General features: G+C 43.2%; 2 protein-coding genes, 1 non-coding gene and 1 pseudogene across 5 annotated transcripts; 3 read left to right on the top strand and 1 right to left on the bottom strand.

The window, feature by feature from the left end:
* Positions 1 to 65,284: 65,284 nt before the first annotated feature.
* On the top strand, positions 65,285 to 65,410 carry LOC143941782 (U2 spliceosomal RNA; annotated as a pseudogene).
* A 45,726-nt stretch (positions 65,411 to 111,136) lies between these two features.
* Positions 111,137 to 231,367, top strand: SETD1B (SET domain containing 1B, histone lysine methyltransferase). 3 transcript variants are annotated; one of them, XM_077461968.1, is made up of 18 exons: positions 111,137 to 111,467; positions 111,622 to 111,779; positions 112,585 to 112,683; positions 113,014 to 113,284; positions 147,620 to 147,732; positions 149,098 to 150,237; positions 174,209 to 174,985; positions 176,728 to 176,901; positions 179,978 to 180,065; positions 187,914 to 188,125; positions 200,009 to 200,114; positions 203,316 to 203,780; positions 205,863 to 207,392; positions 211,878 to 212,044; positions 212,432 to 212,563; positions 214,172 to 214,291; positions 214,385 to 214,522; positions 223,616 to 231,367. In XM_077461968.1, the coding sequence occupies exons 1-18, from the start codon at positions 111,395 to 111,397 to the stop codon at positions 223,787 to 223,789; spliced, it is 5,937 nt and encodes a 1,978-aa protein (XP_077318094.1). In that variant the 5' UTR covers positions 111,137 to 111,394; the 3' UTR covers positions 223,790 to 231,367. The 3 variants fall into 3 exon arrangements, with proteins under 3 accessions (XP_077318094.1, XP_077318093.1, XP_077318091.1); XM_077461967.1 differs by having other exon boundaries at positions 111,138 to 111,467; positions 176,725 to 176,901; positions 203,319 to 203,780; XM_077461965.1 differs by having other exon boundaries at positions 111,139 to 111,467; positions 176,725 to 176,901.
* A 4,581-nt stretch (positions 231,368 to 235,948) lies between these two features.
* HPD (4-hydroxyphenylpyruvate dioxygenase) lies at positions 235,949 to 275,932 on the bottom strand. The gene is made up of 14 exons (XM_077461964.1): positions 275,807 to 275,932; positions 275,663 to 275,689; positions 274,688 to 274,750; positions 270,809 to 270,913; positions 270,671 to 270,713; positions 268,126 to 268,208; positions 266,800 to 266,889; positions 259,305 to 259,408; positions 258,210 to 258,287; positions 256,046 to 256,208; positions 248,990 to 249,061; positions 248,776 to 248,898; positions 244,989 to 245,105; positions 235,949 to 238,068 (listed from the first exon to the last, which is right to left on the bottom strand). The coding sequence occupies exons 1-14, from the start codon at positions 275,807 to 275,809 to the stop codon at positions 237,958 to 237,960; spliced, it is 1,182 nt and encodes a 393-aa protein (XP_077318090.1). The 5' UTR covers positions 275,810 to 275,932; the 3' UTR covers positions 235,949 to 237,957.
* Positions 249,120 to 249,226, top strand: LOC143941497 (U6 spliceosomal RNA). The gene has a single exon (XR_013264188.1). It is a non-coding gene; the product is annotated as a U6 spliceosomal RNA (small nuclear RNA).
* Positions 275,933 to 288,358: the final 12,426 nt, after the last annotated feature.

Below are 288,358 nucleotides of genomic sequence, written 5' to 3'. Positions count from 1 at the left end.
AGCTCTATCCTGAGGCGCTCAGCGTTCCAACCATGCTATGACCTCCCTGGGTTGTTCAAAGAAGAGTGCCCGGTCCCCTGCCTCCACCCTGAGGCGCGCTGGGAATAGCATAGAGTATTTCACTTGTTGTGCACGTAGCAATCTTTTGGCCTCCAGGAAACTCTGTTGGCGTTTCTGGACGTCCGCAGAAAAATCAGGAAAGATTGCAACTTTAGTATTGCCTACAGGGATGTTACCCTTTTCCCGAGCCATGCGCAGGGCAGCATCTCTATCCTTATAGTTCAGGAGCTTTGCAATGAAGGTGCGCGGAGGTGCACCTTGAGGTGGAGGCCTGGCAGGCATACGATGCGCGCGTTCAACCGCCAGCATGGGGGAAAAAGACTCTCGGCCATAGGTAGTTATCAGCAAGTGTTCCAGAAAAGTTGTGGGGTCTTTACCTTCAGCCCCTTCCGGAAGACCAATCAATCGGATGTTGCATCTGCGTATGCGATTTTCCATTTCGTCCTGCTTAGCAAGCAGGAGGTCTATTTGTTTCTGCATGTGGTCAGTATCATTTTGCAGTGGCGGGAGAGCGTCCTCCACACTGCTAATACGGGTCTCAGTTTCCCTCACCCGGTCACGCAGCTTCTGAAAATCCTGCCTTATTAAAGAGATGTCCATTTGCACTTCTTCAATTTGGGATGTAAGGGACGTGCGGCACAATGTAATGGCTTCAAGAAGCCTGTCCGTGTCTCCCGCTGCACGCGGCCCTCCCGTCTCCTCTGCGCCGCCATTTTCCTCTCCCTCCTCACTCACATATCGGCGGTATTGAGACAGCCGCGCTGCCGCCGATCGCTGGGATTTCGAGGGAGACATGTCCACCGGGATGAAGGGAAGCCTTCCAGACGTGTTCAGGTAAGTATTTGTGCTGTGGTGTCACAGGATCAGCGTGGGAGACAGGATTACTCGGCGGAGCTCTGGAGACACACGTCCTACTCCATGCAAGGTCAGGCCACGCCCCCCCAGGATGGCTACCTTTAATAGCCATTCAAACCCCTTTGTGTGTACTTGTGTGCATGTTATCAGGCCAAAATCACCAGGCTTTTTCGACTTTTTTTACTTTTTCTATCAGAATTTCCGACACACAAAATTTGAGATCTGGATCTGGATCTCACATTTTCCGACAACAAAATCTGTTTGAGTAAATTCTGATAGTGTGTACAAAATTCTGACGCACAAAGTGCCATGCATGCTCAGAATAAATTATGAGATGGAAGAGCTCGTTCTGGTAAAACTAGCGTTTCTAATAGAGTTAGCACATTCGTTACGGGGCAAATTTTTTAATCTTTTAATGTAGCGCATTCTCTTCTTTATAATGCTTGAAGAATGAAGTTGTTTTGCTGCTAATGTTCACACAGAGTTCTGACAAACTGATTTCTTTATTATTTCTTGTGATCTCCTGAATTATTATTTTTTCTCATCAGTTCTCCAGAATATTTTTTTGTTTTAGTTTTTATAGTGATATTTTTTATTGTGTTTTTTTTTTAATCAAGATATCCTGTTTTTTTTGTGATGTTACTAATCTTTTTTTGCTTTTTTGTATCAAGTTACCACAACACCATTATGATCTTGTATTTTTTAACCTCAAGGAGGTTGGTTGGTGTTGTTGTCCCTTTTTAATTTGACGTTGTGTTTTGGAAATGTACCTGCCTAGTCACAAACAAACTGTCCTTTTTTAAGTAAAACACATAGCCATTTCTGAAAATCAAATAGCCATTTATTCGGGGTCATAACAAAATAAAGAGGAAGGCAACTGCTGAAATTGGCGAAGCCTTTGTACCCCAGGACACACATCAACTATTTGCCAGCCAAAATTGGTGGCCTGAAGAGTCCACATAATAGTGAGCACAATCCAGCCCAGGACTCCAAGAGATCAGGAACAGCAGCAGATGACATCTATGTCCCCAGGCTGTGGTCATATAACAGCCTGCATCTTTTGCCAGACCAGACTGAACCCAGGCCATCACACTCTTGTCTTCCTTCCATGCTTCCTTCCAGGCTGTGACTGTGGTGTTGGAGGTGGCGGAGGAGGAGGAGGATGGTCGAACTCACACAGGTGGGTTTTGTTTGTGAATTGTCCCCTCAACCCCTTATTTAATGTGAGATAAATTATTTCCTCACACAAGAGGCATTGGCCCTCCTCCATGTCCTGCATTTTGAAGGCTGCCATGGAGGCAAAGGCCTCTTGAGGATTGAGGGAGGTTCTGAGGGCAGCATTAGCCTAATCAGCCTGAGCACTGCCTCCTCCACATTACTCCCCTTCCTGTCCATTTTTTGTGGAAGGAGGAGGGGAGGGACTTGAGATTGTGTCAGGCTACTGGGCCTCACTTCCTGGCTGACACTTACCCCCGCCTCCTCTTGGCTGCCACATTCCACAGCCTCCTCCTGGCTGAGGCTTTCCTGTGTATGAAAAAGGACATAGTTTTAGTTTTTTGGTCATCAATCACACACAGTTTTCAGCTCATGACTGTTGCAAATTGAATGTTAACAAATAGAAAAGACTATCATTCTGCCCCCCAGCATTTTTCATCCTTGTCCCAAACCTTTTTGGCCACTACTGTCTATTGATATATAAAACACTTTATTAAATCAGAAATTAGTGATCAATAACATCTATTTTACATAATTTAATTTATGACAAGAAATATGTTGAACAATGCTATACCTGACTCAAGTTGGGCTCCTCCATTTCTTCCTGGCTGGAAGGCCCAGGGTGGGTGTCAGAAGCCTCAGCTTGGATGGAAGGAAGTGTGGAAGGAAGAGTTGAGAGGGATTCCCTGACTTCAGTCTGGTCTGCCGCAAAATGAAGTATCTCATAGTACCACAGCCTGGGTACATAAATGTCATCTGCTGCTGCTCCTAATCTCATGGATTTCTGGACCTTAGTATGCACACAATTATATGTGCTCCTCAGGCCACCAATTTTTTCTTTTAAATGGGGGATGTCTGCTGTGGGGACCTGCGGCTTCACCAACAGTTTCTCCATCACTGCCTGTCTCTTTATTTTGTTATTAAATTGGGGGTGTTTGACCTGCCACAGACAGGGCAGCTCCCTGTACTTGAAGATTGTACTATGAAGATTGGGAGAAAGCTGTGGACTTTGAACCCATCCATTTTCTCTGCAAGACACAAGTCAAGACAAACCCTAATGTCAGGTGAAACTCTCCTAATCCTGACCCAATATAGGCCTCAATCTAGACGCAGTATAGGCCACTGATGCGGCAAGTTTAAATTGTACCTTCGTTATAAGGATCATCGCTTCCGATACTCCGTCCTCCGCTCTCAGATCATACGTATGACACACGCGTGTTAGACTTTATATACACTGCGCATGCGTGAAACTCTGCCCGCCCCTGACGTTCATTCTAGTGTATTCCCCGCCCCTTCTCTTTCGGCGCATTGGGAGAGCACATGGCAGAGACACAGCAGGTGCATGCAGAGAAGAGCAGCAATGAGGAAAGCCTGGAGCCACGAATGTCCCGATCCTGGGGGAGATTTAAGGCCTCAAATATGTCCTTTGTAGAGATGGTGGAGATGGTGGACATCTTGAAGAGGGCCTACTATGATGGGAAGTATGGACCGTTCCCAAACCCAAATGTGAGAAAGGCCAAGATCATGACTAAAGTTGTGAAGAGTCGGGGCGGAGCTAGCGGCGGACATGTGAGCAGCGCTTTACAGGAGCTCCGGCCAGGACATTACATCCTGTAATTATCCTGAGTGTGTTAGAGGATCAACAGACTTCAACGTCGGTGCTTCCCTGTGCGCCTGCGGGGTAGACCAGCACAGAGGCACACACGGGTGTGTGATACGGCGGGTTTGCACATCACCTGATCACTCTGGCAGACCTATAAAAGGCAACCATTTGCTCTGTGTCTATGCTGGTTTGTCTCCTCAGCTCACCTGTGTTCCTCTGTTTCCTGTTCCTGTTTACCACTTCCTGTTGTGACCCGGATTGCCTGAAGACTACACTGATTCTCTGCTGACCTGACCCCTGGCTTGTTTAACGGACTTCCTGCTCTTAGCCTTGCCGGCTCCCGAACTGATACCTGTGTTTGACCCTCGGCCTGCCTCTGGAATATCCTCTGTCTTCTGCACTTAGCCTTGCTGGCTCCCGGACTGATACCTGTGTTTGACCCTCAGCCTGCCTCTGGATTATTCTCTGCACTCAGCCTTGCTGGCTCCTGGACTTATTACCTGTGTTTGACCCTAGGCCTGTTTCTGCACTTTTCTTACCTGTTTTACAGACTGGCTTGCTACTTACCTTCTGATCCATCCTGCACGAGCCCTCTTCCAGACCTACACACAATTTAGGTGTTAGAACCCCTGCCGGGCGTTCTCTTCAAGTATATCCCAAGGCCATCTGCACGGGCATCTTTTCCTTCAGAAGACTTCCTGCATACCAGTCACCTGCTGGCAACCCGTGCCCCTTCGTTCCCTGTACCCGCTGTTCCACACTCAGGGGTACTGTGCACCCAATTGCAAGGGAAGCCGCTCTCAGCACTTCGGCCCCTGGAGAGTACCTGACAGAGTGTCAGAAACACAAATCCTCCACAATACCGGCACCCCCTTACCCCCTGGATCCTGCTGAACAACCAGGGATGGTTAAATATGGACCAGCGCCTATGGAACCGGCCGTGGAACGATTATCCCGCTATGCATGGGGATTCCAAGATGCACAAGGCAGCAGACCAGGGCCCCAGCAGTAAACAGTGGAGCAGAGCCGATAGATAGCCCACACATTCTGGGAAGGTAAGCCCGCTACCCTGCATATCCCCTGGCAGACGAAGAAGGCCTGTCCCTAGATAGACTTTCTAATACAGATACAAGGGGCACAGAGCTAGCAGATACAGAGGAGGAACCATCACTAAAACAAATCATGGAGGCTATTTACACCTGCCAAACTACTCTCACTGAGCACATATATGGAATGAGGACAGAAATTTCTTTTTTGAAGCAGGATGTACAAAACATCAGGAAGAGACCCTCAGAAGCAGAGCAAAGAATTTGTGACATGGAGGATGTGTTGCGTCCCATGGAGGCTAAAGTTCTAAATTTGCACAGAGAAGTAAGTGTTCACACAGATAAGCTGGGAGACATGGAGGACAGACAGAGGAGAAACAATATCCGCTTTGTCGGTTTTTCTGAAAAAGCTGAAGGGAAACAACCTGAAGATTTTTTGGAACTCTGGCTTAAAGATAATATGGCTGACACTACTTTCTTACGCTTATTCGCCATAGAAAGGGCTCACAGGATCCCATCTAAGCCTCCCCCTCCTGGAGCACATCCGCGCACTATGATTGCCCGCATTCTGCACTGCAGGGATTGTGAAAATATACTCAGGGCAGCCCGCACTGCAGGAGAACTGCAGTACAATGGAAACCACATCTCCATATATCCAGACTTGCGCCCACGCAAAAACAAACAGCCAGCTTCATACATGTGAAGAAACGACTTAGGGATTTGCAACTTCCCTATAGCATGCTATACCCTGCAAAATTGAGAGTGGTAGATGGAGGGAAAGTATCATTCTTTAACACCCCCACGGAGGCCTCAAGATGGTTGGACATTAGGGGGCACCGCAGCCCAGATGAACATCGATAATGGATAACAGGACAAGCAAGGTACAAACGTGGAACTAAAGGATACAAATTCCTACTCCATAACACCAAACTTGCCATATTGTCACACTACAATAATTTGATGAACTGTCCCGCACGGACCTAGCTACGGTTCAGAACACTATCTACCCGAACTGTTTTAGGTATTAAGAAGCGAGAAGAAGCCAAGGACTATTGAATTTTTGTCTGGCTACTACCAGCTTTGATTTTTTTTGTTCCTGGTCAGGTATTCCTGGACAATTTCCTTTTTTTTCTCTCCCTTTTTCTCCCCTGCTCCCCCCCTCCCTGCCTTTCCTCTCCATGTTACAAATTTCCCCTCTCCTGAAGTTAGAGCTTAACTGGATTGCCTAAAGGACCCTAATGGTAGATAAGCTATATTGGTATGCCAAATGTACAATGTATCTTTAACGTTTGTATGTGTATATGTTCCGCCCCCTTTCTCCTTCCCAATACTAGAAAATATTCTCAAAGAAGCTGTATTGATTTCACAGGGACCTATACTACTCCTAGGAGACTTTAATGCAGTGTCATATGGGACCCTTGCCATAATTTATCTTCCTGGCTGGAGAGCTATGCTCTCACAGATGTATGGAGAGAAAAAAATCCTGGAATCAGAGAATATACATGTCACTCTGAGACCTGTAGGACACTTTCTAGAATAGATTTAGTACTATTGTCATTAGACGGACTTCCATATATAGCTGATGTCAGACATCTCTCTAGAGCTATATCAGAGTACTCCCCCTTGGAGGTTACACTGGATCTGAGTGCTTCACGGGGAAGGAGACAGCGGTGGATGAATACAAACTGGCTCCAAGAGGAATACATCACTATTAAATGCAAAAGGAGCATTGAACAATATTGGAATGAGAATGGGATGGAAACACCAATGGCCAATCAATGGGATGCCGTTAAGGCGACCATGAGGGGAGTTTTTACTCCTGAGACTAGAAATTTCTCTAAGGCGCTTAACTCTGATATTAGAGATGCAGAGCTGCAAGGCCACTGACGCTGAAAGGGAATATGTACAAGACTCGACACCTACTAATTACACATCGTGGCAGGCCCAAACGCGACAGTACAGCTTACTCCTGACCAAACGCACGGCCAAAAAGCAACTACACAAGCATATGTCCTTCTTTGAATTTGAAGATATGAGTGGTCACCTTCTCTCCTTAGCGAAACCACTTAATACCCCGATCTCGGTAATGAAACTAAAAAACAAACAAATGGAGAGGTGGTAGGGGAATCTCAGAAGATTCTAAACACATTTCTGAGTTTCTATGAAACCCTGTACCAGACTCAGACTCAAAATACAGAACAGGAACTAGCACTCTATATGCAGGACTTAACCCTCTCTTCCCTTGCTCAGGAAGATAGGAAATTTTGGAACTACCAATATGTCAGGAAGATCCTCCTCACGGACGTCCGAGCGGCGAAAGTCGCAGAAGATCTTTTGTCCAGTTTCAGCAGCGTTACCGCGATCAGCGGTGCGCGCGTGCGCGTGCACGTACGCGTGCGCGCGGGTGCGTGCGCGGCCGTTTGACGCAAATTGGCGCCAATAGCGCTATTTAAACTGGAGCCATGCTTCAGTGCTTTGCTGCCTGATCAACAGCGTTCCTGTGCTTCCTGGTGATCCGTATCTGAACCTGAACCTGTACCTGTACCTGTATCCTGATCCGTATCGAACCCGGCTTGTTCCCGACTCTGCTGTTTGCTGCCTGCCCCCCCGACTTTGGCTTGTACCCGACTACTCTTCTGGATTCCGTTTCTGTACCTGATCTGTCCGCCTGTGCCTGACCTGGACTGTTACACCATCCGTCAACTGTAAGTTGCTTGCTGTTGTACTACAGGACACCTCCCAGTCCTCCGCAATATTTGGCTGTACTCCTTCTGCGTTTGTAGCCTTCTACCTCTGGCCGCAGACTACTGGACTCTTCCACTTCCGCTTATCCATTGCACCTGCATCCGTTGTTGGACTACAATACCCCTCCGTTGTTTGTCACTTCCTGCAATCACTTGTATGCCGTTGCTGGACTACAGGAACCCTTCTGCTGTCTGCTGGACCTTATCTCACCTTTGCCTGCATTCTGACACCAGACTACAATACACCTCCTCCTTCAACGGTCTTCTGCCTCTACCACCTGCTATCCAGTCAGGCACTTGTGCCCCTCTGTGCTCCTGAGCCCCTGTCACCACTACCAGGGTCTCTCGATTCAGAGGTCTACGAGAGGCCACTCCCTGCACTCCGGGCTCTGCTTAAAGGTACGTGACAGTATCAGGCAGCCATGTCTGAGCCCACGCAGGGAGATTCGGCCATGGATGATTTATGCCGTCATCTTGCTGGACTTACCCAGGCTGTTAAATCTCTACAAGAAGGCTATTCTCAGTTGGAAGAGCGTGTCCAGGTCTTATCTACCACAGGCCCTACCGTGTCGGGAACTTCTTCTGCGCCATCAGTGGTTATGTTGCCCCCTGAACCCAAGGTCCCAACCCCGGAGAGGTTTTCGGGAAATCGCAGCAAGTATAGAGCTTTTCGCAATGCCTGTGAACTGTTTTTTGCACTCCAACCCAGAACTTTCTCTCTAGAATCCACTAAGGTGGGTTTTGTTATCTCCCTCCTACTGGGTGAGCCCCAGGCTTGGGCCCACCGCCTTTTGGAGCAAAAGGAAGTCTGCCTTAATAACCTGAATACCTTTTTTCAAGCCATGGGTTTGCTCTATGAGGATCCTCAACAGGCGGCCACAGCGGAAGCAGCTTTATATTCTCTTCAGCAAGGCCGCAGAGCGGCAGAGGACTATGCGTCTGAATTTCGGCGCTGGAGTTCCGATACTACCTGGAACGATGCTGCTCTGCGATACCAGTTTCGCATGGGACTCTCTGAACCTCTAAAGGATGAATTGGCCCGGGTGGGTGTTCCAGCAACTCTTGAAGCCCTTATCAACCTCTCCATCCAGATAGACAGACGCTTGAGAGAACGGAGAACAGAACGCACTGCAGGGCCGTCCCGACCAGTCTGGATGTTACCCCGTATACCTAATCCCCCTGCACATCCTGCTGCTGACACGCCTGAACCCATGCAACTGGGATTACTTAGACCAACGCTCACCACCGAGGAACGACAACGCCGGCAGCTCAACAATCTGTGTCTTTACTGTGGGGAACCCGGACATTACGTGAGATCCTGTCCTGCCAAATTCCGTAAGCATTCTTCTGTAGTTTCTCCTGTTTTACCTGCTGTGCCTAGTAATGCTACTCACCTGGCTGTTCCCGTCTCTCTTCAGCTACCCGGAGGGAACATTCAAGTCCCCGCAATAGTTGATTCTGGAGCGTGCAGTGGATTTATGGACTTATCGTTTGCCCAAAAGTTCCAAGTGCCCTTACGGCCCAGGGTGAAGGGGTTGTCTGTACACCTTGCCGATGGGTCAGCTATCAAATCAGGACCGGTGATACAGGAGACATGTCCTTTGACTGCTACTATTTCCAGTAACCATCAGGAACAACTATGCCTGGACATTATTGAATCTCCCCTTTTCCCTATCATACTGGGTATGCCCTGGCTCCGGGCACACAACCCGCAAATAGACTGGTCCACCGGAAACATTTACTTTTTCTCTCCCTACTGTCGTCAACACTGCTTCCAAGAATCAATTAAGGTCTCACCCCATTTAATGTGTATGGAGACCGACGTTGAGACGCGCCAGCACGTTCCCGAGGCCTACCATGACTTCTTGGACGTGTTCAGCAAGAAGGGGGCAGAAACACTTCCCCCTCATAGACCCTACGATTGCCCAATTGAGATCCTTCCCGGAGCCGAAATCCCTTTCGGGAGAATATTTCCCCTAACAGAAGTGGAATTGGAGACTCTCAGGACTTACATTGATGACAATTTGAAAAAGGGGTTTATACGTCCTTCTACGTCCCCAGCTGGGGCAGGAATCTTTTTTGTAGAAAAGAAGGACCATTCTCTCCGCCCTTGTGTTGACTACCGGGACTTAAATAAAGTTACAGTCAAGAACCGGTACCCATTGCCTTTGGTACCCGAATTATTCCAGCGCCTTGGATCAGCTAGTATCTTCACAAAACTGGATCTGCGCGGAGCCTATAATTTGGTCCGTATCCGAAGTGGGGACGAATGGAAGACTGCCTTCCGCACCCGCTTCGGACATTTTGAATATCTCGTAATGCCCTTTGGGCTGTGCAACGCTCCTGCGACTTTCCAGCATTTTGTGAATGATATCTTTAGAGATTTTCTCGACCTGTTTGTTATAGTATACCTGGACGACATATTAATTTTCTCCCCCTCTCTGCCAGCTCACAGGGAACACGTTAAGAAGGTTCTCACTCGGCTTCACCAACACGGCTTGTATGCAAAACCTGAGAAGTGCGAGTTTGAACGTCGCAGCATTCAGTTTTTGGGGCTGATTATTTCGGTGGATGGAATCAAGATGGATCCGCAAAAAGTTTCGGCCATCCTGGACTGGCCAGCCCCTACTGATAAGAGAGGAATTCAACGCTTTGTGGGGTTTGCGAATTTTTATCGAAAATTCATCAAGGGATTTTCTACAATCATCGCTCCAATCACCAGATTAACGAGACAAGGTATCAAGTTCCAGTGGACTCCGGAGGCACAAGCCGCATTTTCTTCCCTTAAAGAACAATTTGTGTCAGCATCTGTCCTGAAGCATCCTAATTCTGCGCTACCCTACATCCTTGAGGTGGATGCATCCGAAGTTGCAGTGGGAGCAGTCCTTTCTCAGAGACAGGGCCCCAAGGCTTTATTGCATCCGGTGGCGTTCTTCTCACGTAAGTTGTCTGAAGCGGAAAGGAATTATGATGTCGGGGACAGGGAGCTACTTGCTATCAAAGCTGCACTTGAGGAATGGTGCTATCTCCTGGAGGGAGCAGCTCATCCCATTCTGGTATACACTGATCACAAGAACTTAGAGTATTTAAAGACTGCTAAGAGGCTGAAGCCGCGTCAGGCCAGATGGGCACTTTTCTTTACAAGATTTTCCTTCCACATTACCTATAGGCCCGGATCGAAAAACACCAAACCCGACGCGCTATCCCGGATGTTCAGCGAACCCGAAGTTCTTCAACCCACAGACACCATCCTTGCGCCCGGAAATTTCCTTATGCTCCAGGAAGATCTTCTATCCCAACTTAAGCAGGCTTCATCTTCAGCTTCACATCCCTCAAACACCACCTTACTCTCTAGCAATGACCTGTTATGGCATGAAAATAAGATCTACGTGCCCCAACAACTACGGGTTGCTGTTCTTAAGTCTTGCCACGACCACAAGCTGGCCGGTCATTTTGGGGTACACAAGACCGCCGAACTTCTCCAACGCACCTTCTGGTGGCCTCAGCTGCTAAGAGACTGTAAACTTTATGTAGAATCTTGCATTACCTGTACCCAGAACAAGAGTAGCAAGGCCAAAGCCTTGCTGAAACCACTCCCCATCCCGGAAAGACCTTGGAAAATGATTTCCATAGACTTTATTGTAGAACTACCACCGTCAGAAGGCTTTACCACTATCCTTGTGGTGGTCGACAGATTGTCCAAGATGGCTCACTTTCTGCCCATGAAGGGTACACCTTCTGCCCCTGAGACCGCAAGGATCTTCATTAAGGAGATTGTAAGACTCCACGGTATACCTGCGAACATTGTTTCCGATCGTGGAGTACAATTTACATCAAAATTTTGGAGAGCTTTATGTAAATCCTTGAAAATTGATCTCTCGTTTTCTTCTGCCTATCATCCCCAGACCAACGGCCAGACCGAACGAACAAACCAGACCCTTGAGCAATATTTGCGTTGTTATTCTTCTTTTTCGCAAGATGATTGGGTATCCCTTTTACCACTTGCCGAGTTTGCCTACAATAACTCTGTTCATTCTGCAACTAATCAATCTCCCTTCTTTGCGAACTATGGTTTTCACCCTCAGTTCTTATCAGCCAATATCCCAGAATGCACGGTTCCAGCAGCTCAAGAAACTTTGAACTTTTTCTGCACCAATAACAAGTTGCTTCAAGAAACGATGGCAAGAACCCAAGAGCGCAACAAAGCAGTTTTTGACAGAAAGAGGAGAGGGGAGCTCGATCTAAAACCTGGAGATTTGGTTTGGTTATCTACTCTGAATCTAAAATTAACATGCCCATCTAGAAAACTGGGCCCAAAATTTGTGGGTCCTTTCCCAATCACCAGGAAAATTAATAATGTGGCTTATGAACTGAAATTACCAGAATCGCTGCGTATTCACCCGGTGTTTCATGTGTCCCTCTTAAGACCTTCAATCCAGGATCCCTTCACTGATCGGAACGTGGGTCCTCCTGAACCTGTGCTTATTAATGGTGAAGAAGAGTTTGAAGTAGAAGCAATTTTGGATTGCAGAAAGAGACGCAACCAGGTCCAGTATCTGGTAAAGTGGAAGGGGTATGGTCCTGAAGAGAACTCCTGGGAACCGGAGACTGGCATCCACGCCAAGAGGTTGGTTCTGGCATCTAAAAGATCTCACCCAGGTAGGATGTCCCAGTTGGGCATCCGGAGGCTGCCCATTGGGGGGGGGCAATGTCAGGAAGATCCTCCTCACGGACGTCCGAGCGGCGAAAGTCGCAGAAGATCTTTTGTCCAGTTTCAGCAGCGTTACCGCGATCAGCGGTGCGCGCGTGCACGTACGCGTGCGCGCGGGGCCGTTTGACGCAAATTGGCGCCAATAGCGCTATTTAAACTGGAGCCATGCTTCAGTGCTTTGCTGCCTGATCAACAGCGTTCCTGTGCTTCCTGGTGATCCGTATCTGAACCTGAACCTGTACCTGTACCTGTACCTGTATCCTGATCCGTATCGAACCCGGCTTGTTCCCGACTCTGCTGTTTGCTGCCTGCCCCCCCGACTTTGGCTTGTACCCGACTACTCTTCTGGATTCCGTTTCTGTACCTGATCTGCCCGCCTGTGCCTGACCTGGACTGTTACACCATCCGTCAACTGTAAGTTGCTTGCTGTTGTACTACAGGACACCTCCCAGTCCTCCGCAATATTTGGCTGTACTCCTTCTGCGTTTGTAGCCTTCTACCTCTGGCCGCAGACTACTGGACTCTTCCACTTCCGCTTATCCATTGCACCTGCATCCATTGTTGGACTACAATACCCCTCCGTTGTTTGTCACTTCCTGCAATCACTTGTATGCCGTTGCTGGACTACAGGAACCCTTCTGCTGTCTGCTGGACCTTATCTCACCTTTGCCTGCATTCTGACACCAGACTACAATACACCTCCTCCTTCAACGGTCTTCTGCCTCTACCACCTGCTATCCAGTCAGGCACTTGTGCCCCTCTGTGCTCCTGAGCCCCTGTCACCACTACCAGGGTCTCTCGAGTCAGAGGTCTACGAGAGGCCACTCCCTGCACTCCGGGCTCTGCTTAAAGGTACGTGACACAATATCAGCGCAATCTCCTTCTTCAAACCTGGTAAATCATCTGGCCTAGATGGACTCCCAGGGGAGTGGTACCAACTACATAAAGAGAAATTAGCCCCAACTCTCCAAAAAGTTTTTATAGCAGCAGGGAAAGAGGGCATATTACCAGACTCTATGAGGGAGGCCTTAATTGTAATCCCCAAACCTGGGAAGGATCCTCAGGAATGTGAGTCATATAGACCGATCTCTCTAATTAACTCGGACGTCAAAATACTGGCCAAAATCTTGGCCGGTAGGTTGAAGTCGGTGATCCTTAAATTAATTAATTCAGATCAGACAGGATTCATACCAGTAGATCTACCCATATGAATTTACGCAGGCTATATGTCAACCTGCAGATTCCACATTTGAAAAAGGGCAAATGAGTAATTGCATCTTTGGACACCAAAAAGGCGCTCAATTCTGTGGAATGGAATTATCTATTTGCTCTCTTAAGCAAAATGGGTTTTGGGCCAAAATTTACCTCCTGGGTCAAGCTACTATATAAAGACCCCCGAGCAAGCATTAGAGTGAATGGACTTATTTCTGACTCCTTTCGGATTCATAGGGGAATGAGACAGGGGTGCCCCGTCTCCTCTCCTATTTGCTCTGGCCATTGAGCCACTGGCAGCTAAGCTCAGAATTAATGACATTCTACAGGGATTTCTGGTTGGGGACCTGGAGGAACGTGTATCGTTACATGCGGACGACATGCTCCTATACTTACAAGAATCTGATGTGTCCTTAAGAAAAGAAAGTCACCAAAACACAATCTGAGGTTGAGGAGGGAGACGTGTATGAAGTGGGTGAAATAGTGACCACAACAGGTGAGTGTCTGAGACCACAGCTTCGGGTAATAGATCTATGCCTGCATATTTATAACACATGGTGTGTTTTTTTTATATTTAGGTGATGTGGATGTTGTGGAAGAAGAATCTCATTTCACAAGTGAAAGTGCCTGGATCCTCATTGGGGAGATAATGGGATGCAATCGTGATTTTGAAAATATAAAGGAAAACATCAATGATGTTCAACAAAAGAACATCATTGATGTTTTAGGGAGAATCTAAAATACACAAAAATTTTAAATTTTTATTGTGTATTTTTGCTTTTAAAGAAAAGTTTTAAAGTTTTGTAAAAGCCAAATTTTGAAGATGCCCACGGTGTGTCAATATGCTATCTGCCATCATGTGATATCAATGTACGTGTTTTGGGGTGCAATCCCAACTGAAGTAGCTGAGTGGAAGGGGTTGCACCCCCCGAAACATGTCCATTGATCCCCCATGATGCGAGCTAGCACATGTTGACATTAGGCATGGGATCAGGAGGGAAATCCACATTTTGAATCCCAATTTGTGAGCATCTTCTAAATGTGGCTTTTACAGAGGTGAGATCACCCCATCTGATGAAGGCAAGATCAACACAGTTTGGACATACTAATGTCTGATATTGCCTTCAATTTCTTAAAGTTGAACTTTGTAAGTTCCTGAGTTGTGTATGTTATGTTTTGAAATATGCCTGTTTAACCATAAAAAGGCTATTTCTAATGTGACAAAAAAAATTTTATACACCAAAGATGTTGGTTTGTTCAAAAACCCTTTTATAACGCACATGTGAATGTGCACAGAGTAAAATGCGTGGCTTCTTCTTTCAATGCTCAATAGCAGTTTTTGTAGTAAGTTGGGGTTTACAGTGACAATGGCGGTTATTTACTAAAGGCAAATGCACTTTGCACTACAAGTGAACTTTCAATGCAGTTTCAAGTGCACTTGTAATGCAAAGTGGATTTTCCTTTAGTAAATAACACCCACAGTGCTTTATAATTTGCAACAATCACACCATTTTCGTGACTCCAAAAAATGACGTCATGGTGCTTACAATTATGAACATTTTTATCATTAATGCATTACATACATTAACAACAAAAACAAGGTGTGTGGATAGCAGACCCACAACATAATAGTTAGCTGAAGAAGAGATTGTCACCTCATGTATCAAAGAAATTACATTTGCACTATTGAAGAAAATGGCCAAAAAGTAAAGCCCATTGGAGAACCTAGGAGACAGCTAAAATAAACAAGCAGTAAATCAAATTAAATATTAGTTTAGATTCTAAAAAATATTTATTTAAAAAATGTCTCAGACATTTGCTGGCATATTGTCAGAAACCATGAATCAAACTGAGAGAGAAGTACAATTAAATCACACTTGTTTATTAATAAAAATAAAAAGGTAAATAGAAAAAGCGTGGTCAAGCATAGCCAGAGTCCAGTAACCAGATCGGTTAGTCAGCCAGGCCAGAAGTCAGGGATCTAAGTAGAGCAACAGCAAGCAGGATAAGGAGCCAGAAGGGATGTCAGCAAGCCAGTCTTTAAACACACCACAGGAGATGGTTTCTAGTGATTTGACCAAGGAGAAGGCAGAGGTGAAGTGAGCTGGAAGGCTTTAAGTAGGCAGGTCAGACGAGCATCATCAGGAACAGCTGGTAACTGCGGAGAGAGAAGAGATCTGGCAATAGCCGACAGCTGAGCGGCCAGCCCAGCGAAGGAAGGGCTAAGCCAGCCCTGACAGTACCCCCTCCTCAATGACCCCTCTCCCTCGGAGGGCCACCGGGCTTGAAGGGAAACTGTCTATGGAACTCGCGGAGGAGGACAGGGGCATGTACATCAGAGGATGAAACCCAGGAGCGTTCCTCCGGAGGGAACCCCTTCCAATGCACCAGGTACTGGATGCGCCCACGGAACCTATGGGAGTCAACAATGGATTGTACCTCATACTCCTCATGGTTCTCAACCTGAATAGGGTGAGGACATGGCACCGAGGTGGTAAATCGGTTACAGACCAACAGTTTCAATAAGGAGACATGAAACACATTTGAGATGCGCATACTAGGAGGAAGGTCCAACGCAGAAGCCACTGGGTTAATCCTACGAAGGATACGGAAAGGCCCAATAAACCGAGGTGCAAACTTCAGTGAGGGAACATGAAGCCAGAGGTTGTGAGATGACAGCCAGACCCTGTCCCCAACCTGATAAGAAGGCGCAGGCAGGCGTCTGCGGTCAGCATGGAGTCTGTACCTATCATTAGCATGACGCAAAGCCTCCTGGACTTGTACCCAAGTGGAACAAAGACCACGGAGATGTTCCTCTAACTCAGGAATACTCTGCGGAACAAATGAGTCAGGCAACATGGAAGGTTGGAAACCATAATTCGCCATAAATGGAGACAATCGGGAGGCAGAATTCAAGGCAGTGTTGTGAGCAAAATCTGCCCAAGGTAATAGGTCAGACCAGCTGTTAGATGGTCCGAAATATAGTAAGGTAGGAATTGCTCCAAGGACTGATTGGCTCGTTCTGCGGCCCCATTAGACTGCGGATGATACGCAGAAGAGAACGCAAGCTGGATTCCCAACTGTGCACAAAAGGCTTGCCAGAACCGGGAGATAAACTGACTGCCCCTGTCCCGAGACAATCACCTTGGGTAGCCCATGTAAGCAAAAGATCTCCCGAGCAAAAATGGAAGACAGTTCCTTAGAGGTGGGCAACTTCTTAAGTGGAATACTATGACACATCTTTGAGAATCGGTTAACCACCATAAGGATAACAGTGTTGCCTTGGGAGTTGGGCAACTCCACAATGAAATCCATAGACAGGTGAGTCCAGGGCCTCTCTCCATTGGGTATGGGATGTAGGAGGCCCACTGGAAGGTGTCGTGGAGTCTTACTCTGAGCGCACACGGGACAGGCAGCTATGAAGGCAGTAACATCAGCCCGTAGACTAGGCCACAAGAATTGTTGGGAAATGGCCCAAATGAGTTGATTCTTCCCAGGATGGCCAGCTGCCTTGGGAGAATGGTAAGTCTGGAGCACAGCAGTACGAAAACTCTCTGGGACAAAGCAGTGGTCACAAGGTTTATCAGGAGGAGCATGGACCTGAGCAGCAAGAATTTTGTCACCCAAAGGAGAAGTATGACTGGTGCGAACAGTAGCCAAGATTCGATCAGGAGGAATCATAGGAACCGGAACCGACTCCGACTTGGAAGTGGAGCAAAATTGTCGTGACAAGGCATCAGCCCTTACATTCTTAGTACCAGGTAAGAATGAAACAATGTATTTAAAGCTCGACAAGAAAAGAGCCCATCGCGCCCTTCTGGGAAAGAGTCGCTTAGCCTCAGACAAGAATGTAAGATTCTTATGATCAGTAAGAATAAGAACGGGCACAGTGGTACCTTCAAGGAGATGTCTCCATTCTTTCAGGGCTAAAATGATCGCAAACAGCTCTCTGTCACCAATCTCATAATTGCACTCAGCACGTGACAATTTCTTGGAAAGTAGCCGCACGGATGAATAGCGCTCTCAGAGTTAGGATGTTGAGACAGAAGGGCGTCAAATCCAGTCTCAGAAGCATCAACTTCTAGGATAAAAGGCAACGTAGGATCAGGATGTGCCAACACAGGAGCAGAAACAAAGGCAGCCTTGAGAGTCTCAAAGGCCTTAATGGACTCCGGAGACCAACTCTGTGGGTTATCATCCTTTCTGGTCATATCAGTCAGGGGCTTGACCAGAGATGAGAAGTTACGAATAAACTTCCGATAGTAGTTTGCAAAGCCCAGCAAACGCTGCAGAGGACGTAAACCCACGGGTCGAGGCCACTGTAGGACTGCCAAAAGTTTCTCTGGGTCCATCGTAAAACCAGCAGTGGAAATGACATGTAAACTGTTCACAATGGAACTCGCACTTCTCCAGTTTACAATAGAGATTGTTCTCTCTTAGTTTCTGAAGCACGCGACAGATATCTGTGTGGTGACTCTCCAGGGATTGGAAAATATGAGGATATCATTGAGATACACCACCACACACAACTGCAACAAATCTCAGAGGACATTGTTAATAAATTCCTGGAAAACTGCCGGGGTGTTACAAAGGCCAAAAGGCATTACCAAGTATTCATAATGGCCTGTTCTGGTATTAAATGCAGTTTTCCACTCGTTGCCCTCCTTAATGCGCACGAGATCATTGCTCTCTTGAAGCATTCAAATAACTCTGTAATCAATGGAATTGGGTAGGCATTCTTAATCGTGACACGATTGAGACCCCTATAATCTATACAAGGTCTCAGTTCACCGCTCTTCTTTTTCACAAAGAAGAAACCAGCACCAGCAGGAGACGAGGATTTGTGGATGAAACCTCGAGAAAGTGCGCCAGCAACATACTCCTCCATGGCCTTATCCTCCAATACCGACAAAGGGTAAACCCGGCCATGAGGGGGTATGGCACCAGTTTGAAGGTCAATTGCGCAATCATCAAGACCGGTGTGGAGGCAAACTACCGGCTTGACCTTTATCAAAGACATCGCTAATATCACGGTACTCCACCGGCAGGGAGGGGAGTGAAGAGATGCACAGGACCTTGGATACCTTCAGGAAGCATGTCTCACTGCATTGTGGTGACCAGGAGAGAACCTCAGCACAGAGCCAATCAAAAGAGGGGTTGTGCCTCTGTAACCAAGGATAACCAATAACCAGCGGAAACCTGGGTGAGGAAATAACTTGGAATTGGATTATCTCATGGCGAAGAGCACCTACAGCCATGGACAATGGAACCGTCTCATGAGTCACATGGGCAGGCTGTAAAGGTCTCCCGTCAAGAGCCTCAATGGCAAGTAGAGTGTCACGCTGCTGCAGCGGAATCGAGTGCTGCAAAACAAATGCAGCATCAATGAACAGGCCTGCAGCCCCAGAGTCGATTAGAGCCTGTATCTCGATGGAAGACTCAGCCCAAGAAAGGGTGACCAAAACCAAGGGCTTATCTTTCTGGATAACTGGGGACGAAACAACTCCACCTAAGGTCTGTCCATGACAGGACCTCAAGGTTCGGGCGTTCCCTGGACGGGTAGGATAAGACTTCAAAAGTGACCTGCCTGGCCACAATAAAGGCACAATCTCTCCCTCCTCCTAAAGGCTCTCTCATCCGCAGAGAGACGCATGAAGCCCAGGTGCATCGGTTCATCTTCACTGACCAACTCGGTACCAGGAGGCATGGGAGGTGAGGGAGGCATGGGTGGGACTACAAAGCTCGGAGGCAAATGTACAGGAGGCTTCCGCAAGCGCTCCTTAAGAGAAAGTCTTGGAGTCAATGAGGATGGCAAACGAGATCAAGCTCTCCAGCTCAGTGGGTATATCTCGGGCTGCTATCTCATCCTTGATGGAATCCGAGAGACCATGAGAAAAAGCAGCCACGAGGGCCTCATTGTTCCAATTCATGGCCTTCGCCTACTGCCAGAAACCATGAATCAGACTGAGACAAAAGTACAATTAAATCACACTTGTTTATTAATAAAAATAAAAAGGTAAATAGAAAAAGCGTAGTCAAGCATAGCCAGAGTCCAGTAACCAGATCGGGTAGTCAGCCAGGCCAGAAGTCAGGGATCCAAGTAGAGCAACAGCAAGCAGGATAAGGAGCCAGAAGGGATGTCAGCAAGCCAGTCTTTAAACAAACTGCAGGAGATGGTTTCTAGTGATGTGACCAAGGCGAAGGCAGAGGTAAAGTGAGCTGGAAGGCTTTAAGTAGGCAGGTCAGACAAGCATCATCAGGAACAGCTGGTAATTGTGGACAGAGAAGAGAGCTGCCAATAGCTGACAGCTGAGTGGCCAGCCCAGAGAAGGAAGGGCTAAGCCAGCCCTGACACATATCAATGGCCCCACTACCCGCAAAGTATTCCAATCATTTTTGACGAACTTCGTGGGTGCTTTGAGGGGGGGCAAGCCAGGATGGCCAGCTTTAAGAGCTGTCAGTTTGTTTGGATCTGGTAATAAGCCAGCCTCAGTCCCAACTGAGGCCACATAGTTGTATTCTTTCTTAAAAAGTTATGCAATATGCAGCATGCAAGAATGATGTGATTGAGTTTATATTCTGCCATGTTTATTGCAGTGAGGAATAGGCGGAACCGGCTGGCCATTATTCCGAAAGCATTCTTCACCACTCTTCTGGCTCTGGAAGTTAAAAACCCTCTAGTCCGGGGTGAGGGTCGTCACGGGGAATGTCCGCATTAGGTGATCACCCAGCTCAAAATCTTCATCAGCAACAAAGACAAATGGGAGTCCTTCCACGTTCTCTTCCGGAGGTGGCAATCCCAAGCCGCCACTCTGGAGATGCCTGTAGAACTCTGTGTGGGCAATGACTTTACCATCCAGCATCCGGCCATTCTTCCCCACATCCACATAGAGGAACTTATATGTCACCAACACCCCCATAAACATCACAATACTAATAAACCCCTTATAGTTCTAATAGTATGACCCCGAGTTTGGGGGTGGGACTATGTGGACATGTTCCCCATCAATTGCACCTCCACAGTTGGGAAAGTCCCAATGATCGGCAAAGTGGGATGCCACAGTCTGTCATTCCTGTGGCATTGAAGGAAACTGTGGAGTTAAACAAGAAAAAGCAAATTAGTAATTTTGCACATAACATTGCAAGCAGAATAGACACAAACATTCTTGACCAACATCAGTATAACATTTATTTTAAGGAGTATTTAAAGACAAAAGTATAAGGTCCACTTATCAGACCCATTGTGGCCCATTGTAAAAATTTTAGGGGGAGGGAGTGGGTAGATGTTTTGGCCCCTCTCAACTTCATTGAGAGCTGAATGCATACATATCGTGTGGTACTTTGGCCAACCCCTCATTACTTACACTTTTGGCAGCCCACTGGACAGGTAAGACGTGTCAAAATACAAAAATATGAATACACACTGTCCAAATTGAAGCACATTTTTACATTCTGCAATTAGCTATCAAGATAATAGGAGAACAAAACTTTAAACAGTACCATTTGAAAATATTCAGGCAGGCCCCTTCACTACATGCTTTGGTGAATTCATTTAGAAATCTGACCACAAAAGAGGTAGGTATAGTGTGCATGGGTTTGGCAAAGTCAGCAGATAGAGGATTGGTATCAGTTGACTTAGCGGTTGGGGGGAGGGAGGGTTCCAAATGATTTTGGGACTCCAAAAAAAAGCCTATGGCACTCTGCCTGAATTTAAGAACACAATATTTAAACACATTATAGAGGGTGTTTAGGGTAAAGCACTATTATGGAGCTGACAAAATACATTGTTAAGTGACTAGGCTAGATGTGTATGTGCCCAGGGTAGCATGCTGGGGAGGTTAAAAAAGGTAACTTAAAAAAATTCCAGCATGCATGAGGATAAAGGGGACATTCGCAGCATATTACAATCATGGTAATTAGGGAATGATGAAATAAATACAATACATTAGCAAACATTAAATACATAGAATGTCATGTTAAAGGAGAAAACTTACCTTAATATAGTCCTTCTGCAGGACCTGAATGATGGCAGAACAGGTCTCTGGAATAATGATCCCCAGAGATTGGTGGGACATGCCTGTTGAGAACTTGATGTCCTGCAGACTTCTCCCAGTCTCCAAGTACCGCAACGTGGCGGGAGTGATGGCTTGCCGCATGCAGGTGTCCTGCCTGCTAATATAAGGGAACAGCAAAGCCAACAAAACAGGGTCCGTCATCCGGAGATAATTCCTGAAATCATCAGGGTTATTCTCACGGACAGAGAATTGGTCACGCTGGAGCAACCAATTCTTGGTCAATGAAATCCTCCCCGCCTAGTTCATAGACTGGGCTTAGGTCAAAGTAAAAACCCCAACACCAAGCCCCTGCAAAGCACGAACTCTATGATGAGTACGTAACCACAACATGGCTTCAAAATGGTCGGCTGGTCAGAACGAACTAACAGAAAGCACTGAAAAACAGAAAGAGAAGAGAGAGGACAAGAACGCACTGAAAATCAAATATATACTTTAATAATAATACACACTGACAAACAAATGCGAAACTGACTACACGCACTGAAGAAGAGATACGAACCAACAAGCACAAACCAAAGAGCAGTAACGATCAGAAAAGCACGAGTCTGAAAAGCGTGAATCATCTCTCACCAAACCTCTACTAACACGAGATAAACACGAGATTAGCAGAAGGAGCCCAAAGGGTGGCACACTGGCTATTGAACTTCCTCTTTATAGTCCCGTTGTACATGTTGTACGTCACCGCATTCTTGACGTTCGGAATTTCCGACCAACTTTGTGTTACTGTGTGTATGTAAGACAAGTTTGAGCCAACATCTGTTGGAAAAAAAACATGGATTTTGTTGTCGGAATGTTCGATTGTGTGGTGAGGGATAATCACTCACCAGATGATACTGAACACTTATCTCCAAGCTGGCCAAAACTTGTGTTTTAGCTCTCTCTTTACTCCTCTCTCCTCCTCCAATGTGCAGGCTCTCTTTTCAGTAGCAACTCAGCAAAAATAAGAGAGAGGAGTTCTGCAAAGCATAAAACCTTTAAAATCTTTATTAACCACCTGACATCCGCGCTATGGCCGAATCACGTTCACAGCAGGGATGTGAATTCCCGGGAGGCCGTCATAGGATGGCCTCCCCTGTGCACACTCCCTGCGCGTGCCCTACAGGGCGCGTGCGGTGCGCGCTGTGATCACCGAGTCACTGAGACTCGGGTGATCACCGATCCGAGTAAGGGGCCAGTCTCTGCCCCTTACCATGTGATCAGCTGTCAGCCAATGACAGCTGATCACATGATGTAAACAAAAGCTCGGTGATCGTTTTTTTTCCTCCTCACTCTGACAGCGGAGGAGAAAAAAAAGTCGATCACCTGCTTATCTTAAAGGGACATGGGTCCCGAAAAGGAAGAGGCCGTTATGCCTCATTTATAGAGTATCAATGCCCACAAGGGCCACCTATCAATGCCCACCAGTGCTACTTATCAGTGCCCACTAGTGGTGTCAATCAGTGCCACCTAGAAGTGCTGCCTATTAGTGTGACCGATCAGTGCCCATCACTGCCACCTATCGGTGCCCATCAGTGCCGCCTTATCAGCATACATCAATGACGTACAAAAATGACCCGTTATTTAAATTAATTTAAAACAAAAAAAATTATTTTGTAGAAAAAATAAAAATCGTACAGGTGATCAAATACCACATTCATTTGGGTACAGTGTTGTATGACCACGCAATTGTCATTCAAAGAGTGACATTGCTAAAATCTGAAAATTGGTCTGGATAGGAGGAGGTTCAAGTGCCCAGTAAGCAAGTGGTTAAAAAACAATATAAAAATAACTCACATTCCCTTGTGCTTGCTATACAGTCAAGTTTAACAAGCACTTCTTTGGAAACCGCCACCTCGGGGAATCAGGAGCAGGTTTACCCATATTTCCAGTTGGATGTGAGGACATCACAGGCTACTCCCAAGCAATGTTTTCTCAAAAAACAAGTTTCTCTCCACAGGAGGTGTGTCTGTGCTGTCATGATGACCTTATATAAAAAAAGCTTCTGTTTTCCTTTCACAATCAACTCGTCAATCTCCCAAGATAATTAGATACCTTCAGTTGGAAAAAAAACTTGCAGTCATTTGAAATGTATCTTATTTTTAATATTGCACTTTCTATTATATTTTGGAACATACATTTTCACCCTACTTTATGTAAACACTAGTGAAAGAATTACTAAACACTTAATTATAATTTTAAAAAAAACATCAATTGCAGCCTCACTATGCCATCAAACGCAGCCACTGTGCCAATCAATTGCCACCACTGTGCCATTAAACGCCGTCACTGTGCCAATCAATTGCCACCACTGTGCCATCCAACGTAGCCACTGTGCCATCAAACACAGCCACTATGCCCATCAATTGCTGCCACTGTTCCAAACGCAGCCACTGTGCCCATCAATTGCCACAACTGTGCCCATAAATCCCTGCTACTGTGCCATCAAACGCAGCCGCTGTGCCCATCAATTGCTGCCACTGTGCCATCAAACGCAGCCACTGTGCCCATCAATTGCCGCCACTGTGCCATCAAACGCAGCCATTGTGCCCATCAAACACAGCCACTGTGCCCATCAAACACCACCACTATGCCCATCAATTGCCCCACTGTGCTCATCAAACACAGCCACTGTGTCATATCAAATGCTCCCACTGTACTCCATCAAATGCTCCCCCTGTGCCCATCAAATTCTCCCAATGTGCCATCAAATGCTGCCACTGAGCCATTTCAAATGCTCCCACTGTGCCCATCAAATGCTGCCCATGTGCCCCCCCCCCCCCCGTCTGCCAGCACTTACCCTGTCTCAGTAGGGCAGCAGATGACAGCGGTGAGCGGTGTCCTCCATGCTCCTTGATGTCTTCTCCCGTCCTATCTTCCCATCATCTGCTATGATTGGACGCTTAATAGGCGTCCAATCACAGCGCCTGTTGTTTCAGCCAATCAGGTGATGGGTAACAGACCCGAGCACCTGATTGGCGGAGAGGCGGTTCAATGTTAGGAAAGCAAATATTCATTCACCTTCCTAACACAGCTGAGTGAACTGCGAATGCCAAGCACGGCGCTCGCTGTTTAACTTTTTTGACGCATATTAGAGCCTATGGCTCTATCAGATGCTTCAAAAACAATACCCCGCCGCTGTAATTCAGGTGCCCAGCACCCGAAAAGATGCTTTGGCATCTCATTGGCCTTCATCAGGAGATGGCCTTCTACTGATGAAGGCCAATGAGATGCCGACACGCGTTTAGAGGGGAGAAGCCGAATCTGTGAAGCATCATGAGTGTAGATTTGCGGTGAATAAAGTGATGATTTGAGACATGCTGTTTAAGGCCTCTTTCACACTGATGTCCCGTTCAGGCCCGCCTGTCAGTTTTTCAGGCGGACCTGAACGGGTGCTCCATAGAGGTCTATGGAGCGTCGGATGTCAGCGGTGACATGTCCGCTGACATCCGACCCGCTCCGATCCGAAAAAGTGTAACGGAGGAAAAAGCTATTTTTCCATCCGTCTGCGGATCGGATCGGGTGACGACGGGCACTGCGGTCCGTCGTCATCCGATCTCCCATAGGGGAGAGCGGCGCTGTGACAGGTCCGTCCCTGCGCAGTGTGCAGAGACGGAGCTGTCATCTCCCTGCTCAGCGGGGATCGGCGGAGTGATCCCCGCTGAGCAAGCGGATATCCACGGGGCGGATCAGAACTGATCCGCCCCGTGTGAAAGGACCCTTAAAGTTTTTATTTTGTAACTTTATTGGGGGGCTTTTCATGAATATGCAAAGAGAGTACACTATGGCACGTGTGTTTGTTGTTTCATGTCTATAACCTACAGAAGTAATAGCGTGATTGAGCACTTATGAATTTTTTTTTGACATTTACATTTTTTGATTTAAAATATTTTTTTGATCATGAAATGTTTAATATAAATTTTGTATGCACATTATTTAATGAGACACAGCGCTGCACTATTTAGAAAACAATATTGAATTTGGTGTGGTGTATCACTGTAAGTGTTCAGCAGCTGTGCAGTCACATATATTGGTGATTTTACACATTTACCCTGTTATAGGAGGAAGTAATTTATTTTGGCACTGATTGTTTTTTTCACAAGGAGCATTAACTTGCATCACTAGTTTGCAGTGACTGGCAGATTTTTTTGGTGGGAGCGACGTCTTTGGGAAGGTTTACTAGTGTTTAAATATGTGGTAGCATGTTAATGTGCCTTTCATTAAGGGACACAGGATTACGTATTCAGATACATTGGGTTATGCTGTGGTCTTTAGACAAAGCTGTAAGGATTACCTTTTCTAGTGTCCTAGGAGAATGAACATCTAATGCTATGGTCCTGCCCCAATTTGCAATCTTTCTGGGGTACAGTTATTCAGTTCATACCTTATCTAACAAATATCACAATCCTCCAAACAGTCTCGGTCTGTTTACTGGGCTTGGTGGTTCCCTTGGCACATTGCAGGTCAACCAGAACCCTACTAGGGTTATTATTGTTCTATGCTCAAAAAGCAATTATTTTAGAATGTGGACCCTCCTTACATTTTTCCTTAATTCTTAAGCCGCGTACACACGGGCGGACGGTCTGGCCAACTAAGTCCGTCAGACAATCCGACGGACAGTCCGTCCTACTTTTGAATGAACGGACTTGACCACACACGATGAACAGACAGTCCGTTGAAAGCTTGCGCGATGACGTGTACAGCACGTACGACGGGACTAGAAATACGACGTCCAATACACTGCAATGCAACCTTCGGCCGTGTAAATCCTTTCTGAGCATGCGCCATACTTAGTCCGTCCAACTTGCCTACTCACGAGCGGACTGTCCGCTGAAACCAAAGTTGGACGGACAATATTACGGAAATTCCGAAAGACTTAGTCCGCCAGACTGTCCGCTGAAAAAGTCCGCTGAAGCCCACACACGAGCGGACTGTCCGCTGAAATGGGTTTCAGCGGACTAAGTTGGACAGACAGTCCGCCCGTGTGTACGCGGCTTTATATTTTAAGACCTTAGTTAATGCAGCTGTACCTCTATACAAAGCAACTTACCTTTCTCATGGATGCCTGAGTAGATTTGACAAAATTTGGGACATATGGCTAGAATCTCCAACCACAAATGCTGAACAATGATGCATGGTTGGGTGGGAGGTGACTTACATACCTCTATAAGTCAGACATTTAGATAATTCTCTTTTATTAAAGTTCTGCTAGCCTAAGCCCTTGTACACACGGTCAGACATTCCGACAACAAAATCCGTCAGATTTTGTCCGACGGATTTTGTCCGAAACTGATGTTGCATACACACGGTCGGACAAAGTTGTCGGAAAATCCAATCATTCGTAACGTGATGACGTTATTTCGTTTCGACGGGACTACGTTCAGGCTAGTAGCCAATAGCTTTGGTCTAGGAATTTGACCTGAGTATGCGTGGCACTTTGTCCGATCGGAATTCTCTACAAATGATCGGACAAAGTCCGATCGGATCATGTTGTCAGAATTTTTTTATAGCCCAGCTCTAACATTTTTTCGGTCGGGTATTCCGACAGAAACAGTCCGATGTAGCCCACACATGGTCAGATTATCCGACAACAAGGTCCAATCGGACATTTTCCGTCAGAATGTCCGACCGTGTGTACAAGGGCTTAGACTTTATGCACATATTTCGAGTACACCTAGTACACCTTGTCCTTGTTATGGAAAAGGTTAATTGCATTGCTATAACACAATATTTGTAAGAGCCGTTACAACTGGATGAACTCTTTGTTACGCAGGTTTCAACCTGCAAGGTTTATTGTAGTAGTTGTGTTTTGCTCTTTTACTTTTTGATTGTTTTGTGCTGTTTGAGCCAGGAATGCCCAAAGGCTCTGCATTGTACAACTTTTTCAGAAAACCAATAAAAAAAAAAAAAAAAAGGGAATGGACATCTCTACTCTGAGGGAATCAAAAACTTTTTTTTGTTTTTTCTTTATCCAGATCTTTTTTATCCAGTAAGTTTATTTACTTGCTGTAGGGCCAGAAGGGGCTAATTTTGTAGCTTTACAAATTACAGTGCCTTGCGAAAGTATTCGGCCCCCTTGAACTTTTCAACCTTTTGCCACATTTCAGGCTTCAAACATAAAGATATAAAATTTTTATTTTTTGTGAAGAATCACCAACAAGTGGGACACAATTGTGAAGTGGAACGAAATCTATTGGATTTTTGAAACTTTTTTAACTAATAAAAAAAATGAAAAGTGGGGCGTGCAAAATTATTCGGCCCCCTTGCGTTAATACATTGTAGAGCCACCTTTTGCTGCGATTACAGCTGCAAGTCGCTTGGGGTATGTCTCTATCAGTTTTGCACATCGAGAGACTGAAATTCTTGCCCATTCTTCCTTGCAAAACAGCTCGAGCTCAGTGAGGTTGGATGGAGAGCGTTTGTGAACAGCAGTTTTCAGCTCTTTCCACAGATTCTCGATTGGATTCAGGTCTGGACTTTGACTTGGCCATTCTAACACCTGGATACGTTTATTTGTGAACCATTCCTTTGTAGATTTTGCTGTATGTTTGGGATCATTGTCTTGTTGGACGATAAATCTCCGTCCCAGTTTCAGGTCTTTTGCAGACTCCAACAGGTTTTCATCCAGAATGGTCCTGTATTTGGCTGCATCAATCTTCCCCTCAATTTTAACCATCTTCCCTGTCCCTGCTGAAGAAAAGCAGGCCCAAACCATGATGCTGCCACCACCATGTTTGACAGTGGGGATGGTGTGTTGAGGTTGATGAGCTGTGTTGCTTTTACGCCAAACATATCGTTTTGCATTGTGGGCAAAAAGTTCGATTTTGGTTTCATCTGACCAGAGCACCTTCTTCCACATGTTTGGTGTGTCTCCCAGGTGGCTTGTGGCAAACTTTAGACAAGACTTTTTATGGATATCTTTGAGAAATGGCTTTCTTCTTGCCACTCTTCCATAAAGGCCAGATTTGTGCAGTGTATGACTGATTGTTGTCCTATGGACAGACTCTCCCACCTCAGCTGTAGTTCTCTGCAGTTCATCCAGAGTGATCGTGGGCCTCTTGGCTGCATCTCTGATCAGTCTTCTCCTTGTCTGAGCTGAAAGTTTAGAGGAGACGGCCAGGTATTGGTAGATTTGCAGTGGTCTGATACTCCTTCCATTTCAAAATGATCGCTTGCACAGTGCTCCTTGGGATGTTTAAAGCTTGGGAAATCTTTTTGTATCCAAATCCGGCTTTAAACTTCTCCACAACAGTATTACGGACCTGCCTGGTGTGTTCCTTGGTCGTCATGATGCTCTCTGCGCTTTCAACAGAACCCTGAGACTATCACAGAGCAGGTGCATTTATATAGAGACTTGATTACACACAGGTGGATTCTATTTATCACCATCAGTCATTTAGGACAACATTGGATCATTCAGAGATCCTCGCTGAACTTCTGGAGTGAGTTTGCTGCACTGAAAGTAAAGGGGCCGAATAATTTTGCACGCACCACTTTTCAGTTTTTTATTTGCTAAAAAAGTTTAAATTATCCAATAGATTTTGTTCCACTTCACAATTGTGTCCCACTTGTTGGTGATTCTTCACAAAAAAAATTAAAATTTTATATCTTTATGTTTGAAGCCTGAAATGTGGCAAAAGGTTGAAAAGTTCAAGGGGACAGAATACTTTTGCAAGGCACTGTAGATGATCCTTGGTTGTGGCGGAAAAACATACATATTTCTTAATCTTACAGTGTAGAAATCTTAGACCCTGGGTCATATGCCAGTAATCAGACACTGGCATAAAAACAAAAGCTGCAGAGATAGCCTCCATATTATCCATCCCTTTTGCCAGCAAGCCTCTGTTTCATGTCAGTTGTCTTTAGATGATGGACACGTTTCCTCTTTCTCTGAGATACACTTTCCTCTTTCCATTATGTACTCTTTTTTGACAGGTTTCCTTGCTTCTGCCACTTCATAGCCACTGTGATTTCTTGTTTACCACTTTCCAAATGGTTTGAATGTAAATGGATCCAACCTGGAAGAAGAAGTGAGTTGGCCTATAATGTTCCTCCAGGTATGGGATCCTGTGAGAGGCACTCACACTGGCACATGGTGCATCGTGTTGAGTTAGCTTCAAGGTGTTATACAGGTCCAGATCCATGGTACTGCCGACTGGAATATCTCTGCCCCTGAAGACCCCTCCTCCACAAGAGGGTATGCCGGTCATGATTAATGCAACTAGGGTAGGGGATCGTCTCCTGTACCCTGCTCTGTGAGTTAAGCAGGCTGGCTTGGTAATTTGGGGGTTTAGTAACCCTTCTGCATTCTTCCGTAATGCCAAGTGTGCTACTCAAAGTCGCCTAAGATGGGTTAGATGGTGCAGCCATGTAGAGGTGGGATTGCAAAATTATTAAAACATTCACACCATTTTTTGGGACAGGAATGCAGAGCATGGTTTGTTAGTTCTCCTTGGGCTGTCCTTAAGGCAGGTGGGTTCCAAAATGTACTGTGTATGCATCAACTCATCCAGGTCATTTGGAATGACTTCCGTTACCAGCTGCAGGCTCTGCAGCACCGCCCTAGATCCTGTTTGGCTGCTGCAACAGACAGCACAGTAAAAGGCACACAGGAGGTTCAGCATTGTACTGCTACACCCTAGGCACTAGGGATGGGTGAACGGTTCGGGCCGAGTATAAGTTCGGGCCGAACTTTGGTTGTTTGGACGCTGGGCAAAAAACGAACATTATGCGGTGTTCGTGGCAAATTCGAAAGCGGCGGAACCCCGTTAAAGTCTATGGGACATTAACATAAAAAATTGCTCATTTTAAAGGCTTATATGCAAGTTATTGTCATAAAAAATGTTTGGGGATCTGGGTCCTGACACAGGGGACATGTATCAATGCAAAAAAAAGTTGTAAAAAGGGACATTTTTTCAGGAGCAGTGATTTTAATAATGCTTAAAGTGAAACAATAAAAATGAAATATTCCTTTTAATTAGCATGCCGGGGGGGGGGGGGGGGGTGTCTATAGTATGCCTATAAAGTGGCGCAGTTTTCCCATGTTTAGAACAGGAGCACAGAAGTATTACATTTCTAAAGGAAAAAAAGTAATTTAAAACATATTGCAGCTGTAATGAATTGTCGGATCCCGGTAATATAGAGAAAACTCATTGAAAAAAACGCCATGCCCCCCCCCCCCCCCCCCCCCCAGTCCATTACCGGACCCTGTGTTCTGCACTGTACAATAAGGAAAATAAGATTTTTAACTTACTGAAAAATACTTTTCTTGGATTACAGTACATGACCCAGGCCCTTCTTTACTTTTCCTGCTACAAAACCGAGGCTTGCTGGGAAAGGGAGGGGGCTGTCTCCGCAGCTTTTTTTATCTTCTTGTTTTTGCATGTTTCCAATTCTATGGAGGTAGCATTTACTCCAGGGTCTAAGATTTAATAAGCTTGTAACCTGCACTGTACTCCAAGAAAAGGATTTTACAAGTAAGCCAAAATCCTATTTTTGTCAATGTGCATTCAGGATGCAATAAGCAACCATTCAAACCAAACCCTATTAGAAAATGATTTATTTATAGAAAATCTCTCTACGGTATGACTAAGAGGACTGGAATTGTAATTTACTTTTTAACCAGTGCAATTGATAAGAGAACTAAGATCAGGTACTTTTTTGTTTTAAATATTGTACAGGTTGTTATAGTCAATCTTCAACTTTCAAGCCCAGAAAAAAGTATAGTTTCTTCCAAATTACAAATGACTTAAGTTATCTTGGACTTGCAGCATTTAATTTCCATGATTCCTATGATGCTATGTGTTAATTAAGAACTGTACATTAGCTTCTTCTTCCACAGGCTCTTCTGTGTAGAGATCATCCATGAAAGCAAACATTTAAAAAAATAATGCAACAAATAAATATACCCTTGGGACACCACTGTAAACCCATATATCACAACACTTATATACAGTGAGGCACTGCCTGGCAAGATTGTGGATGGTATATATGTGTCACCTAGGTTTCTTACCTACATATTGCAAAGAGGGCTGGTGTGGAAAAAGCAAACTTTTTGTTTTCTCAGAATAATAATCAATCCTGTTCTGTATCCTGGAACCCTGAGGTTTTGTAGAGCTTTGGATGGGGCTACGCCTCAATTCCTGGGTTTATGTTTTGGTAGCCAGATATGTCGTTACTCGTCTCAGCTGTGTATGGGTGGGTGCAGTGTGGTGCGGCGGCAATAACATACACTTAATCTGGATGCAATTGAAAGAACTTGTATTGAAGTCAAAGTACAACAGTTCACAACAAACCTGGTGGAAGGAAGCCAAACTGGGAACACTCACGAATGAAAGAAGTGTGTTTCAGTTGAGCTGAGCGTCTGTCTTAAAGGGGGGGAGTGTGGCCTAGCCAGTCCAAGCCCAAGTGGGGAGGTTTCCAAGAAGTGTGGCAGATCCCTACACTTTCCCTACTCATCTGCAACCTTTCTCTACTGCTAATACTGTCTATGACAGATGCGTGACCTATCCCTGCACTATCCCCGCTAAATGCATGCCAAACCCAGGAGCCTGGGTTTTAGGTAGACTCTGCCTGACCAAAAATGGCCACCAGAGTCACATGTGCTGTCAGGATCCAACATGATCGCTGTCCCAGTGACACAAGAAACCATAGAGGAACCATGTTCCTCTTGAATTCTCTCCCTCTGCACTTCCACTGCTTTTGAGCGCCACCTGCAGTGGAGAAAATAGACTACACCTGCCTACATATGCAAAAGTCTATACAGTGTTTAACTGATGCTCAGAAGCACTCTCTCTTTGTTGTGAAAGCCTACTGCTTTGAGAATAGGTTGACTGCTGACAGAATATTAAAAACATACAAGAGATGCCTGTTTATTTTGGAGAATCTGGTAGTGGGATAAGCTGGCTCAATGAACTCTGGCTACAAGGCTATACCAAGAGGATATAACAAGAACTGAGGCCTGTGCTTTCTTGTTCAGGTTTAAAGGGCAGTGCATTACACATTTAGGTCCCATAAACCGAGGCAGAAGGGTTCTGTGTGTGTTCTTAATGGAATTATAATCATTAACAAAAGTGAATTGGTAGTCTGGTTAGACTGTATTTTTTTAGCAGGCACATGTTTGGAGCTAGTCAAAATATGACTTTTCTGTTTTGGGATACAAATGGCAGGGATATATTCACTTTATATATTAGATGACTGTGCTGCTGTACTGTTTAATAAGTTAGCATTTTCTTCCCCAAACAATGTGAATATTTTTAAGGTGAGAAGGAGCCTGGCAATGTGTAGCAGTATATGGGTCAGCTTAGTTGATTAAACCTACCATTGCTGAACACTAGATGGCAGCATAATACCACTGTAACACTTTATGGGATAGTCATCACAGCAATAAAAAAATAAATAAAGACTATTAATAGAGGGCAGCACATAGTTGACAATGTTTTTGTTTTTTGATGAGCATAAACATAAGTTTGAATGTGTTGTCCATTAGATACAGGCACACAAAATCCATGCTTACATTTTCCACACTGTAGACTTGGCTGTAAAACTGACAGTTATGTCTGAGCCAGGTATTTCCAGTGAGTAAACAGTTTCTTAGTGCTGAATCTATTTACTTTATTCTATTTTATTCTGTTTGCCTGTTAAATACCAATAAAATAATGTATCGGTTCAGTCTGGATTCAGAGATACATGCAGTTTTATAACAGAATTCCTCCTATTTGTCATACACACTGTTATAACTGAAAGTGAAAGAAAATATGAATGCTCTGAGTCACCCTTCAGGGAGATATTTAGGGGCTGGATCCCCTCTACTTATTTTTTCTTTTTTTGTGCTGTGGTTTCTGCATCCTATTCTTGTCTACCCCATCCTCCCTTCCACCCTTCCCTTTATTCCCCTTCCCTTCTTCCCCTTCCCCTATCCCAATCTCCCATCCAAGCACATACACCCCCCCCCCCCCTTTCTCCTTCCCTTTCCCTTATTCTTTAACCCTTGTGGTTGGGAGGTCATCATCCATAACTCAGCAGTGGTGTGTTTTCTGAGCAGGAAAGTCTTATGTGCGGGAAGGATGCTGGGGATGTCCACTGAAGAATAAGCTTCCACCTCCCGTTTGATGTATGGATACTTATGGTGGTTACAATTGATGATTTGATGGTTTGATGTCGTTTTGAGGACGAGATATAGGACCTGTTATCTCCATTGGGTTGTCCATAACCAACAAGCTTTCTTGACTTGGGTGGCGTAAGCCTCACTAGGTCAATGCTATCTGGTAAGCCTCCTCCCTTATCATGGTGGTGATGTCATCTTCCTAGTCCCTAAAGGGTCACACCAGTGGTTGGATTTTCACAATCTGTTTATCAGATCACCAGCTTCACTTTGGACTCTGTTTCTATTGTGCACTTGGGAGAGTGTTTTGCATAATCACCGGAGAAGCAATAATAGACTTTTGTTCATCTTTTCTATTTTCGTTCACTTTTAATATTGTGGCTTTTTTTTTCACTTAATATTTATATTTATGATACATGTAATTATGTTTACACGTGTTTATATTTATTATTTAACTTAAGTGCCACACTTTTTCTTATATCTACTTTGTTGCTGTTCGTCTATAGCAGTGTTGGCAAATACATTTTCCACAGCGCAGTATTTATATTTCTTTATCTGGTTGGGAGGTCAGAATGAGAAAATGCTGCATAGCATCTCTGAAATGTAGATTTTTGCTGAGATGTGTTATCTGGATTCTCTGGTTTCTCTGGATTATCTGTACTTGACTATGTACCTTATGTCACTTTTGTTGTTTATATTTTCTGGCTTGTCTATGGTTGGAGCTCGTGAACTTTTTTTGTATTGGAACTGTGATTCACATGTACATTGCGATAATAATTTAATAAACATTCCTTCTAATCAAAAGAAAGTGAAAGAAAATCCCAAAGTTATCCCCAGAACTGTAATAGAGGAAAACATCTTTCAATAGGAACATTCGTTTTGGTGACCCTGGAGGGATTTCTTCTCACTTCACTTACATGGGCAAAAAACTACATAAAGAGACATTAAGTTGCATGCTATAGGAACATGTTTGAGGAACAATAACATATACCACTTATAATAATTCCACGTGACAAGTTCAGAGCTGTGTTAAAAGAACAATACTTTAATATCAGAAACAAGCCAAATTACAATAAGAATGCCATTTTAAAATCCAACTCTGCATAATTTTTTTTTTCTTTTAAAATTAAAGTCCCAAGGATGTAATAAAATAAAAAAATGCAGCTTCTGCAGCAATGCAAAGTTACCCCCTACAGTACTTTTTTCAGCCACAAGATGTCCTGAATCTTTGGTGTTGAATGACGCCTGAAAGACTAAACATACTTTCTTGATCATACATCACTGGACACAGGAGCTTCATTACATAGTGGGTTATATAGGCACCTCTGGTGATTGGACACTGGTTAACCCCCAATTAAGGAGAATTCCTCCCCTATATAACCCCTCCCATATGAGAGGCACCTCAGTTTTTTCGCCAGTGTCTAAGGTGGTTGGTCACGTAAAACATGTGCTATGAAGAAAGCTCTGTGCAGGTCCCTGCGGGGGCCTAAGGGCTTTGATAACCAGATCCATATCTCGGGCCGATATTTGACTCCCAAGATGATATGGTACCCGGGCCTCGTCATCTGAAGAAACAAGGTTTTGCCTGTAAGTCCTCTCCTGTTGGAAGACTGGGCTCTGGGAAAACCAGACTTGGTGTACTATTTACATAGTGGCATGAAAGTTTCTGGCAGAGTCTTTTACAAGGTCCAGGTAAGAGGTTCCTCTAAGAAGGAACCCAAAAAATCCTGAAGGTTGGCACAACTCTGCCCGCCATGATGGGTGAAGGCTGGAATCTGTCTGTTTTCAGCAATTCCTGCGGCAGGGGCAGGTAAGAGAAGTTAATCCTATATAAATCATATATTATGGATTTCTTCGTGTGAGTAGTTGTATGTCTTACCTGGTTTCCACCACTAGAGGGAGTAAGAGCAGCCTGATGCATACTTACATGCCTTTCAGATACACATGCTCAGTGAAGCCTGTTTTTTTTCAGATGGCTCACGTCTTCCGCTGCAGACTCTGCCACAACAGAGGTAAGAGAGGGGTCCCACGTAGTCTAGGGGTCCCGTGCGGCTCCCCCCTTGGACGACCGGCAGTCTTCGTGCACATGCGTGCACGCGCGCTGAGCATGCTCCCATACTAATGGAAGGAGGGGGTGTGGTTGCGGGCCGTGCACCCCAGCGTGCACGGCGCTTTACTGTGCAGGCGCCAAAGCGGCAATTTTAAAAAGCCCAGAACGTCAAGGGGCTGTAAGTGGAAGACACAGGAGCTGTGGGCAGTAAGCATTGGGATTGGATCCAGGCAAACCTAAGACACCTACTCAGCATCAGGTTGTGCAGTTTAAGCATATATATTTATTGTGAGACTTGGAGCCCAACAGTGATTGCACTTTTGTACTAGTACCTCTGCTTTGTAGCTTAGGACTATGTCTCCTCGTAAGAGGGTGTCAGGGGGAGGTAACAAGGGCACTGGTAAATCACCGCCTAGGTCTAGGGGTCCGAAAAATGGCTGTAGATTACCATCCCCCCCATGCAAGACTGTAGCCAGCCTCACAGGATGAGTCAGTGCCCTGTCAGATTTTGCAGCCTCTCCTAATGTTTCAGCCCCAGTGTATGTCACTGAAGACTCCCTTAAGGCTACATTGGAGGGTTTTGAAGGGAGAATCGTGAATTTTATTTCAGCTTCCCTAAAAGATAGCAGAAAAAGGGGTAGATCCCCTCCCTCTGCTGAGATTCCTCTTTCAGATGACACCTCTGACAATGAGGAGAGATCCCTATCATGGGATAGGGATCAAGAGCAGTCGGATGAGTCAGAGGAAGAGGCACTCAGAAAACAGGTTCAATATTATACTGAGTTGGTGCTACATCCTCTGTTTCTTCCCTGGGGGTCAGGAGAATCCCACAGTCTGCCTTTTCCTTTCCAATTCATCCCTTAATGGGTAAATTGTTGTATGAGGATTGGGGACATCCCGATAAACTGTTTGCTCCTCCTAAAAGGTTTTCTATGCTTTATCCTCAGGAGGAAAGTTTCACCAAGAAATGGGGTGTCCCATCTGTCGATGCGGCTGTTTCTTGTGTGAATAGAAACCTGACCTGTCCTTTGGATAATGCTCAGGTATTTAAGGATCCAACTGATAAGAAGCTGGAAACGTTATTGGAAGCCTCCTTTTCCATGGCTGGCGCCGTAGTGCAGCCTACAGTCGCAACTGTGGGGTTGTGTCAGTTCCTCAAGGAACAGGTTACGCAGATGTTTGGCCTTCTTCTCAGTGAGGAAGTGGAGAGTTATGCAGAAATTCCTCAAATTCTGTGTTTTATGATTGATGCGATTTTGGATTCGGTCCAACAAGCATCTCGTTTGTCTCTCCTGTTGGTATACATGCGAAGGGCCCTGTGGCTAAAAAATTGGGCAGCTGAGCTATCATGTAAGAAGTATTTGACTGGGTTTCCGTTTAAGGGGGAACGCTTATTTGGGGAGGAATTAGATAAATTCGTCCAAAAGATTACAGGGGGTAAATCTACTCTCCTTCCAATCAAAAAGAGCAAACGTCCATCATTTAGGCATTCTCTTTCTCCCGGAGCATCAAGCTCTAAGCAGTGGCGATGGCCTTCCCAACCTCCCTCTACAGGAAAGGCCCAAGGTCACGCCCAGGGGCAGAAAAAGACTTGGGGGCGAAAGCCTGCCAAGCAGAGCCCAAAAACTTCCTTGTGAAGGGGCTCCCCCACTCGGCCGAGTGGGGGGAAGACTCCTGCAGTTTGCAGAAGCCTGGCGGGAAGAGATTCGGGACAAGTGGGTAACCTCCTCGATATCTCTGGGCTACAAGCTAGAGTTTCACGAGATTCCACCTTCTTGCTTCCTAAGGTCAAGGATCCCCGAGGATCCAGTAAAGCAAAAACCACTACTTCTGGCCTTAGATCACTTACTATCCCAGGGAGTGATAGTGGAAGTGGACCCAAAAGAACAGGGTTCAGGCTTTTACTCAAATCTCTTCACCGTTCCAAAGCCAAATGGAGGTGTCAGACCTATCCTATTCTGAAAGATCTGAACCAGTTTTTGCGCATCCGGTCTTTCCGAATGCAGTCAATACGTTCTGTGGTCTCCTCCCTGCAAGGGGGAGAGTTTATGGCATCGATAGATATCAAGGATGCATATCTTCATGTGCCAATTTTTTCCGCACACCAAAAGTATCTAAGGTTTGCGGTAAATCAGCGCCATTTTCAATTTGTGGCCTTGCCATTCGGTCTCGCTACCGCTCCTCGAGTCTTCACAAAGATTCTACACCCTCTCTTGGCAAACCTAAGAGCTCAGGGTATAACCGTGATGGCTTATCTAGACGATTTACTTCTCATAAAGAAAACAGTAGCGCTCTTGAACCACAGTGTTACCAGAACGTTAGAACACCTGGAACGCCTAGGTTGGATTATAAACCTAGAAAAGTCGTTCCTACAGCCTGCTACCAGGTTGGAGTATCTGGGCATGGTCATCGACACCGCTCAGGGCGGGGTGTTTCTACCAAGGCCAAAGGCCATGGCTATAGGGGATCTGGTGCGCCTAATTCTGGGCAGAAGATCTTCCCCCATTCGGTTGTGTATGAGACTGTTAGGAAAAATGGTCGCCTCCTTTGAGGCCGTTCCATTCGCCCAGTTTTACTCAAGGCCTTTGCAAAGATGCATCCTTGCGGCTTGGAACAGGAAGGCCCAGGCCTTGGACCTTCCTATGTGTCTATCCCGCACACAAGAGTCTCGTTTGGTGGTTACAGACCAATAATCTGCTGAAAGGCAAAACTTTTCTTCCTCTTCCATAGAAGATTATAACTACAGATGCCAGCCTGACAGGCTGGGGAGCAGTGTGGGAGGAGATGTGCTTGCAGGGGAAATGGTCTGCGACCGAGAAGCTATTGCACATAAATGTTTTGGAAATCCGGGCAGTTTATATGGCTCTCATAAACTGGTTTTACAGACTACGTGGTCTCCCTATTCGAGTCCAGTCTGACAATGCCACAGCTGTGGCCTATATCAATCACCAGGGTGGCACCAGGAGTCTGGTTGCACAAAGAGAGGTGAATCGCATACTTGCTTGCGCAGAAAGACATGTTCCATGCCTTTTTGCAGTCTTCATTCCAGGAGTGGAAAATTGGCAAGCGGACTTTCTAAGCCGCCAACAGTTATGCCCAGGAGAATGGGCTCTCCCCCCCCGACATATTTCGGAACATATGTCACAAGTGGGGCACTCCGGACGTAGATCTGTTTGCGTCCAGATTCAACAGGAAACTGGACAAATTTGTGTCAAGGACAAGAGATATACTTGCTCAGGGGTCAGATGCTCTGACAGTTCCCTGGGATCAGTACAATCTAATTTATGCCTTCCCACCATTCTCGCTTCTGTCACGGTTCTTGGGAAGAGTCAAGAGGGAAACAAAGTCGGTTCTTTTGGTGGCCCAGGCGACCTTGGTATGCAGAGATCTTGAAGTTGGCAGTAGGCAGGCCGTGGATCCTCCCTTTCTGGCCAGATCTACTCTTGCAGGGTCCAATTTACCATCCTGCTTTACACAGTCTGAGTTTAACGGTTTGGCTGCTGAGACCCACATTCTGAGAGATCGTGGACTGTCGGAGCCAGTCCTTTCTACTCTGGTCAATGACAGAAAGCCGGCCTCCAGACTTATTTACTACAAGATCTGGAAGGCATATGTTTCCTGGTGTGAACCCGGGGGATGGCATCCTAGAAAGTATGTCATTAGCAGGATCTTGGCTTTCCTCCAGTCAGGCCTAGAAATGAATTTGGCCGTAAGCACTATCAAGGTGCAGATTTCGGCCTTGTCAGTGTTTTTTCAGAAGCCACTTGCATCACATTCCCTTGTGCAGGCTTTTATCCAGGGGGCTATGCGGTTAAGGCCGCCAGTCAAACCTCCGGTATGCCCATGGGATCTGAATTTGGTTCTCTCTGCATTGCAGGGGCAACCATTTGAACCTTTGCATCTGGCTTCATTAGTTCTTTTGACAAAAAAATTGGTTTTCTTGATAGCCATATCCTCGGCTAGAAGAGTGTCAGAACTAGCATTTCTCTCCAGCAAGGAACCTTATCTAATTATTCATAAGGACCGGGTAGTAATGCGTCCTAATAGGTCCTTTCTGCCTAAGGTGGTTTCAGGATTCCATTTGAATCAAGATGTAATCCTACCATCCTTTTTTGCGGATCCACAGTCCACAGAAGAAGAATCTTTGCACACTTTAGATGTGGTTAGGGCAATCAGTATCTATCTTCAGGCAACTGCTCAGATAAGAAAAACCGATTGCTTATTTATTTTGCCGGAAGGCCCTAGGAAGGGCCAGGCGGCATCAAAATCCACTCTCTCAATGTGGATTAGACAGGTTATTTTTCAGGCCTATAGTGTAAAGGGGAAAAGTCCTCCTTTTCAAGTGAAAGCGCACTCAATGAGGGCTGTAAGTGCTTCTTGGGCAGTGCATCACCAGGCCTCCCTGGCTCAGATCTGTAAGGCTGCAACTTGGTCATCAGTCCACACATTCACCAGATTTTATCAGGTGGATGTCAGAGGGCAAGAGGATATTGCCTTTGGGCACAGTGTACTGCAGGCTGGTCCATGGCGGTCTATGATTCTGATCTGTGTCTCCCTCCCCTCAAACTGAGCATTGCTATGGGACATCCCACTATGTAATGAAGCTCCTGTGTCCCGTGATGTATGATCAAGAAAATAGGATTTTTATATACAGCTTACCTGTAAAATCTTTTTCTTGAGAGTACATCACGAGACACAGGGCTCCCGCCCTTCTTGGGTTTCTTATTGCTTTGCTACAAAACTGAGGTGCCTCCCATATGGGAGGGGTTATATAGGGGAGGAATTCTCCTTAATTGGGGGTTAACCAGTGTCCAATCACCAGAGGTGCCTATATAACCCACTATGTAATGAAGCTCCTGTGTCCCGTGATGTACTCTCAAGAAAAGGGTTTTACAGGTAAGCTGTATATAAAAATCATATTTTTCATGCCAGGTGTCATGAACTTGCACCCTGAGGGGTTGTCACCACAGCACCCTGCACTTGCAGTATAATGGTGCAGAGAGTGGTGCTGATTTCATCAAGTCAGAACTACTCTCTGCATAAATAAGAGTTGCCCATCACCAGGAGAATATCTGATAAGAAGTAGGTGCATTATATAACTGGCCTGAAAACATCTGTTGAGGTGGCGGTGCCAAGAGTTAGGTTTTAAATCAATAGAACTAATTTAATTTTGCCATCTATGGCTCATGTCAATTATGAATGGTTCCTGGGATACCTTCCTTTTCCCATGAGAGCTGTGTGGCCATACATTTTGCTGCTTTTTCCAGGGTGAATTAAAGAAACCTGTTATAACCATAGACAGTATCATTGTTAAGCTTTAAACATGCTAGTTGCCTGGCTATTGTTCTGATCCTCTTGTTCTGATACCTTAAATCACTGACTAAGAACAAGCATGCAGATAAAGACATCTGACATTTCTTTGACTTTCGAGTTTGAAATCTTAAAAGGTATTGTAGGTGTGCGCAGCCTATTGCATTAGGGTGTGCACCCCAAAGCTCAACCATGCATGCCTTTCTCTGCAGCCTCAGCTGCACAGGACAGTTAATGATTGGGAAGTGCTTTGTGCTGAGCGGCTTCCTGTTCATTTACAAACTGAAGAATAGTAAACACTGCAGGGGGAATAGAGGAGGGAAGCCAGGAGCACTGCGGGGGGTGCAACACGGGGGAAGCCCAGAGAATGAGGGGAATCAGCACCTCACACACGCCTGTGGAAGGCACAACTCCAGCAATAATACTTTATTTTGGTGTGGTTAGAAGTTTTATTGTTTTTTGTATCTTTATTTGGGGATACCCCTCACTTTTTATCAGGATGGGAAATGGCAGGAAATATCTCCAATGGGAACACAGACAACAAAAACACAATATTCCTGACATCTCCATAGCATCACGCATCAGAATGACAAATTACTCTGCCCCATGGATGATGTCATGAAGATAGGTTAGTAAAGGAAAATTATGGTAAGTATTGGTAATAAATTGTACCTACCATGAAACGGCTAGTTGGCTGTATGTGTCCCCCAAGCTTCTAGGGTGGTCAATCAGAAGCAAAAGGCATGTACCACAGCCTTAAAGGGGAGAAAACCCGATTGGATTGTTTCTGCTGTAAAAATACAATGGTCTCTGTGTCTTCGAATTTCTGTTGTCTTTTGGGTGCATAAATAAACAATTTGCAAAAAAAAATAAAAAATACAATGGTAATACTAATATTTTTTAAACAGCTCTGTGACTAATGGGCAAAAACAGAAAATTGTACCATACTTACCGTAATTTTCTTTTCCTGGTGCCTATCCATGGCAGCATACCTGTGACAAGCTCCGCCTTGGCTCCTCCCTCAGGACTAGTGAATATTATAAAAGAAAAGGTTAGTACAGCCCCCGCATTCTCCGTAATATAGAATACCGAGGGTGGGATTGTATGCTGCCATGGATAGGCACCAGGAAAAGAAAATTACGGTAAGTATGGTACAATTTTCTGTTTTCCTGGTGCCTCCATGGCAGCATACCTGTGACAAATAACTAGCTGAGATGGGTGGGATGCTTAGAAGTCTATTTTAAAGAAATTATTATTTAGAAGAAGCGAGGGCTGATGTGACTGCCTGTCTGCCAAACTCCACCGATGCAAGAGCTCCTGGGTCCACCCTGCAATGTTTCAGAAACGTATGTCGGGACGACCAAGTCGCTGCCCCACAAATAGTTTCAATTAACACATTCGCTCTTGCCGCCCAAAAGGCAGAAACTGCTCTGGTGGAGTGCGCCCTGACCGCCAAAGGGGGTTCCAGCCCCTTTGTCCTGTACACCTTGTGAATGAGTCTAACGATCCATGAGGCAATCGTTCTTGCTGACGCCTCCTTGCCTTGGTGTTTGCCCCAGGGAATTATAAACAGCCTGATGGAATCCCTGAATGATGCTGTGGCCTGCAGATAGCATTTCAAAGTGGAGGCAATGTCTAGCTCATGAAGAGAACCAGAGTCCTGTTCTGAAAATGTTGGGAGTGCCCAAGGTTCTGACATGTTTAAGGATGATGCGACTTTGGGAATAAATCCTCGCACTGTTCTGGGTTCTACTCTGTCCGGATAGAATATGATATGATTATGATCTGCTCCTAAAGCTTGGAGCTCTGAAATCCGTCTGCCAGAGGTTATAGCTATCAGGAAGGCTAGCTTCTAGGCTAGATTCCAAAGCGATGCTGACTCCGAAGGGGCAAAAAGGTGGACTGGCTAAGGACTCTAGGATAATAGCAAGGTCCCAAGTGGGAAAAGATTGTTTAGTTGGCGGTCGGATCTTTTTGACAGCTTTGAAGAATTGTATTATTAATGAGTCCTCGGCCCATCTTCTACTGGTTTGCCAATGAAAATGCTGATACCTGTACTTTTAGTGTACCTAGTGCAAGACCTAGGTCTAGGCCTGCCTGCAAAAACTCAAGAATTTGAGAGGATGATGGGGAATCTAGATCACAGCTTCTGCCAATCATGAAGGCCCTGAACTTTTGTTTGTGGATGGTTTTCTTGCCTTGAGCGGGGTTGCGATCACTTTGTTGGAACACCCTAGAGATTGGAACCTTTCCCTTTCAGCTGTCAGATGTGAAGATCCAGCCTGCGGGGATCTGGAAGGGTGTGACATCCTTGCGAGAGGCGAAGAGGTATTATTGGAACCTTGACTGGAAGTCGGGTACTTAGATACATTGCTGTGGGGAACCAAGGGCGTGTTGGCCAGTACAGTAGGACCGTTATCACTGTCAAGGTTTCATAATCATAAGCCTTGACAGGAATCTTGGAATGAAAGGCCGTGGAGGGAAGGCATAGGCCCGATTGCATGCCCAGGGGGCTGAGAGGGCATCTAATACCTCCGCTTGGGGTTGAGGAAGCCTTGAGATGCACCTTGGAAGCTTGGTATTGAGTGCTGTTGCAAATAGGTCTATCTCGAGGGGACCCCACTGGTTCACTATCCAGTCGAAAATCTCCGGGTGTAGAGACCATTCGTTGGCATCCGCAAACTTGCGGGAAAGGCGGTCGGCCCTCAAGTTGAGATGGCCGGGCAGATAAACTGCCCTCAGGTCCTTTAGATTCCTTTCTGCCCAGAGTATTATGGGTTCCACCTCCTTCAGGAGGGACCTGCTGCGTGTCCCCCCTTGCCGGTGTACATAGGATACCGCAGCCCTGTTGTCCATTCGGAGGAGAACAGGTTTCCCTGTAATCTCGAACCTTAGGGCTAGTAACGCAAGGTAGGCCGCTCTGACCTGCAGGACATTCGACACCAGGCCTGTTGTATGGAAGGACCATCTACGCTGCACTGAGATCCGGTTGCAGTGTGCTCCCCAACCTGCTGCACTGGCATTGGTATTAACTGTGATCCAGTCGACATGCCCTAACGGCGTGATTTCAGAAGTGTCTGTTTCTTCATCTACCAATGCAGACTCCTGAGCATCAAGGTCGTCAAGTGTATGGGTTGGGATAGATACCACCTGTTCCACAGTCTTTTGCCAGCAGTAGAAGGTCGTCCAAGTAGTGGCATACCCGAAGCCCCAATTCTCTCAGAGGGGCTATGATGGCAATTGGGGTCTTTGTGAAGACTCTTGGCGATGCGCAGAGGCCCAATGGAAGACTCTGGAATTAGAGATGTACCTGCCCCACCGCCAATCTCAGATACTTCTGGAAAGGAGGGAGTTTGGGTATATGCAGGTAAGCGTCCTGCAAGTCTATTGACAACATCCAGCCCCCTGATTGGTCTACACAAATAATCGTTCGTAGTGACTCCATTTTGAATCTTACTAGGAAGAAATAACGATTTAGACTTTTTAGGTCTATCACGGGTCTCCACCCTCCATTTCTCTTGGGGACTGGAAACAGGGTTGAGTAAAAACCCGAAAATCTCTCTGATGGAGGCACTGGAACTACCGCTTGCTGTTACTGCAAGGAGAGAAGAGATTGCTGTAGCACTTCCGTTTTTTAGGGGGGAACCTTGACACCCTTGTCAGGGAGAAGAGGACCTTGGGAGGTTTGTCTAGGAACGGCCCAAAATGGCCATATTTGACTGTGGAGACTACCCAAGAATCCCTGCACTTTTGCTCCCAGATCTTTGAGAAGTGTTTTAGCTTGGCCCACACAGGAATCGCTTGGGCTGGCCAGGCGTCGAAAGGATATAGTAGAATCCTGTGGGTTAGGCATTGGTCTCTGTCTTCGGGTTTTGAGGAACGTGGACTGTGTGCTTTCCCAATTATGCCTGAAGCCTTTTCCCTGCCTGGACTATCGGTAATCCTTATTCTTGGAGTATTGGAATATAGGTGCGATTGTCCTGGAGCACCTAGATCACCTGTCTTGGGGTAGCAGGCCTGATTTTCCACCAGTGACTCGAGAGATGTCCTTGTCCAGTTTTTTTCCCCCAAACAAGGCTTCACCATCAAATGGTATCTTGCACCAGTTCTGTTTGGAGGCGATATCTGCTGCCCACGGTTTCAGCCACAAAGCCCATTTGGCCATAACTGTGTGGAGCATTGCCCTTGCGGAGCAACGAATTGAATCGATGACGGCTTCACCAATAAAGTCTGCTGAGAACTTCAGCTCATCCAAGGCCTTGATTATATCCTCCTCTGGGATGTCCTGTTGGACTGCTGACTCTATATTATCTGTCCAGACGCGTAGCGCATTGGACACTGATGTCAGGGCTATGACAGGTTTACAGGCGTTGTCTGCCATCTGGAGTCTTAAAAGAAGTTGAGTCTTCCGGGGGCAATGTGACATTCTTTGCCAACCTTACCACTGCTGCATCGACCACTGGAGAACCCTCCAGCATTGCGGAATCAGGCTATGAGAGAGGGAATAACTTTCCCAACCGATTAATAGAGAACATTTTCTCTGTCTTTTCCCACTCTTCCTCAATCACATCCCTGATCTCGTCCATGAGAGGAAAAAACGGAGATCTGACGTTTGAGAAAGGGGAAGTACGATTTAGACTTCTTAAACCTTTGTGTTGGTCTCTCCCAGCCGATCGCTTGTTTAGCTGCCTGTACATAAGGCTGGACCATAGCGAAAGCAAAGCCAGAGGCATCTAGGTCATCAGATGATTCCTCTGAGATGGCATTCTCTTCCTGATGTTTAGAGGAGGATGCCGGCGACAGACGAAAAATTCCACTTGTGGACATCCCCGGGATGGAAGCCTCAGCCTCAGCCGTTTGCTCCTGAGGAGGAGACGCTGGTTGTTGCGTCATCATTGTGGCTACCAATTCCGCAAGGGAGTCCTTTACTGCTTTCTTAAGTAGGTCCGCCATTTGCAGACCTTCAGCTGCATCGTCCCTGAGGCAATCTCAAACAGATCAGTTTGTCTGAAAGTGGGGCAGCTCCACATGCCTGACATCTTGGAGATCTAGGTCTCGGGGAGCATGAGTGATGGCGCCTTTTTGGCCGATGCTTTCTGCCACTTCTATAATCCCCATGCCAGGACGACCTGTCTCTGCTGTGACTAGAGTCATCATCGCCTTCATGTCGCCTTGAGGTCCTCTTAGACATCTTCTGGCGTACAGGACTGAAATACATAAAGTACCAGCCTGAGTGCACTCTTTTTTTTTTTTTTTTTTAAAGTGTATCAACTTACCTGGACGTAGGTCCTTACCTCAGGTGTAGAGTAGGATCTTGTGCGGGTGGCGAATGGCTCATACTAGACGGATTAGCAGAAGCAGCAGCTAAGAAAAGAGTTTTAGAGGAGAAAAATCAACCAACCGTGTCCTTGACTGGAAAAAAGGGACTTTAATAAATACATCTAAAATACGTCTAAATCTACATTTTGTCCTCCTGTCCTTTTTTTTTTTTTTTTTTTGGGGGGGGGGGGGATTTAAATTATATATATATTTAAAATTTTTTATTTATTTATTTATTTATTTTTGTAAATAAAATAACTTATTTAATTATTATTATTATTATTTTTTTTGTAAATAAAATAATTTATTTAATTATTTTTTATTAATTTTATTTAATAATTTAATGTTTATTTAATTTTATACTATTTAATTAATTAATCCATCTTCTCTTTTTTTTTTTTTTTTTAAACTCAGAGTTGCAGTTCTCCCTGCAGCCACAGGCGTTCCACTGAGGCCATCAGGGAGATAAACAGTAGAACAGGAGAGGCAGGGCACGCCTCTATCCTGTCTTTGAGATTTTGAGGGCACAGACGTCACTGTGCCCTTATCAAAGATGGCCGCCGCGGCCTCCGAATCCACTGCGCATGCGCCGATCGGCGGACCAGTAAGCTAGAAGCCTCACGCCGCCGGCGCATGCGCAGAGCACGGCGGGGAACGCCGAAAGTTAAATAAAACGCCGGCGCTGAGCGCGCGCGGCTCCTATGGAGCCGGGAATGGCGACAGGGGCTAAGAGGGAGATTGTCTGAGAGAAACCAACAAATGGGAGGTCAAAAGAAAAGAAACAAAGAAAGAAATGGAAGGTTGGGGAGGGGAAGAGAGCAAAAGAGAGAGGGAAGAGAAAAGGGAAAAGATAAAGATATAAAACCTAAAAAAAGGGAAAGGAAAGGAAGGAAGAAAAGAGAGAAGGGGAAAAAACAAAGAAATGTAGAAATAGCTGCTGCCTCCGTTACCATGAATGAGCTGGTGCCTGATCAATTTGCAGATAAAGCTCTTACTTAAGAGACAAACTGCTTGTCCCAAAAGATCCTACAGAAGGGACTTCCAACCTTATAAGCGCATTTAGCTGCCCAAGAGAAGGAACTGCGTCCGGGAGAGGCTTGAACCCGGACGGACGCTGCCGAATGCAGAAGGTAAGGACGCCGACCAGGATTCACTGCCATGAGGTATGAGGAAAAAAAGGAGAATGCGGGGGCTGTACTAACCTTTTCTTTTATAATATTCACTAGTCCTGAGGGAGGAGCCAAGGCGGAGCTTGTCACAGGTATGCTGCCATGGAGGCACCAGGAAAAGCTCATTGCTTAGAGGTTGCCATCGTTTTGTACATAGGGATTAGGCAGCAAAAATCGAAAAATACCAAAATTAAACTGTAGCTTTTGGGTTCATAATAAAGAAATGGTACCTGAGCTTTGAGGTTCGGGAGGGGAAAGCTTTTGATTTTTGGTTGCTTCTATATATATATAGTCTAGATTTTTCTTTTTGCTTTAAGATAGCAGAAGGATTTTGGTTACTTTCAGTGGGACATCTTTGCATACCTTTACTTATTTTTTCAAAATTTGATTAAAAAGAATATGGCAAAGTAAATATCTCAAACATCCACATACTAGTAGGTGATTTAAAGCGGAGGTCCACCCTAAAATGGACCTCCGCTCATCGGAATCCCCCCCCCCTCCGGCGCCACAATCGGCACCTTTCAGGGGGGAGGGGGGTGCAGTTACCTGGATAATCCAGGTAACTGCACCCACTTCCGGGCTAGCTCTCTGTGGAACGGGCGTATACGCCCCCGTTCCGCAAGCGCCCGCCCCCTTCAGCAAGTGCCCCGCTGCCTGCTGGGAAACACACAGCTCCCAGAGGCAGCGGGGACCGTCCGGATTGCGCCGCGCGGCTCGCGCATGCGCAGTAGGGAACCGGGAAATGAAGCCGAAAGGCTCCATTTCCTGATTCCCATACCCAAGATGGCGGCGGGACCCGGCAGCCGAGCGAGCGATCGGCTTCGGGTGCCGACATCGCGGGCGCGCTGGCCAGGTAAGTGTCACTATTTAAAAGTCAGCAGCTGCAGTATTTGTAGCTGCTGGCTTTTAAAAAAAAAAAAAAAAACGCGGAGTCCCGGTGGACTCCCGCTTTAAGATTTAAAGTGAAATTGGGGCTTTTTGCAACTTTTTCCAACTTTTACAAGTGCAAGAACAACAAATAGGCCCAGAAATACAGACATGTATTATCATAGTGGTCTATTTATAAATGTTTTCAATATTCTTACAGCTTTTCCCAGAATTCACACATTTTCCTAAGCTAACCAAATTAGAAAATGTGTGAATCTTGGGTAAGGCAAGGTTCACAGTATGCATACCTCCCAACTTTTTGAGATTGGAATGAGGGACACCTACAAGCAAAAGTATGTAGACATAGGACACACCCACTGCCACACCCCATTGAAGGAGAATCATACAAAAAAAAAAAAAAAGATTAGTTAAACCCACAAGCACTTTTTTTTACCACTACTATTCCTTTAAACTAGCTTTTGAAATGTATAAATTCAGTAATTTAGAAATTAGCCTAAAGTTTTAGCACTGGGAAAAAATTTTATACAATTATATGGATCAGACCAAAATGAGGGACAAATGTCAAATGATGAGGAAATAGGGACAGAGGGACTTTGTTCCAAATCAGGGACAGTTGGGAGCTATGCACAATGTGCAGCGCAGGGCACAGCAGGGGGTCCCCGTTCACCGTTTCCAGTCTAAATTTTTGCCTGAATTCGGACCTGAGACTGAGCCAAAGACCCTTCTGCTGTGCACTCTGCGGCCACCCCAGAGACGTGTGAACTGGCTCCATTGAGAGTTGGGCACGTTCTCTTGTCATGCGAATTGGAATGCGGAGAAATCTGCATCCAATTCGCATAAGTGTGAACCCAGCCTTAACCGCTTCCCGACCGCCTCACACAGATATACTGTGGCAGAAGGGCGCGTACAGGCAGATTAATGTACCTGTACGTTGCCCTTTGAGAGGCAGGTCATGGGCATGCGCGTGCCCGCGGGGAGCTCCGTGACAACGGGTCCCATGGACCAGATGTCCGCGGGTATACCCGCGATCGTCTCATGGTGAGGAAGAAGGGGGAGATGCTAATGTAAGCAAGCATCTCCCAGTTCTGCCTAGTGACACTGTCACTGATCAGCTCTCCCTGTAATCGGGAGTGCTGATCAGCGACATGTCACACACAGCCCCTCCCCCTAGTTAGAATCACTCCCTAGGACACACTTAACCCCTACAGCGCCACCTAGTGGTTAAACCCTTCACTGCCAGTGACATTTTTTACATTAATCAATGCAATTTTTAGCATTGATCACTGTATTAATGCCAATGGTCCCAAAAATGTGTCAAAATTGTCCGATGTGTCCGCCATAATGTCACAGTCATGATAAAAATCGCTGATCACCGCCATTACTAGTAAAAAAAAAAAATTATCAATAAAAATGCCATAAACTATTCCCTATTTTGTAGACCAATCAATAAACCCTTATTGCGATTTTTTTTACCAAAAATATGCAGAAGAATATGTATCGGCCTAAACTGAGGGAAAAAAAATATTTAAATATATTTTGTGGATATTTATTATAGCAAAAAGTAAAAAATAATGCGTTTCTTTCAAAATTGTCGCTATTTATTTGTTTATAGCCCAAAAAATAAAAACCACAGAGGTGATCAAATACCACCAAAAGAAAGCTCTATTTGTGGGGAAAAAAGGACGTCAATTTTGTTTGGGAGCCATGTCGTACGACTGCGCAATTGTCAGTTAAAGTGACGCAGTGCCGAATCACAAAAAGGGCTCTGGTCAGGAAGGGGCTAAATTCTTCCGGGGCTGAAGTGGTTAAAGTTGTGTGGATCTTAGGGCAGGGCCACCACAGGTGAAAAAAAAATAAACCCTCCAAAAATTTTGGAAGGCTATCACACTGTTGATGCAAGAAAACATCCTCAAACCTATTCAGTACACCCCCTTCATTGCCTATTCCATAAAAACTCCTTCTCTTAAGTCTTACAAAAATAATGTAGTATATTTATTGATGGTTAAAATCAAGTATAAAAGGTTGCGCTCACCTGTAATAGTGCCTCGGTCCCGGCACTAGGTGTATACTTACAGCATGTGCAGATAGAGCTTGTTACTCGTTAGCGTGAGGGTTCATTACTCGCTCTCAGTGGCATGCCAGATGGGTAGTCACACGGGACCCGGAAGTGGGTCCCACGTAACTGGGGTGTAGCCTGGACACGACACGTACCGATACTGCATGCAAGGACGGCAGCCATCTTGATGATTGGAAACCTATCATTCTCCTATATTGAGATGCTCCATTTTATCGCTATTGTGCGAGTATTTTGGAGTATTTATAATAAATTTCAAGTGTTACTTACCTACTACACCATGAGGAGGCTTCTGTTCTCATTTTTGGTATATCTTACCTGGTGAAAGAGGCTCCCAGAGGGGACATCAGGACTTTAGCTTGGTGAAATATTTGATGAACAGGAGTGAGCCTGAGGATTGTTACATGAGAGGAGCCAGACCACCTATAATCGAGTGGTCCACGCATGAGAGTAAGAGGCCTGATGTGCTGTGTTGTCAGTGGATGAACCTTACAGTATCTCACCAACATTTGTATATCTGTCCACACACTTTGGGTGCCCTATGAAATTGATGGACTTTTTTAGAATGGTCTTTTAGCGCTGAATTTTACTTTGGATATTTTGTTAATTGTTACCTGCAATTTATGCTAGCTGCAGTCTGTAACATAAGCGCAGTGAGATTCTTTTGTATTTTACACTCTATTTACTGTGTATACTGGAGTGAGGACCTCTGTTATCCTGTAACACCTTTTATGCCGTGTACACACGACCGGACTTTCCGGCAGACTAGGTCAGACGGGATCAGTCTGTCAGACAATCCGATCGTGTGTGGGCCAATCTGATCGTTTAAAAAAAAAAAATCAGACGGACCTAGAAATAGATCATTCAAATCGTTTCAAATCTATCCGACTGATTAAATTCTGATGGACTAAAAATCGGGAAAACCGTTCATCTGTGTGCTATTGGCTACTGGCTATTGAACTTCCTTGTTTAGTCCTGTTTACGTCATCACATTCAAAACGAACGTCCGTCAGAACTCTGCCGAAAGTCCATCTTGAAGACCGTCGGACCTAGTCTGCCAGAAAGTCGTGTGTACGCAGCATTACACTCCTTGTATTTCCTCCAGTGTTCATGTCATTGACATGTCTTATGTCTAATTATTCTTTATTTGGAAATGATTGACACAATTTCTTTGTTGTAAAAGTTTTATTACTTTTCTTGTATATATCTCAATAAAACATTGTGTGGATCTTATGTGGAAAAAATATATACATAGACACCTATGGGGAAATTGATAAAAATGTCTGAGACAAGTTCCATCCCAACTGGTGGCATTGCCCATAGCAACCAATCAGCTGCTGTCTTTCATTATTTCCACACAGCTTTGAAAATTAAAATGTAAAAGCTGACTGACTGCACTCCAGTTTAGACTAAATTTGTCTCAGACACTTTATAGTAACCCCCCTCCTCAGCGTCTACCAGAATTCTAGAAGATCTTGTTGGTTTCTAGGTTTTACATTATTGTCCTAAGCTTTGGCTGACATTAACATATGTATATATATATATATATATATATATATGTATTATGTATACAGTATGTATTTACAGTGATATAACAAGCAGAAAAAATTTATTGAAAGTGGAGCTATACTAATGTCCAGCAATGCAATGTCCACAAGCACCCTTGCCAGCTGTTGACATCTTCAACCAGTCTCCCTTTAAAATTTCTGATTCTTGGCCATTTGGATTGGTCGGGCCAAGAGATGCAGAAGTTCATTCATCTTGGTAGATGGCAATATTGTACATTGAGCTGTACATGCACAGCTCAACATACATTGCGAACAATCAGGTACCACACCCCAGATGATGTCAATTATGACAAAACGCATTGGGTGTAGCTTGCGTCCATGATGTCATTGCATGTAGTGGTCCATGATGTCATTGCATGTAGTGGTGAGGAGTATCTAATGGTTTTACACTATGTGTGGATGCTTGGTAATCCTTTACATATGTCCATGAGATGGGAGGCTGACCTGTGAATGCTGTGATTGCCCACACGGGTTCCATTTTGAAATGTTTGGAGTTCACCATGCAGGATATATGGATGGATCGTGTCTTCTTATGATTATCACAACAGGCTGTTTGACTCAATACCTACAGCATATGGGTCCATTTACTCTAGTAAGCGTGTTTGCTACACTGATGGTGGTGGATCACTGAGTGATTTAGGAGCCATAGATGCACCTTCTATTAGTGCTCGAATTTCACCTGTCAACCCTTTTTGGATTCATTGTTCCTTGGATAGTGTGTCTTGTCGATGTACATGACCCTTTTGCTTGTTTTTTATACACATTGGATTGTTCTTTATTTTTACATATATTTGGAAGTGTTGACTCACTTTGACACACTTTAATTAATGTTTCTTATTGCTTTTTCACTCAATATTCATTATTGTATTCTCACTGGATTTGACCAATATTATGTGTACTGCATATACTTATACATTTTTGCTTGTCAGCGCGGCAGTAGGTTTTATGTAGGCAGGTACCTGTGCCAAATTCAGGCAGGCATTTTCACCAATTTCAGAAATATTATCAACTTGCGTGACAAAGTAAGGGAGTTCTAACACTGTACTTTAAGAACCTGGCGTTGTACTGTACACGTGATGAGAATATTGGACAAACGATCACCTATTTTTTTTTTATTGCAAGCTAGTCTCATATTGAAAATGAAGAGGTTACCTAACTTATGAAAATTCTTGTACGACAGAATACAACTTCAGAAGTGATGTAATGTGTTGTATTGTATTGTATTCTTTCATTTGCGAGCATGCGTAGTCTTGCTCTTCCAATTTTTTGGAGAACACTGTACTGATTAAATGAAAATCATATGATTTGAGATAGTACAAAATAAAATTAATGTTTGTCCCTTTGGATTGTTTCGGCTCTCGAAAAGCTGTGTACTAACGATAAGATTATTGTATTATCGCTTCAAATGCGGGATTTTTCGGCCGAATTTCTGATCGTGTGTACGAGGAATTAGGTTGAAAAAGGACACTAGTGCAATCAATTAAAAAAAACTGTTGATAATTAAGTTCACCCTTGAGCTGGCGTAAAGGAAATATGCCAGTAATCAGAGTGGGCTGTGCCTCTGCTGGGAAGCTGTCATGGGAGAACTTCCCACACAGAGCTAGAGCTGTACCTAGATAGCAAGGATTACTTGCCAGATTTGTGGCAGTGTTAAATTGTATGTCTTGTTAACCTGCTGCACATTTTTCACTGGCAAGTTGTACACTTGGAGAGCACTTGCAGCACAAGTTCTAGTTGACACTTTTCCAATTTGTAGCAAATTTGCATGCCTCTAGCAAGAGCAAAGTTGCAGTGGTGAGTCTACAGCATGAAAATTCAGCCACAGTGCCCCTGTGGTGGGGTGACTATTGCACAACATAACTGAACCAGAACTTGAGGCAGATTGGCAGAATGTTTGCAAAGAAAGTTGATCTGGAGTCATGCAATGAGGACTTGCGCAATTGTGCAACAAACTTGTGAAGCCCGGCAAGTCTAGCAAGAGCTTAGCAAGTCATTTTCAATCTTGCAGCAAAATTGATTGCTACACGGGTACCCTCTGCCCATTTATCTGTCAGCTGGGAAACTCCCCAGCTCAATGCAAGATGTAAACAGGGATACAGCTGGTGTCATTACCCAAATATGGCAATGCCCATATTTAAGAAATTACTCGTTACTGAAAGGGCTTGATAGGGAACTGAGAAACTAGACCTCCATCAGGTCCGTTTTTCTTTTTATTGACAGCACAAGGCAGTGGGCGGATTCAAAAGCCTTTATTGTACTGAACTGCAATTATGGATCCTCTGCCATACACTGTCAATCAAAAGCAAAGCAGACCCGATGGTAAACTAGCCTCTCAGGTCCCCCTTAGGCTCCACCCACCGCAGTGTAAAATCCCTTGACCATGTACTTGTCAGCGTGATAGTCAGTGACCAGGAGGGAGGAGTGAATGGAGAAGGGAGTGTCCAGTGTGTCCTTAATCAGTGCAGACACACAGATTCATGTGCCTCCCTATGATAGAAACATAAATCAGGATCAAGCACGAACACGTTCAGTGCTGTGCCCCAATGAAATTCTTAAGGGTGACTACGGCACCCTTTACTAATTCCCTGAGTATTTCTGTTTTTGCGTTATAATTCCTGCCTGTTTCCACTTTAATTTGTGTTTTGTTTTCACTCCTACCCTGTGTTGTAGCTAAGCAACAGTGTTTTCCATCTAACCAAGCCTCAAGGTCGAATAACATGTGTGTGGGCTAACAAAATACTTTATAAAATGATCATTCAGCATAATGAGGGTCTCCAGCCAAAGGTTCATTCTTTGGCATAATCAAGACTCAGGCCATTGGCTTCCATTGCCATTTTCCTTCTACCTGTGTCTTGCATTCACAGCATTTTGTTTGTGGTGTAGAATTACTCTGTAGATCTGCAGTACAACGTTACCAATTTGAGGGAACATTATGGTGACTTCTATTTACCCACACTGATGTTTCTGTGTTAGATTAACTTAACTCAGCCTGACCATATGTGAAAATGCCCAGACGAGCTGTGGGCTGATCTTTTCATGTGGTATTCATCGGAGCTGTATGTAGTAAAGCTGTTGTGGCTGTGTGCATATAGCAAACTGTGAATTTAACACCAGTAGGAAAGATCAAGCTACATCTGATGCAAGACAGGAAGCAGTGAGTTTCCTTCTCTGGCTTACAACCAGAATGCTCAGCAACTTTCCAGAAACAAGTGAGAGTTAGAGAAACCAGAGAGAGACTTTCAACCAGCTGGTTTACATATACTGTTCCTCCGTTCCAGCCCAAACCTTTATATCGAACAAAAAAGCGTGTAAAGGCAACTGTATTTAAAGCAAACAAAACAAAAGGAATACCTGTTTCAGATATCAGAAATAACTAACTTTAACTACCTTTGGGGAAACTAAAGATAAAAGTTTCACTCTAATTTGTTAAACACTCCTGATAATGTTAAAGTTCATGTCTTTGCAAATCTTGTTTTCCCTAATCCCTTCCACCTACCACCCACCACCCACTCCCACCCATTCACAACCTTAAAAAAAAAAAACTGTACAAAAAAAAAAATCTGATTCTTTATTCAATACTGGACCTTCAAAAATACAGTGAATTTAACTTATACCAAATCTTTGTATTTTCCAAATGACTTGTGATTCCAATACTTTATATTTGCTGAATATGTATTTTACCCACACGTTTCTAATTTATTTTTTTCCTTCTAAAGGAAATTTACATGATTTTTTTTTTATCCAAAAGCATCTCCTCAAAATTTCTCTTCTGCTATTCTTGGACTTTTCAACAAAGAAATCTGACTCATAATAGTAAGACAGAACTCTTCTCCTTTCTACCTATCTTGTTGGATTATCTCCATATTGGATATAGTTCTTCTTAATCTGGTCATACATGGATCAAAATGTATCTGAAACTTGCTGAATTTCAATCTATCTATAGCCATTCCTGTTCATGAAAAGTTGATCTATTGATTCATTTCTCATGAATGGCCCTGCTGGAAAAATTTTATTTGATCAGTGCTTGCAGCCAATCAACTGCAGTGCTGATCAGTGTATTCTGACAGTAGGGGAGTACAACTGTCAAAATACAATGACACAGCAGGGAGGATTTCTACTTCCACATTGAAAGCTTGAATGGGGGAATTAGTTCAGTTTTTTTATTCAGCCTAGTGGGCGAACAAAAATTTTTTTAACCTTGTATGGCCAGCTTTATACACAGTCGACCCCTCCTCCTTCTGTTTGTTAACACTACCTCAATGGTTGTCAATTATTCCTTACCACTTCACTAATGGTAATAGGTGTGATATTTGTATTTAAAACATATTTAATGTAGACATTTTAAATATATAAAATATATTTATAATATATTATTATACATTTATAATTTATATTTGAGCCCTAAATATTTGCACTATATTCAATCAATGCGACACAGCTGGACCCACCCATTCTCTGCCACTATTTATATCAGTCATATAATATACATTATCTCACAAAAGTGAATACACGTCTCACATTTTTGTAATTATTTTATGTGACAACACTAAAGAAATGACACTTTTCTACAATGTAAAGTAGCGAGTGTACAGCTTGTAGAACAGTGTAAATTTGCTGCCCCCTCAAAATAACAACACACAGTCGTTAATATCCAAACCTCGGGCAACAAAAGTGAGTATACCCCTAAGTGAAAATGTCCAAATTGGGCTCAACTAGCCATTTTCCCTCCTTGGTGTCATGCGACTCGTTACAAGGTTTCAGGTGTGAATGGGGAGCAGGTGTGTTGAATTTGGTGTTATTGCTCTCACTCTCTCATACTGGTCACTGAAAGGTCAACATGGCACCTCATGGCAAAGAACTCTCTGAAGATCAGAAAAAAAAATGTTGCTCTAAATAAAAATGGCATAGGCTATAAGAAGATTGCCAAGACCCGGAAACTGAGCTGCAGCACGGTGGCCAAGACCATACATCGGTTTAACAGGACAGGTTCCACTCAGAACAGGCCTCGCTGTGGTCATCCAAAGAAGTTGAGTGCACATGCTCAGCGTCATATCCAGAGGTTGTCTTTGGGAAATAGATGTATGAGTGCTGCCAGCATTGCTGCAGAGCTGGAAGGAGTGTGGGGGGGGGGGGGGATCAGCCTGTAAGTGCACAGACCCTGCGCCGCACACTGCATTAAATTGGTCTGTCCTCCCAGAAGGAAGCCTCTTCTAAAGATGATGCAAAGAAAAGAAAGCCTGCAAACAGTTTGCTGAAGACAAACAGACTAAGGACATGGATTAATGGAACCATGTCCTGTGGTCTGATGAGACCAAGATAAACTTATTTGGTTCAGATAGTGTCAAGCGTGTGTGGCAGCAACCAGGTGAACAAAGGATTACAAAGTCAAGGATGTCTTGCCTACAGTCAAGCATGGTGGTGGGATTGTCATGATCTGGGGATGCGTGAGTGCTGCTGGCACTGGGGAGCTACAGTTCATTGAGGGAACCATGAATGCCAACATGTATCATGACACACTGAAGCAGAGGATAAATCCCTCCCTTCAGAGACTGGGCCGCTGGGCAGTATTCCAACATAACGACCCCAAACACACATCCAAGACGACCACGGCCTTGCTAAAGAAGCTGAGGGTAAAGGTGATTGACTGGCCAAGCATGTCTCCGGACCTAAACTCTATTGAGCATCTATGGGGTAACAGAAAGTGGAGGAGCGCAAGGTCTTTAACATCCACCAGCTCTGTGATGTCATCATGGAGGAGTGGCAACTTGTGAAGCTCTGGTGAACTCCTTGCCCAAGAGGGTTAAGGCAGTGCTGGGAAATAATGGTGGCCACACAAAATATTGACACTTTGGGCCCAATTTGGACATTTTCACTTAGGGGTGTACTCACTTTTGTTGCCAGTGGTTTAGACATTAATGGCTGGTTGTTAAGTTATTTTGACTGGACAGTAAATTTACACTGTTATACAAGCTGTACACTCACTACTTTACATTGTAGCAAAGTGGCATTTCTTCAGAGTTGTCACGTGAAAAGATAGAATAAAATATTTACAAAAATGTGAGGGGTGTACTCACTTTTGTGAGATACTGTATAAATATATGGATATACAGTACTACCTATACACCATTGAGATTATTACTTCAAAAGCATTAGAAATCGGAATACTATTTATCCAACATAAAATGTAGCTTTCACAAACCTGAGATGTACTTGTTCTCATTTCTGTTCAATCAAATGCAGCATGCATTTATCCCTTGACCTACAAAAAGCATTTGAATATATTTTATAGGACTACCTTTCCTTGACTTTAGAAAAAATTGGATTTGGTCCCATATTTATTACGACTTTAAAATAATCCCTCAGTTATTTTATCCATTAAAGGCTACAACTTCCAAATGATTTCTATCCATTGATGTGCTCGTTTAGATTTATATAGTGACAACAGTTTGCTTTACAACATTCGGGCAGACAGTACAGTTACAATACAATTCATAACAGGAGGAATCAGAGGGCCCTGCTTGTTAAAGCTTACAATCTAGAGGGGAGGGCCAAGTGAAACAAAAAGTAATAACTGTGGGGGGTGAGCTGATGGAGAAAATGAAAATACAGTTGTTAGGTGTGGGTATGATAGCCTTCTCTGAAGACGAGGGTTTTCAGGGATCGTCTAAAAGCTAATAGAGTAAGACATAATCAGACAGATTGGGGTAAGGAGTTCCATAGGATTGCAGAGGCTCTGGTCCTGGAGGCAAGCATGCCTTGAGAGGAACAAAGAGAATGATTAGGTTGTTGTTGTGGATGGGTTTGTAAGTTAGTATTTTGAATTTAATTAGTGGGGTAAGTGGAAGCAAGCGGAGGGATTGGCAGAGAGGAGTAGCAGACACAGAGCGATTGGAAAGGTGGATGAGTCTGGCAGCAGCATTCATGATGGATTGAAGTGGGGATAGACTATGTAGAGGTAAGCCAATGAGAAGTGAGCTGTATTAGTCGAGGCGAGAGATGACCAGGGAGTGAATTAAGAGCTTTGCTGTGTCATTGGTTAGAAAGGGGCGTATTTTGGAGATGTTGTGGAGGTTGAGGCGGCAAGATTTGGTCAGTGATTGGACGTGGGGCTTAAAGGAGAGTTCAGAGTCCAGGACTACACCTAGGACCTTGGCATGCGGGGATGGGCCGATAGTTGTGCCATTGATTTTGACAGAGAGCTCAGGGGAACGTGGGGGGAGGAAAAATTATAAGTTCAGTTTTGGATAAATTGAGTTTGAGGGAGTGGTATGACATCCACTGCTATATTGGTTAGTAAATTAGTGATACGTGAGGAGATAGAGAGAATGTGAACTGAGGGGTAGAGAAATAATTTGGGTGTCGTCAGCATAGAAATAATATTGGAAGCCATGGGAGGCTAACAGCTGACCCAGGGAGGAGGTGTAGATTGAAAATAGGAGAGGTCCAATAACAGAACCTTGGGGGGGGGGGGACCCAAACAGAGAAAGGAAGAGGAGAAGAGAAAGTAGAATTTTAGGTAATGCTAAAGGTGCGGTTGGATAAGTAGGAGAGCAATTTCTTTGGAGTGTTTAGGACGAAATACAGACTGAAGGGGCTCAAGAAGGTTATTCTCAGAAAGGCGATCTATCAGTCGGTTGTAGGTCAGACTTTCAAAGAGTTTGGATAAAAGGGGGAGCAAGGAGATGGGGCAATGATTGTTAAGATTGGTTGGGTCCAGTGAGGGCTTTTTAAATATGGGGCTGATTAGTGCATGTTTTAGAGAATTGGGGGGTAAGATGCCAGAAGAGAGGGAGAGATTGAAGATGTGGGTTAGAGAGTGTAGAATAGAGCCAGAGGGTGAATGTAGCATTTGTGAGGGAACAGGATCCAGAGGGCAGGTGGTTAGCTGGACATTATTAGCAAGTAGTTTAGCAACCTTGTCTATAGTGGTGGAGTTGAATGAGGGAAGTAATAATTGTACCTGTGGGCATGAAGTGTAAAGCAAGGAGGGTATCTGAACATCAGAAATCTCCTCACACATTATATCAATCTTCTGTTTGAAGTGATTGGTGGTCTTCTGGGCAGTGAGTTAGTTAGTAGGTGGAGGATGAAGTAGAGAAGGTAGAAAAGAGTTGACGGGATTATAAGTTGCTAGAGTGAAAGGTCTCCTTGGCAGTGAGGAGGCTGTAACTTTATTTTTGGAGGGCAGATTTATATTGGTTGAAATTTTTCTGAGACTAAAGCCTTGTACACACTATAGGATTTTCGGCAGGGAATTGTGTGATGACAGACTGCCTAAAATCCGACTGTTAGTACACTCCAGACAATTGTTGTCAAACTTTCGGACAATAAATGTTGGTTGACAGGCTAGTAAATTTTCGGCGAACAACGGTCTGTTGTCAGATTTTCATATAGTGTGTGCACAGGTCCGTTACATAAAAATGTCCAAAGTACAAACACGCATGTTAGGAATCAATGCTCACCAAACACGACATTTGCCCAAAGGGTGGCTCTCAAGAGCTGAAATTACACGTAGTACGTCACTATGTTCGCATTTGATGGGCGACAACTGTGTGCCGTTTGTATGCAAAACAAGTTCCCGGCGCACAACCTTTGGACAAAGGTCTGACGCTCTGTTGGCCAAAAATCTGATAGTGTGTACAAGGCTTAAGTCTTACGCCACAGGCGCTCAAGAGCAAGGCTATGTTTTTTCAGACTTCTAGTGTCATCTGTTTTCCAAGGTTGAAGGGGTCGGGCCTGATTCTGTGTGTAGTGAGGGGAGCCAGTGTGTCCAAGGAGGCTAAAAATCAAGCATTGTAGACAGAAGTGGCTAGGTCGGTGCAGGACAGGTGTAAGATTTTGTCATAGAGGTGGTCGGTAGCAGATAAGAGAATGGTTGAGATGGCATAGGTTTCTGCGGGTAACTGTTAGGCGGTTGGAGGGAGAGAAGATGGAAGAAATGGAATGAGTGAAACTAATAAGGTAGTGATCAGAGAGGGAGAGGGAAAGAATAGTTGAAGAGGTTGCACAGAGTGCATAGGTGAGAGAAAACAAGGTCAAGGGTATTGCCTTCAGAGTGAGGAGAAAGATGTATCCATTGCTTCAAGTCATAGGAGGAGGCTAGACTCAGAAGTTTGGAAGTGGCAGGAGTGATTGTTAGTGTTAGTATTAATAGGGATGTTGAAGTCACCGAATGATTTTGGGGATTTCATAAGACAGAAAGTAGGGCAGCCAGGCAGAGAAGTCATCAAGAAAGGTTCAGGGGGCCGTTAGATCACAGCTATCCTTAGAGAAACTGAAGAGAAAAGATGAATGCAGTGTGCCTCAAATTAGGAGAGTGATAGAGAGGTGGGTGAAGTACCTGAAAGGTGCTATGTGGGGTTAGAAGGATTCCGAAATCCCCACCCTTGCATCCACTGGGTCTGGGGGAGTGTGTTCAGAGAAGACCACCATGGGATAGGGCAGCAGAAGACGCAGTGTCAGATTTATGAAGCCAGGTTTCAATAATGGCGAGCAGATTAAATTAGTTAACGATAGGAAGGTCATGGAAAGAGGTGCGTTTGTTATAGACAGAGCAGGCATTCCAAAGGGTGCAAGAGAAAGGGAGTCTGGTCTTGGGAAGAAGAGAACTGGGAACTAAATTGAGGACAGAAGTGAGGGTGATCTATATAAGCTGTGGGGTGGAGAAGAGGGGTGACATACACAGGTATTCAAACATAAAAGGTATTTTCAGTCTTTTGATTTTAATAGCCCCCTTCCAAAAAAAAAGCTAATCATTATGCAGCTGACTTTTTTGGGGGGTCTGGGCAACAGGGACATGCACATGGTGTTCCTCAATGGTGCCCTCGGCTCACAAGAGAATGTCGCAGAGAACCGTGCCCCAGTATTAATGCTATAAAACAGAGAAAAATATATTTATTACTGACTAGCTGATATGAGTTGCCATGGCATAGGTTACATATGTTACATAGTTGGGGTAACTGTAACATATTAATTCTTGCAAATTAAACATGGTTTATACAGTATCTGATGAAATGACATAAATTAATTATCTATATTATTCAGACCCTGAACGTACACTTTAAGTGAGTATACTCTTGATATCCCAGTGCTATAAACTTCTCATCGTATAATTTAATCACTGCCCATTACTAACTTTTTTCTTCAACATAGTTTATTGGGCATATGAAAGCAGTCAGACTGTTCCTGCATGTTCTCTGGGTATCCAGAGAGTACATTACAGTTTGCTTGTCTACATTTGACAGGTGGGACAATGTTTTTTGTCAGCTGCTGGGGTGAACATGAGACTCTGAGCACCTGCTGTGGATTTCAATACAAAAAAAGGCCGTTGCTTTGCATTCCCCTCCCAGAGCCTCTCTTACCAGTAAGGGATACAGGGCTAAATTTGCATTTAAAAAGGGAGAGCTGCAGAACATGTACAGTGAAAGCAGCTGGATATGCCGCTACAATAGAGTCCCCATCTATTGCTGTGCATGATTAGGTCAATCAGTTTTTACATTATTATGAAGGAAAAGGGGGTTGGTTACCTGTTCCCATGCATAATTGAAATGGATTTAACATATACAGTCCTTGTTTTTCCATTTGTAACGAAATAGCAAATTCCGTTTATCTACTGAATAAGGCCCATTTCACGTGCGACTTGTCCTACGACTGCAAAGTCGCAATTACAAATCGTACCTCATGACTTCCAATGAGTGCTGTTCATACCAGTGCAACTTCAAAGTAGTCGCTGCATTACTTTGGTCTGACTTTGATGTGACTCAGAGGCCCATAGACCTCAAGATTACACAGGCATTGCTTCAAGTCCCATCAAAGTCCAATGACTTTCAGGTCATACAATTGTGAAAGGGGACTAAGCTGTACTTTTATATACACTGCATTTCACCTTCCCATGTAGCCCGTGTAACAAAATGATTTTCAATTTAAATGTTTTCCGGGAAATTAGAACAGGGAAAAACAACCTCCAAGTCAATTGATTGTGCTCTGGAGGGGAAAGTGTGAGCAGAGCCATGAGTGGGGCATGGTTGCCAGTAGTGGTGGAGGTTTGTTTTAGAAGAAGATCTCTCTGAGAGATGAAGATATCATCTATTTCAAAGTATTCAGAATGTACAGTGCGTTGAAAAAATATTCACACCCCTTGCAATTTTCCATATTTTGTCATGTTACAACCAAAAATGTAAAAGTATTTTATTGGGATTTTATGTTATAGACCAACACAAAGTGGCACATATTTGTGAAATGGAAGGAAAATTATAAATGTTTTTTGCAGATTTTTTTACAAATAAATATCTGAAAACTATGGTGTACATTAGTATTCAGCCCCCTTTACTCTGATATCACCTAATTAGTAAATAGCGTCCACCTGTGTGTAATTTATGCTCAGTATAAATACAGCTATTCTGTGAAGCCCTCAGAGGTTTATTAGAGAACCTTAGTGAACAAACAGCATCGTGAAGGCAAAGGAACACACCAGACAGGTCAGGGATAAAGTTGTGGAGAAGTTTAAAGCAGGGTTAGCTTAAAAAAAAAAGATCCCAAGCTTTCAACATCTCACAGTTTAATCCATCATCTGAAAATGGAAAAGAGTATGGCACAAGTGCAAACTTACCAAGACATGGCCATCCACCTAAACTGACAGCCTGGGCTAGGATAAGCAGCCAAGAGGCCCATGGTAACTGTAGAGGTTTCTGCAGAGATCCACAGCTCAGGTTTGAGAATCTGTCCACAGGACAACTGTTAGTCATGCACTCCACAAATCTGGCCTTTATGGAAGAGTAGCAAGAAGAAAGCCGTTGTTAAAAGAGAGCCATAAAAAGTCCTGTTTGCAATTTGTGAGAAGCCATGTAGGGGACACAGCAAACGTGGAAGAAGGTGCTCTGGTCAGATGAGACCAAAATGTAACTTTTTGGCCTAACAGCAAAATGGTATGTGTGGCAGAAAACTAACACTGCACATCACCCTGAACACACCATCCGTGAAACAAGGTGGTGGCAGCATCATGTTGTGGGGATGCTTTTCTTCAGCAGGAACAGAAAAGCTGGTCAGAGATGATGGGAAGATGGATGGAGCAAAATACAGGGCAATCTTAGAAGAAAACATGTTAGAGTCTGCAAAAGACTTGAGACTGGGGTAGTTTCACCTTCCAGCAGGACAAACGACCCCAAACATACAGTCAGAGCTAAAATGGCATAGTTTAGATCAAAGCATATTCATGTGTTAGAATGGCCCGGTCAAAGTTTAGACCTAAATCCAAATTGAGAATGTGTGGCAAGACTTGAAAATTGCTGTTCACAGACGCTCTACATCAAATCAGACAGAGCTTGAGATATTTTGCAAAGAAGAATGGGCAAAAATGTCACTCTCTAGATCTGCAAAGCTGGTAGAGGCATCTCAAAAAGACTTGCAGCTCTAATTGCAGCAATAGGTGGTTGTACAAAATATTGACTTGGGGGGGGCTGAATACAGATGCATGCCACGCTTTTCACATATTTATTTGTAAAAATATGTTGTAAACTATTTATCATTATCCTTCCACTTCACAATTATGTGCCACTTTGCATTGGTCTATCACATAAAATTTCAATAAAATATATTTATGTTTTTGGTTGTAACAAGACAAAATGTGGAACATTTCAAGGCACTGTATCTGTGAGTAGTAAGTACAGGGGTTGAACCAAAATATGGAAATGCTACATGATTTGCAGGTGAGAAAGTGACAACATGGTTTGTGCTAAAACTGGAAGTAATGTAACATTCTTTTGCTTCCACCGTGTGATGAGACACCTACCCTGTTTCCCCGAAAAATAAAACCTAGCGTGATTGTCGGTGATCGCTGCAATATAAGCCCTACTCCCCAAATAAGCCCTAGTTGGTCTTATTTTCAGGGTAGGGCTTATTTTTGGGAAAACAGGGTAGGGCTTATTTGGGGGCAGGGCTTATATTGCAGCCATCACCAACAATCACGCTAGGTCTTATTTTCAGGGAAATAGGGTAACTAACAATTAGGAAGCCTCACGTTCTCTCGTCATTCACTGCGTATGGAGTCATGTTGGAGCCTCCTGAATTTCAAAGAGGGTGAATTGTTGGTACCCACTTAGCTGGTGCCTCTGTAACTGAAGATACCAATTTATTTGCTGTGTCGCAAGGTACGGTATCAAAGGTTATGACGGCATATACAGTTTCTGGGAAAATGTTTTCTGATAAGCATAAGCGCGCTCCACATGGTCAACAGCCTGAAAGAGACCAAAGGACATTGTGAAGGATTGTGACCTGGATTTGTGCATGAAGCATGGTACCAGGTTCCATTATCGCTTCTTATCGCCCTTTGGCGAAGATCAAGTGTAGTATCTGTTCTTATCAGTTGCCAAGAGGAGGCGCTGTGTTACTGCCCCGACTATGGTGGAGGTTGGGGTGGTGGCTATGCAAATCCTCTAGTGCAGGGGTCTCAAACTGGCGGCCCTCCAGCTGTTGCAAAACTACAAGTCCCATCATGCCTATGCCTGTGGGAGTCATGCTTGTAACGGTCAGCCATGCAATGCCTCATGGGACTTGTAGTTTTGCAACAGCTGGAGGGCCGCCAGTTTGAGACCCCTGCTCTAGTGTAATGGTACCTAGATGGTTAGTAACGATGCAAACCGAACCCGAAGTGTCCTAACGGACTTGGAGGTCAGCAATAGGTTCTCTGAGAGAATGCCGGAAGGTTACCCCTGGTGCGGATGGAGAGGCACTGGGTCTGACCGAAGGCCGGGTACCGAAGAAAGCCTGTGGTGCATGTGCCCCTGGAGTGGCAGTAATCTCACTGTGAGTGAGGATCACTTTTGAGCTATGGCACCTAGGTCACTGCACCATCACACTTTTTTCACACATGCCTTTTGGGCCAGGTCTTTTGACTAGGACCAGAGGAATTTTTATTCCTGGCTGAAAGGCCAGCCATTTATATATTGTATCACACAATGGCACTTATTGCACTTTCTTCACTTCCCTTCCCTTTTCCCCACCTTTACCTTGTGTTGTGTCCGTCACTTTATGACTTTTTTTTATTTTTTTGGGTTGTTGGGTTTGTACACTTCATGTTTGATTAGTAAAGTGTAGGTCCTCGGGCCTGCCCTGAACATCTTGGGAAGGGGTGGACATGGCCTTCTGGCTTGGTTCGCCTTCTCTCACGAGGTCTCCTTTTGGGGGAGCCCCACCTAGTAATTGGGGTGGTCTGTTTCGGCAGACCTCCCAGAGAACATGGCATGCCTGGTTTCAGCCAGATGGACCATGTGAAAGTACACCTAGTCCCCATCTGGAGCCTGGGGGATCACGGCAAAGGTCCATTCTCTTCGGAGGTGGACCATATTGAACACCCTGTGCACTTTTTTTGTCTCGCTTTTTGTGTGCGCTTTTTTTGCACCGGGTGGAGTTTTTTCAGTGTGTTCACACACCATGGGCTTAATAAAAAAGGTTCCATTATCCACCATCCATTTCAATTACCAGGAGAATTCAGGCCATCTTGGATGCCAAAAGTGGTGCAATGCAATATTAAGTAATGAGTTTGTTGTTTTAGCATACTAGTTTCAATAATATTATCCAACCCCTCTATAGTCTCTCATGTCTGGATTAAGAGTACGGCAAGTGTCGCACAGATAAAGATCGTACTTTTGTTTCATGTTTTTGAAAGTTATGTATAGGGATGAGCCGAACACCCCCCGGTTCGGTTCGCACCAGAACTTGCGAACGACCCCCGCGTTCGGTACGAACGTTAGAACCCCATTGAAGTCTATGGGACTCGAACGTTCGAATTGGAAAGTGCTAATTTTAACGGCTAATATGCAAGATAGTGTCCTAAAAAGGGTTTGGAGACCTGCCTCCTGCCTCAGGGGACATGGGTCACTGCAAAAAAAAGTTTTAAAAACTGCCGTTTTGGCGGGAGCACTGATTTTAATGACGATTAAAGTGAAAAAAAAAAAGTGAAATATTCCTTTAAATATGGTGCCTGGGGGGTGTCTGTAGTATGCCTGTGAAGTGCCACGTGTTTCCCGTGTTTAGAACAGTCCCTGCACAAAATGACATTAAACGGAAATAACACCATTTAAAACTGCTTGCGGTTTTAATGTTATATCTGGTTCCTGCAATATGGTTGAAAATCATTGAGAAACATGGCATGGGTAGCCCTCTCTGCCCATTACCAGCCTATTTGGGTCTTGTACGCATATTAAGGGGAACCCCGTACCCATATTAAAAAAAGGAAATGCGTGTGGCCCCCAGGCCCTATATACTCAGAACAGCAGTATACAGGCGGTGCAAACAAGACAGGGACTGTGTAGGTTTGTTGTGTTAAGTTGAATCTGTTTGTCATTTTCAACCGGTACATTTTTAAAGTGTAGCTCCAGTCAAAAAATCTATCTTTAAGCTTTTTGGAAAACATAGGGAAGGGTTATCACCCCTGTATAATTTGTTTTGTCGTCCATCTTTTTTCATCTCACTTGCTGCTGTCTCCTTGCGTTTGCAAGTAGGAGATGTTTGTAAGTTGGATGTTTGAAAGTAGGGGCCTGCCCTATATTATAGCGGTATGTACTGGGTACAGAGCACGCAGACAGCACGCACTATCTCCTAACACTACTGACTGCAAGCTCTATTATTAACCACTTGTTAGCCCAATGTTTGCATAAAGTGAAAGATGAAGTTATGCTGAGTAAATAGATATCAAACATGTCACTCTTCAAAATTGCACATGCCTGTGGAATGGCGCCAAACGTCGCTACTTAAAAAATCCCCATAGGCGACGCTTAAATTTTTTTTTACTGGTTACATGTTTTGAGTTGCAGAGGAGGTCTAGGACTAGAATTATTGCTCTCGCTCTAACATTCTCGGCGATACCTCACATGTGTGGCACATGCGAGCACATGGGGACATGGGCGCTTTAATTTTTATTTTACTTTATTTATTTTAGTTTGACATTTTTTTTCCCCAAAAATATATTTTTGATCACTTTTATTCCTATTACAAGAAATGTAAACATCCCTTGTAATAGGAATATGGGGTGACAGGTCCTCTTTACAGTGAAATCTGGGGGGTCAATATGACCCCACATCTCACCTCTAGGCTGGGAAGCCTGAAATAAAAAATAAAAAAAAGATTCTGGCTTTGATCGTACTGGCGAGTTGGTAGAAGCACCGGAGGGCGGTGAGGGGTGGGGGGCGTCTATGGCTGGGTATTTCAGGGTATCACCGAGTATGGCTGGGTATCTCTGAGTATGGCTGGGTATGGCAATTTATGGCAGGGTATTACAGAGTATTGGCGGGGTACTACAGAGTAATAGCAGGGTACTGCAGAGTATTGGGGGGTACTACAGAGTAATGGCAGGGTACTGCAGAGTATTGGGGGTACTGCAGAGTAATGGCGGGTACTGCAGAGTAATGGCGGGTACTGCAGAGTAATGGCAGGTACTGCAGAGTATTGGGGGTTACTGCAGAGTAATGGCAGGGTACTGCACTGCAGAGTAATGGCAGGGTACTGCAGAGTATTGGGGGTACTGCAGAGTAATGGCGGGTACTGCAGAGTAATGGCAGGGTACTGCAGAGTAATGGCAGGGTACTGCAGAGTAATGGGGGGTACTGCAGAGTAATGGCAGGGTACTGCAGAGTAATGGCAGGGTACTGCACTGCAGAGTAATGGCAGGGTACTGCACTGCAGAGTAATGGCGGGGTACTGCAGAGTAATGGCAGGGTACTGCAGAGTATGCACTGGTATTGCAGAGTATTGGCAGGGAATTGAGGGGTTAAATTCGGTGAGCAGCGATGTGGGCACTGCAAATGCAGCCCACATCGCTGCTGACACCGATCTCTTTCCCCTCCGCTGTACCGATCGGTACAGAGAGGGGAGGGAGGAACAGGCGTCATAACATGACGCCGGTTTGTTTCCAAGTGATCACTCCGTCATTTGACGGAGCAATCACGTGGTAAACGGCCGCTATGAGCGGCCGTTTACCGTGATGCGACCCGGCGGTCACGGATGCTCTCGAGTGCGCACACCTCGGGGCACGCGAGAGCAGAATTCTGGGAGGCCGTTAATTAACGGCCTCTCAGAGTTAAACAACCCCCCTGAAGCCGTTAATCGGCAATGGGCAGTTGTTAAGTGGTTAAAGCTAGATCACTAGCTATATAGGTGAGGTGAATATAGTGGTGTATACTGCAGTCAGGGCACAGACAACAACCACTACACAGCAGCAAGATAGGAAATCAGCCAAAAACGATTGGTGTGTACTGTGTTGAAGGTACACAGAACACCCACTGCTTCAGATGCTAAGTAACACACTACACGAGGCCGCCTCAAAGGCGGCCTTATATAGTGTGGGGCGTGCACTACACAGCCTGAGCTATGATTGGCCACAGGCAGGATGCCTGTGGCCAATCATGGCTCTCCTCGCTGCCGGCGCTGCGATTGGCCAAGCATGCGGGGTCACAGTGCATGCTTGGCCAATCATGGGGCAGCAATGCACTGCGCCACCGCAGTGCATTGTGGTCCGCGCGCGCGTCACTCGAATTTTGATGCGAATGGCCCAAACGTTCGGAATTCGCTGAACGGCCGAACAGCCAATGTTCGAGTCGAACGTACGTTCGACTCGAACACGAAGCTCATCCCTAGTTATGTATGGTATTAATGTGCATTTGCCAGAACTGTGCAAAAAAAGGTTTTAAAATGATATTGATGTCTCCCGCAGGTACATTCATATCCTAGGCAAAGTCAAGTTGTTCAGTTAGGAAGTTTCAAAGGATTTATACATGTTGTTTGTTACACATTTACTACTGTGAAAAGGGGTCAGTACAAGGAGTACCTTCACAATTAAGTATATTTCCCTTTTATCTGTCCAAACATCTTGGACTGAAAATTACCATTATGTGTACAATAGGATGGCAACACCTTTAGATTTGTTAGATTATATTAGTTACTGTAGGTTACTAGATTTTTTCTTAATACTATAAAGACATATTTTATTCGTGCTTCTTGTATACACTTTAAAATGTTTAACACTATTAAAGCATTCAGTTTACAAACAATAAAAATCTGTTTAAAAAAAAAAAAGCAAACAATATGGAGTTTCCTTGCTGTAGTATCAGCCTTAGTTCTGTGTGCACTAGTGACATTATTGCCTACAGAAAGGTCAAGCCATATGAAGCATACTAGTATGCTCAATGTGGTGTTGCTGAATAGCCATTATTTTAGGGGTTTTGACGTAGTTTCAGGCACTAGGACCAAATCTATATTGTGTGTTGTGATAAGCAAAACTATCCCAAGAAATAAATATTAGCTGCCATTGCTGATCATCTTTTGAAAATGTCACCGCTTTCATAAAATTTTCAGTCACCTATCCTAAACAAGCATACAAACAGTGATGTCAGAAAAACGAATATGTATTTTATTTTTCTAGCCCAGTAGAAGCCAGAAAACTATCTTTAGAAGGAGAGGTCAGCAATGTCAACGCCACCATTTCCTTTGGGTAGATGTGTATTTTCTTTTTACACACACTTTGCTAATGAGGTAAGACAATTACATTTGAGGAGCACCCTTTTTATTATACTTCATACAGACATGGCAGCCTTTCATAATATAATAGAATATAATATAATAGGGCACTGTGGGTAAAGCCCCATACACACGGTCGGACTTGTACAAACTTTTCCGTGGACTTTTGTACAAAGTGTGTTGTCCACAAGTTTGTATTGCATACACACGGTCGGACTTTTTGACAACAAACACGAACGTAATGACGTCACAACGTACTGACGCCGCTTCAAAAGAGGACGTTCAATAACTCCAGCGCCACCTTTGGTCAACTTCTGTATTGTAGTCTGATCGTTTGCAATGGTTCTGAGCATGCGTGTTTGTACCTTGTACAAAAGTCCGATGCTTTTGCATACACACGGTCGGACTTTGCTCCATCGGACTTCTGTTGTCAAAAAGTTTGTCCGTTCGCAGAGCCAACAAAAGTCCGATGAAAACAGAAAAAGTTTGTCCGATGGAGCGTACACACAGTCGGATGTTGCTCCAAAACAGCTAATTTGCATGTTTGTTGTCAAAAAGTCCGACCGTGTGTACGGGCCTTAACTTGTGTCTGAGTGGGCTGTTAACATTTGCAGACAGGGTGTAACAGCCCTAGCCCACATATATCAACTTATACATGTTCTCGTTAGCTACTTCATGTTGAGATTTGGCTTTGAATTCTAAAATCAAGTCTTAACCATTTTGCAATTTGCTCAAACAGAAATAGTGAGGTCACAAGAACAGCAAACTTTTATTTTGGGAGTCTTTTCTGATAGAAGCTAAATGATCTCAAAGAATAGGAAAAGGACAATACTACTCTTCCTTTGGACTGTAGCTGAGGGCGATTGGTAAAACCAGTTAATTGGTTTTCCCAGCAGCTGATAGTAAAAATTTCTCAGGTCTACATCATTCATCAAGTGCACTTTGCACTGTGGCATAACGAGTAGAAAAACACCCATACCAGGCTGCAAAAGGTGCTATGAGCAAGACATCGACTACTGGTTGGAGTTGCCTGCTTCTGTTTTGGCTTTAAAATCCAATCAGTGGGACATGTGTTCGGTGTTAAGGTAGCCATTTAATTTGCAACACCACAACACACAATACTGCATGTTGGTGTACTATTCTGAATGGATGACACTGAAGCACACCAATGCATTACCACAACGCAACTTTGTGAATCTGGCCTCAGTGTATTTAGTTTTCGTATTCTAGAAGAGATGTGGCAGCACAATCTAGGATCCATCTGCAAGAATGTTTGAGGTTAGAGGGTTTGCAACAAACATTTTGGATCTTTTTTTTAAATAAAATCTTGGTTTTCCAAACACAAATTTAATAGGGAAACTCCCAATATGATATTTAGGCTAAAGAGAGCATAGCACAATTTGCTGACTTTCAGTTCTCCATTTCAGGGATGAATCAGGACCAAATTTTTGCCTGAAATCAGTTCATAATTTGACATCTGTTCGTGGCTGTTGTAGATCTTGTATGGATCAATAAATGTATTTTATTTCATCATTATTAGCGCCACACCTCATTTAAAGTCCCGTGGGCAAAAATTGCTGTATTTGTATGTTTCAATAGGGATGGAGGTGCATCACGGGGTGTACCAGGCCGCATTTCATTGTCTAAAATGTTCAAGATGGCTGCACAGGGGGCCAGGCAGCACAAAGGCAAATTAGAAACGGATGAAAATGAAGAAAGCCACATTGCTATAAGTAAATCTACTTGTTTAATTACACACTTTCATATACTATTGTCAGTTTTGTAGAAGGTCTTCTTGAACAAGTAGACGCAAAAGTCACTATTCTGACTTCCTCAGTTTTGTGTACATTTTTAGCTTGAGCTATGTGAGCAAAATGCTTTACTCAATTTTATAAAAAAAAAGAAAAAACATATACAAAATCCCTTCAAATGGATGCAGTATGTTTCTGCATGACACTCCCTACTGGCTGTCCAGAGGTGGAGACCCCTAATGCAGCCTTTTCCAACCCGGGCGCCTTGGCAAAATGCAAAATATTGACTCAAATTGCCCAAAATTGTCAGCATGATGTCAGGTGGATCTAGTCTGCATTTTGGTTAATCAAAGCCATGGGGTTTTAATTTGTGCAGTATTAGAACCTTGGACACCGTGTGAGCCAGCTGCTGAGAGTCTAATAAATGTAAAAAATTCATAAGAAAGACACGGAGCACCTAAAAATGTTCTTGTTTGCCCTTCTCTGTCAGCACTGGAGCCACATTAGCTGAATGAGGGAGGGAAAGGAGAAACACTGGAATACTAGTCCGTACAAGTGTGCAAAGGTGTATAAAATAAATCATCGCTAATGTTGCATGTCCTACATGTGTCGATGCAGCTGCATTATGTGAAACCATTCATTTGTTTTACATTTTGGAATGGGGTGCCTCAAGATTGTGCATAATTTTAAAGGTTGCCTTGACTGAAAAAAAAAAGTTGAGAAACACTGTTCTAAAGAGTCTGAAGATGAATGTCTCAAGTGATATCAGAATACTGAACTGATGGGGGACTGGCCACTAACTCAAAGTATGGGGTGTGTGGTGGGATGATCCAAATATCTTGAATACCTGGTGAATAGCCATACTTGGTTCTTAAAACAAACAGCTGACAAGTATTATCAGACATCCATGACTGTTTTCTCAGGGGTGGAGCCCATATCCTAGCACATCAATAAGCTAAACAATTAAGCCATTTCTCATTGCATCCAACACTTTATGCTTTTCCCAACATCACCCCCTCCCCTTTTTTTCACTTTGTCCTTCAAAATTTTGAGCTGCTGGGATGCACTTAAATCACAAGACAATGTATGTTATTTGTGTTATTTTATTTATTGACACCTCTTCTCAGTTTTGTTACATCTTTTTGTAGACAAACACTTAAGAGTCCATTCACATAGGGGCAACACGACTTGCAGTGTGACTTTGGGAGGCAACTTAGACACGACATGAGTATGAATCACAGCGTGACTTCAAGTCGCTCCCAGACCAGGCGACTTTGGCTGTTGCCAATCACAGAATAATCAGCTCTCGAGGGGGAACTCCACGCCAAGGGTTCCCCAAGAGCATACCAGGCCCTTAGGTCTGGTATGGAATTTAAGGGGAACCCCCCTACACCGAAAAATAGGGCATGCCAGAACCCTATCCAAGCACGCAGCCCGGCCCGTCAGGAAAGGAGGCGAGGACGAGTGAGCGCCCCCCCCCCCCTGAACCGTACCAGATCGCATGCCCTCAACATGGGGGTGGGTGCTTTGGGGAAAGTGGACACCCTGCGGGCCCCCCCCAACCCAAAGCACCTTGTCCCCATGTTGATGAGGACAAGGGCCTCTTCCCGACAACCCTGGCTGTTGGTTGTCGGGGTCTGCGGGTGGGGGGCTTATCGGAATCTGGGAGCATCGGAGGAAGAGAAGGGGAAGAACACGGCCACCGCTAGTAAAAGAGCTGGAAGAAGATAGCGGAGGAGACAGCAGAAGAACAGGAGAGCGGGAGAAGTGGCCGGACACCGGGAGAAGAGGCTGAAGAGAGCAGAGAAGTCGGAAGACAGCCCCGAAGTTGGAAGAAGACCCCCAGAGCTGCCTCATAAAATGACTTTAAAAACCTGTGTAGTGTGTTTTTTTTATTGACACTTTTTCCCTCAGGTGAATGGGTAGGGGTACGATGTACCCCATATTCATTCACATAGGGTGGGGGACTCCCCAATTCCGATAAGCCCCCCGCCTGCAGACCCCGACAACCAACGGCCAGGGTTGTCGGGAAGAGGCCCTTATCCTCATCAACATGGGGACAAGGTGCTTTGGAGTGGGGGGGCCACAGGGCGCCCCCCTTTCCCCAAAGCACCCACCCCCCCATGTTGAGGGCATGCGGCCTGGTACGGTTCAGGAGGGGGGCACTCGCTCGTCCCCACTCCCTTTCCTGACTGGCCGGGCTGCGTGCTCGGATAAGGGCCTGGTATGGATCTTGGGGGGACCCCATGACTTTTTTTTGGTGTAGGGGGGTCCCCTTAAAATCCATACCAGACCTAAGGGCCTGCTTTTCCCCTGGAGGGGAACCAATGCCGGTTTTTATTATTAGAGAGGCGACTTTTCCTGTAAGGTTGCTTCACTATATGTGGAGATCCGACTTGGAGGCAACTTCCATTGAATTCTATGGGTACAAGTTCCCTAGAAGTCAGATTGAAGTAGTACAGGAACCTTTTCTGAAGTCGGCGCGCCTGCAGTAGTGTGCATTAAGAAGGATCCATTCACTTACATTGTTTTTTTTTATGTAGCGCGACTTGAGGCGACTAGGGGCGTCTTGAAGTTGGATCCAAAGTTGCCCCTGTGCGAATGGACTCTTAATGTCCAGGTACAACTTAAAGTGATAGCAAAGTCTTGTTTTTTTTTTCCATTAAAAATAACAAACATATTATACTTACCTGCTCTGTGTAGTGGTGTTGCACAGGAAGGCCCAGATCCTCCTCTTCTCAGGTCCCCCTTCGTTGCTCCTGGTCTCCCCCTTCAGTTGAGTGCTCCCACGGCAAATAGCTTGCTATGGGGGCGCTCAAGCTGAGGCACAGCTCCCTGTGTCCATTCAGACATGGAGCTGCAGCCTGGTCACAACCCCTCTCTCACCTCATTGGCACACTGACTGACAGCAGTGGAAGCCAATGGTGCCATGCTGCTGTCTCAACTAATGAGGAGGTGAGTCCCCAACAGCAGAGTCTCTCGTGTAACATCGCTGGATAGAGATAGGCTCAGGTAAGGATTGAGGGCCTGAATGCAGTAAATAACAAAAAAAACAAAAAAACACCACCTTTACAACCACATTAAAATAACAAACTGAACACAAACGACTCATACAATTTATTAATAAACTTATTAATAATCGATTACAGAGACCCTATATTAACCACTTGCCGACCTCTGCATGCCGATATATATGGCGGCAGATTGGCGGTGGTGGGCAAATGGGCGTGCCTGTATGTCTCCTTTAATTGGCGGGGCTAGCGGGCGTGCTCCCACCGCATACAGCCTGCGGATTGGATGTCCGCCAGCGTCCCACGATCATGTCATGGAGATGCCTATGTAAACAAGGCATTTCCCCATTCTGCCTAGTGACATGACAGGGATCTACTGCTCCCTGTCATGTCAGTGGTAGTCCATCCCCCCGTTAGAATCACTCCCTAGGACACACTTAACCCCTTGATCGCCCCCGTAGTGTTTAACCCCTTCCCTGCCAGTGTCATTTACACAGTAACCAGTGTATTTTTATAGCACTGATCGCTGTATAAATGACAATGGTCCCAAAAATAGTGTCAAAAGTGTCCTGTGTGTGATTAAAAAAATAAAAAAAAAAAAAAAAAAAAAAATCGCAGATTGCCACATTTACTAATATTTAAAAAATAAAGAAACGCTATAACTTTTATGCAAACCAATCAATAAAGGCTTACTGCAATTTTTTTTTACCAAAAATATATTAGAAGAAGAACACATAATCAGAGGAAACTGAGGAAAAAACGTTATATATATATATATATATGTGTATATATATTTTTTTTTTTTTTGGGGGGGATATTTATTATAGAAAAAAGTAAATAGTTTTTTTTTTCTTCAAAATTGTCGCTCTTTTTTGTTTATAGCGCAAGAAATTAAAACTGCAAAGGTGATGAAATACCACCAAAAGGAAACTCTGTGGGGGAAAAAAAAAGGACGTCAATTTTGTTTTGGTGTAACGTCGCACAATTGTCAGTTATAACTACACCGCGCCGAATCGCAAAAAGTGCTCTGGTCAGGAAGGGGGAAAAATCTTCTGGGGCTGAAGCGGTTAAGCAAATATAGAGATGCCAGGGTGGGATTGAACCCTTTTACTGCTATTAATGTATGGCATACAACAGTAGCAGTGGTGCGTGTAAATCTGGCAAGCCGACTGTCGGCCTTTAGGTGAATGTGATCGGGCAGCTATGCACTTGCATGAATGAACCCCCATAACATATGCAGCCTCCCTGCCATGTTTCCCAGGCTTCACTATCCGACCAAAAGCTCTGGACCCTCATAATGGGTTTTAGAGTAGAGGGGAGGAAGACCAGCAAACAATTGATTACAAATTCCCCTAGCTGATAAGAAGCCAGTAGGGATAAGGATTCAGTCCCTTCCGGGTTTTGCTTTCACCTTTCCTGGGTGCTGTGGCCACGGAAGAAGCTAGTGGAGAGCAATTTGCACTTTATTAGCTTTAGCGGAGTACAAGTGAGACATTGGGGTCTTATAGACCGCTGATGTCTCATTAAAGAACCTGGCACAGTAAACAAGCTATCACATAGGGGGCGATTGGTGGTCCCTTATGTGGTAGCAAGAAAGTGATTAAAAAAAAAAAAATGTAAATTGTTTTTTTTTTAGCTCACCCATACAAACATTTGTACCTACACATTTTACATATCATCATGCGCATAAGAACAATACTAGTGCCATCATTCATGGTTACCTCTAAACAGATGATCTGTAAGGGCTTTTGGAAGCATTGCCTATGAAAAATGTTTGGTACCAAAGCTTATTGCCATTACACAGCTTGACATGTTGGGTATCGCATTGCAACCTTTTTTATGGTTTAAACAAAAAAAAAAAAGGTAGGTAATAATTTTAATGTACACAAATGCAATATAAGGTTATATAATAATCTTATATTTAGGGTCTGGGCTTACTGTATACCGTTTAGGTGTTTTAACTAATCTTCAGGCCTAAAATGATTGTTTTAATTTGAGCAAAAAAAATGCAAAAACATCTGGCAGCACAGCAAAAAGGATTAAATGTTCCAAACAAGCAAGTTTGCCATTAGGCGATGGACAGTTCTTGTTAGCTTCTGTGTATTGTACAGTTCATAGCACAACTATGTAACAGTTGATATGTACTTTTATGTAAGCTCTATTTGTTAAAGGGTTACTAAACCCACAATAGTAAAATCTGTATATGTAGTAAAGCATGCTGGTTATACTCACTGTGGAACCTAAGGGGTTAATCATCCACATTGAGTAAAAAGGCTGTTTGGTCCAGTCTTCTTCTGATCTTCCCCTTCTTTTACAGTCCCCAGTCAATTTCCTGATAGTACAGAGCCTTTGGGGGCACTCTGCACATGCTCAGTTTGGTGTGTATTGCTAGATCCCCCCCCCTTTTTTGGGGAGGGTGCATGTGATCGACACAGGGCCAATCAGCACTGTCCAGACAGAGGGTCAGGGGTCATACAGCCTCATAGGACACTAGGAGGAGAATGAAAAAACCTCCTACAAGCTTTAAACAGTGCTCACCTGGACACTGATAGAAGTCACAGGACTGTTATATATTGCTGATGAGATAAAAAGTATTTAGCAGTTTAGGTTTACTAAAATAATTGCATTTCCGTGCACTGCGGGAAACAAGATCTAGTGAATGTAGGGTCCTTGGTTTAGTAACACCAACGTTGAACCCAGGAGGGGAAAAAAAGAAAAAGCTACCAATAAAACCTACGCTGGACAAATCAAAAGAAAACTAAAAAGGAGAAATCTGATGTTATTTTGCTGTCTGTATTCACAATATTTTCTGAGTCACTGATGTGAAACAAGTATAACGATAGAAAACAATACAAGGAAGAGGAGTGCACAACCACCCTAGCGTAATACAGTTTATTGATAATATGAAATGTGCAAACCACCATAAGAAAAAAAATAAAATAAAAAAAATAAAAAATAAAAAGGGAAGAAAACCACTGCCAGCGAAACGTGTTGGGGTGGACTTCCGGGACAATATTTCTCATCACTGGAATGGAAACAAAGTGTCTGTTTGTGCTCCTATGTTGATACATGCCTGATTATTATTTTTTATAGTGGTGCAAGTGTAGTTTTATAAATTTTTAAATAAAACTGGACATTACTACACTATAAGAGGTTTCGCTACCTTTTCCCCCTTGCAAGCAAAGTCTGTACAGAGCCTTACAGGTGCAGGATTAGCATTAAGTAAATGGTAAGATCCAGTCATCTATGTGTACAGGATACGACCAGCTGACTGAGAACCTAATGGATGCAAATGTTATGCATATCCCGGTTTGGGACACTTTGTGTGAGGTATGACCTTCTTTGCAAAAAGAGGTCATATATTTCTGGTGCAGGCAGTGTGCTTCTATTGGGAAAGAGAGGAAGAGGAAAAACACCATTCTTCTGAGTAGAACTTTTCTTCATGTTTGGATGCATTTATTTCCACTGAGCACATTACCTAGGTCTGTATACTCTGGACTTTTTTCATAATTGTTTGTCTATTTGATATTATTTATATACATTTGCACTGAGCACTTTTATTAGGATTGTATACATTTTTTTTTTTGCACAGGTGTTTATTTGATATCTATAGGAGTGCAGTCTAGTTTTCATTCCTTTATGATATTAAATTAATGTTTTAAAAATAAATATTTTAATAGAGGGTGAGTGCTCTGTTCCTGGACATTGGAGTAACTGTAGTATGAGTTTTCTAGACAGAACAAGCAAGAAGTTGAATACTTTCAGATCACCTCTCTAGCGGAACATAAAAGAGAAACTTTTTTTGCTCACTACTTCTTGAGAAAAGAAAAAGGATGTGTACGCAGTGTCCCAACAATAGACACCTACTGTGTATTGCTTGTTCTAGGTCTGTGACCTACTAGTAGGTAAAAGGAGGGCTGAAGATGACAGCCTCAAAGCCCTCACCTTTAAAAGTAAATGATCAACGACAGCTCCCATATTTATAGCTTGGCAGGAACCTTTTAAACACAAAATTTGTCTATGGTAGAACTAGTAAAACTCTACAAAAAATAAATAAAATAATAATCAAGGCTTAGGCTGGATTCACACCTATGAATTTTTTAGTGCTTTTGCATTTTGCACTATAGAACATGTTTCATAGGAAACAATGTTAAATGGATTGTAGTGCAAATCTGCAAAATGCACTAAAAAATGCATAGGTGTGACTCCAGCCTTAAAGATAGAAAACCTTCATTAACCACTTCAATACCGGGCCATAGCCAAATAATGCCCACAGATGGGATCTCCCATCCTGGGTGGGCGTCATATGACGTCCTCTGTATTTTGCCGCTCCTGCGGGCCCCCGGGAGCTTGCAGCGCGGCGATCGTGGATGAGGTGTGTCCCTCGGACACAGCCCATCCCCGATCTGTGTGATTGGCATCCCGATACACGTGACCAATCACAGCTGGTCACATGTATTGTGTACGTTCACAGGGCGAGTGCAGAGCGGCGATCAGGGATGCGCTTGTCACCCTGACACAGTCCAACCCCGATCGCAGTAAAGAGCCAATGAAATTGGCTCTTTACCACGTGGCCGGCTGTGTCTAATCACAGCCGATCCCAGAATGTAAACAAACCACGGTAACGAGATGTTACCGGGTTCTCCTCCTCACACAACGATCGTGTGTGAGAAGGAGATTGCGGTAACATCTCGTTACTGCCTAGTGTACACACCAACCACACTGATTACCCCCCCAATAAAGAGGACCTGTCATCACCCATCACAGTCCATCTGAGTACCTGTCACAGCCCATCTGAGTACCTGTCACAGCCCATCCGAGTAACCGAGTACCTGTCACAGCCCATCCGAGTAACCGAGTACCTGTCACAGCCCATCCGAGTAACCGAGTACCTGTCACAGCCCAACCGCGTACCTGTCATCCCATCTGAATACCTGTCAGCCCATCTGAGTACCCAAGTACCCGAGTACCTGTCACAGCCCATCTGAGCACCCGAGTACCTGTCACAGCCCATCTGAGTACCAGAGTACCTGTCAGCCCATCTGAATACCTGAGTACCTGTCAGCCCATCTGAATACCTGAGTACCTGTCAGCCCATCTGAGTACCCAACTACCTGTCACAGCCCATCTGAGCACCCGAGTACCTGTCCCAGCCCATCTGAGCCCCTGAATATCTGAGTACCCAAGTACCTGTCACAGTCCATCGAAGTACCCGAGTACCTGTCACAGTCCATCAGAGTACCCGAGTACCTGTCACAGTCCATCAGAGTACCCGAGTACCTGTCACCAACCCATCGGAGTACCCGAGTACCTGTCACCAACCCATCGGAGTACCCGAGTACCTGTCACCAACCCATCGGAGTACCCGACTACCTATTCTCAGCCCATGCCTCATAGAATACACGTTGAGGTGTTTACTTTCCAAAATGGGGTCATTTTGGGGGTAATTCCATTGTCCTGGTGCTCCGGGACCTTCAAAAGTGTGATAGGTAGGAATGAAATGAGATGTGAAATTTATGCTTGTAGACACCTGAAGGTACTATTCAATGTTGGACCTCTGTATATGGCCATGTAAAAGGCTCACACATGTGGTATCGCAATACTCAGGGAGGAGTAGCAGAATGTGTTTTGGGGTGTAATTTTTGCTATATACATGCTATGTGTTAGAAATATCTTATAAATGGACAACTTTGTGGAGAAAAAAAAAAAAAAAAAAAAAAAAAAAAAAAAAATTTTCATTTTCTTTCCACGTTTTCTGAAAACTTGTGTAAAAACAAATTAACCGTTCAAAAGACTCATAATGCTTCATAGAATATACTTTGGGGTGTTTGTTTTCCAAAATGAGGTCATTTCGTGGGTAATTCCATTGTCCTGGTGCTCCAGGGCCTTCAAAAATGTAATCGGTTGTTAGGAAATTAGAGGTGTCATTTATGCTCCTAGAACCCCTGACGATGCTCCCACACATGAGGTATTGCCATACTCGGGAAGAGTTGCAGAATGTATTTTGGGGTGTAATTGGAAGTATGCATATGCTGTGTATGAGAAATAACTCGTTATGAAGAAAACAAAGCAAAAAAAAAAAAAAACATTCTTCTATTTCCCAAGAATTGTGGGAAAAAATTACAACTTCAAAAAACTCACCATGCCTCTTACTAAATACCTTAGACTGTCTACTTTTCAAAAAGGGGTCATTTGTACTTTACTGACATTTCAGAGCCTCAAGAAATGAGATAGGTCGTCAGTGCATTAGGTGTGATCAGATGTGATCAATTTTCAATGATTTGCACCATAGCTTGTAGACTCTAACTTTCAAAGAGACTAAATAATATTCATGGTGGGTTATTTTTACCAAAGAGATGTAGCAGTATAAATTTTGGCCCAAATTTATGAACAAAAATGATTTGCAACATTTGAATCATAGAAACAAAAAAACAAAAAAAAAAAAAAAAAGTGTTTATTTATTTTTTCAAAATTTTCACTTTTTTTCACTTATGTCGCAAAAAATAAAAAACCCAGTGGTGATTAACCACTTAAGGACCAGCCCTCTTTTTCGGACTTGGTGTTTCCATGTTTAAAACAGTTTTTTTTGCTAGAAAATTACTTAGAACCCCCAAACATTTTATATTGTTTTTTTTCGAACACCCTAGAGAATAAAATGGCGGTCATTGAAATACTTTTTTTCACACCGTATTTGCGCAGCGGTCTTAGAAGCGCACTTTTTTTGGAAAAAATTCCCTTTTTTGAATAAAAAAATAAGACAACAGTAAAATTAGCCCAATTTTTTTTTATACTGTGAAAGATAATGGTATGCCGAGTAAATTGATACCCAACATGTCACGCTTCAAAATTGCGCCCGCTCGTGGAATGGCGTCAAACTTTTAGCCTCAAAAATCTCCATAAGCGACATTTAAAAAATTCTACAGGTTGCATTTTTTGCGTTACAGAGGAGATCTAGGGCTAGAATTATTGCTCTCGCTCTACCGATCGCGGCGATACCTCACATATGTGGTTTGACCACAGTTTTCATATGTGGGCGCTACTCACGTATGCGCTCGCTTCTGTGCGCAAGCTCGTCGTAACGGGGTGTTTTTAAAAAATTTTATTTTTATTTTCTTATTTATTTTAATTTATTTTAATTTATTTTTACACTTTAAAAAAAAAAAAAAAAAATGGATCACTTTTATTCCTGTATGTAAACATCCCTTGTAATAGAAAAAAGCATGACAGGTCCTCTTAAATATGAGATCTGGGGTCAAAAGGTCCTCAGATCTCATATTTGGGCTAAAATGCAAAAAAAAAAAAAAAAAAAAAAAAAAAAAAAAACCTGACATTTAAAAAAAAATATACCTTTAAGAGGTATGGGCGAAAGTGACGTTTTGACGTCGCTTCCGCCCTCCTATGGTATAGAGACGAGTGGGGGCCATCTTAGCCTCACTAGTCTCTATGCCCAGCAGACGGAAGGACCCGATCGCCTCCGCCGCTACCGATGGCTCCGGTAAGCGGCGGAAGGTGCGGGGGAGGGCGGCGGGAGGGGGGGTGGCACCTCTCCCGCCGCCGATAGCGGTGATCTCGCGGCGAATCCGCCGCGGAGACCACCGTTATCGTACAGCCGACCGCCGCCTGAAGAGATGGATATCTCGGTTGTGGCAGCAGCTGCTGCCGTTACCGAGATATCCCTCTTCAAAAATAGGACGTACATCGTCGTGCGGCGGTCGGCAAGTGGTTAAATACCACCAAAAGAAAGCTCTATTTGTATGAAAAAAAATGATAAAAATTTTGTTTGAGTACAGCGTTGCATGACTGAGTAATTGGCATTCAAAGTGTGAGAGCACTGAAAGCTAGAAATTGGTCTGGGAAGGAAGGGTGCATAAATGCCCTGTATTGAAGTGGTTAAATAAAAAAAAAAAAAAAAAAAAAAAAAACACACATACACACACCTTTTCTACCTCCTAAATGCATAAGGGGGGGGGGGCTACGGCTGCCCCATTTCCTTCTTTCAAATATAGGCCTCAAGTTCATTTCAATATTTATGCAGTGCACACTTATTTTTGCATGTAGGGAAACGGACACACACACCCCTAAGCAAGTTTAAAACAGGAACAAAAAGGAAAAAATGCGTTGCCCATATCAACCAGATTCCAGCTGTCATTTTCCAGCTCAGACCAGAAAAAGAAGAAAAGCATCTGATCACTTACAATGGGAACAGACTTTCCTCCCCTCCTGTTTTATGCATGAAGCCTACTGTTGCATACATCTTGTATTCAGCACCGAATGACGAGTCAAAAAACTCCTCCCATTTGAAGACAAATGCCATTACTTTGTGAATTCTGCATGCTCGGCATAAACATTCTGCAGAGTCACAATTGCCATTCAACATGTGTAACTGAGTTTAAGAGAAATAAAGACCTTTGTAGCATCAATATACATTGAACAACCCAAAGCCAGTAAAGCTCTGAGATCAGGGAGGTTGCTGGCTCACTAAAAATTCTGCAAGGTTCAGGAAGGAACCCAAAAACAAAATTGTAATATATTACAGCTTACCAATGCTTAGTTATAGTGGCTGTATTAGTTAACTTTTTCTTTATTTTCACCTGATGAGGCAGCCAGTAACACACTTAATGTCTAATGCCCAATACACACAAGCGGACTTTCAGTCTGAAAAAACTGGATGGTTTTTCTGACGGAATTCCGCTCAAGCTTGCCTTGCATACACACAGTCACTCAAGTTCTCTGAACTTTCGACCGTCAAGAACACGGTGACGTACAACACTACGATGAGCCGAGAAAAGGAAGTTCAATGCTTCCGAGCATGTGTCAAATTGTTTCCGAGCATGCGTAGGAATTTTGCGTGTCGGAATTTGTACAGACGAAAATTTCCGATCGTAAAATAGAGAACCTGCACTCAATCTTTTGCTGGCTGGAATTCTGCCAGCAAAAGTCCAATGGAGCATACACATGGTCGGAATTTCTGACCAAAATCTCACATCCGACTTTTGCTGGCAGGATTTCTGCTCATGTGTATGGGGCTTTAGGCTCCATTTACACCAATGTGTTTTTTGATGCATTTTGCAGAAAAGCAGGGAATTTTTTTTTTAACATAGGTTCCTATGGAACATGTTCACATCAATGTGTTTTTTTTGTCTCTGCGTATTTGGAAAGGGTCAGAGAAAAAAAACAAAACAAAAAAAAAAAACACGACATGGAGGAGGAGCAGCAGCAAGATGTGGAAGATAGAGGAAGACTATTTTTTTTTTTCCATTAAAAATAGTCTTCCTCCATCTTCCACATCTTGCTGCTGCTCCTCCTCCTCCCCGCTTCTTCTTCCACTCTTCTTCTTTCTCCTGTCTTCTTTGTTTGGTGTTCTTCCTCTGCTGCCGCTCCAGCCCAAGACCCTCCTCCGATGCGTCCCCCTGATCTGTCCGCACAGATGTCAAGCGTGTCTTAGATAACGATGATGTCATCTGGAGGCCCTGCCCCATTGTGACGTCACCACCCAGGCATGATGGGTCCATAATGTCACAAGGGGGCAGGGCTTCCGAATAACTTCATCCGATGGCCATGCCCCCATCGTTATCTAAGAAATGCTTGACATCAGTGTGGACAGATCAGCAGGGCGCAGCATCAGAGGAGGGTTGTCGGCGGGAGTGACGGCACAGCAACAACACCGGACAAAGAAGACAGGAGAAAGAAGAACGGGAGAAGGAGAAGCCCGGAGGAGGAAGATGCGGAGAAGATGAAGGCAGAAGAAGATATTTTTAATGGTCAAAAACTGTCTACTGTATTTACAGTATATACTACGTCTTTTTTAATGGGTAGGGGTACAATGTACCCCATACTCGGAGGGGGGGGCAGGATCTGGGGGCCCCCCTTCCAGATAAGCCCACAGACCCTGACAACTACCGGGCAAGGTGCTTTGGGGAAGGAGGCACAGAGCCCTCCTAGCCCCAAAGTAAACACTTTCTCTCTCTCTCTCTCTTCCCACCCCCCACATGTTGAGGGCATGTAGCCTGGTATGGTTTGGGGAGGCACTCGCTTGTCCCCTCCCTTTTCTGACCTGCTGGGCTACATGCTTGGATAAGGGTCTGATTTTTTATTTATTTTTTCCATTAAAAATAACAACACACACAACCTGTCTACTGTATTTTTTTCCCACAATACACTACTTTTGTGATGAATGGGTAGGGGTACTAAATTCACATGGGGGGGCATTGCCGGGATCTGGGGGACCCCTTTAAAAGGGGGCTTCCAGATTCCAATAAGCCCCCCGCCCGCAGACCCCGACAACCACCGGGCAAGGGTTGTCGGGAATAGGCCCTTTCCATCAACATAGGGCAAGGTGCTTTGTGGTGGGGGCCGGGGGGCAGAGCCTCCCGCATGCCCCAAAGCATCCACCCCCCCCCCCCCCATGTTAAGGTCACGTGGCCTGGTATGGTTCAGGAAGGGGGGGGGGTGCTCGCTCACCCCCCCCCCCCTTCCTCACCTCTCGGGCTGCATGCTCAGGTAAGGGTTTGGTATGGATTTTTTGGCCTAAGGGCCTGGTATGGACCTGAGGGGGTCCTCCAACTGTTTTTTTGAAGCCACCAATTATTATTTTTTCCCCACATTCAGCGGGGAAGCCTGCTGACAGCTGATGACTCATCAGTTAAAGAGGAAGTAAACCCTAATGGGTTTACTTCCTATGATTCCCTGCAAAGGTAAAGCATAATGGACTACTATGCATCGCATAGTAGTCCATTATGTGCCACTTACCTGACACAGGAGCCAGCGAAGTCACCGCTGTCACCTTGTGTACGGAGCCTCCATCTTCTCGGTGGGTCTTGCTGCTCCGGCGCTGTCATTAGACGAAGCCGCAACGTCGTCACTCCCACGCATGCGCACGGGAGCTGCCACTCGCGGCATATTGCCGTTGACAGCTGTGTGCTCAGTGCGCCGGCGCATGCGCCATAGACAGCAGTGCCTGTGTTTTGGAAAACATCTCCTAAACCGTGTAGGTTAAGGAGATATTTCTTGGACCTACAGGTAAGCCTTAATCTAGGCTTACCTGTAGGTCAAAGTGGTTTGTAAGGGTTTACAACCACTTTAAGGACGCGGCGGCTGGCTTCCTGGCCCCCTCCTTAGCAACTGACTATATACAGTGTAAAAAATAAATAAATAAATAAAGATAAATCGTGGCAAGCACAAAAGCAACATGCATAGATGTTAATCGAGCCTTAGGGGGCCTCCACACTGGATGGGTGATCAATGGAGACACCTTTGGACAGCTGCCTTTTCAGATGCACTAGTAGATTAACCACTTGCCAACTGCCCCACATACATATACTGCAGGGTGGGCCGGTGGCTCCTACAGGCAAAATAATGTACCTGTACTTGATAGCTTCTTCTGCTGGCAACCAGCTCCCCCTGTGATTGGACACGGGGATCCGCTGTCTGCCAGGACCTGCCGACCTGTCCCAACAGAGGCAGAACAGTTGTCGTTCTGTGAAAAGGGAAGACAGATGCTAGGCAGGGACACAGAGCTCAGTCTTCCCACAGTACAAGCACACCCCCCCCCCCCCCCCCACAGTTAGAAAGCACTCCCTAGGGCCACATTAAACCCTTTGATCACCCCTGATGTTAACAACTGCCCGTGTCGTTATGGTACAGTGACAGTGCATATTTTTTAGCACAGATCACTGTAGCGGTGGCACTGGTTCCCAAAAAGTGTCACTTTGTTTCCAATTTATGCACCACAATGTAGCAGTCCTGCTATAAGTCGCCGATTGCCACCATTACTAGTAAACAAAAAAATATATATTTATAGCAGAACGTTAAAAAAAAATAAAAAAATAAAAAAAATTTAACAATGGTCTGTCTTTCTGTTTATAGCACAAAAAATAAAAACACAAGGTGATAAAATACCACCAAAAAAGAAAGCCATTTGTGGTAAAAAAATAAAACACACACGCCAATTTTCTGCACAGCATCGCATGACCGCGCAATTGTCAGTTAAAGTAACGAAGTGCATTATCGCAAAAAATGGCCCGATCGTGAAGGGGGGGGGGGGGGGGGGTTGAGGTAAACCTTCCAGAGCTGAAGTGGTTAAAACAGATTTGATAAAGCTAAACTCCAGCCAACACTTTAACCACTTGCTTACTGGGCACTTAAACCCACTTCCTGCCCAGACCAATTTTCAGCTTTCGGTGCTCTCACAATTTGAATGACAATTACTCAGTCATGCAACACTGTACCCAAATGAATTTTTTGTCCTTTTTTCCCCACAAATAGAGCTTTCTTTTGGTGGTATTTGATCACCTCTGGGGTTTTTATTTTTTGCGCTATAAATGAAAAAAAAAAGACCGAAAATTTTGAAAAAAAACAAAAAACGCATATTTCTGTGACAGAATTATGCAAATTATTAATTTTTCTTCATAAATTTTGGCCACAATTTATACTGCTACATATCTTTGGTAAAAATAACCCAAATTTGTGGATATTATTTGGTCTTTGTGAAAGTTAGAGAGTCTATAAGCTGTGGTGCGAATCGCACAAAATTGATCACATCTGATGTACTGGTGGCCTATCTCGCTTCTTGTGACCCGAACAAGTCAGGAAAGTACAAATACCCCCCAAATGACCCCTTTTTGGAAAGTAGACATTCCAAGGTATTTAGTAAGAGGCATAGTGAGCTTTTTGATGTCTTTTTTCCCACAATTCTTTGCAAAATTAAGATTTTTCATTTTTTTTTCTCCACAAAATTGTCATTGTAATAGGTTATTTCTCTCACGTGGCATGTGTATACCACAAATGACACCCCCCAAAAAATTCTGCTACTCCTCCTGAGTATTACAATACCACGTGTGGGACTTTTTTACAGCCTGGCCACATAGCGAGGCCCAACATGCAGGTAGCGCCATCATGTGTTCTAGGAACATAAATTACACATCTAACTTGTTGACTATTTATTATACTTTTGAAGCACCAGGACAATGACACGTGCCACCGATGACAGATGGCACTAATACGTGGCACTAATACGTGCCACCGATGACAGATGGCACTAATACGTGCCCCCCGATGACAGATGGCACTAATACGTGCCCCCCGATGACAGATGGCACTAATACGTGCCCCCCGATGACAGATGGCACTAATACGTGCCCCCCGATGACAGATGGCACTAATACGTGCCACCGACAGATGGCACTAATACATGGCACCGATAAGTGGCATTGATGACACTGACAACAGATGGCACGTGACACTGACAGGTGGCACTGATGACAAATGGCACTATTATGTGGCACTGATGACAGGTGGCACTAATACGTGGCACTGATGACAGGTGGCACTAATGACAGATGGCACTATGTGCCACCGATGACAGATGGCACTAATACATGGCACCGATAAGTGGCATTGATGACACTGACAACAGATGGCACGTGACACTGACAGGTGGCACTGATGACAAATGGCACTATTATGTGGCACTGATGACAGGTGGCACTAATACGTGGCACTGATGACAGGTGGCACTAATGACAGATGGCACTATGTGGCACTGATGACAGATGGCACTGATAAGTGGCATTGATGACACGTGACACTGACAGGTGGCACTGATGACAAGTGGCACTAATACGTGGCACTGATGACAGATGGCACTGATACGTGGTACTGGGGGCAGGTGGCACTTTTTTTTTTTTAAACTCGAGGCAGAACGGCTGCCGCTGCAGCCGTTCATCTCTCCCCTCTCACACTGTCTGTGTGAGGAGGGAGAGCGGCGCTGAGAGATGATCTCATATGTTTACATATGAGATCATCTCCCATTGAACACGCTGATCGCACTGTAAACGGCCGCTGTGATTGGGCGTTTACAACGATCTGTGTTTGCCTGTCCCCGGGGGACACGGCGAACACAGAACTTCCGCGATGCGCGCCCGCGGCGGCACGCATTGCGGAAGTAAACATCAGGACGTCCAGGGACGACCACCCGGACGAACGCGCCTGCTCTACGGCCGTCATTCGGCTATAGGGCGGGCGCGAGGTGGTTAAACAGTTAAGCGGGTTGGTTTTTTTCTTTTGGGAAAAGGATTTTTTCATGAATAAAAACTGATTATTGTAAAAAACCCTGTCAGTGTTGAATGGTTTGTCTCAACCCACTGACACTGTTGCTGGACAGCTTGGTCTGTTAAAAAAAAAAAAAATTTTAATTGGTAAACTGCAACATAACAAAATGTTTGTTTTTAGGTTTATATCACGTTAAAGCTGAACTCCAGCCTTACCTTCAGTTTTGCAGATTTATGCAGGCTCCTCTCCCTTAAAGTTGTTAATATGGCGTTCACTAGATACTGTGGGCTTCTTACAGTGTGCATGAGAAGCTGCAGTAGGTCAGATGGAGCCCACCTTATTTCCTGGGTGGAAGATATCCAAGCATCATATAACTCTTTCCTCCCCAGCCTAACCAAGGAAAGGCAAATTTATTTTATATACAATTACAATGTAAATAACAGTTTTTTTTTTTAAACCTGAAGAGTGTGTGTATGGAAAAAAAAATTGTATATGTGTATATATATATATATATATATATATATATATATATATATATATATATATATATACATATACATATATACATACACACACACACACACTCCTTCACGTTTAAAAAGCAAACAAAAAAAAAAAAAACGGCTATTTACCTTGTAATTATATTTGAGCAGTAGTGTCCCGATTTAAAGATCCAAATTGACAGATAAGCGGAAAAATAAGAAAAACGTGTAGGTGTATGTATGGATGCGAGATAGGGACCTTAGATTGTAAGCTCTTTGAGGGCAGGGACTGATGTGAATGTACAATATACTGTATTTGTAAATAAATTGACTGCACTATACAAGTACCTGAAGATATCAGTCTACATGAAGTCTATTTTATGTTCAAAAAGCCTGTCATACAGTGTGAATGTAGTATGTATGCAGACGTATCTGTTTAAAAGCGGGGGCGCTATATTATTCATATGCAAACTATTGTGCTATTAAGTCAAAACAAGGGATGTGCAGCAGAATCTGAACCGACATGTCTCAGAGGAGAAGAGAAAAAGGAGGTCGGACACAGGGCAAGAAATGATTCAGCTATTCCTGCTTGGCAGAGAGCTGCAGCCCCCAGGAGACAGCCAACAGTGCTGCACTGTACTGACAGCAGACAGGCACATCTTTTTCATGCATTAGTTTTTTACTGAAAAAATAAAAAATGCAGTCATCACTGCATGCATACATATACTTTTTTATGAACTCAAACGGGTAAAGCTTTGTGAACTAAAAGAAATAGCTAATTGGAAGAGACATGTCTTAGCTGAAGCAATGCTATCCCAGAAACTATCCGTTTTTTTTTTCCATCCATCTGTTGAAGGATGACAAAACAGACATCAATGCATCTCTATGGAAAAGAAGGACAATCAAAGCCTTATTTTTCTTCAGTTAAAAAATGGATCGGAAAAAAATAAAAAAAGGAAATAAAATAAAAACGCACCCCACACGCAAATGTAAAAATGGACAAAGTGTCCAGTTTTGCAAGAAAAAAATAAATGGCTCCAGGACAAAAGTAGTTAAGGGCTCTAGCTGACATGTAAAAATGAATGATCCCCTTTATGGATCACTGCCTTGCTGTTGACGAAGGGGCTTGTTTAATTCAGTGAACCTATGAGCAATGCATTCTAGGCCCAGGAAAGACGAACAGGTCACAGCGGAGAAATCTTTCAAAACGTGATCCACTGGAGAAGGAAATTGCAACCCACTCCAGTATCTTTGCCAAGAAAACCTCATGAACAGAAATAAAAGGCTAACAGATGTGACACCGGAAGAGGAGTCCCCCAGCCCGAAAGGTGTCTAATGTGCTACTAGGGAAAAGCAGAGGGCAATCTCAAGTAGCTCCAGAGCTAATGAAATAGCTGGGCCAAAGCCACAAGGACTGTCAGCTGTGGATGGTATGAGTGAAAAGAAAGTCTGATACTGTACGGAAGAATACTGCATAGGAACCTGGAATATAAGATCAATGAAATCAGGGCAAGCTGGATGTGGTCAAACAGAAGACGGCAAGACTGAACTGCGATATCTTGGGAATTAGTGAACTAAAATGGACTGAAATGGGCAACTTCAACTCAGATCACTACTATATCTACTATTGTGGACAAGAATCCCTCATTAGTCAACAAGAGATTGGGGAAAGCAGTACTGGGATACAATCCCAAATACGACAGGATGATCTCAGTCTGCACCCAAAGCAAGCAACTCAACATCACAATAATCCATGTTGATGCATCAACCTCTGGTGCTGAAGAAGCAGACATCACTACACAGAGTACATCATGTGAAATGCCAGGCTCAACGAATCACAAGCCGGAATCGCAGGGAGAAATAATCAACAACCTGAGATATGCAGATACCACCACAATAATAGCTGGGATTTCAGTACCGCGAGAGGTAACCGAGCCAGACTCAGGATCGCATCACTGGATACAGGGAGAGTTACTTACCTTGTCCCCTGGATCCAGCGATGTCCTCCCTGCTGTGTGTGCGCGAGCTGTCCTCCGCTCAATTCACACAGTGCCCGAGTGCCGCCGAGCTCCGCTTCCTGGTACATTACTACGCATGGGAGTGTAGATCGGCGCCAAAATCAAAAAAGTAAAAATACACAATACACATACAGTACTGTAATCTTACAGATTACAGTACTGTATAAAAAAATACATGCCACTTTGTCCCTAGTGGTCTGTCCACTGCCCTGCATGCACTTTTATATTATAAATACTGTTTTTTTTCTGCCTGGAATTTGGAGATTGTCCATAGCAACCAAAACCTTTATGTCAAAAGTGATTTTAGACCAGCTAGAAAACAGTGATAATAAATTAGAATCACTTGCAGAATTGAGCGATAGCGATTTGTGGGGAGATCCATCATGAAACACTAAATCTAATGAAAGCAACAATTCTGCAAATTTCAGTGTTTTTGGATTGATTACATTATTGAATCATTTTTATTATTATTTGTTATTTATTATAAACATTATCATACCCGGGATGTCTACTAGACTCTTGTTTGAACAGATTTAAGAGAGTTATTCCTAAGAATTGCAGGCCTACAATATAAAAACGCCAAATTTCCATGCAAAATAATTGTAACGCTTTCAGCACCTAAAATCAGAAATAATCATACCGCCAGGGAGGTTAATGAAGATGAAAGAGGAGTTAACATTAAGAAAATTAAGATCATGGCAACCGGTCCAATCACTCCTTGGCAAATAGGAGAAGAAATGGAAACGGGGACAGATTTGATCTTCCTAGGCTCCAAGATCATGAGAGACGGTGGCTAAAGCCATGAAATTAGGAGACGCTTGCTTTTTGGGAGGAAAGCAATGGAAAACCTAGACAACTTTATAAAAAAAAGGAAAGACCTCACCCTCCCGACAAAGGGCCATTATAATCAAAGCTATTGTATTCCCAGTAGTAACCAATTGCTTTCAAAGTTGGACCATAAGGAAAGCGGAACACAGAAGAATTGATGCTTTTGAACTATGGTGTTGGAGAAGACTGTTGAAATTCCCTTGGACGGCAAGTAGATCAAACCAGACAATCCTGAATGAAATTAAACCTGAATATTTACTGGAAGGACAGATCCTGAAGCTGAAACTTGAATACTTTGGCCACCTAATGCGAAAAAAGAACTCATTGGAAAAAAAAGACCCTGATGTTGGGAAACAGGGAAGAAAAAAAAAAGAAAAAAATGGAGTATGACAGAAAACAAGATGGATAGATAGCATCATCAAAACAATGAACAAGGAAAGTAAGCAAGTTCTGGTAGGAAGTGGAGGACAGAAAAACCTGGCGCGCTTTGGTCCATGAGGTCACAAAGACTCAGACAGGACTAAAACGACTGAACACCACCCCCCTTGTAAACTTCATCCATTAGTTCTTTGAAAAAAACGTGACTGAACTGATGAAAAGAACAGACCACACGTGTGAAACCGGGCCTTATTAGAATGGTCTCAGTCTGTATATACAATATCTCACAAAAGTGAGTACAAACCTTGCATTTTTGAAAATATTTAATTATATATCTTTTCATGCGACAACAATGAAGAAATTACAACTTTGCTACAATGTAAAGTAGTGAGGGTACAGCTTGCAGAACAGTTTCAATAAAAAAAAAAAAAAAAAACACCCAAAACAGTACCACATAACCTTTTTTCTGTTACAGGAAAGAACTAACAATATCTTAGCCGTGTGTTCACTTCACAGCGAAAAATGTCAAGCATTACTCTCCAAAACTGCTGAAAAAAAAAAATTGTTGAATTGTTGTGTGACCAACATTAGGAGTGCTTCAGATACCACCATTAGGTTTTATGTAGTAAAATTGCATAGATGACGTCTTTTGAGGACGAAACGCGTCGGGACTCCTACTGCAGCTCTGTTTTTATGATAAAAGCGCTTTATTCATTTGGATTCATGTAAGTTCATTACTTATTTCATTAAATTTTTTAAAACGGATTTACACTATTGTGGCCCTCATTTTTCCTCCTGTATGAGTTCTACAATGGGCGTTGAGGTTTAAAGTGGAAGATTTTCCCATCGTTTGAATACTTGATTGAGAATTCCCAGGAGAGCCTTTTTATGTTGGACAACTCTATATGAGAATATTCTGAAGTTTGATTGATCCTTCGAATGTATATTCGTTTGGATCCATTCTATCTGGTAAGCCTACATCTTATTTGGTGATGGATATGCCACAGGGTGCCTGCATGTGATCTTCATAGGACGAAGGTGGATGGCTCTTTCCCTCTCACGTGTGGATTGGATTTAATCGAATAACAGATTTTTTGGACTGTTTTCACATTTTTTTGGGTTCATCATAATTTTTCATTATTTATGCAATTGCTGGGCAGTTTGGGCAAGCACTTTTGTATGTCATGCAATTTTGATACTTATATATTATTGTCACATCACTTAGTGGTTTAATCATATTTTATATAGCGCTACACTATAATTTAACATGTAAAATTGCATAGAAACTGAGGTTTACAACCACTTTAAAAATGGCACTATAAGCCTTTCTACCTGCACACGGTTTTTCTCCTGTTTAGGATGTGCATGGATCATAGATGTAATTGTATCGTGTCATTTATTGGTTTATATATACAGCCTATAGTGGACTATTCTGGTGTCAAGTGTGTGTTCAAACATCAGGCATAACACTGCAAAGATTAATGCAGGACCACCGTCTGTAGTCTAAGAAATGACACTTCCTGTGAAGAAACTATATATCACACAATCCCTGGGACTCTCAATCTAGTGCCTTGCAGGTGAAAACTAGTAATTGGATCTGAAACAGGCCACAAGTGATCGCATTAATGCACTCACATTTGTGATGCAACACAAATGGCAAGGGATTAATTGGCTGCAGTGTGACCCAGAACAAGAAGCTACACTGGTAAATGGGGACAAGCTAGGTGAATGAATACATGACATAGGAGACTCAATCAGCCAGGACAATAAAACTAGTCACAACATGTGAGCCCAACATTACAAAAAAGGTACAGGAAACAAACACAGGGAATATAACCACATTAATACCTAGTTAAAACAAAAATATATTAGAGACCCTTAACCTGCTTTGAAAGATTATGGTTAAGTGTTCAAAGACTTAGGAGTGTGAAAATGATTTGCCCATTACTTTAAAATTTAACACTACATTGGTTTAAGTCTATAATCAAAAATCGCAGTAGAAAAAAAAAAAAAAAAAAAAAAAAAAAGGGGAGGTGTCCAAACAGTATAAAGCATCCACACCTTCAAAAAACTGTAGACTTCTCTAGGCTCAATAAATCAAAGGGAGTCAGAAAGGCACTAAGAAAAATAGGATTCAATGGAGAGCTGAATGATTGAAACCACTGCCAACAACAGGGGTGGACTGGGCCGGCGCCCAGGTGACATTGCACAGGCTGCGAATTCTCAAAGGCAGCATACCACTCACAATCCAGAGCGGCTCTTGGCACGGCGGAGGCTGTCCAGGAGCCCAGGATAAGGGAAGAGACCGGAAAGGAGAAGCCAATGATGAGTGAGTAACCCTTGCGATACCCAGCTCTCTCTGGGCCCACACACACACACATGCTGTGTAATAGAACCTGGAAACCCAGTCTTGCCCCCCCCCCCCTTCCATTGTCTCAGATGAAGCCTCAAGCTTTGCTGTCTGTACTCCCAGTGATGAGGATTACAGAGCAGGATGTGCAGGAGGCAGCAGAGGGGCATGGAGCTGCGGGGGGGGGGCCCCCCCGAGGAGGGTCTCGTCCCCCTCTCTCTTCCCTTCCCCCCCCCCAGGAGGGTCTCGTCCCCCCCCATCTCCACCATATACCTCTCTCCCCAATTCTTAAACGCTGCATTCCTGGCCATCAGCAGTACAGAGCAAGCAGCGATCATGCAGCACTGAATAGGTCTGTATAACATACATAGGGACAAGAAGATACGGGGCGGAGACACATTGTGTTCTATGGGCCATCACCCCAGCAGAAACAACACACGCAGATAGTGCGAGACCATTTCCACAGGTTACGGGAAAGAAATTTGCGCAATTTCCCCATCAACACAGTGTTCTCCCGACAAGCTGGTTGTACCAAAGTTGATCAGCTTAGTATATTCAGCCTGATTCAGCTCAGATTTGAACCTTCTATGACTAGCCTAAGATGGTGAAGCAATTCAATAGTATAGAGAAACTTCTACCTAATCTTCTAGACGACATGCCATTATTAGGAAATATATATATATATATATATATATATATATATATATATATATATATATATATATATATATATATATATATATATATATATATATATATATATATATATATATATATATATATATATATACATATACATATATATATACACACACACACACACACACACACTTTGGATATTCAGGCTATAAATTTCATATCAGATACAGTCAACCACTTGAGAGGAAAAAATTTAAAACAGGACCCAGATACAAAGAGAAGGTCATCAAAATGGCATCAGAGAAACAAGCAGGGAATCAATCTTGTTCAAGTCCAGGCATAAACCAACAGAGATGCTGCACTTTAAAAAAAAAAAAAAAAAAAGTGCAATTATATATCAGTTTTGCAACAAAGCGTTAGCTAAAAAGTCTTTCATAGAGTTGGGAAAGACTGGTATTAAATTACAGGAAGCTGCAATCATTGCTACTACCATGAGAGGTGGCATGGCCAGTATAAGGAGAAAACTGCTACTTTTTCAAACTGTGCAGAATGGTGTTTTTTTTTGTTTTTTGTTTTTAAGCCTAGCAAATTTAAAGAGGGAAAACCAGTTACTGTATATAAACACTCTGTGACTTGTATTTGAAGCTAGATTTTGGATAGAGAAACATTTGTGAAAATTAACAGAAATAAAAGGCAATCAGGAAGAATGTAAACAACTACAGTATGTTACAACCTGGATCCAGAGTTTCACAGGGTGGTGGCAAATGTAAACAAACATATTTTGGAAATGAATGATTAATTACAGGAATACCAAGCAAACAGCTAAATAGCCAAACAGGAAGAGCAAGAGGAAACCCCTGCAAATTAAAGCGGAGGTCCACCCTAAAATGGACCTCCGCTCATCGGAATCCCCCCCCCCTCCGGCGCCACAATTGGCACCTTTCAGGGGGGAGGGGGGGTGCAGTTACCTGGATAATCCACTTCCGGGATAGCTGTCTGCGGAAAGGGGCGTAGATTACGCCCCTTTCCGCAACTGCCCGCCCCTTTGCGCAAGTGCCCCGCTGCCTGCTGGGAAACACACAGTTCCCAGAGGCAGCGGGGACCGTCCGGATTGCGCCGCACGGCTCGCGCATGCGCAGTAGGGAACCGGGAAATGAAGCCGAAAGGCTCCATTTCCTGATTCCCATACCCAAGATGGCGGCGGCAGGACCCGACAGACGACCTAGCGATCGGCTTCGGGTGCCGACATCGCGGGCACGCTGGACAGGTAAGTGTCACTATTTTAAAAGTCAGCAGCTGCAGTATTTGTAGCTGCTGGCTTTTAAAAAAAAATAAATAAAAAAACAAAAACAAAAAAAAAAAACGCGGAGTCCCGGTGGACTCCCGCTTTAAGGTAATTCCTTGGGGACCCCTAGGTCACCAGAATAGTGACCCCATTGGAAGATTTCTCCTCTATTACTTTTCTGGGGACAACCCAAAATTTGGGATTTTTTTTTTTTTACTTTCAATGATAATGGTAAACAGGACAAAACAGAGAGGTTGAGTCTCCCTAATGAAGCCACAGACAGCAATAAAACCTGACAAGTATTCTAATCCTACTACACTTTATCCAAATTTAACAAAAAAAGTTGTATTTAGTTATACCTTAACGCTTTACAACTGCACTGTAGCCAAAAGACAGCTAGAGCATGGGCTTACCTTGCTGGGAGGGTGTCCATGAACATCCTCCCATGATCGTGCGGTGTACTCTGTGACCCCTGAGTCCTTTGGACTTAGCTAATCACAGACTTAGGTAAAGGGCCAATCACAGCGGTCTTTTTACCATGTGACCAGCTGTGTCCAGTGACAGCTGATCACGATGTAAACACAAGCTGGTTATGAGCTTTCCTTTCCTTGCACTGATAACCAGCTTGTGTTAACCAGTTGCCGACCGCCGCACGCCGATGTACGTCGGTACAATGGCACGGGCAGGCATAAGGACATACATGTACGTCCCTTGCCTCCCGCGGGTCGGGGGCCCGATCGGGCCCCCGCCCGGTGCCTGCGGCGGTCGGTATTCGTACGGGAGCGATCCCGGACGAGGGGACGGCCATTCATTCATGGCCACCCCCTCGCGATCGCTCCCGACGAATAGAAATCCCCGGTGACATCACTTCCTCTCCTGTAATGTAAACACAGGAGAGGAAGTGATGTATTCTCTCCTCCGTGTCGGTATTTTTCGTTCCGACACGGAGGAGAGCGGATCAGTAAGTTGCACCAACACTCACACACACAGTAGAACATGCCAGGCACACTCACACCCCCCCTTTACCCCCCGATCACCCCCCCAATTACCCCTGCCCCCCAGTCACAGTGACACCAATGTCATTTTTTTTTTTTTTTTGCATTGGTGTCATTTGTGACTGTAATAACTGTTAGGGCAGTTAGGGTTAGCCCCCTTTAGTTCTAATGTACCCCCCTAACCCCCCCAATAAAGGTTTAACCCCGTGATCACCCCCCGTCGCCAGTGTCACTAAGGCTGGGTTCACATTGCAGCGGTTTATGAGAACGAATGTGATTCGCACCGCACTGCAGTGCAAATCACATCCGATCTCTGTGCGATTCGAGTTCAGCCATTCGCCGCACCCGCCGCACCCGCCACACCCGCCGCACCCGCCGCAAATTCGCACGGGACCCTTTTTTTGGCCCGCAGCAGAATCGGATCGCATGGGTGTTCACACCATGCGATCCGAGTTTGCAGATCGCACTGCGATATGCGAACTGATCTGGGGGTGTCAGTAACATTTCACTGACACTCCCAGCAGTTCGCATAGGGCAGTGTGAACTGCCGCCGGGAGGCATGCGATGCGGGAACCCGCCGCGGATTCGCGGCGTTTCCGCATCGCTCCAGTGTGAACCCAGCCTAATAAGCGATCATTTTTCTGATCGCCGTATTAGTGTCACAGGTGACGCTAGTTAGGCAGGTAGGTATTTAGGTTCGCCGCAGCTTTTTATAGCGCCAGGGACCCCCATATACTACCGCATAAAGCCCCCTGATTGCCCCCTAGTTAACCCTTTCACCAGTGATCACCATATAACTGTTACAGGTGACGCTGGTTGGTTAGTTATTTTTTTATAGTTTCAGGGCACCCGCCATTTATTACCTAATAAAGGTTTAACCCCCTGATCACCCGGCGGGTGTCATTTGTGACTAATAACTGTTAGGGCAGTTAGGGTTAGCCCCCTTTAGTTCTAAGGTACCCCCCTAACCCCCCCAATAAAGGTTTAACCCCGTGATCACCCCCCGTCGCCAGTGTCACTAAGGCTGGGTTCACATTGCAGCGGTTTATGAGAACGGATGTGATTCGCACCGCACTGCAGTGCAAATCACATCCGATCTCTGTGCGATTCGAGTTCAGCCATTCGCCGCACCCGCCGCAAATTCGCACGGGACCCTTTTTTTGGCCCGCAGCAGAATCGGATCGCATGGGTGTTCACACCATGCGATCCGAGTTTGCAGATCGCACTGCGATATGCGAACTGATCTGGGGGTGTCAGTAACATTTCACTGACACTCCCAGCAGTTCGCATAGGGCAGTGTGAACTGCCGCCGGGAGGCATGCGATGCGGGAACCCGCCGCGCATTCGTGGCGTTCCCGCATCGCTCCAGTGTGAACCCAGCCTAATAAGCGATCGTTTTTCTGATCGCCGTATTAGTGTCACAGGTGACGCTAGTTAGGCAGGTAGGTATTTAGGTTCGCTGCAGCTTTTTATAGCGCCAGGGACCCCCATATACTACCGCATAAAGCCCCCTAATTGCCCCCTAGTTAACCCTTTCACCAGTGATCACCATATAACTGTTACAGGTGACGCTGGTTGGTTAGTTATTTTTTTATAGTTTCAGGGCACCCGCCATTTATTACCTAGTCTCACTAGTGTACCCCTAAATTTAGGGGTGTCTACTTTCCAAAATGGGGTCATTTGGGGGGGGTTTGTGCCATCTTGGCATTTTATGGCCTTCAAAACTGTAACGCCCTTAGAAAGCCTGAAGGCGGTGCTTGGTTTTCGGGGCCCCGTACGCGGCTAGGCTCCCAAAAAGTCCCACATATGTGGTATCCCCATACTCAGGAGAAGCAGCAGAATTTATTTTGGGGTGTCATTTCACATATGCCCATGGCATGCGTGAGCAATATATCATTTAGTGACAACTTTGTGAAAAAAAAAAAAAAAAAAAAAAAAAGTTTGTAATTTTCCCGCAACTTGTGGCAAAATATAAAATATTCCATGGACTCAACATGCCTCTCAGCAAATAGCTTGGGGTGTCTACTTTCTAAAATGGGGTCATTTGTGGGGGTTTTGTGCCATCTTGGCATTTTATGGCCTTCAAAACTGTAATAGGTAGTGAGGAGTGAAATCAAAAAATTACGCCCTTAGAAAGCCTGAAGGCGGTGCTTGGTTTTCGGGGCCCCGTACGCGGCTAGACTCCCAAAAAGTCCCACATATGTGGTATCCCCGTACTCAGGAGAAGCAGCAGAATTTATTTTGGGGTGTCATTTCACATATGCCCATGGCATGCATGAGCAATATATCATTTAGTGACAACTTTGTTAAAAAAAAAAAAAAAAAAAAAAAGTTTGTAATTTTCCCGCAACTTGTGGCAAAATATAAAATATTCCATGAACTCAACATGCCTCTCAGCAAATAGCTTGGGGTGTCTACTTTCTAAAATGGGGTCATTTGTGGGGGTTTTGTGCCATCTTGGCATTTTATGGCCTTCAAAACTGTAATAGGTAGTGAGAAGTGAACTCAAAAATTTACGCCCTTAGAAAGCCTGAAGGCGGTGCTTGGTTTTCGGGGCCCCGTACGCGGCTAGGCTCCCAAAAAGTCCCACATATGTGGTATCCCCATACTCAGGAGAAGCAGCAGAATTTATTTTGGGGTGTCATTTCACATACGCCCATAGCATGTGTGAGCAATATATCATTTAGTGACAACTTTGTGTAAAAAAAAAAAAAAAATTTTTTTTTTGTCATTATTCAATCGCTTGAGGCAAAAAAATAAAATATTCAATGGGCTCAACATGCCTCTTATCAATTTCCTTAGGGGGTCTACTTTCCAAAATGGGGTCATTTGGGGGGGTTTTGTACTGCCCTGCCATTTTAGCACCTCAAGAAATGAGATAGGCAGTCGTAAACTAAAAGCTGCGTAAATTCCAGAAAACGTACCTTAGTTTGTAGATGTGACAACTTTTGCGCAAACCAATAAATATACAATTATTGACTTTTTTTGCACCAAAGACATGTGGCTGAATACATTTTGGCCTAAATGTATGACTAAAATTGAGTTTATTGGATTTTTCTAATAACAAAAAGTAGAAAATATCATTTTTTTTCAAAATTTGCGGTCTTTTTACGTTTATATCGCAAAAAATAAAAATCGCAGAGGCAATCAAATACCATCAAAAGAAAGCTCTATTTGTGGGAAGAAAAGGACGCAAATTTTGTTTGGGTACAACATTGCATGACCGCGCAATTACCAGTTAAAGCAGCGCAGTGCCAAAGTGTAAAAAGACCTCTGGTCATTTACCAGCAAAATGGTCCGGTCTGAAAGTGGTTAAAGGAACATCTACACTGATAATCAGGGCACTGATTATAAATGCCGTCCCAACAGTGCCCACTTGTGCAGCACATCAGTGAAAGAAAAAATTACCCGTTTGCTAAATTTTATAACAACCTACAAAAATAAAAAGGAGGATAAAAACTGCATTACCAGCATGTGTATGACAACCCTCCCCCCAAACTGCCGACACGTGACATACGTTTTTGGCAGCAAAACCCGGTAAAAGCCAACAGTCAAGCCATCAAATCTACTCAGTTATGACATAGGCCATGTGCAGCACCATGGAGACTGCAGACCAAATACAGTCTAAGACAGTAGCTTCCTTGGCTGTAAAGAGGGGTCAGATCTGCTTAAATTGGGAGTAAACTCCCTTGGTTATTACCTATAAAATAAGCCTATAATAAAAAGGTAATAGGTACAGTAAACCTGCACTGTTTAGGAAGTACATGCTTGTAAAGCTGCTGGTGACATTACCAGCGCATGTGTTCTGAAGGAACAGCATACCTGTGCCATTCATTCAAAGCCCTGTGCTGTGAAGAGCGACTCCCATACTCATGTGCGGGAGTGACGTTATCACGGCTCATACATTCAAAGGTCCGGAGCCCACAAACGTACAAGTTAAGATGGAAGCCCTGTCAGTGGCGACAGCGCACCACTGGAGGGCTTTGTTTTAAGGTTTCACATAATGTGTTAGTATGCGGTGCATACTAGTACATTATGCCATTGCTTTACAGGGCAGTTTTGTTTTGTTTACACAGTTTACTACCATTGTAAGACTAAAAAAGGGAAACAATTAAAAATCATTTAACTGACCAGTTTCCTTAGGCCTCATTCAGACATGTGTCGACATCTGTAGCGTGTAAAAGAGTGTCTCATTTTTGCAGCTTCAGGTGCTGCGTGCAGGCAGCTTATTCAGGTCTATTGGGATGCACCATCTGTGTGAACACAACTTGTCCCAATTTCACAGCTATGCAGGTAAGCCCTGGATGTAGTCTATCTGCATTCATATTGGCAGCCGGAGCACCTGGGGGAAACCTCACACAAGCACAGGGAGAACATGTAAAAACTCCATGCAGGTAATGTCCTGGTCGGAATTAAACTGGGCACCCCAGGTTCTGAAACGCAGAAGTCCTTTGAAAGCAACAATACTAAAAGGTTTTAAATGTTTGTATTGGGGTTTAGAGATGCCTTTTTACTGTTAAAACATGTATTAATAAAGAGTTTGAATAACAGTTCTGTGGACTTGGTTACATTTTCATAATAGGCAAAGACAGCCACATTGACATCTGGAGGGAAGCAAATATATTGCATGCCTCAAGACCGATGAGTGTTAAACCCATAACAAAATTTCAAAGTAATTTGAAGTTACCAATCCATAAATGTGGTGGCTGCATTTGCATCTGGTGATCCAGCAACACACTATGTTTTAGGGTGTCTCCACTAACTGGAGGTGCAACAAAGACCTTGTGAATCTGGGGAGAGGGTAGGATCTCATTGGCCATACATCATTGTATATCAATTCATTCAGGAGGGTAAACCTGCCTGGGCCCACTCTGCCAATTGTTAAGCACGAACGTTGAAGGCTGTCAAAATGTAAATAGTCGCTGAGGGAGATTAATTCATCAGTGCTTTATCTTAAAGTGAAGCTGAACTCCAAATACCTTACACGGAAAACAAACACAAACACACACACAAACACACAAACGATTTAAAAAAAAAAAAAAAAAGGGGGGGGGGGGAAACAAAAATAACTAATGCCACCACCACATCTAAGAATCGGTAAGCTGGAATAAATTACATTTGACTTTTTGGGTTTAATAACACTGTAGTGATTATAGCTCTTACTTCCTATATCACATTAAGTGAGAGACCTAAATCTGGCTTAAAGCAGAATTAAATCCACCTATGTTTACAGACAAGGAAGCCGCCCTCTTAGCTTCTGTTTGGGATCTGCAGTTGCCATGGTGCAGCACATGTGATCAGTTAGGACACCTGACATTTGATGACTAGACAGTTCGGTTGAGAGCACAAGCCACTGTGACAGTTCACATTGATGACATGCCTTTTAATGTAACAGTTTTGAGAAACTGTTGAAATTGAGTTCCGCTTTAAACATATAAAAGAAAATGGCATTGCACATCTGACTTACATCTATTGATGTAAAACTACTGAATCCGGATGTGCACATCAGGTTACAATGTTACCAAATCAACGCAAATCCTTTATTTGTGCACTGAATATTGAAACAGAAAGGTACATTAAACATAAAATGTTGCCTTATAACTGTATATAACTAGTGTGTTTTTTTTTTTCCACCCTCTTCCAAACTAGGGTTAAACACTGTACTATTCCAAGCATGGAACAAGAAACATTCTAGTTCTACCGGTTTGTTTTCTACCTCCTGAGTGGTGCAACAAGTTCTGCACCCTGACTCATCCAACGGACATGTCACCTACGGTGACCCCTGATGTGGCTGAACACTCCCTGTGGGCAAGGCTTCAGTTATCTAATCCTCTGCTCTACATAGCAGGCTAAAAATGGCTCAGTTTATTTCCACTGTGCAGCCCTCACCAGCTCAGCCAGAGCACATGCCTTAGATAAGCTATTTGTTGGTGCTAAACCTATGAGTGCTTTTAATAAATAACCTAAACAATCTTTAAACTAACCTGTCTTTTTCAGTAGATCTCGAGCAACTAAACCAAAAAAAAAAGCTGGAAAAACTATTCTTTCATACAGTGCCATCAACATGCTGTAAAGCTTCGCATTTCATATTTACACTATTCTACCATCTATAGCAGATTTCAAATGTCAGGTTCTTTAGAGGCTTATGTGTGTACAAACTATCTAGTCATTCTCTCTGCAGACAAAAGATGCATATTTCCCATGCAGGGAATGTGTCTGCCCAGCCAACATTGGTAGGGGTTAAACAGTTGATAGACCTTCCAACAAATGCTCTCCCTTTCAGCAGCCATGTCTTCCGCCCTTGTGACAAGCGGGGCCTAGCTCTGACTCAGCTCTCGCATACCAGGCATGGCCTAACAAAACCCTGGGCTAAGCGCTGCCTGCATATCCTAGACACAAAGCTCATTTAGAAGCACAACAAAACATCACAGAACCAACAATACATGGTCACCAGTGTGGCTTGTCAACGAGTATGGATGACGAGATCTGGCAGACCATGGCATCCACCTACTTATACCGTCTACCATCTTACAGAAACATCTAGAGAGAGAGGGCTGGGTGGGATCTAGTAATGGAAAACAGACTGCAATCAGAACAGCTATAGAAAAATGCTGAATTATAGATTAATACTTCATTGATCCCTAGAATTCAAACTTGCCTTGGTAGAAAGGTGTGGAAGATCTCTTTTTTTTTTACGAATTGATAAGCTTTGTTAGGTAGTAGGATCATTAGACCTGTAAAATGCAATCTGTGTACCTAGGTATGCTATATACCTAGGTAGCAAAAATATGTTAGAAAGAAATTTTATATATAAAATGTAATCGATATACATTTATCTCTCTCATTATAGATCTCAATATTTGAATATATATTTTATGGGGTTTTTTTTTGTATCAGACAACACAAAGAAGATGCCTACAGTTTACATCCAGTAATTTGTAATGTTGACCCTGAAGGTCAGAGAATACGCATATTGAATTACTCCTGCTCCATAGCCTGTTCTTTCGTCTTTACTAAAGGACAAAAGCGTTTACTTACCTTGACAGCCAATCAGCAGTTAAATCTGCAGAGTTAAACTGACAAATATTCCAATTTCCTTTGACGTCATACCTGCCATCACTTACATGTTTCACATTTATGGAAAAAAAAATAATAATATATATATAAAAGGAGGTAGAAAAAAAAAAAAAAGGCATCTGATATTAAAAAATAGGCACTTGGCAGACTAGTAAACCGATGGTGATATATAAAACACTTTATTTGCCATCTAAACAAAAATGTGAACCACTTACTTTCTACATACTTGACCACCTAAACTTGTGAAAAGAGAAAACATAGTTGAACAATAAAGTTTTCCTTGTAATAACAGGAGTGTACATTACCTTTTAGGTTTGCAACTATGTTATTTAATGGTCACATCAACAAAATGTATGAAAAGAAATGGCTAATCGAATTTATTGTTGAACAAGAGGTTTGGAGGTGCCACAATCCAAGTTTGAAATAAAAAAGGAAGGGATTTACTTAGGAACTTAGGGTGTGCCATGACCTAGGAGCAACCAAGATGGATTCCAGTTCATGAGGAGAAAATCCAGACCTGCTGTGCTATTTATATTTTTATCTTCCTTCTTCACAAAAAGACAAGAAACCAATCCTTTCACATGGCAAACATAGAGAACACAACACAGAGGAGTCCTGAAAGCTGGAGGCTGCTTCAGTTAAAAAAAAAAATCCCTTGTTTGCAACAAAGGAGAAACACCCAGTCAGTGTCTACAGAGAGTTGGCCATTTCAATCCATGGCAGGATAATGGCTGCCTGCTCTGTTGGCCTCTCCTTGGCTGTCTGATGAAGGATGTTTTGCAGACTAGTGTAATAAGTCACAGGCGGATGCAAGCTGCGCGCTGATTGGCCGCGCTCTCGGGAGAGTCTCTCTGCCTGCCCGTGACGTCACGTGGCCCGGACCCAAGCAGGGGACACCCTGTGCTCTCCCCCCCGCGTGCGCCTCACCCACCCTCTACAATCCTACACGTCCGACCACGAGCCGGCTTCCTGCCACTATGCCCTCATAACAAAGCATAGGGGGCTGACAACCCCATCCAGCTGTTATTACTATCCGCAGCAACTGGGAAGTAGATAGCCCAGCATATAGGCAGCTTGTCAGCAACAGTCCTGACCCAAACACTAAGGTTAGGAAGACTATGGCGCTCTGCATTCATCTGCAGCTATGTCTAGGGTGAGATATAGGGACCCTCCCCTAGGACTACAAGAATGAGGCTACCTAGGAAAGACTATAGGTACCTCTGCCATAGGACTACAAGTACCAGCATGGGGTTACCTAGGAAAGACTATAGGGACTCCTCCCCTGGGACTACAAGTACCAGCATGAGGCTAGGACCCCCCCCATAGGACTACAAGTACCAGCATGAGGCTAGGACCCTCCCCCCATAGGACTACAAGTACCAGCATGAGGCTAAGACCCCTCCCCTAGGACTACAAGTACCAGCATGGGGCTACCTAGAAAAGACTAGGGATTACTCCCCTAGGACTACAAGTACCAGCATGGGGCTACCTAGGAAAGACTATAGGGACTCCTCCCCTGGGACTACAAGTACCAGCATGAGGCTAGGACCCCCCCCCCCATAGGACTACAAGTACCAGCATGAGGCTAAGACCCCCCCCAGGACTACAAGTACCAGCATGAGGCTACCTAGGAAAGACTATAGGGATTACTCCCCTAGGACTACAAGTACCAGCATGGGGCTACCTATGAAAGACTATAGGGACTCCTCCCTTGGGACTACAAGTACCAGCATGAGGCTAGGACCCCTCCCCTAGGACTACAAGTACCAGCATGAGGCTACCTAGGAAAGACTATAGGGATTACTCCCCTAGGACTACAAGTACCAGCATGGGGCTACCTAGGAAAGACTATAGGGATTACTCCCCTAGGACAAGTACCAGCATGAGGCTACCTAGGAAAGACTATAGGGACTCCTCCCCTGGGACTACAAGTACCAGCATGAGGCTAGGACCCCTCCCCTAGGACTACAAGTACCAGCATGAGGCTACCTAGGAAAGACTATAGGGATTCCTCCCCTAGGAGTACAAGTACCAGCATGAGGCTAGGACCCCTCCCATAGGACTACAAGTACCAGCATGGGGCTACCTAGGAAACACTATAGGGACTCCTCCCCTAGGACTACAAGTATCAGCATGGGGCTACCTAGGAAAGACTATAGGGATTACTCCCCTAGGACTACAAGTACCAGCATGGGGCTACCTAGGAAAGACTATAGGGACTCCTCCCCTAGGACTACAAGTACCAGCATGAGGCTAGGACCCTCCCCCCCCATAGGACTACAAGTACCAGCATGAGGCTAAGACCCCTCCAGTAGGACTACAAGTACCAGCATGGGGCTACCTAGGAAAGACTATAGGGATTACTCCCCTAGGACTACAAGTACCAGCATGGGGCTACCTAGGAAAGACTATAGGGACTCCTCCCCTGGGACTACAAGTACCAGCATGAGGCTAGGACCCCTCTCCCCTAGGACTACAAGTACCAGCATGAGGCTACCTAGGAAAGACTATAGGGATTACTCCCCTGGGACTACAAGTACCAGCATGAGGCTAGGACCCCTCCCCTAGGACTACAAGTACCAGCATGAGGCTACCTAGGAAAGACTATAGGGATTCCTCCCCTAGGAGTACAAGTACCAGCATGAGGCTAGGACCCCTCCCATAGGACTACAAGTACCAGCATGGGGCTACCTAGGAAAGACTATAGGGACTCCTCCCCTAAGACTACAAGTATCAGTATGGGGCTACCTAGGAAAGACTATAGGGTTTACTCCCCTAGGACTACAAGTACCAGCATGGGGCTACCTAGAAAAGACTATAGGGACTCCTCCCCTGGGACTACAAGTACCAGCATAAAGGCTAGGACCCCCCCAGGACTACAAGTACCAGCATGGGGCTACCTAGGAAAGACTATAGGGATTCCTCCCTTAGGACTACAAGTACCAGCATGAGGCTAGGACTCCTCCCCTAGGACTACAAGTACCAGAAATGGGCTACCTAGGAAAGACTATAGGGACTCCTCCCCTAGGACTACAAATACCAGCATGAGGCTACCTAGGAAAGACTATGGGGACTCCTCCCCCAGGGCTACAAGTACCAGCATGAGGCTACCTAGGAAAGACTATAGGGATTCATCCCCTAGGACTACAAGTACCAGCATGGGGCTATCTAGGAAAGACTATAGGGACTGCTCCCCCAGGGCTACAAGTACCAGCATGAGGCTACCTAGGAAAAACTATAGGGACTCCTCCCCCAGGGCTACAAGTACCAGCATGGGGCTAACTAGGAAAGACTATAGGGACTCTTCTCCCACAGCTAGAAGTACCAGCAAGGGGCTACTTAGGAAGGGGTATAGGGACTCCTCCCCTAGAACTACAAGTATCAGCATGGGGCTACCTAGGAAGGGGTATAGGGACTCCTCCCCTAGGACTACAAGTACAGACATGAGGCTAGGAATAGGTATAGTAGCGTCTCAAACTTTTTAACAAGGAGGAACCCTTGAAATAACTTTCTGGGTTTGAGGAACTCCTGATAACAATGACTATTAATGATGGTCAGTCTATTTAGAGTCAGTGGGAAAAATCCCTCCTTACAGATGGCAAAAAAAAGATATTGGTGTCAGTGGGAAGTCATCTAAGGGGGAGATGTTGCCTCCTGCTCAGGACACCCCTAGCAATCTGAGGGAACGATGGATAAGGGCTGGGCTATGAGGGGCTTCCCCACTAAGACTGCAAGTGTCAGCATGGTGAGAAAAAGTAGCATGGGGAATCCTTCTATGGGTCTACAAATGTCAGCATATGGCTACCTAGGAAGAGGCATAGGGACATCCCCTCTAAGACTACAAGTTCCCACATGAGTCTAGAAATACAGGGACTCCTCCATTAGGACAAGTACTAGCAAGAGTCTAGGGATATGGGGACTCCTCCATTAGGACTACAAGTACCAGCACAAGTCTAGGGACACGGGGACTTCTCCACTAGGACTACAAGTACCAGCACAAGTCTAGGGACACGGGGACTTCTCCACTAGGACTACAAGTACCAGCACAAGTCTAGGGATACGGGGACTTCACTAGGACTACAAGTACCAGCACAAGTCTAGGGATACGGGGACTTCTCCACTAGGACTACAAGTACCAGCACAAGTCTAGGGATACGGGGACTTCTCCACTAGGACTACAAGTACCAGCACAAGTCTAGGGATACGGGGACTCGTTCATTAAGACTACAAGTACCAGCATAAATCTAGGAATAGAGGGACTTCTCCACTAGGACAAGTACCACCATGAGTCTAGGGATACAGGGACTTCTCCACTAGGACTACAAATACCAGCATGAATCTAGAAATAGACGCCTCCATTAGGACTACAAGTACCAGCATTAGCCTAGGGATACAGGGACCTCTCCTCAGGACTACAAGTACCAGCATGAGTCTAGGGATACGGGATTTCACCTCAGGACTACAAGTACCAGCATGAGTCTAGGGATACAGGGACTTCACTAGGACTACAACTACCAGCGTGAGTCTAGGGATACAGGGACTTCACTAGGACTACAACTACCAGCGTGAGTCTAGGGATACAGGGACTTCACTAGGACTACAAGTACCAGCATGAGTCTAGGGATACAGGGACCTCTCCCCAGGACTACAAGTACCAGCATGAGTCTAGGGATACAGGGACCTCTCCCCAGGACTACAAGTACCAGCATGAGTCTAGGGATACAGGGACCTCTCCCCAGGACTAAAAGTACCAGCATGAGTCTAGGGATACAGGGACCTCTCCCCAGGACTACAAGTACCAGCATGAGTCTAGGGATACAGGGACCTCTCCCCAGGACTACAACTACCAGCATGAATCTAGGGATACAGGGACCTCTCCCCAGGACTACAAGTACAAGCATGAGTCTAGGGATACAGGGTCTTCTCCCCTAGGACTACAACTACCAGCATGAGTCTAGATACAGGGACTTCTCCCCTAGGACTACAAGTACCAGCATGAGTCTAGGGATTCATGGACTTCTCCACTAAGACTACAAATACCAGCATGAGTCTAGGCATACAGGGCTCTCTCCAGGAAGGCCCCCGGCTCCTCGTGTGGTCTCTGGTCTGGCCCCCGGTTGTCATTTCCCGGGTCACGTGGTGTCAGGTAAGCTGCCAGTGTGGGAATGTTTATCCCCTCCCCCTCTCCCCGGTGTAACACAAAATGGAAGTCAGATTGTGATTGGCAGATTCCACACACAGGGAGCCGGTTGATAACAATGACAGGACTCGGGTTTTGTGGCCGAGTTTGTCCCCTCAGGAGCTCTCCTCTCCATCACATAGCCCATAAACACAGATACCAGCTCCCCTCCAGTGTCTCCCTCCCTGCCCCGGACACTTCCATCTTGTCTGGCGACTGTTTAGTGCCGCCATGTAAATCTATCCGGCAGATTCCACACACAGCTTTCCTTCCACAACAAGGGGGGATTCCCTGCACCGCTTCCCAATACTTAACACACATTGACCACGAATAAGCACTAACGTCGCTCGAACAACCTAGGAATGACTGTGACGTAGGAAATATGAGCGTTAAAGCTGTTAGGACTTGACGGTTATTGTGGTAGTAATGTATATCAATAACGGCTAACGGTAAAAAAAACAAGATCTCATTGTAGGTAAGGGAATGCTATCCGGGGGCCACCCTGATTTTTTTAGGACGGTGATTTTTGTGCGTGTAGTAGGCGGAATGTGTTGAGACGAAAGTGCGATGGGGAAGAAGCAGGCTGCTCGCGGGACTACTGACTGGCTGGGGACAGAGGAGGGAGGCGGAGGACAGGGGAGGCCGCGGTGCATTGTGGGCTGCCCCAGAGCGAGCAGAAGCAGCTCACACACACAATATGTGTTGGCTCGCCAAAAAGGAGCAGGCAGGGTGCCCTCCACAGCATGCCATGTAACCCGGGCAGGCTTCGGTGAAGCGGCTCAGCCTTTCCTGCGGGGGCAAGAAGAGGAGCCCGGGCGCAGGGGAGAGGGGTTGGGGGGGTGGGTGGTGTGGGAAAGGCGGGCAGGCATGTCTTTCAAGGAGGCCAAGCTCGGGGAGAGAAGCAAGAACCCAGAAGACCATGGCAGAAAGCAGAGCACAAGTGAGCCCGGCCATTGTATGTGTGTGTGTGTCCCTGTCCTGGAGTGCAACCATGGGGGAGCATCAGGACAGGCAGCAGCCTAGGGACTCGGTGTATGTGTGCATCCTCCTCCTCCAAACCCCAACATTCACATCTCCTTCTTTATGGCTTGCAGGCTGGATCAACGGCATGGAGGCGGCGGGCAACCAAGCCGGCACTTCTGGCGAGAAGAAAGGTCACCATTGGAGGAGTTATAAGTTGATTATTGACCCTGCACTGAAGAAGGGCCAGCACAAACTCTACCGCTACGATGGACTGAACTTCAGTGTGCCTGTATGTCACCCCGTCCTCATTATCACCCCCCCCCAATCTTCCTCCCATCCATAGATCTATGTGTGCATTCTGACAAGTGTGCCTGTATGTGCCCCCTACTTAGCTGTCAAGATCAATACACCCCCTTCTGGAGTATAGTGCTGTCCTGGATGGAGCCCCCCCCTCTTCTTCTCCCTGTCAGGATGCCCTTAAGGAGTATAGTGCTGTCCTAGATGGAGCCCCCTTCTTCTTGTCAGGATCCCCTTAAGGAGTATAGTGCTGTCCTAGATGGAGCCCCCCTCTTCTTCCTGTCAGGATCCCCTTAAGGAGTATAGTGCTGTCCTGGATGGAGACACTCCCTCCTCTTCTCCCTGTCAAGATCCATAACCCCCCCCCCCCCCCCCCCCAAGTAAGTGTATAGGGCTGTCTTAGATGGAGATCCCTAAATTCTTCCTCCTGTCAAGATCCATGGCCCCCCTTCAGGTGTATAGTGAAGTTCTGAATGGGCACTCTGCCATCCATAGGTCCATGTGTGCATTCCGACAAGTGTGCCTGTGTGCCCCCTACCGCATAGCTGTCAAGATCCATGAACCTTCCCTTAAGTTGTATAGTGCCCTTCCTCTCCCTGTCCAGATCCCCCCTTTCCCTACCCTATAGTGCTGTCCTGGATGGAGACCTCCCCCCTCTCCCTCTCTTCTCTTGTGCAGATCAATCCCCCCCAGGTGTATAGTGCTATCCTGGATGAAGGACCCCTCCCCTCCCATCTATAGGTCCATGTGTGCCTCCTGACAGGTGTGTTTGTACTGATGGATTGTTTATTTTGCAGAACTCGGGCGTCCCCCCGGTGGACACAGTCAGAGATCCCCGGATCGGCAGGATATGGACCAAAAACAAAGAGCTGGATCTACCTGTGCCCAAGCTCAAGGTATTAGAACAGCTGCTGACAGCGATCATCCTCCGCACATCCCTGGCTGGCTCTTGTTTTGTTTGGTTCTTGGAACTGTAACTATGTCGCCGATTGCAGTCCAGCCGTCAGCGATTAATAATCATAATAATAATGACATGTGCACTATCCATGGACTGTTGTACGATCCACCTTCTACAACACGCTACAAAGTAACCATCTTCTCCGGCCGGCGTCTTGTGTATCTGACAGCTTCCCCCTGTCTGTGTGTGTCTCTATCTCTGTGCCTGCGGAGGAGATCCCGAGTGTCGGATCACTCATCTCCATTCTCTTCTTCTTTTCTCTTCTCAGATCGATGAGTTCTATGTCGGGCCGGTACCCCCTAAGCAAGTGACTTTTGCTAAACTCAACGACAACATCCGGGAAAACTTTCTGGGCGACATGTGCAAAAAATACGGGGAAGTGGAGGAGGTGGAGATCCTGTACAACCCCAAGAACAAGAAACACCTGGGCATTGCCAAAGTCATCTTTGCCACTGTGAAAGGCGCCAGGGATGCGGTGAAGCACTTACATAACACCTCTGTGATGGGCAACATCATCCATGTGGAGCTGGACACCAAAGGTGGGTAATGCAGGGAGGGGGCAGGATTGGGGGTGAGGAATGGAGAGGGGGTGATGGGTAGGTACCGATCTGCTCTGTTCATTATGATCCCACTGAAGGATGTGTGTGTGCATGCTCGGTCTGTGTTCTACCCTGAGAGTCACGTGTGGAAAGTGTTGTCTGTTGCTAGGAGACTAGAGATCTGGGCTGTCTGTCATTAAAACTTTCTTCTCCTGAGGTTTCTCTGTAATTTTATTCCACAAACTGTCATTGTTCTTTCATGGTTTCACACCTTGATTGCAGTAAGATGTGTGTCAATATCCCCACCTCGATTTTGTGTGTTTTTTTCGAAATCTGTGTTTTGCATGCAGACTTTTACCAAGTGCCAAACTAGAATATGCAAATAAAGCAGGGATACTGTTACAAGGGACAGTGCTAGGAGGGTTGCCTTGTTTTGGTTTCTTTGCTGCTTTGTTTTTAGTTTGAAATTACCCACTTTGCTCATGCAAAATATAGATAATTAGCATTGTAGGTGCCACTTGATTGTGTGTGTTTGTGTTTTTTTTTTTTTTTGTTTGTTTATTTTTGCAATGTGAAAATGTTAGTTTGTATCTATGTTAGCTTAGTATCTAAGCATTGCATTGTAGGCTGTTCTAAGATATTGTCAATTGTAATCGTTTTTTGGATTCATATGGTGGTAAATCCTTTTTGAGTTTTTGTTTTTCTGCTTCTTTTGCAATTTTCCATTAAATTGCACTTTAGTATTTTGTCTTAAGCTAGTAAGGATTGATAGTTCTGCATTCTACTTTTTAAAATGTATGTCTTTAAGACACTCATCATTATTGTGTTACTTATGTAGTAAAAAGAAGATAGGTCAGTTTACGGAATTCCTATTTTGTTCTCTTAAAATAAATCCTGCAAACATATTCATCATCTTTGCAGTTTCAAAATAGGGGAAAATCAAATATGGTTAATGTGCAGTTTCATGGATGGTGATACCTGTGCGTAGTATGCATTCACTAAAGTTTGTCTTTCCAAGTGTGTTTTTGTTAGAGTGTGTGTGTGTGTGTGTGTGTGTGTGTGTGTGTGTGTGTTTTTTTGTTAGAGTGTGTGTTCTTCCTCCCACTTTTTTTTTTTTTTTTTTTTTATAACTCTATTAAATAAAAAAAAACGTGTGTGGAAACTTTGTGAAGACCCCGTGTGTGTGCCCAGCTTGAACCTATTGTGGTTTACAATAGAAAGGTTACCATGTATAATAAAGATATTTTGAAATAAATATGCAAATTATCCTGGATCCAGCGGGTTATAATGCCTAACTGGTCATTTAAAGAAAGGTATTGTTGATTGCTATAAATGTGTGTGGTATGTAAATAATTGTTTGAGAAGGCTGGTGCCTGCAACAGATCTAAAGGGTTGTAAGGCTTAATCCCTTCTTAATGTCCGGTGTACATATTTTGGTTTCTGACAGTTGGAAGCAATGCAAAAGGAATAGCTTGGAAAATTCTGTATGTAGTCACCATCTATGCACATGTTAGTGTTATGCATTGAGTTTTGCATAGTGCACTCGCTGCTGTTATTATGCAGAAAGAATATTGACTGGAAGTCAAAAATACATTTACAGAATATTTGAGTAAATGAGTCCCATTTTATTAAGGGGGAGAGTATAGGCTTACCAAAAGCTTTGACAGTGCCCATGTATACATGCTGCAACTAGGTAAGTTTCACTTATTTGAAAAAAAAAACAAGGTCACTAAACATCCCGTAACATATGACTTCAAAGAATGAAGATGATACAAATAATAAACTCTTGTTTTTATAGTCCTATCAGACATTGGGATATGGCTGAACCATTTTAAACCATAAGTGATAGTAAAAATATAACGTTACAGTGTTTCCTTGTACGGTCACAGTGTAACCTGCTGACTTTATTGACATTAAATTGGCAGTAAACTACCACTTCAAACATGTACCTGCAGGTAAGCTTCTATTCTTACCTGTATTATCGTGAATATCTCCAAAACATGCACAGTTTAGGCTCCAATTGATGACGTCACTGCACATGCACCGTGTGCCATGAATGTAGAGAGTGCCATTCCACAATTGAGGCTCCAGTGCGCATGCACAAGAGTGACGTCATCGCAACCTGGCCGGAGAGTGCAAACCCAAAAGGAAGACCTGCCAAAGGTGGAAGCGCCAGATGCAGTGACAGCTCATCACTGGGATGCTCCATTTAAAAGGTATGTCTGTCATAATGGGCTAGTATGTGGTGCATCCTAGCACATTATTGCATAAACCTGCAGGGACCCAATTTTTCAAAAAAATGGTTACTACGGTTTCAAAGGCTAAAGCTAATTTTAAAAGCAAAGTATGGCCAAAGTGTGTTTTTTTTTTTTTTTTTTGGCCATGCATCGCTTGTTGGTCAGGAGTACACTTACTTTTTCTTTCCTGTAAACTAGAGTTAACCCCCCCCCCCCCCTTTTTATTGGTTGAACTATATGGACTTGTGTCTTTTTTTTTTTCAACCACACTAACTATGTAAGAGTAAACTGACAGTGAGCTGAGGAAGGATCCTAGCTTGATTGACAGCTGAATCCACTGCTCAGTGTGAAACCTGCACCCTCCCCTGCCCAGTGCTTCAGGGAGAACTGGAGGAGCAGAGCACAGTGCCTGTCTCTTCTCCAAGCAAATTGAGAACTGAGCAATTGGGCTGTATGATTGATCAGTTCTCATGCATGGAGCTGATGTGGGACAGCTGTAGCATCAAATCAATGTTGCACCATAGAAGTGAATATTTTTTCCTTTTTTTTGACAGGTCATGTAGATCTCTTTTTTTTTTTTTTTTTTTTTTTTTTGTTATTACACAGGATTTATATAGCCCCAACAGTTTACAAATTTCAATTTGTGATCCTTCTAGTAAGGGTACTTCCTGTCATAAATGTGACAACACTGTTTCTGCATTGTTGTCACCCTGCAGCCAAACCTACAGGCTAATTGCACTTATCAGCTTGTGTCTTCACACTTAGATTTGCCTGCTTCTAAGACTGTGTTTGACAGCAGCTGCAAAGGCAGTGCACTTGCAGCTATGATGCATTCCCCTGTACTGGAAGCTGTGTGCCCCTGTACTGGAAGCTGTGTGCTATAGTCTGTGATTTTCACAGCTTTTAACTGCTCTCTGCTTGCAAAAATATGTTTGGAAAGTGCCCCCTCTCCCAGAAAAATTCAGCATATTTTGTCAAAAATGACAAAACCTAGAATTTTCTCCAAAGGATTCAGCCCTATTTTTTTTTTTTTTCTTTCACTGAAGATTCATTAGCACAGTGTTAACTAATTCAATCCACAGGCCACATAACTTTCTGTCATAGGGAGATTCACCCTATCTATTCATCATGCTTAGAGTTCTCACCAATAGTGAAATACTGTCCCACATTTTAGGTTGTCCCCAGAACAGTAATTGAGGGGAAATATTCCAATGGGGACCCTGATTCTGGTGACCCTAGTGACAAAAAAGGATTTCCTCCCTTGAGAGGGATTTTATCTAACTTCCTTATTAGGCTATAGTGCAGGTAATGATGGGGGTTATAACCTTCTTTTTAGTCTATGCAAAAGAAAATGGTTTGCTTTTAGTTATACTTCAAGCACAGGTAACAAAACTGATATTAATACCAACTGTTTTATTACTCCACATATACTTATCTTTAATTGCAAAAAACTCTTTCAAGGATTTTTTTTTTATCACATGTTAAGAGATTTCAGTTGAATAATGCTGGACACGTGCTACTTCCATGTGAATTAAGCCCTTATCTGTTAGTGTGTTTTTACCTGTCCCAGTGACAGGTGATTTAAAAAAAATAATATTTTAAAACAATAAACATGTTGTAATTGCCTGCTCTGTGCAGTTGTTTCGCACAGAGCAGCCCTGATCCTCCTCTTCTTGTCCCCCCCCCCCCCCGCTTGCTATGGGGGCACTTGTGTGGGCTTGCTTCCAAGCCACGCTCTCGGTGTCCATTGACAGTGTGGTTCAGCCCCATGTCTTTACTGCCTGTGATTGGCAGAAGCCAATGGCTCTCACTGTTGTCTCTGAGCCTATGAAGGGAAAGAGAGCAAAGAGAACTACTGCTCTCATGCACAGTGCTGGATCAAGAGTGGGTTCAATTAAGTATTGGGGGGCTGGGGGGGGAGACCTGAACACAGAATGTATTAGGGTAAAAAAAAAAAAAAACTCTAGCTTTACAACCACTTTAAAATACAGTGACCATTCTCAAAGTGTTATTTCTCTCATACAAACTGACTTATACTGTGAGACCATAGACTAGTTCTCATTTTTGGCCAGGTTACCTGTTAATAGATTAACCATGGCTTTCATCCTATTACAGGATATTAGAATGCTATAAAAATAAGAGTTATTTAGATTGGCAAGTGCACTGGTAGTTCATGACATCTGATTAATAAAAGATCACAAATTCACATGTGTTGCGTTTAAAACGGTATTAAATGGTTGAGTGAAGAGCTATGCACTGGTAATGAGGGAGGAGCTTTGTAGTGGTGTTTCTTGCAATGATGACACTGAAGCAGGGATATTTTTTTATTTTTTTTGCTTTCAGTGGCACTACCAACTCAGACATTTTTTCCTTTTCAGTTACACCGCTGACTAAGGGACATTTTTTCATTTCAGCGACACCACCAACTCGGGGACAATTGTTTTTTTTTTTTTATTTCAGTGACACTGCTGATTCATGGACATTTTCTTCTTTTACCACTGTTTGCCAGTGTTTGTGCACCAGTTTTATAGTTTTTACTCATACTAGTTAATTGTATGCTGCAAACATTACAAACACTGCGTTTGCCACTATTGGCCCTGAACCCTTCTCCATCCAATGCGTGGTGGGCCAAGAGGGCGTGGGATGCCCCGAGGGGGTGCAGTTTCCCATCTTTGCGTTGGATACTGGTTGACCTTGTCCCAGCACTGGGTACATCTAATTATGTGTATGACACTGGTGGCTTCTTTCTCGGAAAGTGCTACTTACATGCAGCCTCCAATGTTGATGTCTCCTCTAAAGTTCCTGCAGTAAAAACTGACAGTCGGGACTAGAGTACAGTGATCACAGCAGGCCCCTCGCTGTGTAGCTCCCTAATTCAGGAAGCAACTTCTATCTTCAGCTTGTTGACTGCTTTTGATAAATTCTCCTTCTTGAATACAAGGCATTCTGTGACTGGACAAAAGAGCATATGAACATCACAATCACAGAATGCCTTGTGCTTTTTTTAAAAGAATACAAGATGTTTTTGCTGTGCTCCAGCCTGAAATATAAGTTTCACCGCCAGAACTTCAGTGGTGACGTCACCATCAGAGGATATGTAATGTAACATTTTTCATGGTTATGCCCCCTTTAGGTAGATTGCCCCTCGCTTTTTGTAATATTTTCCAATATCATTGAAAGTAAAAAAACAAAACAAAAAAACGTTTGGTTGTCCCCAAGACCGTAATAGAGGCGAAACACCTGTCAATGGGGACACTAGATAGAAGGTATAAGAAAAACAACCCACCAATGCTCATGCAGGGGTTAGCCTCCATGTAAATACTTTTTTGTCTTTTTTTTTTTTTTTTTTTTTTTATTTAAAGCAGTGTTTATTGAAAGAAGCAAGATACCATCTCTGATCCAATATATGTAATTTGAAGAGGACAATGGATCAACAATAAGAGATGAGTTTAAGTGCAACTGGTAGACATAACCGTCGGCTATAATAATGGGATGGCAAAAGGTGCCAACAATTAAATGAAAGCCAAAAAGCGGGGGGGGGGGGGCGGACGTGGAGAGAAATATAGTTCTGTCTCAGAAACAAACTGGCTTCATAAGAAAATAGAACTTAATGTGTTTGTTACCCCAATGTTTCATATTCCTGATATGTGCCTGCTGTACCATGTACTTGTATGAGAAAGTGTTCTGTTCTCTTTGAATTGCTGCCTTTATGTGAAATCCCTGGTGTTCCTGTAAGTCCTTTTCTCAAAACGTCTTCCAGGACAGCCCATGAGACCTAGGGCTCCTCCTACCAGGACAGGAACCATGTTACCCCCATCAGATAAAAGGGCGGTCCTCCAGGCCCCGTGTTAGTTATTAGTGTTTCCTCTGGACGGGGGGTAACATGTTCCTGGAACCTGATCCCCTAGGTCTCATGAGCAGGGGCTCTGTAAGGCTATTTGTAGCATGTCACTAACCTCCTCTTCTGCCAGAAGCAGCACACCCCTGGGGAGGTTGGTTGTGCTGCTGTCTCCTGTCTCTGTGCCTGGAGAGGGCCATGACCATGGTGATGTCTGCTCCCAAGCGCCCGTAATCTCTATGAGAGCAGCAGTTTCCTCTCCTCACCCACAGCATGGCTGAGTGGTGTGAGGAGAAACAGGAAGCAGCAATGCTCGAGGGGGCGGAGCTTTTGCGCTCCAAGCTGGCCCACAGGAAGTGCTGAGTGATGGGTCACTTCCGGGGCATATGACATCATCAGGCGCCGGAGACCGCGGTTTCAGTCTTTTTAAGCGGCGTGGATGGGAGACACTGGCTGCTGGTGTGTTTTGGTGGAAAGCAACCAGGCTGTGGAAAGCTAAATGTGGCAGGATGGACCAGTCTGCAGTTCCTGCACAGGCAGTGGATACAGTGCCCAACACCAGCAACTCACAGGCAAGCCTGAAGTGTTTTGTCACTATCTTGCTATCCCTGTGAGTGTCCCCCCCCCCCCCTCTGTAATAGTGGGTTATGGGGACACATTTCTTCCCTCCTGCACGTGGTGTTTCGGAGTATCATTTCCAGTTTTCACTATCAAAAGCCTACTCTACCCAAACTGCTACATGGCCACGTTGGACTTGAGGGATGCTTCACATCCCTATCCACTCAGCCTTCCAGAAATATTTAAGATTAGCAGTGAAGATGAATACAAGGACCCGACAGTTCCAGTTTCAGGCCCTCCCCTTTGGTCTTTCCTCAGCCCCACGCATTTTCACAAAGGTGTTGAGGGAAGCCCTAGCTCCACTCAGGCTGAAGACGATAACTATTATCCCTTACTTAGACGACCTGGTGGCAGCAGTGGGTCCGGCTTCCCACCAGGGTAAAGAGAAGCCTGTGGTGATGAAGAACAAGCCAGCACCTAGCAGGAGGTCTCCTATGGTCCATTCCCATTTCCCAAAGGATTACTATGGATGCGAGTTCCTGGGGATGGGGGTCCCATCTCAACAATGCAGTGGCACAGGGAGAGTGGTCCTCAAGGGAGGCAAGAGCTTCATCCAATCAAAGAGAGCTGCTAGCGGTTCACAGAGCCCTGCAGTCGTTTCAGATGGAGATCAGGGGCCACAATCTTCAAATTCTGTCGGACAATGTCGCGACAGTCGCATACCTCAACAAGTAGGGGGGCGGGAGAAGCCGGATACTCCAGTCAATTGCCCAGGAGATCCTAGTATGGGCAGAGGGGGATCTGGCTTCAATTTCAGCTGTGCACTTGAAGGGCACACACAATTGTTTAGCAGGTTACCTCAGCCGTCACCGGGTAGATTGAGACAACTTGTCCCTTCATCCTGAAGTCTTTGCAGACCTCACCAGCAGATGGGGATACCCAGTAGCGGATCTGTTCGCAAACAAGAACAACTGCAAGACGGAAATGTTCTTTTCCATGAACCCAGCAGACCAATCCTTGGGGATCGATGAGCTGGCAAACCCATGGCCTTGCGGCCTATGTTATGCCTTCCCGCCGATTAGACTTATTCTGGAAGTCCTCCGGAAGTTACTTCTAGAAGAAACGGACCTCATTCTAATTGCCCCGTTTTGGCCCAAGAGGCCATGGTTTTCCCTGCTACAGACTCTAGTTTCAGAGCCTCCACTGAGTCTTTCAAAGAGGGAAGACTTATTGTTTCAGGGTCCAGTATCTCACCCCCAGGTGATTTCACTAAGATTGTCGGCTTGGTATCTGAAGAAAAGATGCTAAGCACCCAGGGGTTCTCCGACAAAGTAGTCAGGACTCTGGTAGACTGTAGAAAACCAGTCACCAGAGCTATTAATTCCAAGGTTTGGAAAAAGTTGAATTCTTGGTTATCGGGGAATCAGACACTAACCCACGATATTCCTGCAATTCTGGATTTTTTTTTTTTTTTTTACAAGAGATGCTCGACAAGGGTCTTTCCGTTATTACACTAATAGTACAAGGGGCAGCTATTTTGTGTTTTCCTCCAGTTTTCTCTCCTGGAAAATCCAATTGTAGCCAGATTTTTCAAATCAATTTCAAGGGCCAGGCCAGTAGTGGTGAAGAGTTGTCCATCTTGGAACCTGTCCCTAGTGCTTCAAGCTTTGCTTGAATTTCCTTTTGAGCCCCATGAGGATATTTCTGTTAAACTACTTACATTAAAAGTTGTTTTTCTGGTAGCTATTACCTCAGCACATAGGGTAAGTGAGCTGCAGGCTCAGTCAGTTAGGGAGCCTTTTCTCATGATTTTTGATGATCGAGTCCTTTTTAAAGACTGATCCAGGTTTTTTGCTTAAGGTGGCTAGTACATTCCACCGAACTCAAGATATTGTACTGCCATCCTTTTATAGTTCGCCACAGGGCGAACAGGAAAGAAAGTTTAGTTGCTTAGACCTAAGAAAGATCCTCCTTGTCTATCTTGAGGTCACTAAGACCTTTAGGAAAACTGATGCCTTGTTTGTTCTCTTTTTGGGGGCGCACAAGGGAAACGGTGCATCTAAAGCCACACTAGCCAGGTGGATAAAGCAAGCTAACTCTGAAGCTTACAAAATTAGGGAGGTTACTCCACCTTTTGTCACTGCACACTAGAGTCTTATCTACATCTTGGGCCGAGAGGGCTGGTGCCTCACCGGAGCAAATTTGCAGGGCTGCCACATGGTCCAGTTACTCGACCTTCATTAAACATTATCGCCTGGATCTCCTATCCGCTCAGGAGCAGGCGTTTGGTCGTAAGGTCCTGCAGGCAGTTGTCCCTCCCTAGACTGGTAAGTTCTGGCTCATCGGCTCATCGGCTCATCGTCTCATGGGCTGTCCTGGAAGACGTTTTGAGAAAAGCTGAGTTAGACTTACCGGTAACTCCTTTTCTGAGAATCTTCCAGGACAGCCGAATTCCCACCCGGTTTTGTCTAAAGTTATGTGTATTATGCATATGTTTTACAGGGACGTAGGAGGAGCCCTAGGTCTCATGGGCTGTCTTGGAAGACTCTCAGAAAAAGAGTTACCAGTAAGTCTAACGCAGCTTTTCTCCTATTAAAAACTTACCACACTAAGCAGGAGAACACATAGTGGTCAGTTCTCTAGGTATGCTGGGAACTCAATGTGCTCTCCTACAATGATCAGACCTGTCCTGACACGCCTTTCCTGCACAGCCTTTCACTGGGAAGCTCAGTGTGATGCTGCTTCCCCCTCCTACCAGCTTATGCAGCTGAGAACAGAGGGAGGGTGATCACTTGTAAAAAAAAGAGGGAAAAAAAGGTATTTCATATTATTATTATTATTATTATTATTATTATTATTATTATTATTATTATTATTATCATCTATACACAAATGTTTTGCGCCTCATTTTCTATTTTAAACTGAGTGAGTTGTTTTACAAGGTGATCGTTCACAACCACTTTAATAAGCAACTCCACTTTGAGGAAAAAACATTCCCCTCTGGGTGATCTATGAACATTTCAGGGATTTTAACAAACTTTTCAGATTCTTACCTTTTAATTGTTCCTAAGGAGTACAGTGGGTATAGAAAAGAATCGCCCCTCCTTTTAAAATAATCACATTTTGTTGCTTGCAGCCTGAAATGAAGACGTTTTTTGTTTTATCCAGCCATATTTACTACAATTTATAAAATCCAAGTAAAAGATCTAACACAAACCTTTAAAAACAAAAAACAGAATCCGAGTTGGAAAAAGGATCACACCCTTCTCTCAGTATTTTGTTGAACCACCTCTTTCTTTAAGTACAGCCTTTAGTCTGTTGGGATAGGTCTCTACTAACTTTGTACATCTAGACTTTGCAATATTTGCCCACTCTTCTTTGCAGAACTGCTTAAGTTCAGTTAAATCTGATGGTGACCATTTTGTGGACTGCAGTTCAAGTAATTTCACAGATTTTCAATGAGGAATAAGGTTTAAAGTGATTGTAAAGGCTCCGTTATAAAAAAAAAAACAGCCTATACTTACCTTACAGAGCGGCCAATCTTCCTTTTCTGGGGTCCCCCAGTGGCCTTCCTTGCTCATCCTCATTGAGTGCCCCCACGGAGAGCCACATTCCATAGAATGCATTAAGGTGAAAAACCCTGAGGGTTTACAACCCCTTTAAGTCTGGGCTCTGATTAGGCCATGAAAGGACATTCAGCTTTTTTTCCCCTTCAACCACTGTGTAGTAATTTTTGTTGTATGCTTTGGGTCATTGTCATATTGAAAGGTAAACCTTCTTCCCATTGACAACTTTTTGGCAGAGGACAGCAGCATTTTCTCAGGAATTTGACAATATTTTTCCCCATCCATTTGTCCTTCTATCCTGACAAATGCTCCAGTCCTTGCTGCAGAGAAAGGCCCTCATAACAGGATATTTAACACCTTTCCTGCTTTACTGTAGGGATGGTGAGCTGTATTGGATTTCCGCCAGACATATCTTTTGGTGTTGAGATCAAATAATTCAAATTTAGTCTCATCTGACCAAAACAGAATCTTCTAGGTGCTTTTTGGCAAAGTTTGGGTCGTGACTGCATGTGGCCTTTCTTGAGGAGTAGCTGTTTTACTTGCCATCCTCCCATACAAGCCACATTTGTGGAGAATTTGTGATATCATGATGTCACATGCGCACAATGACTACCCTTTGTCAATATTCCTGCAAATGCTTCAGAGTTGGTGTAGGCCTCTTGGTATTCTCTCTGACCAGTTTCCTCCTGGCTCTTTCATCCATTTTGGAGCAAGTCTTGATCCAGGGAGGGTCTGTGTTGTACCATATAAATTCCACTTCCTAGTAATAGACTTCACTGTGCTTCTAGGCATTGCCTCTCCATTTCAGGCTGAAAAGCAACAAAATGTGATTATTTTAAAGGGGAGTGATTGTTTTCTATACCGACCTGTAGGTGTCCTGATGCCTGTGACATTGCCAGCAGGTATTTGATAGCGTAGGAAAGAGTTTGGTAAGTGTAGTTGGTCAGCGATACCACTGTGTTAGTATTTCATAATTGCACTCCAGGGCTTTACAGGACATAGAGAGGGAATGGGGGAAGGAAAATGCCTTGAGCCAGTCCACATTGGAGAAATGTGTATCGCAGTATAACTCCCATTGGGCTCGGAAAGGAAGTGGGGGAGCCTATGCAAGCTCCCCTATGAAAACTACAGGCACCCTACAAATTGTGATTCACAGGAGATTTCAATGGGCTTGGGTGAAGGTGTGAATAATTCTTGTCTGGACGACAAGGAGCTTGTACAATTAGACTGGGGTAACCATATTAAGACAGTGCCAACTGAAATGTATAGGCTGCAATTTCTGATCTATTCTGTTTAGTTTCATGGCTCTGCAGACCTTTTTGCTTAAATAAAGAAGTACAGGTTATACACTCTTTTTAAAGTGAATGTTCACTTAAATTTCTAATCCAATAATGTGCAAGCAAAAGTCTCCAGTGTGTGTGTGTGTGTGTGTGTGTGTGTGTGTGTGTTTGTGTTTGTGTTTGTGTTTGTGTTTGTGTTTTTTTTTTTATTTTTATTTATTTATTTTTAATTTTTTTGCACGCGCAGCTTAATAAATAATGATGAAACGGTGTTACTTTGTAATACCCAATTGTCATTTACAAGGGAAATAAAAAAAAAAAAACAGGTTTTTTGCTTGTACATGATTGCATCAGTAAACTAAGTGAATGTTTACTTTCTAATGTTGACCTGCTCTATTCCTTTAGTAAATCGCCCTCACTGTTTTGCAGCAAATATGCTCATTAGTAATCCTGACTGCAATGGCTACACATTTGTTAAGGGCCAGAGACAAAGAATGTGTGGAAGTCAAAGGATCAGCATGACAGCTGGGCAGATTGCATTTTCATAAGGGCACAGAAATTGCAGTTTTGGAGAAGGTCATGTCCAGTTCTAAATTATTGAATTTGTTATCTGGGACTGTCCAACTTTTATTTTTATTTTTTTGTGCAGCTTCATGAAAGCTGGCAGGAAGAACAAAAGAGAATTTTTATCTGCAAAATTTGCAGGGATATAAATGATGTTGCGAAGTATTGTGATGAAGACAAACACAGCATATATGTGCCTATCCTGTCTTCCCCACCCTATATAAACTAATTGTTGTCCTACTATATGTTGGCAGAAGTGAAATCTTGACTTCTGTTCATGGAAGAATCGCCCTTCCTGTCTAATGGAACCCTACTGCATCTACACGTGTGCACAGCAGCAAATCCTACAACATTTCATTTATTTTTGCACAAGTATACTGTTCACATTCTAAAAAGGAACCACTCACTGTAAGTAGTGGAATGTACATAGCAGGTCTATAAGACACTATCATAATGCCCAAATCAAATGATTTTAAGCAGCAGTAATGACTTTTTTTAGTTACTAGTTGAAAATTTAAATTTGAATTTCATATACATAAAGACATTGCCACAAAAGCAAACATATTAGGGACTGTATACAAATAATACTGTCGTCTTTATTGGTAGTCTATCAGTCTGAGGTCATATTTTCAGCATAAATGGAACTCTGTAATATTACATGCATACATCTTTCTGTATGCTGGAAAGTATCGGTTACTTGAAAGTTACGCTTTGTCCTTTAAAGTTGTGATTAGAAGCGAAAAGTTTTAATATTCAGTGCAAACAACTTACTTGCATTTTTGAAGTTACTGATACTTTGGCTCTCAATTGTCAAATTTGCAAAGGCTATTCTGCATTTGACTGCCTATACCGAGCATGTCAAATTCCAATAACAGCCAAGGAGCCAAATTTGGATTGGATCACCCAGGCTACAGTAGTTCTAAGGGCTGCCCCTATATATTTTTTCTAGAGCACATTTTAGCGGTTATCATACCAATTAAGCCATTAAAACAGTTAAAAATAAATGATAAAAAGAGTTTTCTCACCATAATGATTTCTAAAAAGCACTAGAACCTCATACATACAATACAAACGGATATTAAAACATCCCGGTTCCAGACAAAGTAACAAAATAAAGGTCACAATTTTTAGAATACAGTCTAAAATAACTTTCTTTAAAAAAACAACCCGACTGTACCTGAACCTGACCTATATTGTAACCACATAAATTTAAAAATGACATTAAGTGGTACCAAACCAGGTGTCTGTAGCCATTCCTAGTGTCTGACGAAAAGCCATCAGTAGCAAAACAAACCTTTTAAACCTGTAAGTTAAAAAGTGGGGCCCCCATGGATCAAACTAGTTTTTCCAGCACATCTTAGATGCTCAGTTGGATTGGGATATGACGAATTTGTAGACCATGGTAACACCTCAAATCCATTGTGTTAGTCAAACCTCCTTCTATTGCTCCATGGTCAAGTTCTGATTTTCAAATAGCCATTGAAGGTGCTTTTGGCTGTAAATGTAGGTCGGTATGGACACCCTAACTGGTATGCAGCTACACAGCCCCATACAAAACAAACTGCCATACACTTTGTTCTGACATCTTTTTATTAGAACCAACATTCAATTTTTTTCAGCAATTTGAGCTACAGTAGCTCTTCCATTGGATGTGACTACATGGGCCATGTGCTTTGATGAGCCCTGGCTGCCCATGACCCTGTTGCCAGTTTTCCTTCCTTGGCCCACTTTTGGTAGATCCTGATCACTGCAGACTGGGAAGATCCTTTAAGAGCCGGAGCTTTGCAGATGATCTGACCCGTCGTCTACTCATTTCGATTTGACCCCTGTCAAAGGCCCTCAAAGCCCCCCCGCCTTTTTTTTTTTTCTGCTTTCAACACACCAACATCAGGGACTATCTATTCACTTGCTGGCTAATATAGTCGATCCCACCGACTTTTAGATGCCATTGACAAGAGAGTGAACTGTCAGTGGTTATAATGTTAATTATGGCTTGTGTTTGTTTGTGTGTGTGTGTGTGTATATATATATATATATAATATAATATAATTTTGTACCATGATTTACACATTTAGAAATAAGAGGATCTATATTTTATTAAATATATTTATTGGGTTCAGAAAAAATGATAGGTCACATTTTTAAAAGAAGCAACAATCTTAACGGAACTGGCAGAGCTGGGTTTCCCAAGATGGGGATATAAAATACAATAAGGGTTATAGGGGTTGGGTATGTGGTTAATTGTGGAAGTTGAAAAGGCCATACACGTGTTGCATGTAGAGGGGGGGCTTACACCTTTAATGGGACTGAGAAGCAACAATGCGTTTGTAAAAAGCGGAGAGAAGGAGTATTGCCATGATTACTGACATGTTTCCTTGCTCCTGTAACAGTTGGAAAACTGATGTGGAGATTCAGTGAAACTGTTGGAACTGCCTCCTTCTCCCCCCCCCCCCCCAAGAAATTTTTTGGGGGATTTAGCAACAACACCTGGTCTGATTTACTTGAGAAGAGATTGAGAGCATAGTCCTACAGTGAGATGGAACAGGGAATAGAGTGTAATCCTTTAACCTTTCTGGGTAATGGAGAGTGAGAAGTAAAGGAAAAGACAGTCGCTGCCTGCTGTTGGTGGTTGGTGGAGTTGGTGGTTGCCGGGGGAAAAAAGGTTGTGTTGGAGGGGTGATTTGGTGGCTGTATGGTTTGCCCTTCTAAGGGGCATGCTGTGTGAGAGAACCTTTCTATAAACTGAGCCTGGACCATGGTGTGTTAAGCCTCAGCTCATGCCTTCGGGCTGAAGCAAGTGAAGTGTATTGTGTAATAGTACTGTTGGAGAGAATTTGCGCTTGATACGTGACATCCTTTAAAATGTGTCTGTAGTTGGTGCTGAGAAAAATGTCACTGGCAAGTGAAAAGACGTTATCCTTCTGGTGTGTAGTAAATTTTCCTCTGGCCATGAGGGCGCTAACCCACACAAGAAAGCAACAACACCTTGCAAACACATGGCAGAAGTTACATTTATATATAATTTACAGCATGCTGTTCCCACATGCCTATACATATTATATATTTTTTCTGCTATAAAATCCTCTAATATCTGAAGGCTGTCTAATCAAGTTTTTCAATGGTTCTGTTACTATAGGGGCACCCCTGACGACTGCCAGATTGTAAATTTACAATGAGGAAATATAGTTACTTTACCAATCCTTGCATAAGCGTTAGAGTATTTGAGTCCATTTGTTAACCCATATTTGTACTTTCTTAAAAGTATGCCAAATTTTAATTTTAGAATTTTCTGCATTTCTGTAGTTAACTGATTTTGCTTACATTTTTAGCTATCATTTTAACATCTACTGTAAGCAAAGGTAGCCAGTTCTGATTCTGGGACTAATGCATCTTTGCCTGGCTTTCATGTAGTCACATAAATGACTGACCATTTGAGAGCATATACAGGGTCTTGAAAAAGTATTCATACCCCTGGACATTTTCCACATTTTGTCAGGTTACAACCAAAGATGTAGCTGTATCTTCTTTGGATTTTTTGTGACAAACCAACACAAAGTGGCACGTAATTGTGAAGTGGACGTAAAATGATAAATGGTTTTCACATTTGTTTACCAAAAAGTATCACGTGGCATGCATTTGTATTCAGCCCCCCTGTCTCAAGTTTTATGCAGACTCTAACAGGTTTTCTTCTAAGATTGCCCTGTATTTGGGTCCATCCATCTTCCCATCAACTCTGACCAGCTTCCCTGTCCCTGCTAAAGAAATGCATGCCCACGGAATGATGCTGCCACCACCATGTTTCACGGTGGGAATGATGTGTTCAGGGTGATGTGCAGTGTTTTGTTTTTGCTTTTAGGTCAAAAAGATCAAACCAGAGCGACTTTTTCACGTTTGCTGTGTCCCACCCCCCCCTCCCCACATGGCTTCTCGCAAATTGCAAACAGGACTTCTTGGCTTTCTTTCAACAATGGCTTTTTTCTTGCCACTCTTCCATAAAGGCCAGATTTGTGGAGCGCACGACTAATAGTTGTCCTGTGCACAGATTCTCCCACCTGAGCTGTGGATCGCTGCAGCTCCCCCAGAGTTACCATGGGACTCTGGGCTGCTTCTCTGATTAATGCTTTCCTTGCCTGGCCTATCGGTTTAGGTGGGCGGCCATGTCTTCGTAGGTTTGCAGTTGTACCATACTCTTTCCATTTTCGGATGATGGATTGAACAGTGCTCCGTGAGATGGGATTTTTTTTTTATAACCTAACCCTGCTTTAAACTTCTCCAAAACGTTATCCCAGACCTGTCTGGTGTGTTCATTGGCCTTCATGATGCTGTTTGTTCACTAAGGTTCTCTAACAAACCTCTGAGGGCTTCACAGAAGAGTTGTAGTGTGTGTGTGTGTGTGTGTATAGTTGTACTTAGATAAAATTACACAGGTGGACTCTATTTACTAATTATGTGACTTCTGAACGCAATTGGTTCCACTAGATTTTAGTTAGGGGTATCGGAGTAAAGGGGGGCTGAATACAAATGCACGCCACTTTTCAGATATTTATTTGTAACAAATTTTGAAAACCATTTATCATTTTTCTTCACAATTATGTGCCACTCTGTGTTGGTCTATCTTATAAAATCCCAATAAAATACATTTACATTTTTGATTGTAACATTACAAAATGTGGAAAATTTTCAAGGGTTATGACTACTTTTTCAAAGCCCTGTAAGTTACTGTAGAATAGGAAAGATGTATGTAAAATTTTAGAGGAAGCGTAAACTACAATGGCTGTTTCACTTTCACTTTCTATCATTGCTATATAGAGAGTTATTGAGCCTGTGCTATAGTTGCCAATAAGTGACCAACTTTCAAGATCTAATTTAGTTTTGCATTCAGAATATTCAGTGTTGTGTGAAGAGATAAATGTACTCTAGGTACCCCCAGAGCTTATATTTGAAACAGAAAACTGAGTTCAGTTCATCAACTTAGGGCAACAGGTAGGAGTCCCAGATGGAGTTACAGCATTGTCTGCTTTACAGGCTATGTCCTTATTCTGCTCAAACTGCTCAAACTTGGCTATCTCCTTCCCCTACTCCTTAGTGGTTTTCCCGTTATTCAGCTATATCAGTGCCACTATGTTGCAACCATTGCTGGAGTGCATGTCCCTTCTCACACCTCTATCAGCATCACCTCCAACATAGATTTAGCCAGTCAAATGCAGAGAGAGAAAGGAGCGAAAGGCCACACCGAGGTGAAAGCTGAACATCCCATAGCTGCAGTCGCCATGCTACAAGACGCACATTATCAAATATGATGGATGTACGGGATCCGAGATGCACATCTCCAACTCACTTCACCACTCGGCAATTTAAATCTTGCCTGGCTAAAGACCTGCTAAAAAGCAGCATGCAGCTGAAAAACACAAGATTTAAATGTGCAGTTTGGTTTATGTTTCGGGATTGCCAACCAAATTCTCCAATTTTTAAATTTTTTTTTTTTTTCCTGATTTTGCTGGCAAATCTTCATTTACGGTATTAACCGTATGATCTTCTTTTATTTTAAAGTTGAGGCTAAAGTTAGTGTTTTTTTTTTTACCTTTTTGCCTTTTTTGTTTCCCTTTTGCTTTTGAGAGCAGCCATTACAGATCCAAGCCAAGCTGCTTTTTTTTACATTCAGCTCTGTATTTTGTAGAGATTTACGTCTGCATATCAGAATAGACAGCCAAGAAGGCATAAGTAATCACTATAGATGTGCCATATTTGTGAAAGTGTGGAAGTATTTTTGGTTAGTACAGATCCGTGTGTGTAGGACAGCATGTGGTGTTTGGAGGGTGGATATTTAGTCATCGCCACACGAGTGAAGAAAGAAGCCTTGCTACATTTATTTATTTATTTTTCCTTTTGCCCACTGCATTACTTTGTATAAGCTTCAGCTCATTCTTGGGATACTTGAGTTCTTTTGATGATTTATGTACACATTTATTATTTGCATTCGTTTTGGAGTGATATATTGTTTAGATGAGAGATTATATATATATATATATATATATATATATATATATATATACATATATATATATATATTTATTTATTACGCACACACAGTGGATATAAAAAAAAAAAAATGAAGTAAAGATAAATTGTTTCAGAACTTTTTCCACCTTTTTAATGTGACCTTTAAACTGTACAGTTGAACAACAAACAGAATTTTTTTTTAGGTGGAGGGAAGTAAAAATAAAAAAATAAAATATTGTTGCATAAGTGTGCACACCCTTAAACCAATACTTTGTTGAAGCCACTTTTGATTTTATTACAGCACTCAGTCTTTTTGGGTATGAGTCAGCATGGCACATCCTGACTTGGTAATATTTGCCCACTCTTCTTTGCAAAAACACTCCAAATATGTCAGATTATGAGGGCATCTCCTGTGCACAGACCTCTTCAGATCACCCACAGATTTTCAATTGGATTTAGGTCTGGGCTCTGGCTGGGCCATTCCAAAACTTTAATCTTCTTCTGGGGAAGCCATTCCTTTGTTGTTTTGTATGTATGCTTTGGGTTGCTGAAAGATGAAGTTACTCTTCGTTTTCAGCTTTCTAGCAGAAGCCTGAAGGTTTTGTGCCAATATTGACTGGTATTTGGAACTGTTCATAATTCCCTCTACTTTCACTAAGGCTCCTGTTCCAGCTGAAGAAAAACGGCCCCAAGGCATGGTGCTGCCACCACCATGCTTCACTGTAGGTATGCTTCTGGTGATGTGCAGTGTTGTGTTTACACCAAACCTATCTTTTGCAATTCTGGCCAAAAAGTTCAACCTTGGTTTCGTGAGACCATAACACATTTTCCCACATGCTTTTGGGAGAGTTCAGATGTGTTTTTGCTAAACTTAGCCAGGCTTGGATGTTTTTCTTTCTAAAGAAAAGGCTTCTGTCTTGCCACTCTACCCGTTAGCCCAGACGCATGAAGCATACAGGAGATTGTTGTCACATTTGCCACACAGCCAGTATTTACCAGATAATCCTGCAGCTCCTTTAACCACCTCAATACAGGGCACTTACACCTTCTTCTGGCCCAGGCCATTTTTCAGCGCTGTCGCACTTTGAATGACAATTGCGTGGTCATGCTACACTGTAACCATATGACATTGTTATTTTCTTCACACATATAGATCTTTCTTTTGGTGGTATTTCATCACTCCTGGGTTTATTTTTTTCCTAAAAACAAAAGACCAAACATTTTGAAAAAAAAAGTTTTTGTTTGTTTCTGTCAGTAAAATTTGTAAATAGGTAATTTTTTATTTTTTTTCTCCTTCACTGATGGGCGCTGATGAGGCAGCACTGATAGACTGCACTGATTAGGTGGCTCTGAGGACGCACAAATATGCCGGACTTATGAGCACTGATAGGTGGCACTGATATGTTGCACTGGGCACAGATAAGCAGCACTGGTGGGCAGGGATAGGTGGCACTGATGGGCAGCACTGATAGCCAGCACTTACTGGCATCATTAATGGCCACTGATTGCTGCCACTTGTGGGCACAGATTGGCAATTGTGGGCACTAGTCCGCACTGATTGCTGGCAGTGGTGGGCAATCATTGCTGGCACTGGTGGGCACTTAATTGTAATCACGGCACTGATGATCAGTGCCCTGATTACATACCTAGCTGTCCCCTGTGAGGAGATGCCGCTGATCGGCTCTATTCTCCTTACACTCTGTCAGTGTGAGGCGAGGAGCGCTGTTTACCAGCATCTCCGTGTTTACATGTGACCGGCTGTGATTGGACACACATGGATAAAGAGTCGAGGCTGAGGCTCTTTACACAGATCAGGGTCATGCCACGACCTAGCAACATGGCGTGGCTGAAATCGGTGCGTGAGAACGGTCGTTCTGGGAGGCAGTCATATGACGTCCACCCAGCACCCAGAACGAGAGCCATGCCGCCCTGCCCTGATTTGATGATGGGCGGGTGACAAGTGGTTAATGTTGCTGTATGCCTTTTTGTAGCCCCCCCTGACCAGTTTTCTTATCGCCTTTTCATCAGCTTTGGAGGGACGTCCAGTTCTTGGTAATGTCACTGTTGTGCAATATTTTCTCCACTTGATGACTGTCTTCACGGTGTTCCATGGTATATCTAATGCCTTGGAAATTCCCTTTTGTACCCTTCTTCTGACTGATACCCTTTAAAGTGGTTCTGCACCTTTAAAAAAAATATTAAAAGCCAGCAGCTACAAATATTGCAGCTGCTGACTTTTAATAAATTGACACTTACCTGTCCCAGGGTCCAGCGATGTCGGCGGCAGATGACGAGCAATCGCCATCCTCTGTGAGGGAATCGGGAAGTGAAGCATTGCGGCTTAACTGCCCGGTTCCCTACTGCGCATGCGCGAGTCGCGCTGTGCATCCCTGCTGGTCCCCGCTGTGTCCTGGGAACTGTGTGTTTCTCAGAACACAACGGGGGGGGGGGGGGCGCCGCGCATCTGCGGTGGTCTTGTCCTGGAAGTGGGTGCAGATACCTGGATTATACAGGTATCTGCATCCCCATCCTCCCTGAAAGGTGCCGATTTGTGGCACCGGAGGGGGGAGGGATTAGATGAGCGGAACTTCCGGGTGGAGGACCGCTTTAAGAATGGTGATCCCTCTGATGCTTTGAAAGCTCTCTGTGGATCATGGCTTTTGCTGTAGGATGCGACTAATGCCATGTACACACGACCGGACTTTCCGGCAGACTAGGTCCGACGGTCTTCCGGATGGACTTTCGGTAGTGTTCCAACTGACTTTTTCCGAAAGAACAGACTTGGCCACACACGAACGGACTAAGTCCGTTCGCAAGCCAGTTGGTTTTGAACGTGATGACGTAAATGGGACTAAACAAGGAAGTTCAATAGCCACTAGCCAGTAGCTTCCCTTGTGTCGTATTTGGTCCATCGGACCAGCACCCAGACGAATGGTTTTCCCGATTTTTAGTCCGTCGGAATTGAGTTCGTCGGATAGATTTGAAACATGTTCTTTTTTCTTTTTTTTTTTTTTTTTTTTCAAACAAATTTTATTGAAAATGTAGTAGTGCAGAATTACAAATATACGTTTCCATCATACAAACATTAAAAAAAAAAAAAAGTCATGGAACATTCAGTGCATAATAGCGGAGACATCCGTATAACATACAGTGGTGTGAAAAAGTGTTTGCCCCCTTCCTCATTTCCTGTTCCTTTGCATGTTTGTCACACTTAAGTGTTTCGGAACATCAAACCAATTTAAACAATAGTCAAGGACAACACAAGTAAACACAAAATGCAATTTGTAAATGAAGGTGTTTATTATTAAAGGTGAAAAAAAATCCAAACCATCATGGCCCTGTGTGAAAAAGTGATTGCCCCCTAAACCTAATAACTGGTTGGGCCACCCTTAGCAGCAACAACTGCAACCAAGCGTTTGCGATAATGTGCAATGAGGCTTTTACAACGTCCTGGAGGAATTTTGGCCCACTCATCTTTGCAGAATTGTCCTAATTCAGTTACATTAGAGGGTTTTCGAGCATGAACGGCCTTTTTAAGGTCATACCACAACATCTCAATAGGATTCAGGTCAGGACTTTGGCTAGGCCACTCCAAAGTCTTCATTTTGTTTTTCTTCAGCCATTCGGTGGTGGACTTGCTGGTGTGTTTAGGATCATTGTCCTGCTGCAGAACCCAAGTTCGTTTCAGCTTGAGTACACGAACAGATGGTCGGACATTCTCCTTCAGGATCTCTTGGTAGACAGCAGAATTCATAGTTCCTTTTATCACGGCAAGTCTTCCAGGTCCTGAAGCAGCAAAACAGCCCCAGACCATCACACTACCACCACCATATTTTACTGTTGGTATAATGTTCTTTTTATGAAATGCAGTGTTCCTTCTACGCCAGATATACTTGGACACACACCTTCCAAAGAGTTCCACTTTTGTCTCATCGGTCCACAGAATGTTGTCCCAAAAGTCTTGGGGATCATCAAGATGTGTTGTGGAGAAATTGAGACGAGCTTTGATGTTCTTTTTGCTCAGCAGTGGTTTTCTCCTTGGAACTCTGCCATGCAGGCCATTTTTGCCCAGTCTTTTCCTGATGGTGGAGGCATGAACGCTGACCTTAACTGAGGCAAGTGAGGCCTGCAGTTCCTTGGACGTTGTTGTGGGGTCTTTTGTGACCCTTTGGATGAGTCGTCGCTGCGCTCTTGGGGTAATTTTGGGCGGCCGGCCACTCCTGGGAAGGTTCACCACTGTTCCATGTCTTCGCCATTTGTGGATAATGGCTCTCACTGTGGTTCGCTGGATTCCCAAAGCTTTGGAAATGGCTTTATAACCCTTTCCAGACTGATAGATCTCAATTACTTTCTTTCTCAATTGTTCCTGAATTTCTTTGGGTCTCGGCATGATGTGTAGCTTTTAAGGATCTTCTGGTGGACCTTACTGTGTCAAGCAGCTCCTATTTAAGTGATGCCTTGATTGTGAACAGGTGTGGCAATAATCAGGCCTGGGTGTGGCTAGAGAAATTGAACTCAGGTGTGGACAACCACAGTTATAGTATGTTTTAACAAGGGGGGCAATCACTTTTTCACACAGGGCCATGATGGTTTGGATTTTTTTTCACCTTTTAATAATAAACACCTTCATTTACAAATTGCATTTTGTGTTTACTTGTGTTGTCCTTGACTATTGTTTAAATTGGTTTGATGTTCCGAAACACTTAAGTGTGACAAACATGCAAAGGAACAGGAAATGAGGAAGGGGGCAAACACTTTTTCACACCACTGTAGGTAAGGGATTGTAAAAACATTGCACATAGAAACGGAACAGTACTTGGAGGGTATCGCGTTTCTCCAACAATTGGAGAATGGAGTAAAACTTAACCTTTAACATGTTCTTTTTCTAGGTCCGTTGGATTTATTTTTCGAAAAAATGATCGGACTAGCCCACACGCGATCGGATTGTCCGACAGACTAATCCCTTCGAACCTAGTCTGCTGGAAAGTCCAGTCGTGTGTAAGTGGCATAAGAATATGTCCGGAATGACCTACTAGACCAGCTGAACTTTATTTGGAGTTAATCAGAGGCACTTTAAGGCCGGGTTCACACTATAGCGATGCGGGAACGCCGCAAATCCGCGGCGTGTACCCGCATCGCACACTGCCCTATGCGGACGGCTGGGAGTGTCAATGTTATGTTAATGACACCCCCAGATCCGTCGGCATATCGCAGTGCGATCTGCTGACTCGCACAGGAATCGGATCGCATGGTGTGAACCCCCATGCGATCCGATTCTGTTGCGGACCCAAAAAAGGGTCCCGTGCGAGTTTGCTGCAGGAGCGCTGCGAATTCAGCCATACTATCTGTATGGCTGAACTCGCATCGCTACGGAGATCGGATGTGATTTGCTGTGCGAATCACATCCGGATCTCCCCCCGCAGCGGTGTGAACCCAGCCTAAGGGTCCGTTCACACAGGGGCAACACGACTTTGAGCGAGACTTTGGGAGGCAACTTGGACACGACTTGAGTATGAATCGCAGCACGACTTGAGGCAACTTACAAGGCAACTTGAAGTTGCTTCCAGGAGAGGAGACTTTACCAGTGGCCAATCACATAATAATCGGCTCTGTGGGAAGGAGGGGTTTGCCTAGAAAACTATTTTTACTTAGCCTAGAAGTCGGATTGAAGTAGTACAGGAACCTTTTCTGAAGTCGGAGCAACTTCAGTAGTGTGCATTAAGACGTCTCTCATTCACTTACATTGATTTTATCATGTTGCGTGACTTGAGGCAACTTGGGACGACTTCAAGTCGGATCCAAAGTTGCTCCTGTGTGCATGGACTCTTAATGATGGCAGGTATGTACTGACTCCTATTTAGCATGAGTTTGAATGTGATTGCTTAATTCAGTTTTGTTTTTCAACTGGGTTTTACAGTTTATAGGTCACATTAAAGGTGGAAAAAGTTCTGAAATGATTTATCTTTGTTTTTTTTGTTTTGTTTTTTAACATCACATAAATCTGTCATTTTAACAGGGGGCTATGTACTTTCTATATTATATATGTGTGTGTGTGTGTGTGTGTGTGTGTGTGTGTATGTGTATATGTGTATATATATATATATATATATATATATATATATAATATTTATTTAATATTTACACACTATATTACCAAAAGTATTGGGACCCCTGCCTTTACACGCATATGAACTTTCCCATAGACAGACTCCGAAACCTTGTGGAAAGCCTTCCCAGAGTTGAAGCTGTTATAGATGTAAAGGGTGGCCCAACTCGATATTGAACCCTACGGACTAAGACTGGGGGTGCCATTTAAGTTCATGTAAAGTCAGGTGTCCCAATACTTTTGGTAAGTGTGTGTGTGTATGTGTGTGTGTGTGTGTGTGTGTATATATATATATATATATATATATATATATATATATATATATATATCATACTGTATCTCAAAAAAGGGAGTGCACCCCCACATTTTTGTAAATATTTTATTATATCGTTTCATGTGACAACACTGAAGAAATTACACTTAGCTACAATGTAGTGAGTCCCCTCAAAATAACTCAACGCACAGCCATTAGGTCACTTTAACACTGAGGTGCTGGCAGCGTTAGTGGTAAAGCACCGCTAACTTTAGCAGCGCTTTTCGGCCGCTAGCGACCGAAAAAAGGGTTAAAATCGCCCACAACGTGCCGTTAATTTCAATGGCCGGGGCAGTTTAGGAGCGTTAAATACAGCTCTCCTGTACCACCCCAAAGAAGCTACTTGCAGGACTTCTTTTTCCTGTTCTGCGAGTAGCACTGCCCCAGTGCAAAAGAGCTCAAGTTTTCACACTGAGGCTGCAGTAGAGGCAGTTTACAGGTGCTATTTTATAGCTCAAAAGTACCTGTAAAACTCCTGAAAGTGGCCTTAATGTCTACACCGCTGGCAACAAAAGTGAGTACACCCCTAAGTGAAAATGTCCAAATTGGGACCAAAGTGTCAATATTTTATGTGGCCACCATTATTTTCCAACACTGCCTTAACCCTCTTGATCATGGAGTTCACCAGAGCTTCCCAGGTTGCCACTGGAGTCCTCTTCCACTCCTTCATGGCAACATCATGGAGCTGGTGGATGTTAGAGAGCTTGCGCTCCTCCACCTTCCGTTTCAGGATGCCCCACAGATGCTCAATAGGGTTTAGGTCTGGAGATATGCTTGGCCAGTCCATTACCTTTTTACTTTCAGCTTCTTTAGCAAGGCAGTGGTCATCTTGGAGGTGTGTTTGGGGTCGTTATGTTGGAATACTGCCCTGCGGTCCAGTCTCCGAAGGAGGGGATCATGCTCTGCTTCAGTTTGTCATAGTACATGTTGGCATTCATGGTTCCCTCAATGACCTGTAAATCCCCAGTGATGGCAAGGCACTCGTGCAACCCCAGACCATGACACTCCCACCACCATGCTTGACTGTAGGCAAAACGCACATTTCTTTGTACTCCTCACCTGGTTGCCACCACACATGCTTGACACCATCTGAACCAAATACGTTTATCTTGGTCTCATCAGACCACAACTCATGATTCCAGTAGTCCATGTCCTTAGTCTGCTTGTCTTCGGCAAACTGTTTGCGGGCTTTCTTGTGCATCATCTTTAGAAGAGGCTTCCTTCTGGATTGACAGCCATACAGACAAATTTGATGCAGTGTGCGGTGTATGGTCTGAGCACTATCAGGCTGACCCCCCACACCTTCAATCTCTGGAGCAATGCTGGCCTTACTCTTACGTCTATTTTCCAAAGACAACCTCTGGATATGACTCTGACCACGTACACTCAGCTTCTTTAACGATGGCGTTGACTGTTCTGAGTGGAACCTGTCCTGTTAAACCGCTGTATGGGCTTGGCCAACATGCTGCAGCTCAGTTTCAGGGTCTTGGCAATCTTCTTATAGCCAATGCCATCTTTATGTAGAGCAGCAATTCTTTTTTTCAGATCCTCTGAGAGTTTTTTGCCATGAGGTGCCGTGTTGAACTTCCAGTGACCAGTATGAGAGAGCAAGAGCGAACACCAAATTTAAACACACCTGCTCCCCACTCACACCTGAGACCATGTAACACTAGCGTGTTACATGACACCGGGGAGGGAAAATGGCTAATTGGGCCCAATTTGTACACTTTCACTTAGGGGTGTACTTACTTTTTGGTTGCCATCAATGGCTGTGTGTTGAGTTATTTTGAGGGGGAAGCAAATATACACTGTTACATAAGCTCTACACTCACTACTTTACATTTTTAGCAAAGTGTAATTTGTTGTCAAATGAAAATATATAATAAAATATTTACAAAAATGTGAGGGTGTACTTACTTTTGTGAGATACTGTATTTCTCTATAGCATGTGCCATATCTGCTGCCCTGTTCTCCTGCTATCAGCATGAGTCGCTTTTGACAAGTTTTACTGACACTGAGAAAAAAAAGTTGACAGGAGGGATCTCCAGCACACAGCTTGGGTTTAAAGCCCCATACACACTGTCAGATTTTCTGCTGATTTTTTTTTTTTTTTTTTCCTTCAGATTTACCAAAACCATATAATATGAGGTCAAACCTTAGGAGTTTCAATTTGTATGCAATCAGGCAGGCCCTTACACTACATGATTTTGGTAAATCTGAAGGGAAAAAAATCAGCAGAAAATCTGATGGTGTGTATGGGGCTTTACAGCCTCAGCTCAGGGGGGAGAGGAGTACAGGTGTTGTAAGGTTGTTTTACATTAATGCAGAGAGTGTATTAAGAAAAGCAAAACCTATTGTGTTTGGAACCACTTTAAGTCAAACCCTTCCTTTTCATTGCTCTACAGAGTGCTTGTGCCAGAACGCTTCTCTCTTACACATTTTTTTTTTTTGTTTCATTTATAACAGACAACCAAAGGGAAACTGCTTTCCCACTGAAAGCCTGACACAGGTATCAACAGGTGTCTTTCATCTACAGTATTTGAAAATAACTTGCCTGAAGGGTTGGTTATTTCCTTCTAATCAAATGTGCTTTGGATATTATGACAACCCAGGGCAATCACTGTTAGACTATGGCTTCATGGGTGTCAAGTATTTGGGCAGCAGATACCCGAGCCAAATTTTGTAACTTAAAGTGGGGTACCCCCTAAAAAAAAAAAAAAATTAAAAGTCAGCAGCTACAAATACTGCAGCTGCTGACTTTTAATAATCGGACACTTACCTGTCCCAGGGTCCAGCGATGTGGGGGAACGAAGCCCCCGCTCGTTCCCCACTCCGTGATACGCCACACAGTCACCTGGGACACGTAACAGGTCCCAGGTGACTGTGTGGCACAAGGGGAAGTGATGTCACCAGCCCGGGCAAGGAAGAAGGCAGACTACGAGGGACCCCCTAGCAACAGGTATTTAGAGGTGAGTAAAAAAAAAATTTTTTCCAATTATTTTTTTTTCTTTTTTTTAAGAATTTTAAACAACTTTTTATTTTTTGGTGGCAATACCACTTTAAAGAGGGATTCCACCTACAAAAAAAAATATTAAAAGCCAGCAGCTATAAATACTACAGCTGCTGACTTACCTTAATAAATGGACACTCACCTGTCCCAGGGTCCAGCGATGTCGGCAGCAGAGACCGATCAATCTCTCGGCTGCTGCCGCCATTCTAGCATTGCGGCTTCACTTCCCGGTTCCCTACTGCACATGTGCGAGTCACGCAGCGCACTAGGAATGGTCCGCGCTGTCTCTGGGACCCGTGTGTGTCCCAGCAGACAGCGTGGCAGGACAGGAAACAGCATAGACTCCCGTGGGAGTCTATGCCCGGAAGTGGGTGCAAATATCTGTCTTAGGTATCTGCACCCCCCCCCCCCCCCCCTGAAAGGTGCCAACTGTGACACCGGAGGAGGGGAGGGTTCCTGATGAGGGGGTGGAACCCCGCTTTAAAGTAAAAATTATTGTGTCACGGGCTGACATGCAACCTCTAGAAGCGTGAAAAAATGGATTAAACATATTGTTGCTTCGTAAATCCATGTTATAAGAAGTTAACTCTTAATTTCAATCTACAGCCAGCAATGAACTGTCATAAACTTTCTTTTCTTTGCAGTCATGGTAACTTTTTTCACACTTTCCCAGAATCCTCATTCCCATTCTTCTAAAAATGGCATATTACTCCTCTTAAAAGGCTGTGCTAAGCTTAAAGGAGGACTCTGGGATTTTCAAAAAATACCCAATTGGTACACCCCCCACAGAAAACCGTTATTACATTTGTGGAATTTCTTACAGTTTCAGAGATGTCTGAATTTTCAGGAAGTCAGTTCTGTGATTCAAAAAATGCAGCCTGTATTCTGGCAGGGAGGAGGTGTTAGAAGAGTGATTGCATCATATCCTCTTCTCTCTCTAAACTGTAATCAGCCTACATCTCCCAAGAATACTTGGGATTGGGAGGTACACTAGGCTTGTATGTGTAAATTTGAACTCGCCCACTTCAACCTAAATCACACCCCTCATTCTGCAGCCAGCAAACCATACATAACACATGGCATTTTAATATAAATGCATATTAATATAATTTAATATAAATGCAAATCGGTGCAGCTTATCAGTGTCCACCAGTGCTGCATGTCAGGGACCACCATGTCAGGGACCACCAGTGCTGCATGTCACGGACCACCATGTCATACTTCATATTCCCATCGCACACGTTCCTGGATGCGCTCTCGGATTTGGGTGCTGCAGCAACAGCCAGCTGGATACTGGTACAAGTCACGGGGAAGATAATTGCCAGCACATGATGGAATGACACAAATAGCGTCCAAATGGGTGATTTATTGCATGATCACAGCACAAGGATAGTGCAATGTTTCGGAGCCGCGCAGGGCCCCTTCGTCACTTGCCTGACAAAGGGGCCCTGCATGGCTCAGAAACGTTGCACTATCCTTGTGTTGTGATCATGCAATAAATCACCCATTTGGACACTATTTGTGTCGTTCCATGGTGTGCGGACCACCAGCGCCGAATGTTGGGGACCACCATGTCGGACCACCAGTGCTGCTTGTCATGGACCACCAGTGCAAAGCAGGCATTATTATCAGAAATCTCTTGTGTGACACAGCAGGGATCTTGGGCCGAGCGCCGATGTTCCACCTGTACTGGAACAGTGCGCTATCAATCATAAGACAGGTGGGACATCAGCGATTTTTGTTCTCATAAACAATACCTGACACAGGGAGATCCCCGCTGTGTCATACAAGTGATTTCTGATATTAATCTCCGCTCTGCACAGAGATGGCAGGCTGAGGGGGGGGGGGGGGGTGGCAGGAAAGGAGTGGAGAGGCATTGACTGTCAGGGAGCAGAGGAGGAGGAGAAAGGAGAAGGACACCTCCTCCCTGGACACCACAGACCGGGAGCTGTGAGACCCCCTCCGCAGACTACATGTTTGCTTCCTCCCGCCTCACTTTACAAAGAACTACAAGGGGGCATGTCAGACTGCTGACTGAGGTTACTGGAGGACTCGCAGCCAGCGGTCTTGTAAACATCAAGTCACCAGGTAATACCTTTACCAAAGGGGGCCCCACCTATGTGAATGGGTATGGGTACGATGTACCCCATACCCATTCACCAAAAAAAAAAGTTTAGTGTTACAAAACACAAATGTTTTTTGAGTCCTTTATTAAAAATCGCCTTCTTCCTCCATTTCTTCTCCCTTCCTCTTCTTTGTCCGTCATTGCCCGCTGAAACTAAAAAACACGGTCTTTCTTCAATGCTGGCTGCCTCCGTTGTGCTGGCACCCGCTGTCTTCCATTTCTTATGCTGCCATTAGGGGTGTGACCATCCAGTGATGTCACCCGGAGACTCCACTCCTTGTGATCCCTGCCCATATACCCCCATAACCACCACCCAGGGTTGTCAGAGGCCCTTGTTCCTATCAACATAACGGAGCCCCCCTGCCCCGATACACCCCCCTGTGTTGAGGGCATGCGGCCTGGTATGGTTCAGGAGGGGGGTGCTCGCTTGTCCCCTCCCTTTCCTGACCTGCTGGGCTGCATGATTGGATATGGGTCTGGTATGAATTTTGAGGGGGGCCCCCGCCTTTTTTTTTGTTTTTTTACATTCAGCTGTCAGCAGGAAACCCTGCTGACAGCTGATGAATCATTGTTAAGGAACTGGCGGCTGGCTTCCCGGCTCCCTCCTTAGCAACCAGCTATATACAGTGTTTTTACAGTGCATTTAAAGAAAAAAAAGTGTAAAACACAAAATGCATGGAAACTGCATGCAAAAACACATAAAAAAACGAGGGTTGCAAAACGCACTGCCTGAAAAAACGCCTCAAGCGCAGCCCGCATAGATGTAGGGCTGAAACAACGAATCGATTATGATATGAATCGATTACTATTTTCATAATCGATTAATCGGCCAGTAACCTAATGGGGTTAAAAAAATTTTTAAATGAGCCCTTTATAGTACAAAAAGAGCAAATACTACTGTAAATATTACTTTCACAGTTCTACAGTAAAAGAATGAACCCCTTACAGTAGTGATCATCTGCTTTTTTTTTTTTTTTCTTGTACTATAAAGGGCTAATTTTAGTTTTTCTTTTTAACCCCATTATGTTACTAAACGTCTTAGACCTGGTTCACATCTATGTGTGTTTTGCAGAAACGCACTACAGTTAATTGACATGATTTCCTATGGGACACGTTCACGCAAAACAGTGTTTTTTTGGTTCAATATACTTCAATAGAAAAGCTGCAGAGATGCATGTAATGCATTTTTGCAGCAATTTGTGTATTTTATTCTGCCCAACAACAAATTGGGCAAAACAAAATGCAAAGACGCAAATCGCGGCAAAATCACGTGTGCAAAAAATCAAAACGCACAGTAAACAGCACTGCACAAACATATCAAAGGCAAATTGCATAGGTGTGCACCGAGCCTTATGCTGGCCACACGGATCAATTTTCAGACGAAAATTATTTGTACAGTCACTGAATGAAAGAATGTTTGAAATTCTCATTTGTTTTTAACATTGTGTTTTTAAAATCAATGTAATTTCTGAATGAAAACCACATACACTGTCTGAAAGTTTCTTTGACCAAGCAGTTTTCTATTTCCAAACATTCCCATCACTGTGGTTGAAAATGAACGTCAATTTAACCCCACTAACGATTAGAAAATAGAACGAACGTTCTTAAAATTACATTTTTTTTTGAAGGAAGACTTGGTTTTAAATAAAAAAAAAATAATAATTGATCTCCGAGTCTTATGATATTTACCAGATTCACCCTCTAATAGTATATACAGTATATCTCCTCTAATACAGTATATCTCCTCTAATAGTATAGTATATCTCTCCTCTAATAATCGTATATACAGTATATCTCTCCTCTAATAGTATATACAGTATACCTCTTCTGTCTGTTATTCTCAGAGTGGATTAGATATTTTGCTCCCTAACCATATAGTTGGTTATTTATATTTACCACTGCATAGAGACATTTAAAGTGCCTTTTTTTTAAAACTTGACATAGTAACTAAATTATACACCACACTTTTTTTTTTTTTTTTTTTTTTAAAGGTTATTAACCGATTAATCGAAACTATAATCTGCCAACTAATCGATTATGAAAATAATCGTTAGTTCCAGCCCTACATAGATGTGAACCTAGACTTAGATACATTTCAGCAAGTGACTATGTTTTAAAAGAGAAATACTGGGGCTTCCATTGACAAGATTAATAGCAGCCCACCTGTTTCTGGCTTCAGTACTTTCTGACTCACTGACCCAGAACAACATGCAGATTAGAAAATGTCTGATTTGTACACTTTCAGGTCAGTGAATCGGAAAGCATTGAAGCTACAGGAACTGCATGACAACCAGGTAGCTAGTATTTTTAAAAATAAGATGTCAACATTGATAGCCACTTTACTCTATTAGTACAGGTTTCCTTTTAAAGTGTAAGTTCACTTTTTACAGAAAAATCTGTAAGGTGATTTTACACAGGACCTTCTCCTCAATCCCCCCTCAGCCCCAGTCTGAGCCCTGCTATAGCCACATCACAGGTCCGGGGCTTGGAAAACTCCAGGGTATTCACGCGTCTTCTTCTCTGCTGACTGGACGTGCTACGTGAGTTCTGATTGCTCGGTGCCGACCAGTTAGAATGCTCCTAAACATCTCTCTTGACGGGGTGCGTTTTGGAGACGAAGCTGCGGGCATTTCTAGCCCCGGACCCATGACGTGGCTATAGCAGGGCTCTCAGAACGGGGGATTGCCGCACTGCAGGTCAGCGGCACGGGGGTGGGGTGAGGGGATTGAGGAGGGTGTCCTGTGAAAGTTCACATTACAGATTTTTCTGTAAAGGTGAACTTGCCCTTTAAATGATTTTCTATGCTACAGAATTAATCTGCGCCATAATTTAGCTACAATCTTCGCATTGTATTAAGTTGATTTGGAGATTTACTTAACTGTGTTCTATTCTCTTCTGGCACATTTACAGAATGTATCTAGAAAGATCTTCTGTGATCAAAATGACTAACTCAGCAGAAACGTTTTACTTGTTAGGAAGGGGGCAAATACTTTTTCACATCACTGTATGTGCAGAGAACCTATTATTTATTTTTATTTTTTCTTTTGCAAATTTGTCATGCTTAAATGATCCAGATACAGTTTGTAAGGGTTAAAACACGAGGATCCTGCAAGTGGCGTCAGCGGCAGGAGACAATAACCAGCAACCAGCGTGGACCACAAACGGGAAGCAAAACAGGAAGCAGTCATCAAAGAGGGACGCGTTTCGGAACATCTCATTGGTTCCTTTATCAACCTCTTAAATGATTCAGATCATCAAAAAAATTCTAATATTATACAAAGATAACCTGTGTAAATACAAAATGCAGTTTCTAAATGATGATTTCATTTAATAAGGGAAAAAAAGCTGTCTAAAAAGTAATTCCCCCCCTAAACCTAATAATTTAGCAGCAACAACTGCAATCAATCGTTTACAATAACTGGCAATGAATCTTTCACATCGCTGTGGAGAAAATTTGTCACAGTCACAATAAAAATCGCTGATCACCACCATTACTAGTAAAAAAAAAAAAAAAAATTATTAATAAAAATGCAATAAAACTATCCCCTATTTTGTAAACGCTATAAATTTAGGCAAAGCAATCAATAATCACCTATTGCAATTTATTTTTTAAAATTAAAAAAAAATTTTTTTTTTACCAAAAAATATGAAAAGAATGTGTATCGGCCTAAACTGAGGAAAACATTTTTTTTTTTTTTTTAAATATATTTTTGGGGGATATTTATTATAGCTAAAAGTAAAAAATATTGCTTTTTTTTCAAAATTGTCGCTCTTTTTTTGTTTAATCGCACAAAAAATAAAAACCGCAGGGGTGATCAAATACCACCAAAAGAAAGCTCTATTTGTGGGAAAAAAGGACGTCAATTTTGTTTGGGAGCCATGTCGCACGACTGCGCAATTGTCAGTTAAAGCGTTGCAGTGCTGAATCGCAAAAAGTGGTCTGGTCTTAAGCCAGCAAAATGGTCCGGTCTGAAAGTGGTTAATGTGTTTCGCTTTGTCAGACAGCTTCTATTTGAGTGATTTCGTGATTGCACAGGTCTGGCAGTAATCAGGCCTTGGTGTGGCTAGTGAATTTTAACTCCGCTTTCCAAAAAGATTTGGGTAATCGCAGTTGGGGGGTCAATTACTTTTTCACTCAGGACCAGGCAGGTACGGCCAGCTATTTTCCCTTTTTAATAAATGAAATCATTTAAAAACTGAATTTTTTTTATTTACTCTGTTTATCTTTGTGTAATAGGAAGGGAGCTAATACTTTTTCACAGCACCTCCCATACAGGCCTGTGTATGAAATGGAAATCCTCCATATTTTGGGTGATTTACTGTTTTGTCATGTTGATGTACCTGTCATAACACAGCGGAGGAAAAAGGGAGATGGCTTCATGATGAAGGGGTAGTTTTCTATCCATATAACGTTGGTATTTAAACCTCAAAATATAGCAAATGCAAAATGGTTGCAGAGTGTGTAATTGGTTGCTTTTATTAATTTAAAAATCTTGTGCATGTGCAACATAAATTCCAAAATAGTTATCAGTACATTGTAACAAAACGTCCCCAACCTAGAATACAAGGGGCTTTTACAGACGGGTCATTTTGAATAACATTTGCTGCTGCCACAAGGTACTTGCGTTTCAGCGTGCTTATTATACACTTTTTCTTTTCTTCACTTCAATTTTCTTTTTACTAGCCTTTTTTCCTTTAACAATATTTGTACCGTGTTTGCTTATATTTTTGTCTACAGGCGAGACACGGATGCGGTTCTATGAACTGTTGGTTAATGGTTTGTACACGCCTCAGACTCTTCCAGTTGGCAGTGACTTGGATGCTTCACCCACTGTGAATGAAACACCACAGGTAAACAACATATTATTATTATTATTATTTATTTTATTTTTTTTGTTATTTTGTTTGCTTGCACCTTTTTGCCTTCCAACACAGTAATTGCATACCCAAGCTTTTTCATTTTAAAAACAAATCTGTAAAAGCAACATGTGTTGTAAAGTGCAGAAAGGATAAATTGAGCCTGAAAGTTTTCATTTAGCCAAGTGTCAAAAAAGTTTGTTTCAATCATGGTGTGTTTTTTATTTTTTTATTTTTTTATATGTGGGCTTAGGAGACCCGATCCAGCCCCATCCTGCAGCAGTATATCACTTGTTCAATAGATCAATTGTGATCTGTTTGCAGTTATCATCAAGCCACACATCACTGTTGCAGAATGTGTAGAAAGGGCTAAGCTGGATCAACTCTGCTCCATCTAAACATAAATGCTGGAGTTGTAGGAGGTGCTGATAATCTCATGTCACATCCTATGATACTACTAAGCACTCTTACAGAGTACTTTTTAGTGAGCCAAGTACCTGATGGTTTCAGCTCATGAGCTTAAAGTGATTGTAAAGCTTTGTTTTATTTTATTTTTTTAAATAACAAACATGTCATACTTACCTCCACTGTGCAGCTCTCTTTGCACAGAGTGCCCCCGATCCTCGATTTCTGGAGTCCCCCGGCAGCTCTCGCGGCTCCTCCCCACATCGGGTAACCCCCTAGGAGAAGCTCTCTCCCGGGGGGTTACCTTGCGGGCGAGCTTCCGAGTCCAGAATTTGCGTCCATAGACACGAATGCCAGACTCGGCCCTGCCCCCCACGTCATTGGATTTGATTCACAGCAGCGGGAGCCAATGGCTGCACTGCTATCAATCAAGAGCCGGGACCTCATGGAGAGAGAGAGCGCATCACCGCAGAGTGAATTCCAGGGCTCAGGTAAGTAAAATGGGGGGGCTGGTGACTGCCGGACATTTTTTTCAGAGGATGCAATAAGGTGAAATAACTCAAGAGTTTACAACCCCTTTAAGGCTGGGTTCACACTGATAGAACATGACTGTTGTACGACTATCATCCTACTTATATACACCGCTCTTCCACTGCCCAAAGATGCTGCTTGCAGGACTTTTCTTTTTTTTTTTCCCGTCCTGCAAGTGCACCACCCCAGTGTGATAGCACTCTGGCTTTCACACTGGGGTGGCTGAAGGGGTGCTTTTCAGGTGCTTTACAGGCACTATTTCTAGCTCTAAAATGCCTGAAAATCTCCCCAGCGTGAAAGGTGTCTTAAGGTTTAGAAAAGTTTGCTGGAGCTTTGGTGGTTGTTTTTCAATTGTAAACTTTATGAATCCTTGTTGATAACCATTTACATGTTTTTTTTTTGTTTGTTTTTTATTTAACTTAGGTTAACGAACTTGTGAAACGTCCTATAGAAACAGGTGTAGCTGCATCAGTTACCCCAAACAGCAGTACCCCATTTTCCCAGGATACAGCCTATTCAAGCTGTCGACAAGACACCCCAAACTCTTACAGCCAGTTCACCCCACAGTCACAAGGAACCCCTCACACCCCACGTCTGGGAACACCTTATTCTCAAGACTCCAGCTATTCCAGTCGGCAAACAACACCAGCTTATCATTACGGACAAGACTTTAAACCAAGGAGACATGAAACAAAGTTTACGGATGCCTATAACCGGAGGCCTGGACATCACTACGTGCACGGCTCCAGTGTTTATAGAGGATCTGAGCAGACTTTTAATACTACCAGATCTCAACCGGAGACTCCACAGCTTTCACATACATCACCCTTGAGTCATTCTGGTTTGAATTTTGGTAAGTCAGCCTTTTCCCCTTACCAGGCATCTTCAGTTTACACCCATCACGATGAGACTTCTTTTCCACAGACATCACGAGAACCCGATTATAGAAGAACGGCTCCACCACTGCCTCCAGAGCCTTTTTCTGATGGCGTGTGTAGCTCTATAAATATTGACTTTATACCAGTTAAGGAGAAACCAGAGGAACCCCCCCCACCAGAGCCTGAGTGCCTCATAGAGCATAAATCTACATCTCGTGCTCGGACCCCTGAGAGTCGGAACTCTCCAGGAACTCCTACTTTGGAGTCAGAAATGCAGCACAATAGTTTAGACTCCAGAATTGAAATGCTTTTAAAAGAGCAAAGAACGAATTTACGTTTCCTAAATGAACCAAACTCGGACAATGAGGTGATGATGCAAGGAAGTCCTATATCATCCTCTTCTTCACAATTATCACCTATTCCTCCTTATAGTTCGAACTCTCAATATCAGGATGTTACACCTTCTTCTAGACCTTCCAGCACTGGGTTAGAGGATATAAGCCCAACCCCACTGCCAGATTCCGATGATGATGAGCCAATACCTGGCACTGCATCTCTCTGCCAGAACTCAAGGTCAACAACTCCCATTGATCAACTGAGTCAGCCTTTCAGAAAGGTGGATAGTACAGAATCAAAGGAACATATGGCAGGTGATGAAACCCCTACATCGGAAAAGATGGATGAGGTAAGTCAAGATGCCCAGGAAGCAGCCTGGAATGTATGAAAACAGATTTGGTCTGTATTTATGAACTTAGTAAATTACTGCAGAGCATTATGTAGGAATTGCTCTTACTACTAAATGGATTTACTTTTCTATTCAGTGATGTTCTATGTCAGTGTTTCTCAACTCCAGTCCTCAAGGCACCCCAGCAGGTCATGTTTTCAGGCTTTCCATTATTTTGCACAGGTGATTTGATCAGTTTCACTGCCTTAGTAATTACCACAGCTGTTTCATCTGAAGGAAATCCTGAAAACATGACCTGTTGGGGCGCCTTGAGGACTGTAGTTGAGAAACACTGGTCTGTTTTAAGCTGCTGTTTCTCAATATGCATAGCTGTACTAGCAGGTTTGGGTTATTTTGAGAAAAGTGCCTTTATTCGTCAACTGGAGAGAGTTTCAAAATGTTCGTCAAACTCCAAACATGCGTTTTGGCTGCTCTGTGATCTGAAGCCTTGTAGATGTCAGATAAACACTGGTTTAAATTCATAAGTGTTATGTTAAAATATCTACACCTGTACATTAAATGTTATGAATTCCTTGTCCATGCCCATTGCCACTTCAGTATTTCAATTTTTTGTGTCCTTCCAGTGATGATTAGACTTGCTCTTGTCCAAGAACTCAGTAGACTTATAAGAAAAGTCTCGAGTTTCAAAGTCACGATTCCTCTAAAGCTGATTAACACCATTCTCAGCTTGTTCGGCTAACCATTACACCATCTATTTTGAAATTATTTTTTTTTTTTTTTTTAATGAACTGTATACATAGGTTCCTGGCTTAGAAGCAAGTGACAAACTAATGACTTTCGGGTTACTTCTAACCTGCTTTTCCATGCATTCACGCTTATTTGTATAAGTGTATGATATCACCCCATTAAGATAGTAGTATTTGGATATAGAATGTGGACAGCATGGTACTGATAGCAGAGAAAATCAAACCATTTTAGAAAAAGAGGAAACCCGCACCTTATTAAATGCAGCACCATTGGCTAGTATCTAACCATAGATCATTGCCAAAACCCTGATGACCATGTTGGGGATGCCTAAAATTTTACCTCAAGTCAGAGTTTAATTGCCTGGTTGCAATGCGTATTACATTGTTGGTAGATCTAAAGGAGATTGTAAAATCTGATTGTTATATATGTGGCCATCTTAAGACTAATGTATGCGGTATAAGCTGCTTGTGTGCTTTTGTCTGTCTAAAACGGTAAAGCAAGCTTGTAATTTGACATGATCAGATTGCTTATTAAGAGTTCAACTTTCTGCCTGCTTGTTCTGAGCCAGTGACTCAGAAATCAAGGAAGATAGCGGATCACCAAGAAAGCTAGTATTTTCAGAAGATGATCAGCAGTGGCAGCACCTATGCATTTCTTTCATAACAGATCATTCTTGTAATATTTTGTGCGCTGTCATTGCCTTTTTCAGTCCGACATGTTGAAACCAGGCATGTTTGTTTTCTAACATTATTTACGTTTCTACAGGTATTTTTTACACAGTGTACTTTTATAGTACATTTCCTTACTTATATGAGTGTTTAGCCACTAAACCGGGGAAAAAAATGGAAAACATTATAAATGCTTTGGATTTTTCATGTGATTCTCACAGACCTTTTAGGCTAGAAAAACATACTGGATGAAAAATTCTGACAATGGCTTTTGTGCCAGTTTGTAATAGCATTTTAGTTGCTTTTACAGTATATGATGGGGGGGGAATAAAACTCAGCTTTAGTAGGGTTTAGGATTTTTTCTGCCAAGAGAAACGCCCCAAAAAACGCTTAATAAAAAAAAAAAAGTGTGTGTGTGTATCTATCTATCTATCTATCTATCTATCTATCTATCTATCTATCTATCTATCTATCTATCTATCTATCTATCTATCTATCTATCTATCTATCTATCTATCCATCTCTCTAGATGGATAGGTAAAAATTATATTAAAGTCTTGTTTTTTGTTTTGTTTTTTTTAAAGCTGACCTTCAGTCATTTTTTTAAACTTTCCATCTATTAAATCTTCTGCTCTTGTTTTAAAGTGGTAAACCCGCTGACTTTTTTTTTTTTTTTTTTTTTTACACCTGTAAGGGAAAAGGCATTATGAGCTAGTATGCACCGAATACTAGCTCATTATGAAATACTTACCTTAGAACGAGGCGCTGGCATCTCACTCGGTCCACGCCGAGGGAGCTGACATGTTCCCTCGGCGTGTCTTCCGGGTATTGCTACTCTGGCGCTTTGAGTGGCCGGAACCGCAATGTCACTCCTGCGCATGAGCGCTGGAGTTTTCTTCCCGGCAGGGTCTGGCGTCTACTGGACTTTCAGCCGAGAATGCCCACTGCGCATGCGCCACTGAAGTCAGCGGCTCATTGCGAGGAGAATATCTCTTAAACAGGTATTGTACAGGTTTAGGAGATATTGTTTTTACCTACAGGTAAGCCTTATTATAGGCTTACCTGTAGGTCAAAGTTCAACATTTGGCTATATAACCACTTTAACTTTGGATAGTAAATCATTTTTTTCTCTTATATTCACCGACTGACAGCTTCTCTCTTAGCCATTGGGTTGTTACTCCACCTTTAGGAGAATACTAGGCATTACATGTTATGTAAAACACAGAACTTTCCAGATCCGCCCAAGGGGCAGTCCCTTAGGTAACAACCCCCTAGCCTGCCATGCAGTCATCAGTTTTATTTTGCCTAGTGAAGGAGAAGGACCTAGGAACCCTGACGGGCCCATCGGCCCGTCTTTTTTTTTTTCTACAGAAGCTTTGCTTTTTGCGCAAGATGATAGATCCTGTGATCTGCTATCAACAGCCTGCTGGGTGACAGGCCGGATATCCTTATCCTTGTAGTCTTTCCAGCCTGGCCATCGAGCGCGTGCAGACCAGAGCTCTGCGCTGGGTCGGCCACGGCAAACCTCAGCTCCACAGGTGGTCGTGAGCTTTATTGCTCCAGGGCGCACATATGACCGGGCTACTGATGTCTGCGTCACAGTGTGCCGAGGCCAGCAGCCACCCTTTACTGATCAGAGAGTGGGTCTTTAATGGAATGTCTCCCAACTCTTCAGGACTGGTAAGTACAGCTCTCCCTGCCTCTCTGGGGCTGAGCAGCTGGGCATTCCCTGGGAGGTCGATTCGGGGGTCCCTCACCTCCCTCTCTTCTCTCCCTGTCCCTATCTTCCCTCCCCCTCCCTGTGGGGGATGCTGCGTGTGGCTGACTAGTGGTGTGTGTGTCATGTGCAGGGGCTCTCGCCTCCGGGGGGGCTGCGCTGGCTGGCTGTGCCCTGAGTCCTGTTTGTCATGTCCCTAGGAGTGCCTGTGATCTTTGCAGTGCTGATCACTGCCATTTTTTAGCTCTGTCCCTCATGGTTTCAGTGTCAGCGGCCTTCTTAGGTATGGGCAAGGGAAAGCATGCTCTCCTGTGCTTCAGCGCCCATTTTCCTTGTGATTTGACCTTATACTGGATGCTGGCAGCCATTTTCTAGAAGCCTGAACGTGTTTTTTCAGCTTGCTCTAGCGGCAGCATGTGTCCCTGTACTCCAGTGGCCATTTTCCCAATGCTTTATGTCCTTATGCTGGATGCTGGGCAGCCATTTCCTTTGAGCCTGAGCACATTGCAGAGCGGTTTCAGTGCCATTAGCAGCAGCTTCAACTGACACAGAGCGGCTTCCTCTGCACCTGGGAGCCAACAGAGACCACAGGCACTACTTGCTGGATAGCGCAGAACCTTTCAGGGTAGTGAGTACTGCAGGAAAGAGCCCCTCAGCCAGCAGCAGTAGGAGGGTGGGACTGTCACTTAGGTCCCCTTCAGGTGGCAGACAGGGTAGGGTCAGCATGGCTTCAGAAACTGGTGTTTCTACCCCCGAAATCCAGGCAATTGCAACCGGTTCGCTTGCGGAATGCGCAGTGCCTTTTGGACACCTTGTCGGCAGTCCTCAATTCGTACGTTGCCAAGATGGAGGCGGTGCGTGGGCGCAAAGGTGCTAAAAAGTGGCCCCTGCCCCCCCCCATCCTCTGGGGAGAGCTCTGACACAGACTCGGGCCCTGCTGAGGCTGGTGACCCCTGTTCTGTCGTTTCAGATGACGCTGACCAGGACCGTTCGGACAGTGAGGATGAGTCCCCGTCCGGGTCTGTGTGCGACAAAGCGCTTGTTGGAGCACTTATCACAGCTGTGCGTGATACCCTGAAGATTCAGGAGTCAGCAGATCCCTCTGTTGATGTCGCGGTCCCTTTTGGGTCCCCTAAGCCAGCCCATTCACCTAAGGTGTTCCCATATCTGACTTATTTTGACAAGTTCATTTACTAGGAATGGGGTCACCCGCAACAGACCTTTTCGGTACCCAAATAAATGGCGGTGCATTACCCCTTTTGAGGAGAGCCTTCACAAAAAGTGGTAGGCTCCTCTGGTCGTGGACCCCCCAGTATCCAGGTTAAACAAAGTAACCACAATCCTGGTAGAGGGGGACTCCTCCTGCATTTAAGGATCCCACGGACAGGAAGGCTGTGGCAGTGGCTCCTTCCTTGTTTACGGTTGTGGGGTCAGCCATGCGACCAGTACTGGCATCCGCACTTGTGTCGCAGACACTGAGTGGGCAAAACTGTTGGGAGAACAGGCTTCTGTCTGCGTGGAACTAGCAGACCAACTAGTGCAAGATCTTAAGTACGTTTGTGGTGCAGCCCTGGATTCTCTGCTCCTGCTATCCAGGGCTTCAGTGTCAGCAGTTTTGCTGCGGCGCCTGATTTGGTTGAAATGCTGGTCTGCTGACCAGACATCCAAGAAAGCCCTGAGGGATCTTTCCTTCCTTGGCGACCGGCTCTTTGGAGCCTCTTTAGATGACATTATTAAAAATGCCACAGGTGGTAAGAGTACACTACTCCCACAGGCCTGGAAGGCTAAGGAGCCACGCCGTAGGCAAGGGCCCTCTTTTTCCACTCACAAATCGCTTTTTCGTTTGCCCGGAGCTTCAACAAAACGTCCCCAGCCCAACAGGACGACCACGGAAGGACAGAAACGTCCCTGGAACTACAAGCCTAACAAGCCTGCGAACAAAAGTACTACCGCATGAAGGTTTGCCCTAACCCATGACTCGGGTGGGGGGGTCACCTTCGGGAGTTTGCGGCCCGGTGGTCCTCTCGACTGTCCGACCAATGGGTCTGCGATCTGATTTCCTACGGCTACAAGATGGAATTCCTCTCTTGGCCGCAAAACAGATTCTTCCCCTCCAGCATGCCGTTCTTCCGGCTCACTGGGAGGCCCTCTTGGGGGCAGTAGGGGACCTGCTGAATCACGGGGTGATTGTACCTGTTCCGGAATCGGAACGTTTCCAGGGGTTCTACTCAAACATGTTTGTAGTTCCCAAGAAGGAAGGGGTATGGCCAATCTTGGATCTAAAAGCCCTCAATCACTTTGTGAAAGTGCAGAGGTTCAGAATGGAATCAGTTCGCTCAGTAGTCGCTGCACTCCATCAAGGGGACTCCCTGGCATCCTTAGACATCCAGGATGCATACCTGCACATACCCATATGCCTCTGGCATCAAAAGTTTCTGCGATTTGCAGTCGGGGAAGCCCACTACCAGTTTGTGGCTCTCCCTTTTGGTTTGGCATCAGCCCCCCGAGTTTTTACCAAGGTATTGGCTCCAGTCTTGGTGTCGCGGTATCGTGATCGTAGGTACCTAGACGATCTCCTCCTGAGAGCATCTTCCGCCTCAGAATTAGAAGAGGATGTGGCAATCACCATGCAGACCCTGCAAGAATTTGGGTGGCTGTTGAACCTAAAAAAGTCGGTGGTAGTACCGACTCAGCACTTGGAGTACCTAGGCTTGCTGCTGGACTCCAGGGAAGCGAGAGTGTTTCTCCCTTCCGACAAGCTGCAGACTCTCAGAGCTGCGTTTAAAACTGCTGATGAACCGCAAGTGGTTGTCGCTTCGCTTCTGCATGCGAGTCCTGGGACTCATGGTGGCCTCCTTCGAGGCAGTACCATATTCCCAGTTCCACATCATAGTTCTGCAGAGGGAGATTTTGACAAAGTGGGACAGATCTCCATTGTCCCTAGATCGACAGATCCAGGTGAGCCAGTTAGTCAGAGATTCCCTGATCTGGTGGCTAAGGTCCCCGGTGCTTCAGTCCAGGAAGTCGTTCCTGCCTCTGAAATGGATGGTGATCACAACGGACGCCAGCCTATCGTGCTGGGGGTTAAGTCGGCTCAGGGCCTTTGGTCAGCGGAGGAATCCAAGTTGCCAATCAATCTGCTCGAACTAAGAGCGCTCAGGCTATGCCTCTCCACATGGTCGATAAGACTGCAAGGGTGTCCGATCAGGATCCAGTCAGACAACGAAACTGCAGTGGCATACGTCAATCACCAAGGAGGAACAAGAAGTTCAGCCGCCACACGGGAGGTCGGCCATTTACATCCCAGGAGTGCAGAACTGGCAGGTGGACTACCTAAGTCGCCAGATGCTGGACCCAGGAGAATGGGCATTGCATCCGGAGGTGTTTAGGCTACTGTGCCTGCAGTGGGGCTCACCAGATGTGGATCTTCTGGCCTCCTGTCTCAATCGGAAGGTGCAGAGGTTCATGTCCAGGACAAGAGATCCATGGGCAGACGCATCAGACGCGCTGGTGGCTCCATGGGATCAGTACCAGCTGATCTACGCCTTTACTCCACTGAAACTGTTACCACGTTTGCTTCGCAGAGTGGAAGTCGAGGGGTTCCCAGTAATTCTGGTTGGCCCAGATTGGCCTCAGCATCCTTGGTACACAGACCTAGTGTGCCTGGTGGTGGACGCCCCATGGCGACTGCCGTTACGAGAGGACCTTCTGTCACAAGGTCCGATTCTTCATCCTGATTTACCATCACTGGTTTTAACGGCATGGCTATTGAGAGCCAGGTGTTGAGGAACCGGGGTCTGTCGGACTCGGTGATCCCAACTATGTTTAGAGAGCGGAAATCTTCCTCTCGGAAGATATATCATCGTACCTGGAAGGCCTACATCTCCATGTGTGAGGAGAAAGGATGGCAGCCGTGCTCCTTTTCTATATCCAGGATTCTGTTTCTCCAGCAAGGGGTGGACCAGAAATTGGCGTTAAGCACCATTAAAGGACAAATATCAGCCTTGGCTGTCTTTCAATGACCTCTGGCGTCTCACTCACTAGTGAGTACTTTTGTCCAAGGGGTGCGACATTTAGTCCCTCCAGTGCGTCCACCGTTACCCCCATGGGATCTGAACCTGGTGTTATTGGCGCTTCAAAAGCCGCCATTTGAAAATATCAAGGAGATTCCCCTGTTGACCCTTTCCCAGAAAGTCATCTTTCTAGTGGCATTACATCGGCCAGGAGGGTTTTGGAACTGCCGGCTTTGTCCTGCAAGTCGTCCTATCTGGTTATCAACTAGGATAAGGTGGTGTTGCGTCCGCAACCATCTTTTCTGCCGAAAGTGGACTCACTTTAATGAGGACATTGTGTTTCCGTTCTTGTGTCCTAAGCCGACACATCCTAAGGCGGTGGCCCTTCACGCTCAGGACATGGTTCGGTCTCTAAAAGTGTATTCGTCTGCCATGGCTCCCTTCCGGACGTCAGACTCACGGTTTGTTTCAGTGGCTGGTCCAAAGGCATGGCAGTCTCGTTGTCCACCATTTCCAGGTGGATAAGACCGATTGTAGTACACGCCTACACCTTGAAGGGGCAGATGCCCCCTTTCCAGTCATGGCACAGTCCACAAGGGCAATCGGAACGTCTTGGGCCTTCCGACGTCAAACGTCTGTCGCTCAAGTGTGTAAAACGGCAACCTGGTCGTCTGTCCACACGTTTACTAAATTCTACAAGGTAGACGTCAGTGCATCGCCTGTTTTGGCCACAAAGTTTTGCAGGCGGCTGTATAGTTGCAATTGTGTATGCAATTTTTCCTTTTTCCTGTTTTTTGGGGTAAAAACGCAGTACCTTTTAAGTAATGCACTGTTGCATTAGTTACCACAGTTTTTGGTGCGATTGAGGGTAGTCCCTCCTGTTGATGTGTACCCTGGTTTTTGTGGTGTTTTTTTCCACACACTGTTTTTTTTTTTGTGGGTAAAGTTGCACTGGTTCCCACTTGCCATGGTGGATGAAGTTTTATGCTGTTTTCCCACCCCTCATTTGGTACTGCTTGGGGACGTCCCAATGGCTAAGAGAGGAGCTGTGTTAGTCGGTGAATATAAGAGAAAATAGGATTTTTTGTACTCACTGTAAAATCCTTTTCTCTGTAATTCACCGACTGACACAGCACCCGCCCTTCCTGTTTATTCTTTACGTTATACTGCTTGTTGACGTACTGATAACTGCATGGCAGGTTGGTGGGTTGTTACCTAAGGGACCGCCCCTTGGGCGGAACTGGAAAGTTCTGTGTTTTACATAATTATTTAGAATAATAAACTGTCAGATTAGTAAAACGGCAATAGGTTAATTTTAGGTTAATCACACAGTTTAGGTTAATCACACATAGTTTGAGAATTATTCAAATTCTTTTATTTGATTAAAACAATAACATTATATTACATATTCTTGCATTTGCTTAAGGCTCGGTTCACACAGGGGGCGACACGAGGCGACACGACTTGCCGCTCCGCGACCTGCCACGACCTCAGCGGCGACTTGCAAATGACTTCTGTATAGAAGTCAATGCAAGTCGCCCGAGGTCGCCCAAAAGTAGTACAGGAACCTTTTTTCTAAGTCGGAGCGACTCGAGTCGCTCCTCTTAGAACGGTTCCGTAGTACAGAACGGGGGCGACTTGTCAGGTCGCGGCACGGCAAGTCGTGTCGCCTCGTGTCGCCCCCTGTGTGAACCGAGCCTTAACATCAATGTTTAGTAACTGAAGTGCATAAACAAAATATCTTTGAAAAAACAAACAAAAGAACTTAAACTGAATATGTCAGCACTGTGTCGCTTTAACTGACAATTGTGGGGTCGTGCGACGTTGTACCCAAACAAAATTGACGTCCTTTCTTTCCCACAAATTTCTTTTGGTAATATTTGATCACCTCTGCGGCTTTTATTTTTTGCACTATAAACAAAAAAAGCAACGATTTTGAAAAAAAAAAAACTTTTTTGCTAATTATCCCCCCCCCCAAAAAAAAATGTCTTTCTCAATTTAGGACAATATGACTGTTAATTGACAGGCACAGCGCTCTATTCAGAACCATGGGGTTATAGCGCCCCCTACAGGAGTAGGAAACTAGGTAGAAAAAAGACTTTGCTACGCCTATGGGCATTCCTAAGTGATATACATCCTCCTCTCTGCTATAGGCCTTCAGTTTTTCTTCTGCCTAGTCAGGACCTATTTCTCTGCCGGGATCTCTGGTCCTGGCAGCGGCTTGATATCCTGGCGACGTCATATGATGTCCGGTCAGGATATTGAAACCACTTTGTCATTGCTATATGACAAAGTTGCTATATGGCAGGCGGCAAGTAAACTACTTTTAACTACTTTTTTTTTTCCTCTTGGATTTTTTCCTGTGAGATCTACAATCAACTGCCGGCGGGGGTGACAGGCTGGACACTAAGATCCAGTGGTCTCCCCAATCTGTCCCACAAGCGTGTGCAAACCGCAGCTACGCACTAGGTTGGCCGCGACACGGACGGGGGGTGGCCCTGCGAGTTAAACATCTCACAAGGTCACATATGATCGGGTCTTGGCCTGAGTCGCAGTATTCCTTGTGGCCAACAGCCCCCCCCCCCCACTTCGGTGGTGAGGAGGAGCTATCTGGGAGCGTTATCTGCACACTCGCTGGAGCAGTAAGTAAGGGGCCCCCTCCTCTCCTTCCCTGGAGTGGTGTGGAGCTTGGGTACTCCCCTAGGGTGGTCAATCCCTCTGGGGTTCTCCTCCACCCCTTCTTCCTCGGGTGAGGCCCAGGCCTCTGGTTTAGGTGCTTTTGACACTCTACCCGCCCCCCCCCCCCCCGTGGTGGCCCTCCACTAACTAAAACAATGGGCAAACATTTAGGCCTACTGACCGGGAGATGTGTGGGGCGGCCCTAAAGTGGACGGCAAGGCCGCCGCTTTCCATTGCGGGCATCCGCCTTCCTTCTGCACGGCCATACTAGATGCCTTTTTCCAGGGGGACTGTGCTGTGGGGGCTTAGAGGGTGAACCCCTTTTGGGGGGGGTTCTATAGGTGCCCCCTGTGAAAGGGGCCTTAGTGGATGCCCCCTGTGAAAGGGGCCTTAGTGCATGCCCCCTGTGAAGGGGCCTCAGCCAGTGCCCCCTGTGTGGGACATCCGTAGGTGCCTGTGAGGGATCTCGGCCAGTGCCCCCTGTGTGAGGTTTCCATAGGCACCCCTTGTGTGGGGTCTCAACCAGTGCCCCCTGTGAGGGGTCCAGTGGTGTGCAATGTGGGGTGTATCCATAGGTGCCCTCTGTGCGGGTCCCAGCCAGTGCCCTTTTTAGGGGTCCAATCTTGCCCCCTGTGCAGGGTATCAGTCGACGCCCCCCACGTGGGACCTTGGTGATGCCTCTGTGTGGTGCCTAAGGCGGCGGAGGTTTCAGTCGGCAGCCCCCCTGTGTTCTTTACGTTGTTCACAGATGGTGCTTAGGCATATAGGCTAGTAAATGCCCTCCCCTGCCTCATTGGTCTCGACTGATCCTATGTTTGGCTCTGCCGTCGTGGATGTGGCCCACCTTGCGGGGTTGGTGGCCACACTCCCTGTCCTGTCAGTTAGTGAGATTGTTCCGCCACAATTGCAGTGGCACACAAGAAGGTGCTGGTTGTGTCCTTTATTACATCTGTGCGGGAAACTTTAAAGATGGAGGATGCATCTGTAGCTGTGGCGGAGGGGCCGGTCCTCTTGGCACCCATAAACTGTCTTGAACTGCAAAAGCGTTCCCTTCTCCCTCCTATTTTGGAATATTTGTTCATATAGACTGTGTGTCCAAAGCATCCCTTTGTGGTTCCAAAGATGCTTCACTGTGAGGTACCCCTTGTGAGGTCCCTCCCTAAAGATTGGACTATTCCACCAGTAGTGGATCCCCCTGTCTCTAGGTTGCGCAAGGCGACTATGATTCTGGTAGAGGAGTCTCCAGCTTTTAAGGATTCGGCTGACATACCTGGAGGGGGAACAGATTCCCTCTGCTTTCGCTGAGTTGGCTGACCAGTTGGTCTGGGGGCTACTGTTTGTGTTCCAATAATTTTTATTAAAGTTATCTTTTTTCTATCAATAACAAGGGTTCACTTCTATACATATTTAGATCACTTTCATAGTACAGTCGTGAATCTCAGATCCATGCGCACAATGCCATAGGTATTCATATTATAACACACATCAACAAACAGGTAAATTATATATCAACCAACCTTTACCTGCCAGGACTATTCAATAAATAGCAAACCATATTAACAAAAGCCTTTGTGGTTTACCATAAAAAATTGTCGTGAGTTGGAGATCTGTAAGCTAGATCTGAGTGGTAGGAGTCATGTAATAGTGAGCGCTTGCTGTTTTAGACGCTCCCTAAAGTCCACTTTCACCCATTCTAAATCCAAACTATGGGAACAAAGTGGCCCTGTTCACAAAAGGTAGAGTATAAGAAGAAAAGAAACAAAGGAGAAAAGAAAAGAAAAAAAAAAGTAGAGCAGAAGAAGGGAAAAGAAAAAGGAGTAAAAAAGAGAGAGAGTATATAGACGATCCCCACGCTCCAGCCCACTAACCCCCCCCCCCCCCCCCCCCCCCTCACGGTGACTGAAGATATCTAACCCAGGGACTCCATGTCTTTTCAAATCGGTTTTGTTGGTCTCGGAGAATACTAGTCAATTTTTCATTAATCATGATCCAGGAAATTTTATTTTTGACAAGCGCCAGGTTTACTTGAGGGGTTTTCCATGCTCGCGCTATGGCAATCCTAGCTGCCAAAAAAATGTAAGAAATAAGGGATCTGAGGTGTTTAGATAGGTTACTTGAGAGGTCAGAAAATAGCGCTGTTTTAACATTTTTAGGTATATTAACCCAGTCACCGAGTACACCAAATTAAAAATTCTTATCCAGAATCTATTGACTTTTGGACAGGACCACCATATGTGGAACATTGTTCCCTCTTGACCGCACCCTCTGAAGCAGAGGGGCGAAGCCTCTGGGTATATTTTGGCTATCCGCGCTGGCACCAGATACCAACGCGCCAGTACTTTATAACCAGCCTCCACAAGGGAGGTGTTCAAGATTCCCCTGTGCACCCCGGCCGACCACTTGGACCAAACATCCCCGTCAATCGTCTCCCCCAAGTCCACTTCCCAAGCTGTTTGATAAGGGAGCTTGGAGTTTCGGACTGTTAGCAAGGCGTACAACTCTGAGATGCTTCCCCGTGCCCCAGGCGCTTTGAGGGGGCTACTGTTTGTATGCGATGCCTCTTGGATGCAGTTCCCTTGGTTGCTAAGCTCTCGGTTTCTGAAGTGGTGCTTAGACATGTATTGGGGCTTAAGTGTCTGTGTGTGGACTGGGCTTCTAAAAAAGCTCTGACTGGGTTACCATTTCAAGGCAATGTTTGTTTGGGGCTACCCTGGAGGACATTGTTACGAGTCTTACAGGAAGAAAGTGTACATGTCTTCCACAGTCTGAAATGGGGAAAAAGGGCCTTGTAGCAGATGTGGTCCTTCTTCTCGGCATGCAATGGACCTGGTCTGGCGAGCCGAGAGTGGGGCTCCCTAGACCCACGGGCAAGGCATGAAGGCGTGCCCTCACCTATGTCCTAATGTTCCGGCCTTGAACCCCAAAAAGGGTTTTTTCCCCCCCAATTGGCATCTGTCACTGGACTGTTGGCGGTTTAGTCAATAGGAACTGAGCTCCCAGAACGCTTACCTCAATTCTGCTAATAACAAGCATCCACACCAGGCTTCTATCCATTCATCCTTCAATATGTCGTCCTCGTCCAGGCATAGTACACCAGGTGAATTCCAGTATTGGACAAGCCGTGTCTGGCCCTGTAAGCTCAAATAGTGACCGAAATCGCCACAGGAAGGAAGAGAAGGAAAAGGATTGCCTCCAATAGTGTAGTATGTTAAATGTCAATAAAAATGTATTCAATTAAAAATGGTTGGACTCTTACATAATAAACAACATGAAAAATGCAAAATATGGCGCTCTGAGCGCCTTCTCACTTCACTTCCGGTATCCGGTCTACGTCTACTTCTGGCCACACCCTACGTGTTACGTCATGATGTGACTTCATCAGGGGACTGGTGACTAGGGATATAACCCTATGGTTCTGAATAATGGAGCGCTGTGTCTGTCAATGAACTTAGAGAAATGGATTTTATGGTAAGTCAAAAATCCCATTTTCTTCCTCAGTTTAGGCTGATCTGTATTCTTCTACATATTTTTGGTACCAAAAATCACAATAAGCGTATATTGATTGGTTTGCGCAAAAGTTATCGCGTCTACAAAATAGGGGATAGATTTATGCCATTTTTATTATAATTTTTTTTTTTATTACCGTAATAATGGTGACCTGCGTTTTTTCTTTTTTTTATTATTATTATTTATTTTTTATGGTGACTGCAACATTGTGACAGACAAATCGGACACTTTTGACACTATTTTGGGACCAATGACATTTATACAGCGATCAGTGCTATAAAAATGCACTGATTGCTGTGTAAATGTCACGGAAGGGGTTAAACACTAGGTGGCAATCAAGGGGTTAACTGTGTTCCTTCAGCGTGTTCTAACTGTAGATGGATGGGCTCACTGGAACATGACAGATCACTGCTCCTGATCACTGGGAGCAGTAGATCCCTGTCATGTTGCTAGGCAGAACAGGGAAATGCCTTGTTTACATGGGCATCTCCCCCTGTTCTGCCTCACCGTGCCACAATCGCGGGTCACTGGCAGACATCGAGTCCACGGGACTCGCGGGCACACTTCCGCAGTGGGCACACTCCCACTAGCCACCCATGATGGAGTGACTTACAGGTACAAGGTTTTGTGCACCTGTGCTACTTTACCGACATGGGTGATTAGACATGCATCGGTCTGCTCTGGCGTCACTGTACGCAAGAATGTTTGACTCTCAAAGCTTAAATTGGTGTTGGGAGGGGGGCTGTGCAATAGTGATCAAGGTAGGTTTTCTAACTAACTAGTTGGCCCTCATGACAGACCTCAGGTCTGAGGAAACCCACATTAGAGCAACATGACACGTTCTCTTGAAAGCACACCATTCCATCCACTGCTACTTACCTCCTCCATTGCCACATCCCACTTCTCTGTTCTTCTAACTTAGGGGTCTCCAAACTATGGCCCTCCAGTTGTTCAGGAACTACAATTCCCATCATGCCTAGTCATGTCTGTGAATGTTAGAGTTTTACAATGCATCATGGTATGTGTAGTTCTGCAACAGTTGGAGGGCCATAGTTTGGAGATCCCTGTCTAACTGATCCCTCTAAAATACTTGGTGTATATAGGTATTGAGGACTATCAGTGACCTCTCCTTACTCTGAGGATGCATGCCAAAATAGCCAATTCCTAAGTCCAGTCGATATATAATGGGAGGGTGAGGAGCAGGTCAATAACACCATCTAAAATCCAGCACAGGGCTTAGATCTACTTCTCTAATGCAGAATCAATTTTTTATAGGGCCTTTACGGACATCCCTTTGAGCTTTTTCAGTGGTTAGGTTGGAGTGTTTTATTTTCATGCAGGAAAACCTCAGGGCTTTAAACATTGAGGTATACGTTATATAGTTTGTTACTGCTAAAATGACCTGCAGTTTATCACAAAGATTAGTATCATCTCCGATAAGGGATGGAGCAAATGACTCCTTATGGGGTAAACTACACAGTTATGTAGTAGTGATAAATCATGCATTATTGCACAGTGCTGCAGTTCTGTGTGATTGGGTTTAGCTTACACCATCAAGAACCAGGTTTACCATCAAAGAGTGATCAATAGATACTTTTATTTAATTACAGGTGATTTTGGTAGTACAAATGTGATTGATATGAGTCTTTCTCACTAGACAATGTGGGACTTTCTTTGAGTTCTTTCTTTTTAAGTTTTGTCAAAAGCCTACTTTTTAATAGATTTTTTTTGGATGGGATTTAAAACTCCCACCAGACCTGAATTGGGCTAGAAAGAATTTGGGAACCCTATGCCTTTTTTGTTTGTGGGGATCTCCCATTAACATTTTTTCCTGGCCCTCTTCTCAGATAAGGGTCTGGTATAGATGAAGGTAATCCCCTGATGCATTTTTTTTTTTACAGAAACTACAATTTAAAGCGGAGTTCCACCCAAAAGTGGAAGCTCCGCTTATCAGACCCGCGGCGAAATCACTCAGAAGTTCGGTACACCTCCCCCTTCCCCTGCCACTGGGCCATTCAGAAAGTGCCGTGTGCTTTGCGCATGCACAGTAGGAAACCGGCTCTGATGCCAAAAGGCTTCACAGTGCCCTTACTACAAATGGTGGCGGCAGCACCCGAGAGCTGATAGAAACATCGACTGGGGTGCCGGCATCGCTGAACTCCAGGACAGGTAAGAGTCCCAATATTAATAGTCAGCAGCTCCAGTATGTGTAGCTGCTGACTTTTATTTGTTGGGGGGTCGGGTGGAACTCCTTGTTAAGCACACTTTTTGTTCTTTGTAAGTCCCCATGCACACAGGGTGGTTTTACAGCTGCTTTTACCAGTGTTTTTTTTTCCTCTTAATAATGCCTCTCCATGTTATTCTATGGCCTTATGCGCACACACAGGCTTTTAGGAGCTGTAAGTGGCATAGACAAGTTCAAAAAAAAAACCAGGGCAGTGCGTTACGGCTGTAAAAATATCTGACGCTGGTAAAGGCTGCTAAACATGGCTTAACGCTGTGTACGGTGTGAAGCTGCGTCAAGCTTTTTTTTTTTTTTTTTTTTTTTGACAAGTCAAAATCAATGGTTTAATATTAGAGGCATCTTAATTAATCCGACTTACAGCCCATTGATTTTAATGGAAGTCGCATGATGATCTGACTTATGGTGCAACTTGTGCTCTGGGGATCTTGAAAGGAAACTCCAAAGATCCATACCAGGCCCTTTGAGTCTGCTATGGATCTTGAAATGGAACCTCTATGCCAAAAAAAAGTGTGGGGTCCCCCCCAAAATCCATACCCGACCCTATCCGAGCATGCAGCCCGGCAGGTCAGGAAAACGGGCCCCCAGATCCCGGCCCCCCCCCCAATGTGAATTCACCCCAAAAAATGTCAGTGTAGTGTAAAAAAAACAAACAAGAGACCGTTTTGACAAGTCCTTTATTAAAAAATCTTCCTCCAATGTTTTCCTTCAGGTGTTCTCTCTCCGGTCTTTTCCGCCGCTGCTGTCTTCTCCACCGCCATGGGATGTGTCCATCTGCCAACATCACCATGAGACTCCGCCTCCTTGTGACATCACTGGATGACCACGCCCATGGCTATATAAGAATCGTCAGAGAGCGGAGCTAGAGCAATGACTGGAGACGCCGTCAGGGGAGGCCTGGGTTGGCGGCGGAGAAGACAGCAGTGGCAAAGAAGTCTGGAGGAAGACTGGATCACCACCACACAATTCCCAGTGCCCCTGATCACCGCCAGCAGTCATGTGTGATGCTCTCTGAAGAGCCATCCATGTTCAGATGGCTCTTCAAAGAGCATTGGTCAGGCAGTGAGGAGGCATTGTATTTCGCCTCCTCACCACCTGCTTTAACCCCCTTGAACTGCACGTAAACAACCCCATTCACTTCAATGGGTCACGATCAATGGGCGTACAGGGGATATAATTCCTGCCACAGCTGCAAAGCATCACAGTCATGGTATGTGTACAATGCTTGACTACTGCTTCTGTAGCAAAAGGGGTAGTGGTTGAGGGGCTTCTCAACCACAAGGTTTAACCAACCTCCCACATGAACAAGCCCTAAGGGTGTAGCCAGTAACCGTTCGTGTCCTTGATTGTCACCAGTCTGCGCCTGAATTGACCCATGTGCTCGCCCAACAGACTTTGTTCATGTAAGACACCAGTTCTAGCCATACCTGCAGACTTCTTTTCTGTTCTCCCTCTGAGAACTGAAGTTCTCAGATTCATAAACAGGCTGCAGAGGAGATAATATTTTTTCCTCTGAGAACTGCCAAGAACTGAACTGAGACCCCCGAGAGGATTTACCCTCTTCCTGACCAGAGCACTTTTTGCGATACAGCACTGTGTCTTTTTAACTGACAATTGCGTGGTCGTGCAACCTTGTACCCAAACAAAATTGATGTGCTTTTTTTTCCCACAAATAGAGCTTTCTTATGGTGGTATTTGATCCCCTCTGCGGTTTTTATTTTTTGCGCTATAAACAAAAAAAAATCAACAATTTTGAAAAAAAAAGCAATATTTTTTACTTTTTTTCTATAATATCCCCAAAAAATATATAAAAAAAATGAATTTTCTCAGTTTGGGGCTTAGGCCAATATGTATTCTACATATTTTTGGTAATAAACTTTTATATTGGTTTGTGCAAAAGTTTTATAGCATCTACAAAATAGGGGATAGATTTATGGCATTATTATTATTTAATTATTTATTATTATTATTTTTTTTTATTAGTAATGGTGACGATCTGCGATTTTTCTCATGACATTATGGCGGACACATGGGACACTTCTGACACTATTTTGGCACCATTGTCATTTATACAGCAATCAGTGCTATAAAAATGCACTGAGTACTGTGTAAATGACACTGGCCAGGAAGGGGTTAAACACTAGGGGGCGATCAAGGGGTTAAGTGTGTCCTAGGGAATGATTCTAAATGTGGGGGGATGGGCTACCACTGACATGACGGCGATCACTGCTTCGATGATGGGGAGAAGTAAATCCCTGTCATGTCACTAGGCAGACAGGAAAATGCCTTGTTTACATAGATCGCGGGCCCCCGGTGGACATCAAGTCCGCGGGACCCGCGGGCACGGTCACGGAGTACGTGGTGGGCGCGTGCCCACAATGCTGCAATTTAAAGGGGACGTACCTGTACACCCATTTGCCCAGCCGTGCTATTGTGCTGACGTACATTGTCGTGCGCTGGTCGGCATGTGATTAATAAACGTACACCATAATCGGTCCAGACAAGTAGGAGCCTAGAAAGCCTTGCATCAGTAATCAGCAGATTGCTGGTGCTATGCAGGACTCCTGCAGACAGTCAGCGTAAGCTGTCTGGCAGTTTCTCTCTGACAAGAATAATCCATGAACTACCAAAGTGCTCAACCGTGCTGTAGTAGTTCATTGAGAACTACAAGTCGACCTCCGCAAAACTCTCCCCACACGGCCGTATTCTTTTCAAAAAGTGCCAGCTGGTACAGGGAGCTTCTCCCTGTACCGTTGTCACAGGGAGAGAGGGGAAATTTGTGTCAAAAGACCCAAAGTGCTTCTTAGCATATACCTTGTGGTATTTGCGTTTCAAAATGTGGTCATTTCATTGTGCTGTTTCAACGGTCGTGGTGCTCCAGGGCCTCCAAGAATGTGATAGGTTGTCAGGAAATGTAAGCCTCTAGAAAGCCCAAAGGTACTCCTTGAGTTTTGGGTCCCAAAGTAGCTAGCTGTGAAAGTTTCACACGTGTGTTATCACCATACTCGGAAGGAGTAACAGAATGTGTTTTTGGGTGTAATTCTAAGTATGCCTATGATGTGTTTTAGAAATATGTTATTCATTGACAACTTTGTATAAAAAAAAATATTGTTTCTGGCATTTTCCAAAAAAAAAGACATTTTCAAAAGACTCACTATGCCTTTCAGAAAATACCTTGGAGTGTTTGTTTTCCAAAATGGAGTCATATTGTGGATGTTTCCACTGTCCTCCAAAAATGTGATCGGTAGGAAATTAGATGTGTAATTTAGCCCCGTGAAAGGTGCTGCTTGGAATTTGGGCCTCTCTCTGTATCTAGGCTGTGATAGCCTCACGCATGTAGTATCTCCATACTTGGAAGGCATAGCAGAATGTGTTTTGGGGTGTAATTCGAAGTATATCTGTACTGTGTATAAAAAATAACTTGGTAAAATGGCAACTTTGGGAAAAAAACTTTTTTTTAAATTTTTCCATTTTGCAAAAAATTGTGACAAAAAATTAGAACTGCAAAAAACTCGCCATGCCCCTTACTAAATACCTTGGCCGGTCTGCTTTCCAAAAAGGGGTCATTTGGGGGGATTTGTCATGGTCATGGAGTTGGAGTAGCGTTGTAGTCATGGAAAATGTAAAAAACAAAAAAGAAAAACCGTGGTAACCACCAAATGAAAGCTTTATCTGTCTCAAAAAAATAACAATTTCATATGGGTATAGTGTTGCATGACGGAGTAATTGTCATTTAAATTCTTAACAGTGCTGAAAACTGAAAAATGGCCTTGATTGGAAGGTGGTGAAAGTGTCTGCTGGACTGTAATTCCACTTTAATGGAGTTTTGCATTTTTAGCATTCCCTAAAATCACTGCTCCCAGTGCATTGGTACATGTTCCCCATGGCAGTGCCCAGTACACCCCATGCCATTTTTTTTTCTTCACAATCTTTTGCCTATTCTACAATATCATCAGAACCATTTTCAACATTTGGCTCCCATCAACTTCCAAGGGATTTGGATCCCCTTTAGTCATATTCTCCGCACCTGCTCAAACTAAACTTGAATATGTTTGGCTCACCACTATTTCTTACCCTTTTCTAATTTAAAACTAAGAAGAAAACCTTTTGGCTCTACATGAACTTATGAGAAGTAATCCAACATCTGGTTGCTGTAGGCAACAGTAATGTTATCCCTTTCTCCAATCTATTTTTTAAATATGCAGTTGGATACAGATACTACTCGTTTAACGACTTGCCTGTTTAATGACCACTTGGACTTAACGACCAGCTCTTCCCACCCTAACGACCCGCTACACATCATTGTACTATACAGTACAGAATTTTTGTTTGTGTTCTATACTTATGCAAATTAAAAAACATTATTGAGCTGGGGTTTTGTGTTTTTTGGACCTTTTTTTCACAATACAGTACAATGTTTAAAATATTGATTACTTGTGGCTCCTCATTTAACAACGTGGTCGTTTTAACTGAGCCTGGTCATCAAGTGAGGAGAGCCTGTATTTTTAATATGGATTATTATACGCAGTGTGAAATAGTCGGTGCTGTCTCTGTATTCACAAGTTGTTTCACAGCTTCTCTGCTTTGTGCAATTACAGCAAGGGTACAATGCTTTTGTGCGTCTCTGTTGACTGAGGATAAAAGAGACCAGCTGCTCTCTGGTAACAGAAGTCTACGGTGAAACGTTAGATTTCAGGGAATGAATAGTAGGTGATGTAATCAATTTCTGTTTCTCATTTTCAGCTTTGCACCTGCTCTAAAAAATGTAGGTGCATTTCCTCTTCACTGTTTTGGAATTCTGTTTGAAAGTGACTTTTCATCGCTTCTTCTTAACTAAAATAAAGGAATACTGTGAATCTATGAACCAAATTTATATCCACCCTGCATGTTAACGTGTGTTTATTGTAGACGCTACACTGCATCTGAGCACCACAAAACTGCTATTAAATTATGTGTTAATATATAAAGTGAACTCACCCATTCCTCCAGGTCTCCCTGCTTTATTGTGCTGAGAAATCACTTTAATAAAAAACATCTCCTAGCATTTCTGGTCGTGGCCATCTTGAGTAAGGTTAAATGATTCATGAAGCATTTACTTGCTAGAATTCTGCCCTTAGCTCAGGCATGCAGGCAGGAGGGTGTGCTTAGCTGAGAGAACCCCTCCTGAAGACTCCTGGGATGTATTACATAATTTGCTCAGGCCTGGAAACCAGGAAGAAATATAAAAAAAAAGTTTAAAACATGTAAATATAATATACCTTACTATCTATTTACCAATGCTAGCAGCTCAAGGTTTTCAAATAGTCGTCGATTGAGAGAGTGAGGTTCCACTTTAAGGAATATTTTCCTCAGAGAAACATGAAGTCTGTCACCGCTGAATTCTCATTCTGCAAATGCTAGTTTCCTGGCATTTTTGCTAATCCTCTTGCTTTCTTACTTTGAGTCACTAACCAGAACATCAAGAAAGCAGATTGGGATTTCTAAATTGACTTGACGCTTGTTCTTGGTCACTTTCTCAGGAAGTAATAAAGCCAGGCGATCAGCATAACAACCAGTCAGTTAGCATTTTTAAATCAGGTAAGCACCAATGGCAGCCCTATGTTTATCTTGGGGCATGCTCACTTCTGTGCTTGAGTGCTCATGCACACGGACGTTTTAAAAAACTGACTGCAAAGCTAGCTCCGATGCCTGGAAAAATCGTTGTTAAAAACGTGATTTTTACCGCGTTTTGCATTGGCGTTTTTGCGCGTTTTTTAGCGTTAAGTAGCGTTTTTTAAGAAACACATCTCTTGGCTATAGCACTCAGAAAACAAAGAAAATATGTTGCGCGTTTTTGCGCGTTTATGCGCGTTTTTGGGTGTTTTCCTGCGATTCGCGTTTTTACAGCTCTAGCTCCACGCCACGGAACGCACTGGTCCTGGTTTTTTTTTACAGCTTAAAAACGCCTATGCCATTTGCAGCTCAAAAACGCCTAGGTGGGCATGAAGCCATAGACTAACATGGACAGCCGTTTTTAAGCTGCAAAAAAAGCTCAAAAAAGTGGCTGTAAAAACGTCCGTGTGCATGAGGCCTTAGGATTAAGGGAAATCGTACACCTGCAAAGGAACTGCAATTGGGTGCTCCCAAAAAAAAGTAATTCAATATTTTGTGTAATAATGGCTCTTTTAAAACGAACACTGGTCAAACTAAACAAAATAACAATTCTTTTTCTTTTTCTCTTGTGTTGCATCGCAAATAAAAAAAATAAAAAAATGCAGTATTGACAAAAGAGAGACTTGTTTGTCACTCTACAAATGCTATGTGTATTTGAAAGATTTGTTTGTCCCCCTACAAATGATGTGCATTAGCTTTGGATTTTTTTTTATATTAAAATAACAAACATATTATACTTGCAATGGTTTTGCACTGAGCAGTCCCATTCCTCCTTATCTCGTGGTCCCTGTCGAGTGCCCCCAGAGCAAGCAGCTATGGGAGCACCTAGGCAGGCTTATTCCTGAGCTACTGTTTTGCATGTAGATTCACACACAGGGCTTCGGCTCAGCCCCTAAGCTCTCTCTCCTTGTGATTGACAGCAGTGGGAGGAGTTGCACCCCCCCCCCCCAATAAAAAATTAAGTCAGCAGCTACACGTACTGTAGCTGCTGACTTTTAATATTAGGACACTTACCTGTCCTGGAATCCAGTGATGTCGGCACCCAAGCCGTTGTTTCCATCAGCTCTCGGTTCCTGTGCCTCCATTCATACTGAGGGAACCCAGAAGTGAAGCCTTTCGCCTTCACAGCCGGTTCGCTACTGCACATACACGAAGCGAGCTGGGCTTTCTCAATGGCGGGGTAAGGAGGGGCCAAACTTCTGAGTGATCTTGTGGTGGCGACAGGTACCTGTCAAAAAAGGTATCTGCCCCCCCTCCCCCCCCCCCGAAAGGTGCTAAATGTGGCACCAGAGGGGGGGGGGGCGATAAGCAGAGCTTCCACTTTTGGGTGGAAATCCGCTTTAAACCTTTTAGGACCACTTTAACTATCATGATTCATAAGTAATGCTAAAATTATTGACCAATAGCTGAAAGGTAAATATTGCTGTGTTCCATAAGGGGTTTATGTGCGAGGGAGCGGAATCTCATCTAAGACCAAGCTACTGATTTATGCGGCTAGGATTGACAACTGCCTATGCAGATGGCTGCAGCTACCAAGCGTTTACAGTGCAATGAAAGGCTGTTGGCGGCTGCAGCTGTTAGTGACTGTTTGCACAGCCAATGATTATCTGTAGAGGTCGCAGCTGTACCTACTTTATGTGTGTCCAGCCACAGCGTGGCTAAACTCTCATGCAAATTGAGCCTTATGCTGCGTACACGCGATTGGAATTCTCGTTGGAAAAAGCTCTGATGGTTTTCCCGACAGAATTCCAACGGAATTTGGCTCAAGCTGTCTTGCCTACACACGGTCACATCAAATTTCGATTGTTTATAACGCGGTGACGTACGACGGGACTAGAAAAAGGAAGTTCTATAGCCAGTAGCCAATAGCTTCTGTCTCGTAGTTGAATCTGAGCATGCGTGATTTTTGGCGTGTCGGAATTGCGCACACACACAATCGGAATTACCGCTAGAAAGTTCTTCCGTTGGGAAAATTGAGAATATGCTATCAATTTTTGGCTGCGGAAATTCGGACACCTAAATTCCGATGGAGCATACACACGGACGCATTTTCCGATGAAGAGCTCTCATCGGTCTTTTTCTGGCCGGAATTCTGATCGTGTGTACGCGGCATAAGAAATGCTGCAGCACGTTGTGTTGGCGTGTTCCTATGTTTATAGTAGGAACAATCTTAATTTTCTTAAGTACAAAATCTTTTCAATATTGCTGTTAGCAGCGCTCTGTGTTTTCATTGCAACACATGCACTTATAATGGAGACGTTTCAGTAGAATTGAAGCCCCAATCCTAAAGGTCACACAGATTATATATTATTGTTGTTAGCTTAAAGGATACGTCAGTGTAGTTTAAGTAGATATCATTGTTATTGTAACATATCCCTGAAATAGGTTTTCATGGTCACATGTTTATTATTTAATTTTTATGCCATATTTTAATGACTAAGAATATATACTGTTTTGTAGATTCTATCCATATGCAAGACAGAACAACCTTTTGTTCAATGGCCCTGTATATGTCACCAGGCATTGGATTATGCTAAGATTTCCAGGGCATGGAACTTGCTATTTCAATAAAAAAGAAAAAAATATCCACAATGGCTAAAGATTATTTTTTTTCTTTTAATTGTACAAAAATTTACAGAAGTATTCATTTTGTTATTAACAGATCTCTCTTTTTGTTTATATACATTTTATTAGATTTCTAAAAGGCAATGTTCACTAATAGTGATCTCTCTGTTTGTTTGTACAGGGTCATCCGTCTTCAGGAGAGGACATGGAGATTTCAGATGATGAAATGAACACCTCTCCTATCACTAGTGAAGAATGTGCCAATTCCATTGTTGTGAATTCAGCTGTCACTAGTTCTGGTGTTATGACATCGGTTATTTCTATCCTACCTCCTGGTTTTCCTCCACTACCACCACCACCACCTCCTCCTCCACCGCAACCTGGATTCTCCATGCCACCACCTCTCCCCCCACCTCCTCCACCAACTCATCCTTCAGTTACAGTACCCCCTCCACCATTACCTGCTCCACCTGGAGTACCCCCACCACATATGTTGCACCCTCCACCACCATACCATCAAGGCATGTTCCCCATGATGCAAGGTGACATGATGAGTGCCCTAGGTAATCAGTGGGGAGGAATGCCTATGTCCTTTCAAATGCAGACTCAGATGCTCAGCCGCATGATGCAAGGACAAAACCTTTACCCTTACCACCACTTCATGGGGAATTCCATGCAGTTTAGTAACCAGCATTCATATCGCCCTTTTGCCATGTCCTCTTACCTTTCACGAGGTCAGCCTTGGCCACCTTACCCAAAGTTCGACCCTTCTGTGCCACCACCAGGCTATGAACACAAAAAGGAGGATCCACACAAGGCCACTGTGGATGGAGTGCTGCAAGTCATTGTTAAAGAACTTAAAGCCATCATGAAAAGAGATTTGAACCGAAAAATGGTTGAAGTGGTGGCGTTCCGGGCATTTGATGAGTGGTGGGATAAAAAGGAGTGTCAAGCAAAGGTTAGTATTTGCGGTGTGTGTGTGTGTGTGTGTGTGTGTGTGTGTGTATATGTATGTGTATATATATATATATATATATATATATATATATATATATATATATATATATATATATATATATATATATATATATATATATATATATATATATATAAAATATTGTATTCAAAAGGGTGCTGAAAATATCCACGGTTATACTCAGTGTTAATTGTACAATACAGGACACAATGTTCTATAACCTCTCTCACTTCCAGCAAGTCTAAGTTTTTTCGTAGTTTTCCAGGTTAGCAGGTGATGGATGTACAATACACAGTGTTTTGTCTATTAAGAGAACGTTACATCCTTTATGTGAGTTTTTTTATTTTCAAGGTTCTTTATCAGCTTCCTAGCTGTAACATAGTCATTATGGTTTTCCTGCAGCAGCTCTCTGGATCAGTTGACTATGCTGGGTTGGGTTGGGTTAGGTTGGGTTGGGGGGGGGGGGGGGGAATACCCAGACCCTCCTGGAAGAAGATGCAGGCCTGCTTGTAAAGTCACTTTGACTACTGGATCCTGTGTGGGCGCTCACATTGACTCATCGTATTGAGTTGGATGGCAAAGCCACAATGGAGCTGGTCCCCATCGTTGTACCGTGGTGAGTTACATAGGATTTGTGTCTTAACTGGTCCCACGAAGCTGGCGTTCCGAAACATGCGTGACTCTAGTGGGGGTGACAGTCTCTCTCCAAAGAGCCCCAGTGCCCTCTATTCTGACACCTGTCCCAGTATGATTCCCTGCCATCCCTTGTAACTCTGCTGGCCCCTTGGCTGCACACTCCTTTTCCTGCCTATGTAGAGAGTAGTTTTCTGCCACCATGTCTGATTTTATTGACATTGTAATTTACAGAAATTTAAAGAAGTGTTACTGATGAATATATGTATAAGATTATGGTTCACCCCCTCCCAATTTCTGAGGAATCAAAGCAGGATGGGGCGACTTCTGCTGAGATCTTATCAAAGCTTAAACAAAAAAATATCAGCCATACAAATATACAAACAACCATATAGAACAAAAAAAATCCCAACCCAATCCCATTCCCGCACAACCCAGACCCATTATAGAAAATGGACAGAAAATACAAATAATACCTGAGTTACATGGTTTCTAAAATTGCTACCCTTACCGATGCCTTAGTTGGGAGTTACTGTTTTCTACTTCCTTAGAAGTACATCAAGAAAATGTCTGGCTATGCTATGACTATATTTACGCCCACAAAGGGGGATATGCTGTTCTTCTTCTTTTTTTTTTTTTTTTTTATCCTGGATTAAAATAATCAAATGTGCTTTGCAGTAGTTGGCGTTATACATTCCTTTACTATATGACCAGAAAAATAGGATATTAGACACTCTCTGTCTACAAAGATAAGGCTAGCTGGAAATTAGGGGGGGGGGGTATATAAGGCATATCCATGCAGCTTTTTTATACCAGTATCCAATTGCCTGAAAGTAGCTGCATATAACCTATAGCTAGGACTAAGTGCTTATGTCCTGTATTGAACTTTACTGGCAAGTAGAGAGAGGCTCAGGCATTTTTGAAAACCCCATGTGCCCAATATTACCAGAAAGCCAACACTGCACACGGCTAATGCTGTTTTTCTGTACATGTATTTTAAACCTAAGTATAAGTATGTGTATCTATGAGAATTATTTCATAGAGTCGACCATTGCTTATTTAATCTTCTGTTATGTCATCACTGATAGCAGTCGCTGACCCCTGTAAAATCTGGGGATAACAAAGATGAAGAAAAACCAAAGGCAACTGTCCAAATAACATCAAGTCTGCTAGAAAGCTGGAACAAGGGAGAAGGTCTGGGATTTGATGGAATAGGAGGTCTTGGCTTTGGTCTGCGTGGTGCAATCCGACTCCCTTCATTTAAGGTAAATATTTAAATTTATATATTGTGTCTAATGGTCCTTTTTGAGTGTATAGCTTATTATAATGTAATACATAGTCAATAAAGTACATAGTCCTAATTGTACTTCTTTAGCCCACAGCTCTCCCCTCCATTCCAATGCTGCAGCCACTGTAAAACTCCTCAGCATAAGACACTTCCTGGAATGTCAAATGCTTGTGTTCTGCATGTGGCGAGCTGTAGATGTTTTTCTGGAAGGTTCATCTCACAGCTGAGCTGCATTTTCTACCCCTCGCAATTGCTTTAAAGAGGAGGTCAAGCCCCCCCCATGAAAATTTTAAAGTCAACAGCTACACGTATATCAGCTGCTGACTCTTAATATTAGGACACTTCCCTGTCCAGGGAGCCCACGATGTCAGAACCCCAGCCGATCTTCAGATCGCCTGTAGGGTGCAGCTGCCGCCATTACTGCTAAGGGAAACCCCTACTGCGCATGCGTGAAGAACACCGCACTTTTTTAATTGGTCCGGCGGTGGAAGAAGGCGGAGGGGGGCCAAACTTCCGAGACACAGCGCTGCGGCCCGTCTACCGGAAGTGGGGAATGGTACCTGTCAAAAACAGGTACCCGTTCTTCCCCCTGGAAGGTGCCAAATGCGGCACGGGAGGGGGGAGACTGATGAGTGCAATTTCCACTTTTGAGTGGAACTCTGCTTTGAGCTGTAAACGCAGCAGATGGGAGGCAAAAGTTATACAGGCTGTTGCACTCAGCAGGCAGGAGCTTCCATAAACTGTGACCCATTCACCATACGGTTGTGGTGCAAGTATTTACAGGTTAAAACAGGCAGTTAGGAGGTAACATTAATGGCACCTCACAGATGCATAAACCTAAACAGAATAAAGATAGAGAGCGAACACTTTGTCTGATACTACTATGAAGATTAACTTCATTAAAACAGTGAAAAAAAAACAAATAACACTTTAATACCACATCTTAACATATAGAACACATAACATATATTACATTAATTTCTAGCCATGTATGGGCACTCTCATGTTAATCTGCTTCCCTTTTAGATTTTCCCCACTTGACAAACACTGCAGACTATAGCAGGCAGTTCTAATTAGTGTATTCTGATGGCAGGGACGTCTTCCTGCTGTCAGAATACAATACCACAAAGGGGAGGATTCCCCTCATCCACATTGAATGTGTACGTGGGGGAATCGGATCAACTTTTATCATTCAACTTGCTGGTTTAATGAAAAAAATTGACTCATCAAGGATCATGGATGGCCAGCTTAACAGTGAGATGACTCCGCTCTCAAAATACACTGATTAGCGCTTATGAAATTTTCCAATATTAGATAAAAGTTGATAGATGGATCAATGTCTATTGAGCAGGAAAGGCCATTGGTAATGACTAAGCGCTAACATTTGCCGCAAAACGCATCTACCCTTTTTTCCCCTGCTCCATCTGTTACCACCACTTATAGGAAGCTTCAATAAAAGGATTTTTGGAAGTGCAGCCGTCCGGAACCATTTCCTTATGGGAAAGGCCATTGGTGGATCAAAAATCAGCTGGTCCCTGTTGAATGGACAAGAAGGAAAACTTCTGTCGATCAGCAGCCACATCCACTGATCAGTATGTTATGACAGCACAGGGTCCAGCTGTCAGAATATAATGTTCCTCCACCTAATTTGTGTGGATGGAGGAATCTGTTCACTTTTTTTTCACTTTGTTCAGCGCACTGACAGCCTGTTCAAAATCATTTACCCTAGTGTGAACCCAGATTTAGGGAGAATAAGACTACATCCAGGGGCAGTCACCAGCAATAATCTTTAGATTCTTAGCAGCAGTTGAAAAGCTGCCTGCACACACTCTGAGCAGGGTTGCCAAACCCCTCAAAACAGAGTGACAAAATGTGTATGGCTAGGATTATAAAAGACCTGGGGCACTCTAGGATCGAAAAAAATATGTTTTTTTGTGGTGTGCACAGTACACATGGCCAGAAGGGCTGAAGGGGGATTAGAGAACCTGTACCTAGTTTCTTTATACACTGCATACATATAATGGTCCTTGTACCCACAAAATATACCTAGTTACTGTACCACAACTGACAGCCTCAGACACAAATAAACCTTTGGGGCAAAATTTTCTGATGCAGTCCATGGCACTGAGGGCAGGAATGGATCCTCTTCTCCTCCTGCTCCCCCTAATTATGTTTTTGAATTTGTGGAAGAGGCGTCAGGCACCTTTATCTCTCCACACAGTGTGCATCGGGTCAGCACACTGCCCTGACTGGGCTAAGCCAGCCCAAAATGTAGACAAACGAAGAGTTTTCAAATGTCATGACCTTGGAGAGAGGAGGGGGAGCAACAGCATGATACAGACAGCATAAGCGGCTCTGCTGGATTGACGCTTTTACAGAAGATTGCCTTGTTCCCGTCCATTGACCATTACGAACCGGACGGGAGCAAAGCTGTTTTTCCACAAACGGAACTGCTGGGGGTGGGGGGGGGGTTCAGATACCCTCCCCTTATCTACCCTCCCCTTATCTATGTCCCTGGTGGCAGAGGACGCATTTATCAACACCCCTGCAAATGTTGAATGCTTTGAGTCTTAAGGAGGCTGCAGCACTGAAAAGAAATGAAGGGAAGGTAGTAGGCGCAGGCTGTCGGACAAGTATTATACCTCTTTTATTGCATTTCATTGAGAATGTTTTTAGAGACTGATGATTTAAAATATGAATTGGTCTTTGGTGATATTAACATCTTGTTGAAGTGAAATTGAAGCATTGAACATACTGAAAGAACATTTCGAATGTTCTGAAAAAATAATAGCTTTACCAGATATGAAGTACAATTAAATGCGTGACCTGTTAGTGTCCTGTCCTTTACATTTAATGGCTGAGTCTGGATCAGGCAAGTTCTACATCAATGCTGTATTAGAATTAAAACTTAATAACTTGAATTAACACTACAGTCGTTTTTACATTAATTCTTTTTTTATTCCTTAAAATATACACACTTTTATACGCTTAGCTCTGATGTCCCTAAGGATCTGTAAAAAGCAGTAAGTCATCTATTTGTTTAACTTATAAAGGTAAAGAGGAAAGAACCTCCTGAAGCTGCACTTGGGGGAGAACAGAAGAGAATTCGTCCATCACCTTCTGTAGATGAGGAAGATGAAGGTTTGTGAATTCATCAAGATGGGCTCGGTTGTCAGAGGTTTAAATTTCCCAGTTAGCGTGTTTTTTTTTTTATTTTTTTTTTTTTTTTACTTTCAATAAATTTTTATGAGAGAGTGTCAGTCATTTCTATGAAGGAGAATACATGTATGAACAGTACACAAATTACTGCAAAAGTCATGATAACCTGTAACACAGGACTATAATGGCACATTGTAGAAGCTTGCAGATATACAGCAAGTTAGATTGATGGTATGTGAGCAAAATATTGGATGTATTGGTGCATTCAGCTATGTGAAAGTCAGGAGAAGATATTGATCCAATTTGGACGCATGGTCTGCTTCAAGAAGGAGAAAAAGAAAAGAGCTGAAGAGCCCCATTGGTAAGAAAATATAGAAGAGTTTACAAGAGGAAAAATGTATTGGTAAATTAGTTATGTTGGTGGAAAAGAAAAGGCAAAAAAACATTGGAAGGTAGAGATCAGGAGCAGTGTCATGGGTTGGGGGGATTGGGGGAAGGGGACATCAAGGTTGCCCAACAAAGAACCTTAGGGTTCTGCTTCTACAGGACAGAATAACTTGCTATAAGCATTGAAGGGTGAGCTTTTGGAATCTAAGGAGTCCATACCACAAATACCTTCTAATGAGTGTCCAGAGGAATACTCATGTGTTAACGCAAATTGTTTTTCCAAATGTGTTTGCTATGGTTTGCTTTGCTGCTAGTAAAACCTATATTGTCCGTTTGAATTGAGATTTGATGAGGCCTGGGGTTTAAGGTGAAGTATTGTGAATCAAGAGTCTCTTGGAAAAGGACAGTTGAAGAGGATTTGCAAAAGTTTAAGGACTTTAGTCCAAAGATTTGCAAGCATGGGACAGGTCCACCAGAAGTGTAAGACATATCCTGAGACAGTACAGCCATGAAAGCATATGTTGGAAAGAGATGGGTGGAGATGTGCTAATCTAGATCGGATGTTGTTCTATCCCATAACAGTTTTGATTGCAGATTCAGCTATGGCTATATTTATACAGCAAGTAGCAATGGTGGACCAGATTTTTAGCCAATCTTTCTGGCTTTAGTGCACGTGAGAGCTTCCCCCCACTTGGAAACGTAAGTGTGGCTCATGTGGTTACCTAGATTGTTTAATTTTGAATAGATAGTGGCTATCTGCTGGGGACAGAGAGGTGTATGATTTACTTTACTAGTAAGTGTTGAAGTTAGCCAGTGTTTTGTTGCAAAAAGAGCGGGTTTGATCATTTCCTCTGTCTGCCCATGTGTAAATATTGCAGCCATTGATAAAGGACTAAATGTTGTGAAATTTGTGAAAGGGCCACCGATGGAAGGCATTAGGCGAGTCTTGCCACAAGGGAAAATAGCAGGTTGCCTGAAAGAAGTAGCAGAGCTAAATGTGGCGATTATTTGTTTGCTGAAATATATGTTGGTATCTCAAATATTCAGTGTGTACCACATTAAAGCGCTCATAGAGGTAAGCTCTTAGCGGCCCGCTGAGAGCCTCGACAGCCAATCGCTCCAGTGAGTGCTGGAGGGTACAGTAGAGAACTTATGGGTGGATGGTCAGAATCTCTTTAGAGCCTGGACCGGCTCAGGGCATAATGTATGTATTCAGAGCATAATGTTTATACAGGCAGTCCCCGGGTTACAAACAAGAATTTGCTTGTAAGTCGGAACAGGTCCGATTTTAAGTGGAGCTCCAGCCAGAAAAATAATTTTTATGTTTTTTGGATAGCATAAGGAAGGGTTAACACCCCTGTAATGTTTGTTTTGCTGTCTGTGCCCCCATTCAGAAGATTTCACTTTACGTCCTGTCCCTATGACGATTGGATTTTGAAAATTTTGGGTTGTTGTAGAAACAAAGATTGGTGATAAAGCTTCAGTTGAGACATTTTTTTCCCATGATAACTCTTACAGGAGTGAATTTCCCTTCCTAGGGGGAGATTTTCTCTCGCTTCCTGTTGTTTCCTTCAGTTTGTAGGTAAGAGTTGTTTGTTAGTCAGATGTTTGTAACTCGGGAATGGCTGTACTGTGTTCCCAGGACAAAGAGTCATTTGAATGCCTTGTGTATATACAGTCCGAGTATCATGCCATGTATTTGTTTCTTGTGCATTAGGTTGATGACTTTACATATGTTATCAAATGATTGTGTGGGCCAAAGCCCATGTGGTCCTTCTGGATTATCGTGTTTAGGAATGTATTGAGCTTCTTCACAAGAATTTTGGTAAAAATGTTTTATGTACATGTTTAGAAGCATAATTGGCCTGAAGTTCTGTGGATCTAGAGGGTTTTTATCCGGTTTTGGGAACATAACTATGTGGGCCGATAGGGAAGAAAGGTGTAGGTCTGAGTGAGTATGCAGGTGGTTAAGGAGGTTGGTTAGATTTGGAGCAAGAATTTCAGGGAACTTTTTGTAGTATAAAGCCAAGAAGTGATCAGTGCCTGGAGTTTTTCAGATTAAAAACTTTGATCTCCCTGAGGACCTCCACTGTAGTAATTTCTGCTTCCATGTTATCTTCCATGGCTTGGGAGAGGGTGAGGAGTGTGATGCTTTGAATTAAAGTGTCTGCTAAGTCCTGATGGAAGGAAGTCGAGGGTTGGTGGATTGTGGAATGTCGATGGATTGGCAGTAACTGTATTATTAGGTAAACGTATATTAATAGGTTTTGTGTCTCCCACATGTGCATTGAGTACGGTAAGTTAGATAACTTAGAGCCTGGTTTGTCACCGCAGGTATAAAATTTCTGTAGGGATTTGAATCATGTCATGAATCACATGCATGATGGGAAAGACGGTGTGGAAATCTTAGAACCTCTTTCCTTTTGCATGCTGAAAGTTTGATGAGGGCTCCCCTAATTGTAGCCTTAAGGACTTCCCAAAGAATTGTTGGGGAGAAGGTGGAGTCTGTATTCTCATTGAAGTATGCAGAGAGGGAGGTTTGGATTGAGGTGATGCACCATTTAAGCATCAGGGGAAATGCTTTTGGCCAGAGCTCAAGGTTCTGCAATCAGTTGATAGTGGTGAATAATCTAACGATAGGGCAGATAGAATTTCAGGTTAATGATATCTAACAAACATCGGGGCACAAAATGTTGATCAATACGTGTGAAGCTGTTATGTGGTGACAAGTAGTATGTGCAATCTCTGACTTTAGGGTTCAGTTCCCGCTAAGCGTCCACAAAGTTGTGTTCCTTCAGGAGGTCATGTAGCAGATTTGTTTGGTCACTTGACGCAGTATTGTTAGGGGGTTGTTAAAACAGAGGAAGATCTGCTTCGTTTTCTAACTGTAAGCATTGTCGTGTCTCACATTAGTGTGTTCCTTTTTTTTATGACAGGAAAAAGCACATAACAAATTAAATTACTGAGTTTGGTGCTTGTTAAGAGTGCAATAGTTGACCATTATCACTTCTGTGTCAAAAATTGGCCCTTTTTAAGAATGAGCAACATTCAGCTGTTTCAACTATTTCAAGAGAGCAGGTGAAGGTGCTTAAATATGAAACCCGATCAGAAGGCCTCTGTGGTGCAGAACATTTGTGGGTAATTCTTGTGAAGGTATTGGGTTTGGAGGAGGTAGATAGTCTTGTTTCTTGCAGGCAGATGATGTTTGAGTTAAAATCCTATACATTGTGTGAAATAATGGTGACTTTTGATGAAGAAATCTTGGGGATGAAAGAAAGGAGACTGCACTAAAAGGTCATGGGTCTTCCTTGTGTAGAGATCAAATGAAGAAAAGAGGTGGCAGGAAAAAAACAGAAGAGGAAATGTAAAAAGAAGAGCATAATCCTTTAAAGAGCAACCAAAAAAAATTGCCTAGGCAAATAGCGGTGGTGCATTAAGGCACAACCATAGTGTTGGGGTAGCCTGGACCATCCAGATGATTTGCATGCAGGCCTGAGAGGAGAAGGGAATGAGGGGGTAAGGTTTGGCAGGGAGGAAAGAAAGGGGAGGAAGGAGATGATGATGATAATAGCAAGTATGCCGTATTTTCTGTAATAAAGCTAGCAGGTATGTTTAAACAACATGTGAAACGGGTATATATTGTAAACAAAAGCAGACTATCACTATCCCATGAGGACCAGAGGCAAGGGAGTAAAAGGTATCTATAGTGATTTAAATATTGCCAAGCACCTCTATGAATACAAACTGTATAATTAGTCATATCTGAAGAGGAAATCGGAAATATTTCGCCATTTTGGCTTAAAAGGATTGTCGGTCTCCTAAATGGGTATTAAGGCAGTGGTTCAGAGGAAGTAAGGGGGGGGGGGGGGAAATCAGGAGGAAGAAGGGAGGGGATATAGAGGTGGAAGTGTAAGGTAGAACCATTGCTAAAGCATTCTAATTGGTGTAAGAAGATTTTAACTCAAAAGTTAAGAAAAAAAATTTAGTAGTGTCCAACAGCAAAACAAGATCTTGAAGAACAGGTTAGGCAATGGGACAGTTCGGTTAGAGAGGTAAATTTCCTTCTGGGATATTGGGTCATGGATTAGAGCATGTTATGTTTACAGCAGGATGTTGTCTCCAGGGTAGAGATTCTGAGAAGGGAGTTAGATGTAGCGATTTGCATAAAGTACACTGGGAGTTTTGGAAATTTAGTATTCATCAGTGTGGCAAGTTTCAGGCATTCAAGGACCTCCTGGGCTTCCTTTGAAGAGAACAACTATGGTTGGCTGTTGTACAAGAAAGATATCTTAAGGGGAAAACCCCATTGGTACATAATTCTGTGGTTCTTTTGGACTTGTATGTAGGATTTATTTTCGCCTCTGCAAATTCTGCAGGGCCTGGTCAGTGAAAATATGGCATTTGTGAGATTGGAAGATGAAATCTCTCTTGGGCCTGGTCGCTTGCATTATGGCCTCCTAGATCTATTAAAGCAGGTTTCACTATTATGTCATGTGGAGGACCTTCCACAGGCTTAGGGCCTAGGGCAGTGATGGCGAACCTTGGCACCCCAGATGTTTTGGAACTACATTTCCCATGATGCTCAACTACACTGCAGAGTGCAGGAGCATCATGGGAAATGTAGTTCCAAAACATCTGGGGTGCCAAGGTTTGCCATCACTGGCCTAGGGCTTCTTTGAATATAGTCTAATTCTAAACTTTACACCGGAGAGTGTTCCTGTGGTATAGCAGTGAGTTGAGGTCTTCAATGACTTCTGAAAGCCATGGATTCTGTACTTGCATGCTGTAGTTTTCCAGGTCCTCTAGTTTGGAAATGGCGGTTGAGAGGTCGATGCATGACCATGTCAATGTTTTGTTCATGACTGTCAATGACAGAGCATAAAATAGATGATGCAATCTCTGTCATAGATTCCGTTTCCCCAGGTCTCTTAGCATGTTAGTGTGACGATAAACTTCTCAGTAGTTACATTACGTTATTTTTGAAGGAGTGTTTTAAACTTTTCTAGAAGAGCCGAGACTTGACATGTCACCTCAATGGGGTCATCCAACTGTGCCCAAGGAATGCTGTCATTGGAAAATAGTGGAGAATGGTTCACGCTATGGGTTATGGGTGGACAGGTTTGAGAAATGTTAGAGAAGTTTGAGCTTGAAACTCATACATTGAGATCTGTTAATTGGATATGTATCTTGCAATAAGAAGCAGCAACTGCTATTGGAGATGTCAAGTGGTGGCATATGTTGCAGAGTTTAATGACAGAATTCAAAGGTTTTCATACTTAAGGATTATATTGGAAGGGGGTTATTTATTAAAGGCAAATCCACTATGCACTACAAGTGCACTTGGAAGTGCAGTTGCTGTAGATCTGAGGGGAAGATCTGAAACGAGGGGAAGCTGCTGATTTTATCATCCAATCATGTGCAAGCTAAATGCTGTTTTTTATTTTTCTTGCATGACCCCCTCAGAGCTACAGCGACTGCACTTCCAAGTGCACTTGTAGTGCAAAGTTAGAGTCCGAACTAGGACTAGATGATGAGGCACTTGTAAAGCGTTGTGAATAACTTACAAAATTACTGAGAAATAGAGCATGATACTAGGTCTGGTGTGCCAAGGTCAGTAATGAAAGCTGTATATTAGATTCCCGGGTATGTTTGGCTGAGTAGTGACGTGTTAGTTTCTGATGGCCAAAGGCTACCCGATATTGTATCTGGACTGGTTTGAAACATTTGAGTTGCGTGTCTGGTTCTGTTGCATGAACACTGATGATACTATCAGTACATATAACGCACTGTTCAGAAGCAAGTCGAAGCTGCGTCTATTGGATAGCAAATAGAAGATTGCACCTGTTGCATACCCCAAATTTTAAGAAATGTTTTTGGGCAACCTCCTTGGTCATAGATCGGTTTCAACTACTTGGCCCTCGTATTTTGGGATTGAGTTCCACTGCGACTTTGTTTTGTGGCTTTTAAGGGACTTGTCCTCTGCTGTTGTGGGACTTGGTGACTGGTCCTTCAGACTATCTTATTGAACTGTACATATGAGTTGATTTTACTGCCATGTTTTATGTGATGACAGGAAAAGCTATGTATTGCCTTTAACCCTGTTGTTATTTTTGATGGCGTTTTGGAAGGAGTTCAGCTTGTTTGTTCGTCTGTCTATTGTTAATGGGTTTGTTTGGTGACCTGTATTGGTTTGTTGTGTCTTCTTCTATTTTTGTTAAACTCTGTGAAATTGAATTCATTAAAAAAAATATGTGCAGATGAACATTTAATGCCAAAGGAGAACCTAAGCCGGGGGTCTAGTTTTTCCAGGCAACCCATAATCTCATGCATAAAGTTTATTATTTGCTTCCATTAAGCCTGTATTTGTGGTCATGACCATAGCAAGTGGAAAAAGAGTCGGGCCCCGTGACACTTAGGATGTAATGGGTTATAAGATGGTTTATATCCTGCTAACCAAACTGGCATCAAATTGGCATAATGAAACATAAATAGATGGGCGAGATTATCAGTAAGTTTCAGGGAGACTAAATTGGTGGCTAGTTAGAACCTCTTCCAAGGTCTCATTAATAGGATCCAAATTAGCCTGCACACAATCTTTCAATTATAAGGCTTGGGTTGTGTTGTTGGGTCCTGGAAGGCTGCAAAGAATGCTAGAATCACTTTTGTGTGGGAGAAGCTGTAACCATAGCGTCAGCTGAATGATTATCTGCAAGCACAGGCATTATGGAGCAAAATTGCCTGGTGACAGCATGTCTAAACTGTAGTTATCGAAAAAGCATAGAATTCAGCAAGGTGTTAGCAGGTTTAGACCGAAGGTCAGGATGTGGCACCATAGAAATCATAGGCAAAGATGCATTCTGTTAAAATGGAGTGTGACTATTAAGCCCCATTATACTTAGTTTGGACATAGAGTATCCATGTTCCTTCGCTTGACACACTGACTTAACGTCAGGTTGAAAGACTGTAGGTCTAGTTGACCTTTAGACCCGCAATTAATCATAGGAAGAGGGTCTAGGGGACTGGTAGTGCTGTCGTTGACCATAAGGTGCGTAAACCTAGGAAACAGTGCGCCAATGGATAATATGAGATGTCTGCGAGTCCAAGTAGAATAAATTGAAGCCTGGTAGTGTCTGGCCTCCCAAATCGTTGGACCGGTTTAGTTTGTCTGCCGGAGCCAGAGTTGGAAGCTTTTAGTAGGGAATGTAACACTTAAAATGTTTTATGGGCACATAGATCGGAGAGCGCCAAATAATATTAAGGCTTTTGGGAAGAAGAATAGTTTATCAAAGTTAATGTGTCCCATTATACAGTAGTAAGCAGGGATTTTCAGCTTTATAGATCACTTGTTGTCCCCCTTCTGAGGAATCTTGATGACTGTATCCAGATAGTGACTGCTTATACAAATAAAGCTCTTACAATTTGAATTTGGTTTGAATACTGTAGAGTGTGAACGTGACAGAGATGCTCTGGGGACGTCATTAGATCCATCCAAAAAAGATGCAGACCCTGTAAATATCCACAAAAAGCCAGCAAGACCTCTAGCCAGCGAGGGTGAAGAAGAAGCAGAAAGCGACGCAGAACAGGAGGCTTCTTATAAGGAAGACGCCTTATCTGAAAAAGATGAAGAGCAAGATGTTGGAGACCTGTTCAGTAAAGTAAGTTGCCTGTGTAGTAAAATGACAAGATGTATTATAGTGCATTGCTACCAGATCAGTTGTCCTGTGCTGTCATGTTTCTTTTTTGTCTTTTTTATTCATAACCACCTTTTGTAGGATGTTCTGATACTCAAAATTCAGTATTCAAATATAAAAAAAAATGAAATTTAACTTCCCACACTAACCGACTTATTTATTATGATAGAACTATTTAACCATTGGTCATTTAAAATTCTTGGTTTTTATACAATGCACATACGCTTTAAAATGTATGCTAACCCCAACATTTCATTCTCCTGATTAGTGTATGTTGTACCATGTACTTGTGTTTAAAAAAGTACCCTCTTCTCTGTTTTTCTTCCTTTGTGTGAAATACCTGGTGAATCCTGTCAATCTCTACCCCCCCCCCCCGTTTTCCTATTTCAAACTGACCATACTAGGCATTGAAGCACATTTTTCTTAAGGTGTCTTCCAGGGCAGCATCTCAGAGCTAGGCTCCTCCTACAGGAAACACAATGTTCACCATTATAAAAAGATTGCACATGCCTGTATGCCTCAGTTCTTGTGTTTCCTCCAGACCAACAAAATCAATTCTGTTTATTATTTTCTTCCAGTCCCTGTGCTAAGTTGCAGGCGACTCCCAGGCCGGTCATATTCAGTTGCCTCTGAGGAGGTCAGACAACTTAGGCCAGGTCCCACAACAAGCCTGAGGTTTCGCCCCCAGGGGGGGGGGGGGGTGAGCAACCATCCCCCCAGCCAACAAATGTATCTTGGAATTCCCCCCTGCAACCCCCCTCCAGAGCTGTGATGAAGCAGCAGGCAATCCAGATCGGTGGGGCAGCTGCTGGCTGCCTCCTGAGCTCTTCTCCCTCACTGAGCATTCAGAAGGGTGTAGCAAGATGGTGGTGAGTGAATCCCAGACGCCGAGTGCATCACTTCTGGTGATGCAGCTTCCGGTGACACACTTCCGGTCACTTCCGGCCTGCAGGCGCCATCTTTTTGGTGGATACCTGTACATGGAGGGGGACAGGAAAACCCTGACACCTGGCAGCAAAAGAGGCACTTCTGGCCACTGAAGGAATTGGGACACACTAGACATGGAGTCACACACAGAGGTATGTGTCCACCCATACCTCTGTCAGGGCAACTGGGTGGCGGGGCAAGAGCAGGGGCAGGGAGCTATAAAAGAGCTCCTGACAGGAGGCTCAGTGGGCTAACCATGTCGGAGGCTGATTCACCCTGCCCTGCAGATCCTGCAAGCCAGTAAAGCTCAAAGGTAAGCCAGAGCATGCACAGGCCACCTCTGCACTTATTAACCACTATTGCACTTCGGCTATATGTGGTATGCAGCACACTATCTGCATCCTTCTCACTCTGGGTCCTTTTATCTCACCCAAAAGTGAAGGGTGCTGCTCTCAGAATACATACATCAGTTCCTGCAGTGCTGCAGGGGGAGATTTCTCCATCTGCAGCTAAAAAAATAAATAAATAAAAAGTGTAGGCCAAGCATAAGGAGCATGGCATCGCCAGAAGGCGGTAGGTCCTATGCTCAACATATACTTTATTTTTTTTTTCTGGCAGAAATTTCTTCATGCACATCAACCAATGAAAAGAACATTACATGTAGGTCCAACATTAGAAACGTACGCTGGATATGTGATGGAAACTTCTAATATTGGGAAATTCCTAATGCTGGCCATACACATAATGTTTTTAAAGGCCTTAAAAAAAAATCTGAGCTTTTTGAAAAATTACAAAAAAATCTTTTATACATATACTTTATATTTTTACACAAAAGTTGTCACTTTAAGTGCTTCAGCCCCGAAAGATTTTACCCCCTTCCTGACCAGAGCGGCATTTGATCACCTCTGCAGTTTTTTATTTTTTGCACTATAAACAAAAAAGAGCGATGAAAATAAAAGCGAGAACAAGTGGGACTTTATATGAGCCGTGACCATCCAGTACACAGGACTCCATCCCCGATATTTGATAAAAAGAAGGGAAGGGGATAAAAAATGGGCAACGGGACTTTATATGAAACAAATTACTTAGGGTGAATTAATTCAATCAATATAATATATTAAATTACTAATTTATTGGAAACACTTCAAGAGGTAGTACAGTGGGTATATTGATAATAATCAGATATATGATATATAGAATTAAATAATATAATAAGTATAATTGTCGCATAGTCCAATAAAATTCATGATACGTTGATAATAATGAACATGACATAGTAAACAATAAACTGGCAGTACATTCCAAAGTGTGCATATAGTAATAACCAATAAATTGAATTGATGATTGAAATAAAGCAAACCCATAATAGAATCATGGCCGCTGGGGCATGGCATCCATTGGTGAAAAGCTCGACGCCTTTCGTGGATTGTCTCCACTCATCAGGAGCAGCTGTATATTGGAACACCTGTGATAAATCATATGTTACAATAATAATCAATGGTAATTGATTATATACATAGGCAAAGAGGGGGAGCATAACAATGGTCCTAGCCACTCTTACCTATTCATTATATATACTATCCGTCATCCATAGGTAAGAGTGGCTAGGACCATTGTCTGCTCTTTGCCTATGTATATAATCAATTACCATTGATTATTATTGTAACATATGATTTATCACAGGTGTTCCAATATACAGCTGCTCCTGAGGAGTGGAGACAATACAGGGGGACATACAGGTACGTCAATTTGCCCGACGTATACGGTTAATGAGAGATTTCTCACACATGTCATGGGTATACGTTTGGTATATGTTTTTGAAAAATTTTTAAAAATGTTTTTGTCATTTTTCAAAAACTTATGGCAAAAAATATCTTCCAAATACTCAAAATGCCTCTCACCAAATACCTTGGGGTATCTGATTTCCAAAAAAGGGGTGATTTGGTGGATGTTTATACTCTCCTGGCATTTTAGGGTCTCTGAAAATGTGATGGTTAGTCAGGAAATCCTATGCGTAATTACTGTCCATTGAAAGCCTAAAAGTGCTTATTGGATTTGGGCCCCTGTACATATCTAGGATGCCAAAAAATCTTTCACATGGGGTATCCCCATACTCGGGAGAAGTAGCAGAATGTGTTTTGTGTTGACAACTTTGTCACCACCAAAAAAAAAATGTAGTCTTAAAATAAATTAAAAACTTAAAGCAGTTGGAAATCATGGATGCTGGTAAAAAAAAACGAAAAAAATAAACCTGCAAGGCAATGACATAATGTTCTAGTATGCATCGCGTACTAGCACGTTATGAAATATTCACCTTTGGAACAAAGCCCTGCAGCACTGTAAAGTCACTGCTGAGGGGGCTGACATGTTCTCCCTGTCTTTTTTTCCGGGTTTGCGAGCTCCGGCTATGAGATTGGCTGGAGCCGTGATGATGTCAGCCCCGTGCATGCGAGTGGGAGTCCTTGGTTCCAGCATGAGAACGCATGCGCCAGTGATGTCAGGGGAGAGTGATAGGAGAGTGAATATCTCCTAAACGATGCACATTTAGGAGATATTCATTTTAGCTACAGGTAAGCCTTATTATAGGCTTACCCAGGTCCGGATTTACTCCCTTTGCCTTTTAAACATTATAGCAGTAAAAAAACTCCCTACAATTTTTTAGCTCTTTAGCTCTAACTTTTCTTTTGGCAAACTCATCGATAACATCTTTGTAGGACAAAGTATTTAAAAGTTCTGACTCAAAGGCAAGTAAAGCTAAACTGATCAGTCTTTCTTGATCCAAAGATGATCGTAAATAGTTCTTTACTCGTTTCAGATATGAAAAAGATCGTTCTGCTGAACAGTTAGTAACCAGAGTGTAAAGATAAATACGCATTGCTATATCAATATTAGGGTAAATAACCTGCAATTTTTCTGCTTTGAATGTTTTGTAGAGCTCTGAAATTGAGCTTCACCTTTTATCAATATTTTTCAAGTAAGAACAAAGGTGCAGACATTCATCAGGAAGTGACGTTTCCAAATCCTCAGGATAGCTGTTACATAGGTTGAAAGCCTGAGATTTCCGAACGAGTGGACATGCCCACACACGACCGACTTTTCCAGTGGACAATCCGCAGTAATATGGCGGGAGTCCGGCGGACTTTTAAAATGAACGGACTTGCCCACACACAGATTAAAGTCTGTTCGTTTTGAACGCGGCTCCAGGTAGACGGAACTAGCGAAGGAAGTGAATGTCGCCGCCTCCATTGGCGAGATTGACACCTCGCGAGCCCCGTCACCTGGTATGTATTTAAAAGGGAAGCCCTACGCCGAAAAAAACGGCGTGGGGATCCCTCCAAAGTCCATACCAGACCTTTATCTGAGCACGCAGCCTGGCCGGCCAGGAAAGGGGGTGGGGACGAGTGAGCGCCCCCCTCCTGAGCCGTACCAGGCCATGTGCCCTCAACATGAGGGGGTGCTTTGGGGAAGCGGGGCCCTGCGGCCCCCTCACCCTAAAGCACCTTGTCCCCATGTTGATGAGGACAAGGGCCTCTTCCCGACAACCCTGGCCGTTGGTTGTCAGGGTCTGCGGTTGGGGGGCTTATCAGAATCCCGGAGCCCCCTTTAATAAGGGGGCCCCCAGATTTCGGTCCCCTACCCTATGCAAATGTGTATGGGGTACGATGTACCCCTACCCATTCACCTGGGAAAAAAAAAGTGTACATAAAAAAACACAATGCAGGTTTTTAAAATACTTTATTAGACAGCTCTGGGGGTCGTCTTCCGTCTTCAGGGGTCTTCTTGCCAGACTCCTCCGCTATCTTCTGCTCTTTTGCTAGCTCTTTTACTAGCAGAGGAGCCCGGCTTTCTCCTTCGCCGCTGGGTCTGGTCCCGCTCTTCGGGGGTCTTGTCCCGCTCTTCGGTTCTTCTTGCCGAGCCTCCGCTTTCTTTTTCCAGCTCTTTTACTAGTGTTGGGCCGGTCTTCTGTTGCTGTCGCCGCCTTCTTCTGCTTCTCTAGCATCCTCCAGGACTGTGACATCATAAGGGGTGGGATCACCATGTGGCATCACCCGATGACCCCGCCCCTTGTCCCTATATAAGTCGCTGCACAACGCGTCCCTGCCATTACGGCTGGAGAGAGCGTCGTGTCAACATCACAAGAAGGAAGAAGAAGAAGCAGAAGGAGACAGAAGACCAGGCCAACACTAGTAAAATAGCTGGAAGAAGAAAGCGGAGGCCCGGCAAGAAGAACCGAAGTCGGAAGAAGACCCCCGGACGGCTGCTGTGGAGAAAGCCGGGCTCCTCCGCTAGTAAAAGAGCTAGCAAAAGAGCAGAAGATAGCGGAGGAGTCAGTCGAGAAGACCCCCAGAGCTGTCTAATAAAGTATTTTAAAAACCTGTGTTTTTTTTATGTACACTTTTTTTTCCCCAGGTGAATGGGTAGGGGTACATCGTACTCCATAATCATTCACATAGGGTAGGGGGCCGAAATCTGGGGGCCTCCTTATTAAAGGGGGCTCCCGGATTCTGATAAGCCCCCCGACCGCAGACCCTGACAACAAATGACATCAACATGGGGACAAGGTGCAGCTCAGGGCATGTGGCCTGGTACAGCTCAGGAGGGGGGGGTGCTCGCTTGTCCCTACCCCCTTTCCTGACCAGCCGGGCTGCGTGCTCGGATAAGGGTCTGGTATGGACTTTGGGGGGACCCCATGCCGTTTTTTTGGCGTAGGGCTTCCCCGTTAAATCCATACCAGGTGACGGGGCTAGTGAGGTGTCAATCTCGCCGATGGAGGTGGTGACATTGACTGACTTCCTTCGCTAGTTCCGTCTACCTGGAGCCACGTTCAAAATGAACAGAATTTTTTCCGTGTGTATGGGCAAGTCTGTTCATTTCAAAAGTCCGGCGGACTAGCACATAGACGGGCGGATTGTCCTCCGGTCAATTTTGAGTCAAAACTTCTTTCTAAGTCCGCCGGAGCCCACACAGGGGCAGATTGTCCGGCGGACTCTGGTCCACCGGATAATCCGATCGTGTGTACGTGGCATTAGAAGTGCTGCAGCCTCACTTCTTGTCACTGGCCTTTGAGAGTCATAATCCTCTTGCTTCCAGGGCTTCAATAATTTGTCCATGATTTCCTCAGAGTACGATATGCATCACTGCGTGCTGACCATCTTGTGACAGACAGATTTTTAACCGTGGACTTGGCATTTAAATGAGAAGTTAAGACTTCCCACCTACTGGTAGAGCCAGAAAAAAAAAAAAATTATACAGCTGTTGGATGACTCCAAAGAATGATACTGCTTCTACGCAGCTTTCTGCAGCACATTTTCCTACAAGGTACAGGGAATGTGCAGAGCATGGTGTGTGTGTGTGTGTGTGTGTGTGTGTGTGTGTGTGTGTATATATATATATATATATATATATATATATATATATATATATATATATATATAATATAATATAATATAATATAATATAATATAATATAATATAATATAATATATTATATATATATATATATATATATAAAATATAGTGGATTTCGTTCTTTAAAACAAGCCACAAACTTTGAGCTTTGTGGCCAATATGTGGTATGAACTTTATAAATCGTTCCACTGGCACACCCTCGTCATTCACATATCGTATAATGAAGGCTAGCTGATCCACATGAGAAACATCTGGGGTTGAATCCACACTTATCGAGTAATATTTAGCACCCTTCACCTCAACGATTATTGCATCTAACAGTCTGCCAATATTTCAATGAACTCATGGCAAACAGTTTTGGACAGATAGGATGTTGTGCCAGAGCCAGCATTACCATAGCGCTTAATGTGCTCGTCCATGAAGGGATCAAACTTAGCAATGAGTTCAGGTAACATTAGATAGTTACCATTTGTATGAGAACCAAAACTTTTATCTGTGCCTCTAAATGCCAATCCACGAGAAGATAAAGCCTTCACAACAGCAACAACATGGCTGAGGACATTTCTCCAGTACTCTCTTTATTTGTTTTGTTGCAAAATTAGCATGTTATCCATTTTGCCACATGCAGCATTCCTGTTTTTTAATCTCATAAAACATGTTTTATGTTGCTCGGAGTCTTCGTGTTCTCTTAGGCGAACAGAAGCATTCTTCCAATCACTAAATCCTTGAGCCAGCTGACACTTAGCAGATGAACTACCAAAAAGATGACAAGTGTCCGCAGTCCGCAGTCTCTGACAATCTCCTCTACCATGTCACCAGTCTCTGACCATCTCCTGTAATGTGTCCACAGTCTCCGACAATCTCCTGTACCATGCTTACCTGTAGCTAAAAATGACCAAGCAGAGTTTACAACCACTTTAAAATAATCTTCCATGGACGCAGCATGTGTTTTTGTTTTTTACCAAAGACCTGTCAGAATTCATTTTGGCCTAAGTTTATGAAGAAATTTGATTTTATTTGGTATTTTTTTTTTTTTTTAACATAATAACAAATAAAGTAGAAAATATTGTCTGTTTTATTATGTACATTTCATTTGTGTACATGTTTTCCATGACCGATCAATTGCCAGTTAAAGTAACACAGTGATCTCATCAAGCCCTCAAATTTTTTATAAAAGTAGATACATAGTATTGTATCTAATGATGAAAAGGAAAAACACTTTAGTTAAAATATTTGCAAAAGTATTAACTTTAGAAATTACAACTTAAACAAATTTAATAGTGTATTTTTCTTATTTTTCTAATTTTCATTTAATAAAAATAAGTTGGGTATTTATTTATTTTTTTTTGAAAATTTATTTTTATTGAACAGTTTTTAAACACATACAGAACATACAAAGGGTCCCAGAAACCCCAGTCCTCCCCCTGTGCAGCCCCCCGATCAACTTCTGAGCGTAATCCATGTTCACCAACAGTACTTCACATAGAAAAAACATATCTTATACCGTTAATAATTGAATAATTTTCCCAAGACCCGCGACGGGGACGGGAGTCAACCTAAGTGTAGCGACTCCCTGCCCCGTCCTTTACCCGACTCTCAAGGAGTTCTCCCCCCACCTAGCGATTAGATCACAGTATCTGTGGCATCAAGCCAACACCGCCACACTCTCTCAAATTTATTGGGACATCCTCTACTGAGATATGTTGCTTTGTAGAATGGCAGAGCATTATTAACTAAACCCTTCCAATAAGATACTGTAGGAGGATCAGGTTTCTTCCAACACAAAGGGATAGCTTTACGTGCATAAAATAACGTCAGAGAGATCAGAGTCCTCTGCACCTTTCGAGGTGCCAACTCCCCCACCAGTCCGAGCAAACATGCCGCAACCGTGACTGGGATCGGCACCGAAAGTACCGATTGTATAACTTGCGTCACTCCCCTCCAGAGCTCCTCAATCTGCGGACACTGCCAAAACACATGATCAAAGTCAGCTCGGTCGGCTGTACAACGCCAACACCCCCCGGCACCCGTACCATACATTCTGGCCAATCTGGCTGGGGTGTAATATACTCTATGCAGGATTTTAAACTGGATAAGTCTGTCTCTAGCTGATACCAGCGTCTGGAACGGGTAATCCCACATGTCATCCCAGTCCTCCCCCTCAAAGTCCGGCACCAAGGCACTCCAAACATCCCTGCATTTTTGGATGGGCTTCGGCCTGTCAGGGAACAACATTTTGTACACAACAGAAAGAGGCTTTTCCAAGTCCTCCGTTCGCAGCACACTCTCCAGAGACGACACTCATCTCCAGAGCCCCAGGACCAAACTGTGAGAGAAAAGCATGCCGCAGCTGTAGATAGCGAAAGAAATACCAATTTGGAAGAGCATGTTTAGCTTTAAGCTGATCAAACGTTAGAAGCTTCCTCTCTCCTACCACATGCTTCAGTTGTTTGATGCCTACTCTGGCCCATATCACCGGGTCGGGTATTTCCCTGAAATGTGGTAATCTAGGATTAAACCAGAGAGGAGTGTCAGGAGACCAACTCCCCTCCGGTTGTTTCAGTAAGACCCGCACTTCGTCCCAAGCCCGTATCGTTGCCCGCATTGAGGCCGTCAGAGCCAATGAAGCTCCTTGACCTCTATACACCAAATAAGACAAGCTCTCGTACGAGCCCAGAAGGGCCGCCTCCAGTACATTAGCCGAATCCCCATCATCCCGTATCAGCCAGCGTCTGGCGACTACCATTTGCCCAGCTAGGTAATACTTAAAAAAATCCGGCAACGCCAAGCCACCTTGCCCCCATGGCTCCTGTAAGACCCGGAGACTTATTCTGGGGTGCGCAGTGGCCCATAAAAAGGAGCTAAAGAGACTATTAACCCTCCGAAAAAAGGAGCATGGAATCCAAATAGGTGAATTACGTAAAAAGTAAAGAAATACTGGCAGAACCTTCATTTTGAGCAAGTTAACCCTCCCAATTAAGAACAACGGCAGATGCTTCCAAGCTTCCAACTGTACCTTGACCCTGGCCAGCAAGGGGAAGAGATTTAGAGACATATAATCGCCCACCCTTGGTGATACTCTCACTCCTAGATACTTAATTTCCTCCACCCATGCAATGGGAACCCTAGTGGTGGCCAGCGCTCGAGCCTCCCCGTCAATAGCCATCACATTGGATTTCTCCCAATTGACCCGGAGCCCGGAGAACTCAGCAAATTTGTCGAGCACCCCGAACACTGCCTCCAAAGACGGCCCTGCGTCCCTCAAGAAGAGAAGCATGTCGTCCGCATATAATGCTGTACACTCCCTAATACCCCCCACCTCCAGTGCTCCTACCTCAGGCGAGTGCCTCAGGGCTATAGCCAGTGGTTCTATTGCTAATGCAAACAAAGAGGGAGACAATGGGCACCCCTGACGCGTGCCCCTACGGACTCTAAATTGGGGGGAGACTGAAGTGCCTATTCTGATACTCGCCTGTGGAAAACTATAAAGCAGAGATATCCAAGTCACATAAATCTCCCCAAAGCCCATTCTCCGCAGAACTGTCAACATGTATTGCCAGTCTACTGAATCGAAGGCCTTGGCCATATCCAGGGAGACTACCACTCTAGATCCCTGTTCAGCGTGTTCAAGCTGTAGGTGGGCAAACAGTCTGCGTAAATTAGTGTCAGTAGATTTCTGTGGGATGAACCCTGTCTGATCAATATCCACCAAAGTCGTGATAACCTGAGAGAGTCTGGTAGCCAGCACCTTCGTTAGGATTTTTAAATCTTGATTCAGCAATGCAATCGGCCTATACGAAGAGCATGACAGAGGGTCCTTGCCCGGTTTTGGCAGCAGGATCACCTGCGCCTCCAGCAAAGAGTCTGGGAGATGCCTGTGGTCCAAGCAGTAGTCATACAAATTTTTAAGTCTAGGTACCAACACTTCCAAATGCTGCCTATACCACTCGATACAGAAACCGTCAGGCCCCGGGGATTTACGGGGAGGGAAAGACCGAATGGCTCTTTCAATTTCCTCTGCAGTTATGTCAGCTTCCAAAAAGTCCCTATCCGTCTCAGACAGCCGCAGGACCTGCAGCGATGCCAACAACCCTCCCAACTCCGTGAGGTCATAAGGCGGTATGGGGGCATACAGGGTTTTGTAATACTCCACAAACGTGTCCAGGATGTCTGTCGGGGTCGTCAGCAGGTCCCCCTGAGCATTTTTAATACAAGGGATATTAGTCTGTGCCCTTTGCTCAGCCACCAGCAGGGCCAACAATTTACCGTTCTTGTCCCCTTGTTCAAAGATGGATTCAGCCATTTTCGTCCTAGATGTGTGTGTTAGTTCAGCGTAATGGAGTGCCAGAGCACGCCTCGCTTCAAGCAGTTTACCATAGGTGACAGCAGACTGATTGTTCGCATGTTCCATGGCGCACACCCTCTCCTTGTCCTGCAATTCCTGTTCACTCTGATTATGAGACCTACGAGCCTGTTTGATGGCTGAAATATAATGCCCCCGCATGCAGGCCTTAAATGTATCCCAAACTATGGTGGCGTCGGCAGACCCCTCATTATCTTCCCAAAAATTTTCAAGGTGCGGCGCAACTTGTGAGGACACCTCTTCTACCTCCAACCAACCCGGGTTCAGTCTCCACCCCCTCCCCTTAGGACCTGAGTTGGATCCAATGTGGATTGACAAGGGCGAATGGTCTGAAATACCCCCCGCTAAATACTTTGCACCGCCCACTAATTGTAGCATAGATGCATTAACAAATGCTAGATCTATTCTCGATGAGGATTTATGAGTTTTTGATAAGTGGGAGTAGCCTCTAGTGGTAGGGTTTTTCCAACGCCAAATCTCTGTCAGGGAAGCTGCCGCCGCCCAGGCAGAAAGATCAGCCGACGCCACCCTAGATGCGTTGGAGGAGTCCAGAGCGGTAGATAGGATAGCATTAAAATCCCCGGCTATGAGGAGAGGGAGATGCATGTAGGGCGCCAGTTTACTCAATAAGTCATACAGGATCTGAATCTGGAAGGGGGGCGGGATATAGACGTTCACCAAAAACATTTTGCACGTAGCAATATCAGCCACAATCACCAAGAACCTACCACCCGGGTCCGAGATCACATTGTGTATGGTGCAGGGTACCGCCTTACTAATTAAAATTGATACTCCCCTGGAGTAGGTAGAGTATGTAGCGTGTAACGCTCTCTGAATCCAGGCCCTGCGCAAGGCCAGCACCCTGCTCCCATCCAGATGCGTCTCCTGCAGAAACACCACATGGGGACTGATTGGTTTTAGGAATTGAAACATTAAGGCTCTACGAAATTTGTCGTTAAGACCTCGGACATTCCAGGAAACTACATTAAACATTGATCCCGCCATCATCCCCCATTTGATCTGTTAGACAGGAAGGTTGGGTATTTATTAAATCTATGTGCCCATTAAATGTTTTTAAATGAACAAATATGTAAACCTACACTGTGATTTCTACACATACATTTTTTTTTTTTTTAATTTTTGTTTAGGAACCGCTTTTTAATGAAGATGATGATCATTCATCATCGTCGTCATCTGGGTCGGATGATGAGGAGACCAGTGGGAAGGAGGCGGATGATCAAGATTCAGATGATGGTATTTGCAGCAGTAATTCTATTCTTTTATCTTTTTCTACAGCTCTGATGTTCATCAGGGTTATGTATAATTGTATAATAACATTAGCGGTGCATGTAAGCCCTGTAGGCTGTATGTATCTCCGTACAATTTTTTTACATTTGACAAAGGCGTAGGTTTACAGAAAACCACAAAAAATAAAAAAATTATGAACTGGTTTATTGTTTCACATACTCCTGGCGGGAGGGCAAAACCATTATTCTAGCTCTGTGGATTACTGTGTGACCCCTCCTCCCCACATTCAGCCAACTCATGTAAGTATATAGGAGTATAAACACACAGATGAAGTTCTCTCTTTAATCCTCAGTGCCTGATACTACACTAGTTTGTTGTAAAAAAAAAATATTGCAGCTTACCAGTTCTTAGATGTTGTGGATGTATTTGTTTTTAGCATTTGTTTTTAATTTTTCAGGCTAAGAACTTTTTTGGGAAAGTACAGAAAATACTTGCCGGCCTTGTTAGAAACAAAAATGTTTTCTCTTATACATTGAGGGACACAGTCATTTAAGCCCACATGCACACTTGAGAGTTTTTCTGATCGTTTCCATATGCCTGAATTCACCCGACAGCAGAGACCCATTCTAATTTTTTTCCTGTTCACACAGGAATGCTTTATCACCCTATGCTGTATGCCATAGGATCAAAAAAAAGAGCTGTTTGTATTCGGGCATTTTGGTTCCATAGACGTGTTTTTGTGCTTTTTTAGATGTTATTCAGGATTTCTATTTTGCCAACCGCTTGCACAGCGCTTTACAACATGAGGGCAGACCGTACAGTTACAATACAATTTAAGAAGGAATCAGAGGGCCCTGCTCATTAGAGCTTACAATCTAAGAGGATTGGTAAAGTGATACAAAAGGTATTCACTGTAGAGGATGAGCTGATGGAGAAATACAAGTACAGTTAGGTGGAGGTGGGATAGGCTTCTCTAAAGAGAAAGCTTTTCAGGGATTGTCTTAACAGGCAAGGTAGGGGTCGACCAATATATAATTTTTTCAGGGCCGATACTGATTTTTCGGCTGCCTTTCAGGCTGATAGCCGATAAGTGCTGTTATTCTTTAGATTTAAATTTTAATTTTTACCCTTTCCAGCGGGACTGGAGACCTGGGGGGGGGGGGGAGTCTGCTTGTGTTAACAGTCGAGCAGCTGCTTAGCTGCATCGTTTGTTATTAAAAGAAAGCTGACCGTCCACTCTAAAGAACGGTAGATGCATCACCCCGGTACAACTCCTTGAAGAAATATTGGTAAATTTGTACTGCTTCTTCAAAAAAAAGTGAATATCGGCCACACCAATAATTGGTCAACCCCTAAAACAGAGCAGGAGATAATTGGACAGATTGGAATAGGGAGTTCCATAGAATGGGAGAGGCTCTGAAAAAGTCCTAGTTTAGGGATGTCGCTGGGGGCTGAGTTGTGGTTGGCTTTGTAAGTTGTTAGTATTTTGAATTTAATTTGTTGGGTCAACGGAAGCCAATTGAGGGATTGACAGGACTAGCAGACACCGAATGGTTGGTGAGGTGGATGACTCTGGCAAGAAGCTTTCATGATTGAAGAGTGGATAGCCTATGTAAAGGTAATCCAATGAGGAGGTAGTTGCAGTAGCTGAGGTGAGAGATGACCAGGGAGTGCATAAGAAGCTTAGTGCTGTCATTGGTTAGGGAAGAGCATATTTTGGACATGTTGCATAGGTTGAGGTGGCAAGCTTTGGACGGTGATTGGATGTGGGGCTGAAAGGAGAATTCAGAGTCCAGGATTACACCTAGAACCTTGGCATGCGGGGATGGGTTGATAGTTGTGTCATTGATCTTGACAGAGAAGTCTGGGGAAGAGGCACGATTTTGGATAGATTGCGTTTGAGGAAGGGGTGTGACATCCAGGCTGATATGGTAAGTTAGTGATGTGTATGGAGACTGAAGGAGTGAGCTGAGGGGTAGAGAGATGGATTTGGGTTTCATCAGCATAGAAATGGTATTGGAAGCCATGGGAGGGCTATCAACTGACCCAGGAAGGAGGTGTAGATCGAGAATAGGAGAGGTCCAGGAACAGAACCTTGGGGGACCTTGGCAGTGAAAGGAAGAGGAGAGGAGGCAGTTGAATTGTATGCAACCCTAAGGACATTTTCACACTGGGGCGGGCGGGTATCGTTTACCGTTGTTTTTGCAGTGCTCTTAACCCCTGCTAACAGCTGAAAAAGGGTTAAAAGCTCCCCTGCCCATTGATTTCAATGGACAGGGGCACTGTAGGAGCAGTGTATACACCGCTCCTACAGCACCTCAAGGATGCTTGCTTGCAGGACTTTTTTTTTTCTTGTCCTGCAAGCGCACCGCTCCAGTGCGAAGAGTTGCGCTACAGGTTTGCAGGCGCTATTTTTATCATTATAACCTCTGTAAAGCGCCTGAATGTGAAAGTAGCCTAAATGTGCATTTAGATAAGTAGGATGAGAACCAGCGAAGAGTACAATCACAGAGACCAGAGGCATGGAGTTTTTTGAGGAAGCGGGGGTGGGTGCACTGTGTCAAAAGCAGCAGAGAGGTCCAGGAGTAGGAGTACAGTATGGTGTCCATTGGTTTTAGCCATTAGAAGTTTGTTCATGCATTTTTAAGCCTGAAGAACTTCTCTCCTCCTATAAAACTGTTCTTCTACCCAGCAAAAACGCCTGAAAAAAATGCCTCAAAACGCGTACACTCTGCTCAGGTGTAAATGCTGGCTAACTGTTGGGTTATTCTGCTGCTAACAGCAGGATTACATGCTGGCGTTTGGATTCTAATGCCCCTGCATCAGCTATTCCAAAAAAGCTCCTACATTGTGGAGAATGTGTGGGTTTTTTATTTAGTTCAATAGTGCAATGTCTCAGTTAGATGGGCATCTAAAAAATGGATATATGATGAAAATCTGTATACTCAAATAGTGCATTAGAAGCCAGTCCCTTTATTCATATTTCACAAGATATATTTAAAGTAATGGAGCTAAAGAAGTGTTGCATTTTATATTGCAGATAAGATTTTAGCTTTTGTTTTTAAATATGTGCTGACTTAACAACCCCCTCTGAGTGGAAAGAGTCTTTCTGGACAACCTGTTAAGTTTTAGGATTAAATAAATTAAATAATGTTTTCCTCTGCCTATTTAGAAAAATTCTGTAACCATTGTTTTTACATTCTCTAGAAGATGCCACCAGTGCAACTTCTTCTAAAGCTGAGGTAGATTCCTCAGATGAAAGTGAAGAGTCCTCAGAGTATGAATCTAGTTCTGAATCTGAAGATGATGAAGAGGTGGAGGACTCTGAGGAGGAAGAATTAGTTTTTGAGGAAGATCAAGATGAGGAGGTAGATGTGGAGCAGGAGGATTCTGCAGAAATTGACCGAGATGATGGCATGTCCATTCAGAGCAGTCCAGCCAAGGCCTCAGCTGAAGAAGAGCAAGGAACCGAAGAAGGTGATGTTGTGGAAGACTTAACCCCGTCAACAGTGGAAGAAGTATCTGCTCTGGGTGATGGACACCTGGCTACAGCAGCTCTTGATTGTAAAAGTGTATTGGAACATGACATTGCAGGAGATGTGGTACCAGAGAAACCAGTGGAAGATGAGACTGAGATGGATATTGAGAAAGCTCCATCACCATCAAACCAAGGTGCCGCTTATGAAAATGTGTGGTTATATCATTCAATAGTGGGTTATGGAAAACTTTTGAATATGTTTCAATTTTGACAGCTAAGGAGTTGTACAGTTAAGCTAATTGTATTTAGTGCCACTGGTAGTTCTTTGATCTTATTAGGTCAGTTCTTTGATAGCAGACCAATAGGTCAATTCAAATGTATGTGTTAATTTTCTGGTAGGGTTCCAAAAATTCAGGATGCACTCCGACAAAACCAAAAACGAAATTGACAGTTTTTAAAAAAAAGAAAAAAAAAAAATATATATATATATATATATATATATATATATATATATATATATATATATATATATATATATATATATATATATATATATATATATATATAATATTTATAATATTTATAAATAAGTGAATTTAAATTAATATTAATTTTATTGTCGGCATTTGGCACCTTTTTTGAACCGGTGTTAAAAAATCATATTAAATTAATTTTTATATATGAAAACACAGCAAGAACGCATCGAAAAATGCACCCGCATTTTTGATGCATTTCACATGACCCATAATAAACACACCATAAGCATGGTAAAATTACATCAAAATCACAGGCTTTTTTTTAGCAGCCTTTGTCGTCACTTTTTTTTTTTTTTTTTTTTTTTTCATTCGTTTAGTGTTTAAAACGGGACTTCAGGCAAAATGTGTATTGTCTAAATACAAGAGCCAGATGTATTCTTGATTTTTTGTGTTCATTGTGTATTTCATCCAGATCTGTGCAGCATTCAACATGAGAGCCCCTTCACTTTTCTGGAGCTCACTGTAGCTCCCTTTTTAACCACTTCAGCCCCAGAGGATTTTACCCCCTTCTTTACCAGAGCACTTTTTTTCCATTTAGCACGGCGTCGCTTTAACTGACAATTGCGCGGTCATGCGACGTTGCACCCAAACAAAATTGACGTCCTTTTTTTCCCACAAATAGAGCTTTATTTTGGTGGTATTTGATCACCTCCGCGGTTTTTATTTTTTGCGCTATAAACAAAAAAAGAGCGACAATTTTGGAAAAAAAACACTATTTTTTACTTTTTGCTATAATAAATACTACATTTAAAAAAAAAAAACGATTTTTTTTCCTCAGTTTAGGCCGATACGTATTCTTCTACATATTTTTGGTAAAAAATCGCAATTAGCGATTATTAATTGGTTTGTGCAAAAGTTATAGCATCTACAAAATAGGGGATAGATTTTATGGCATTTATATTTTTTATTTTTACTAGTAATGGCAGCGATCTGCGATTTATTTATTTATTTTTTTTTTTGTTTTGTAACTGCAACATTATGGCAGACCCATCGGACACTTTTGACACATTTTTGGGATCATTTACACAGCGATCGGTGCTATAAAATTGCTGTGTAAATGTGACTGGCAGGGAAGGGGTTAACACCAGGGGGCGCTGCAGGAGTTAATATGTTCCCTATGGGAGTGATTCTAACTGTGGGGGGAGGGGACTCAAAAGGGGAGGAGACGGATCGGACAGGACGTGGATCTGTGTGTTTACATACACAGATCCACGGTCCTGCTGTGTTCCCAGGCAATCGCGGGTGCCCGGCAGACATCACGGCCGTCGGGCACACACACCGGGTCCCGAGCAATGCCGCACGTGCCCCCTAGACGACCAGCAATATTAGGACGTCATATGTCTATAGGCCGGGGCTGAAGTGGTTAATAAAAAAGAAAACCATCACTAATGCTCCCTCCCCATGTACAAGATTTCTGCCAACCTGTAGTTTTCTACAGGTTGCCTGGGACCTGCTGGGTCCCACCAACACCTCTACCCTCTGCACAAGCTATGTACTGCACAGTGATGATGTCATTGCGACATTTACAAAGTACATTCTGGGTTTGTAAATGAATATGGTAAATTTATATTTTTTTGTGTCTATTAAATGTATTTCAATGAAATTTTTTGTGCTTGAAGCTCAGCTCTAAAACTTTACCAAGGTCCTGATGTGCTCCTTTTTATCATTTCAGAAAATGTTTGTTTTCCAAGATTTGCACTTACCACCATGACAACATTTTACATTTATTTTTTATTTTAGCTAATGCAGATTTAGCTGTTGAAGATCCTTCTGAAGTGTATGTAGAACTCCGCCTAGAGCCAGTCCTAGACATCCCAAATGAAGAGGCTCAGGAGAATGTGGCTATTCGTCCTGCAACACCTACGGGAGCTTTTGGTGAATCCAGCTTCACTCCTAAACCTGAGGAAATTCCTTCAGATACTCGGCAAATAGCAGCTAAATTACCTCCTTTTGTTGCAGAGGAAGAGGTACTCTGTCCTCGCACGCCAGGACGAGACACTGCTGCTCATTTGGATTCTGAGGTCCCTCTACCAGCTGTCCCCAAAGTAGCTCTTACTGCACTTCCCTTACTACCCCAAAAAGATGAGGAGCCAGTAGTCCATCATGAAAAGAACTGTGGGCATTTAGCAGTCACAAAAATGCTATCTGAGGAAGAGTTGCCACGAACGCCAGGCAGAGAATTCTCTGGCAAGTCATCACACCTCGGGAAATCACAGAGCACTGATACTGTTCCCGCTACACCTGGTAGTGATGCACCTCTCACAGGTAATAGTCTGACTCTAACTTCCCCCAACATTCCTGGAAGCCCATTTTCATACCTTTCTCAGTCCCCGGGCATAATTAATAGCGGCATTCCAAGGACTCCTGGAAGAGACTTTAACTTTACACCAATTTTCCCTGAATCTAATGCTATGTTTCCCTGCCACCCCTCAAACAAAAAACCATCAGTTGATGAGCCTGATGAAAAATCATTTAAAGAACCAGCCAGTGCTTCCATAATCATGAATAGTGTTCCTTCACCCATCCCATTTGCTAGCCCCCCAAGAGGAGATCTTCAGAAGGACATAAGTTTAACGGTTGATGATCTGGAATCATCTGTAACGCCAACATACCTTACAGAAGATAAACTATTAAGTGAAGAGAGTGAATATGAGCCCTCTAAAACACATCTGCCTTCCATTGAGGAATCTGCACCCTCACCTACACTTCCTACAAGTAAAAGGAAGTCTGGGAGGCCCAAAAAGCAACCTCCTGCACTAGCAATAGAAGATAATGTTGGCAAAAACTCTGAAACCCTTCCACTGGTTGCATTAACAGAAATTGCCCTGGGTAAAGGCGTGTTTGATCAGGCTAATGAAGTCTGTGGAATTAAAGATCCAGCAGCTGTTCCATTAGACTTCAGGAACGAGGAACACTCTAATATTCCAGCGTATGAAGCCATAAATCAGAAGGTCCCATTAAAGGAACTTGAGAACCAATGGAAGGAGGAGAGACGAGAAGGGGAAGACTATAGCAAATTGAAAAAACCTAACTGGAGGCCTAAAAAAAGATTTGATGAGATATCTGCTATAACTTCTCCTGATTTTTCTCCACCCCGATCTCTCTTTAAGCCTCGTTCAGAGTTTGAGGAGATGACCATTCTGTATGATATATGGAATGGAGGAATAGATGAAGAGGATGTAAAATTCATGTGCATCACTTATGATAGGCTGCTACAACAGGACAATGGCATGGACTGGCTTAATGACACTCTTTGGGTCTACCATCCTCATATCCTTTACTACAAGTATATTAGTCTGTGATAATGAGGTGGAACATTAAAAAGTACCTTAGCTTTTTAGAAAGAAAGAGTTTTGGACTGACTGTTATATATTTTCTTGCATTTTACTTCTCTCGTTGCATTACATAAAAAAAAGTTCTGAATACTGCATTTTTATGATCTTTTTGATCAACTTTTGTCTTTCAAGTTGGTTAAATGTGAGTGTTTCAAAAATGCAATACATCTGAAATGCATGACACTGTATGTTAGTGTGTGCATTACCTGTAGAAATTAGTGCTTCACTTTAATTTCTTACATTAACCTGCTTAAGTCAAACCACTGCTTGTCTCTGCTGAGACAACAGCAAAAGAGATTTTACAAAGCAGCATCCCTCAGCATTTTCTGTCTAACTTAGCCTAGGAGTACATGGTGGTAGATGTGGCCAAATTTCTCTAATAGTGGGAGACGCTTAAACGGGCATAGTTTATAAAAAAAAGGAAAAAAAACTGAGCCTACTTCCACTGGACTTGGCGCACACATGCCACAGTCCTTTTATCCACAAAATGCTTTAATGACTGTGTCACAAGCAAGAATGTAACAGACATGTACAAAACTCTGCACACTCAATCTAATAAAATAAAACTGTTCTATTACATAGGCTGCCTACTTTAAAGAAGAACTTCAGAAGTAATGTACTTGGTGTGCAATTGTAAGGAGTATTAAATGTAAAACAAAGTGAAGGGAATTTATCACAACTGGGGCAGACAGAATCTGGAGCAGTTCTGCATGGCAAGCAATCTGCTTCTATTTTCAGCTTGTTCAGTTAAACTTGGAGAATGAAAGCTAGAAGTTGATTGGTTATTATGCACAGCTGCTCCAGATTCTGTCTCTTCCAGTTTTAAAAATTCCCCTAAATATCTCTAGTACACAGGGCAGGCGTGCAGGATGCACAGCCACTTTAGAGAATACAACCAAAATTACCCCTTTTCTCAATACAAATCATCCCCTGTCCCCAAGTTTATATCTCCCACAGTCAGGGCTGTCTTTAAGGCAGGGCAAAAGGGGAAGCTGCCCTAGGCACTGTCATTGTTGCGGGGCCCAAAGCAGTTGCCCCTTGAGCCTACACTGCCTGAAAATAGTTGACAAGTGGATTTGGGGGGCCCAAGAAAATGTTTGCCCAGGATCCTATCAATGTTAAAGACAGCCTTGCCCACACACAGTGTAGATCTTTCCTAAATCCCCATACCTAAGCTGTGTGCCATGTATTAAGTATCTAAAACTGATATATATATACATACATATATATATATACATATACACACACACACACACTCCATTCTGCACTCCTGTGACCCATTTTCAGCCAACAGCAGGCTAAAGCTGACATTTACAGAGCTGTTCCAGGCTTGGGAAAGATCACGAATATATGGTCGGGATCCATCCAGGAGCCTGGACTGGCACCTGGCTCAGCCTCTCAGCGAGCCACTGACAGTCACCGCTCTCCTCTCAGAGTGGCAGGGAGAACTGAGCAATTCTCAGCCTTCGAGACGGCGGGAGACAGATGCAGCATCAATGTGACCTAGGTACTGTAAGTATGATTTAAAAAAGAAAAACTTCTTTTAAATTGGTTTGGTTGCTGTGGACAACACTGATTCAGTTTATATACAGAAGACATAATTTATGTACATGGGGTTTCGGTACAGGAGCGACTTACAGTACTGTGCAAAAGTTTAAGGCAGGTGTGAAAAAAATCTGTAAATTGAGAATGATTTCAGAAATAAGAGTTATCTTATTTTTTTATCAGTTGGCAAAATGGAAAGTAAATGCACAGAAGTCCAAATTAATGCTTAGTATGACTACCCTTTGCCTTCAAAACGGCATCAATTCTTCAGTTTTTCTAGGTACATTTACACACAGTTTATGAAGGAACTCGGCAGGTAGGTTGTTCCAAACATCTTGGAGAACTAACCACAGATCTTCTTTGTATGTAGGCTGCCTCAATCCTTCTGTCTTTTCACGTAATCCCAGACAGACTCGATTATGTTGAGATCGAGGCTCTGTGGGAGCCAAACCATCACTTCCAGCACTCCTTGCTTTTCTTTACACTGAACATAGATGATGGTATGATGGCTAAGTATCTGCCTGTATTTCTCAGCATTGAGGACATCATTGATCCTGACCAAATCTCCAACTCCATTTGCAGAAATGCAGCCCCAAACTTGCAAGGAACCTCCACCATGCTTCACTGTTGCCTGCAGACACAATTAGTATTCTATTACTCCCCAGCCTTTCGCAAGTAAACTGCCTTTTACTACAGCCACTTATTTAAAATTTTGACTCATCAATCCAGAGTACCTGCTGCCATTTTTCTGTACCCCAGTTCCTATGTTTTCATGCATTGTTGAGTCGCTTAGCTTTGTTTCCATGTCCTATGCAAGAAAACATAGGAACTGGGGTGCAGAAAAATGGCAGCAGGTACTCTGGATTGATGAGTCAAAATTTTAAACATTTGGCTGTAGCAGGAGTTTGTTTGCAAAGGGCTGGAGGGCAGTATAATAATAAGAATCTGCAGGCAACAGTGAAGCATGGTGGGAGGTTCCTTGCAAGTTTGAGGCTGCATTTCTGCAAATAAAGTTGGAGATTTGGTCAGGATCAATGGTGTCCTCAATGTTGAGAAATACAGGCAGATACTGGTCTATCAAGCCATTCCAACAGGGAGGCATGTGATTGGCCCCAAATTTATTCTGCAGCAGGAAAATGACCCTAAACATAGAGAGTTTGCCAGGAAGAGAGGGGGGTGATCAGTCATAAGAGGGCAAATGAGAGCTGCAGAGCTGGAGGTGTGCCTTTGTGTGTCTGTGTACATCCAGGAAGTGAACAGGCAGCAACTTCAGCTGGCCACAGTTAAAATGGCTGCAGCCAGACTCGGTGGAGGGAGATTTCTGCAGCATATCTGGCAAGTACAGAATCACAGTATATATAAAATAATATGCAAAGTGGTTGGAGGGAAGCTTCAGAATGGCAAAGATGTTTTTATTACAAATTATGTGAGCAGACTGCAGTTAGTCTTTAACCACTTAAGCCTCGGACCATTTTGCTGGCCAAAGATCAGAGCACTGTTTGCAATTTGACACTGCGTTGCTTTAACTGACAAGTGCGCGGTCGTGCGACGTGGCTCCCAAACAAAATTGACGTCCTTTTTTTCACACAAATAGAGCTTTCTTTTGGTGGTATTTAATCACCCCTGCAGTTTTTATAAACAAAAAAAGTGCGTCAATTTTGGAAAAACAAATTTTTTTTCATTTTGCTATAAAAAATATCCCCCCAAACATATGAAAAACTGTTTTTTTTTTTTTTTCCTGAGTTCAGGCCGATACGTATTCTTCTACATATTTTTGGTAAAAAAAAAAATCGCAATAAGAATTTATTGATTGGTTTGTGCAAAAGTTATAGCGTTTTACAAAATAGGGGATAGTTTTATGGCATTTTTATTAATTTTATTAACCATTTTTTTTTTTACTAGTAATGGCGGCGATCAGCGAATTATTATTTTATTTTATTTTTTGATCATGACTGCGATATTAATGCAGACACATCGGACGTTTTTGACACATTTTTGGGACCATTGGCATTTATACATTACTATACATATGCACTGATTACTTTGTAAATGACACTGGCAGTGAAGGGGTTAACCACTAGGCAGCAGTGTAGAGGGTTAAGTATGTCCTGGGGTATGATTCTAACTGTGGGGGGGGGTGGGCGTGGCTACGGGTGACATGTCACTGATCTCTGCTCCCGATCACAGGGAGCAGAGATCAGTGACACTGTCACTAGGCAGAATGGGGAAATGCTTGTTTACATTAGCATGTCCCCATTCTTGCTCTCTGTGAGACGGACGCCCACAGGCCACTTCTTGAAGGGCAACGTACAGGTACGTTAGTTTGCCTGTACGACCCCCTTCTGCCGACGTATATCAGAGTGAGGCGGTCGGAAAGCGGTTAAGAACTATTTTCAGTGTAAAGAAGAACAAACTGGAAATGATGGCTTGCTTACCCCAGAGTCCTGATCTCGGCATAATCAGTTCTATCTGGGATTACATGAAGAGACTGAAGGAGTTGAGGCAGCATACATCTACAGAAAATCTGTTTGGAACAACCTACCTGCCAAGTTCCTTCAAAAACTGTGTGTAAGTGTACCTAGAAGAATTGATGCTGTTTTGAAGGCAACGAGTGGCCACACCAAATATTGAATTGATTTGGATATCTCTTCTGTTCATTTACTTTACATTTTGTTAATTGATAAAAAATAAACTAAAACACTTCTATTTCTGAAAGCACTCTTAATTTACAAAATTTTCTTTCACACCTGCCTTGTACAGTATTGTAGTTTTACATGAGATGAAAATATTTCTTTTGAGTGTTATATATGTCCTGATGTATTTCTTTTTTTAATGTGAAAAATGTTTCTGTGCATATTCCTTAACATTTCCCCACCAACCAGTGTTTTTTCCCCCAAAAAGAAGAAACGGGATGATGGACTACGGGAACATCTTACAGGCTGTGCCCGTAGTGAGGGCTATTATAAAATTGATAATAAGGATAAACTTAAATACCTCATCAATAATCGCTCTTTGGCTGAAGAGCCTCTGAATGATACCCAGGTAGGTGATGCTTGTTACTATTTATAAAAAAAATGAAAACTGGCTTTATAAGTGGGTCCAGTATCTCTGGCCTGTTGTATTTTTTCAGGGCCTTACCTGGACAGGATAACTGTAGGGAGGCGGCCATTCCTGGTGATCTTCTAAAAATTCTAGTTGCCTGGCTGTATTTGTTTTTTAAAGTGGAGTCTCAGACCTAGTACATGCATGCAGATAAGAGTCAGAGTAAACGCTGAACAGGTTCCTTGGCCTTAGAAACAGGGTTTTAACATGTATTTTGTGCTGGCATATTTTTATTAAGTCAAAAATGTAACCTGTAACAGATGTGTAGTAAAAATGCAAGTGAGCTACCCAAACTCTTGTCAGTGACAGCTCTATTTCGCTACCTAGGGGAAGAGTATTCCTGCTCAGCCTCACACCTCCACCAGAGCAGGCTCGGAAAGAAGATCAGAACAACGCCGACTGCTTTCTTCCTTTACTGGAAGCTGTGATAGTGATCTGCTCAAATTTAATCAGCTGAAGGTATGGCAACCCTTTGTTATTTTTAAATATTTTACTACTTTCTCCTAGACTCTTACTTCCTAGCTGAATAATATTTTTACTTATTCTGCTTAAATAAATATTTTGTCTCTATCTCCACTCTTGGTTCTCATCTGCAGAAGTAAAAGTTTGATCATTTTTAAAGTGGTTGTAAACCCTTTTGTGTGACGCTTACCTATAGGTAAGCCTAGAATAAGGCTTACCTATAGGTAGAGGAAATATCTCCTAAACCTGTGCCATTTAGGAGATATTTTCCTTGTAGTGCGCCGATGATGTCATCAGCACATGTTCTGTGAAGAAACGGAACTCTGTGCCATTTCTTCACTCGGAAGTGCCGTGAGTGACGCCTCCCACGTCACGCAGCTCTTGCCAGTCAGAGTCGGAGTCCATGGTCCCGAAAGGAAGAGGGGTGAAGATGGACACAGCCTGCACAGGGGACAGCGCGGGCTTCGTTTGCAGGCAAGTGTCACATAATGGGCCCATTATGCTTTTAATTTGCAGGGTTTGCAGAGAACAAACGAGGAAGTAAAACTCACCAGGGCTTACTTCCTCTTTAAAGGTCCATATTGCAGTTGTCTTCTTAAATAACTGTGGTCTCAAAATGGTAGACAGCGGTCCCGACCGGCCCACCAGTCTGCACCGCCAGATCCCCGCTACTCCGCATTCATTGGTTGCTTGGATCATTGTAAAGTGGCACTCTGATAGGCACACCTGATGTCAAGTGGCACTCTGGTGAAGACACCTAATATAAGATGGCGCTCCAGTGGGGACACCTGATGTAATGGGGCACCTGATGGAAGTAGGCAATCTACGGGGCACACCTGATGTAAGGGGGCATTCTGATAGGCACAGTGACGATATTTGCCAGCACACCATGGAACGACACAAATAGCGTCCAAACGGGTGATTTATTGCACGATCACAACACAAGGATAGTGCAACCTTTCGGAGCCACGCAGGGCCCCTTCGTCAGGCGACCGGATTTCCTTGAATTTGAATTTATTACTGCTGTTATATAATATGGAGGACTAATATAACTAAAATAAAATTACTTTATATGGAATAGTTCTAAATAACTGCTAATGCCTGTATGGAGGAATGGGTAATTTGATATTCATGTAATTTTTTTTAGGCTAGCAAGGGCCATCTGATTCGATGAGTTACTGAACAAGAATAAGGAAGACTTCTGTTGGGTTTTTATTAGTGTGTCTGAATCCCATTTGGCAAATTACCCCTTCCTTTCTGTCCTCTTCTGTTCACATAAAAAAAAAAAATGCCAGAGGTCCTAGCGCCTCCACTGAAGGGAGTGTTTTAGTTCATTTCTATGTCACAGCTTGAGAGTTATTCCCTCTCTTTCAGTTCCTATAACCATGTCATGAGAGCTGAAATTGGATATGGAGAAAGAATCTCACCATTGGGAATGCAGGCAATTAAAATTTGACAGATTTTCTGCCAATGCCAATTCTGTCCAAGACTAGAAAGCTGTTGCCTGGTATTGGGCTTTAACACTAATACTTGATTGTTTATTTAACTGTACTAATCGCTGACAACTATGAATATATTTAATAAATTAATAAATTGTATTTTCAGTTTCGCAGGAAGAAATTGCGTTTCTGCAGGAGCCATATTCACGACTGGGGCCTTTTTGCAATGGAGCCAATTGCAGCAGATGAGATGGTTATTGAATATGTAGGACAAAACATTCGTCAGGTAATCTTTACGTGTAAGATGTTTCTGGTAGCAACTGACTGGTCTAGGTTTGCATTGTTATCTATACAACACAATTTATCTTTCTTTTTTTAGGTCATTGCAGACATGCGGGAGAAGCGATATGAAGATGAGGGGATTGGGAGCAGTTATATGTTCAGGGTGGACCATGATACCATTATTGATGCCACAAAGTGTGGGAATTTTGCTCGGTTTATTAATCACAGCTGCAATGTAAGTAATCCATTATGTTTTAACTAGTCACAGACTTCATACTAGACAGAGACTTAAACTAGAGAAATTATTGAGAAGTATTTATTCTCCAGCTGATTGAGTCTACCCAAGCTCAACGGTTATTAAATTTAAATGACATGTTGCATTACATAAAAGGATATTGATAACATGCCCAAATATATTCATTGTATAGTTTTGATCCAGGTTATAGGGGGGAAATGACACTGGGATTTAAAAAAAAATACTACATGAGACAATATTTTAGTGTGTAGCTGGAGAGTTGCTCTGAAAGGTTACACCATGGCCAATTATGTTCAGCCAATGAATGTGGCCTTTACTGTGAGTCGCAGTAGCCTTTAAGGTAATAATATAGTTTATTTTGAAATACAGTATATGCTTGTATATATAAAACTCAATTTTAAATGCCTATAAAAGAAAGATAAAATTACATAAAATTGTCCACAACCGTTTCCCTTTTAAGCACACCAGGCACTTTTGCTAGTTTCTGTGGGCATCTGAGGCTTTGGCCTTTTTTTTTTTTTTTTGCCAATAGAAAGCTAGTTACTAGGGAATAAAACTCAGAATAAGGGCAAGTTCACTTTTTTTATTGGGGCCAAAAACACCTATAGCTTAAAAGAAGCTCATGTCGTTTTTGAGCTACAGGCTACAATTGACACCACGGCACTGTTGTGGAAAAGAAGGCCTAACTCACAGTCTCCACTCTAATTCCTCCCAATGGTGTTCTGTCAGGTTGAGGTCAGGACTCTGTACAGGCCAGTCAAGTTCTTCCTCCCTCAACTCGCTCATCCATGTCTTTATCAACCTTTCTTTGTGCGCTGGTGCGCAGTAATGTTGGAACAGGAAAAGACATCCTCAAACCGTTCCCAAATAGTTGGGAGCATGAAATTGTCCAAAATGTCTTCATATGCTGACGCTTTAAGAGTTCTTTTCACTCTAACTAATTGGCCAAGCCCAACCCCTGAACAACAACCCCACACCATAATTCCCTACTCCAACAAATGATTTCAACCAGTGCACAAAGCAAGGTCCATAAAGACAAGGATGAGCAAGTTTGGGGTGGAAGAACTTGACTGACCTCAACCCGATGGAACACCTTTGGGATTTATTAGAGTGGAGACTGCGAGCCAGGCCTTCTTGTCCACATCAGTGCCTGACCTCAAAAATACACTTCGGGGAAAATGGTCAAATGTTCCCGTAGACACTCCTAAACCTTGTGGAAAGCCTTCTCAGGTGAGTTGAAGCTGTTATAGCTGCAAAAGGTTAGCAAACTCAATTTTGAACCCTACCGACTAAGACTGGGATGCCATTAAAATTCATGTGTTTGTAAAGGCAGGCGTATTTCATAATATGTGGAAGCTGCAGTCCACTACACCAAGGCTCCTCTGTATACTGTGGTCGTAACACTATATGTTTGAGAGTCTCCAAGTTGGGGGTATATATAGCAGTGGATAAATTAAGGGCAGGTTTGCCTGGAGGGAGCCCACCCCTCCTTAAGGACACATTGGACACCCAACATGCAGTACATTGGCCTTGCTTGCGCACCTTGCTACAGAAGCTAGTTCTAAATTTGTGGTGGTTGTCATCCTTTTGTATAGCTCGTTTGCTGGATTTGGCGTGGGGACACATTGGATGCCTTTAGTTGCCAGTGTGCTTTTGTTGGGCATCAAATGTGTCCCTGTGCCTTTAAGGAGGGATGGGCTCTCTCCAGGCTAACCGGCCCTTAAGTTATTTACTGCTCTATAAGCTCCAACTTGGAGACTCAAAAATATAGTTAGGACTGTAGTAATACAGAGCAGCCTTGGAGTAGGCACTGCAGCTTCCACGTACAGTGCATCTGGAAAGTATTCACAGCGCTTCACTTTTTTCACCTTATGTTACAGCCTTATTCCAAAATGGATTAAATTCATTATTTCTTATCGTACATCACGAAACACAGAGCCATAGTAGTTACTATGTGGGTTATAGGCCACCGTCAGGTGATGGACACTGGCATGCCCTAAGACAAAAAGTCCACTCCCTATATAAATCCTCCCACTACTGGGAGTACCTCAGTTTTTTTTTCACCAGTGTCTAAGCTGTTGGTCACAAGTAAAGATGTGCTATGCTGAGCTCCACTGGAGCAATCTTGCTGGGGTTAGCCATGCAGCCGGATTCATTCAAAGTGTCTTTTAGGCCGAATCGACTAGTACCCGAGCCTCGTATCCGAATAAACGAGGTTTTGCCTGTAAACGCTTCTCTTTTTAGAGAGCTGGACCCCAGCTCCTCAAAAGATCACGCTGTGTCCGGAACAGCGTCTTTATCAACCTTGCTTTGTGCGCTGGTGCGCAGTAATGTTGGAACAGGAAAAGACATCCTCAAACTGTTCCCAAATAGTTGGGAGCATGAAATTGTCCAAAATGTTTCATTTTGGACAATTAATTTTCCTCCAGCCAGCAGCAGACCTCCGGTAAGTCTGGGGGGTTTTCCTCCCCACCAGACACCCCTACCTGTGCTGCTTTCTCACCCTCTTCACAAGAAAGAAGTGTCAGGAGAATAAAAAAAAAAAAAAAAACATCGGCACGCCGACCTACCCGGCGGCTTCCAGGTTCCCTCCTCGCCATTTTTCCCCCTCACAGAACGATCGCTTGCGTGGGAAAGGGCTTTTAAAAAAAAAAAAAAGAGTGGAGTGGGGCCATGGGTGACAAAGGGGGGTGAGGGCTTAGCGCGGCTTTGGGAATGTGTGTTTTAAAAGCACCATTGTTACTGCTGCAAGCTAACGCAGGGACACAAGAGCAAAGAGGGGCATGAAAGAGGTTTGGTGACACAAGCATTCCTTTTGACACGTTTACTATTGCATCAGGCTGAGCATTAATAGCAGCGGGCAGGGCTGGACTGTTGCTTAAGCAGTGGATGCATTCTTTCTGGTAGTACCTCTGCTTTGTGCATCGGCTATGGTCGGAAGGGGGGGTAAAACCACCTAAAAAAAAAGGGCTCTAGAAAGATTTCTACAGCCACTAGGAAGCCTAAAACCATCTAAAAAAGATGGCATCCTCCCCTGAGCACTGCAGCCCCTGTATATATTACTGAAGAGGTTTTTTCCTCAACCATTTCAGGCTTGGGACAAAAAACTGATGCCTTAATTGCATCCCAGAGTGGGACTAAGTGTAATAGGTCCCCGTCCATTACCCAGGACCCTCAAACTGAGGAACAGGGGGCGAGAGATGATGCTTTTCTCCCGGGCGACCAGGAAGAGGCTGATGACTCCTCTTCTGAAGAGTCTTATACAGATGGCTCGGGTTCACAGGAAAGTTTGTTACAATCTCTCACTGAATTGGTCTGCTTCACGTTTTTGCTGCCAGTAGCAGACCACTTCTTGTTTGGGTTCGCTAAAGCCTCCCCAACCTATTCATGCTTTTTCTATCCATTCATTACTGAAAAAGCTTATGTATTCTGTGTGGGAGCACCCAGATAAACAGTTTTTTCCTCTAAAAAAGTTTTCAACACTTTATCCTATGGAGGAAGAGTTTAATAAGAAATTAGGGATTCCAGCAATTGATGCTGCTATATCCACTCTGAACAAGAACTTGACTTGTCCTGTAGACAATGCTCAAATGCTGAAGGATCCAACAGATAAGAAGTTGGAATTCTTATTTAAAAACAATATTTCTCTGGCAGGTTCAGTGGCTCAGCCTGCTCTGGCAGTGATCGGGGTATGTCAGTCCTTAAAAGACCAGTTTAAAGAGGTGCTCAAGATTATTCCTGATCAGCACGCCCAAGATTTGGCCGGGATATCAGAGGCGTTATGTTTTACAGTAAATTCTATTCTCCAAGCCTCACAGCTTATGCTCGGGCTGGTACATGTGCGTAGAGTTCCATGGTTGAAAAATTGGTCAGCCGAAGCGCCATGCAAAAAGCTCTTGGCTAGTTTTTCATTTCATGGTGAATGGTTGTTTGGAGAAATGTTGTCTGGATAAATAAGGCCAAAGAATTTCTAATGGAAAAAAATTCCCTTTTTACCAGTTAAGAAGAAGTTTAGGTGTTTTTCTTTTAAACAAGCTTCTTCTCCAGTGCCAGGAGCATCTGCCTCCACCGTCAAATTCAAGAGGTAAACCTCAGGGTCAACTGAGGCCCTGGGGGAGGAAACGCACTAAACAAAATCTAGAGAAATCCTCCTTAAAACCATCAAGGAGATTGCAGTACTTGGGCCTGATCATAGATACAGCTCAGAAGAGGGTGTTCTTGCCTCAGGCAAAGATCAGTTCCATAAGAGAACTGATTCAGGTGGTCAAAGCAAAGAAGAATCCTTCTATTTGACTTTGCATGAGATTGTTGGGAAAGATGGTAGCTTCATTCAAGGCTGTTCCTTATGCGCAATTTCATTCGAGTCTGCTGAAAAACAGTATCCTGTCAAATTGGGGGAAAAAAAATCCAAGCTCTAGACTTCCCGATGCGTTTATCCCCCAAAATGCATCAAAGCCTCAGTTGGTGGTTGATATCCAAGAATCTTCAGAAAGGAAAGTCCTTCCTACCCATAACCTGGAAGGTGGTAACAACAGATGCCAGCCTTCTGAGCTGGGGAGCAGTCTTGGAAGAAACATCTGTCCAAGGAAAATGGTCCAAAACAGAAATGACCTTGCCCATCAATATGCTAGAGATTCGGGCAGCACACCTGGCCCTGGAGGCCTGGACGCTCAGATTACGGAATTGTCCTGTCAGGATCCAATCCAACAATGCCACAACAGTGGCCTGTATCAATCACCAAGGGGGCACAAGAAGTTGTGCGGCACAGAGAGAGGTCAATCATATCCTATCCTGGGCAGAATAAGACATTCCTTACTTATCGGCAGTCTTCATTCCGGGAATAGAGAATTGGCAGGTAGACTACATCGCTAACAGTTGTTCCCGGGAGAATGGTCTCTTCACCCCGACATGTTTCTGTCAATATGTCAAAGATGGGGAATTCTGTTTACGTCCAGGTTCAACAGAAAGATTGACAACTTTGTGTCAAGGACAAAGGATCTGTTGGCATGCGGAACAGATGCCTTGGTTTTTCCGTGGGATCAGTTTTCACTGATCTATGCGTTCCCTGTTCTGCTGCTTCTGCTCCTTCTTTGCAGGATCAAGCAGGAAGGGAAGGAGGGGATTCTTGTGGCCCCAGCATGGCCCAGGAAATCTCGGTATGCAGAGATCGTAAAGATGGCGGTAAGAGACCCATGGACCCTACCACCACGGCCAGACCTTCTGTCGCAAGGTCCCGTATTCCATCCTACCTTACAAACGCTAAATTTAACGGTTTGGCTATTGAGACCCACATTCTGAAAGACCATGGGCTGTCAGGTTCAGTAGTTTCTACTTTGGGTAATGCTATCCAGAGTCGTATATTCTAGAGTGTGAAAGGCATATATCTCCTGGTGTGAATTCAGTGGTTGGCATCCCAGGAAATATGTCATAGGTAGGATCCTTGAATTTCTACAGATGGGATTAGAAATTAAATGAAGCCAGCCTTGAGTACTATCACAGGCCAAGTATCTGTGTTTTTTCAACTACCACTTACTTCGCACTCTCTGGTTCGTAGCTTTTTTCAGGGGGTAACGTGGATTAATCCTCCGGTTAGATCACCCCTGGACCCTTGGGACTTAAATTTAGTCCTGTCGGCATTACAGAAACAGCCTTTTGAGCCGATACAAGATATTCCCCTGGTCCTTTTGACAAGGAAATTTGTTTTTGTTTTTTTTTGGTTGCCATATCTTCTGCAAGAAGAGTACCAGAGTTGACTGCTCTTTCTTGTAAAGAGCCATATTTTATTATTCATAAGGATAAGGTTGTATTGCATCCTCTTCCTAATTTTCTACCGAAGGTAGTGTCAAATTTTCATTTAAACCCGGATATTGTCCTGCCTTCATTTTTTCCAGAACCTCATTCTGTGGAAGAAAGGTCACAACATTCTCTTGATGTAGTGAGCAGTCAAGGTCTATTTGAAGGTGACAGCTCAGATTCGTAACAAGGTCCTAAGAGAGGACAGACCGCGTCAAAATCTACTATTTCTAAATGGATTTGTCAAGTGATTGTTCAAGCTTATGATTTAAAGAGGAAAATTCCACTTTTTCATATTAAAGCGTACTCCACCGGGGCTGTTGGTGCTTCCTGGGCAGTGCATCACCAAGCCTCCATGGCTCAAATTTGCAAGGCCGCAACTTGTTATTCAGGTCCATACATTTACCAATTTCTATCAAATATGAATGCAGCAAGGTACAGAGACATCCTTGATGAAAACCTGCTCCAGAGTGCTCTGTACTTCAGACTGGGGTGATAGTTCATCTTCCAATAGGGCAACTACCCTAAGCACACAGCCAAGATAACAAAGGAGTGGCTACAGGACAACTCTGAATGTCCTCGAGTAGCCCAGCCAGAGCCCAGACTTAAATGAACATCTCTGGATAGATCTTAAGATGGCTGTGCATTCCATCCAACCTGACAGAGCTTGAAAGGTCCTACAAAGAATGGGAGAAACTGCCCAAAAATAGGCGTGCCAAGCTTGTAGCATCACACTCAAAAAGATTTGTGGCTGTAATTGGTGCCAAAGGTGCTTCAACAATAGTTTGCATTTGCAAAAATTTCAAACAAACTTCTTTCACGTTGTCATTATGTGGTATTGTTTTATCGAATTTTGAGGAAAATAATGAATTTAATTAATTGTGGAATAAGGCTGTAACATAACAAAATGTCAAAAAAGTGAAGCGCTGTGAATACTTTACGGATGCCGTGTATATTTGTAAATGTGTGTAGCCTAAAAACGAAACTGTTTTTAACATGAATTGTTAGATAGTTGTCTTTATTTATTTATTTATTATTTTTTTGCAGCCTAGCTTGTAAATGTGCTGTGAAATCTGTCTGTCTGTGATGTAAATTGCCATTCCATAGCTAGTCATAAATTGTGTTGGTTGTCCTCTTTTTCGTATAGCTTGTTTGCTCTTTGTTTGACAGCAGCTGCTACTGTCACTGCTGTCTACAAGTCCCAGCTGGTGAGAGTGGGTTCATACCAGGGTTGATTTAAATTAAGTCGATTTAAATCACAATTTTTAAAGAGCAACTGTCATCTCTGTCCCGCAGCAGCTCCGCCTCTGACCCGCTGTTGATTTACTGACAGTCCCATTTAGAGGTTGACCAATATATCGGTCGGCCGATATATCGGCCGATATTTGCCGTTTTTTTATTAATCGGCATCGGCCGATTGAGCTGATAAAAAGGCCGATTTAGAACTACAGCGGGACTTGGAAATGACTTCTGTAATAGAAGTCAATGCAAGTTGCCTGAGTCTTCATAAAAGCACTTGTTTCCTCTCTGGGCAGTCTGCCAAGAAAAGAGCAAAAAGATACAATGTTTACACTTGAATGAACTCAACTCTGCTGTAGAGTTCTCAGTTTAACCATTTAAAGATTAAATCTTTTCTGACATGTGTTGCTTACAAGTAAAAGTCCTGTATTTTCTGCCAGAAAATCACTTAGACCCCCCCAAAAAATTATATATATATTTTTTAGCAGAGATTCTAGGGAATAAAATAGCGGTTGTTGCAACATTTTATGTCACACGGCATGTGCGCAGAGGTCTTTCAAATGCAATTTTTTTGGGAAAAAAAAATACACTAAATGATTTAAAAAAACAAAAACAAACCTAAAACCTGTTTTTTTTTTTTTTGTCCAAAAGTTTTGAATACCTATTTTTATTTTATAGGCTGCTTTCACACTGGAGTGGGCAGGGGTTGATGGTAAAATGCTGCTTTACCATCATTTTAGCGGTGCTATTCGGCTGCTAGTGGGGTGCATATAACCCAGCTAGCGGCCGAAGAAGAGGTTAAATGCGCCCGTGAAGCACCACTGCCAAATCGCATTGTATGCGCTTCGGCAGTGGTGCCAATTAATATCAATGCAGGAGTGGTGGAGGAGCGGTATACACCACTTCAAACATGCTGCTTGCAGGATTTTTTTTTAACATCCTGCCAGCGCATCGCCTCAGTGTGAAAGCACTCTCTCTTTCACATAGACTGCAGGGGAGCCGTTTTGCAGGCACTTTACAGGCGCTATTTTTTAGCCCAAAAGCACCTAAAAAAACACCCCAGTGGGAAAGGTGTCTGTTAGGTTTTATGAGATGAAGGGGGATAAAAAATTTTTTAATAAATTAAAAAAAATCGGCCTAACATATCGGCCCAAAAAAGTCGGCATCATATATCGGCCATCGGCCGCCATGATTTCTAAATATCGGCATCGGCCAGAGAAAAACCCATATCGGTCGACCTCTAGTCCCATTCACGTTAAGGGGGCGGCTGGTGAATTGGCAATGATACAAGGCAAGGGACATGACGGCAGCAGGTAAGTGGATGCCCGCTAACAGGCGCTGCCATGATGGATCTGACATGACAGGTGCTCTTTAAATGTAAGGACTCATTCTTGCTGGTAGTTGGAATCTTTAATATTTGCAAACAAAATATTGTCAGGTTAGTAAAACAATGCTATCAGAACTGCTTCAATCATACGGTTTGCAGTATACAGATTTACAAAACAATGGGATAAAGGAATATTCCTGAAATTTGTTTTATCTCATGGTTACTGTGAAATTGTGTGAAAGCCTCAATGTGCAGTGCATGTTATATCAGATTGCAGAACTTGGATTCATTGAATGAGATTATCAAAAATGTAAATATTGCAGAATATACAGCCTCATGCTACATAACTAAGCTCCATTTCATGCTGAATAAACTAAATTATTAATGTATCTTAAATAGAAAACTATCTTTAGATATACTTTTACTCCAAAAGCATTTTATTAAAATAAATTTAATAAAAATCAAAACAATCCGATTTAAGTAAAATAAAAAATAATAAATCTGATTTTATTTTTATTTTTTATTAAATCATTGATTTTTATCCACCTTGGTTCATACTGGTGTTCAGTCTGTGCTCATGTTGGTTACAGATTCTTACAGGAGTCCTTTTATGAAGCAAAAATTAAATTACCAATGGGGATGGGGGAGCTCACCTGTGAAGTTATTGATCTAATATACAAAGTGCTAATTTTCGCATACCATCACTTTTGCAGCCCAATTGCTACGCAAAGGTCATCACTGTGGAGTCCCAAAAGAAGATCGTCATTTACTCCAAACAGTATATCAATGTGAATGAAGAGATTACATATGATTATAAGTTCCCGATAGAGGACGTTAAGATCCCTTGTCTTTGCGCAGCAGAGAACTGCAGAGGAACGCTGAATTAACCAACCATCTTTTCTTTTGCACCTTTCAGCTATAGTGGATGGCAGGATATAGGTGTAAGTTGCACTTTTGCCAAAAAAAAGTTATAAAAGAAAAAAAATGAATGGTTTCGCACTTCTCTTGAGCTTTTGAGCAACAAGAGCACATGTACATTAAGACTTTGCTTCTGATTGTATGGATCCTGGTGTTTATTTTTCTTTTCCACCTCACTGCGGGAAAAATAAGTTGACTATCACCGAGTGGCACAGAAAACATATACCAGTGGAAAGAATTTTCTAAACCAACCTTGTTTCTTTTTGGAATTAACACGGTACCTTTTTCCTTTTTGTCATAAATGCTGCTAGTTTTCTTATCAGGTGATCGACATTAATATGAAGAGGAGATGCTGTAATGGTATCCATTGAAAGACTATTGTTACCTTTTGGCTTTACTAGAAGGGATTTTTTTTTTCTTATCTAAAGTTAAACCTGGCATTTTACTGGTTACTGTAGGTCCCCTAAATGTGTGTGTTAAGCTGCTCTTGATGCTCCCCAAATTCCTCAGCACAATTAATTTAAAATAATTGTAAGATATTTTGATAGTAGTCGTGCATAAGAGCAAATACCAAAGGATGCTATTACACTTCTAAACCAGAAAAGATTTCTCTCTGAACTTTTGTTACAGGGCCCGACTTAAGGACTAAATCCTGCTAAGTGCTGTACTCTTGTCCAATTAACATGCCCTTACTGGCCAATGAAGCACTCTAGTTGGACAGGGAGATGGCAACTGGCAAGGCTTAGACCAAAGGTCAAGCCTGCTAACCATGGTAATACCAGGAATCCTGTGATATCTGTTCTTAGTCAGGATGTTTTTAATTTTTGTTTAAAATATTTGATGGGTTTGCTCCTGTACTGCTGCCGCACATTTTACTGTACACAGTCTGCACCAAAGTACATCCCTGTGTTTGGTGAAGTGCCCTTCATTGTTGACCAATAACACATGTTTTAAAGTTTTTATTCACCATGGAGATGAATGGCATGCTTAATCCACAACCCAATGCCATTAGTGCTCTAGACTTTAGTGGGTGTCTAGCTTCCCCAGGGAATAGTACCAATATTGCAATTGCACGCTTTCCTGGATAAGGCTTTAGGGGTAACAGGTGCTGTAGCATCAACCAGCTGGAACTGGAAACATCACAGATCAAATGTACATATTTGCCAGCACACCACAGATCGTCAGTTATGTCCAAATCTTTATTGAAGAATTATGACCTCACAAAAGACAGTGCAATGTTTTGGAGCCGCTTAGGACCCATCATCACATGCCTGACGAAGGGGTCCTGTGTAGCTGCACCTGGGAGTACGCAGTTTGTTGCCAGCTTGCACTGGTCCTGAAGATTTTAGAACAGTCTCCACTTCTAGGAGAAATCCATTCATCCTTGTGTGTTATCACTAATGCCTATTCTCATTCAGCAAAGACCATTTCCTCTCATTGTTTTCTTTTTACAGCACAGCCTATTTATTTAATCGTTGTTCTGTCTACGGATTGTGTGCTTTCTAACACATTCTCACAGTTAAGCTTCATACATAAGGGTATTTCAGGAGTGCATTGACCAGAGAACAAGCAGCTAAAATCATTCTGGTCCGGAGCTGGTAGATGGGCTTTTCCCGTTCCCTAAATTAGGCAGCTGTGCACTTTTACGGTAGTCTAAAAATAAGTAACATGGATAATACAATACAAATCGAATGATTCCTTAGTCAATATGTGTTGTTATAGCATCTTCTGCTGAAATAACTATATATATGAACACATTAACAGCAGAATCTAACTGCTTTCATTCTATTTGTTTCAAATATAGAAAATGTTGCACTTCAGATTCTCAGAAATCATTTTTTATAATCATTTTAATAAAAAGGCTTGGTACTAATGTCCTTGTACATTAGAGCCTATGCCATATCATGCATTCATCTGGATGTAGCTTTTTTTGCCTGTATATAGTAGGGTTAAGGCTCATGCACACAGACCAATAGATGCATTTTTGCAGACCAGCCAAATGTACACTGGTGCATACATGTACGCACATCACGTTACCATGCAGCTAGCTGACTGTTTCTACTGTAATGCACTACAATTTAGTCCCATGTTGTATGTGCGCATCAGCCTGCATACACAATAGATGTGAAGGTGGTTGTCCATGTGCTGTTCAACATGGTGTGAGCACTAGGCATCAAGCTGCATCTGTTTGCGTATGTGCACGAAATGTAAGCTGCATTATAACTTCCCTGAGTTTATCGGTATTGTCACTAGGGCACATCAGGCTTTATAAGAACAATACTGTCTTGTAGCTTTCTAATGAATGTCTAGTAGGCGGTGGCTGCCTTCTTACATGGCAGACATTTTAATGTATTTATTTTAGCTATACACTGCTGCCAGTATTAAAGAAAGATCCATATAATGGTCTAGACAATAATTCAAACTGAAATGGCTTCTGTGAAACTGTTCTGTTATAGGAATTGAGTTAAGTGTTTATTTTCATATAGAGGGTAGTACAGTAACTGGGTGGCTCGATCAGTGTATATCTGCCTAGCAAAAGACAATTCCTTTTTGCAGCGTGGAGCTAAAGGCAGATTGATTTTCTAGCTTGCATATATCTTTAATATTATTGCAGCTGTTATTCTTATCATTTCAGTAAAACAACCTATTTATTTTTATTTTCCATGGTCCACTGACAAAATTAATCTTGGTGTTTAGTGTCATAGCACTGTCATTTGTTAATCAAAGGCTCTTGTGGACATCAAGTGTGCTTTCCTTCTGCCTGGAAATCAATTCCTCTATTTGGGTGCAGCTTTTTAGTGATTACTGTTCAGTTGCTTCTTTAAACAGTGTAAATTCTCCTTTTTTCAACCCGTTTGGTAGTTCAGTTGGAAAAAAAAATCCTGAAACAATCAGTCAAAAAGTAGTATAGTGATGGCTGGCATTTGTTCAGTGACCCAGTAAGGCTGATTTACAAAATGTGTTATTTTCATGCTATCCTAATTTAATTTAAAAATATCCAATCATGTTTCAAGGAATTAACTTTTTTTGTTTTCACTCCACTGAAGCAGTTTGACTGTTAGCAGCTAATCCCAGCTATGTGAAAGGTAAATTAACAGCATGATAGAACCTTTTTATTGAAAATCTTCCTAATTGGTAAGAGGTTTTCCCATTTGCAATGCAGTACTTAACTAGTTTAGGTTTTAGGTAGTGCAGCATATTAGAGACATTTTACAGTGAACTACAAATACTCACCCAAAATATTCTCTAGAAGAGCGTTCTCGCTCAATTTTCACGGAGTGTGTTTTAGCACAAACCTTAAACCCTTGAATGCATGGCATCACATCTTAGACATGTTTAGATTGATTTCTTCACTTAAGTGAATACTATGATCAGAATGGTGGACATTACATGGATCTTTATGTAAGAATGAGTATGTTTTGCATTCATATTTTACTTACAGCTACATCAAAGTGATCTAGTATGACCTGGATATTTTAATCCTGCATCCAGCAAACCAAGCCCTGAATTCTATCTTTTGACAGTGGGTGTTTTCTGTAAGGGCACAATGTTTATGTCTGGGAAAGAAGCCTTCAAATAGCATGCTTACATTATCTTTTATAAGGGGAAACCCTTTCCATGAATGTATATCACTACCAATTTGAATTTGCAGATCTGTTTAATAGATCTGCATCACAGTAGTCAGTTTGGACCAGCCAGAGTAGCACACAGCACATCCTCATATTTATAGTAAATTAACATTTATTACACTCTAGGGTTCCAGCATACAACATTACAGGTGATACAAATAAAATGCGTGTTTGCTTAACAGGACACTCAACCTAAAGCACAACCCAAGGTATAGAAGAGATTTATAGTTTGTATCTTTAAATATTTCCATACCATAGCAGCATTTTTAGAAATTCCAGATTGCGAATTCTGTGCTCTCAGCCATTTCAGACTTGCAAGACTTTGTAAACTACTCGTTGTAACTTTTCATTAAATGACACCTCTGCTTGCTTGTAGCAAAACGCTGGCCCTTTCAGAATACTGTTTAAATTTAAATACCTAGGCACACAAGCGGCTCCACTTTACATAAAGGTTTACAATACTATAAACAACGTTGTACTACTCTACTTGAGCTTTCGTCCCATGCATACTGCCCTCCACTGTTAAAAAATATGATTCAGCTTATAGTGACCTTTGTGTCTTCCAAAGAATAATTATTCATCAAGAGCTGTACAATAAAGTATTACCGAATATCACCTGTATACCTTATGTACTTGCTTTGAGAAATTTTTCAGATGTTCCATTTCCAGATGAATTTCTAGATTATTTCTTAATAACCCTTACACTCAATTCACTTCTGACCACCATGCATTCTATCATGTGTAAATCCATAGCCATGGTATGGAAACCCATTGTGACTCTAAAAAAACAGCACTTGCTGCTGTTGTCAGACCTGGTGTCAGACAAGTTAATACTTGCTAGCCCATGGAGGTAGACCGTAAAATGTATATTTTTTAGTTAATTAAGCAAGTTGTCAGTCTAGATTTTCTATGGGTAAATATTGCCATAAGGCTTTATTTACACTTATGTTTGGGGACAGTAAAAATGCACAGCTGAGTGGCATCTTTACTGCCCGCCAACTGCTCACCCTGCAAAGGCAAAAAAAGTTAGCGTATATATGCTGTGGCCACAATGCTTTTAATTGCCCTGCGGCAAAAATGATCCCTGCCGTCACATTCAGAAACAAACATGGTTGCAGAGTGCTAGTGGGGATTTTTAGGGGTTAAAACAACCTGTCAACTGCCGTCTGAAGAGCTAACCAAACATGGATCACTCTTCAGGAAGCAACACAAGTATAAACCAGCCCTTAAAAATTCACAGCCCCATCCTAAATTGGGAACAAATGCATCTGGCTACTGGAGCAATGAGGTTTAAACAGCATGTAATGAACTTGTAGGTTTGTTTGAGTAACACATCCTTAAAGTGGTTGTAAATCCAAGTCAAATAAAGTGAATAGCCTCAGATGATGTGCAAAGATGAAACAAACATAAGTTTTACTTGTTTATCTCAGTCTTCTCTGTTCTACGTCCCTTCAAAGTGCTGAAAATCCTTCTGCATCTATCAGTAGCACAGAGGAGTGGGTGGGGAGCTGCAGTACAGTGTGTGAGAACCGATTGGAGGAAAGGGACACACCCCCCCCCCCTTCACACACTGCACAGGAATGAAGGAACAATGCAGAGCTGTGTGCTGAGCTCTCCTCCCTCGTCACCATTTTATCTGCTGATAACTGAGTAACTAAGCACCAGAAATGACAGAGGTTTGGAGAGAGACAAGTAAACACTACAGATATAGGTGCTTTGTTCAGATTTCAAGACTTAGGTTTACAACAACTTTAAGCTGTATATGAACCAAGAACACTAATGACACCCATGTGGATTTACCTCTGTATAAATGTAAATGTCGGGGCAAAATAACCCTATAGAACTGCTTGAAATAATATTTTAGGAATGGAACATATGGTGACTAAGCATCCGGTGGAGTGTTTTTTTTTTTGTTACTAATAATATTATTAGTTGACAGAAATGAATATGTTCTGATCTCACTTATGACCTTATTTTAATATCTGTTTATAAAGGAAAAATCTGGTTAATGTGTTCCTTCAGACACTTTGATAAGCAAGGCCTTTAGTATGTGCCCAGACGTTTACACTCCTCAAACCTGTTAGAAAATAGGGCATCAACAGCATGGATGGGATAAGAGCATAAACGCCTCTTTTCCACGGCCATGGTGATAACCGTGAAAGTCTGTCACGATTTTTCTAACTTCCCTTCTTTTTCTACATTTCACAAAACACCTGATGTGGTTAAGAAAAATTATGGACTTGGTGACAGGACCCCATCATGCTAATGTGAATGCTTGGTTTATACCATACTGAATTGTAAATTTAGAAACTTGCGTGTGTTTCAAGTGTATATAAGCTAGCATTCCTTTTTTTTTTTTTTTTTTTTTTTTTTTTTTTTATTTATAAATGCGCAGCCCCAGTATTCCTACTTTTCTCCATTAGCAGTCTTTTTATATAATGTTTTTTTCAATTCCTGCTCCTCTGTTTAAGATACCAGTTTATTAAAATAACTATTCTTATAATAATTGGAAAAAATAAACCAAATAAAACTCAACGAAGAATGGTTTATAATTTTTCATCCAGTGGTTTATCTGTGCATTTGTGTAAAAAAAAAAAAACGAAAAAATTGTATATGTGTGCGTGTGTATATATGTATATCTATATACTGTATATATAAATGAAGAGTTTTTCATGTACCCAGAATTTTACATCTTGTGTACAAAGACTCACTTCAATCCCTAAGCATTTGTTTCTTGTAGAAACAAGATGGATTTGGTTTCTCTTTGCCGACATGTTTTTTGCGTCTGAAAAAGTGTGTAAATAACTGAAATGAATATTCTAATTTTGAGGTTTTTTTTAAGTTACAGTTGAAGATATAATGGTTTCTATTCAATATGTTTAAAAGTGAACCTGCCAAGGTAGATTGTGTATGCCATACATAGAAACTGGCATTTTCCCTTTTAGCTCAAGAAGATAACTTTTAGCATATTGAAAAGGAACCAAGTGTGATATGGCATTGTATATTGGAGTGAACAAGTAGCAAATTTTAGCTTGTGTCAAGCTTTATAATAATATGTACATTCTGTATAAATATTTTTTGTCATGTTCTGTGTAATTTAGAAGCATTAACAAATTAAATGGAAGAAAGTGGAGGACCCCCCGCAATATAAACCTTGTATTTATTCCCAGATAGAACATCTGTATTGTAGTATACATAAAGCATATTTAATGCTCTTGCTTCCAGAAGCAGTGCAACAATTTTCTAATTGCAAGAGTGTTAAACCAGCTTGACTTCATTGTTAGATGGCCAGAAACACGTGCAAAATATTTGCAAAGGCTATTGCAGCGAGTCACAACTGGATTATTCATTAATTGCATTTATATTTTTGTTTCATTTGTCGGATAAAAATTGCCATTGTAGTATTTGTTAAAAATAAAACACTATAAGGAATATTTTAAAGGGGTTGTTTAAAAAATAAAATAAAATCTAATGGCACACTGCTGAAAGTTTTGTGGGATTATTTTGTATATAAGGATATTTTTAATTCACAAAAGTAAAAAAAAAAAAAAAAAATTACAAAAAAAATTATAAAAATCAACCAGAAGCCAAGTGACAGGTTTTGCAATAAAAGAACTTATTTTTTCATTAGCATCATTTAGCTTTTTTTTGGAATCTCTGTCAAAGAGATTTTGCGGGTTCTATATAATTATTTTTTAAAGGACTTCTACATTTAGGGATTTTTTGTGCATAAAACTGCCTTGGAAATGTACCTTGTTTTGAAGAAAGTGTTTTTTGTTTTGTTTTTTTGTTTTTTTGTGGGTGTGTCTTGCCTGTATATATCTGTTCATATTTTTGTGAATTCAATACTCTGTACCATTGTATTATAGTAACTTTTATAAAGCAAACCATAAATATACTCACTTTTCTTACAGAAAATTTGTTGTTCTTGCGTATTCTTTCAACTGTGTGCTTTAATGAAAAATGTGTGTCTAAGCAATCGCCATGCTTTTCTCTACACAAATGACAGAGTTGTCTTGCAGGATACAGGCGGTCCCCGGGTTACAAACAATATCGGGTCTGTAGGTTTCTTAAATTGAATCTGTTTGTAAGTTTGAACAGGTACACTTTTTAAGTGTAGCTTCAGCCAAAAAAATTATATTTAAGCTTTTTGGATAGCATAGAGATGGTTAACACCCCATGCGATGTTTGTTTTGCTGTTTGTGCTCCTCTTCAGAAGATTTCACCTCACTTTCTGTCCCAATGACAATTGGATTTTGAAAATGTTGTGGAAACAAGCAATGGTGATAAAGCATCAGTGCAGACACCTTTTTTCCATAATAACTCTTAGCCCTTGTACACACGGTCGGAGATTCCGACAACCAAATCCGTCGGATTTTGTCTGTCGGATTTTGTCCGAAACTGTTGCATACACACGGTCGGACAAAGTTGTCAGAAAATCCGACATGATGACTTATTTCGTTACGACGGGACTACGTTCACGCTAGTAGCCAATAGCTTTGGTGTAGGAATTTGATCTGAGCATGAGTGGCACTTTGTCCGATCGGAATTCTCTACACATGATCAGAGTATGAGCATTTTGTCGAAAAACTTTACCAACAAGTTGGAAAACTTGGTCCGTCGGATACTCTGACGGAAACAGTCCGATGTAGACCCCACACAGTCGGAATATCCGACAAAACGGTCCGATCTGACACATTCCGTCTGAATCTCTGACCGTGTGTACAAGGGCTTACAGGAGTGAATTTCTCACTAGGGGTAGATTTCCTCTCACTTCCTGTTGTCTCCCTCCCTTTGCAAGTAGGGGTCAGATGTTTGTAAGTAGGGGACCGGACCGCCTGTATATCTCTAAAACTTGTGTAAGCAAATGTATTCTATTTATAGATTTTCAACATTTTACTAGGGATGTGAAGAGCAAGTGTGACCAAAAAAAAAGCTCAGGCTCATTGCTTTTCTTCCAGAGCTGTCTCCCGCAGTACTCTTTTTGACGCAAGGGGGTTATTTACTAAAATTGGAGAGTGCAAAATCTGGTACAGCTCTGCATAGAAACCAGTCAGCTTTTGAAAAAGGTGAGGTTGGAAGCTGATTGGCTACCATGCACAGCTACACCAGATTCTGAGTGCACCAGTTTTAGTAAAACTCCCCCAAGATGTCCTCATTCTTCCAGTTTGAAGACTGGGTGCAGTGCATCTTGTCAGTGCTGCTCTCTGCATGATTGGGGACCACTCATTGCAAGCTGAAGACCAAAGAGGCCCCTGTGGCGTCACATGAGCAGCTTGAAGACCTCTGAAAATGGTAGGTATTTAAAAAAAAAAAAAAAAAAAGCGTAAAATACTCCTGGGGGGAATTCGGGGGGGGTAAGGATGAAGCACCAATGAGCGGGAGAAGTGAGTCTGGAATTGGACTTTAGTAGTATGCAGTGTTTTACATGTTAAGGAAGAGGATTCATTTTGAATGGGTCAAAAACACATGGGCGGAGTGACGCAATGACATCACCTCGTGTTCGGTGTGAAAGTATCCAGGAAGGACGGGTGTGTGTGCGCCGGCCGGCACACCAGACTTAAGGCTTTCCTACTACAACATTCTTGTAAGTGCAATATGATGTTTTTTATATAAAATAAATGGAAGGTTTTACATTATTTGGAGCCTCTATATCTTTTCATGACACGCATGTACGCTCATGAGTCCTGGTTTGTATGAGATGAGTTGCATAGTTTTGGGCTAACTTTTCACTCTGTGGAGACTGTGCACGTCTTATAAAGGGTCTGGAGATCACCAGGAGTGCTTGAGGTGTCCAGGAGATTACTTTATTACTACATGCTCTCTGTGATCCTCTGTAACGGGGGAACAAGGGCTTCTGGTAAGAAGAAACTCTTTATATAACGGTGGGGGATTTTACACAGCTCACATCAGGATCCGAAGATTGATTTATTTTATTGATGGACTTTACTTTACAGATCACAATTTTTAGTTATACACATATATGTGATTTGCATATATCATTGGACTTTATAAAAAAGGATATAACCTTTTGTTTACATATTGTATTTCTCACTCTATATTGGACTTTATTTATAGGAATATCACAATTTTTCCTATATTCTTCATTTTATACTATGTCATTTATATTCTTGTGAAGATTTAACTCCTACATAGATGCATGTATGATTTATTTTGTTTATATGTGGTGTAGTTTCTGTGTTTTACAACACAGCAGTTAATTGAAATATAACCTCTTCTTCCTATCTTGGATTCACGCTGATCGTAGGTAATTCCATGGTCGGTGTGATTCTGACATACAAGTGAGGTTATTTATAGTCACAGTTCACAATTTCACTGGTATAGCACGATTCTAATTTTTCTATATTCTTGTCACTGTAGTTTATGCTATACAGGAGAGTTGCAGCTTCCACTGGTTTTGTATAGAAACCCCTTTTAAATTGTAGGTGCATTTTATTAGAGTGCATCACTATTACCATAGCGCAGTTTCTTTTCCAGTTTTCAAAAAACACATGGCAACAGCCCAAGTGCAGCATTACACCACAACAGATAGCATGTGCATTATGGTGCTTTGTATCGTGGGTGCTGTAATTGTGCATTGAGGTGTATTTCAAAATCAGGGGTTGGCAACCTGTAGACGCACAGTCTGGACTTGCTGACCTGCTATTCCAAAGCATCAGAGTGCAATGCAGAGAAACTACTTGTAAAGTTGGAGCTGTAGTAGGGAGCAAGAACTGCATAAGCTGATGCCTCCTCTGTAGTGTTGGCTCCTGTCACATGCCGAGTGATAGCAACTGCACTCCACCTCTTATCCCAGCTAGCGTTCTCCAGAGTGGTGCCAGCGGCAGGAAAGAAGAGCTCTTCCGGTCAGGTCGAAGCAATACATTGGGCATTCTAGTATAGGGCTGCTTTCACACTGATGTGCTGCAGTTCACTCGTACCAAGGGTGCAGTGCAGTGTACCTGCAGCTTTTCTGCGGGTTTGCTGCACTTAGCAATAGACTTTTATTATATCCTGCGGGTGTGGGGTGCACTGTCTGAAAGCTCACAAAAACTCCTGTATGCAGTAGTTTTGCTGCACTTTCAAAAAGTGCACCACACCTGTAGGTTATAATAGAAGTTTATCGCAAAGCGCAACTAGCCCAGGAAAGTTGCAGATGCACTGCTCTGAACCTGCGGTGCAGGTAAACTGCAGCACATCAGTGTGAAAGCAGCTTTATAGGGGGCTCAGAACCACACCCCCTTTAGCTGCAGTGGCCAGCAGTTTATTCAAGTTGCGGCCACAGCAGGAGCTGAATGAGGCTCTGCAAGTGCCCTACGCACTAGTGCAAACGAGGTTAAAGCAGGCAGCGTTGTGTTGCTTTCTCACCACCTGCTTTAACACCTTGGACCCCACAGAAGCATGCAGTTGCAGGGCACTTGCAGAGTGGTCCCATTTACTTGTATGCAATGCTATTGGCATCCCGCCAAAAGCAACAGGGTGTTTCATCCCTGCAACTGCATATGTACACCTTTTGGCTGCTGCCTCAGCAGCTAAAGGGCTTAGGGATTGAGGGCTGTAAAATCGCAACCTAACCGTAGGGTTTTACCCCACCCCCCCCCCCCCCCCCAACTTTATATGTGTATAAGCTCTAAGGGTGCCGCTGCCGAATGCAACCAAGGGCTCATTCACAAGTGCAGCAGGCACTGCTGCTCTTCTAAAAAGCGATCCAAGTGTTTTTGACAGGTGTTGAGGGGGTGATATGTTGCCTCCTCACCACCTAATTTGAACCCATGATTGTTGCGCAATGCACGCATTTGCGACACAGTAGTACGGAAACTGAAGGTTTAAATCAGGGGTGAGGAGGTTACAATGTGCCGGTTATCTGACTTCTCCCATGTTTTTTAAGCACCTGATTAGAGCCATAGGCTCTAATAAGCTTCCAAATAGGGTGGACTTGGAGCGCAGAGCATTGAGCTCATAGTCCACACAGATGTGTTCGAAAACCAAATGAATAGTTGCTTTTCTAACACTCAATCACCTCTCTGCCAATCAGGAAGCGCGGGTCTGTTACCCATTTCCCGATTGGCAGAAAGGTTGCGCGATCCTATTGGGCACCCAGAAGGAGGGGAGGAGACACAGCGGATGCCGCCATGATCACAGAAGGACACGAAAGATGCAAACAGCATTACCAGATAGTAGAAGCAGTGCAGTTACTTGACATGGTATTTCTCTAATTCATAGTTATACAGGTTAGTCCCCTTCATGCCTCCAGCCTGCAATTGGATAGCAAAGAAGAAGCAGCACACTGAGGAGGGCATCCCTCTGCTCATCTGCTGACAGTATGTTCACTGTATGCATGGGTTTGTGCAGCACATCGGATAGATTTCTGATAGTGCCCCTCCTCATCCCAGTAAGGGCTCTACTGTCTGATGATGACAAAGGCTGTGTCAAGTCAAATTATTTTGCATTTAAAAACACATTTATTATTTTTATTAAAGAAGAAATACAGTAACTGTATTAAAGCATAAGATCATTTTTATTGAGTGCTGGTGTCCTCTCTTTAACTACAAATTTAGCTGTCAAAGTGAGCTGAGTATGTACTTTCCAATGGATTACATTGAGATGTAGTTTTTCAAAAACATTACAAAATTTTACATTTTTTTTTACAGGATTTTCTTTAAACCTTTTCTACGTCTGCTTTTATTTTCTAGTGTCTCGTAGCACAGAACACTCATAACTAACATAATATACAATAGAAGGTTGCATGAACCCATACAAAAAAAAAAAAAAAAAGTTTTCTTGTATTTCTAGAAGACTTGATCAGTCATTTTATGCTGTGACCCTAATGTCAGTGTAACTGCTTCTGTAAATCCAACCTTATGTATGTATGTGTGTGTGTGTGTGTATATATATATATATATATATATATATATATATATATATATATATATATATATATATATATATATATATATATATTACACATCTATCACTATCATTTTTATTTATTTGATCAGCATCAGGGTACCACAAAACATTGCCATGGGACACCTTTAGATAATCAGACTAATAGGTCGCACACTTAGAAGAATCTCAATACACTCAAGCTGTAATAATTGTGTCAAAGTTAGTTTTTTTTTCTTTTTTCTATTATTTTTTTTTTCAATGTGAGCTGAGCATAGCAGTGAAATGTCTGAAAAGAATAATCATTATGGCAAATATTGTGTGTGTTAAAGCTCATGGAATTAAGCCTTCAATACCTACTTTAATAGCATAGACCTTACTATAAATGCTAATCCAGATTACACTTCCACTATATTTCCATGTTTTTTGAAGAAAATCTTTAATGCTATGCATGTACTCATGCAACAGTAAGGCTACTTTCACACTGGGGCGTCGGCAAAGCGGCACAAAAATTTTTTTGCAGCGATGTACCGTTGACTTTGCAGAGTTTTCGGCTGCTGGTGGGGCGCTTTTAGCCCCCCGCTAGTAGCCGAAAAAGGGTTAAAACCGCCCGCAAAGTGGTGCTATGCCGGCGGCCTGGCAGCGCTGCCCATTGATTACAATGGGCAGGGGCGCTTTAGGAGCGGTGTATACACCACTCCTACAGCACTGCAAAGATGCAGCTTGCAGGACTTTTTTTTGGTGTCCTGCCTGCGCACCGCTCCAGTGTGAAAGCACTCGGGCTTTCACACTGGAACAAGAGGAGAGGCTCCAGGAGCTATTTTTAGCGCTATAGCGCCTGTAAAGCACCTCAGTGTGATAACAGCCTAAGTCAAATTATAAACCAATATAGCAGAGCTTTTCAATTTACAGCTGTGTCTATATACACATGTATACACCGATCAACCATAACATTATGACCACTTACAGGTAACTTTAATAACATTGATATAGCAAGTGAAAATGTTGCCATGACGATATGTTAAAAGTAGAAAAAAAAACAGGCAAGTTTAAGCATTTGAGCGACTAAGGGCCAAATTGTAATGTCTACATGACTGGGACACAACTCCAAAACTGCAGCTCTTGTGGGATATTCCCTGTCTGCAGTGGTCAGGACTAATCAAAAGTGGTTCAAGAAAGGAAAAGTGGTGAACCAGTGACAGGGTTATGGGTGGCCAAGGCTCATTACACAAGAGGAACAAAGGCTGGCCTGTGTATTCCACTGCAATAGAAGAGAGAATGGGAAAAAGGCAATTGTTATTCTAGTGGCAACTTGCTGCTAGCATACCTTCAGAGGTCTACTGGAGTCTGCCTTGATGGAAAAAGGGGCCTACTGAATATTAGGTGGGTGGTCATATTGTTATGGTTGACCGGTGTATATACCCTCTTTCCTCTTCTTGCAGGAATGGAACAGGATCACTGTAGAAATTATACATGGATTATATCCTGTTCAAAACGGGCTATAGAAATAATCTGGAGAAATATTTTTGACCTAGAGTAAGAATTAAGTACCACGTAATTAGTAATATATTTTTTCACAAAATGTTATGCAGGTGTTCCTGTAAACTTATTACGTATCGTTCCTATAGACTTTCCAACTCCCCATTTGGTGTAAGAACAGTGAGGTTTCCTCGTGCTGCTTGGTCCTTTTCAATAGCTTCAAATAGTGATTTGAAATTGCCAGCTCCAAAGCCCTGCAACAGTACAAAAACAATTTGTAAAAATTTAGCTGTAAAACTGTTAACTTATTAGAATAAATCTTAATTCGTGATAACAATACCAAAGGAAAAAAAAAACACAAACCAAACAACTTATTGTATCTTAAGTGCAATAAGGTGATGTCACAAAAAATTTGATATACCAAATTAAATATCAAAAAAATAAATGATAAAAGTAATAGTACAGTCCCAAATAAGTGACACTTAGTGGTCATAAAATATGTGAAAGTCCACCAGCATAAATCTTCCAAGTGTGATATCTTGCAAAACCACTGAGTGATGCCTTCACCATAGATTTAGAGAAATGACACTCAAAAGTGAATGGATATGTAATCTGCTTACCAGATCAGTTTGACTTCTTTAGTTGAAAAGATAGTCAAACCGCGCTTATGCAGGATAGTGCCTGCTCACATAGGTAGGACATGGGGATGTATGGGAACCTTCCTCCTCATAAGCACAGGCAGTATATAAGGAAAGAGCAAAAAACATCCATAGCATAATACCGTTTTTTATTTATAAAATATAAAATAGTTTTAGCCAAATGGCTCCTTACATTAAAAATTGGCTATCCTGGCACTGGGGCTGCTGGCTTGTCAGATTAGGTGGTGGATGGAATGAGCCTTTGCGTACACCTCCCGTGGGTGGGGTGTGTTCCAAGCGGCCTTCACCGACAACCAGGAAACCGGAAGTGACGTAGAAAAAAATGTGACCAGGTACCGCCTCAATGTACGTTTCGTGTTTCACGTCTTCAGGAGACGTACCTGGTCACTAGAGGTCGACCTTTTATAAAGTATGAATAATTCAAATATGCAAATTAAGGAAACTTTAGTGTGCAGCCTCTGTACCGATCAAGGTAGACAAACACATCTTAACTGCATATAATCATACACACATTAATCCCTAGCACAATTGATTCGTACAAAAAAACGTTTACAACAATCCCATAGATAAAATATATATCGTAAGAAACATATCAGTTAATTCACCGTGGATAGGATGCCACTGCTGGCACCATTCCATTTAAACCATGTAATCCCATACCAATCCTCTAGATGGCAACAAATTGCCCAATTCCATTACCAAAGTAGAGAAAAGATAAAATAACTGATGAGGATAGCCAAATTAGCAACATTCTAGGTAAAATAAATCTAAATATATAAAAATATAATCCAATCCCATATCAAAATTGTCATTATAGACATTTGAGGAATCCTAAAGCCCAAAATATTGTACTGTAGCTATATTATATACCATTATAATTACAATATAAAAAATCATATAATTAATCATTGGACAAGAAACAGTTTAGTTCTAGTTCTATGTTCATTCCCAACGGTTGCATAGTTCTTAATTTGTATATCCATTTGGTTTCATTTTTAGAAATTTCTGTCCTCGTGTGTCCCTCTCCAATGTTTTGTGATTTTATCAATACCATAAAACTTACAGAGTGTGGGATCACTGTTATGACATGATTTGAAATGCCTTAACACACTATGATTAGGGAATCCTTTTTTGATATTCGTGAGATTTTCGTTTATTCTGATTTTAAGCTGTCTCATAGTTCGGCCTATGTATTGCACGGAGCAAGGACACTCCAGCACATAGGTCACATGATCCGAAATACATGTAATAAGGGGTTTAATTTTAAATTCTTCTTTGGTTACCAAAGACTGAAATTGGGAAATCTTTTTGGATGCTCCCGGCCCCCTCGTGGTTCTGCACAATTTGCATCTAGTGCAGAAATGAAAGCTGGAACCATCCAAAAAAGTGCACAATTTTTTGGGGAGATCTGGTACGTTCCGAGCTATTTTGTTTCTCAGCTCCAGAGCTCTCCTATAAATAAATCTGGGCTTTTGGGGAATTGAAAACAGTAAGTCCCTATTATTTAGCAATATGAGCCAATGTTTTTTGAAAATAGCTTCTACTTGCTTGTACTGTGTGCCTGTTACAAAGGCCACTTCTCCATTGTATTCAGGTTTGGGTTTGGTTTTCAATAAGGATTGTCTATCCATCGAAGACACCTGGGCCAACACTTTGGTCACTGTATTCAGTGGGTAGCCCTTTTCCAAGAATCATCCAGTGAGTACCTCAGCTTGAGTTCGAAAATCAGCATCATTGGCACAATTTAGTTTTAATCTCATATATTGTCCTTTTGGGACCGCCCCTATCCACTGTGGATGGTGACAGCTATGCGTTGACACATAGCCGTTCCTATCAGTTGCCTTAAAAAACGTTTGTATCAAAACTCCTGTGATTTTTTTTTTTGCAATAGTCAGATCTAAATAGTTCATAGACACATCACTGTGTTCCACCATGAACTTCAAACCATATTGATTATTGTTCATATGTGTTTAAGAAATATTTGAAAACTCAAGTTCCTTGCCAAAACAAAATCACATCATCAATATATCTTTTATAAAATACCAAGGACCCATTTCTATTTTTAAATAGTTTCATGCTCCCACTTGTTGAGTAATACATTGGCTACGCTTGGGGCATAAGAAGCGTTTTTCTTTTTTAAAAATGTAGCTACCTGTAACAATATCTTCTCTAGATGAGGAAATATTTGACCAAATCCATATTGGTTAAAAGCTGGTGTTGAAAATGTGTAGGTTTAGCTCTATTAGCACATTCACTACAGTCATCCTCACTGTCTTCTGGGTCTTATGCCGAGCAGCAGCCCTACTGCATAGTAACCACAGACGGTTGTTATCTCCGCACTGGCACCATTCAGAGGAATGCCTTTTATTTTTTTCAATTATTACAAGGCATTCTCTGATCAGACAAGGTGGAGATTCTGACGTAACTACTCCATCTCATCCAATCAAAGAATGCTTTGCATGCAAACCATTCTTCTGATGGCGCCTGTGCTGAGCAGGCAACCCCTTTGTGGTTACTGGAAGATAGCAAAAATCATTGTTGTAGTCCAAGTGTTCCGGTTGTGCACGGCTCTAAAAGGAGCTTAAAGCGGTCCCATGACGTGAACTACAATACTGGTATGCTGAATTGATATCTGTTGTGAACTACATGTACTTTTAATGTCTGGTTGTACAAATTTGTGACATCTCAATAAACCTTTGCCTAATAAAAAAAAAAAAGAATCATTGCTGTAGCAGGGACTATTACAGTGACTCGTCATTTCCGCAAACATTGGCTATTATTCATATTGCCTGGGAGTTGTGAGGGTACATTTGCACTGTCCTGGTATGTCATGAACTACCACGCATGGGGTTGCACTACTACACAGATGTGGCTGGGCGTTTTTTCAAACTTTGCTGATCTGGAGTTCTGAAATCAGGTTCATCTGCTAGATAGCACTTGGAGCTCTTCCCTGAAGTGTTACACTCCTGCATAGATGAGTTGGTAGACTCCATTCGTCATGTCACTTGTCTGGGACGCATACCTTTGAGGCTGAGTGCTTCTTGGACAATGAGATAGAGTACTCTCCTACCTATGAAGACATGGCAGAGCGGTTCTTCCAGTCCTCGGGAACCAAATAGAAACCTTCTTTTCGGACGTTTGGGTCAAAAACATTTTGTCCGGAGGCTACAAGCTGGTATTTCGTGACTTGCCTCCTCCACCCTTCACGCCGTAAAATGTGCCCCCCAAACATGACAAAAGAGCAGCCTTTTTTGTTGTGGAAGACCTGCTCTCTCTCACCCCTCTTCCAGAACAAGAAAGGTTTTGCATATAACATTTCAATCTTTTTCAGGTGCCCAAGATATTGGTCACGTGGGGCCCATTCTGTACTATTTCTGTATTTTAACAACTCTCTACAAGTCTCTCTGTTTAAATGTTCTATATGGAATCTGTCAGGTTAGTAACTGCTGCTTTCCATCTAACACCCTTTAGGTCCTTCTATGTTGGTGGACATCAAGGGTGCCTACCTGCATATCGCTATTTTATTAGCCTCATTAGTGCTATCTGAACTTTAGGGTGCAGGGAACAGCAATTTCAATTTGTGGCCATGCCCTTTTTTGGTGTATTTGAAAGAGCTGGTCCTGCAGAAACATGAAAGGCTCTTAAAACCACAAATGATGCAAGTCCTGCAGGACATGGTCATCAGAAGAAGCTTGGAAGCCAATCAACATCTTGGAATTCTTGTGTGATTTGGCTTGCCCTTCAGCACTGGATCCCCTTCTTTGGCGACTTCCAGTTAGGGTACAATTTGACAACCCCACAACCGTGATATACAAAAATCATCAAGGCAAAACAAGGAGTCAGCCCACTCTCAAGTTAAACGAGCTTCCTCCGACTTGGGCAGAATATCATGTTCCCTTCTTGTCCATGCTGCACATTCCGGGCATTGCAAATTGGCATATGGACTTCCTAAGCCATCAGTGGCTGGATCCTGGGGAGTGGTCCCTTCACCAGGAGGGGTTTCATCCACTTAATCATTGATGAGGGACACCAGATGTGATTTTTTTTGTCCCCCTCATCCTCCCCACTGTCAAACTCCTGCTTCGCCTGTTGTGAAGCATAGTGAAAGTAGGCATACCAATGATTCTCATTGCACCAGATTGGCCGGGGGGTCATGGTACTCAGACATAATCAGACTCCAAGCAGACTCTTTGTGGGAGCCCATCTGGACTTTCTGTGACAAGGTTCTGTGTTCTATACCGCTTCACAGTTACTGGCTTTAAGCAGGGATTGGGGACTTTTGGACTTGGGGATTCCAACATTGTTAAAGGCTCAAAAGCCCTCATCTTGAAAGTCAATGGTAAAATGCATGTGGAAAGCTTACTTTAATTGGATCGAGAGAGGCAATCTGCTTTCATACTCAGTTTAGGATATCCTAAAAGAGTGTCCAATGAGATTCCTGAGTCCTTCCTGAGTCCTTCCAAGAGAAATTTTTATTGGTCTAGGCAATAATAAGAGTTCACTTTGAGGAAAAGAAACAAGTTATTGTATAGGCATGGACATTTCTTTAAAGCTATATTGGAAGGAAATGGTCGCTTGTTAGCAACATCCACCAAATATTTTCTGTATCTAGATTTTCTCATGTGCCATGCTTTAAATAGGAATTCCAGAGGACTCCAGGAGGTTTGAGTTATTCCATAGGGGGAGAAAAAAGGATGTGCGGCTCTTTAACACACAGTGCGTAGGTATTTTATGCCGTACCTACCATGTGAAGTATAGGAGAGCATTTGCTGTCACCTCGGAAGGCAGTAGTTCTTTATGTATATGAAGAACATATAACAGGTTATTTTAGAGGGTCATGTTATGGTCAAATTCAGTATCAGTGTACATTGAGGTGCCCTGAATCCAATCTCTTACGTATCTAGCTAGAGAGTTTTATTGTTCCGGAGCAAGAAGATTAAGTTCGTAGACTTAATCAAGGATTGGTCTCCCAGGTTTCTAAAGCTGCTACCTGGTCTTCTACACATACATTTGATACATTTTACCAGGTGACTGTTCAGGCTTTGGGGGCCTAGTTTAGAAAATCCTCCTGGTTGCCTTGTAAGGGTCCTCTCAGTCCTTCCTTTTCTCTTTCTGGTAGAAGGCTTTGTTGTTAGGGTCCTGTTAGCCTTAGTTTGCTTTTGCCCACTCCTTACGGGTTTATTTTTAGACATCCCAGTAGTCTGAGAATTAACGCTGCTCTGTCCTGTGATGTATGATTGAGAAAACATGGTTTTTGACTTCCCTTAAAATCCCTTTCTGGAAGTACATTAGAATATAGGTCCCTTCCCTCTTGTCTCACTCCAACATTGCCCGCTGCCTAAACTGAGACAATGCTTGAAGGCGGTGTTATTAAGTAGGGCTAAGTCAAAGGTTTATTATTTGCTAGGGTCATGCCTTCGGCCTATAAGAAAAAAAACAATATCTTCTGGACTTGCAATACCAACATTGTCCACTAGATGCCACTCTAACAAAAGACAGGACAGTGTCCTATAGCTTATTACATATTTCCTGTTATAGCGCTGGGAACTAGCTCCATATCCTACTACCATATTCTTTCACTTTCTCCACTGGGACAGAGCGCATGGGAGCCAGCTAAGCCTGCACCACGTGTTTCCGAGGAAAATCCTGGTCCTTCTAAGGCAGCCGTGGACATTTGTTTATGTTCTTTTATCTGTTTATGTCTAGTTTCACTGTGTGCATCCTATTCTTATACGACCATCATTTACAGACAGTCTGGTTGTATTAGGATTCAAGGTTTAAGCTGTATGTTGAGCTACATACACGCCAGGGGCTAATGTGTAGCAAGAACAGAACAGTCAAATTACCTAAAGGTGGGGCATAACCCAGTAGTCCGGGAAGTCATGAATCCCGTTTTCTCTTATTTGCTCCCTTTTGGTCTGTTAAATATACCACTAAAAGCATTTTGTTATATCTGTTCCACAAATACAAAACAAAATAGCTGTTCATCCAGCCAGAAATCTTGTGTACTTCCTGTGCCCTCCTCCTCTGCAGACTGTTATCAGTTATTATTGTTCCCAGCTATCACCATTGACTACAAAACACCTCCCCCTATTTTATGGAGGGGGTATTATATAGTTCAATCACACTATCTTCCTAGGGTGACAACACTGTTCCTCTTTGATAGAGTACAGTTGGTCACTCTAGAACAGAAGGTGTATTATTGGCAGGATCACCAGGTGAAAATAAAGAAGAAAAAAGTGTAAAAAATTAAAATAAATTCAGGCACCACATAAAACAGAAGGTGAGTTGCACTACATTCAATTTTTGTTCTTGGGTTTAGATACATTTGTGTGGCACTATTGAAAACAATAGTTTTTTTTCTGTACCTTTGCATTTAGGCTGTGCTGTGCAATGCAGCCCAGCACTTGTGATGTGTACAAACCCTAAATGGCAGCCTAATTGCTGCACTCCTTACAGTAAAATAGACAAACATTCTTTCATCACTTAGTTCTTAATAAAGTCCTCTTGCGTACCTGATGATTTTTACGTTGAATGACTTCAAGAAATAGTGTCGGCCTGTCTTGGACTGGCTTCGTAAAAATCTGTAGCAAATACCCGTTTTCATCATAATCCACAAGAATTTTCAGCTCCTAAAAGGTTGTTTAAGAGAAATGTCATGTATACTGCTCAACAGACTATTTTTTTTTATAACATCAATAGAGAACGTTGTTATTATTAAAGAAGAACTGCAGTCTGCTCATATAATTTGTAATAAAAACATTTTGCCATTCTGAAGCGTATTTGTGTATTATTTTATATATACTGTGATTCTCTACTTACCAAATATGCTGCAGAAATCTCCCTCCACAGAGTCTGGCTGCATCCATTTTAACTGTTCACTTCCTGGATTTACACAGACACACACAGAGGCACACCTCTAGCTCTGCAGTCCTGCAGTTAGCATTGGCCCTCTTATGACTCCCCCCCCCCCCCCCCTCCTGGCAAACTCTCCCAAGAGTGAGAGAGAGAGCTGTGCATGATGTCATAAGCCTAGGCTAATGACCAGACAAGAAACAGGAAGTGGGCTGTATAAGGTGTTTACTGGCAGGACAAAAATGTTTTACTATCCAAAGTTAAACAACAAGGACAGAAGATTTACAGTTTCCTTAAAATTTACCAAGAACGGCAGTATCAGAGCTTATCTGACTGGTTATAACTTGGAAAGACTTTTTATCAGACATGCTTGCACTCTTATGACAAACCTATCTTTTCATGGTTCTGGAGTATTTACCTTATTAAAATGGACATCCTGCATAAGTTTTTGTATGGCAGACGATCCCCCATCCCCCACCTGTTGAGAGTCGCCTCTCAAATTAATAAGCTCATACTAGATTTCGTGTCAGACACATAAGGACCCCAGAATAAGAAGTAGGATTTTATCATTACCGAAAAGTAAGGGCGGACTTTCCTTGCCGAATGTGTCTCTGTATTTTCATGCATTGTTCCTGATAAGGATACTTGACTAGTATTATGGTAGTTCGACTAAAAACTGGGCTACTTTTTTTTAAACAAACAAGGTTGGTCTTTAGACCCCTTTCACACCACACCGCCCTTTGCGTCGGCTGTAAAACGCCGCTATTTTTAGCGGCGTTTTTTCGGCGGATTTGCAGCGCATTTCGGCCGCTAGCGGGGCGCTTTTACCCCCTGCTAGCGACCGCGAAAGGGTTAAAACCGCCGGCAATACGCCGCAATAGCGGCGTTTTGCCGGCGGCATTACAGCGCTGCCCCATTGATTTCAATGGGGAGCAACGGTGGAGGAGCGGTAATCACACTGCTCCTTCGCCGCTCCAAAGAAGCTGCTGGCAGGACTTTTTTCTGACGTTCTGCCAGCGCACCGCTGTAGTGTGAAAGCCCTCGGGGCTTTCACACTACACACAATGGTGCAGCTTCTTTAGGGCGGATTGCAAGCGCTATTTCTAACGCTATAGCGCCTGCAAAACGCCCTGGTGTGAAAGGGGTGTTATTGAGAAAACATGGTATTGCACATTACACAAACACTGGACTACTTAGAGGACGATCTTATTATCCCCAGTCCACCTGCGTCAAGGCCTCCTAAAGACTCCCTTCTGCTATTGATAATGTGTTACAGCCCTTTGTAAAAGATAAAAAGAACCTTTGTAAAAGATAATGTGTTACAGGTATGGGACTCATATGTGACAAAAGATTTACTCTCACCCAAGCTTAGCCCCATCTCACCCAAGCTCAGCCCCTTAATGCCTCTATTTGGTAGCACTTCTTTTCTCTTGACCTTGTACCAAACCCACTTTTTATCCTGGGCGAAAAGGGGATAGGGTCTTTCAAAGAAGAAGTTTATCAGCTATCACAAGGGAAGCAGGAATGACTCCTTCTGTCTTGCCATATTTCTTCTAAAGTTTGGTTGAAATATCGTCAGCTGCAACAGTTTCTGAGATCTATACCTTCACTTGAATCTATGAATAGTCCACACACAGACTTTGAATCTTTACTACTCCAAACTATCATACCAGAGTACTCCTTCTCTGTGTTGTACTTTTGATGAATCTTACCCACTTGTGCCACATTTTCATCTTAAATGGGAAGAGGAATTTGCAGTATTTCATGAAGAAATGGTTTGGCAATAAATATTAACCTTTGCCCACTAGACCTCCATATCTTCCAAGGAACAGTAGTACAATACTAAACTTCTTTCCTGCTGGTATTGATGCCCCACATTACTTCATGCCATATATCTATATTTAAATACCTGCTGGAGGTGCTTTTGAGTCCCTGGTACCAAATTTGGATTATATGCCCTTTGATTTTCTCCTTCTGGGAGAAAATAGTGGGAATATTTCATAGACTGATAGGCAACAAGATCAGGGATTCCACTCAACTCACTATCCTCTCTCTGATGCTCGGGTCATAGAGAAAAAAATCAAAAAGGGCCTTTTTATGTAATTTATTAAACCCTACATTTATTGCTAGGTATTGGCATAAATCAAACACCCCTTAACCAGTGGAGTGGTCTTGTAAACTGGATACCATTTGTGATATGAAGCAAATTAGATCTTGAGAAAATGGCAAATCAGATGTTTTTAAAATTACCTGGACACTCTGGTTTCACTTTAGATACCCATCAGACTTCACCTCATATTTTTAAGATCTTCCCTTGGCAGGTCTCTTTGTCTACATAGTGACCGAAAAGACTCTAGGTCCTTGCCTCATCTCTTCTTTTTAAATAAAAGCAATTTTTTTCACCCGCCCCCTATTCCTATCTTTCCCTTTCTTTCTCGTTTTTCAAATTTTAATAGAAAATTAGAAAAATGGGGGGGGGGGGGGGGGGGGGGGGGGACTACAATCAGAAAGCTTTTGTACACGTTTCCATACATCTTTTGTATTGCTCCCTTCCTTCACATATGTCAACCTATATTTTATTTCCTTATTATTGGAATATTAAATGTTCACAAATTATTATGCATTTGTACTGCATTTGCTTGACTTCCTGTTAACATTCTGTGAAATTACCAAGTTTTACTATGCTTTATAGCGCTTACTATTGTCCATGTCAGGAGGAACCAAATTTCTCCAATATGATTGTTGGTACTTATTTTTATGACATTTCTATGATATAGGTTCATTGACATATATAATGTTAACTGTATTCCTTCAAAAATAATAAAGTAGAGATTAAACATAAATTAAATAGATTGGTTAGGTAAGCATTTGTGCAACTTTGTTTCTGGTAAATGTAATGGAGCTTCTACAATGAGATGAACGTGCTTGGCCACCTATCTTCTTATTAAAAGTATACCTTTGCAATGAAAATGGTAAAATATCTGCAATGCAATACTTTTGTGCAAAAACATTGAGAACAATTTACCCCGAATATTTCAGTTCTAATATAAATATTTTTTTTATAGTTTTTAGGGACGTCCTAACTTATGTCATTTAATAATTTAATAGTTCCTGAATCATGCCTCCTTTCAGTGTGTGACCTAGAAGATTCCTACCCTTACAACACTGGATTTCCATCTAGGACATTTCTTAGGAGCCTACTGGGCACTCCTTGACAACTTCCCAATAGCACAGATAAAGAGAAATTTAGCTCAAACAAAGAGATAGAATGTAATGAAAAAATATTGTTGGACAAATGAGTCATTAGCCCTATTGCCTATTGGCAAATATACATTTTGGGGATTTTCCTAGGTAAGGATTTAACAGTTTGTGAGAACATAGGAGAGAAGGAAAAGCAGCAAAACGGAATAAACTATAAAAATAAAAAAAAGCATGAACTGTACTTACCTCCAGTATGTCAATATTTTCTTTAACTTGTATTTTAGCTGTCTGAAGATTTTCCCTTAGTGTCTGGTAATAGCTGGATGGAACAGACATGAATTCCATTCCCCTTTCTTTTAAGTTGGTGATCTACAGAATAGATTTTCATGTTATTGGCCACTGGTCTCTACAGCTGTATATCATTTGCATGTTTGGGTCACAGATATAGAAGAGCACTTACTGCAGTGATAATGTCAGATGTGTTAAGAGCAATGTGCTGAACTCCAGGACCGCCATAATATTCAACATACTCCTATAGGGGGGAAAAAAATTGTGATTTTATATTTCACTTTGTTTAAATTTATTATAAAGTGCTTGGTTTGGCAGCACAAATCCTAAAATTGGAACAATACAGAGATGATTAGCATGGCCCCTGCCCAAGGATGACATTCAGATTTGTGAATCATTCCATTATTTTTTCCCTTGCTATTACTCTCTTATCCATTCTACCCAGTTCCATACACTTCCAAAAAACACAACTCTTCAGACATTTTCTATCAGCAGGTATACAGTTAATACTCTTTCTTCGGATGGAGGTCCCCTTGGACCCCATCCCTGTTACATTGGTTACACTTAATGGTATCATGAGTTTGGAAAAGCTATTTGGTCATGACTTGAATGCACAAGATACATTTCTCAATGGTCAGTGTGGACCGAGTATTCCTCCTCTGATGCTCTGAAATGTAGACTTTAAACCTGATATATTTGTATACTAATATAAGTTGACCTCTCAGTTGAGGGCAGATTCTCTTTCTTACCAACTTTGTTACTAAGCTTAGTTATTTGTTTCTGTTTAAAAAATAAAAAATAAAAAAAAGCTTGATTAGCCAGATTTTCACTCTGACCCTTCGCAGCTCCGATCCAGTCCGCTCCTTCTGCCATTTTTCTCCATGATCTTTCTGAGAGTTTGCCATTTTTCTCCATGATCTTTCTGAGAGTTTGCCATTTTTCTCCATGATCTTTCTGAGAGTTTGCCATTTTTCTCCATGACCTTTCTTGAGAGCATCAATACTACTTAACTTGGTCACTCTGCTTTGACACATTCATAATATGTCTTGGGTATGGCTATTGAAAATACTTGTTAATGATTTTTTATTGGTGTTGAAAACACATACTTGACTTACAACATACAGACAGCAGAAAAGTGTCCCATGCACGGGTCACATAGGGTTATGTCGGTATGGAATCAAATTTAACGAAGTGCGTGTCACCTTTGATTAAAGAAGGTGCAGCTCCCTTGGTCAAATGTCATGGATGTCAGCAGAGGCATTATCATTCCTGCTCCCATATGAGACTAAACAACCGATGTAAAACTAAACAGAAAAAAAAACAAATATAAAAAAGGGGGAGAACAGTCCTAGACCACTATATTGTGGGTATTTGTCCGATGAGGCATTTATTTAAAGAAAGGCTACCCCAAATTCTCAGAAAGCTTGGATTATGCCGTGGACGGCTCTGCTAACCATTTTGACCATACTTTCTGGTACTTTTTTGGACAGCCTCTGTTTATGTATTTGTCTTTATAAAGAGGTAGGTTATTATTCACCAGTTGTTTCCAGAAAATGCTTGTGGGTGGGCCGGTTTCCTCCAGTGAAGTGTGATGGCTTTTCTGGAATAAACCAGTAATGGACTCACCATAGTGCGTCTCACCACAGTGGGGATTAACTGCTTAAAAAGTCCTAACAGACATGGAAGGCTGTAGCGGGATATTACTGACTAAACTGATGCACGATAGAACTTCCTACCAGAACCCCGTAATAGCTGGGCAGGTCCAGAAAATGTGGATAAAGTCTCCCGGGGTTCCCCCACATCTCCAGCACTCTGGGGGGAGACTGAAGTTAATTTTGTGTAGCCTGTACGGGGTATAGTAGGCCCGGTGGATTAGTTTAAACTGTATTAAGCGGTCTCTGAGGGAAACTAAGGACCGAAATGGGGAGTACCAGATATCATCCCAGTCATCACCATCAAGTTCTAGGACATCCTGGAGCCAAAGGGCCCTAAGTTTTTCCATAGTTGGTAGTGAAAGGAGAAAGGAGATGAGAGTATATCTGGGAAGTTGTTTGTACTGTCAAGCCTCAGGACATCTTCTAGAGAAGTCTGTATCAGCTGGGAGTTAGAGTGGGGGAATTGGCAGCTGAAGGCATGTGAGAGTTGTAGATATCTAAAGAAGTATGATTCTGGAACATTAAGTTTAGAGTAGAGGAGAGCTAGCAGAATCGAGGAGTTGTTCAACCAGTCGGGAAAGCGTTTTAACGTTGAATTTTGTCCAGGTGTAAGGCTTTGGTATTGTGTAGAATTGGGCTAGATTGGGGTTGCACCACAGTGGGGCATTCAGGGAGTGTGCATCCTTGGGGTATTGTTCAGGTTTTAAACCTGCTCCCTATGCCATAAAGTAGTTTTCAAAGATGGGGTTAGTGGATAGGGCAGTGATGGCGAACCTTGGCACCCCAGATGTTTTGGAACTACATTTCCCATGATGCTCTGGCACTCTGCAGTGTAGTGGAGCATCATGGGAAATGTAGTTCCAAAACATCTGGGGTGCCAAGGTTCGCCATCACTGGTATAGGGAGCATGGGGGACCCGGAAAAGTAAGAATTTTAGGGCCTCCACAGACTGCACCACTGCCGCTTCCAGCAGCACAGCAGAGTTGGTAACATCTGGGTTCAGCCGCCATGACGAGCTGAGAGACCAAAAAGTACTTGTGTAGGTCTGGGAATGCCAATCACCCCTCAGAGGCCGGGCGCATCACAGTGGTCCACCTATATCTTGGGGATTGAGGGCTCAAGACAAAGTAAGATAACAATTTGTTAGGATGGGTGAAGAAAGATTTTAGAATCCATTGTGGTGAGTGTCTAAAGAGGTAGGTGAATTTCGGCAGCAGCCTTCATTTTAATCAGGTTGATTTGTCCTATTAGCGATAGGGATAGGCACTCCCATTCCTTCAGCTTCAGCTTAACCTCCTGGATTACTGGGGACAGGTTTAGAGTTATGTAGTCAGTGGCTTTTCCAGCAATTTCTACTCCAAGGTAATTAAAGTGTTCCACCCATAGAAGCGGTAGATCCGGGGAAGCCTCCGCACGACCAGCTGGGTCAATGGGAAACAAAAGGGACTCAGACCAATTTACTCGTAATCCCGTAATGGGGGAAAATGTATTTAAAACCTGAAGTGAACCCTCTACCGATGGTCCTGCATCATTAAGAAAGAGGAGGTCATCCGCGTACAGAGCCACCCTCTTCTCCAGCCAGCCAATCCACAGCCCCTTGATGTGCAGGGAAGTACAGAGAGCTTCTGCCACTGACTCAATGGCCATGGCAAATAAAGCTGGAGAGAGAGGGCAGCCCTGCCGGGTGCCCCTGGACAATGGAAGGGATTGGGAAAGTCCTCCTCCCAGCTTTATGGCCGAGGTAGGAGCTTTGTAGATTATCTGTAGCCACTGTATAAACAGTAAAGGGAAACCCATCCTATGGAGGACCTCCCACAAAAAAAGGCCATTCGACTGTGTCAAAGGCCTTTTCAATGTCCAATGACACCACTACCCTGGAGTCCACATTAAGGTGCTGTGCATGGATAATGGTTTGTAGTCCTCTCAAGTTGATGTCAGTAGATCTATTGGTCATGAACCCGGTTTGATCGGTTTCGGGTGAGCAATCCATTGGGGTCCAAGTCTCCACAGAGAAGAAGTGTGGGAGCATGGTGAGCGGATATTGCGTTTTAGAGGGTTATGGTCAGAAAAACCGCTAGGCAGGTAAGTGGTGTCTAGCACATCCGACATTAATCATGGGTTGGCAAAAGCCAAATCTATGTGGGAGGCTGTTTTGTGAGTTATGGAAAAATAGGAGTATGATCTGTCTTTGGGGTGTTTCCATCTCCATACATTGTCCACCCCCATTGCTTGAGCCCATGCCTTCAGCTCTGTGGAGAAATGTTTGGAGGGATTGGGTCTATCTAGGTCCGGGGCTAGGATGGCATTAAAGTCACCCATAAGGATTAATTTGGCAGAAAAATATGGGGCTATTTTCTCCATGATAACATACAGTAATGCAGAAGAGAATGGGGGGGGGGGGACATTTACAATATAGCGCTGTCGCCAGAATTTCAATACTACCACCACATATTTGCCCTGGGGATCCGTGTGAACATGTTCAATCTCGCATGGGAAGGACTTTGAGATCAGCATGGATACCACTCGGGCAAAGAGGAATATGAGACGTGAATTGTTCTATGCAGCCACGTTTTTTTTAAGTGTCATTCATTTGCTGCCCACAAGATGTGTCTCCTGTAACAGTATTAGGTTAGGGGAGTAGGATTTTAGGTAGCGAAACAGCAGAGCCCGTTTAAATTTGGAATTTAATCCACGAACATTCCAGGATAGGATAGTGAACGTGGAGCTATTCGGTGGTGCAATTGGAGGAGGGATTATGAATGCCAATGCGTGAGATAGTCAGGGACAGTGGTGTCACTGGGGGGTGGTTTTTGGGGCTATAGCCCCGAATATGTGGCCCATAGCCCCCAAGTCTAGGGTTGCCACCTGTCCGCTTGAGTGTGGTAAGATACCTGGAGAGAAGAGTGTGTGTTCTTCTCCCTCCAGCCTGCAAGGAGACCAGAGGACTAGGAGGTGGGCAGAGCACTACACTCTGCAGGGAGACCAGAGGTTTAGGATGTGGGCGGAGCACAACACTCTGCAGGGAGAGCAGAGGATTAGGATTTGGGCAGAACACAGCACCCAGAAGGGAGACCAGAGGGTTAGGATGTGGACAAAACACAGTATCCTGCAGGGACGCCAGAGGTTTAGGATGTGGGCATAACACAGCACCCAGCAGGGGAATCAGAGGGTTAGGATATGGGCAAAACACAGCACCCAGCAGGGAGACCAGAGGTTTATAATGTGGGCAGAACACAGTACCCAGCAGGGAGACCAGAGGATTAGTATGTGGGCAGAACACAGCACCCAGCAGGGAGACCGGAGATTTAGGATGTTGGCAGAACACAGCACCCAGCAAGGATTAGGAGATGGGGAGAGCACAGCACCCAGCAGAGAGACCAGAGAATTAGGATATGGGGAGAGCACTGCACTCTGCAGGGAGACCAGAGGATTAGGATGTGGGCAGAGCACAGTACCCAGCACGGAGACCAGAGGTTTAGGATATGGGCAGAACACAGCACAGAGGTTTAGGATATGGGCAGAACACAACACAGCACCCAGCAGGGAGACCAGAGGGTTAGGATGTGAGCAGAACACAGCACCCAGCAGGGAGATCATAGGTTTAGGATGTGGGCAGAACACAGCACCCAGCAGGGAGACCAGAGAGTTAGGATGTGGGCAGAACACAGCACTCTGCAGGGAGACCAGAGGATTAGGATGTGGGCAGAGCACAGTAACCAGCACGGAGACCAGAGGTTTAGGATGTGGGCAGAACACAGCACCCAGCAGGGAGACCAGAGGGTTAGGATGTGAGCAGAACACAGCACCCAGCAGGGAGACCAGAGGACTAGAATGAAGAGACACTTGATGTAAGGAGGGGCTCTGGGGGGGGGGGGGGGGATAAAAGGATGATTCTCAGTCCAGGGAGTTGAAGAGAAAACTTGGGGTTGTTGCTGAAGCTCCTTAGGCAGGAGGAGTAATCGGCCATTTAAAGCAAGGGACACAGAGTGAGGGGCTGGGATATTGGCAGGATGTATCGGTGGAAATAAAAAAAAGCATGGGGGCAAAAGAGGGGGCAAGGCTGGGAGTTGCCATGTGGCATAAGGTAACTCAGTACAGGAGGATGTGATACTTAGCTGATCCCAGCATGTTGTGACAAAACGTGGTTCCTCGGTAGTGCTTTGTTAGCGGGTATCCAGCCATGCAATGGGAGCTTCCGGAGTGTCAAAGAAGCGGGTGTTGTTGCCATCTGTGATTCTCAGCCTGCTGGGGTATAGGAGGCTGAAGCGGATTCCTTTTTCCCAGAGTCTTACGTCTGTGAAGGATTTGTGGCGTCCAGAGAAGTCTGGGAAAAAATAGTCTGGTATTTTCATATTTAATTTCAGGCGTGACAAGAACTGCTGCCAGGATTCGGTTATGATCACGGTAGTTTAATAGCTTTAGCAGGAAAGGACATGCAGGGGCCCCAGGTCTTGGAGGGAGCGGTGAGACCCTGTGGGCTCTTTCCACTACAAACATGGGAGGCATTTTATCCAGCTTAAACAGGGTGGACAGTAGCTGCTCACTGAATACAGCAGGTCTGGGGCCCTCTGCTCCCTCAGGCAAGCCGAGTATGCAGATGATATTTCACCTAAGGCGGTTCTCAGTGTCAATGGCACGCTCCTGGAGTGCTTTTACCTGCAGAGCCTTTACCTCTCTTGAGTCCGAGCGCACTGTGTCCTCCACCATGGAGACTCTGTCCTTCACCTCTGAGATGCAGGACCGGAACTTATCCATGTCCTGCTGGATGAGGGTGACATCCACAGACAGGAAATCTATTTTGGCATCAGGGATTCTTTGCAGGCTGTAATACCCGCCAGGATCTCTGCTCCTGTGGGGGATTCTTCAGCCCCAACTCTACAGCGGTCTGGGTGTTTGCAGCCATCACAGCAGTGGGCGGCCTCATGGGCAAGATGGCCGTCGGCGGAGAGGAGCGAGGAGCTTTCGGGCCAAATTGTGAGCAGCTGGTCTTAGGGGGACCCATCTAGAATAACCGCTGATATGGAGGAAGGTTTTGGGGGTCGGCAGGTGAGTACCTGGGTCCGGGGAACAGGATGAGCGTTGCTGTGGAGCAGGAATGCAGGATCAGGATTGGAGCTCCAGCGAGATGTGTCCTCTCTCCTTCAAATTCTAGCCACGCCCCCCACTTGTTAATGGTTTAACTTTGGTTCTCATATATTGTTCTGTACATTTCTTGGCTTGAGATACATCTCTTCTGAGGACCTTTGATGGAGCTCTCAACATTGATTTATTTGTTTAACTGTTCATTTGTTTGTTCATTGCTGTTATCTACTGTATGTATTTTCTACATCTGGCAGTAAAAATATATTCAACTCTAAATCAATTATTAATTGTTATAACTTGACCTTTCAGCAGTTAGCTAAAACTTGCCATACTTGGGCATATCAAATTACCTAACCCTAACTCTAACCCTGTCTTGGTTGCAGGTGGTCCAGTCCACTACAGATTCACCCAACTGCGGTGATGGCTAAATCTGAAGCAGTGAGCTGCACTGGTTTGCCTCTAATATATACAGCAAAATTACAGTGAGATACCTGGATCTGAGATTTCCTCTTTCCTGACGCAGGCTCATTTATAGGCATCTTAATGGTCTCTTCATAGTTAGCGACCACAATGGAGCGAAGTGCACTGAAGTCTGTATGCAGCTGTTTGTCATCCACAGACCAGAAACGATGAAACAACAGAGTTTTTTGGTACCTGCAGGGAAAGATGTGGATATTTTCATGCAATCAGTTCATCCTAGCATTTAGAAATGAGAAGTAAAGAGGGCCATTAACAGTCCAGTCCCACCCACTGTTCTACAGCCTAGTCTGATGCTTCGGTAGGAATTGGGCTGTCTATGACTAACCGTGCTTTCAACAAGTGCCTGTCCCTGTAGTGTACATAGTTCACCACAAGGGTTACAAGAGGTTGACTTTAATCTGGACTTTCACTTTACATACTGGGTTGAATAGTAGTTAATGCTATCTGAGAAGCTATGCAACTTTGCTAAATCATAGAGTTAATTCAAGTTATCTCTAATTTGTGCTTTTTATCATTATTTGCAGCCTGATTAAGCAAGCTTTAGTGCTTCTCTGTGGGGCTTCACCTCTAAGTACATGTTTCTGTACTATGCAACCTTCTTAGGGTAATGAGTAGGATTTTTCAAATTTGCTGAAACCCGCCATGTAATGGATGATCTTTTCCACTTCTCAGTGAGAGCAAGGACAGATGGTCTGCTCTACTTGAACAAGTCCCATAGGAAACAGCAGCAGGATATAGTGCTAGAGAGGATGGGTCATCTTGGGAATACATCTTCCTATCTATGACACTCTAAATCTTTGTATCCATAACAAACATCAAAAGAAATGGCTGCTGTGTTTGGTTGCACCTATACTACCAAACAGGGCTAACGGGTGAGTAAATGGTGTATTACACTCATATCTATGTCCCCATTGCACAGCAGAAAAGACCACGTGATCAGTGCCTGCCCAGCCATCATTTTCCTCTAGTTTCTGCTTTTTAGATTAATGTGGAAAACTTGGGACTTACTACACGGTGGTCTCCTGCAGCACTAGACAATGTGCACATATATTTAGAAATCGAATCATGAGGACCAGAAGTTAAAGAAATCATTATGGCATTCTTGAACTTCATAAAAATAAGATGCATGGTGTGGTTAATAATTTTGCCTTGCAGGTTAATTTTGCCTTGCAGGGTAATGGTTTCAGTTCCCACCTGGGACAATCTTAGCAAAGAGTATGCATGCTCTCTCTGTAATTGCATGGGAACCCTACCACAATCCCCAAAACATGCTGGTAAATTACTTGGATTCCTTCCAAAACTGACTCCTGTGTTTGTGTCTACATAAGCATGGAAGAGACAGGCAGGAATGAAGTGAAGGTGTACTCTCAAAAGCAATTGCCTCCAAATTGTGGCCTGAAGGCCAGATGTGGCCCTTTACCTGGTTTTATCCATTCCACAAGGCATTATTCCTCCCACTGACACAAAGGATGAGGCGCAATTACTTTTACTGACACCAATAATGAGGCAATATTCCACCCACTGACATCAACAATGGGCCACTGTTCCTTCCAATGATACCAAGACAAGGCATACAGGTAATTCCTCCTACTGATATAAATGATTCCACCTCCTGCAACCAAAGATGAGGTACTATTCCTTCCACTGTTACCAATGATGGGGCACTATTCCTCCCACTAATGCCAATGATGGGGCACTATTCCTCCTACTGACACCATTTATGGGGCACTAATCCTTACACTAATATCAATGATGGGTCACTGTTCCGCCTCTTACTGACCTCAGGCAATATGTATTTTTTTTTACTCCCACTGACCACCAAGACTAAGACGTTGTTTACTCCCACTGACACTGGGGCATTTTTTACTTACACTGGCCACAGTCTGGCCTCCCAAAAGTCTGAAGGATAGTAAACTGACCCTTTATTTAGAAAGTTTGGAGACCTCTGCTCTAAAGCACTGGTTTTGTCATTGCGGTATAAAGTAATACAATTAATGAATATGTATAGGAAATCTGCCCTCTGCTGGCCACATGCTGATATATTTTAGAAATATAACTAAAAATCTAAAATATTTAAAATGTCTACAACTCCACTTGAAGACTGCATTCAGACCACACACAAATGTATCACTGTCCAAGTGAATTGTAACAAAAAGTTTTCAATGGGATATTTACCAGTCTACAACTGGGACCATTTCATCGTCCGGCTGATTTCCCACAACGTGGTCAATAAAATTGAGTTTGCAATTTGGCCTATAAAATGAAAAAAAAAAAGAGCATTAAATTGACCAAGGTAAAAATAACCCATTTAAAAAGCAACAACATAAACTGAGTTAAAAATGAAGCATATCAAGTAATTTAGAGGGGAGGTAGCACTATCTAACCTTAACAACCTTAATATTGTAAATTATATGAAAAAATAAAAATTCAGCTGTAAGCAGGGAAGCCCAGACAGAAATATTGTTTAGTCTTTTTGAATACGTTGTAAAGCCCCATACACACTGACAGCTTTTTGTTTGTGTTCAAGCCAGTGGGTTGCTATGTTAGTACAGTGATCTCCCCACTGAGCTATTGTGCTCTGACAGCCACTGGCTGCGACCGCTGATCGGATGCTGATCAGGTGCTGTTTTTCCCAGTATGTCCGTTCAACAGACGCTATACAGCCTACTGTACACGCAGGCCACTACCAGACGATTTTTGACCCATGTGTACCAGGCTTTAGTCTCACTAGTCCACATTCGTACAATGTGGTCAACGGATCCCTAACAGAGCAGCCTGGCTTAGAGGGTATTAGGTATATATATCTATGGTGCATGCAGCCACATGTACTATGTACAGGCAGGCAGTTTAAATTTAAGTAAGCAATAATGCCCACAGGTTTCAGTTTTCATTTTCTTTATGTTAATTGTTACCAGTTGTCTGTTACATTCTATTACTATTACACATGAAAACAAAAGTGTCATTTTGGTGCATTGTAGCACATATCTACACACATTGGGGGAGATTTACTAAAAATGATCAATACAGAATCTGGCGCAGCTGTGCATAGTAACCAATCAGCTTCTAATTTCAGCCTTTTCAATTAAGCTTTAACAATAAATTCTGCAAACTGATTAGTTAGTTACTATGCACAGCTGGACAAGATTCTGTGCGCACCGGTTTTAGTAAACCCCCCCCCCCCCCCCCCCACATTGTGGTTTCTTCATTAAAGTACTCTATCTACTTTTTACATCTATATTACTTTTTCCATTACTCTTTTCTAGTGCTTACAGTTTGGGCAGCAGAGGATCCAGGAAGAGAGGAGGACGAAATCCAGGTAAGAAGATGCCTTTATAATCTAGGTTCTCTATTAGTGTATGTGTCGTGTCTCCATACTGGAAGAAGAGAGAAGAAATCACACTTCACAACTGGTAATGCATTCCTTTGCCACCGATTTGTGATATACAGACACATTAACATTACAAGAACAAATTTATTAACAAGTGGAATGTTTGTGATTTTGGATATTTTGATATCAGCACTGACAGGCATCCCATGCAGTCCAGTCATGCTGTAGCAGGGACATGCATAACGTGTATGTAATGCCGCGTACACACGTAGCCGACTATCCGACGGACTTAGTCTGGCGGACTTCCCGCCAGACTGTCCGTCCGACTTTCCGAACGGGCTACTTGCCCACACACGGCACTTTTTCAGCAGACTAATACGGCGTACTAAGTCCGCCGTACTATCCACCCTACTTTTGAAATGAACGGACTCGCCCACACATCCGGAGGAAAGTCTGCTCATTTCGAGCGGGTCTCCAGGTAGGCGGGGTAGGCAGAGGATGCCAGGTAGGCATCTGCGACTGTGACACCATAATGGGTGGGGACATCATCCGGTGATGTCCCTATATAAGTCGCAACGCGCCCGGTCCCCGCCATTGTGAGCAGAGGGAGCGACGAGTCAACATCTGAAGAGAAGAACAGAACAGAAGAACAGAAGGCGGCGACCGGGCCACCGCCTGTAAAAGAGCTATAAGAAGGCGCGGTGGCCCGGCAGAAGAACCGAAGAGGGGGACAAGACCCCCGAAGTCGGAAGAAGAGGTCGCGGCGAGGAAGAAAGCCGGGCTCCTCCGCTAGTAAAAGAGCTAGAAGAAGATAGCGGAGGAGTCCGACGAGAAGACCCCTGAAGAAGGAAGACCCCCGGAGCTGTGCAATAAACTATTTTATCTTGTGTGTTGTGTTTTTTTTGTACTTTATTTTACAGGTGAGTGGGTAGGGGTACATTTTACCCCATACTCATTCACATAGGGTGGGGGGCCGGTATCCGGGGGCCCCCTTATTAAAGGGGCTCCTGGATTCCGATAAGCCCCCTGCCCGCAGACCCCGACAACCAATGGCCAGGGTTGTCAGGAAGAGGCCCTTGTCCTCATCAACATGGGGACAAGGTGCTTTGGGGTGGGGGGGCCGCGTGGCCCCACCTTCCCCAAGGCACCCCCCATGTTGAGGGCACACGGCCTGGTACGGCTCAGGGAGGGGGGCGCTCGCTCGTCTCCCCCTTTCCTGGTCGGCCGGGGTAGCGTGCTCGGACAAGGGTCTGATGTGGACCTGGGGGGGACCCCCACGCCGATTTTTTTCGGCGTTGGGGTTCCCCTTTAAGTCCATACCAGGTGGCGGGACCAGCGACGTCTCCTTCGTGGGCCCCGCCTACCTGGAGACCCGCTCGAAATGAGCGGACTTTTCTCCGGGCGGGAAAAGTCCGTTCATTTCAAAAGTACGGCGGACTGGCATACGCACGGCCGGATTGTCCGCTGAAATGCGAGTGCGGCGGGAAGATTGGAGTGCAAAACTACTTTCTAAGTCCACCGTACTTTCGGGTCAAAAAAGTCTACCGGAGGCTACACACGGCGGGATTGCCCGGCGGACTTGAGTTTGCCGGACTTTTCCACCCGATTGTTTGATCGTGTGTACGCGGCATTAGAGTAAAGCAACCTATTACTACTACAAAAAAAGCTCATACAAAACAACAAATATAGCAATGATGTGATTGAGCACCCAGGACTACAGAACACCTGCCATCACCTCAACATAGGGGAGAGGTGTTCGGTAATTCACAGTGAGAATTGGGGCTGATTAAACTGTTTAAGATTTCAGAAGATAACAACTCACTGGGTTTCAGGCCAGATCAACAAGTATTTATTTTACCTATATAAACAGACATGACAAAAGTATATTTGACAGGCCAAAAAAGTCAATTATCAGGATTGACATACGCTTTAATGAATGTAGCACTGCCAATATACAATTTACTCATCTGGGTAAAAACTATCCTACAACGTTTCAGAAAGCTTTTCTTCCTTACTATCGTGTAGTCATGCTGGTTCATCCATACCTAACAGTTTAGAGGGTATCTGAATCTGGCATTCCTGGTGGGTTGAAACAGTGGAAAATATGCTTAGATTGGGGGTATGGAATAGGGAGCAGTTAGTGATGCCCACCTTGGCAACTTCAGGGCTAAGTCTATAACTTCAAATCTGTCTGGTGCTTAATGTTTAACCATTGTTGTTGCTGGCAATACACAGATTTTTGTTCATACATTCATAGAAAAATAATTTCTGAAAACATTCTTTCTTGCCATTGAGTCAACTCTTTTTATTTGAAAACCCTTAAAACATCATCGAGACCTGCTATACAGGTTTCATTACAATATGTAATTGTGTTTCCTAACACGAGTTAGATTTTACACCCTGCTCCTCTGAATTTTCTTGTTAATAAATGCAAAAACATTTATTTTGACTTCAAAAAACATTATATAAATGAATAAACAAATGATCCAAAGACAAACATTTTCAAATGAAATTCTACTGGTTTTCTACTAGATTCTAATAACCTGTATGTCTCAATGGATCAGGTTAGTCACCGGGACTCGGGAGGGAAGAAGAGAGTGCCCCCTTCATAAGGCGCCCATGGCACTTGTTGCACCTTATACCAAAGCTAGGAGGACTGTTCTTATCCTGACCAGTGGGTCTGATTTTGGACTGAGATCTACCTATACACTGCAAAATAAGGTCAATGACACATCTGAACTGCATACATGACAAGCCAAGAGTGAAGGAATTTGTTCCAAGGCCAGAAAGGAATCATCTCTATCTTGAGATAAGTGAAATTTACAGTATATATACTGGATTAAGAATACTTTCCTCATATTCACATTTGGCAGCACAGTGTCAATATACAGCATATTATTCAGTCTAACAAGATCTAGTTTCATGTCTATGCACCTATGACATTAACCACTTAAGGACAAATACTTAGAACCCCCAAACTTTATATATATTTTTCGCAGTGACCCTAGAAAATAAAATGGCGGTCACTGAAATTTTTTATGTCACATGTTTTTTGCACAGCAGTTTTTCCAATGCAATTTTTTTGGAAAAAATACACTTTAATGAATAAAAAAAAAACATAATGTATACCTCAATTGTTTTGCATATATATAAATATATATATATATATATATATATATATTATATATTATATTTTATATATTATATTTTGCATTTAGAAGAAAAAACATGTTTACATTGCCCGAGAACCGGAAGTGACGTCAATGTTGCTCCGGGCCTCCAAGGGCATAGAGATGACCGCTGGCCATCTTGCCATCACTTGGGAAAACCTTACCAACAGCGGATGGTTTCCGGCTCAGCGATAGGTAGCTTTAGCCTGGGAACCACCGGGAAGCGGTATGAGGTGGGGGAGGCACCTCTCTCATCGCTTCCAAAAGTCCGCCGCTGGGATCACTTTTATCGGAAAGCCGACCGTAACAAGAATAGAAAATACTAGGGTTATGGCATCTAGCTGCAGCCATAACCCAGGTATTTAACGTCAAAGTCATGACATAAATTCCCAGTTAGGTGGCAAGTGGCTAAACAATATCCTAATTTTCCAAAATGAATTTAAACACAGCCATTACTTAATGGCTCTATAATCTCTTTTTAATGAAACAGTTTCTTACTATGTTTTTCTGCCTCTTTGCAATGTCCCCTGTAAAGCTCCCAAACCTTTCCTTTTTCGCACACACTTCTTTTTGTTAGTTGCGTTCATGTGCAGTGCTCTATGCACGCTACAAATCCCATAGATTACAGCCCATAGTCCCTCTTGGTAGTGAGCAAGGGAGGGAGGGCTATGTGCACACATACAGTATGAACATAGTGAAGGAATGTAGGCACCTTCTAACAGGAAGTCAGATCAAAGCAGCTAAAAAAAGGAATTTGAAAATTTTTGAGGCTTAGAGTAATTGAAGATACTGTTTTAACCACTTCAGTACTGGAAGATTTTACCCCTTCATGACCAGGCCATTTTTTGCTATTCAGCACTGCTCTATTTTAACGGGTAATTGCATGGACATGCAACACTGTATCCAAGTTAAATTTATAGAATTTTCTTCAAACAAATAGAACTATTTTTTGGTGGTATTTGATCACCAGTGGGTTCTTTTATTTTTTGCACTATAAATTAAAAAATACCAACAATTTTGAAGAAAAAAAACAATATTTCCTGACAGCTCCATGTCAGCCTACTACTGGGTATGCTCCTCCCATACCCCCGCCTGCAGGGCCTAACTCATAAATTAGACTCCTGCCCTCAGGCTGGTGTTCTTCCCCTTACCTGGCTGCAATAAGCTTGTGGCCGTCCATCTGTTGCTCCCCAGGTGTAGACCCTGCTGTATGGACCCTTAAATAGGCTTCTTGTGTGGGTGTTATGGCTGGCATTGGGATTAATGCCCCGCTAAATGCACGGCTGTTCCCAGAGGTGACACCATGGCTGCAGCTATCTGGTATGTACCTCTGCCTGATTTTATTGCCTTTTTGTCTCTGTGATGCATGCTGCATCTTCCTTCATTCAGTGATGTTTCTATAGGTTAAATGGATCCCCATATGGCAGCTGGGATGCCTTTTTGAGCTCCATAGCAGCCTAGGGTTGTATAAGGCACCTGCTTTGGGCTATTGAGGTGTACTCCACTTTTGTTAAAAGGTGCAATGGTGATATTTATTATTCCCTTGGGTGATCTGTGTACACTGCAGAATATTATCATAATCTGTTACAGAGTACTACCTCCTTGTTTCTGTCCTGAACAGAACGTTTTTCATTGTCCTGCTTCTGGCATGACTGGGTTTTGATAAACAAATCACCTGGCATAGGTGTGTGCGGGGGGTGTGCCAGGTGTACCTAATCACTATGTGCAGTGTTGATTCCCCCTACCACCCAGGGCTTCCCCCGTGTTGGCCCCACCACTCTGCAGTGCTGCTGGCTTCTTTCCTCTCCCCCCAGCTGCTGCAGGAGATGTTTCCGGATAAGGAGTGGGGATAGGGGCTAGTAAATATGTAATTTACCAGTGCCTTCCTTTTTTTAAAATGAACACAGGGAAAACACGTACTCACTGTGTTCATTCATAACTCAAGCATAGTAAACTTTGTTTACCATGCTTCAGTTTGTGAATGAACAGGAAGCCGCTCAGTACAGAGCACTTCTCATTCATTTACTGTGCAGTGTTGTTGAGGCTGCCAAGAAAGATATGTGTGTTTGAGCTTTAGGGTGCACACCCTAATGCAATAGGCTGCGCACACCTATGGCATCCTTGTTCAAGCAACTAAGGACAAAGATGATGCCACCTAACAGGTTGTCACATTCATTAAGCCTGTGGCCAATGCACTCTAAAGGAGTGCTTCTACTTACCCTGTGAAAGGGTTAACGCGCAGTCTACAAGCCTTCCCAGGCAAAAAATCTGCTTCAGATTCTTCCAAGAGAAGATAGATGAACATGACTGCAAGAATGTTTCCTTCTTCAAGCAACCAAAGATAAAGATGAGGGCACCTAACAGGTTGTCACATTCATTAAGCCTGTGGTCCATGCACTCTAAAGGAGTATTTCCACTCACCCTATGTAAGGGTTAACACTGAAGAAATGCCTGCACGCCAAGATCCATCAAAATTCTTATTTAATAACGAACATCCCAAGTGTTACAGATAGTTTAAATGGTAGATGCGTTTCACACACTAACAGGTGCGCTTATTCATTACCACCTGAACAAACGGACCTGGCCACACACAATCACACCAAAGTCCCACGGATTTGAGTGTGATGACGTACGACCGGACTAGAATAATGAAGTTCAGGTAATGAATAAGCACACCTGTTAGTGTGTGAAACGCGTCTACCATTTGAACCGTCTGTAACACTTGTGATGTTCGTTATTAAATAAGAATTTTGATGTATCTTGGAGTGCAGCCATTTTTTCAATGTTGATCGTATGGCTCGCGGGCACCTGTGATATCATTAGACTTCCTGTCTCATCTGGAGCAGTGAGTTCTTTTGTTTGCCTATGAAAGGGTTACTGAGCAGTCTCCAAGCCTTCCCAATCTTCTTCAGACTTTTCCAAAGAGAAGATACGGATAAATATGACTGCAAGAATTATGCATTGTTCAAGCAACCAAAGATACAGATGACGATGACACCTAACAGGTTGTCACATTCATTAAGCATGTGATCAATACATTCTAAATTCGTCTTTTCCACTCACCCTGAATTCCTTCATAAATTTAGGCCAAATGGCTACATGTCTTTGGTAAAAATCCCAATAAGTGTATATTAACTGGTTTGTTTGAAAGTTATAGCATCTAGAAAGGATGGTATATATACTGGAATTTTTATTACATTTTTTTTATACTAGTAATTGCAGTGACAGTGGGACTGTGCTAGTGCAGCGGGCAATCTGACATTAACTGAAGCTGGGGGAAAAACTCACTGACTGACACTGACATCACCAATGATACTAAAACAGTGATCAGTGGTTATAATATACACTGTCACTGTACTAATGACACTGGCTGGGAAGGGGTTAACATTTAGGGGCAATCCATGTTTACTGTGTGCTGTTTTTACTAAGTAATGTGTTGGTTTTTACTCACAGGGCTCACTTCTGTCATTCATTAAGTCCATGAACGGGTTTCGGCCATAAATCATTGGCTGGAACCTGCTGATCGGCTTTTGCTGTAGCAATTAGCAGCACAACCCGGGGTGGCAGGCACAGAAGAATGCGCCCCTACCCGGAAATACAAAATCTCGTACATGTATGCAATTTAGTGCAGCAGAGCATCCCTGAAAGTGAATGTAAACCCGATTCATGAAATTTGAGCTGGGCGCATATATCTGTAGTGTTTATCTCTCTGAAAATCACAGAGTCCCGTGGCTTTCTCTTGCTCGGCAGCTCTGTTATCAGCCTGATAACTTCTGACAAGTTCTCCGACACAGGAGATAAAATCAGCCTTTGTGTCGTGGGAGGTTGTTATAAATAGATTAGCAGACAGCTTGTCTTCTCACAGCAGAGCTCTGCACATTACTTCCTTAATTTGCCTATGTGGAGTGGGGGGTGTGTGCCTTTCCTCCAATCAGCTGTCTTGGCCGTATGCCAATAATCCACTCCCAGTGCAGGAAGAGAAAAATCTGTAACCGGAGGAGCATTTTCTAAAGGATATATTAGGCTGAAGACAGCAGATACAGTATATAAGTGAAATTTATGTAGGGTGATTTGTTTCATCTCTGTGTATCATCTGTTCACTTCACTGGATATATATAAGGGTTTACATCCACTTTAAGATAATACATACTTTAAAATATTTTTTAAACCAGAGTTTAGTGTGACTTTAACACTAGTTCTTTTATTAGTAAAACATGCAAAATGACACTGTTAATTTTAAAAAACAGAAAAAAAATATGTGTAATACCGTCTGAATGATGGCAAATTTCACTCTTCCACACTTGTCTTCCTCAACCCACGGCTCCTTTACTATCACCGCTCCCCTTTCTTTGGCTTTCTGTTAAGAATGAAGATGGTTCAGTTACCCCCATCCCACATGACAATGAGACATTCAAAAAATGCCAGAATACTGGTGACTGTGGCAAGCCACAAATGTGTCTCCCATACTTTTGTGTGTTGTGGTTTTTTTTTTTTTTGTGCAGGCTTGCAAACAATCTACAATCTTTTTAAAACTGAACTCTGTCTGCTAATATTGTCTAGCGCAGGGGTGCCCAACCAGTGGCCCAGGGGCCACATGTGGCCCTCGGCCTCCTGCTCTAAGATGGCAGGTTGGCAAGCCCAGATCATGGGTTGCTGACCCGCCATCCCAGAGCAGCAGTTTTGTGAATGAAAGCCGCTGGTAGTGGAAGCAAGTGGCTGCAGAGCAGAGCCACATAAGCCAATGCTTCCTGTATAGTGCCCACTCCTGTCACAGGCGGAGTGATACCAAATGCACTCTGCCTGGGACAGCCAGCGATACCAGAATAGATTATTATTATTAAAGGTAAGTTTACTACTAAATTCATAGTATATATGGTTATATCTGTTTTCCAGTGGTTACTGGGCTGCTTTCAAACTGATCCGCAGGTGCAGTGCAGCTGCAGGTTACCTGCATTGAGCCATAGATTTCTGTTATTACCTGCGAGTTTGTTGCTCCTTCAGAAAGTGCGCCACACCTGCAGAATATAATAGAAGTTTACAGCAAAGTGCAGCTAACCCGCGGAAAATCCACAGGTTCACTGCACTGCACCCGCCGTTTGAGCAGATCGCAGCACATCAGTGTGAAAGCAGCCTTAGGCCACTTTCACATGATTGGTCAGACCCAATTGGACTAACTATTCACCTCTATGGACTTGTGTCTGTTTATACCCGCCTACCTAAATAAAATAGAAAGGGATCTGCCTCTTCCGTCTGGGCAAATCCGATTGGATCAGAGGGCCATAGAGTAGAGAGGGCTTTGCCCGTGGACACGGACCTGTCATTCTCCTGCTCTGCTCATTTTGGCCCGCGAGCAGTTGCCAATTCGCTTTAGTGGCCCTCGCTCTTCAAAAGGTTGGGCACCCCTGGTCTACAAAGTAATGAGCTCAACCCCAAAAAATATGTATAAATTCTAGCAGCAATTAAGGAGGAGCACGTCTGTGAGTTTCCATGCCACCTTCTCTAATGAGCTGCAATGCATGCACTCTCTGCTCAGATAAGTATTTCACTTTTTCATCCTCTGCAATTTCTGCAAATAAATATACGCAATTGTCACCTGAACCAGAAAGTCACAGTCTTCAACTTCAAATGCTACATCTTTCACACCATCTCCATGCTTTTGCAAATGCTCTCCAAACTCTATATTAGTAAAAAAAAATATTAAGCTAGTTAATAAGATCATTTACACCTACTGTATATCACTTATAGAAATCCATGAAAAAGAATGCTGATAGATACAAACATAATTTTAGTTACATTTAAAGTAGTTTTAAAGTCTTTTTTTTTTTTAAATTAAATAATAAACAGGTTTATACTTACCTGCTCTGTGCAATGGTATTACATGGTGGCCCAGAACTTCCTTTTCTGGGATCCCCTGCCTGCACTCTGGGCTCCTCCTTTTCTGTGTCTGCCCCCATAGCAAGCGGCTTGCTATGGGGGCAGATGTGCGGGCTTTCTCCTGAGCTGGAATGTGTGTGTCCATAGGCACACACAGCATGGCTCAGCTTGGCCCCCGCTCCCTCCTTGCTTGATTTGACAGCAGCAGGAGCTATTGGCTCCTGCTGTTATCAGCAAAGCCTGTGAGACAAGGAAGAGAGGGAGCAAAGAGCTGCAGATGAGCACAACGCTGTATTGATACAAAACTCAGGTACGTGATAGGGAGGGCAGAAAAGGTTTTTTACCTAAATGCATTCTCAAAAACCTTTAGTGTTTGGAACCACTTTTTTGTGTAATGTCCCTTATGCCTCTGACTGGTCTCTCAGTTAAAAATCTTCTGCACCCCTGAACACCCCCCTCCCCCTGCAGCCATGATCTTTAGTGCTGCTGTAGTTAGAACAAGCGCTGGACCTGTCATAGTTTGGTATCTTCAAGAGTGCTGACTATGCCTTCCCCTTCCCCTCTTTTTCCATTCATAGAAGTTGTACTATAGCTTCCATCAATAAAGAGTAATTTATGAGTGTTAGAGGAGGACCTTCTATTCATCCACCTCCATTCATATATCACTTTTCATTGATGGAAGCTATAATACAGCTTGAATGGAGGAGAATAGCGGAAGGGGTAGGCATAGCTGGCACTCTTGATGAGCACCTATGACAGGTCCAGCCAATCATATTAAAGTGGTTTTAAAGACAAATATTTTTTTACACTATAAGAAAATGGCACACACAGGATCAGAAGACTGAAAGCCCCCATACACACGGTCGGACATTCCGACAACAAAATCCATCGGATTTTTTCTGACGGATTTTGTCCGAAACTGGTGTTGCATACACACGGTCGGACAAAGTTGACGGAAAATCCGATCGTTCAGAATGTGATGACGTTTGCTCGTTGCAACGGGACTACGTTGCGGCTAGTAGCCAATAGCTTTGGTCTCGTATTTTGATCTGAGCATACGTGGCACAATCAGAATTCTCTACAAACGATCAGAAAAAGTCCGATCAGATTTTGTTGTCGGAAAATTTGAAGTCCTGCTCTCAAATTTTTTCCGTCTGAACTTCCGATGCAAAAAGTCCACACACGTTCGGATTTTCCGACAATATAATCCGATCGGACCTTTTCCGTGGGAATTTCCGACCGTGTGTACAAGGCATAACAATAAAATAGTAAAAGATGATGAGAATTGGCTTCAGCTTGGTTCTTCATCTATACAAGAGCCCCCTCTAATGCCTTTTGCCTATGGTGGTGGTGGGGGGGGGGGATGCTTCCCTAGGTGAAGAACAGAGCTGAAGCCAATTCTCATCATCTTTTATTATTTTAGCTTTACACTTGGTCTGTTTTAAGCTGAACCTGACAAGCCTTATATCCCGACCAGCATCAGCATACAGTGTCACCAGCCACAGGACTTGTCTACTGGAGCATTAGAGAGGTACTGTTTTTTAGTTTAGCTTACAGATCATTTCCTGCAGGCTTAGTGCCCGTTCACACTACCGCGACTTGTCAGGCGACTTAGCCGCCTGACAAGTCGCGCTCCGTTCTGTACTATGGAACCGTTCTAATAGGAGCGACTCAAGTCGCTCCGACTTAGAAAAAGGTTCCTGTAGTATTTTCGGGGCGACTTCAGGCGACTTGCATTGACTTCTATACAGAAGTCATTTTGCAAGTCGCCGCTGAAGTCGTGTGCAGGTCGCGTCTGTGAGACGCGCTGCAAGTCGCGTCGCCCCTGTGTGAACGGGCACTTAGTGACTGCAGCTATCTGCACAAGATTCTTGCCGCTGGGATTTGTAGTGTTGCTAAACGCCTGCGGGAGGGCAACTCAAGATAAAACGATTCACGTCTATGTTTTTGTTGGGGGAACAAGTTCAGTGGCTGGAACTATTTTCCAAAATCTGACATTTTTCTGCACTATTGTCATTGACTCTGGTATGAAATGGCCTTATGTTTTTAGAATTACAAGAAAAACAATTAAAAAAAGACCAGAGAATATTAATCCAAGACCTAGTCACAGTTCTGATGACCAAGACTCATGTATTAACATATACTGTATACAGTATCTACAAGTTACCCTATTTTCTTTGAAATCTTGTTTGTGTATACAGACATACGTACAAGTGTGTAATGTAGGCTAAATACTGTGTAGTAATAAAAAATAACACATTTACCTTGATTTCCAGGAGTAAGAGGTGAAATAAACACAAATATGATCTATAAAAAAACATAAAGGTTCACAAAGTGATTATAACTACGTGATAAGTACAGTGTGAATAATACTGGCGCGGGCAATGAACTGAGCCGTGTACCTTGTCTTGTTTGGCAACGTGATAAACCAGCTCCCTACTCCCGGTTTCTAGGCCCTTGTAAGCCAGGGGCTCAAACCCCATTTTATTGCAATAAAATGAGGCAGCCTGTGGTAAAGACACAAGTAAAGTTATTAAGCACACTGAACGAGGACCTGTCAAGCAACATTAAAACCCGTGGACATAATAATGTATAGGTATGACGTAATGTAACTGTGACACATACTTTTATGATAAATGTCAGCTGTGTAACTATGGTCTAAATGTGAAATCATATATTCATGTCCAAATTGTATTTCAATTATTTCCAGCCTACTCCTATTTTTCCTGAACAATCTTAAAGTCTGTAAACTTACCTTGTGAAGATCCTCACATATTTACTTGCTTGAATACTGTGACCTGTGTCCCCTATATCACAGAATGCACTGCTGTGTCACAAAATTTTGAGTCTGCATTCTAAACTACCAAAATTGCAGAGGGGAGTAGTTTCAGGAGGTGGAATCAGTGCGTACCATGGGATATGTAGTCCTTAGAAATTGAAAGTAAACACCAGAGGAGAAGCTGAAAAGCATGCTGGGAATCCAGGAAGTTGTGGAAAGAGATGACCAGCAGACAGGCAGACCTCACAACATCATAGGTCCCAACTGTCCCTGATTTTGAAGGAATGTCCCTGATTTGGAATAAAGTCCCTATGTCCCTCTTTCCTCCCCATTTGTCCCTCATTTTGATCTAGACTATATAGCTGTATATAAAATGCATTGTTTATCTTTCAAATGGTGTTTCCTAGTGCTAAACCTTTCATCCAATTTCTAAATTGCTGCATTTGTCAATTTTAAAAGCCAGTTTAAAAGAATAGTAGTGGTAAAAAAAAAAGAAGCATTTGTGAGTTTAACTATTTTTTTTGTATAATTCTCCTTTAAGGGGGCATTGCAGGGGGTGTGTCCTATGCCTACATACTTTTGCTAATAGGTCTCCCTTGTTCCCATCTCAAAAGGTTGGGAGGTATGCAACATGAAAGGAGATTGTTCAAGTAAGTTTATATTGGATTGTTAAAAATGACAATTGTTTGTATTGTTATTACAATGCTGATGATATAAAAAGAAATTGCATGCTGTGACCATTGAACACCTTTAATACTCTTTCAAAAAGTACATTAATCTGACCTGTATGCGAATGCTGAGAGCCAACCTGGCGTATTGGGAGAAAGATTTTTAACAGTCATATCTGCATAGATTACAGTGGTATAATGCAGACATGAAGATTAAGCCGACCCGAATATAAGCCAAGGCACCTAATTTTACCACAAAAAACTGGGAAAACATATTGATTCGAGTATAAGCCTAGTGTGAGAAATGCAGCAGCTACTGTAAGTGGAAAAGAGGGTCAACAATGCCCATTTGGACCTAGAGATCAGGTACATAAGGCTGCAGATGGGCACAGCGAGGCAGGGAGATGGGCACAGCGAGGCCTGCACATGGTACAGTGAGGCATGCAGATGGCACAGAGGCATGCAAATGGGCACAGTGAGGCTGCAAATGGGAACAGTGAAGCTGCAAATGGGCACAGTGAGGCTGCAAATGGGCACAGTGAGGCTGCAAATGGGCATTGTTGACTCTCTTTTCCACTTACATAGTTACTATGTAACTATGTGTATGTATGAATGTGAGTCAGAGAGCTTTGATTGTAAGCCCCTTGAGGGCAGGGACTGATGTGAATGTACAATATTTAAAGAGATGCGTAAATTGAGGTGGTATATAAGTACATGTAAGAAATAATAATAATACACATCAGTAATACCAAATTACAATTCCTTCCAGGCCGAATGAATGTAAAGTGTATATATGATATGCAGTATAAATGTATATATTTATACTCATTATTTACAGTGACGACCGATCCATACGGGGCACAGGGGCACCACCCCCTAATCCATGCACCCGGCTCCTAATCTACATGCAGAGCACTGGACGCATTGATTTTAATGAGATTTTTTTCTTTTGAAGCACATGATTAGAGCCTGAGGCTTTAATTGGCTTCAAAAGAGGGTGGGCTTGGGACAGAGAGCACTACTCCCTGAGCCCACCCAGTTGTGTGACAATAGCAAATTAATATTTGCTTTTGTCTTCCTGATTCTCCTCCCTGCCAATCAGGAAGTAGGTCCTGAGACCCGATTGGCCAGGGAGGAGTCTTAGGACTCCCAGCCAAACGGGTCTCAGGAACCACTTCCTCGGCCTGGAGGAGAAGCAATTGCACTGTGTCATGGCAAGCTGGAGCAGGCTGAGGGGCAGCTTCCAGGAGCACTACCCCGGATCACCAGCTCCTAAGGTAAGGATATGGATGGCGTCCGACTCGTCCGCGTGGTGGGAGGGGCGGTTTTTGTGAGCAGGGGGTCAGGGCCAGCATCCAGGAGCCTGAACCACCTCTGATTCCTGTCCGTTCTCTGCGTGGGGGGGGGGGTTGGGGTCTGGCGGCTGATGCGAGTGAGGTATCAAGTTTGTTTGTTGCCCCTCCCAAAATATTGAGCACCAGTCGTCACTGATTATTTAGACAGTAGGTTGTCTGCAAACTCTTTGTTCCATCTCTGAAGGCTAAAACTACACATCAATGATTCAGAAAAGGCACACCTTCCCCCTCACTCTCTCTAGCAGCCATTGGAATGTATTCATTCATCAGCATATGGAGGCTATCATAGTACATCCAGTAATACACGTTTAACTGTTTAATAAAGATTTTATATAGTTATCTTTAAGGAGCATCACCGCCCAAAACAGATTTTGAAATTATGTTGTCAAATCTCCATACTGAGCTCCCATTCAGAAAAAAGATCTACCAGGGGATCAAGTCTTGTTCCACTCCACCCACATTGGAGACATTCAATTTAGGTGAAGCTACTCTAAAATGTAAATGCTGTAGAGCGTTGGCTATAACCCAGTGATTCTCAACCAGGGTTCTGTGGAACCCTAGGGTTCCTCCAGAGGTTGCTAAGGGTTCCTTCAGCATTGGGAAATGTCTGCCTCTCAGATAAGTTCCCACTGACACCATTGATCTTTTTAACTATCTGTATCTGTTCACTATACAATTATGGGATGATGGTACCTAACCCTATCCATGATACTGAATTATTGAGGCAACATTGCATAAAATAACTATCTGTAAGGAGGTAATTCTTCCCAAGGACCACAAGTGTAAGGACCATTCTTCCTACTGATCAACACACTAATATATCATGAGTTGTAGATTAAGTTTTAACAGGGGTTCCCTGAGATCGGAGAACTATTTCAAGGGTCCCTCTGTGTTGAAAAGGTTGAGAAAGGCTGCTATAACCACTAAACATGTGCAAGAACTTATAGGCTTGCAATTGAGTGGAAATGACGGTCCTTAGTCTTTGTTTGATTTTCAGTTGCCATTGTGCTGCACACGTCGACATTCATGACACCAGACATTTGATAACTTGACAGTTTGATTCAGAGAAAAAGAGGTGTGACAGTTATCATTTATATCGTGCCTTGAATGTAACTGTTTTAAATTGATGGGTTTAGTTCTGCTTTAAACACTTGTAAAAGTGTAAATAACAACGATCACAGAATACAGAGGCCATGACAAAATTAGAATATAATTAATTGTCTAGCGAAGCAGGCACCATAGTCACTATTTTCACATTGCCATCGTGGCCTTAAGAAACCTATATGACACATCCCAGGAGTGTGATCAAAATGTGTTCTTACTGAAGAAGCAGATGTGGCAAATGCCATAATTGACAACAGATTTTCAGGGACATCAGACCCTCCCCTCCACTAACCAATCACAGGCTACCAATAAAATGATGCCGCAAGCATTGCAAAGACGTCTTTTATCTTTAGTTACAACATAGAACTGGCTTACCTGTTTTGCATTGCTCACCCAAAGTGTTATGGAATGAAATCTGAGAAATCTTCCATGTTCATGCTAGGCACAGATCAAATGGTAGTATTAGACAAAAAAGTTTCAATCATAAGCATCATACAGAAAGAAACTATCAATTATAGTCAGTGTTTATCTGGCGCTCCATCAATGTATGATCACCTTTGAAAAACATTGATAGATCTCCTAGATTGTAAGCTCTAATATAAGCAGGGCCTTCTGATTCCTCCTGTATTGAATTGTATTGTAATTGTACTGTCTGTCCCATGTTGTAAAGCGCTGCACAAACTGCTGGCGCTGTATAAATCCTATATAATAATAATAATAATTTATTTGCAATTAGCAGCCAAAATGGTGCATTGTGAATGACCCAGGAGGTCAGATGAATTCCCCTGTACTTTTATATTCCTAATTCTGAAGTTACTATCAAAAGCAGCTTAGAAGTATCCAATCATAGTTATCACCTCCCTATCCTATCCTTTATTTTAAATATGAGCGGACTTTAATCTAATCCAATAAAACAAACTGTATTTCATTAGTTGTGAAGTTCAGATCATTTTAAATAATCATATTTTCCTCCCAATATTTTACAAGTAACAGGTGTACAGTAATGATTCAGTAGCCATACCAAATGTAACTTATTGTAATAATTAAACTAGACAAACACAAAACATGTAGTAAAGGTGAGCAAACAAAAACAATAATATTAAATCCCTTTTCTAAATTAAAGTGAAAAAAATACACAAAACCACACCTAATCACAAATTGGAAAGAGGAGAGAACAAATTTGATATACAGTGTGTGTGTGTGTGTGTGTATATATATATATATATATATATATATATATATATATATATATATATATATATATTATTAGTTCTCTACTCTTTCTAATTTGTGATTACTAAAGATATATAGTCAATGTATTTATCATATAGCATAATTGTTCTTTTGTACCTTTTCTCCTTTGTCTGTATATGATGTCTACAAAAAAAGAAAAAATTGTATACACGTCACAAGATGTAATGACAAACACTTTCTAATTAATGTAAGCATGTAAGTGTAGTCAGCAGTGTGTAAGTGTAAAATGTGGTATCTTACCATAGTGAGAAGACTGTGCTCTATCAGTGAAGAGATCTGTTATATGTGGGTTGTGATGCTGGACACATCTCATATAGGACTCTAGACATGGGACATCCCTCCTGTGCTCCTCCTTATTCTGTGTAATACGAGGAAACAATATTCCTGCAGAGGATGTCTCAGTTGCATAATGTCATTCAGTTTTCAAAGAGTACAAATAACATCACACAGATAAAACACACAATACACATAGCATAGTATAAAGTGGAGCATTGAAATGATATCCACCTAGAGGATATCTATGATAAAGAAACCCATTCACAACATCCAAACATGTAAAGTCTAGATATTGGTCTCCTATGATATGATCAGAAAAGTCAATTTCTTTGCATAGACCATCACAAAGTGACACATAATTGTGAAGTGGAAATAAAATAATAAATGGCTTTCAAGATTTTTTACAAATAAATATCTGAAAAGTGTGGCGTGTATTTATATTTAGCCCCCTTTACTCTGACACCCTTACTAAAATCTAGTGGAACCTTTAGAAGTCACCTAATTAGTAAATAGAGTTCAACTTTGTGTAATTAAATCTCAGTATAAATACAGCTGTTCTGTGAAGCCCTCTGAGGTTTGTTAGAAAACCTTAGTGCATAAACAGCATCATGAAGGCGCCAAGGAACACATCAGACAGGTCAGGGCTAAAGTTTTGGAGAAGTTTAAAGCAGGGTTATGTTATAAAAAATATCCAAAACTTCTCACGGAGCACTGTTCAATCCATCATCTGGAAATGGAAAGAGTATGGCACAACTGCAATCCTACAAAGACATTGAAATCCACTTAGTTCTGGAGGAACTGTAGAGATCCACAGCTAAGGTGGGAGAATCTGTCCACAGGACAACTATTAGTCGTGCACTCCACAAATCTGGCCTTTATGGAAGAGTGGCAAAAAGAAAGTCATTGTTGAAAAAGCCATAAGAAGTCCCATTTGCAGTTTGCGAGAAGCCACGTGGGGGACGCAAACATGTGAAAAAAGGTGCTCTGGTCAGATGAAACCAAAATTAATCTTTTTGGCCTAAAAGCAAAATGCTATGTGTGGCAGAAAACTAACACTGCACATCATCCTATACACACCATCCCCACCGTGAAACAAGGGGGTGGGAGCATCATGTTGTGGGGATGCTTTTCTCCCGTAGGGACAGGGAAGCTGGTCAGAGTTGATGGGAAGATGGATGGAGCCAAATACAGGGCAATCTTAGCCCTTGTACACATGGTCGGAGAATCCGTCGGAATGTGTCCTATCGGACCGTGTCGTCGGATAATCATGTTGGAAATATTTCCTGACCAACTGGGCCGATCGGACATACTCCAATCATGTGTAGAGAATTTTGATCGGACCAAGTGCCACGCATGCTCAGATTAAATCCCTACATCAAAGCTATTGGCTACTAGCCTGAATATAGTGCCATCGTAAGGAAATTACGCCATCACGTTCTGAAAGATCGGATTTTTCGCCAACTTTGTCCGACCGTGTGTATGCAACAGTTTCGGACAAGATCCGACGGACAAAATCCGACGGGCAAAATCCGACGGATTTGGTTGTGGAAATCTCCGACCGTGTGTACAGGGGCTAAGAAGAAAACCTGTTAGAGTTTGCAAAAGACTTGAGACTGGGGCGGAGGTTCACCTTCCAGCAGGACAACAACCCTAAACATACAGCCAGAGCTACAATGGAATGGTTTAGATCAAAGCATATTCATGTGGTAGAATGGCCCAGTAAAGGTCCAGACCTAAATTAAATTGAGAATCTGTGGCAAGAGTTGAAAATTGCTGCTCACAGACATTCTCTATCCAATCTGACAGAGCTTGAGCTATTTTGCAAAGAAAAATGGGCAAACATTTCACTCCTAGATGTGCAAAGCTGGTAGAGACATCCCCAAAGAGACTTGCAGCTGTAATTGCAGCGAAAGGTGGTTCTACAAAGTATTGACTCAGGGGGGCTGAATACAAATGCACACCACACTTTTCGGATATTTATTTGTAAAAAAACATTTATTATTTTCCTTTCACTTGACAATGATGTGCCACTTTGTGTTGGTCTATCACACAAAAGCCCAATAAAATACATTTACGATTTTGGTTGTAACATGAGAAAATGTGGAAAATTTCATGGAGTATGAATACTTTTTCAAGGCACTGTACATGTGATTTATGTACACATTTACATGTGATCCATACAGCAAGCATGTAGCAGGTACAGGTACATTTATGTACATGACTGCCCTCTTCCGACTTTGGGGCACACGTGCATGTGCCCCTCTGCTGGCCCATGCTGTAATTGGACGCAGCACAAGATTGGCAGACTGTTTTAGCCAATGATTTTGGTTGAATTTAGCTCATCGGCTGTGTCCAATCGCACACAGACAGACCCTGTGTGCAGTGAACAGCGATCTGGCTGTTTCTTCTCCCTGTAAAGCACATTCAGTGCTGCTGGAGGGTTTGTAATAGATCAAAGAGTTGATAGGCTCACATTCATAAAAATGAATCAGCCTTGGATCAGCAGCTATCAAGCACCTGATGCTGATGTAACTGATTGAATTTGCTATGGATGTGGGATCCCTTGAAGATTGCCTATGTCCACTATCCTATTCCTCCTCAATCTTGATGATGCTAGCTTCCAACAATATTTTTGGTTTAGGGCACCACCACCACCACCCAAGGCCCAATTTTTCTGCCCCTAATATAATTTTGATATAATATTTCAACTCATGGCCCAATTTTTCTGCCCCTAATATAATTTTGATATAATATTTCATGCAGGGCCCAATTTTTCTGCCCCTAATATAATTTTGATATAATATTTCAACGCATCCTGCGCCCAACAAGAGTAACTGTGAGGGCTTACAGTGTTGTGGCACCACGACCACCACTGCCCAAGGACCAATTTTTCTTCTCCTGTTTAACAGGAGCATGTAAATACAATTCTTGATATAATATTTCACAGCAGGGCCTGTTCCTGCGCCCAACAAGAGTAACTGCGAGGGCTTACAGTGTTCTGGTACCACTAACACCTAAGGCCCATTTTTCTGCAGAGTATATAGAGCAGGCCGTATAGCATATATACTACTGTTTAGAGTATATAGGGCCTGGGGGATCCCCACACCATTTTTTTTTTATTTGGGTACGGGGTTCCCCTTAATATCCACACCAGACCTGAAGGGCCTGGTATGTATTGTTGGGGTGACATCCACATCATTTCCTTTTAGTATTTTTGGTATTTTTATCTTTATTGCTGGGATCCGACAATACATTACAGCCGTAAGCAGTTTTAAATTAAATTTTTTCCTTTAGAAATGTCAATTTGCTGTGGCTCTGTTATAAACATGGGAAAATGCATTACTTTACAGGCATACTAAGGACACCCTTCTCCCCAGGCACGATATTTAAAGGAATGTTTCACTTTTATTGTTTCACTTTAAGCATTATTAAAATCACTGCTCCCAAAAAAAACTTGTTTTTAAAACTTTTTTTGCATTGATAAATGTCCCCTGGGGCAGGACCTGGGTCCCCAAACACATCTTATGGCAATAACTCGCATATAAGCCTTTAAAATTGTCATTTTAGATTTTTCACATTCGTGTCCCATAGACTTTAATGGTGTTCATGTGTTCGGACAAATGTTTTGCCTGTTCGCATGTTCTGCTGAGAACTGAACCGAGGGGTGTTCGGCTCATCCCTACTCCTTTCACAGACCCACTCAGATGTAGGAGGGCAAAAGTTGAAACTTCATTTTAGATGTTGAGGAGATTTCCTTTCACCTCCTGTCCTGTAGACCAGCAGCAGCAAAGAATTCTCTCCAAAAGTAAGGGGAAATTCCCTCTTAAGCTATTGTCACTGGAACGGGTATCCCCATTGTAAGATATTCCCTCTATTCCTGCTCTGGTTAAAAACAACACATTTTGTTTTTTCTCTCACTTTTATTCCCAGTGACAATGGTCACTAGGATGTCTCCGGCTGGGATAGAGACAGCAATAAAAACCTGAAAGAGTTCATAAGTCCATACTTTCACTTTTGTTGTTTGAATACTAAATAGTTCATGTGGTATGTATAGAATCATCAGAAAAAATAAATTGATAATACACTCGTCATCACTGCTATCAGATGGAGTAGAGAAGAAATATAGTCTAGGACAGTGGTCTCCAAACTATGGCACAGGGCCAGATACGGCCTTTTGCTTAGATTAATCTGGCCCTTGAGACACTATTTCTCCCACTGTCACTAATGATGGGACACCATTCCTCCTTCTGGCAGAAATTTCGGGGCACTATTCCTCTCACTAATACCAACAATTGGGCATTATTCCTCCCACTAATACCAACAATTGGGCACTATTCCTCCCACTGTTACCAACAATTGGGCACTATTCCTCCCACTAAAATCAATGATGGGGCATTGTTAACTTAAACTGATGCTAGTGCATTTTCTACTTTCACTGTCCACAGTCTGGGCCGCCCTAAAGCCTAAAGGACGGTAAACTGGCCCTTTGTGTAAAAAGTTTGGAGTTCTAGGAGAAGCCAATCCAGAGAAAACATCAGGCAAGAGAAACAAAAACTGACTCCACAATTGCCAAGTAAAGCTACCATGAAACAGCAGTATGATGGTTACAAAATCTGTTTGCATAGTAAAGCTTCATTAACATCTTGATTTATAAATATACATTGTGAAAGAACTTGCTTTCTATATATTAATTTTATACTGTATCACAATAGCAAAATTTTACCCACTTGTTAATTGGGATGAGGAGGGTTAATTCAACTATTCATAGTAATATGAATATATTATATAGTGTACATGGTTTGGTCTGAGGAATTGGAAATTACACTAAACTCAGTTTTTTAAAGAAAAAAAATGTATGCATTTATTCTTTAGGCCCCACTTGAGCGTTTTGTAGCTCAATGCTCCTCAATGCTCAACATCCAAAATCCCATGTATTACATTGGTGACTGTCTACTCCTCTAGCCCAAAGCTTGAAACTTCAAAACCTACATTAGCTACTTGTGATGCAGATTTGAGAGTTTTTAACCCCTCTAGACTTCAAAAGGAATGCCTATAAAACACAGCGTATTTCAGGCATTTGTGAGCCTGTAAAAATGTCCCTACAAGTCCCCTCTCACCCTCCCTCCTGCCCCCAGTGCTTTCCATTTGCTAAAATTATGGAGAACAATGTAAATCGCACACATTCTTGCACACGCAGGTAAAATGCACTGCTTTTTTTGGCGGATGCATGGGGTGCCATTAAAGCAGTTTTGTACAGAAAATTGCAAGTTCATCTTATTCAAATGGCTTTGGAACATAGATGCAGTTATGACCATTGAAATAAAATAATATGCAGTATTTACCTTTTATTTTTAATGTTTATGCCGACTTCCGAGCTCTCCTCCCGTGGGAGTAGGCGTGTTTATCGGCTTTGCAATGGTCCCTGGGAACTTTTTTAGCTATTTCCCAAGAATCCGTGGGGGACACAGTCATGCCAAAATCTCGTGAGATTTCGGAAGGAGGACTCCGGTCACGTGATGAGGGCGTGTCCGAAATTGCCATTTTGAAAGTGGGCAGGCAGCTCTATCTGCCATTACCACTATAGCACACGAGGCAAGAGGAAGGAAAACAAAGAGGACACTCAATGAGCATGTGCGAGATGGAGCGGTGGATGCTGGGAGCTCAGCGTCATTGCATCCAGGAAGTAAATGCCTGTGGGCTTCAAACGCCCACAGTGAAAATGGAAACCGCCGGACTGCTTTTTTAAAAGTTTTCCTTAGCAATGAAATCGTCACGCCGGGGGTTAAAAAGACTCCGATCGTGACTGCAAAGACACCGTAAGAATCGCCCACCAGTGACACAGGTAAAAAAAAAAAAAAACGGCAGTGGAATCCCTAACGTGACCCCCACACACATCTGAAAACAGTACGTTTTTGGGTGTAGGAAATTGCACGGTGCAAAAGCACCATATGATTCCTGTGCAGCTGCAATTTAAAAATAAAGGTGCAGAGACGGTTTTCCTGCATTTCCCGCACCAACCACATGAGTGTGAACCTAGCCTTAGATCTACCAACTACTATTTAGCGCAAGGGCCTGCTTGATTGTATACAAAGTGATTGGATAGACTAGGAAGGTCCTCAATGTAGAACACACTTAGTGCCAATCCAAGGGGGAACTAGCAGAGCCTCTTTGCTGGGAGTATAGCACGAGGGTGCTGCACAGCTCATCTTAGAGACCATGGAAGAACAAAAAGTCAGAAATTTGCTGCACTATATTTTTTGTAGTATCAAAATCACATCACAGGCATAGCAGGAACAATAAAAGGTAATGGGTTCCATGCTAAATACAAAACTTACTCAAGCCTCCATGGAAGTTTGAGCAAGTGCTGTATTTAGCGTGAAATGCGTTACCTTTTTATTGTTTCTGCTATGCCTGTGATGTGATTTTGATTTTGATACTACAATAAAGATATCCAGTGCAGCAAATTTCAGACTTTCTGTTCTTCCAATAGGTAGGTCCTCATTTTACATAGTTTTGGTAAATCTAAATTCGACTGAGCAAAGATTGTATGGTCAGATTTTATAGTGACTGTAAGATGTATTTGTTTCCTATGATACTCAGCTCCATCTAGTGGCCATAATGTTTGTAATGTTATGTTTGTACCTATCTTTATTGCTGCTCAGAATATTTGAAGAATATTCAACTAAAAGATAAATAGCCTAAGATCATTCGGGTTTTGCCCCCATTCTGTCAACAGCTGGTTAGTTCAGACAGCACAAATGTAATTTTGCTGAAAAATAGTTATGCAAAGTGTTTATATATAAACCCCTTCGTCTCACCACAAAATCTAAAGGGAATGTGGTTGGGAAGGTAGCACAGGAGAAATATATGATATGTGTGCATGGAACCGTACAAAATGAAAGTGGAGGAGACAACACAATTTAGCCTGCTTTGTTCTAGGATGCAGGACCGTTTTTAAGGCAGGGCAAAAGGGGCAGCTGCCCTGGGCCCCATCATTGTATTGGGGCCCAAAGCAGGTGCCTCATACTTGCCAACTATCCCAGTTTAAATTCCCTTATTCCTTGAAGTTTTAGTCCCGTGCTGTGTCCTGATATCTCAGTGTAAACTTCTGATGCTGCTGCCCAGCTTTGCTCTATTGCCATTTACAGATGAATTACCTGCAGACCCTGTGTGTGTGTTTACATGTAAATAACCTGCATTGATATGTAAAAAGTAGCTGCAATAATATGTAAATAGTTATGTACCTCGGCATTGATATGTAAATAGAGGCGGCATTCATATGTATATCGTGTCCCACAATAATCACATCCACCATTACGTCTGCTGAATGCTGCCCACTGGGGAGGTAAAGGGACATACTTGAAAGTCCTGCCTACAACTGTGGTCATTAAGCCTAACATCAGCCTGTTTTACAAAGGCAGGCAGTGAGGAGATGATGTGCTGTAACCTTTAGCAACCAATCAGTGAGCAGTAATGCTGTGCAGTAACCAATTAGTGAGTGGTATAGATGTTCAGTAACCTCTAGCAATCAATCAGTGAGCAGTATTGATGTACATTAATCCCTAGCAACCAATCAACAAGCAGAAGTCATGTGCTGTAACCTCTAGAAAATAACAGTGAGCCATAATGTGTGCTGTTACCTCTAGCAGCCAGCCAGTGAGCGGTAATGATACAATGTAACCTCTGGCAACCAATCGCAAACGCTGCCTGATCTGATTCAGTAAACTGAATTTGATTCTAGCTGTTATTTATTGTATGTCTCAAAGCACGTGAAGAGCGAAATTGCATGGAAGAGGGGGCCCAAGAAAATGTTTGCCCAGGGTCCAGTCAGTATTAAAGACGGCCCTGCTAGGATGGTAGATGTCATATCAATTCACATACATGTAGCGCCGGCTCCTGAAGAGCATGCGCTATGTGTTTTTTCTATTTAACGTTCCTAAAACCGCAGTTTGGTTTTAGGGTTAATTATACCAAATTATGGTTTCGGTGACAGTCTGGCTGGATTGCACTGGATTCTCCTTGGCCATAGGTGTCGCTGTCACTACTGGCAAGTGTGAGAACGCAGTTTGGCTATGCATATTGAATGCCATTCTTTCTCGGAACCAGCCCAGTGGGAGTATCATCCTGCTGTGCATTCTGGGGGAAGGTATTTAAGGTACCGACATCACATGCTTCTGGGTTTCGGTCCAGAAGAATTTTCTGTCTGCTTGGTCCTGGTCCTCCTGACCAGCCCCCATGGCCCTCATGGCCTGGGGTGCGGATCCAACCAATTTCAAGTCTCGGGGCTGGCTAGCCCGAGGCAACGTAACTGGAAGGAGGATTCAGAGGTGATCCGGTGCCATTTCATCTGTGGAGAGGCCCAGCAACTGGAGAAGCAACCAGGGGAGGACTCCTTCAGGAGAAGGCCACGCACAAGGCTGGCTTCTCAGAAGACTTCTCAGAAGGAGCCTGGAAGGTCAGTTGAAAGGACACTAAGCGAATCTACACTCATAAGGTATCGCCGGACTGGCTGCGAGATACTGGTACCGTATGAAGGCTCTCTAAATTTGTCTACATCCTTCAGTTATATCCAAGTCTGTGGCAGAGACTTTATTCACAAGTGTTCTATATCCAAGTCTGTGGCAGAGACTTTATTTACAAGTGTTCTACATTCAAGCCTGTGGCAGAGACTGTGTTCTAATTTAAGCAATGTATCGGCTGCTAGGCCTAGTGAGAGGAGTTCTATCCGGCAGCTGTGAGAATCCAGTTGTGAACGGTAATTCTCTGGATTTATATAGTGAGAAACTTCCTATTATTCTGTGCAGTTCCAAGAGTACCTGAACTTTCTACCTAACCTCTATCCTTCATTGAGAGACTGTGTTTGTCTACTTTTTTGCAAATAAAAATCCCAAAAGCAGATCCAGTGTCAGTTTCTACAATTCTTTGGGCCATCTACCTCAGGAAACCCCTGGACGCACACAAGGTCAAGAAGGTAACGGTAAGCCCAACAAAACCAGCAGCTCCTTCGGGGGTCAGTGCTACATACATATCATGAAACCATCAGAGTCCTGACACTAAATTTGAGTAACACATTCCAATAATCTTTTATATTCTACAGTGCTAAGAAAAGTGTTCATTGGCATCTTTAAGCTATGCACAAACAAGGATTTGCTTGCTATAATTTCTGCTAGGATGTAACAAACATATAATTCATATGAAAAAGAAATCCGGCAACCTTATAAAAGACTGACTAAACCTCACAAACTCTCTTTTTTATTTAACTTAAACCTGCTATAACCTGGTGTAGATAGGTTTGGAGACATGCTGTCATAGTATTAACTATTTTAATAGGGAGGACCTCTGATCTGCGGGATTTCAGTTTGTAGTCATACCTGTCAGACAATCCTCCATTCCTATCCCTAATCAATGTTTCACAGTGTGCTCATCCCATGGGTGCTGCTTTGTGCTCCAATATATTGTTAGTCTGTGCATTCTGAAAGGGCTGTCACTGTCAGTGCACTTTAATGCAGGTTTTAACAGACCCATCAATGCAATGCACCACAACCTACAGGTGGTTTACATTTGGTACTCCGTGCATGTTTTTTTTTTTTTGGGCTGCCATTTTACAATATATTACTGCAATGCAATCATTTTAATCCACACTTAAACGGAGCCTATACTCTATTTTAACTGTTTGCGACAGTACTCCAGTTTTAATCAAATGCATTGCCCCGCATCTCTAATGCTGTCCTGCTAGGTCCAGTAGACCAAGTGAGAAAAATTAGCTGCACCCCAACATCCATCTGACAAGTTTATTGAAAGACTGCTACCAGGACTAAAAGAATGGACCAAGGGGTCCAGTGCCGCTCATCTTCCTAGCTGAATGGTACCCAGATAGGAAGATTTACCCTCTTTATTTGCCCTGATGACCAATGTCACTAGGACTGAATGCGATCTAAAATTTGCCACTGGAAGAGGAACAGTTGAGAAATCATTGAATGGGGACACTTGTTGTGGAGATTGTCTATGAGGGGATTTTACTTTGGAGAAATTTATTTGTCACCATATGTATAATATCTTCCATTATAATTGGACCCACAAGTTTCAGAGGGCCCTTGTGCAGCTGCACACTCTGCAGAATTGGTGTGATATGCATAATATATTTAGAAGTAATATCTTTTTTGAAAAATGCAATGTGGGACAATGGAAAAAAATAAAACTTGTATACTGTATATACCTTGATCTTATCGTTCTATAAAAATGTAAAACAGATTATTAAAAGAAAAAAAGACAAAACACACCTGTCAGTGTTAAATGGTTTGTCCCAACCCCAGTCACTTTTGCTAAACAACTTGGTCTGATAGAGGAAGTGTAATAATAAAGACTGTATTGCCAGGATCAACAAGAAAGAAAACTATGTTCCAAAAACAGAAACTGCTGTATTTATGCCATAGACAGACTGCATCATATACAGTATCTCACAAAAGTGAGTACAGCCCCCACATTTTTGTAAATATTTTATTATACCTTTTCATGTGACAACACTGAAGAAATGAGTGTTGTCACCCTATTGAGCATCTGTGGGGGATCCTTGAATGGAAGGTGGAGGAGTGTAAGGTCTCTAACATCCACCAGCTCTGTGATGTCATCAGTGGAAAAGGACTCCAGTGGCAACCTGTGAAGCTCTGGTGAACTCCATGCCCAAGAGGGTTAAGGCAGTGCTGGAATAAAATGGTGGCCACAATAAAAATGTACACTTTGGGCCCGATTTGGACATTTTCACTTAGGGGTGTACTGAGGTGTCATGTTGAACTTCCAGTGACCAGTATGAGAGAGTGAGAGCGATAACACCAAATTGAACACACCCGCTCCCCATTCACACCTGAGATCTTGTAACACTAACAAATCACATGAAAAAAAAATGGCTAATTGGGCCCAATTTGGACATTTTCACTTAGGGGTGTACTCACTATTATTGCCAGCGGTTTAGACATTAACTACTTCCTGACCTCCGGCAGTCAAATGACGGCCAGGCGGCGCACCTATTGTGGCGGGAGGCCGTCATATGACGGCCTCCTGTTTAAACAGGCAATGAGCGCGATCGTGGGCGCGCATCCCTGTTTCTTCGGTGGCGGCGTGGTGACTTCATCACAGCCGATCACAGATGGTCACACCCCAACTGTGCACGGCGCATGCGCGTGATCGCAGACGCGCTGCGTGTGCACGTCGGTGGCGGCGTGTTCCCCGGGAACACTGCTCGTCACCGACGCTGGTAAACAGCCATTGGCCGACTGCTTACCCACGTGATCGGCTGTGATCCTTTCATAGCCGATCACTAAAATGTAAACAAACCGCGGTAACGAGATGTTAGCGGGTTCTCCTCCTCACACACCGATCGTGTGTGAGGAGTAGATTGCGGAAACATCTCGTTACCGCCTACAGTGTACACCAATCACACTGATTGCCCCCCCCAATTAAGAGGACCTGTCACCACCCCTCATAGTACCTGTCAATCACAGTCCATCAGAGTACCTGTCACAGTCCATCAGAGTATTTGAGTACCTGTCACAATCCATCAGAGTACCCGAGTACCTGTCACAGTCCATCAGAGTACCCGAGTACCTGTCATGGTCCATCATGGTACCCGAGTATCTGTCACGGTCCATCAGAGTACCCGAGTACCTGTCACAGCCCATCAAAGTACCCAAGTACCTGTCACGGTTCATCCGAGTACCCGGGTACCTGTCACAGCCCATCTGAGTACCTGTCACAGCCCATCTGAGTACCCGAGTACCTGTCACAGTTCATCTGAGTACCTGTCTCAGTCCATCTGAGTACCCGTCGCAGTTCATCTGAGTACCTGAATACCTGTCACAGTTCATCTGAGTACCCAAGTACCTGTCACAGTCCATATGAGTACCTGAGTACCTGTCACCGCCCTTCAGAGTACCCAAATACCAGTCACCAAGCCATCAGAGTACCTGTCACCAGGCCATCAGAGTACCCGAGTACCAGTCACCAGGCCATCAGAGTACCCGAGTACCTGTCACCAGACCATCAGAGTACCCGAGTACCTGTCACCAGGCCATCAGAGTACCCGAGTACCTGTCACCAGGCCATCAGTGTACCCGAGTACCTATCTCCAGCCCATCAGAGTACCTGAGTACCTATTTGCAGCCCGTGTCTCATAGAACATACGTTGGGGTGTTTGCTTTCCAAAATGGGGTCATTTTGTGGGTAATTTCACTGTCCTGGTGGTCCAGGACCTTCAAAAGTGTGATGGGTATGAATGAAATGAGATGTGTCATTTATGCCCCTAGAACGCCTGAACGTACTACTTCAATGTTCGGCCTCTCTATGTGACCAGGCTGTGTAAAAGTCCTACACATGTGGTATCGCCATACTCGGGAGGAGTAGCAGAATGTGTTTTGGGGTGTAATTTTTTCTATATACAAGCTATGTGTTAGAAACATCTTATAAATTGACAACTTTGTGTAAAAAAAAATGCGTTTTCATTTTTTTACACATATTCCAAAA

The sequence above is a fragment of the Lithobates pipiens genome, unplaced genomic scaffold, assembly GCF_037356315.1.
Source record: "Lithobates pipiens isolate NorthernLeopardFrog02 unplaced genomic scaffold, aLitPip1_a1.2 Scaffold_3, whole genome shotgun sequence".
In the NCBI taxonomy this organism is placed as follows: domain Eukaryota; kingdom Metazoa; phylum Chordata; class Amphibia; order Anura; family Ranidae; genus Lithobates; species Lithobates pipiens.
Note: the sequence above shows the minus strand (reverse complement) of the source record. Positions and strands in the feature narration are given on the sequence as shown.

Excerpts from the sequence above, each read along its gene's own strand:
- SETD1B (XM_077461965.1), top strand. The coding sequence starts at position 111,395 with ATGTCTTTCAAGGAGGCCAAGCTCGGGGAGAGAAGCAAGAACCCAGAA. Across the intron at positions 150,238-174,208 it reads CATCGGAAAAGATGGATGAG|GGTCATCCGTCTTCAGGAGA; the intron begins GTAAGTCAAGAT and ends TTGTTTGTACAG. Across the intron at positions 214,523-223,615 it reads TTATTAATCACAGCTGCAAT|CCCAATTGCTACGCAAAGGT; the intron begins GTAAGTAATCCA and ends TCACTTTTGCAG.
- HPD (XM_077461964.1), bottom strand. Across the intron at positions 270,914-274,687 it reads GGGTGAGCAATGCAAAACAG|GCTGCCTCATTTTATTGCAA; the intron begins GTAAGCCAGTTC and ends TCTTTACCACAG. Across the intron at positions 270,714-270,808 it reads ACGTTGCCAAACAAGACAAG|ATCATATTTGTGTTTATTTC; the intron begins GTACACGGCTCA and ends GTTTTTTTATAG.